General features: G+C 36.7%; 1 long non-coding RNA gene and 1 pseudogene across 7 annotated transcripts; one reads left to right on the top strand and one right to left on the bottom strand.

Annotated features, from left to right (window-relative positions):
* Positions 1–68,733: 68,733 nt before the first annotated feature.
* Positions 68,734–281,299, bottom strand: LOC134477296 (uncharacterized). 7 transcript variants are annotated; one of them, XR_010049256.1, is made up of 13 exons: positions 281,056–281,299; positions 278,909–278,947; positions 228,546–228,620; positions 225,936–226,040; positions 224,505–224,665; positions 191,829–191,912; positions 185,449–188,582; positions 184,321–184,395; positions 181,896–181,964; positions 181,220–181,309; positions 149,832–149,906; positions 111,900–112,046; positions 68,734–70,134 (listed from the first exon to the last, which is right to left on the bottom strand). It is a non-coding gene; the product is annotated as an uncharacterized LOC134477296 (long non-coding RNA). The 7 variants fall into 7 exon arrangements; XR_010049255.1 differs by lacking the exon at positions 68,734–70,134 and having other exon boundaries at positions 109,329–112,046; XR_010049258.1 differs by lacking the exons at positions 68,734–70,134; positions 111,900–112,046; positions 149,832–149,906 and adding an exon at positions 179,219–179,515.
* LOC100727352 (large ribosomal subunit protein uL10-like) lies at positions 83,434–84,401 on the top strand (annotated as a pseudogene).
* Positions 281,300–288,358: the final 7,059 nt, after the last annotated feature.

Below are 288,358 nucleotides of genomic sequence, written 5' to 3'. Positions count from 1 at the left end.
TTAAGCAAGAAAAACTAAATATATAAGCTATAACACTGTAAAGGAGAACACCTTGACAGAGACTTTGTAGTGCCTAAGCGGAAATAGGGGTGTCATGGGAGAATGCACACAAGGTTTAAAAGATGATTCGAAGGCCAGTATTTCAAGTGGGCATACCATTTGGATTCTGCAGATTCTATAACATAATAGAGTTGGTTTAGTAGACACAGTAAGGTAGAGTCTTGAAAGAGTTCTTTACGCACAAGCTGTTAGTTTTGATAAGTAATCTCTGGCTCATTCAAGTCTTATCTCCCAAGAGCAGGGATTTCCTGGAGCAAGGAGCTAAATCACTTTTGTATGGCATCAGTATTGTTTAGCATGGGAATACAAAAGTAAACTTTGTGGAAGCTTTCTTGCTAAACTTTGCTGATTGTTAATTGTTCAACACTAGATAGTGAGCTATATTTGGTCTCAGTGTTCATTGGTATAGAATATTCATATGTGGTAATTACATTTTTTTAAGGTTTTACATAACCAAACTATAAATTTTTGCCTTTCAAATTGTTATTATAAAATGTTAACAAGCTAGGTTGCAAGTAGAAACCATGTTTCAGTCTTTAATAATAATATTAATTAGTAAAAATAAGACAACTATTCTCAAGCTGAAGAACATAACAATACCAATTTATATTTGTAACTCAAAGACAGAATGAAGAGAAAAACGTTGTGTTCAATTTACAAAAGGTTATAATTTAACAATGTTTGCAGGGCACAAACATAATTTGATTTGGGAATCAGAATCCAAGAGCTCTATGTATGCGGGAAAGTGTGGACATCTAGGTGTGTTGTATGTGCCATCACACAGGAACAGCTGCAATGTGTGAACATTGGTCTGCAGATGGAACCTGGGCATGAGCATTTACATCCTTAAACAGTTATGGAGTGCACAGGCTACAGGACAGACTTTGTGACAAGCTGACATGGATAAAGAATAGATCTCAATACACAGTAGAGAAGGTATGAATATTTGTAAACGGCTAATCGTATGTACAATTTAATAGGAACTCTGAGGAACCATCTAAGGCTAGACCCAGGGATGAGATAACACTGACAAAGAGACTATGCCTTAAATAATAAGGAAGAGTCACCCAGAAAAACACATGGAAGGGACAGTCTTACTCAGGCATTGGTAAAGCCTCCGGGTAACAAAAATGTGTGAGGATCGAACAAGCCTTTCTTTAACATTTCAAGGGCTCAAGGCAAGAGTATAGATGGAAGTCCCTGTACCCAATGTCTACATATTTTTAAAATTACAAATCAAGTTTAAACAATTGTGAAGTAAATAATATTTTATATGTTACATTGAAGCTATTTCTTTATAACAAGTAGTTTGTAAGATTTAAAGACAGTCATATATAACCAAAAGTAAGCAAAATAGGAGAATAGAAGAGACAACTAAGTTTAATTGTTATTGAGGATTGCTGAGGATAAACCAGTGATGTTTGATGAGTAATGCAATAAAGACAACTCCTAAGCTGTTATGGGTTTGTTTTGTAACATTTTCATGCTTTCAATAAACACCACGGTAGTTACTTTTAACAATATTTTTACACATTTATCTTTCATTACTGATAATTTACAGAATTAAAAATAAATGAAATTTTATTCAAAATATAATAACTAAGATTTTTATGAAAAGCACAACTTTAATTCTGTATAAAAATAAAATATATTAACAAATGTTTCCAAATTCTATTTGCTTTTAAAATGTTAAACATTATCTACTAAACCAAAAAGATAAAATTCAGATTATACTTAGAGAACATCAAATATTTAGTCAAATATTTAATATTGATATATTCAATGTATTTAGTTTTAAATATTTAATATTTCACTTATCAAATATATTTTATCAAATATTAATCAAACTGCATTTGATTTATTAAAGTATTTAAATTAAATTAAAATTAAAACTTACTTAAAGTGAATCTTTTAATTATTAATCATTTCAGTTTCAAAGATGATTTAAAATTTCAAGAACAAAACTACTTTTTCAAAAATAAAAACTATTTACAATATTTTTGCATGCCTATCTGTTTGCCAACACAAAATTAGTATCATGTTTCATACATGTTACATACAAGAAATTTGAGGATGATGTGAATAGTTTAACATTGCAAATGTTTCTCTACTGTCATTTACAACTGCGGTGAAGCCAATCCTACTTCTTAAGTTTCTGGAAGAATCTGTCAGAAGACAAAGAGAAGCAGGAAAAAATCTAATGAGAAATAACGGGAAGCAGTATTTATTACCTTGTGGCAGAATCACATTTACATTATCTGCAAACAACTGATCTCACAAATTCAATTTATGGGTCTGTAAAGCAAAGATCTGGGCCAGTGTCCCCTTTGCCCAGATGACTGCGCAGTTCCAGGAATCAGATTGCCAAATGAAGGACAATGATGTCCAGACCATAGAGAGTATCATGAGCCATGCTAGGGTCACTTAACAATTTGCCCATTAATCAAGGAAAAGAAGAGATGTACAGGATCTTCTATAAGTGTCTTTCTTCCCTGCTAAAGTCACATCAGCTCCCTTCTGTAGAAGAAATATACATGTTGATCCTAGCTATGATAAAAAACCTGTTTGGAAATACTTTGTGGAGCTGTGATCTCTCCTGAAAGAGAAGGAGGTCAAAATGTGTAGGCTTTGTAATATCTTTTGTAGGCTTTTGTGCATCTTCAGAAAGAAGTTTATATTTAGGGGAATAGCATACATATTTATAATCCTACAGGGTTCACAGTTAAATATGCATACAATATTTTGGGAAATTTTTTCTTCACAAGTGATTTTATTTCTCTCATTTCTCTACCACTTTAATAAATGATCCATGTAAATCCCAATCACAACATCAGAATCTCTATCACTTGCAAAAGAAAGTGCAACATCCTATTGTTGCATGTGTTCATCATCTCCCAGCAGGACCACTAATGAGTTTCTCACTGAAAATCTTCATTTTCTTCCTGTGGCCTTCTTCTTTTTTTCCTCCTCCTCCTCATCCTCCTCCTCCTCCTCCTCCTCCTCCTCTTCCTCTTCCTCCTCTTCCTCCTCCTCCTCCTTTTCTTCTTCTTCTTCTTTTTCTTCTTCTTCTTCTTCTTCTTCTTCTTCTTCTTCTTCTTCTTCTTCTTCTTCCTCTTCCTCTTCCTCTTCTCCTTTTTCTCCTCCTCTTCCTCCTCCTCCTCCTCTTCTTTTTTGTGCAGGGAATCGAACTGAGGACTTCACATTTGCCAGGAATTGGGCTGCTGAGATAAAGCCCTGGACCTCTTATGCCCAGTATTTTAAGCTATTTTCCCTAACATCCCCTGAGGGAGAAATAAGAGGATGTCTTAACTCTGACTTAAAACTTCTTAATTATTTTACAGCATTCTAGAAGATATGAATCTGTCTATATCTCAGACTTAACCATTACCATTTCTCTCATGTTCTGCATGCTTCAGCCTCTGGCTTTCCTTCACTTTCTACAAAATGTTAAGCTCCTTCCTCCCAGGCTTTTACATTCGGTTTTACTTCCAACTAGAAAGTTTTCCTACTGAACTCATGACCAGCTGTTAGAGAGTCCACTCTTATACTCCTCCCATACAAAAAATTTCCGTTTATTCTTTCTCTAGCACCTTATGTCACGCTTTGTTTCCTTCCTAGTGGCTTTAACAATCTACATTTTGTTGACTTCTTTTATCATCAACTTTAAATATTCCTCTTTAGTGCAGAAAATGTTCCATTTGCTCCATATGACATACGAAGCTTTCACTACATAACTGAGTTATGAGAGGAACTGACAACATTTGTTAGTTACAGGCTGATATATTACCCTTTTCAATACTCTTTAAACCACACTGTGGATGTCGGTAGTACTGAAAGTTCTCCAAAATATTTGAGGAAATATCTAGAGCTACTCTGTGCCTCCATGACCTTGGTCAGACTGTTCCAGCCACTCAGATTACTCTCCCTTGTTCTCATCCTGGCTAACCTCTCTTCGTTCCTTAAGCACCAGCTCATGATCATATCTAAAAGGCTGAGTTTAGGACATTTTCCTTCTGCTTCCACAGAACCTTCTGCCTTTTTCTCTTACCAGTCTTTATGGGTGATACCACCTTTATTTGTGGACTTTGAGAAAGAGGACACAGGTCTCATTTAATTGTCTTTCCATCAAGTGTTCAGTAAATGCAGTTACATAGAACTAAAAGATTTTCTCTGCTTCTAACAGAGAAGGTTTACAAAATCCACAGTCAGGCTGCCTGGGATAAAAATCTCAGTACCACCATTTATTAAACTATCTTGGGAAAGTCATTTGAATTTGTGTCTTAGTTTCACTAACCATAAAATGGGATTAAAAACAAAATTTACCTTTTAGATCATTGTTATGGATTAAGAAGAAGTGGTCAATTTAACACCAGCTGGATTACATCAGCATGGCACTGAGCATAGATGTTCCACCTGAGAAAAGTTGCTAGCATAAAGAGAGATTGGAGAAGGAGAAGCTGTTGCATTGAGGCATTGTGGGTTCTCCTACATGTTGCTGTTTGAGCTGTTAGGCTTTCCTGGATAAGCTCTGGTCCTCACATCAAGCATTGCCCTCTGACTCTGGAAGGGAAGACGTGTGCTGCTTGGTCTCCAGGATGAACTCGTCACGCTGGCTTCCTGGCATGTACTAGCTGTGCTTGTCATTGGAGGAGCTAGGGTCTCCATGTCACTGAGGATGGCTGTGGTGCTTTTCGGGATAGCGCAGATCTATATTATGAGCATGACTTCTCAGCTGAACCCTCAACCTATCAGCACAGTTCCTTTACCCTGCTGGCTTAGACTTTCTAGCTCCCATCACTGACATTTGGGCCCTCCCAGCACAGATCCATAAGAGATCACTGGTGTGAGTCCTTCTTGTGGGCTCTAGACCTCCAGTTGGACTCATGGGAGGCATTGTCATGAGCTCTGCATCTTCATTGGACTCATGTGAGACATTGCTTTGGGATTTAGACCCTTGACTAAATATTCTATGTCTTTGGTATTGTGGATATATTTCCTGGATTTCTTTGTGTTAATTGCCGAGAGTGACCATCATAAAAATAATATTATAAACTCCATGTCCTGATTCTAATTGTTCTCTGCACAAACCCTGTCTACCACAGTCATGAAGATTAAATTATTGAATAAGTTTATAAAAGTGTTATGTGATTTGTCAACGTTCACTAAATGTTAGCTGTTCATGAACTATTTCTCATGATTTTTTTTTCTCAAAAGAATTACAGAAAATGTAAGGAATGTCTCAAAATTTCTTCACATGTAACAGTAATGAACTTTAGTTTATGGAAAATTTATGATTATCTTGGCACTACCCCCTTTTCTAATTGGGAACATTTACATAAATCGTAACTTTAGCTGTTTGACTGTTGTGTAACTTAAGGAGTATGTATATATTGCCAGTCTGTGCCACTTGGCAGCTTAATTTTTTTTATTTAATTTATTTAAAAAAGGAGAGTTACAGTACTTGTGAAACTATTACTATGTAAATAATTCTTGAATCTATCCCCATATGTTTTGTTCAAAATGTTTTACACTGCTGAGTGGTAAAAGAAAACAGATCTGATTATATGTCACTTCCTTGCTTAAACATTTTATAAAAGTCTCAGAATGGGGAATACAATTTAAAACAGCGGATCCTCAAAAGGAATAAAATCACATAGGCAATAAAACAATACTTTTTAAAGATATAGGAAGAACAAATACTTATATAAAAATAAATATTATTAGTCACATTTTTAGGGATTTTTTGTTCCTTTTTGTTTTTTTAATTCTGAAACAAGGTCTCATTATGTAGTTCAAACTGGCCTTGAACTCACTATGTATCCTACGTTGGTCTTGAACTCTGTGATTCTCCTGCCTCAGCATCCCAAGTGCTGGGATTACAGCATTGCAATCCTTAACCCAGTTTATCAGTCCCTTTTCAAATGCAAATAAAATCTATGCTATATCTTTTATCTATCAAATAGAAAACACCTTTAATGAATATTCAATATTGACAATAATGCAAAGAAATATATAATCCTGCACAGTTCTAAGAGTACAACTTTGTTTAAGCTCTTTTTAAAAAATTTTTAAAATAATATGCCCTATGGATTTCAGATTTATTTACCAAATGTGTGAGAAAAGTTTTAACAAAATTTTAGTACCAAATTTTATTGTGGTATTACTTATAATGATAAAATATTGAAAAAATACCACTTCCCAACTAAGTAATTTATAAGTCTACACAATAAAAATACTGAACAATTATAAAGGTGATCTTTGAAGCACATTCTTGGAAAGAACTTGTATGCTTATACTATTATGTGAAGGTAGTATATAAATATGAATCGTACAATTGTGTCCTGGTGTAATCAAGGACTCCTACAGATGCTAAAATTCATAGATGCTCAAGTTCTTTATAAGAAAAACACTGTGGTGCCTTCGTATAACTGCAGCACATCCTTCAGTATACTCTAAATCATCTCTAGATTGCTATGTTACCTAAACAACGTAAATTCTGCTTACTTAAATAGTATTTATAATGTATAATTTAGAGAACTATGACATGAAAAAACCGTATAGGTGTTCAGTATAGGTGTAATTTTTAGGAATAATCAGAAGGTCGTTGAATCTATAAACGCAGAACCTGCAGATATGCAGTGCTGACTGTACCTATGTATATAAAATGACAATTGCATCACCTTGTATCATATGGTCTCATCACGGAGACACAATAGCCAACATCTGAAACTCTAAGGAGGAAGATTTATTTTGACTCAGCTGGCTGAGGTTTCAGTCTGTAGTTAACTGGCTCCAAAGCAGGGCTGCATGGCAGAAGGGCATGGTAAGGAGAAACAGTCCCTGGCATGGCAGCAAGAAGCAGGTGTGGGGACAGACACTTCTAGGTCACACCCTCAGCAACTTGCCTTCCCTTACCTGGCCTTACCTCCCAACATTGCATGTCATTATAAACTCATCAATGCCTGATCCACTGATGAGCAGCACAACCCCATGACTCAAACACTGCACATAAGCCCCATTTATAAGCAGATGACACTAGAAGGGACACTTAGATATAAAACTTGTATATGTGCTTCTTGTATGCAAAGGAGAAAACATTAAAATATTAAGGGATAAAATATAAGTATTAGGGTAAATAAGCTGATGTTTATGTTGCTAATGTTTCTCTTCTACATTTATAAAGCTATGGACATGTGATGATTTTCTAATCTGAAAAACAACCCAATTAAAGTTAATGAGAAAATTTTCATGTTTGCACATGTAAATAATTCAACTCAAACTACCTTATAGTGTGTTGCTAAATTCCAGTCATACTGGAATTACAGTGCAAATTTGATACACATTATTCATTTTTAAAGATACAAAAACTTTAATGACCTCAAGTAATTGATCAGGGTTTTAAAGTAGCATTTTATTTTGTTCATCTCAAACAATGATTTTGAGTGATTAGTTTCCCCTCTAGTGCCTAGAATAGTGCATAGTGCATTGTACAGACTCAGAAAATAGTCACTAAACTAATAAAGCATTTAATGAAGGACTATACTAGTTGAGTAACACCAGGCGCTATTTTACTTGAGCCTTCTATCAATAAGTCAGTTTCTTAAATGAACTGTGACATGAAAACCAAACCTGATTCTGAGAAAAAAGTATTAGATCAAGTGGCTAGAGTTCTTCTTAAACTCTAGTCTACCTCAAAGATCTATGACTTTGAAGAAAAATCATTTAAACCATTCTGATCATTAGTTTAACTGTAAAGAAGATTAACAATGTCTGCTTCTCCCACAAAGTTGTGATTTGTAGATAAAATAGCATGCTGTAATATTTGTTAAGGAAATGAATTTGTGAATTCATATATAACAAAACTATATAAATGCAAGTAATTATTACCAATATTAACTAAAATAATAAATAATATAATCAAACATGATGCAACTAAGAGATGCACATTTAAATTGCCAAAACCAAAGTTATAATTTGGTTTTCCTACCCTCTCCTTTCCATTCCATATTAAACAAGCACTCTTACTAAATTTACTGAATAAAAACCCGTGATTACTTTTGGGAAAGCTAAAAATGTCTAATGTGTTTTCAGTAGATAAGGAAAATTTCAGGCATCAAATTTTCTCATGTGCACAGAATAAGTAGAATTTCAACTCTGTCTCAATTTGGTCTACAATTTTTTCTGAAGCATGAGTCAACTATTAACTTCCTTGAATGCATGAAGTGGGTCTTTTGGTCATTATTCTCAATAAGAATATATCTCAAATATTTAACACTATTATGTGTGTCAAAATATTTTCATTTAAAATATCATAGCTGATGCTCACAACCACCCATTAAGAGCCATTAGCAACTTCCCTCCAATTCAATGATATCCTTCAATAGTCAACAATGAGCTTATACTCGCTAGCTAGAGACAATTGTAAAATTTTTTGAAACTTTCCATAATAGTTGTTAAACACAGACACTATTAAATGTGAATTTATACAAAATAGTAATATAGAAATATATTCTATGGACTTCATATTTATTTCCCAAATACAAAAAAGTAAAGATAGTATATAAAATAAATACTATTGAAATGGTTATAAATACTCAAAACACATTACTTTATTACTTCATTGCATTTTACATTATCCATGCTCTTGTATTTATGTCTATTGCATCTCTTCAATGCAAATATTGTAGGAGAGACTGCTAACCACTCCGTATCAGTGGCATTAAATTGACAGTGTGAAATCAGCTATGATGAGAATATTTATACTACCAATGTAACACTTGAGTTACTGTTTTGTTGATTATATAGGCTTAAGAAAATGGTTAAAATGTTAACCATTGTTAAGCAGTCTCAGTTCAGGAGCATTTGTTTGTGAATGATTGTTTTAGTGAACAGAAGTCTCAGGGAAAAGTTTGCTTCCCTTAAAGAGCTCTGCATGGGGTGATGAACACATGACTGTGGCCATCTTCCCTGCACGAACACAAATGTGGCCATCTTTCACATAACAAGGGAGGGAGTTAAGTTTGTGAACTGAGGCATTCTGTTAATGCCATATCTGTAACCATTGTAGTATGAAAGGCCCCAAAACTGAGAATATATACTCTCAACATTTGAATGCTATTACTCCATCTGTGAAGAAGTCACTCATTATATTTATAAAAAAAATTCTAGAATGTCTTTATTATTTCATTTTGATTACTCATTAATATAAATAAACTATAAACTATCATTCATATCAGAACCATTTTCATTCATCATTGACAGCCACAGTTTGACTACTCCTCCAGAGTTAGAAAAATTGCTATTGGAATCAATTGTCTAAATGGATTTCTAAATTCTAGGAGAGAGAACTTGTGGTTAAATATTAATCAGTGAGAGTGATCTGGGAAGATAGAGGAGTAGGAAACACCAGGAATCTGTCTCCCATCCATGAAACTGCACACGAAGAATGTCTGATTCAAGTATTTGGGGACTTTGGATTCTTACAATTTTCAGAAGAAAGTTGAAATTGTATAACAAAAGTAAAAAAACATCAACATAGAGTCAAATTATTCCACAATAACAGTTGGAGATGTCAATACTCTGCTCTCAGTAATAAAATCACAGCCAGAGAGAAAACAGGCAAAAAACACAGTAAATTTAACTACATTTAACCAACACGTATAAAACACAGTTACCAACAACATATACATTTTTCTTAAGTACATATGGAGCATTTTCTAGGATAAATCATATGTTAAGTGACAAATTATGAGTAATTAATTGTAATATATTATGAGTAATAGATTTTAAAACAAGTATATCAAATATATCATTTATAATCATTACAAGATGAATTTACATATCAGCAGCTAAAGTAAAAGTGGAAAATCCACAAAATTGTGAAAAGTAAGCTACATATTATTAAGCTGCCAATGAAATGGAAAAAAAATCACAAGAGAAATTAGAAAATACTTAGATTTCAGGGAAACCAAAAAACACAGCAAACCAAAATTTATCAGAAAAACAAAAGCAGTGCTAAGGGAGAAATGCATGACCACAAATGCTTACATTAGAAAACAATGAACATCTTAAATCAATAACCTAACTTTATAACCTAATAACTTTATAACCTAAGAAACTATAGAAAAAAAATAAAATGAGCTAAAAAAGAACCCAAAACAAAAATACACTAACATGCAAACCAGCATCAGGAATAAAACAGTAAAGATCAGAGCAGAGGTACATAAAATACGTAAATGTAAGATAAAATGTATGAAATTAGGAGTTTTGGTTTTTTTATTTGCATGCATATTTGCAATTTTATTTGAAGATAAAATTGATACCTTTAGCTTAAGAAAAACAGAGATCATGCATGTGATCCCATCACTCTGGAGGAGGAGGCAGGGAAATCACAACAAAAACCAAGGAGGATAATATATGAAAAGAAAATTATAGGCCAATGTCTCTGATGAACATAAATGCAAAAATCCTTAACAAAATACTACCAAAAAAAATGTACTACCTTTGGATCACATAGTATGATCAAGTAGGATTTATATCTGAGACACAAGGATGTTTCAATATATATAAACCAAAAAAATTATATATCACATTAATGGAAATATAGAATGAGACAATCACAATGGAAAATAATATGAGTGTTACTTCAAAATATTTTAAAAAACAAATATCATATGATCCAGTAGTTTTACTTCTGGGTATATGCCCTCAGTTTACCCATATTTATGGAAACAATATTATAATATCTAAAATGTAGAAGCAACCCAAATTCTCATTAATTAATTGAATAGACAGCAAACACAGACAATGGAATATCATTCAGGCTTAATAAAGAATGAAATTCTAAACCAGGTGTGGCAGTGCACTCCTGTAATCCCAGCACTCAAGAGACTGAGGCAGGAAAATCATTGCAAGTTTGAAACCAGCCTGGGTTACAAAGTGAGCTCAAGGCCGGCCTGAACTGCACAGCAAGATCCTGTCTCAAAAAGACCAAAAATAAATAAATAACAACAACAAAAAAATTCTACTACTAACATAAGCTAACACAGGAATGAATGATGAATAACATTATGTTACCTGAAATTGGTCAGCCACACAAAGGACTCCACACATGTTAGGTACATAGAGTAGTTAGATGATAGAGAAGAATGGAGTAGAGTGAATAGAGTTACTTGCCAGGGGTGAAAGGAGGGGAAAATGAGGAAGTATTATTTAATAGATGAATAATTTTAGTTATATGGATGAAGAGAGTTCAAGATGGAACTAATGGTTACACAGTATTATGAGTGAATTCAATAGCATTGAACTTTATACTTAAAATGGTTAGGATGGTATTTTATTGTATGTGTTTTACCATAATGAAAAAAATTCACACCACTAGCATCCAGTGACAGAAATATAACATGACACTTGGGGAAAAAATAGGAAAACAATATATGTTGAATAATTTCAAATAAGAACCATTCTGATTTAATGCCCTACCATGTTGGAAACCATCATAAAATACAATTTCTCAACTTTAGTCTAAAGACTATGTGCATAACAATTATGTGTCTTTATGTTCTCTACAGTGATCCTGAGTTCCATCCGTCTATCCAAGGCTTCTGACAAAGAATCAGAAACAAACATTTTCAATTACTTCCTTGCTTCTCACTTCTAGACATTAACCACAATCTCTCCAAGTTTAAGCCTTGAGTATAAGTGAAAGACTTTCCTGCCCCATCTATTAAGCCTATACCTGCTGATCTGCTCTTCAAGAAGTGTATGATAGGGTTCAATCAGAAGTACTGCAAAAAAATTTTGTGTGTATAATGTACACTACCTCATAATGTTATTTAAGCCATGACTGAGAGACTGATCACTCAACTAAGGACTGTGTTTCAATGGAACTTGATCATGGAAAACAGAGAGTGGAATTTAACTGGGTAGATCAATTTTCCTTTCTTTCATCTTTTCATGGACTACTACAATTATTTTCCTTGCAAGTTTCAGAGAAATTCAAGTATAGAGTTAAGCAACATTTCATCTTTTCCTAGCTGATCATAAGTAGTAGCCAATATGGAAAAATTTCATGTTGTATGGATTCCAATTCCTCAGTGCCTCATTTTTTTCAGTGTCTTGCTTGTTCCTCCTCCATACAGTATCTGCACTGTATTCTAGAGATCTATTTTCAAGAGAATCTGAAATTTGCCTACTAATATTTATTTACATTAAATACTAGTTCCATGTGGCTGCTATAAGGAATTACCTTAAATTTTGTGTCTACTATACGTGCTACTGAAGAAAACACACAAATTTTGCATTTAATACCTGTTCACTACTGCACAGCTGTTGAACACCCAGAGACCCAAAATTGATGTATCAACTATATCAGACTCTTGCTGAAGGACCCAGGGTCTCTTCCTTTCATTTGTCAGTTGTATGTCTTCTAGATATCTTTAGTGTATAGCTGCATTGTTCTAATCTCTGATTCTGTGATTACATTGCCTCCTCTTCCTCTTCACAACTCTCTCTGCCTTTTTATACATATGTGATGGCATTTAAGACATGCTTGGACAATCAAGGATAAGTCCTCCCACTCAAGAGTTCAGCATAATCACATTACTTCCAAGAAAGATAATATTTACAAATTCAAAATTTAGGACATAGACATGTGCTTTGGAAGACACTGTTCATATTACTTCACCATGATACAAAATAATTTGTCTCCTCATGACAAATCAGTTATAGCTAGATGTAGAAGAATTTTCCTGTAGCAGATCCCTTTTATAAAGTTTGCAGAGATAGACACTTTCGTGGTGGCATAATTAGATAGATATTTATTCAAACAAAATGCAAAACTCAAACACAAGAGAAAAAAGATTAAACCGTGCAAGAAATTTATTCTGTTATTCATCCACCAAAACATTAGCATTATATCACCTGCTCCAACAAACACAAAGGCAAATGACCCTCTTTGAAATACAGAATAACTTTTGATGTGGCACTGGTTTGGAGAAGAGTTTCTAATTTTTAATGAAAATTATTTTATAAAAATATGTGCTTAGTATTTGCCTTCTTTTTTACACAAAAGGTTTGGGCTTCATTTCTGCCTTTTCTTGTTCAGAAAATGAGGAAAGCTAACATGAAAGGTTACTGGAGGGGAAGAGGAGGAGCAGGAGGAGGAAGGCTGTGTAAATTGAGCAGCTGCGGTGTGCCCAATCTGAAGGTGGCTGCTATTACATTGTCTAAGATCCCAGTGTGCATTCCAGCTGTGATCATGTACTCTTTTCTTACATCTACAATGCATACAAAAGAAATAGCTACCATCTGCATGCTCAAATTCCACATGCATTTTTATTTATTTGTTAGTATTGTCAATTTTTCTTCAATTTGCTTTATAAGAAGAGTCCTCTTCTCTAGGTTGGAGATGGAAATCTTGACATACAAATAATATGATGTGTTTATCCTTGAGTTTCTAAATATAATTCATATCACGCTCATCTATCATTGTCTTATTTGTTATTTATTCTTTGTACTATAGTTACAATCACAACATCCCAGAGGAAGGCAGGTTTTCTGACTCCTAAATGCCCCTGGGTGCTTTCCTTGTTCACTGAACAGTTATAAATGAAACACATTTAACTTGCTTGGTTGTAGATTTCTACAATGCAATTTTCAGTTTACAAGTAAACTAGTTATTATTAGAATCTGATAACACATTGTTCTAGCAGTCACTTAGGAAAAAATTACTTGTATTTTGAAGATCTTTATGTTAATTTATAATTCAATAAATATATTTTATAATTTAAGTTTCTTATATAGCCTGAGAAGATTATGACTTACCCCTTGTAAACCACCCTGTGCATTACCCTTTACTAACTCGTGGAATTCAAATGTCAACAAGTTTAATTTTTAAAATAGACATGTCTTTTTCTCTTCTGTTATTATAGCCACATGTAGAACCCTCATCCCACTAGCACAGCTCCTTCACCCTGCTGGCATAGACTTTATGGCTTCCACCTCTGACCCTTGAGTCTTCCTGGCACGAATCCGTAAAAGAGCCTGGCGTGAGTCCTTGTGGGCCCTGGACTTCCAGTTGGACTCGTGGAGGCGTTGTCCTGAGCTCTGGGTTTTTATCTGGACTCATGTGGGACATTGCCATGGGGCTTAGGCTCTTGACTTAAATAATCTATGTCGTTGGTGTTGCGGATAGATTTCCTGCATTCTCCTGTGTTAACTTCCGGTGACCATTATAAAAATACTATAAACTCCATGTTCTGACCTGAATTGTTCTCTGTGTACGACCCCTGACTACAACACCACATAACAGCCCCATATCATATTTAATAAGAATGCACCTAAGTGTCCTTGATGACTTGTAATCTCCTTGAGGAATATTTGGGATAAATGGTCACCAGAAGCCTGTCAAATGCTCACAGTGACACTAGAGACAGTTACTTCTTTGGGAATGAATCACACATTTGTTTCAGTGGTCTGTGGCCTTTGTTTTCAATCGTTACTTCATTGGTAAAAAAAGTGTATATATAACAGATTGTACAATATGTGTACAGCACTGTGTACAACATGATGCCAAATTATATATACACTGTGAACTGGTTTTATCTAGATAGTTCACAAATACAGCACTTTGCATATTGGCCATTTTTGTGATAAGAGCACTCTGCACTTTCATAGTAGTTTTCGAGAATACAATATATTGGTCATTATAATCATCATTAGGTACAATAGATCACTGCTTATTCTTCCTTGTAACTGTATTTAGGCATCCTTTTTCCAGTGTCACTCCACATTCCCTTCTTTCATAACTACTTTCCTTTATAATAAGCAGCATGCTACTTTCCACTTTTATGAGATCAATTTTTTCAAATTCAGTATACGAGTGAGGTCATGTGGGGTTATTTTGGTTTCTTTGTTTTTGCTTTATACTGAGAATTCAACTCAGGGTCTGTGAGATCATGTGGTATTCATCTGTAAATATCTGACTGATTTTTGTTAGCATGATGTTCTCCAAGTTCATCCACATTTTTGAAAGTGAAAAAAAAAAAGTTCTTCTTCCCTTAAGACTGAATAGATTTCCATTGTAAATACATTGTACTCTTTTGAGTATTCATCCACTGATGGACTCTTAGGTTAACTCCCTATTTGAAATATTGTGAATAGTACTATCGCAAATAGAGGAGCACAGATATCCACACAACATAGTGATTTCCTTTCCTTTGAAAATATACCTGGGAATGGGATTGCTAGGTCATCCTGTGTCTGTATTCTGCAGTTTTTTGAGGAGACACCATAGTGTTTTCCATAATGACCACATTAGTTTACCTATAGCTTAATACTGAGTAAGGCTTCTTAAAGGCCCATATTTTGATTACTTTAATAGCTATGACTGCAAAAGAGTCAGAGTAACTGAGACCACGGATGACATGCCTTGATACATATCTATATATCTCTATACCCATATCTTGAGGTCTATATCTATCTATATCTTAATATAAACTGTGTGTGTGTGTGTGTGTGAATATGTGTGAGTGCATTCGCTAAGACAAAGCCACTGGAGTGTAAATATTACATATAATTCAAATTTCATTTTGCCACAATATTCATAATATGACAGATATAGTTAAGTCTTTGTTAGTGACCATAGTGTTAGGAGATATGAAGAGAAGATTGGTTAACAATAAAAATAATAATGTTAATTAGCCTCATTATAAAATGTATTGGTTAATGGGATTCAAATTTATGCACTATTTCTGGAAGACAGTTTCTAGTGATATGACTCAAATGTTTAAAATTGTTTCTATCCTTTGACCTAAAAATTACATGTTATGAATTAATACTAAGAACACTACCAGATATGACAAAATATAAATGTGTAAGGATGTCATTTCAGGACCATTTATGATAGTAAAAAATTACATAAAACTAAAACTTCTATAACAAAAGACTAAATCAAGACTGTGATGATTAAGCTTACTTTGTCAACTTGCGTGGTTTGGAAGGCACCTAAAAATTAAGAAAGTGCACTTCTGAGTGTGTACAGATAAGCCATGGAGCCATGAGTTTGAGGTCTTTATCTGGCTCCTGGAGCTTCCCTCTCTGGCACTGTTCTGCTCTGCTTCCCCATCACTGGGAAGTGAGCAGTATTCCTCTACCAAGTCCTTCCGCCATATTTCTGCTTTTGAGCCAGCAAAGCATGGACTAATGGTTTGAAACTATGAACCAAATCAAACCTCTCCTTATATAGGCTGTGAGTATCAAGTATTGTGTCTAGTGACAAAAAGTTGACTAATACAATGCTACATATTTTTAATAAATTACTATCCTCACAAGAATGATGCTAACTCTATTTGCTTACATAGAAAGTAATTTAAAATTTAAGTTTGACAGATAACAAATTATAGAACACACAAGAATTCACCCACAGTAGGTAAGGAAATCAAGTCTTCATGTGTCAAAACTAGATTAATTAAAGCAATTAATGAAATTTATCACATCAACGGATTAAAGAAGAAAATCATTTGAAAAATCCAGTCCCATTGGGTTTCGGATTCACCCCAGGGACTGGTACAACACATATCTAGTTGTGGGTCTCGGAGGCATGACTTTGGGGTCAACATCTGGTTTCTTGCCTTTCTTCTCTGGCCTTCTTCCCCTTCTCTGCTTACTGACAACCATGAACTAAGCAGTTTTGCTCCTGGATGCCCTTCTACCATGATTTCTCTGCCTTGGAGACAGATTGTTGTGGGATGAACCTTGAGCGTATTAAATCTCTCCTAACTTGTAGATGCTGAGCATTGTGTCACTGACTAGTACAGATGCATAGGATGAAACTCCCAAAGTTCTGACAAATATACACTGAATAATTCCTCACATTTGCACAACATTTGGTCACATTTGTATTCTGACCAATGTAAACAGGTCATTCCACCAAAAGATCACTAAGGAGAGATCTCACAGTGGTCACAATGTAGAAATGTGCCTAACTGGCCCTATAGGAAAGATTATGCTCTAGATCCATCCCAATTCAGCTAACAACAAATAAGTTACATTACTTTGTAAGAAAAAAATTATTTTAAGTTTCCTAAAAAATTGAAAAAAAACCTTTTTGTAGTAAATTATTTTTTAAATCATACTAATTTTTAAGGAAAAATGTTACACTGGTTTATAAGAAACCTAACTGAATATTAAAATACACTTCCACGCTTTTTGAAAGAAAGCAAAATACAGGTACGTAACAACCTGATATTCACAGTACATGACATTCAAAGAAACTTATGATATGTACAAATAAACAGAAAAGTGTTCCATAATCAGGGGAAAATATGTTAGTACACCTAGTCTCAGAAGTGACAGATCAGATTAATCTAACAGAGATTAAACATTTATTACAAATACAGTTAAGGGTTCACAGGGAAAAAATTAACATTGTAGACAAATGAAAAACTATAAAAACAATTAAAGAAAATTTGTAATGATGAAAAAGCTCAAAAATCATTGATAAGATCAATAGAAATTTATTGCATATACCATAGAAAATACAAGTGATTTAAATGGTTGGCAATAATAAGAAAAAATAGAACAGAGAAAGGAAAGATTCACAAAATGAACAGGGTATCAGTGACATATGGAATTATATCAAGCATTCTATCTTATGTATTTTTAGTCCCAGAAGGAGGAAGTTAGCAAAATATTTGGAGAAATAACAACAAAAATCTTTTCAAATTTGAAGAGAATATAAACCCACAGATCCACAAAGCTCAAAGAACCTAAAGCAGGATAAACATCAAAAGACCTACAACAAAGCACATCACAATCAAACTGTTGAAGTCCAGTGATAAAGAGAAAACCTGAACAACAGCCAAAGAGGACACACTATAGAAAGAAAAATCAGCATAATAATAACCACAGACTTCTAAAAAGTAATGCGGCACAAAACACAAGATATAATCTAGAAAGTGCTAAAAGAAAGATAAAACTGCCAACCTAGAATTCAATACCTGAAAAAAAAATTCCTTTAAAAAGTAATGTAAGAGAAACAAAATCTGTGATAATATGTCATCAGCAAATAACTACTATAAAGAATATTATATAAAATTCATCTGGCTAAAAATGATATCAGATGGAAATTAAGATCTTTGCAAAAGAATAGCAATTCCTAGAAATGGTAAATATTTGTGTTAACTAAAAATGAATCTATAGTGGCAAAAAAATCAACCCATTAATTACTGGGCATGGAAGCAGGGTAGATTACAAGTGAATATGAGAAAACACTTTGAGTAACAGATATGTTACTCTATAAATGCAGTCAACTGACATTAATTATACCTCATTAAGGGTAATAAAATAAAAATAGAATTTACCATGAAATATTTAACATTAAAGAAACATTCATTTTTTTAATTTTGTTTTTGTTTTGTTTGAGCCAAGTTCTCACTATATAACCCAAACTGGTTCAAACTCATGTTTTGCCTCAATATCCAAAGTAATGGGATAATAGGTATGTACCAACATGTCCTCCTAGAAAACATGTTATGTGCAATTAAAACCACTACCTCCATAAAAAAGTAACTCTACATTCCTACAAGACCTCACTACAACAGTTTAAGTCAATGGCAAATTGCAAAGGACCAGTACAGTAATTTGAGCATAGCATCTGGTTTTCAAAATCGGGAGCAATTATTGTCAAGCTGAAATTTCTGCTGTATGTTGCTAATTTCCATAGCCAATTCTGTGTTCTCCCAGTCGGCAAGGTGATCATTCCTTCTTGCTGAAAAACTTACCTTCGCTTGTTGCACTTATTTACCTTTACTTCACTGACCATTTTTTCTCCTTCCTTGCATTTGTTAACCGGATGTCTAAATGACAGGATGTTTCATTCTTGGACCACTTCTCTATCTAAACCCACATCTTTGGTTGCTTCACCCAATATGACTACTTGAAATATCATCAAACTGTTGATAGCTGTCAATTTGTATGTTCATTCTGGACTCCACCCTTGAATTCCAGAGGTATGTGTCCTAACGAATTATCCTCATTTCCATTTGTGTAATAGAAATGTAAACTCTTTCATTCACCAATAAAATCCCTTATGCCTTTTCTGTTTCCTGACTGCTCCAGTTTCCCTTTATTTTAGTTAATGACAATTCCATTCTTCCAGTTGTTTGTACCAAATACCTTACTTTGTACTATAACTGATATCAGAAATTTCTATTGGATCTACTTTGAAATACACCCTGTATCCAGCAACTCAACATCTATCATTAGCACCATTATCCATCACTGGCAATGTCGCAATAACCTCTTAACTAGCTTTTCTAATTTCATCAATTTCCCTCTAATCAATTGTTAGCAGATGCAGCACAAAAATGTGCACACTCTGCTTTATTTTTCTGACTTGGTTTCCTGTATTTTCATTTGTTGCAAGCTCCATTCCAGTTGCACTGGCTAGCTCACTGTTTGTCAAACACATCGGGAAAATTCATTTCCAAGGGCTTGTTCTTCCTCCATGTGCCTGTATGGTTTGCTGTCTCACATCCTTCTTTAAACATACTTTCTCAGTGCAGACTTTTTTTCCCCAATGGCTCTCTGTAAAACTAGATTCCCCACAACCCCTTAGTATTCTCTCCTCTTAGTATCCACGATCCCTTAGCATCCTGTCCTTTAGTTATTTCTAAAGCACTTTCCACCTTCTTACATACTTTTAACTTACAGATTTTATTTATTATTTCCCCCTTCCAAGCTCCATGTAAACTGCATTATTCAAAGGTTAATGTATCTATTTTGCTCATCACTTTATCCTGGGAACTTTGATTTCATTATATACATTCAATAAATAAATTATTCAATAAATAAATGAATGAAATGACTGTCAACAAGATAGAATATTTTTCAATTCTTAATAAAGTATTCTAAATGTATTCTTTAAATAGATTTACATTTTAATTGTAAAATTTCAAATGACTTCAAAGAAATTATTTTTTAATATTCAAGGATGTTAGTTGTTTGACTTATTTTTAACTATCAAACAAAAGTAAAGCATCACGTAAGTTGAAAACTTACAAAAAAGAATAGTGTATTAATGGCATCACCATTAGTCCTTGAACCATAGGGATACTAGTGACTTTTGATACAATAAAATAATATAGCTGTTCCTTGTCTAGTCAGTAGCTGATATTTTTTTTTCCTTTACTTTGAACCTGACATGTAACTTAAAATGTGGCTCCAAGGATATTTTTCCATGAGTACATCGTAGACATGAGTACAATAAGACAGAGATCAGACAGACAGAGAACAGTCAAGGGAAGTATCACTGTTTCACAGGCTACGTTTTTTAACCTCAGAATTATATTTGTAGGTGTATTTCAAACCTATAAAAAAAACCATTACAAAAAAGAAAAAAAAAGTCAGTATTCTACAATTTTATTGTTTTATTGTTATAATTATTAGTACATCTTATGTAACTTTGTTTTCCTTATTGAAATTGACTAATGAGATACGGATGTATTGACTTTTGGAATTTAAACACAAATATATACTTTTCTGAGTTTACATAAGGGTTGATAATATTTGCATGTGTTAATGGTGTAAGAAGCAAAATAAAATCAATAATTCTCTTCTCACCAAGAGAAACATGGTCAACGTTTTGTTATACACAGGTTGGCTTCATATTGTCTTCTTTGGACCTTCTTCATACCATTCCTTAGCAGAGTGGAAGTCTTGTTTATTTGACTTTCTCACAAGGTAATGTCTCCTTTCTTACAATATATCTAACTTTAATCATAAAAATGTCAATCAAATAGTTTGCTTTAATTAATGTATCTGCTCTCCTTGAATACATATGATAGGCTTTACAGTATTTTCTTTAAAAAAAAAAACAAAAATTTTATTTTTTTTACTGGAACTAAAGCATATGACTTTTTTCCAGATGTAAATGTGTATCTCAGAGGGTAATTAAGAAAAGTACGTCTAAAAAATTTAGTGTACATTATGTTTTACCTTCATGAATCCAATAATTTTATTTAAAAGTAATGTACATTACTTTTTACCTTTATGGATCCAATAATTTTATTTAAACCTTTCAGGCTATTTCCTTTACATGTGTTTCTTGTTAAAAGATTGTTTCAAAATAAAAGAGGAATAAGAAAGTCATACTTCAGCAAATTTGGAAGTAGTAAAATACTGTTATCCATTTGCTAATTAACTGGATTTCAGTAAGTTTTTTCAAAGCTTTCTAGAGAAGTCTACATTAAGTAAATGCTTACGGTGTTGCTTAGCTCTTGTTATCCCACACAAGCCTGGTTAGCAAAGATGGATTTCACGCTCAGACTCAGACCTCTCAGTGTAGATCAGCTGCCTTGCGTTGCCCCCACCATCTTCTCCAAACTGAGTTTCTTTCAGGAACTCTACTTTTTTGGTTGAGCCTCGAAGCATCTGCATAGTTTTAGAAATTTTCCCAGTTAGACTATTTCTATAACCAATTTATCTGTGATGGCTTTACCATATATGAATGAAATCCTCAATGATTGTTACTAAAATAGTTAATTCCCTGAATATTTACTGATAATGGGATATTTGCTTTCTTTATTTCCTGGTTTCACCAGTCTCATATGCTGAACACTGTCTTCAGAATTGGCAAAAACAAAATGTTTCTTTCCTATCTCATTTTTAAGACATCTTTTTATTTCCAAAAGTCTCTGTAATGGCTGGGTCAGTTCTCCCAATTTTCCTTTCTCCGTGATAAGTTTGTTTTTCTACAAATTCTTCCTTTTGTTCCTAAGATACAACATTCTAGACACTGCATGCAGTACTGTAACAATCTCTTTTTAGAAATTTCTGTACCCCTCAGTCCAGTTCTAACCAGAGACATACATACTGTACTTTCTCCAAATATTTTTTAAATAGACCCTTAAATCGACTTCTTCTCCTCTTTATCCAGGATGTTTATGGGACTCACGATGGGTTTTGATCACTTTTCTTTTCATTCCTCTGCAAAGATTATGTTTATTCTCATGATTTCAATGGCATCATTAACTCCACATCTTCATCTTTAGCCTAGCTGTCACTCACATACTTACCTTACTGGCCATGCACTTCCCCAAGTTGACATTACTTTACCTTTCTGAGCTTTGTGTGTACTCATATTTTTGTCACATATGCTTCCTTCATTGTTTTAGCATATAATTCAAAGACCACTACTTCTGTGAAAAGTTCCTTGAATTTGGTTGTTATGCCCTCCATATGCAGGCAGTTAAACAATTCCGATGTTTACAATGATTAATTTTAAACAGTCAAGGGAGAAGGAAAAACTCTTCGATAACAAACAGAAATTGAATCTGAATGATTTCATGGAATTATAATATATGGTAAGCAGAGGATTTTATTTCTATTTCACCAATGTTTGGGTAATAGTTATTAAATATTATTAGCACTAAAGTAATTGATTAATAAGAGTGCACTGATTGAATTGAATTGAAGGACTAGAAGTTGAGATAACAATTTTTAATGCAGTTGTTATTTCAACTGTAACTGATTAAGTTATAAAGATTATTCCTATTCTCCATGGTTATTTATGAAAATATATGAGGTAGAGCTTTACAGAGAAATAGAGCCAATAACATAAATTTATATATATGTATGCACTTACATATGTAAAAGGAGACTTATGAAAACTAGCTAATGAGGTTACAAAGGGCAGAGAATTTCATGAGATGGCATCTGTAATTTGGAAAACCGGGTGGGAAATCAATAATATAATCAGATGGAATCTGTAAACATGAGAAGAACTAGGAGACCGGATGGCAACTCTGGGTCTGAGACTGAAGGTCTGAGATCAGAGGTGGGGAACAGTGGTAGGCAATGCTAATATAAATGCTGAAGTCCAAAGATTGGAAAATCAGAAGCTCTGATATACAAAAGCAGAAGATGGGCACTATAGGAAACCTACCTACTAGGAATGCTTAGCTAGAGGGGATGAATAGAGATTAAAGACAGGACACAGAGTTAATTTTTTTTTTTTATTGGTACCGGGGATCGAACTCATGACCACCTGCTTGCAAGGCAGGTGCTTATGCCGCTGAGCTACATCCCCAGCCCCAACAGAGTTAATTTTTAAAGAGGGAGTCAGGGAAATCTTGCATCTAGTGGACAAAAACCCTGAGCATCTGGCTCACATTGCTGTTATTGATTTATACTTGGGAGCAAGTAATTAGGGTAATAGAAGATTCATCTGCCTCCTGTTATCTATAGTACATGTCCAGGTAAACAACTGGATCTCAGTTGTGTTCTCTTCCCTGGAATTTGTGATGTGCTAGCATGCCAGCATGTTGCCTAAAGAGCACGGCTTGCTGATTTACTCCTTTGTACTCACAGAGAAGGTCAGTTAGACCTCAATCCTCATTATCTCGATTCCTACAAGACACTGCAACTCAACAACAATGAAAAAAATGAGAAAACTCACCTTTCGGAGTAAAGGCAACTCTGTGGTGTGCCTGCCTCAGCTGGCTGTTTGTCAGCATTGAAGGTTATTTTTTAAATTAATTTTGTTGCTGTACTTTTGATACATTAAGATCATATTCATCATAGGGAAGTGGTATCTGTGTATAATATATAACTTGATTCTTTTTTCCCCATTTTTTCTCCCCTCCCATTAACACTTTTTCCTCTCCTTATTAACAAAAGCTTTATTAATTTTTCTTTGTATTCTCTTTTTTCTTTCCCTTTCCTCCTTCCCCTCTCTGACCTCCCTTACTCCCTTCCAGAAGAATGTTCTCTTCCTACTTCCCAATATCTACTTTAAAAGGTTTATCATCACTAGATGCCTACCCGCATTAGTGTGTTATCTTCTCATGAATCTTAAACTTTACATGTCATCTTGACTAGATTAATAAATGCCTAGAACATTAGTGAAATTCACTTCTGGGTGAGTGTGTGAGGGTGTTTTCAGAGATGGTTGGTATGTAGAGAGGGAGGGAAACTTATGCTGATTTCAGATGGGGCCATTTATAGGCTAGAAATGTGGACAGAATAAAAGGGAGAAAAGGAGAAAGTTGTGCATTTGAAAAATTCCAGCTGGCTTGCATTGAATATTGCTGCCATCACCTATGGACATGAGATTCCAGTTTCTTTAGCTTTACAAAGGAAACTCATACCAGAAGTTCTCCAGGAAATTTGTAGGCCTTCAGTCTCAGACTGGTGCTGCATCCTTCATCCTGTTTGTTCTGTATATAAAGCTTATGGTGAACAGCTACAGGATTCTCTGGCTTTCCATTGTATCTACAGCCACTGTGCACGCTCCTGCCTCTGATCTTGTAAGCTTCTCTAATAAATTCCATATATATATATATATATATATATATATATATATATATATCAGTATATTTTGTTCCTTTAGTGAATTCTAAATAATACTTTTTTTATTCAGTCTATTATGTCAAATGCTGTCTTCCCTGGCTCTGCTTGCCAGGCACTGTCACCAGAGGACTACTTCCTGTAGGCAGACAGTGTGGGCAGACAGAGCCAGCAAGTCTCCTCCAATAGCTGGTGTCCACCACTGGAGGGCCTCTTCATGTGGGCAGCCAGTTCAGGCAAAGAGAGCCAGATAGATCTGCCTCCACCTGCTGAGTGCTGCCACAGGAAGGTTCCTTCCCATGGGGAGCCAACAGGAACAGGAACATGCAACCGGGTAAACCCCATGCAACTGTAGGTCACTGCTGGAGGCCCTTGGTTACATTCAGCAGCCGTTACCCACCAGGAAAGTCAGACAAATACACCCCTGTGTGTCTATCACCATCCTGCAAGTCCCAGTGTAGACACACACGCTGAGAAAAGCAGCCCCACCTCCACACATCTCTGATCATCAGGGAAGCCCCAGTGTAGCTGCACAGGTCTGGAGAAGCCTATCCCATGCCCTGCTATCTCCCTTTAAATCTGAGGTTAGAGGAATTGAGGTGCCTGTCCCATTCTATTACACCACAGAGGGGCAGCCAATGTGAGAAATACCTGGGACTCCACAACCAGCTTGTTGGGAGGAACCCAAGAGAAGTGTCAAGATGAAGGAGCAAAAGGCAATCTCAGACTTCCAGCTGCTGTAGTCAGGGGTTGTGAGGAGACCAGTTAGAATGAGAACACAGAATTTATAATATTATTTGTGATACTCACCAAGAGTTCAACACAGAAAGTGCAGGAAATCTATCCACAATACTGAAGACCTGGAATATTTAGCCAAGGCCTGGATCCCACAGCAATGTTCTGCATGAGTCTAGATGAAAACCTAGACCTCATGACAATGCCTTCCAAGAGTCCAACTGGAGGTTTAGAGCTCACAAGAAGGACTCATGCCAGTCTATTTTATGGATTCATGCTGGGAAGGTTCAAAGGTCAGTGGTGGAAGCTAGAAAGTCTATGCCAGTGAGGTGAAGGAGCTGTGCTGGTAAGTTGGGGGTTCTACACTGAAACCAAGAAGTGACACTCAAAACAAGAACCAAGGATGCTCTGAAGAGTACCACAGCCATCCTCAGCAACACAGAGGTCCTGAGCTCCTCTGACAGCAAGCACAGTCGAGTACATGCCAAGAAGCCAGCATGAGAGTTTCTCCCAGAGATTAAGCAGCACATGTCTTCTCCTCTAGAGCCAGGAAGCAATGCTCTATTTAAGGACCAGAGCTTCCTCAAAGTAAACCATAGCCACTCACACTAACAAGGTCCCAAGCTCCTCTTATGACAATGGTTGAACTTACACTGGGGAAGTTGGTCATGATGAGCTCCTCCAGGAAAACCAATGGCTGAAACAGCAACACTTAGAGAAACCCACAATGCCTAGCTTCTCCTTCTCCATATCTTTATTTATGCTGGAAACTTTCCTCAGGTTGAACATCTATGCTCAGCATTATGCTGACTTAATTCAGCTGGCATTAAGTTGACCACCAATTTTTAATCCATAACACCCAGCACACACAGAAAAAGTTTGAGAGATACAGTCATGGAGGAAAATAGAAGTCACACACCTGAAATCTCTGAGAGGATAGCAACTGAAATAAAGAAACAACTTATGAGATTGTAAAAGCAAATAAATTAAAAATAGTGTCTCAGGTAAAAGAAGAAATCACAAGCATAATGAAAGAATTGCTTAGCATATCTAAAGAAGACATAGATACAAAAGAAGAGCATAGGAAAATGATGGAAACCTTGAATGAATATAGAGATGAACTGCAATGCATGAAAAAGATTCAAAGACAGGTCCAGGAAATTAAAAAGTCAATCAAAAGCTGACAAAACTACTTGAAAGAGACTGAAGACAGACTTTCAAACCTTGAAGATAGGATTGCTGTTAGCAATCATGAAAGGAAAGATCTTTTAAAAATAACAAAGAATCAGGAAATAACAATTCAATGGCTGCAAGACAATGCAAAGAAGCATAATTTAGTAGTGATAGAATCAGTAAAAATGAAATTATAAGGTTATTTACAGAAGTAATAGCAGAAAAAACTCCTACACATGGGAAATGGATCTGGCATACAAATATATGAGGCATGTAGAATTCCAACTAGCCATAACCAAAGTAAACCTACACCCAGACTTAAAATAATCAAGATCCCAGAAATTCAGCACAAGACAGAATATTAAAAACTGTTACAAAACAGAAGCAGATCAACTATAAAGGAAAACTGATCAGAATCACAGCAGACTTATCAACACAAACCATCAAGTCAAGAAGAGTTTGTAGTGAAATGTTTCAAACCCTGAGAGAGCAACTTCCAACCCAGGTTGATCTAGCCTGCAAACCTATCTTTCATAGTTGATGGAAAAATAAGATACTTCCATGATAAAGAGCAACTGAGGAAATTCATGACTGCCAAACCAACCCTATAGAGAGTGTTAAAGGATATTCTAGGAAGGGATAAAGATGCCCATAGTTCCAGAAACAGCAGCAGAGGAAGATCACCAAACAAGACAGGCAATGGGAAAAAGGAGAAAAGTGAAGGGCCAACAACAGGAGAATAGCATAACAGTGACAAACAATGCATGCTGGTTGAAACTATAGATGGTCTCAGTTCAGCAATTAAAAAAAAAAAAAAACAGGGAGCGTAAAGCAAGAAACAAGATCCATTGATATACTGTATACAAGAAACACATTTAACTGGAAAGAAAGTTTATAGGACTGAAAACCAAAGGAAAGAAACAATTGTTCCATGTGCAAGGAGACCAGTAAAAAAGCAAGAGTAACTTGCCAATCAACTGCAGAATGAGTAAGATAGATATGGTATTTCCAGGCAGTGGAAAGCTACCTAGCTATGAAGTAGAATAATCTTGAGGCTCTTATAGGTAAATGGATGCCACTGGAGGTCATGTTCATGGGCAAAACAGTTTGAACTCATACTTGTGAACCCTAGCATAAGAAACAGGAGTTAGTGGGATGCAAAAGCCAAATAGTTATTGTAAGAGTAATAGAGGAGGAAACACCAAGGAGGAGAAGGTAATAACTACTGTTAATTTCTTATTGTCTTGTCTTGAACTCTTGTATTGTTTCTACATTTTGTTAGATTTGGCTTTGTGTCTTGTTTTGTTAGATTTTACTTTGTCTAATGGTATAGGAATCTATTTTGAACACAATGGGATATACTAGGATAATCATGGTTATTTCCTATTACATTGTTTTGAAGTGTGCTATGTTTTCATTCATTTAATTGGTTCTTTATGTTTTGTTTTGTCTGATCTTATTATGCATGATGGCATGAACAGCTATTCTGAAGAAAACAAGACATTATGAGAGCCATTGCTGATTTCCTGTCATCTTGACGTCCTATCATGCTTTTGTTCTTTTGTTTTGATTGGTTTTATTCTGTTGTGTTTTATTTGATTTTATTATGTGTGATGGTATGGACAACTTTTTTGAGGAAAATGAGATATTATAGTAGCCATTGTTCATTTCCTGTTATCTGGTTTTGAAGTCCTGTAATAATTTCATTATTTTTGGTTGGTTTTATACTATTTTGTTATATTTGATATTATTGTATGTGAAGGTATGGACAACTATTTCAAAGAAAACAAGAGACATTATGATAGCTACCATTGACATCCTGTTGTCCTGTTATGAAGTCCTATGCTGCTTGCATTGTTCTGTTCTGATTTGCTTTGTTCTGTTCTGTTTTGTTTGTTTTATTCTCTTTCAAAAATTTTAAATATTGTCTTCCAGAAACATTACAGACAAATCAATTATAATAATGTTTCAGCAGCTATCTGAGCATCTTTTAGCCCAGTCAAATTTACCTATAATCAGCATACTGTGCATTAATTAGAAGGAAGAACAAGAAATTATTTTTAAAAGAGAAGTTTTGAATGAACTCCAAGCAGCAAGCAGGGTTTGGAATCCGGTCCTGGGCCCTGACTGCACACACAGGTTGAATCCCAGCACACGGGGAAAACTTGGAACTTCACTCCCAGGTGGTAATACCACACCCTGCATCTGAAATAGATCTAAAACCCATGTGAGGTACCTGTGGGCCTAACCAGGCCACACCCAGTGAACTCCAAGCAGCAGCAGGACCTGGAATCCACTCCTCAGCCCTGATTGGGCTCAGGTTAAATTTCAATGCATGGGGAAGCCTCAGAACTTCCCTCTCAGGAAATCACCAGAGGGCACACAGAGTCCCCATGAGCCCAACTGGCCCATACCCAGGGAGCTGCAAGTGGCAAGCAGTTGCCAGCAGTCTGCCCTGGGAGCCAAAAGTAGGCCAGGTGATTCCCAGTGCATGAGGAAGCTTTGAAACATGGCTCAAAATCTAGAAAAAGGCATGACTCTAGCTGGTACTGAGGAATGTCACACTCCCCTTGGACCTTGGCCTGTACAACTGCAGGCTTCCTGTATGACTCCAGTCAGCACTGAGGAATGCCACGCTGCCCTGGAACCATGGCCCATGCCCAGTGGATGCCCAGACCCAGGACATCTCTGGCCCCTCAGGGACACTCCCTACCTCCTGGACCTAATACTGCTGTTGATCTTCAATTCCCATCCTTTCTTCCAGAACCTTGGACTATAGCAGATTAATTGTGCTAGCTTGAAGGGAGATTCAGTAACTGCCTAATGCAAACAGAAGATCTCAGTAGGCTCCAGTCAGAGTGGTGAGCATGCCCTTAAAATAGAGGTGAACAGTAGGTAAATAGGGCTAGCAGTAAAGCTCCCTCTAATTAACTTTAAGACCTTGGTGAGTCTGACAGGAATGCGGGTGACTCCTGCCTGCACATAGAAAACATCAGGCAGAGTGAGGAATGTGCCAATAAGGATACCTCCAACTTGGAAAAAATCAAAAGGGCTTATGAGACACAAAGGCACACAATAGGAATACAGTAAGGCCTCAGCGACACAAACATTATAGACATGGAGATTTGGTGACCTGGAATAACCTGAAAATAAAGTAACACCAGCAATGAAATGTAGACTGCAATCAATACTACTGGGCTTGTCAGCCCAAGAAGAGTATAGGACTCACCCAACATGCCCTACAGTGGGAAGTCAGGTGACTGGCCCACCTATTCATTGTGGGACCCAGCAATTGGACAGACATCAACCTTACATTAGGACCCCAAGATACACACTACCAACAATTGACACTAGTGGGATTAAAGGATAAAATATTAACTTGAAAGGGGAAAGTAGCAAAATGAAAAAGCAAAATGCAATCTCAAATATCTAGTCCACCAAAAGCAAGTACAGGAGACATTGAAATAGAGGACTTCAAAAGTAACACAATGGAAATCTCTGAAAAGATAACGAATGAAATAAAAAAAACAACTCCATGCGGCAATAGAGGAAATCAAATTAGAAGTATGCTCCCATGTAAAGATAGAAATAACAATCTTAGTAAAGGAGTTGCTGAGTGCAGCTAAAGAAGAAATAGAGGAAAAAGTACAGGAGCATGGGAAACTGATGGAAACCTTCAATGAACAATATAGAAAACAAGCAGAATTCACGAAACAAACTCAAAGAGACATTCAAGAAACAAAAAATTCTATTCAAAGCATGCAAAACCATTTAAATGAAGCTGAGATAGGATTTTGGACCTTGAGGACACGATCACAATTAGTGATCATGAAAGGATAAAACTTTTCAAAATAACAAAACAGTATGAAATGGCAATCCAGCAGCTTCAAGATGATGTGAAAAGCAACAACGCAAGATTAATAGGCATCAGTGGAGATGCAGGAGTCAATGCAAATGGCATAACTAAAATGTTAACAGAAGTAATAGCAGAAAATTTCCCAAACATGGGGAAAAAATCTAATATGCAGATAAGTGAGGCATAAGAATGCCAATCACAACCAACATAAATCTACACCCAGACATATAATAATTAAGATCTTAGACATACAGCATAAAAACAAAATATTAAAAGCTGTTAGAGAAAAGACGCAAATCATCTATCAAGGAAAGCCCATTAGAATCACAGCAGACTTTTCAGCACAAAACCTCAAATCAAGATGAGCTTGGAGTGAGGTATTTCAAGCCCTGAAAGAAAACAGCTTTTAACCCAGAATGAGGTACCCAGAAAAACTGTCTTTCAAATTTAATGGAGAAACAAGATACTTTCATGACAAAAAACAACTGAAGAAATTCACATCCATCAGAAAGAGTATTGAAAGACATACTAGACAGAGATTTAAAAAAAAAATCACAATCCTCAAAACAACCACAGAAAGAAACCACCAGGTAGGACAAGCAATTAAACAAGGGGGGAAAGCAGAAAACAAACAACTGGAACATAAAATGGCAAGGTTGAGCCAATACACATCAGTGATATTCTAAATGTAAATGGCCTCTATTCACCTATCAGAAGAAATAGGTTGACAGAATGGAGTAAGAAACATGATCCCACAGTATGCTATACAAGAAACACATCTGACCCAAAAGGAAACTCATAGATTAAAAGTCAAAGGATGGAAAACAGTATTCCATGCAACAGGAACCCAGAGAAGGGGTAACTTCTCTATTTGCAGACAATGTGAACTTCAAACCTAAAATGATTAAAAGAGATAAAAAGGTCACTGCATACTTGTTAGTGGAAAAATTCAAGAGGAAGAACTAATAATTACAAATATATATGCACCAAATACAGGAGCACCCAACTATATAAGACAGATGCTAATGGGCATGAAAAACCAAATACACAAGAACACAATTATAACAGGGGATCTTCACAGCCCATTGTCACAAAGAGATCAATTAGACAGAGGCAGCAAAGAAATAATAGAACTGAATTATACCTGCAAGCAATTGGACTTAGTAGATATTTATAGAATGTTCTACCCAACTACATCAGAATACACATACTTCTCAGTTGCGCATGGGACATTCTCCAAAATAGACCACATATTATCCCATAAAATATTTTGAAGTAACTTCAAAGGTATTGAAATTATCCCATGTATAATATCTGATCATAGTGTACTGAAATTGGAAATTAATGACAAAAGAAATTGCAAAATCTGTATAAATACATGGAAATTAAATAATAACCTTTTGAACAACCAGTGGGTTATAGGTGAAATTAAAGAACTAAAGTAAGACCTATAATTCAATGAAAATGTGGAAACAATGTACTGTGATCTGTGAAATGCAATGAAAGCAGTCTTAAGAGAAAAACATATAGTAATAAATTGTCATATCAAAAAACAGAATGAGCACAAATAACCTAATGTTTCATCTCAAGCTTCTAGAAAATGAAGAGCAAGTTAAACCAAAAGCTCATAGAAGAGAGGAAACTAAAGATTAGCAGAAATCAATGCAATTGAAACTAAAAGAAATACAAAGAATTAGTGAATCAAAAAGCTGATTTTTGGAGAGAATAAACAAAATTGGCAAATATCTAGCTAATCTTATAAACAAAAAGAAACAAAAAACCCAAATTCATGCAATAAGGACTGCAAGGGGAGAAATTATGACAGATCCCATGAAAATTCAAAAGATCATGAATACCTACTTTGAAAATTTCTACTCACATAGAGTGGAAGACACAGAGGAAATGGGAAGATTTACAGAAACTTATGAGCTACCAAATCTCAACCAATAAGATATAGCAATTTTGAATAACCCAATATCGGCTACTGAAATTGAAAACATAATTAAAAACCTACCAACAAAGAAAAGCCCAGCTCCTGATGGATTCATGGCTGAATTCTATAAGAAATTTAGAGAAGATTTGATGCCAAGACTCCCTAAATTCTTCAATGAAATTGAAAAGGAAGCAATCCTCCCTAAATCATTCCTGGAGGCAAGGAATTCTCATACCAAAACCAGAGAAAGACACAACCAAAAAGAACTATAGGCCAGTCTCATTAATGAACATTGATGCAAAGATTCTCAATAAAATACTGGCAAATATAATGCAGCAAATCATCAAGAAGATTATACATCATAACCAAGTGGGATTCATTCCACGAATGTAGGGATGGTTTAACATATGCAAATCAATAAATGTAACACACCACATCAACAGAGCCAAAAACAAGAACCATATGGTCACCTCAATAGATGCAGAAAAATCTTTCAATAAAGTCCAACACATGTTCATGATAAAAATCCTTCAGAAACTCAGAATACACAGTGTCAAGCTCAATTTCATAAAGGCCATCTATGACAAACTAACAGCCAACATTATACTAAATGGACAAAACTGAAAGCTTTCACACTAAAATCTGGAACAAGACAAAGATGTCCACTATCACTACTCCTATTCAATATAGTTCTGGAAACACTATGATTCCAGGGCAAACAAACAAGAGAGAGAAATAAAAGGAATAAAGATAGGAAATGAAGAAGTTAAGTTATCAATATTTGTGGCTGACATGATACTCTATAGAGAAGACCCAAAAAACTCCATTAAAAGACTACTAGAGGTAATAAACAAATTTAGCAGTGTAGCTGGACACAAAGTCAACACTCAAAAATCAATAGGATTCCTATACACTAACAAAAAACTCACCAAGAGAGAAATATGGAAATATCACCCTTCATAATAGCATATAAAAAAATGAAATACTTAGGAATCAACCTAAGAATGTAAAAGATCTATATGCTGAAAAGTATGCTATGCTAAAAAAGGGAGATTGAAGAAGATATTAGAAAATGGAAGGATATTACTTGCTCTTGGCTAGGAAGAACCAACATTGTGAAAATGGCCATACTTCCAAAACTGTTATACAGATTTAACACAATCTCAATCAAAATACCATTAACATACCTTACAGATCTAGAGAAAACACTCCTAAAATTCATTTGGAAACAGAAGAAACCTAGACTAGAAAGGGCAATTTTAGGCAACAAAGGCAAGCATTAGGCATCCCAATGCCTGACTTGAAACTGTACCACAAAGTCACAATGATAAAATCAGCATGGTCCTGGCAAAGAAATAGACCTGAGGATCAATGAAACAGATTAGAAGATGCAAACACAACTACAAGACACTCAGCCACCTGATATTTAACAAAAGGGTTAAACATGTTTACTGGAAGAAGGATAGCCTCTTTAAAAACTGGTGTTGGAAAAACTGGTTCTCCACATGCCGAAGACTGAAACTAGATCCATGCCTATTACCATGCACAAAACTAAAGTATAAATGGATCAAACACCTAAATATTAAAACATAAATATTAAATCTACTGGAAGACAAGGTAGGTAGAAGTCTTAGAGACATAGGGTAGCCAGAGAATTCATGAACAAAATGCAAACTGCATGGGAAATACTTCAAAGAATCAACAACTGGGGTCTCATATTATTGCAAAGCTTCTTTTTTTTTATTGAAAAGTTTCTGCACTTCAAAAGAAATCACCAGAAGAGTGAAGAGAAAACCTACAGAATAGGAAAGAATTCTAGCCAACAATCCCTCAGACAAAGGATTTATATCCAGAACATATAAAAAACTGAAAAACATCAAGCCCCTCAAATTCAAAGAACCTCTCCAAAAATAGGCATCTGAGATGAACACACAGTTCTCAGATGAAGATATAAAAATGGCAAATAGATACATGAAGAAATGTTCAACATCACTGGTCATTCAAGAGATGCAAATTAAAACAGCACTGAAATTTCATCTCACTCCAGAAAGAATAGCTGCCATCAAGAAATTAACTGATAACAAATGTTGGCGTGTCTACGAGGAAAAAGCAACACTGCTCCACTAATGGTGGGAGTGTAGACTGGTGCAACCACTGTGGAAATCAGTATGGAGAATTCTCAGAAGACTAGGGTTGGAAGTTGTATTCAATCCAGCTATTCCCCTCCTGGATATTTTCCCAGAAAAGTTGAAAAAGTCATATCACAGTGATACATGTGCACTCATGTTCATAGCACCACAATTTGTAATAGCTAAATATTGGAAACAATCAAGATGCCCATCAACCACAGAATGGATGAAAAAGATGAGGCATTTTTATACTATGGAATATTATACAGTTATAAAAAGGATGATATTGAGGCCCTCATAGGCAAATGGAGACAACATGAGGCTATCCTCATCAGTGAAATAAATAAGAATCATATTTATAAATATCACATTGTGTCTGTAGTGTAAAAAGTAATAAGAAGAGTCATAGTAATAAAACCAAAATGTGCACTTGCTACTGTAAAAAAGAATAAAAGAAAGTGCTCTAAAGGATATAACTACATGTATGTTTAAATGTGTACGATTGATAACCATATTACTAAGTTTTTGTTGGATTATTGAACAGAACTGTTTTCAGTCTTGCTGTTTAAATGTCAACTTTGTATGCTTTACTTTTGTAACTTGAACATCTATTTCTATGAGGACAATATGTAATTTATCAATTAATGATTTCTTTTTTTTTTTAATTTATGTATTATTTCTACCCTTTTTCTGTTTTTTTTTTTTTTCTTTAAATAAAATTTTTTAAAAAAGAGAAGTTTTGGGCAATTCTTTGTAACAAAGTAGGAAAACTTGAGTCATATACTTTGTGATATATAGGATAGCAATGAAGTTAGTTTGGCTAGACAACCTTAATTTGCCAAAATCACATTTTCACATTTAACTTTAGTGACAATGAATATTTTTTCTTGACTAATGACGTGAAACATCATTCTATTACCAATGGAATCCAATAAAATCAAGACCAAAGGTAAAGACATAATGACAAAGGCATGGTTTTAGATTTTCTTTGGAAATGACAAGATGGCACCAAGTTTCTAAAACTAATGCAGTTGTTTGTGATTTCATTGTAATGACTAAAGTCAATAACTACAACAATTCATTAAAAATGTATGAAATAATTATCTAAACCTAGTTGGGAGTATTGTAGAATGAGTTAAAACTGGTAATTAGAACACCCAGAAGACAATATGTACTTTGTTACTGAATATACACTTCCGCAAGTTCTTTCAAACTCAGCTTCTTTATCATTAAAAAGGAGTGGTCTAGAATGTTTAGATCAATTCTACTTCTGAAATCCTTTGAAGACAGCATCATCATGGAATCAAGATATGAAATAGAAAAGTCGAAAGATCAACTTAAAATGGCTTTCTAAAGTTATCTGTGTACTTCATTTTTCTTTTTGCAGTTTTCTGAAACATCAAGAATACAGTGGTATCATGAAACTAAGAAGAAACAATAACTCAGGGGAAGCATTTACAATGGTCTTTTAAGTTTTTGGAGCTTCAAGGTTGTACCTATTGGGCACACTGAGTGGAAAGCTACTATTGCAGCTGCAATAGAAGAAGATGGATAGGCACCAGTCCCCCTGCCCATTCCACTCACAGCGGACTATTTAGGCCCACAGGTCTGAGGTTATAAGCAGCTATCTCTATCTAAAACTCTAAGTAAGCTGCTATTCATCAACTCTAGATCTACCCTTTCAGCTCTGATTCATGATACTGGAGCTTGGGACTGTTAAGAACAACTTTTCTTTACTATTGGGTTTTATACACAGTTCCAGAAATAGCACTAGACAAGAGACTAGAAAGCCAGAACAGGATTTGAAGGACTTGAGTTTTTCTATTTCCTTGCCTTTCAAATACTGTGCATTTCAGCAGCTGCTGTAGAAGCAGCACTAGCAGCTCCAAACTCATGTAAGAAGCACTGAATGACTCAGTCTACTCCAAGTCTAGTAATCTCTCCATGATATAAAACTGTCTGGGTAATATTATGTATATTCATGCTGATAGTTTTAATGTGGCAACTCCTTTCATTCTTTTTTACAAAAAAAGAGCATTCATCAATAATTAATATGAGTCATCTGATGAGAATTATACTTTTGACTTAATTACTTTAAAATTGATAATATTTTAACTTGGCAAAGGCAGAAAGGTATCAATTGAATTCAAATTACCATAAGGAATAATAAGGAAAATGTTACTCTATTACTTCAGGAAATCATTATTAAGCAAAATAAAATAATGAAAGAAAACCACGTCTTACCATTTCCTTTTAGAAGATAACCTTAGATTGTAAGGAATATATGTTATTAGCATCTGAAAGAAAACCAAGGTTTTGCTCTCAGCAGCCAATTCTAAGTTAATGTGCGAAGGATAGAGCCTCTTTGTAATTCATTCAATAATGCAATAGGTTATTGAATAAAAAGCACCATTTAGACTTTACATATTGAGCAATTGTTCATCTGCAGAATGTCAGAATGCCAAAAAGCAAAAGAGCAAGTTACAAAGGATTTCTAGTTCCTTAGATAAGACCTTAAAGCAATATAATATCGTTCCGATTAACAGTTATATATTAATAGTAATGGCAACGTCATACTGTTTCAAATTCAACAGCGAAAGCTAAATCTAGAAGCCACGTCAGTTTGTATTTTCAGGAATTCAACATGATTGCTACAGTATGTTCAGCTTAAGTAGTGATACAATATTTTATTTCAAGCCACTGTGATAAAAAAAATAGTATCAGAAGGAAAAATTCTTATTAAGTCATGTTGATATGTAAGTAAATGAAAGTAAGAGCCAGCAGCTGGTTACGTACAGGGAATTCAAAGTGGGAATTCACCCAGTATACTTTGATGCAGTGATGCAAACACAGTGCATGAGATTTACAGTTCTAAATTAATCCATGTCCCAAAGCAGCCCTATTTCTGGGGTTTCAGAGTGCTGAGTGCTCCATCTACAGAGTCTTTCCAGGTTCTAACTGTCCTGAACAAAGAATTGGACAACACACACACACAAAAGCTAACAAAGTTTTACATTTTCTGAAGATAAGAAAAAAGGTATGATCTTCAGAGTGAAAGTGGGCCACTGTGAGAGACAGACCACAGTGGCCATGAGGTTAATGGCCAATATTTTTTGTACACCCCTTTGCCATCTGCTCTCCAGGATGATGTAATCTCTAGGCCAACCTATCAAAAATCTACTTGATTTTGGACCAGAAAAAATTTGAAGAGAGCACTTAATGTCTTGGACCTCCATGACTGACAGGTCACACCCATTTGTCCAGCTGACTGACCACACCCTAATTACCTGCCTCAGCCCCAGATCCTTATCTTTGAGTCTCTCCTAGTCCATGTTCAAGCTTCCATTTCTACATTCCATTTGTTTTCTTGTCACTACCCCTTTGCAGTATGCTGGTACTCAGTCAAGAATGGGAAGGTCTCCACCAACACTCAGCTCAGGAAAGACACCATGAGGCACACATCTCATTCTCCTTTATACATCCCTTTCTGATGTTTAAACTTGTGCTAAGCAGTCCCACTTTTTCAAATAAGCTTGGAGGGAAATGCTGCTGGGGAAGCTCAGGAAATCTTCCATAAGATTCCGGAATCTCATGGACATGACCATACATGTTGTAAGTGGTAGGTTTCCATTCACAAGATCAAGATGACAGGGTACAGATACGATTGAGGAGCATGACTGAAGTGCTGCCCTGGGTCTCCTGTGGAAGAGAATTGCACAGGACATTAAAGAAAAGTCATAGCTTACCAGTTGCTATCTCTGTGCCTTTGTCCATTTTGTAGAACTTGGCTTAGGGAGAGTTTTGCTGATATACTGTTCCAAGAGCTCCCTTCAAATCCTAGAAAAGATTTGCTAGGGCTCAGAAAATACCTAGTGACTGGTACTGGCTCACTGAGAGGCCCTAATATCTACCTCAGAATCTAGGTCCCTGTGACTTTGCCTTTTTTCTGCCTCTCACAGCACTGGAAGAGACTTTTTGACAAAGTTCCTTTGTCTATCTGATTTGATCTATTAAAAGAGGAATACTATTACCTTCAGTGTTCTTGCCAAAATTTCTTTAACCAAAGAAGTCTAAATTTATATCACAGGAAGAAAGACTAAAATCTGTCAACACTACTAGACAGACTTTTGTCCCATGAAATTGTCTCTTATTTTGGTTCTATTCAGTATTCTAAAGATAATGATTTAATACATTTGTCTGCCTATTGCCTTTGTTCTCCACTTCCCTCTCCCTGATAGACTTTAAACTTCAATTATCTAAACTTTCGAATGTTGTACTGTGCATCACTCTAGGGTTTTTGCACATTAATGAATTTGAATGTCTTTTCTCTTATTTAATCTATCTATTGTCAGTGTATTACTATAAATCTTTAAGGAATGAAGGTAAGGCTTTCCCTTTGACTTTAAGGCTTCAAAACCTTAAACTTGTGGGGTGCAGGGCAAATAGTCCTCTCTATGTACACTTTCTCTAAAAGTGCAACATTTTGAAAACTAAAGCAGTATGATAGCTTTATTAGTGATAATAGGACAAGGTATTAGAAAAAACACTGAGAGATTCACAGAGAAATCAATAAATAGGTGCTAACAATTTTTATTTATTACGATCTCATCAAACATTAGGACAGGCTTTGCCTAAATCTATCCCCAGTCCTTTCTGATGTGAAAATGAGAATTTCCTTCAGAATTCAAGACCATGAAAATTCAAAGACCAGCATTCAAAGACATGAGAATAAGCTCATGATGCCAATTTCATCGGGGTAGGGTGGACATTATATAAAATGAATAGGAAGAGAGTGGGGAGCATTTTCTGGATTGTTTAGTTTACAAGTAGGACAATTATGTTTAGCCCAACCAGCCACGACCCTAGTTAGTCATGTTCACATGAAAGATGAACAATTTGCTGCTTCAAGATTCAGCAACTTCTTATTTATCACCCCAATTGAATCTCTGGGTTCATATTTTCCTCCCAAATGTAGATTTGTACCTGGTGAGGAACTTTAAGGTGGATATGAGCTATGTCTTGTTGTCAGGTTCAGAGTATAGAGGTTCTGTGTTTATGTTTCATCAACTTGGGTAAGGAAAAAGAAACGATTTGAAAAGAATGGCCTTGAAATTCAGATAAGGAGGAACAGCAACAACAATAGTAAAAAAACAACTACTCTCAGCACTCCTTAAATTCTCATTCTTTTCCAGGGATAGATTCAGAAATTTTATGTACATTTGTTATGACACTTAAAACTAAAACTCTGACAAAAGATTTTTTTTTCAATTTCCATTTCATCGTTAAGCAAACGGCACAACCTCGTCCAAGTCAGAGTACTAGGGCTGGAACTCCCTTAACTCCAGCCAACGCTTTAACCTGAATTTCTACTGTAGTACTTACCACTTTCCCTGGGTGAGAATCAAGGCAAAACGGAAGAAATGAACCTAAGAAGAAACTTAAGGTCATAAATTGGAGCAACTGAAAGAGATTTTAAAATTAAACTAATAGCAAGTTTGATGACAAGAGACTAAGAGAAGGGAAAAAGAAATCAAATATCCAGGGAGGGAGGGAAACATACACAAACTTAACAAAGCTTAGTTTTGTGGGAAGAATCAATTCTGGTGTAAGCAAAGCCTTCTTTGTACTCCTACAAAGGGATCTTAGAAGCTGCCATATAAATAAGACATTATGCAGCAATACCCACAACAACTCAGAATTACTCACAAAATATTGCTCCTAGAAAGACTCAAATCAGAAGGCAATATTTCTAAGTCCTTCACAAACTAATTCTCAAATAATTTTTCTGAGATATCATCATGAGAGGGGAATCTAAATTGTACTCATTTGTGTTCTGTGAATGTACAGGTTGTTAAAATTTCCATGACTATTCAAGTTCTTTGACTCTAAAAGATAAATTAAACTATATTAGCTTTTTTTTTTGCAGCAGGCATTTTGTTTTTGTCATTAATGGTAGCAACTTCCTATTTAGAGAAAAATCACGTGATTTATATATTTTATAATCAAGGAATAAAGTCATCAATGCTTTTGTTTTCAATTTTGAAATCTTATGGAAGCCTAATACACATACGCATGCACACACACACACACACACACACACACACACACATACACACACACAATTTATTTATTATTATAGCTTTGGGATTTCTCATTTTCCTTCCACTCACTTCTGAAATAAATAGTCACATTTCTTACTTCAATCGTACATTCAAGTCAAATACATTTTTGGGCTATATTCAGCAAGATTATAACTACTAACAGCTGGCATTTTCAAACATTAAAAAGATATCTATATCAGATGCCGTGGGTGTTTCAGGATTATTTTTCTTTTTTCCTTTGATGACCTCTCAGCCTAAGGCCCTCGAGCTACACATTGTGATGGAAGTCAGAGGACAGGCAGCTATAAGTGCAGTGTTCAGACATGATTCACTCAGGAAACAAGGTAATAGTTACGGCAGGTATTAATGGTCACAATCCACAGAAGCAAAAAATTGTCCCACTTTATCTCTTCTTGGGCATAACCACACAAAAATGACTGGCAAAAGTAGTCACTTTCTAATAACAGCTTCTCTTGGTCATGGAGAGATGAAATTGTCACTATGATATGTGTACCACGGGGTGAGACCACTCTCAAAGACAACTGTGTTCTCTTCTTGTAGTATGATGGACAAACTGCTAGACATTCACATCCTAATTGAAAGTTTCTTGAGAAAAATAATAATAATAAGATTTCTGGATGATTTTGGCTAAGCAGAATAAAATAGTGCTATGATGCTGCTATCTGTACTTTTCAGAACAATATTGTGAACCATGACTGTGGAGTACAGCATATACTGCAGTCCAACTTAAATTCTCTGGCACTGCAGTTATTTAACTGGGGTATAATTGAGATGATCATCTGCTGGTGCTTTCTATAAATTTCTGTAAGAATATTAAGGGAAAATGGTCAGTAAATATGTCCAATGAGTGTAGGCCTGGTGTCCTGAGCAGGGAACGTGGGTCCAGTCTAAGAAATTATGACAACCCATAAAACTCACTGTTACGGTTTGTGTCTAAATGCCTCCACCACCAAAGCCTCACAAGGTCATGGCAGGTGGGTTTTTCCAAGAAGACTGAATCTAGAGTTTGTGACTGGTTCATTGACTAGAGCTAGGATTGGGGGTGTGAGTGCTATGCCCTAGGGAGGATGCACTGCATATAATGTAGGGAGGGAAAGAGGCTTGATTCTCCCTTTTTCTTTTGTTGATTTTGCTGTCTTCTGTTGGCATAAACCGTTGCCCCTCTCATAGGCCACCCTTTGGAACCAGATGATTATGGACTGAAACTTCTACAAACTGTGAGTTAAATAAACCTTTCCACCTTTAACCTTGAGTGTCAGATATTTTGTCTCAGCAGCAAGAAAAAAAGGACTTCTACTTGGACAAGTCTTATGCCAACTTTGCCCAGTCAGTTGGCTGTCATAAAAGGACAGCATAACTTACTGCAAAAAGAATACCACTTTTCATTTGTCTGGACTCTAAAGCTTCAAAGGGAGGAGAATTGAAAGCAGTAAAACCTATATAGAAAAGTTTACAGTTTTCTGAACTTTGGACAAGAGGAGGCTCAGGTGGTTGATGTGGTTAGGGCAATAGACTCATCTTTCTAGTACAGGAATATTACGCTAGGATGAAACTTAGAAATCAGGAAGGAATCATCTTATGGGCCCTCAATTGCTGGAGTAAAAAATCTTAGCAACAGAAAAGCAAAAAGTAGATTGTAAAAAGATGTAGCCATCCCAAGACTAATTTCTGAAGAAGAGTTCTATACACTTCCTAACTAGTTCTTATCCAAATGGCATATATTATTGTTTTATTTTCTACTTTTTAATTTAAACATTTTTAGAACCGAGGTAGAATGCACTCAATATTGAAGAAAACATAACAATACAAGTAGTCATTCTTTCTCTTTCTTGTATACACTTACGTATAGAGCATTTGGATATGTAAAGCAATAAGTTAAAATAGTAGAACTCTTCAGGTAAAAGCTACAAAAATAAAACTTTTATGGTACGATCAAGGAATGAAAAGAAATGAGTTATTTTGTTTGTAGTTGTGAATGCAGAAAAAAGATTGGAAAAATATTTCAGGAAAAATCAATTTATTCCAGTTTTGAGGCTTCTTTCATCATGTATCAAACTTCTGTCTCTATGGCTACTTTGATTTTTCCCTTGCAAAATCTGAGGACAGAGATATGGATTTGTCATCTTCCCTGTATCCCCAATAACTTAAATTAGTGTTAAAACTAAACTAGGCCATTGTAAAATTTTTGTTGAATTGAATGAGCAAGTGACAAAATACATTTTTAGTCAAAAATTGTCATCAGAAACAAAAAGAAAAGAATTCTCAAGCCAACCGATGTTACGTGGCATCACCTGGGTGGATTTTCTATATTTGTTTTGTTCTTGCTGTTGTGTCCAGGAGCTAGTGTATGACCACTTATAATTATGTAGATTGGCCAGAGCAGAAGGGAAAATTGCAAAATACATTTGGAAGAACACAGAGTAGATCACGCTCGATGGTTCTCACTTCCTTTATTCACATCGTGAACAGGTTGTAGTTTGCTGGGATCTTTTTCCAGAGATGGTTTATAGGTTTTTCTTACCTAGAACAAAATTGGACAAATCAAGTACAAAAAATAATGAGGTTTTACATTGATTAAATGTAAATATGCAATGCAGAGCAAATTTGGACCTACTAAACATAGGAAAAAGGCACACTTCATGGCATCAGAGTGGACTATTGTGAAGAAGAAAGCACAATAGTCCCGAACTCAGTGGCGACTGTCATTTTGTAGCTCACACTTCCTGGGCTCACATCAGGTCTAGGCTGTTGTATTCAAACCTGCTCAAGTTTTCATCAGAGTCCACATGCAGGGCTTTGGGAACTGTTCTGTACAAGTATTCTTAAATTTCATAACTGACAAGTCACATCTAATTTCCCAGCCAGCTTCCCAATACTCCTGCAGCGTTTTCTCCCTGAGGGACACAAATTCCCATAAACCTTCATGAGATCCTGAGAGAGTGCAGGTCTCCATGTTCATGTGTCTGCTACCTGCAGAAATGTCAACAGGCACTACCATTTAAGGGTATAAGCTCTCAACTACCTTGGGGTGTTGTGGCTCACTGACTGAGTTGAAGATTATGAGAAATGAGTTAGTGACCATTGAGCTGCCTGTTCCATGAGAGAAAACTTGGCTAACTTTGCTATTAGGTTATAGATGCAGAGCCCATACATGAGAAAGAGCAGGACAGATTTATGTTTCCTTTAGAGGAGAATGTATGGCAAAGAGACATGCTATGCAAATGATTGAAAGCCCAAAAGCTATAGTCTTAGTAGGATTATACATATTAACAATCTAATTAAAAACAAATGTCTCAGTGCAAGGGCCCTCCCCCACTTAAGCTGCAGTGAATTAGGGTAAATACTTATCTGCACCTGAGCTTTTTAAAAATCTACTTTATTCAAAGACAAAATGAAAGAAAAAAGAAGAAGAAGAAAAACCTACAACAAAATTTCAAAGCACACCCATGAATGACAACAGTGGTACATGTATTGCACAGTGTCAACCTCAAGACATCTGCATTGAATTGTCTGAATAAACCTTTCGCTTCAGTGAATTCAGAGAAATCAGCAGTATAACTAAAAAACCTTTATATACATACACATGTACATATGTTTTTTCTTTCAGCTTGCCACACTATTGAAACAATACAATGTTTACACATGTGTATTATTTATCTCACTAATGAGTGTGTTCTCAAGGTGCATCCATTAACCTATAAAAGTGTCCAGTTTATCATTCTTTACGGCTGAATAGTACTCCATTGTAATAGTACTCCAAATCATTTTTATTTATTCCCCATCTGATGGGCATTTAGGCTGTTTACAAGATCTGGCTATTATAAATTATGCTGCTACTGGGTGCACATATATCACTGTGGTATGATGTTTTTAATTCTTTTGGGAAGATACCCAGAAAGGGAATAGCTGGGTTGAATGAAACCTCTAATCCTAGTTTTTTGAGGAATCTTGATTCAATGGTTGCACCAGTCTGCATGCCCACCAACAATGGAGAAGGTTCCTTTTTCCCTAAAGTCCCGCCAGTATGTGTTATTTGTTGATTTCTTGATGACAGCCATTCTTTGTGGGAATCTCAGTGTTGTTTTAACTTGCATCTCTCAAATGACAAGTGGTGTTAAATATTTTTTCATGTATTTATCTGCTGCTTGTATTTCTTCCCCTGAGAAATATGTATTCATCTCAAATGCCCATTTTTGGATTGGGTCTTGAAAGCTAGAACTGACTTTTTTGAGGTCTTTTATGTTCTCTGTGATAATCTTTGTCTGAGGAACAGCTGGCAAACATTTTCTCCCACGTTTTGGGTTGTCTCTTCATTCTGTTAGTAGTTTCTCTTGCTTTGCAAAAGTTTCTCAGTATGGTGAAATCCAGTTGTTGATTATGATAGTTCCTGTGCAAGCTGCGTTTTGTTCATAAAGTCTTTGCCTACACCAATGTCCTCAAGGGTTTTACCACTATATCTTCCTGCATATTTAATGTTTGTTTTAAAATTAAGATCTTCTATACATTCTGATTTTAGCTTAGTACATGGTAAAAGATATGGGTCCAGTTTTAATCTTTGGCATGTGTAGAGCCAGTTTGTCGAGCACCATTTATTTAAGACACTATCTTTCTTCCAGTGAATGTGTTTGCACCTTTGTCAAAAATAAGGTGGCTCAGTTTGTCTGAAGTTGTTTCTGCATCATCTAATCTATTCTATTGATCTTCATGTCTTTTTTTTGCCAGTACCACACTTCTTTTATCATGGTAGCTTTATAGTATAATTTAAAGTCAGGAATTGGGATGCTCCCTGTCTTGCCTTTGGTGCCCAGCATTGTTTTTGCTATTTTAGGTGTCTTCTGGTTCCAGATGAATTTTAGGATTGTTTTCTCTAATTCTGTGAGATATGCTATTTGAATTTTGATTGAGATTGCATTGAATCTGTTTAACAGTTTTGGAAGTATGATCATTTTCATTATATTGGTTCTTCCTACCCAAAAGCATGGGCTATCTCTCCATTTTCTAATATCCTCGTCAATCTCTTTTTTCAGAGTATTGTAGTTTTCAATGTAGATTTCTCTTCACTCCCTTGTTAGACTCATAAGTATTTCATTTTTTGGTGATGCTATTGTAAAAGGTATTGTTTCCATGATTTCTCTCAGTGAGTTTGTTATTTGTGTACAAGAAAGCTATTGATTTTTGAGTGTTGACTTTGTAACCAGCTTGTTACTGAATTTGCTTATCAAATCTAGGTCTTTTGATGGATTTTTTTGGGGTCTTATAAGTAGAGTATCATATCCTCTGCAAATAGCATTAGTTTAACTTCTTCCCTCACTATCTTCATTTGTTTTATTTCTTTCTGTTGTCTAACTGCTCCAGCTAAAGTTTCCAGGATTATGGTGAATAACAGTAGAGACAGTGGACATCTAGTCTTGTTCCTGATTTTAGAGTGAAAGCTTTCAGTTTTTGTCTATTTAGTATGATGTTGGTTATTAATTTGCCATAGATGGCCTTAATCAGATTGAGATAATGATCATCTATTCCAACTTTAGGTAGGGTTTTTATCATGAATGGCTGCTGGACTTTATTTAAAAAGATTTTTCTGCATCTGTTGAGATGATTCTGTAATTTCTGTCCTTGGTTCTGTTAACATGGTGCATTACGTTTATGGATTTATGTATGTTGAAGTAACCCTGCATCCCTGGGGTGAATCTCTCTTGACCTTGGTGTACAATCTTTTTGATGATTTGCTGCATTCTGTTTGCCTGTATCTTAATGAGGATTTCTGCATCAGTGTTCACTCGGGAGATTGGCCTGTAATTCTCTTAGTTGGAATCTTTTCTGGTTTTGGAATCAGAGTAATCCTTACTTCCAGGAATGAATTTGAGAGTGTTGCTTCCCTTTCAATTTCATTAAAAGTATGATAAGTAGTGGTGTTAGATCTTCACTAAATTTCTTGTAGAATTCAGCAATGAATCGATCAGGGTCTGGGCTTTTCTTTGTTGATTGGTTTTTTTGTTTTGTTGTTTTTTTTTTTTTTTTTTTTTTTTTTTTTTTTTTTGGTCTTTTTCATTTTTATCGGTACCGGAGATCGAACTCACGACCACCTGCTTGCAAGGCAGGTGCTTACGCCACTGAGCTAAACCTCCAGCCTCTGTTGATTGGTTTTTAATTACATCTTCAATTTCATTTAGTGATATTGGGTTATTTAGGATTTTTATACCTTCTTGATTCAACTTTGTAATTCATATATATCTAGCAATCTGTCCATTTCTTCTGTATTTTCCATCTGGTTAGAATACAAGTTTCAAAGTAGGTATAGATGATTTTCCAGATTTCTGCATGGTCTGTTGTGATTTCACCTTTTTCATTCCAAATTATGTAGATTTGAGTTTTTTCTTTCCTTTTTTGATAAGATTGGCTAGAGGTTTGTCAATTTTAGTCTTTCAAAGAACCAACTCTTCACTGATTCTTTGTATTCTTTTTAGTCTACAATGTGTTAATGTCTGCTCTGATCTTTATAATTTCCTCCCTTATATGAGCTTTCAGTTTAGCCTGCTCTTCTTTTTCTAGAAGTTTGAGGTTCAACACTAAATTGTTGACAGTGTGAATAATTGTTTTCTATGTTTTCCTGATATGGATATTTACCACTATAAATTTACCTCTTCTGACTGCTTTCATTGTGTCACGTAAGTTCCAATATGTTGCATTGTCATTATCACTCAACTATTAAAACTTTCTAATTTCTTCTTTAATTTAATCTTGGCCCATAAGCTGTTCAGTGGGGTGCTATTTAATTTCCATGTGTTTATGAAGTTCTTGTGATTTCCTTTGGCATAGATTTCCAATTTCATTTCACTGTAGTCTGATAGCATGCATGGGATAATTTCAATTCCTTTGCATTTACTTAAGCATGTTCTATGAGCCAGTATATGGTCTATTTTGGAGACTGTCCAGTGCATAGCTGAGAAGAATTTGCATTCTGATAATGTGGAGTAAAACACTATAGTTATCTACTAAATCCATTTGCTCAAAAGTTTGATTTAGTTCTAATATTTCTAATATTTAATAGTTCTAATATTTCATCATATTGATTTTTTGTCTAGTTGATCTATCTTTTTGTGACAGTGGGATATTGAGATCTCCAAATTTTGTTAGAGATTATTTTATTTTTCTTGTCCATTTGTAATTGTTTTATACAGCTGGGTGCACTGGTATTTGTTGTATATATATTTATGATTGTTATCTCTTCCTCTTGGATTTTTCCCTCTATGAGCATGTAATGATCTTTTATTTCTGTCTTAATCTGTCTTGCTTGAAATTCACTTTGTTTGCAAATAAAATATCTACCACTGATTTTTTCTGGATTCCTGTTGCATGGAATATTGTTTTCCATCTTTTGGCTTTCAGTCTATGAATTTGTTTTTTAATTAAATGTGTTTCTTATATGCAGCATATTGTTGGATCTTGCTTCTTGATCCATTCTGCCAGTCTGTGTCTTTTGATGGTGAATTGAGATTAACAATGGTGGTTAAAACTGATATATATTGACTTATGCTTGTGATGTTATTTTCTTGTTTTTGCCTCCCCTCTCTTTTTTTTTTCCTTCCCTCTAATTGTTTGTCTTCCCTGATGGGTTCCATCTGTTGGGGTTTATGGAGATATAGTCATTATTATCTCCTTTTAGAATGTCCTTCAGAGCATTTTGGAATGCTGGTTTTGTGATCATAAATTTCCTCAGCTGTTCTTTGACATGGAAACATCTTATCTCTCCATCAATTTTGAAAGGTAGTTTTGAGGTATACATCAATCTGGTTTGAAAGTTCCTTTCCTTTAGAACTTGGAGTACAAACAGCTCTCCTTGACTTGAAAGTTGGTGCTGAGAAATCAACTGTGATTCTGATGGGCTTTCCTTTGTAGGTGATTTGTTTCTTTTCCCTAACAGCTTTTAAGATTCTATTCTTGTACTGAATTTCTGGAACCTTGACTATAATATGCCTGATTGTCAGTATTTTTATCATTGCTAATTGAAGTTCTATATACTTCACTTATTCTGTGTTAAATTTTTTTTCTCTACCATGAAAGTTCTCTATCATGATGTCTGTGAATAAGTTTTTAATGTCACTTGTGGTATCTCCTGCTTGTTCATTGACTCCAGTTAATCTTAGGTTATTTTTCTTTGTCTCATCTAGTAGCTGCTGGATTGATTTCTCACAGTCCCTTGCTAGTTTTGAGATATCTTTCTTTTCCTGGTTGCTAATTGTAAGCCTGTCTTCCATATCTGAGATCCTATCCTCACATTGACCCTAATGTGCTTCACATATTTTCAATGGAGTTTTTAGTCCCTTGATTATCTCCTTGAATCTGCTTTATGGATTTCATTTCTTTCCTATGTGGTGCTTCCATAAGTTGGTTAAGCTCATCCATTTTTTTGTCTGTGTTTGCTCTGATGTAATTAAGCATGATACACATATTTTGGTAATCTTTCTAGGTATTTGAGAGATTATTTATGTTTCATTTTTTTCAGAGACTCATTCGATTTCTTTGTTGTTATTACTTCAGAGAGACCTGGTGGGGGCTTTTGGGTTGTCCTACCATGTTGCCATCTGGTGAACTGGATGGCCGGGGTTGCATCTTGTTTAAGTGTGTTCTCATTTCTTTTCTTTTTTAAGTTTAAATCCTGGTGTCAAGTTTTAAGTTGCCTATGGTGTGTTGCTTTATTGGTGGTATTTGTGACACTTAGATGATGATTAATGCTCTGAGGTATCTTCCAAGTGTAGCTGGTTTTGGGTTTTAAGTCTGTTGGAAGATCTTACCTCTCCAGTTTGTTGGAGATGAGAAGCTGTTGGTGATTTGGCCTAGTGCCTGATTATTTGGCACTGGGCTACAGTATTTTCTGTGATCCCTTAGTCAATCTCAGTCATGGATTATCAGGGCCAACAGCTATTTAGAACAATTATGCCAATTGTGGCTATAGTGGTACCAATAGCATCAAACACAGACTATAAAACAACAAAGTGAGTTATCCTTTATTTTGAAACTTTTAACCATATGAACTAGGTTTGTGATTATATAACAAAATTTTTAAAAATCAGATAATTATATGCAACACATAAATCTGTAATGTGTCAATTTTTCGCTTGGTGTTAAAATTTAAAATGGATTAAGGAGAAACTAGAGAAGTGGAAAAGAGAAAGAGATTACAAGTAAGTAAATGGATCCTGTCGACTTGGGGAAATTGGTGCAGAAGACTGAAGGAAAAGAGAGATAGAAGAGATAAAAGATAAAAAAGAACCACACCCACAAAGGTTCTATTTTATGACTCACAGTCATAAAAATACCAATGAATGAGAAAGAGAAATTTTAAAAAGCTGAATAAAACAAAACAAAACAAATAAACAAGAAAAGAGAAAAATAAAAACAAACACAAAAAAGAGTCCACTTCCAGAATTCTGTCTGGATTCACTAGCAGACAGCCTGTGTCATTGTATCCCAGCAAGCCAGCTGTTGCTTTATTGTGAAGTAATAGATAACCTTAGCAGGCCTACCCTGAGACCAGATTTGTTGTGCTTGCCACAGTCCAAGCAATTTCCACTGGTCTGTGCCCTGCTAGGAGCTGCTAGAGAAAGCCATCGGCAGTTCTGGTTCCAGGTTTATCTAGCCTGACTCCAAAATGGCTCCGATCCAAGCACTCTCTCCTATGGGAGACAGAGTCCTCTACATTCACACCAGCCAGTGCAGTCCTCCACATCTGCCACTCCACTCCAATGCCTTGTCTCTCTGCAGAGGCCTCTAGGATCACCAGCTGCCATTGTCACCATGACTGAATCTGCAGATTCCAATAGCTCTTCTCATACAGTGAGTCCAGCTGAGGGTAAAGATGGCCACCAGCTACCACCTTCTCATTGAAGTTTTTCTTTTCACTCTCTCTGTGGGCTTCAATCAACACTTCAGATTCTTCCTGGGTCCAGGCGACCCTCTTCCTTCCTTTTTTGTCTCTCTCATGAAGTTGTATTACCAAGCTTTGGATGGTGACTCTCAGAGAGGCTGTTTTCTCTGCTGCTTACTCCCCCACCACCCTCCTGGAAATCTCCTGAGCCTTGCTTTTTGGAGGGGGGCCTCAAATCTTCCAGAGCTTTATAGGAGCAGCTTTTTTCCTAGTCCTGTGAAAATTTTGAGGGCAATTTTCCATATAAGGTTTTCATAACTTGTCACTGTGTCCCACAAAGAAGGCCCAGTTTAATGGTACCTTGGGAAATGAGAATAAGGTTAGGAATTAGAGGGGCTTATAAGGCTGTCCTTACTGCTTTCTACCACCCTTTGGACTTCCCAAGGAGATTTTAAACATGTTTCTTTTGGGTGTCATGCAAAGAAAAGACATTGACCTGCTGGGGAAAATGGATTCCCTTGAGGAGTTGTAGAATTTCCTATTTGTGTTTATAGATGATTGTTTATTAGTTAATAAGCTTTTTCTTTCCAGATTCCTGCATAGGAATGTAGAACCAGAAAGACATATTTGACTCTGTACAGATATTTAGTTTTTGACTTTATAAAATATGAATGCCCAAGTAAGAGTGATGAGTTCTATTTTTGTTGCTTTTGTGTGTGTGTGTGTGTGTGTGTGTGTGTGTGTGTGTGTGTGTGTGTGTGTTTTGTTGTTTGTTTGTTTGTTTGGGGTTTTTTATAGATGTCTCTGGGAGAAGTTGGCCTAAATGACCTGTTGCAAACTGACAACTGCATAACCTGATTTTTGATGTTGTTCTTGACAAAGCTACTTCAATCAGTAAACCAGCCTTCCTCAGGGCCTTGGTAGAGCAGGGGATCAGTCTGGTCTGCTTGTATTTTTGGGGTGTTTTGTTTTCTTTTGTTTTGTTTTTTGGTATCAGGGATCGAACTCGTGAGCTTGAGCTGACCAAAAAAGCACTTGAGCCACTGAGTTAAATCTCCATCCCTGGTCTGCTTGTATAAGTCTGAGAAATCAACTGTTCACAAGATTGGATAACCTTTTAGTCTGTAGGCCTCAAAGAGACGGGATTCAGAGTGGCACACATCATTATTGTGACTTTATGAGCATCTAAGAATCATGGCGTGAGACTTGGTAAGCCATTCCCCTGTAAACCACAAGTAACATTTGTCTCATGAATAGACTTGACCTGATGGTGAGTCAGGACTTCTAGTATTTGCCCTAAAGTTATTTTCATAGTTTCTTCAGTTAGTATAGCTTTGGCTGCTATTACCCTCTCAGGTATTCTATTATGCCATTTATAAGATCTACCAGTTGGGGCTGGGGATTTAGCTCAGTGGTGTAAGTGCCTGCCTGGCAAGTATGAGATCTTGAGTTTGATCCCTGTTACAAAAATCAATAATCTACTAGTTGACTAATTAGGTCAGAGAAGACAAGCATAATCACAAAAAGTAAAATCTGCCTTAACCTTTGATCAAATTGGGGAATTACTTCTCAAGTTTGCTAATAAATTTCTTTCCAGCAGGATAGTAGGACACTTAGAGCATCATGGTTTCAGTTAGGACTATCCTCAACCTCAATTATGGTTATAGATCTAGAAAGAGTTTTCCAGAGAAGGTTTTGCTAAAGCCAAAAGTATTGAAATTGGTTATCTATGATGTTCGGGGTCACCCAGAGTGACTTTCAAAGAATGGAGGTGTCTGTGGAGTGTGGAGAGGGCAGATTATAGATTGTCCCAGGTCCCTTCAGTCCTTTAAATCAGAGTGGGAGGGTTTGGGGTGGCCTGGCCCCTCCAGAAGAGAGAAGAATCAGTGCTCCCAGCGCTGTGACAGCCACCTGACACATGGAGCAGGCCCCAGGAAGTCGCTTGGTACAGTTACATGCCCAGTGTCCAGTTTTCTTGTAAGACTGGATTGCCCCTGGCTTTCCTTTGGACAACTAGAGTGTGCTTAGCAACAGCCATGGTCTAGTCTGTCCTTTTCTTTTTTTTCTCAGCCCTTCTCCTTTTATCCTTATCTAGATCTCAATTATTGAACACAGAAAAGGCCATAAATGGCAAATGGGTCATTTATGAAAATACTGGGTGTCTCTAAAGTACAAACCACTGGTGGAAAAGATGACAGAGAAGACCCATATCCCTCTGAGAGACAGGTAAACCATCTGAAGGCAGAATCATCAACAATATCATTTTTTTTTCTTTTGAGTCCTCTTTAACTATCAGCGTTCTTGGGCCTTTCTAATAATAAAGAACCAAAAAGCCTAAGCATAAGGAATTTTGCATCTCTTTGCTTGCCTTTGGCAGAAAAAAAAATCTAGCTGTAAAACAGTACTGTGACTTAGACTGCCATTTTGTTTCCATCTCTTGCCATGTTTTACTTTATCCTAATAGGAAGGTTTCTAAAGTCAGTTGAGTGCTTCTCATGGTGCAAGGACCCAATGATTTTTTTTTTTTAATCGAGAAAGGTGGATGGAGCCCTATGCTATCTCTTTTGGAGACCCAACCCAGACACTCCCTTAGTCACCTGAAAAGCAATATACTCTTAAGAGTTTAGGGTGGAGCATTCCCAGGGACCCATTACATCAGGGCTTCCTTAGAAACAGTAAACCTGTGAGATCAAGGTGCAACCTGCTGGGGGGACCCTCAAATCAGGGTCAAATCAGCCCAACTGTGGGCTCCTTTAGTCACCTGAGATACGGCATTCCTTGCATTTACCCCAAATAATGGAAATTTTGATACTTTGCATAAGGTAGTAGAGATACAAAAACAAATCTTAAAAAGTTCTAAGTACAAGGATGGCTCTAGTTTTGTATACTCACAACCATTTGAGTTAACATTTAGTTGAACAAAAATCGTTCCTTTCTTCTCTTCAGTCGTGTGTTTAAGTTACCTAAATTTCGGTTAGAAGAAATGAGGAGAGGATCAAACCTAATACAAAAGAGAAAAGGGAGGTGCCCTATGTTTCCTAAAAGCTGAGGCCTAGCTCTTGTCTGTAAGATTGAGACTTATTAATGTTCATGGTGTTAATTAAAAAAGAAAAAAAATAGCAAACAAGCACAGCAGCACCATGTGACCAACCAAGATGGCTGGTAAACATGATGAATCCATGTGACTAAAACACATAGCTCTCCAAAATGGGTGGCATTCATGACAGAAAGATGGACCGAAATGAAAAGAGCCCCGAGAAAGCAACTCACTCGTGTTACCTAGAGAGAAAAAACATCTAAGAAAAACGTACAGATGAGACTTTGAGCGCAAAAAATGGTAAGCTGGGGTAAGCCAGTATTTAAACAGGAAATGAGTTATAAATCCAAAAACAGTGAGAAAGCCAAGTGAAATATTGAGAACAGCAATGTGAGATGAAAAAGGTATTGTGAACTCCAGGTTGCATAGCACCTGCCCACCGAGCTCAGGACTCTAAGTTTGATTCCTGGTGCAAGAAAGAAAGAAAGAAAGAAAGAAAGAAAGAAAGAGAGAGAGAGAGAGAGAGAGAGAGAGAGAGAGAGAGAGAGAGAGAGAGAGAGAGGAAAGAAGGAAGGAAGGAAGGAAGGAAGGAAGGAAGGAAGGAAGGAAGGAAGGAAGGAAGGAAGGAAGGAAGGACCTAGAAACCACTAAACCACTTCTGGAAAGAAGAACCCAAAACTCCAGAAGCTGGTAACATATTTGGCAGAGTCAGCCAAGGAGGCCATTTTGGAAATATTTTTTGTTTTTCTCTCTAAGAAGGTACTTTTCTTTCCCTCTCTCTCTCCTCTATGCGGGGGAACTCAGGACACTTTCTCATAGCACCAGGAACAGTTTCCTGGTGTGTTCCACCACTCTGGTGAGGGTGGGAAAACACATGGCTTTTGTGTTTTGCCGAGTCAGAAAGAGATCCACAGTTCTACCTCAAGTTTACCTCCCTTTTCTTTCAACTCTTTCCTGTTATGAGTCACTCATTGTGGATACCAGTCAGAAGAGAGCTACCAGACAGTCTGTTACTAACCCAATCTCCGAATAGATTGTTGAGGTTCCACGTGTGCAACCTGGAGTCTAGAATACCTTTTTCACCTCACATGGCTGCTCTCAATATTTCACTTGGCTTTCTTAGTGTTCATGGGGTCAGTTTAAAAAAGGAAAAAAAAAAAAAACAGCAAATAAGCATAGCAGAACCATGTGACCTACAAGAAAAAGGAAAAAATAATTTAGAAGCATAAGAAAATAATGCTATTGACTCACATTTGAAGAACTTGTTTTGTTTATTAAAATTGAACATGCCATGAAAATATCAAGAACATAAGCCTGGTTACCCCAGGAGTCCCAATTGCCTGGTCTGTTTGTCTCAATTCCCACTTCCTGTTTGCAAAAACAAGCTCCTGGTAAATTCCGTTTTGATTATCTGTGGTTTGAAACACTTCAAAAGCTGTTTGTGTTTGAGATTTCAGTGTAAAATATTGACATTCACTACAATGGAATTCATCATTTTCCAGCCTCATTAACTGAGTAACATTGACATAAAATCATGGACTGGGCTTTGTACTTCCTTTTCATCTGAGATCATTCCCCTTTGTTCTTTTGAAAAATTTTTTGTACCTATTGTGACACAAGCAATGTCTCTGCTGAGGCAGATGAAACATAGCTCTAGAGATAAGGACTGACTGTCATTTCGTAGCTCCCTATCATGGAAGATAGTCTTGAGAATCTTGCTTTCACTGGTGGAAGTTGGTAAGTTTTTTCTTGGGTTTTTCTGAAGCAGTCTTCACTTTCCCACAAACCTTTGATTCTCAGAGGAAAATACTGGAACCACGAGGAACCTGGATTCTTTTCTCAGGGAAGAGATTGTGCCCCCAAAGATCTTGCTATGTTTATACAAAGAAACAGTTTTCCTGCTCCCTATACTCACGGGGGAAAAGAATCTTAACTATAAAGTATGATGCGATTTATTGCCCACTAGAATAAGCCCAGAGACAACTGAACTGTTCAAATAATATTCTCCATTTCTATCTTCAGGGGCTTATGTTTTTCATACTGGTGCACGAGCATAGTGAATATGCCATATTCTTGTTCAAATCCACAGAGCCATTTGTTGTTTTTCTGTCTTCTCTAGTTTCTAAATTGGTTTAAAACTCTACATACTTTTCTACATAAATTGTGCTAACAATACACAGCAAGACCCCTGTTTTCAAAGATTTCAGAGCCTCTTTTCAGTCGTCATATGCACAAAAGGACCTTACAGAATTGTCAATGGGAGGATCAGAGAGTGCCCTGATAATGGGAGTAACATTATTTCAGCAAGGTATAGAAATTCCCAATGATAATCTTAAGGCTCCCATGAGATAAGAGTCTAAAACTATTTAAACTACAACTGTGAGAATTGTATATAACTATGTATGTTAATATTTTTAGTAAAATTTTAAAAAGCACTATCACTTATAGATGTGTGCCTCTAGAATGCACTCTGATGACTCTATGCCTTTTACATAGATTGCCTCAATTAATCCACCCAAAAAGTCTTTCAAATAGTTTCTTCTATTACCTTTCTTGCTTTATAGATAAAGAAAATGAGATCTATAAAGGTTAAGTAATTTGCTTAAAATCACTCAGCAGGTAAGAAGTAGATCTGATTTGGAGGCAAAAACGATCTTAGAATTCATTAAATTCAGTAATCAAAAATTTTGTCCCATAAAGGGGACGATAACAAATATTTCAGGTTTTGTACTGGGCATAGTGGGCATAACTACAGTCCTAGGTATTTATGGGACTAAACCAAGAGGGTCACTGAGCTCACAAATCCAAGATCAATCTGTACAACATACTGAGATTCAATATTAAAAAATAATTTAAAACAAAATAAAAATAAACAGATAAGTATTTCACTCTTTGCGTTGCAATTACTAACCTCTGGTCTTGTACATTTCAATATTTGTAACAGTGGTAGTTGCTTGGATTGGACCTATAGGCTGTAGTTCTCTCAAATTCATCTAATCCATGTTACTCATTTTACATATGAGAAAACTGAGACTCAAACTTTGGAGATATTTATATTACTGTGCAGTATCAGAAATAAAATGAAATTTTCATAGGGCCCAGTCCTGTAATCTTTTAATTATACCGAATTCATGAAATGTCACTAATTAATGTGATCAAAAATGTAATATCCTATGATAAAAAAAGTGTAAAATTCCCTTACAACTATGACAGTATCATGGATCTTTATACTCAGTAAAGGTTAGTTTTTGACAGAAACATTTCTACGTCACCTCGTTTGCAGTGATATTGTACATGCAACTGTAATACCAAGAAGTAAATTTCAAAGCATGTTTCAGTAAGTCAAATCAAGAATTAAGGGAAGGTGTGGCCACTGCTCATATGATCACAGACAGGATGCTAAAGCTTCTCAAATATTCCACCAACACAGGTGCAAAATCCAGTTGTGGGTACAGCAAAACATGGAGCCTCAGACAGTTTTCTCCACCTGCAGTTGCTATCTAGATTTATCTCTGAGACTCCCTGTGGACCTGTTAGTAGATAACCTAATTGAAAAAGAATATATTCCCTAATCGAAAAAGGCATATTTTCCCCTCTTGGTCTCTGACCAAAATTATGGTCTATGAAATTTCACTTGAAATGTGATTTGCCACAAAATTCAGTAATGATTGTTGCAAGTTCTGACTCCTTGGAATATTTCTCATCAAAGTTTAAATTAAAATTTATCAAAAAATAAATAAGAAAAACTATTATATTGTATCAAAGAGGGAATGGGGAGCTGATGGTTATCGAAATGAGAACTTTTGAAAGTAAAAATAACTAATAAAAGAACAATAACAGCATTTACTGTGTATTTATTTTATACAAAGCTTGGTCCTATAATATAATTAATCTTCAAAACCAAAAATGGAAATACAAATGCAGAGATATACAGTAAACTACTTGAGGGTGTTCAAACCATAAATATAGGACTGGAATCCTGGCAGCTGACCTGGAAATCCAATCTGTTGGCCCATATTTGCAACACAAGCCCCTGTATCAGGGCTCTGGTATTCTTTACTGGCTGGATAACTTTAGACAAAATTTTCTGAGCCTGTTTCTTCTCTCTTTGAGATAAATATGAATGTGATACCTCCTCTGTGGTTTTGCTATGCACATTAAACAGTTAATCCATGAAAAATACTGAGCAATATATAAACTTAATATTACCTGTGCTATTGATTTTTAAAAACATATAATACAAATTTCCTTTAAAAATATGAAAAAGAAACCTCTTACGATAATACAGACTTGAAATTACATTTTGGCTCACTGACTGGATATGTGATTTCAAGTATAATATGTAAACATTCTGATCCTGAACCAGTTTCTCATTTGTAAAATAAGGGTTAAAATGTTAATCTCAGCTGGGCATAAAATCCTAGCACTCTGAGAAACTGAGGCAGAAGGATTGCCAGTTTGAGTTCAGCCTGGGTAACATAATGACATATCAAAACCCTGTCTTGAAATTAAAAAATAAAATGAAATTAAATAAAAAATATAAGAACATAACTCACTGCAAAGGTCCTAATTTCAATCCCCAGTACTATTTTAAAAATTAATTTCACTGAGTTCACGTGGGGAGATAAAGATCTGATGTTTTTCAGAACCCATCAAGAAACAATGTAATAGCCAGGTTTCTGTTACTGTAACAAAATGTCTGAGGCAAGATATTTATAAAGAAAAGAAATTTTTATAGCTCACAGCACTAAAGTTTCAAATTCCAAAATCAGAGAGTGTCATTGATTTGGCACTGAGGATGACAGATGGCATCTGTCATGGTGGGAGTGTATGTGCTCAGAAACAATGTTTTTGAGAGAACTACCTCACACCCCCCAGTAACACACCTTCCTCCTCCTAATGGAGCCTACTTCTTAAAGGTCCCACTAGCTCTCAAGTCTGCAATCACATAAACCCTGAGGGACATATCGGAATCACAGCAGCTGGAGAAAATGTAAATGTGATATCCTCTGGCCTTGCTCTAACCACTTCAAGCTGCGAGACTCCTATAGGACCTGACAAGGTGCTCCAGTAGACCTCAGGCACTGTGCTGGTCAGCCTGTGAAGAGGCTAATGAGGTTCTCACTTCTTATATAGCTTCAAGGTCCCTGGAGGAGAATCACTAGGTAATCTCAGCAGTTACAGTAAGATAGGTATCAGAGGCAGTGAAGCACCTCATGCAGGTATTGGGCTAAAGAAATCATTCCAAAAACACCCTCTGAATATTAGTAAGAATTAGCAAGGTAAGAGAAAATATTTAAGTGTTCCAAGCAGAAAGCACAATGCTAGAAAAAGTTTTCTGGTATACAAAGTAGAACTTCGAGACAACAATTTTCACTGTGACTAGAGACTTGGGACAGACTAGGTGATAAAATTACCAAAATAGGGCCTGCAAAAATAATCACTGAAGGCATTTTCATCAGGTAGCGTGGGCAGACATCATCGGGTTTTCATTTTATATTTTTTGGGGATTACCTCAATGGGTCCTGTTCCATCCTACAACTTTTTTTTTCTCCATATTTTGAATAAATACAACTCTGATTATTTGTGCCATGAATGTATATTTTGAAGTATCTGTATATTTTTAGTGTTTGACTCCTTTTTATCCATCAGAGTGCTCTGGAGACATTAAGTGTTCAATAATCTTTGACCTATCTTATCATTCCTTAAAAGCAAAGCTATTTCTTAATGGTTCTTTTATATAGCACATGTTGTCTAGGAGATATAGTAATAAACAAATTTTATTATTGGAAAAAATTGGAAAAATATTCTTGTCTTCTTCATTTAAAGTTTCTCTCAAGCCACATTGTTTCTGATCATTTTGAATATGTAATCTAAGAGGGAAACATGAGTAAATAGAAAAGCACATTGTAAACATGCAAAATGTTCTCAATGCCATTTATAGTGGTCAACTATGTATCTTTATTGTGATTTAGGACAATCACTAAAATGTGGAGTCTGTAATATCTGAAAGTCAAGCAAGAGGGAAAGGTGAGCCATCAGGGAATCAGAGGAAGGTGGGCAGGCTTCTTAACAAGAGAAATAGAGTAACATATCATCACCTCCCCATGAGCTCCTGCACCACATCTGGAGGAATCAGCCATGCTCTGTGCAGAGCATGTTTCTCTGACAGCTCAATGAACAAAATGGCCAATTTCAGCACCTATTAGAGAAACATTTCCCAGGAAGGTGGGTGAAAGGCTGGTCATTTACCATAGAAGGGGTTAATTAAAACATTCCATGGAATTGGTGACAGCAGTTGACATTTGGTTGCTTGCCTGAAACTGTATAAAAACAATGCCAAAGAAAGGAATTTCATCCAGTGTGAGAGCCATGAATTGCCCATTTCTGGTGCCCCTGTGACATTTCCTAAAGCAGTTCAATGGTGTAAACATAAAATGATGCTTTTGTAATTCAGCTCTTCAATGAAGTATAAAATAACTATTTTCCCCCAAATGGTTCTCTGATTTAATAGGTGACTTGAATTTCTCTTCAATGACTCATAACAATGCTAACAGTAAGTTACTCTGGACATCAGCAGGGAAGGTGGAAGCTGTAGCTCTGAAAACAAGACACTGCAGGCTACCGCTCAGGGAAAGGGGTGGTTGTAAGAAGCTGATTCCAGGTTTTGTGTTAAGAAAGGAAGAAACTCATTAAGCTGCCTCACACTGTCGTCAATGTGGCAGTAATGAAATTACTTTTCCTTAAGAAAAGGGTTTCATGAAGTATTCTATGCATACTTTAGCCATGTTCTTCCTTGAAAAACATATGCTTATGAGCAATCAACAATCAATGAGAAACTCTGTGACTATAAATCTACTATTAACAACCCATTTGTCTTGAGGTTATTACTCCTGGTATAGTAAATCCTGTGGAGAGGTGTGCCTGTGGGTCACTTGGGCACCTTTTAGCTCAGAAATAGGTTCTAGGAGAGGAAGTAGAGCTTTATGGAAGTAGAGCTTTAAAATTAAGAGAATCCTACACCCAATTTTTATAACTTAGTAAATAAGAGAGAGAGACAGACAGAGAGAGAGACAGAGAGACAGAGAGACAGGGACTTTACCTGGGGCAAGTAAGGCTGTGGACCTTGAGGGAACCTCTATGTATAGCACACCCCTTCCACTCAGGCAACAGCAGACTAATGGAGGTGAGCTTTACAGGACACCGGACAGCCACACAACAACAACAATGCTGATGAAAATAAGCTGTAAGCAATAAGCTGTAGGTCAGACTCTTTGATCTTGACATCCATGACCTCTTACTGTCACAAGTATCTTCAATTTAAATGTCATCACTTTCTCTGATAGATGGAGCAGAGGATCCATTAACTCCTCTTTGTAACAAATTTCTTTCCAAAACCATATGCTCCAAAAAAAAAAAAAAGAATGATCACAGAATTCACAGACATTGCGGGCATCTAGATAGTTTCATTTAATTCGAAGAAGACTTCACTGTTATTTCAAACTTACATTTGTTCAACCTGTATCTAGTGAACTTTCCATATTAAAGGCTACTGCGATACACCTCTCATATGGCAACAAATTGGACATAACTGCTTTATCTTGCCTTGCTCACAGCTCAAAGCAGAAATAAGGCAAGGATCTATTCAGATGTGGGCTAGGAATGATACTGCTCACTTCATTTCAAAGCTTTGAAATATGGGTGTCACTAAACTCTTGAATAAGCTAAGTCTACCAGGTGCTTTCTCGTCTAAGGATGTTCTAGTCTCAATCTCATTCCTCCTTGACAAATTTTAGCTAGCCTTCAATGTCAAGGTTCCTGGTGATTCTTTGTAAATCACCTTTGATTTCTGTTTTCTGTCCAGTCTCATGGTACTTATACCTATTTATATCTGCTTTATCTAGTCCATAGCCACCAGCCACTTGTAGTATCAAATCCTTGAAAGAAGCTCAGTCTGCGCTATAACTGGAAAAAAAATGTATGTTGGGTTTTATGGGTCAATAATTTCATTAATTATAAGCTGAAGTGATAAAATATTACATAGCAGTTTAAATCAAAATAACACTAAAATTCAGTTTGCCTGTTTCTTTTTACTTTATTAACACAAGGATCAGATGATTTGAAATTACATATATGGCTCTCATTTTTACTTTAAATTGTACTTCCATTGGACAATGCTGATTCATAGCCTAACTCAGTGTGTGGGCTACACACCAAGAATCATTTGCTTAGATTTGCAATTAGAAAAACTGCTTAGAAATGCAAAATGTCAGGTCCTATTATTGACTTCCAGAATCAAATCTGCATTTAATCAGAGCTTCTTGTAATTTATTTTTAAAAAATTTTAAATTTTGGTATATTTTATTAATTTTGATACCTTAAGCATCTATAGTGACAAGGCCCACTTGTTATATTTTTAAATTTTATTTAAAGAAAGACTAAACAAAACAGAAAATAAGTAGAAATAATACATATGTTCAGAGAAAAAAATAAACAGTAAGAAATCACTAGTTAATGTTTACATATTGTTGCTTTACAAATAGTTGTTCAAGATACAAAAATGGAACATGTAAAGTGGGAATTCAAATAGCAAGACTGCAAACAGATTTGTTCAACTGTCCAACAAAAACTTAGTAACATGGTTGTCAATCCTATACACTTAAATATACATGCAGTTATTCATATCTTCAATTATGTTGAGATTGAATAAATGCAAGCAGGCTAATATCACTCTGAACAAAGAATAATACTATTGCTGGGTTTCACATTATGACACTCCAGGATCAGCACTGGGTATTTTAGTGTCTCTTTTTCTTCAAAGTATCTGTTCATGTCATCATGTGTCATAAGATCAGTTTTCAAAAAATGTTCATAGACTCTACACATGCATGAGTATTAACAGGTATTTCTATCCTTTGTATATTAGAGGGAGAAACAAAACAAAGCAAGGCAAAACAAAACATATTCCTATAAAGACATGAAATGGAAAAAAAAATCTAAGACCATTGTACAAAGAGTTTTACCATGGTTCCTGTGTTGCCTCTTGTAATCTCCAATAGAATTGGCTATATCATCAGACATAGTATAACTGAATATATCAGTACATAACAGTATTAATAAAAACACAACTTTGTATATAGTATAGAACTTCAAAAACCAGAAGTTATCAAACCAGAATGTGTATCACAGAGTCTTGTCACCTTCAGTGTAGTTGCCTATACTCTCAGACTTGATACTATCAATCATATCAGTTTTGAATAAAATTTTCTCTGCCTCATTTCTGTTATGCTCTTTTTTTGCCATCAGTTTTATGCTTATCTGTTTCATTCTGTTTTCTGCTTCATTCATTGAGGCTTCTCTGCCACTGTTCCTGAAATGTTAGAACTTTTCTCTCTCACTAGAATACCCTGCAGTATTCTCTGTAGAGTTGAATTGGTGTTTGTGAATTTCCCAAGTTCCTCTTTGTCTTGGAAGCATCTTGTTTCTCCATTAATTTCTAAAGACAGTTTAGCAGGGTATATCAATCTGGGCTGGAGGTTATTTTCTTTTAGGACTTGGAATACTTCGCTCCAGGCTCTTCTTGACTTGGTGGTTTGTGTTGAGAAGTCTGCCATTATTCTGATGGGCCTTCCTCTATAGGTTATCTGTTTCTGGTTTCTAACAGCTTTTAATATTCTGTTCTTATATTGAATTTCTGGGATCTTGATTATTATATGCCTGGGTGTAGCTCTGTTTTGGTTGTTGGTGGCTGGAATTCTGTATGCCTCATATATCAGAATATCATTTCCTTTTTCTATCTTTGGGAAGTTTTCCTTAATTATTTATGTGAATAACCTTTGTAGTTCCTTTGTGTGTACCCTAGCTTCTTATTCACATTCTTTATTCTCAAGTTATATATCCTCTTGTTGTCTTCTAGCCTTTGTATTGTTACTGCTTGTTTCCTTGTTATTTTTATAAAGGTTTCCCTTTCATAATCCCACATTGAAAAATTGTCCTCCAGTTTGGATAATCTATCCTTAGTTTCCTACAAACTGATTTTCCATCTTTCCATAGAGTTTTTAATTTCCTAGTGATCTCTTTAAATCTGCTTCATGTATTCTATTTTTTTACATTCTTCATCAAATGATTCTCTCCCTTGAGTTCCTCCCTTCTTCCTTCTGTGTCTGTGTGAGGGGTGCTTAGTATCTCTTTTATTAATCTTATATCTTGCTTTACTTGGCTAAATATTTCACTTTTGAACCCATCTATGAGGTCCCAAATATCTCTTTATGTTCACTGGCACTGTGACTGATATTGCATGTTTGCTGTTCTCATTCTCCTTTGTATTTACCTGTCCTGGGTCAATATTCTCAGGGTTGGGACCTGGGGGCTTTTTTGTTGTTGCTTCCTCTTCCCATCTTTTTTGCTTCTTCCAGGAGGCCCCAGTTTATTTCTTTGTTGTTTACAATTCTTCTGGAGCACACTGGCTAGATGACCTTACCAATTGCCGTGTGCTGGTGAGTTGCATTCAGGGACAGTGTATGCTGGCTGGCCTTTCCCCTCTGGATCAGTCAAGCTGCTGTGGCTTGCACTGTATTACTTTGTGCTGCCTCCCCTCCGGATCAGTCAAACTCCTGAGGCTTCACTGGGTTAGTGTGGTTTGTATGTGCCACTGCTGTAGGACTTGATTTCAGATAACCCATTGGGTCTCAGCCAGGTCATGTGACCCAGGCCTAGCTCACTCCCCCAATCCTGTTTGGGAAGGGAACAATTGACTAAAGTATCTGCTGCCCCTTGTACTTGCCAGTCCTGCCCGGTCCCAGAGTATCATCTGCCAGAGCCCCCCTATTTATGGAATGGCTCGACTCCCATCACTCACCACAAGTTGATGTAAGCACCCTTCCAACTCAGCTCTCTGTTTGAATTGCCAACCCCTAAACTCAATGTAACTGTGTCTCCAGGGAGTTGAAGCAATGGTCGTGGCAGGACCACGGCAAGTCATGGCAGGACCTCAGATGGTTGGCAAGTCACTTTAATTTCTTCTTGGGATGAGAGAATTCATCTCCCTCTGTTTGGGGCTCTCCATTCTGTATTATGTTGAATTCTAAGTTGACTGTCTCAGGGAGCCTCTGTAGCCAGTTGTTATCTATCTGTCATCTTTGCTCCTCCTCCCAAATTTCTCGACTTACTTGTTAGTAAACCACAATTTCTGTTTCTTGTATAAAAACCTAGTACCTATCATAGGTGATAAAACACTGAATAAATTACTTGACCATTTAAAAATTATTCTTTATGAAGTCTAATGGTTCCACCATTTTCCTTTCAGATTGTGTTTGCAACACATAGTAATTACATTCATCATAAGGAATCAATACATATACATATCAAATCTTTATCATTTTCACTTCCCTTTACATCATTTTTATTCCCTTTATGTCTCAAGAAATTTTGCTCTGTGCTTAAAGTTATATATGTAGAAAATAATATGACTTAATTATGATTTTAGACTCATATAGCAGCCCTTTATGACAAATTTAACATTAGAGAGTTGAAGGAGTAGCCACACATAGTTACATTAATAAAAAATTATTATAGTTTTTCTTTCAGCAGAAATCCAACTGTTTAATTTTTATCAGTAGGAAGTCATAAAAATATAAATGCTCTTTGAAAGGACAGAGAACTATAGATTTATAGTATTCCAAGTCAAGTGTGATGTTCAAAACTATTTTGGAGACCTCTTTCACAATTAATTATCAAGTGATGCTTCTGGTATGGACACTAAGAGCAAGGAAAAGAACATCTATCATTTTTTTTTTTTTTTGGAAATGGTGGAGAAATGTAATGCATCTATTGAAATATTCTTGTCCCTAGGACGTTTTATTTATTTAAAATATTCCCAAGGTTCCCCAAGCTGAATTTCAGATGCTAAGGAAGTTAGGAAGCCCGTGATTTTATATTAGAGTTTCAGTGTTAATTTTATTTTGAAGTAAGCCCTCATAGCTGAACTCAAAAGTAGAGTAGGGTAATACATATCTGTAACTCCAGCACTCTTGGAGCTTGAGGCAGAAAGATCCCAAGTTCAAGCTCACACCTGGACAAGTTAGAAATGTAGTGGACTGTGCCTCAAAATAAAAAATAAACAATTTGAGATGTAGCTCAGTGCAAAAACCCTGGCTTCAATCTCCAGTATCACAAAAAAAGAAAAGCTGTAGTTTTGATGTGCAACCTTTATATTTTCCATTAGCCGTAATACATCCCCCTACTACTACATTAATTGTTGTAATCTCCCTGTGATATCAGGAAAATGTACTGAAGACATCCACACTTCTTTGTGGCATAGAGATCTAAGAAGTTTGGAAAATTTTGGCTTTCCCAGTCCCCTGTAGAACATGAGAACCACTGCAACATCTCAAGCTCAGTTTAGAGAAGGAAAGTTTCCCTGAAGTGCAGAAAAATAATATTTATTTATCTTATCAGTGTAAGAGAAAATAACGGTGGGGTGATGGACAGTTCAATAATTTTTTTTATGGGCTTCTAAACATTATTTCTGTGTGCCACTGTCATTGCCGTAGTTCACTGTAAAATTTCCAAATGAACATAAGTCCTCTCAGTTTTTCGGTGTGAAGAATATCAGTTTTACTTGTATGAATTTATATGTGGTAGAATAAGATGAGCAAAAAATATAAATAACACTACTGAGGTAGTAATTAAATACAAGAGGTTAGAGGAGGTGTCACCTACCATGGAACACTCTCCAAAGGAGCACAGTGGAGAATCCAGTATCCAAATGCAATTCTCATCTTGTGATACTTTGTACTACACAAGGAAATAAAGAATAGTAGAGGAAAGAACTATGAGGGAATTTTTGCACAGAATTGGGAAAACAAACTTTAACAATTACCATTACAGGAAGATGAGAGGCTGAGGTGTGTAAGTTGAAGCAGGATGAGAAAAATCACCCTAGGATGATCAGAACCCTGGACTACTGGGGCTGGCGAGACTGTGAGGAGAATGGTTTATTTCTAGCATTGTTCTTTCCTCAGTGTTCTTAGCACAATGGAGCCAATAATTTGGGGAACATTTTGTAGCTAGTAAATACCAATTGCCATTTTGGTAGCAATGGAGACAGGCAAAGAGTTGTAGGCCAACATTATCTGTTTTAATGTTGACTGTAATTCTGGTCTTTGATAATTATTGCTTTTTTTCTTTAAAAAAAAAAAAAAAACTAGCTTTGTTTTTAGCAGCAGTGTGCATAATTTATTGCCCATGGCATATCAATTGAAAGAAAGTTAAAACTTTAAATACTGGCTAACAAAATGAGAGCCATTTTATTACACAAAGGAAATTAACAAAAATAAACAAATACCCACAAATTACAAGGCTTACAAGGCCAGTCTATCCCTTTGTTTTGTACATTTTCAAACTACTTTAACAGCAGGAAACTCTCTTAGGTTTGCAAGACTGTTAAATTCTTTGCAATTCCTACTTCTGACCTTAGTAATGAAAAGTAATCTGCAAGCTTTAGTTTTCTATCCTACTTACATCTCCCAAATATATAAGCCTATAAAACCTCAGCCCAGCATGCAGGTTTTCCTACTTTTGATCTATTGAAGTCAATTAAGTAGTTAAAGATCATTTGCACACAATCTTAAGCTAAATAAACAGAATTTCCATGGCCCATTTCAGCCAGAGTGTGTAAGAAGAAAATATCCCAAGGATATTCTCTTGTGGGTAATACAAATACAGATAAAATAGTAGATGAAATATCCAATTCTTTGGATGATAGCCTTGTAAAATGCATTGATATTGCTAGAGTTTCTACTTGAATATTATAAGAAAAGTTATGAGGAAGATCAGGTACTGATCAGAACCTGGTCTCTGCATATTCTCTAGTTATCCTTTATTCTGAGTAGAATCTGGCTCTCAAATGCTGTCCCTTTGCTTTTATCATAGCTCTTGTCCTCTCAGTCAGTACATGGATGAGTGACCATCATGCTTTTCATCGCTACTTTCAGACGAGAACTTCCTCTTCTTGAAAATAAAAATCCCCAACCTTAAATCTCAGTAGTCTGTGTCACCCTGCTCTTCATTATTCCTGTCATTCAGTGGCCTTCTCTACCTTCCTACTCAGCTCATTTCTCCTCATTTCTAAAAAATATGTTCATGCTAACTCTAGTCCTCATCCTGTCTTTCTTTTTGGTGCTTATGTGAATGATTTCTTCAACTAATTAATTGATTGCCCAGTGCTCTAGATTTTTCCATTACAACTGGTACCCTACCCTAACATACCAGTGTCTCATGATCAGCCTTCAAACTCCATCATCACCATAATGAAACTTCTAGTTACATGTGCCTCCTTCTGCTAACCGCCTCCAAGCTTTGCAGTTTCTTTAAGCATCTCAATCCCAGGAGGATCTCTAATTCCAATTGTCCTACAACCTTAAGATACTTACTTTTCTCCTTACCTACTTTAATCTTCAGTCTTCTGTAAATCACCCAGATCTCTTCTGTGGTGGATGAACTAATGATCAACTTGTAATACCCTGCTAACCTGAATCAGCATGGTTCTGGGTGTGGAAGGCCCACCTGAGCACTGCTGCTAACAGCATAAAAGGGGAACAGGAGGGAAGGATGGCACGCTGTTGCTGGAGGAGTTTGTCACGCTGCTTTTCTTGATAGGAACTTAACTGTTCACACCATCACAGGAGCTCCAGTCCTCTCTTTCAGGGAGAATGACTCAGGTTCCCTTTGAGGATACTCTGGTCCTTACTTGAGCATTGTCTTCTGGCTCCAGTGAGATCCCTCAGCCTGCTGGCACAGATCTTTCGTTTCGCTGGTGTAAACTTTTTAGCTTCCACTGCTGATCTTTAGGCCTTCCCAGGGCAGATCCTTGGAACAGACTTTCATGAGACATTGTTGTGGGCTCTAGGCCTCCAGCTAGACTTTTGAAGGGGGTTGCTATGGGCTCTAGGGCTTCAGCTGGACTCAGGAAAACACTGCTGTGGGATTCAGGCTTTCATCTGGGTTCTTTGGATCTCTAGTACATGAATAGATCACTTGTACTCTTCTGCATTTGATTTTTTGGGTGAATATTATAAAATAATCCTATAAATTGTATGTCCTATATTAAATATATTGCCTTATAAACCCCTAACTGCACCTTTCTTTCCATTTGCTTTAAATTCCTAACAAAACCACAATCCTACCTATAGTCAGCTCTCAACCTGTGGTAGCTATATATTCATGCAGTTAAATGTGGTTGGAGAAAATTCCAAAATAATTTTGATGAGTCTCATTATTAATTTATTAATTTCAAGTAGCAACTTAATGTTAACAGGCAATCATATCTTATATATTACATTGTATTTTATAATATCACATCATAGATTATAAAAATGCATATCTCAGTTGAATTATACATCTCTGATGTGTTTATTCATCTGCTCTTGTATGACTATTTCTTACTTTCTCCTTTTTCTGGACATTCCAATGTCTCTTTTGCTATCTTCACCCTCAACTGATAACCCTAGCATCCTACTTCACTGAAGAGTCAAGGCAGTCATAGGAGGAGATCTGCAGGGTCCCGGCACAGTTTCCCATGCTTCTTGCTGACTTCATTATTTCCATTGGGTGTATTAAGATAATGTCCATTCTCACCTACTCAAAAACAAGGCAGTTCTCCTTATGATTTTCAACCTCATCCTATTTTTTTCTTTACAGGATTTCAGTATGTTTTCCATCATACATATATGCCGCTATTTCTCTCAAGTTAGAAACAAATTTTTAAAATTTCTTTACTCCATTTTTCCCTAACAGTCATTACTCCATTATTAAATTCATTAAAACAACTATGTATACTTATCTCTATTTTTCCATTCTTTCTTAAAGTAACCCCAGTCAGATAATGCCCCACCCATCCACCCAAAATACCTCTGTAAGTTTCACCATTACATCCACATTCATATCAAGTAGTTAAATCTGATCTTCTTTTATTTCATCCATTCAGCAGCATTTAAGAAGAAGATCGCTTTTTTTCTCAATACATTTTTTTCTTACCTTATGTAGAAACAAAGTTTCTGGAGTATTTCTTCTAGCCTATTGGTCATTTCATTTTAGTTATTCCACGCATTACCTTGGCTCCTTTCCTCCCAATGTTGGAGTGTTCCAGGACTCAGTCCCTAGTATTTTCTTCTTCTTATTTTTCTACACTCCTTTGTTATCTCATCCAGTTTCCTAACTTTAAGTAAAGGTTCTGATATCCGGATGAGAGACTTGTTATTCTCAAGAGTACTTTGTAATTTTTACAGATACTTAAATGTATGAACACTGTCCACATTTGATGAGTGGCAGACAGAAGGCAATGAAGAAAAAGAGTGACAGTGTGGAGAGTGTCCCACACATGTAAGTTCCATGAGTCAGATAATAAAGGAACTTGAAGGAAGCCCTGGCTAACAGTGTCAAAACTTTGTAATATTCTTGGAAAATAAAACTGACAATCATTTATTTATTTTCAATCTCTTTTTAGGAGATGGCTTCAGTTTTCATCTAGACATAGCACAGTATTTAAAAGCATAGGCTCAGTGCAGATGTGGAGAAACCAATCTGCCCTCCCTCTGCGTCAGTGACCTGGAGACTGCTTCCACTATTTAGTTTGCCAGGTGTTTCCAGCCCAAAGACCCTTACCCTTATGAAGAGATCACCAGGCCATTTCCTAACAAAAGAAACACACATTGAACCAAAGGAGATTCTGATTAGATAAAAATATGGAGTAGTCTAGAGCACAGGAGATCTGAAATTCACAGTCAGTTACAAGTCCCGACTTCTAATGTAGTCTGGTTTCAGATGCAATTTTCCCAGGATGGAGAGAGCTGCTGAGGCCGAAGTCATCAAGTGGCTCCTAGGTGAGGGAACAAAAGAACAGAGCAACTCGTGTTGCATAACTGTCTCATGACATAAAACTGATAACTTGACCTTCCTAGTTGGATTCTATAACCCCAGGTTCACTAGATTAAAAAACAGAAGTTAATAATTCCAGGGCTACACTCTGCTATTTTGTGTCACTTTGAACAAGATACTTGACCTTTTGGCAGCAGATATTTTTTCTTCTCTATAAAATTATTATGAAATTTTGCCACCTATGTCTCAGCAATTTTGCTGTTGCTGAGTTTGGTGTGTGCACATTTCCACAGTGTGCTGGTGAGCGTATTATTATACGGTTCCAAAGAGTTTAAGTTCATGAGGGAACTCATATGCACAGGGCATATGCATTATAGTGTTTTGGATGGCTAATCATATCTGAAGTTTGTATTCCTAGAGCTGTCTCCTAGCAATACAGTGCTGAGCACAACAGCATACATACACACATAGAAGTGGCTGCTAATGCTTAGTTATAAAATGCATTTTCATTTTTGTTTTTGGTTCTACATATTGAATTGGTTACCAGACAGCAAATATACTGAAAATTTGCTTCAGTAAAAAGTGCAGAGTGAACTCATTACAGTAGCTACACATAGTAGATGAAACTGAATCCTTTTCTTACACCATGTACAAAAATCCAATGTACACTAATCAGTGTAGATTAGTGAATGAAGTGTAATTACTGAAATTACAAGATTTATGTTTATTACTAAATTAATAGAAACCAAAGTCAAAAGAACAAAATACAGGGAAATTTCCATGGCATTGGTCTACACAAAGATTTCTCTACTATAATATCAAAATCACAGGACACAAAAACATAAAAAGAAAAAAAAATGACATTATCTCACTCTTGTAGAGTGATATCAAAATTAAAGAATTTGTGCAAAGCAAAATAAAGAGTACAGTGAAGTTATAACCTTATTTTTTATTGTTTGTGTATGTGTGTGATATTTTTACTACACACCTTTCTACACACGTTTTATATTTCTGACATTACAAATTTACACTTTTATGTTGCATAGCTCTTAACAAATCATTGTGACTATTGTTATTTTAAATAGTTTTGCCATATACTGAACATTTGTAATATATACTCTGCCTTTATTTTATTAGATTATTCAGAATTTGATTTTATACCTACTTTTACCAGTGAGTTTTAAATTTTGATTTCTTTTTGTGTTACTAATTTATGTCTTTTTCCTTTTACCTTGAAAGACTAACTCCCTTTAGTGTTTCTTATAATACAGGCCTGATAGTAATAAACTTTTTCAACTTATATTTGTCTGGGAAAGCATACCCCCTACATTTCTAAAGGACAGGTTTGCCGGGTGCAGCATTTTTGATTGACAGTTGGGACTTTTTTGTTTATTGCTTGTTTTTTCCTTCAGCACTTTGAATATATCATGCTACTTGCTCCTGGCCTAAAGGATTTCTGCTGAGAAGTCTACCACCAGTGTGATTAAAATTCCCTTATACATGATATGTTCTCTTCTCTTTCTCTCTCTCTCTTTCTCTCTCTCTCTCTCTCTCTCTCTCTCTCTCTCTCTCTCTCTCTCTCTCTCTCCTGCATTCATGGTCATCTCTGTTTTAAAATTTTTTTTCTGATGGATTGCAATATATCTTGCTGCAGTGTTGTTTGCTTCAGTACTATTCTAAATCTAATTAGAGATTTCCAACCCCATAAGTGGATATTTGTATCTTTCCCCAGATGTTAACTATTTTTTGCTACTATTTCTCTAGTATGTTTCCTGGGCCTTTGTCTCTCTCTTCTTTTTCTAATGTAATTCAATTATTTGCTAATATGTTGCTGTCTAATAAATTCTTAAAATCTTTTAAATTCACTTTTCAGTTTTGTTTTTACTTTGTAACTTTGTATTTTAAAATAACCTGTGTTAAATTCACAGATTTTTTTTTTAGATTGGTCAATTTCTAGTAAGATTCTTCAATGTATTTTTTATTTTGTTACGGTTCAGCTCCAAAATTCCTTTAATAATTTAATTACTTTATTCTCTGATAAATTTTATCACTTTGTTGTTCATTATATACCTTAATTTGCTGATGTTTTTCTCTGCATTTTCTTGAAATTCATTTAGCTTTCTTTAAAGTAGCGATTCTGTACCCTTTGCCAGATTTTATAAATCTCTATCTTTTTATAGCTGCTTAGTGAAGCTTAATTAGTGCCCTCATAAAAATGACTGCAGGGAGTTTGACCACCCCCTGCCAAAGACACAGCAAGATGGCTCCTTGTAGAAGCAGAAGTAGTCCCTCGCTAGATAGCGACTCTCCTACTTCGATATTGGACTTCTCAACCTCTAAAACTACAAGAAATAAATTGCAAAAACCACTCAGTTTAGGGTTTCTGTTTTGTTTTTTGGTACTGAGAATCAAACTCATGACCTCACGCTTGCCAGGCAGGCACTATGCTACTGAGCTATACCCTCAACTGTGCTATCTTGCTATGCCAGCATGAACTAAGACAACAAGGAAGACAAAATACATTAAAAAAGGAAAAAAATGAAATAGTTCTCCTTTATGCTAAATGAAATCCTCTTCACTCCACTTCAGTACAATTAGATAACACCTCGTCAAAGAGAGTGATGAGAGGTTCATCAGTACTCTTTATGGAAAATAAGCCTAAATATTAGTGATCATAAATCAAAGTGACCAGCATCAAGTACCCCATATATTCTTAATTTCTTCTGGGAAAACAGGTAAATTTAAGTAGGAGCAGGTTCCTACATAATTTCTTATATATCTATATTAAGCTCAAATGTGTTATGATTTCTTGGTGGCATTTCAGACTCCATTTACCTTCAAATTGTATCCAATGCCTTATATCTAAGAAATTACACTATGATATTTACGATAAATAATAGACTTCAACCTGGTCATGTATTAATACAGAATGATGGAATCTTAGACCAGGACAGTGTATTGGCAGTTATCTGTTTATCGCTGCTCATTTTACAGATGGAACAGAGGCCAGGGTTTTTTTTTTTTTTTTTTTTTTTTTTTTTTTTTTTTTTTGACCAATCAGCACCTTAACAGTGTGGAAAATTCACCTCCCTGCCCTCTTGGGCACACTCTCTTCTCTCTGACATATACCTTTTCAGAATTCATTTCTTGTAATCCCCAGTTTTGAACACAGAGACTTACATTTGGAAAAATTTGTGTGTTAAATTTTATTGGAGGACCAGACCCTCGGCAAATTCAAAGTAAACCTGGGATGTTCATCCGGTGATTTTTTATTAAACATTTGACATTTATCTTATAGAGGTGAGTTTATCTTACCACCGTTCTTCATTGGAGTCATGGGAAAATAGCAGCACTTATTGTGTGAAGGTAAATATTATGGCAAGATAAATATTAACTTTTGAAGAAACCATTCTAGCTTGTTAAAAAATCACAAATGGTGTCAGTTGTTTAAGGTTTATGCTTTCATAGCATCTCTATGGACGCAAGAGTTTCCTGAACTAAATCTGTTTTCTTCAGAGATTTAATACTGGGGGAAAGGTATCAGGCACTTGATTCAATAGGAAGGAACCTCACAGTAGCAGCCCACAGCACACAACCCTGTAGGGATTCATCTACGGATATGTGACCTCTCTCTACATAACTACACTTCTTTAACTAGGCTCATCCTTTCTGGGTCTCAAAAGACTGAGTCTGAGATACACAGAAATGCCTCCTGACTTAATCCCTGACCTCACGGCTTGGTAAGGCCTATAGGTCATCTAGATGCTGTTTGCCCCCTTGTAACAGTGGAGCATAGTCATACTAGGATCAATAATTAATCTACCCCTCCTCTCTCACCAGACCCAGGAAGGAACAGTAGAGGGACATCATATTGCACTTTAAGCATTAGCTAAAACAGAATATTAACTATTTGGTAATGCTTTATAAGCCGTTGCCCACATGATAAAGACCTTTCCATCTCACTTTTCTTCTCTTCCAAAAAGAGTTGCTTGTCTCATATTCAAGTGATCACTTATTGAAAGGACCCAGAGAACACTGTAAAAGACTCATTATGCAAATACTTACAATAAGATTCTAAAACCAAAAGAGTCCACCCATGATAAACATCCTCTGACTGATGACAACTTGCTTTTCTCATAAATATGAAGTGTTATGAAACACAAGATGTGTGTTTAAATTTTTAAAAACAATGACATTAGTTCCTCCTCAAAATACTCCCTCCTCCTAAAAATACACGCATCCTATTGTTCTTGCCACTTTCGGAAGCAGTGCTGGAAGTTCTTTTATGTGAGTATATTTAGTTGCCCTCTTGTAGCTGCATACAAATGTCCTGAATTCATTCAAAATATTACAGCTCATTGTCATTTTAACTTTGGGAAAGAGACACAAGTCACAGTTCATGGTGCCAGACCCAGTGAATATAGTATCTATGAGTGCATACCTTAGTGTTCTGGCTTTGTTCCCATCGTACGACTCTTGGCAACACTATGCATTGTATTTTTTATTGTACCTCACCAAGACACTTATGAAAAAGGACTTTCATAACTGATTCAGAAAGTGACAATAACAGCAGGATATGTGTGCCCAATTTCAGGGGGAATATTTTGAGGGGATTTATAACAGCAGTATTTCTTTTGTTATAACAATTTATTAAAAATTTAAATATTCACCACAATTTCTATTATGCCTTCTGTGGTTTAGGATTATAGGAGTTTCCTCCCAAAACAGGGAAGAGATAATGGTACACAGAAGCCAGAATGTGGTACTTACCTGAGTATGTAGAAATTAGCTTGCAATACACAAAAACGTTTGTCAATGTGTAGAATGAGTGTAAAAGACTGTGTGTGTGTTCATATGGAACTATTTAGGAAACAAATAGTTCAGGGAAAACATTTCCAAAGGAACTAAGAAAACTAGCTAACCTGTAATGCCTTAATGACTGTGGGTGTTTACTAGAAGGAAAAAAATAAAAATGATCAAACAAGGGAAACATGCTGTATATTGATTATGGTCATGCTGTTAAATAAGTATGCAGAGTTTATCTCAATAATTTACATACTTTTATTTCCTTACTTTGCATATTTTTTAGATTCAAAAAAGCCCTTAAATGTAACTCACCTTCTAGTGAATACCCCATACATTAAAATAACGTCTATTTTCTTTAAATAAGTTCTTTAAGAACTACATCTAGAAACAGAGACTCATTCTTCTAACCTTCCATGAGCATTTTTTTTTTTTTGATGGGAGGTATTGCTCTTTAGAAATGAACAGTCTTTTAACTGGGTAATTGGTAGAAAAGAATATTAGTGATGACTATAATGAATGGGTAACAAATAGTAAAACATTTTTTTAAACATTACATACTGAATCCAAAAGGAGATTCAAATGAAGAAGTTTCTGGAAAAGTTTGAACAACAGTACATCCCTGGAATCAGTACACAACTTCCCTAAGAGACTATTTTTGGAAAGCAGCATTCAGTTGCAGACAAAATGTTGCCTGTTTAAAAGAGAAAAGGCCTATCACTTTATAGTTTTGCCTTATGCAAGTTGAATAAATATAGACAAAGCAATGACGATTTCCCAGACTCATGAAAGAGATCTGTTCACTGAAAGACCTTGTGGCGATAATGTTGTAAAGTCTATTGTTTATGTAGAGCATTGTGGAGATACCAGCTAAGCGGAAGAAATGTAAAAAGAAGTGCAATGCTCATCCCGGAGGCCAGGCTGCTGGAAAATGAGAACAATATGAGACATGAGTCTCCTGAGATTAATGAGTTCAGGAGGGTTCACTTTTGTTACAAACTACAAATCGGGTCTGCTGTGAGGTAGTTTCAGGTTTGGAATTTAGGGCTCCCCAAGGGTTCTGTTTCAAAGAATGAACAGATTTCTATAATGACAAATGGTTGAAGGTAATACATCAAATAATATCTTTATGTGCATGGTTGGGTTTTAAATCATTCTTTCTTGAGGAGAAAACTTAAATGACAAATTTTAATTCAAATGCCATAGGAAATGTTTGAATAGTAATTTTAATAAAAAATAAAGCAGGTTCAAAAAAGAAGATGCACACACCTTTCTATTCTAGTTTGATGTGCACAAGAAATACATGTTTTTGGGTACCAGGAATTCTGTTCAAAAAGGAGAAAACTTGGTCAGTTTTAGGACTGTGAACATGTTCAAAATTCTTTCATAGTAAAGCTTTTGTCGTGTTGATAAATAAACCCTAGGCTCTTGTGGAAGTAGTTTAAACTTAAAGTGACAAAAGATTACCCAGGCATCCACAGTGCTAGCAATAAAATGGTGGCACACAGCATAGCTAGATGGGTAAATATTAAACTGATACGTTCAGGCATAAGGAAAGAGGAAGGTGCTTTCCAGACAGGAATCACAGCTATCTACAGCCTAACCCAAAACACTTACAAAGAAACCTTTACAACATATCTGAGATTCATTTAATTCAGTGGATTAGTACATCTTGATTTCCTAAATCCTCATTTCTTACTGATGTCCAATTCCTTGTTTTTTTCATCAGATACACTGATACATCTCTACTTGTGCTTTGCCTATAAAAGTGAAATACTTTGACTTATTGGGTTTTGGGCTAAATATAATTATTGATCAGTTGCGTGTGTTTGAGGTATTCTAGGGAATACTGGTTGGGGGCTGGAAATAAAATGGCAAAAGAGGCAATGTGTGTTTTTAAAAATATCATCTCTTCTTCCAAAGAAATCTGACTTCCTTCTTGAAATCTTCCCAGTAGGAACCATAGAAAAATGACAGGGAGCTGCTGGTTGGTTTTTCTTGCTGCTAAAACATATGTTGTTATGTCATGTCCTAAACAGAAAACTGAAGCATCCCTTTCAAATTCTCAGCACCGCTGACACTTCCAACAAGTGCTCTCGTATTGGTTTTGGTCTTATCTGTTCCTAACAGACAGCCTCATGCCTTGGAAATTTGACCTGAAATAAAAATTCAGCCCGAAGTATCTCCTGTCAATTGCACAGAAAATAGGAGATGACAGCAAAGTCACTTCTGCATGCTGAATTAGATCTCTTCCCAACATCTTCTAATGTCATTATTAGCACTCAAATACACTGTGTCAAAATGTGTCTATGTAGGGAGATGGACTGGGCAAAACTGAGATTCTTCTTAGTCAGTTTGACAAGCTATTTTTAATACATAACTTCTGCATAGAGAATTATTTAGGAAGGGCACCTAACCTGTCGCAGAGATTTAAAGATAAAGATATTCAAAGAGAACACATACAGTTAATAGGGAGTCAGTTTTACAATCCAGTTGCAACGAGCTGATTCTACTTGTGAATAAGGCCATTACAAATTTGGACTTACGGAATATATAGTCCAAGCAGTAAACTCAACTTGGAAATAATCTGAATTTCAGTGACTTACACATGATAGTTATTTTGATTTAGATGTTTCCATAAAAGATGAAGTTTCCATGGCTGTGTTCTATGTATTTTAAGTTGTTCTGAAGTATGAGATGAATTTATAATTGAGCAGTATCTTTAATTTATTATAGCTATACTTCAATGGGGTAATAGGTAAATGAACTTTGGATTTTCACTTGTTTCCACTACTTCATGCCCAAAGACCTAGTTGAGAGATGTGGATGAAATAAACTTAGTGAAACTGTTTGACAACTTATGTGCTATGTAGTTTCCACACATGATGACAAAGTTAAAGCTCTTGTGCCTATACAGAGAAAATATAATACATGGAAACATAACAGACTTAGATACAATAAGAAATAAAATGCTAACATATTCTCTCAGAATTTTAAAAAAATGAAGCATTTTATTTCAGACAAAGTGAGTTGCCTATTATGGAAGATACCCAGCAGTTTGGTATGCTCCAAGGTGGAATAAGCATTTGCAATACTTCTGTCAATAGAATTCACAGGTCCCTTTCCTGGAGCCCTCCCGTATGTATGATTGAATCATTTTTGCCATATAAAAATAAGTTGAGGCCATTTCTAGTCAAGAGAAATATATGTGTAATTTCCAAAATTCTGAAGAAAACAGTCTAAATATTTAGTTAAATACCATTAGATAGAGCAACCTCAAGTACGTTATATAACTAGTCATACAGCTGATCAGTCACATAATTTTAAGCCTCACTTCTCAGTACTCAGTACTCATTACTGTTTTTCAAATGGTCTCTCGCCTTTTGCCCAATTTTTATTGCTTTGCATGCAACTAAACCTAATACCTAGTACTTGTCCCTTGATACTGACCTAAGTTTCCAATTTTACAACAAAAGTTCACCCGGTATTCTGTGGAATTCTGTGAATAAATCTACCAGTCGATCCAGTCTCATGGCAAGAAATTCACCTTGACTGCATCCATACAACTAATACTTCTAGTCTCTCATGAACAGGAACTAGACATCAGAGTAAGAACTGGCTAGTAAGCTCAATATCCAACATATATTTTAATGAAATAATGGTACTGAGAAAAATGACTGTTCATATGTAGCATATTGAACTAGACTCATATATATCATCATGTACTACACTAAAATAAAAATGTATCAAAATATAAATGTTAAAGCAAAAAAAATCTTGTGGAATATAAACTTGATAAAACTCTTGCAAACATAGGCTTAAGCAAGGACTTTCTGAACAGAACTCCAATATTATAAGAAATAATACCTGCAATCAACAAATGGGAACATATTAAATTAAAAAGCTTTTGCACAGAAAAGGGGACAATGAACAGAGTGAAGAGATAACCTACAGAATTGGAAAAAGTATTTTTCAGTATTCTTCAGAGATGACTATATCAAAAATACATAAAGAACTAAAAAATTAGGCTCTCAAAGTAAAAAATGGACAACTGAAATGAATAGACATTTTTCAGAAGTACCACTGGCCAATAAATACATGAAAAAATGTTCAACATCTCTGGCTATTGGAAATATTCAAATTAAAATAACACTGAGGTTTCACCAAACAACAAATACTGATGAGATTATGAGTAGAAGGAATGATAAGAATGTAAACTAATACAACCACTATGGATTCCTCAAAAACCTAAAATGAGAAATTCCATTAATCACAGATATTGGCCATTAGCATCTTTCCAAAAGAGTTAAAGGCATTATATAATAGTGCTGCATACCTATCTGTGTATATCATAGCACAAATTATAATAGCTAAATCTTGGAAATAGTCTAGATGTTCAGTAAAAGGTGAGTGGATAAAGCAAATATGGTATTTATGTAGCATGCAGTACTACTTTGTCAATTGCTATAACTATCTTTATATATACATACATATATTATATATATATATATATATGAGATAAATGCCTAAAGAAAGTGTAGTATATATACACAATCAAATATTACTGAGACAAAGAAAAGAATAAAATCCTGTATCCATAAAAATGATGTCTTCTCTTCATAAAAAATAATGAAATCCTGTAATTTGTTGCAAAATAGATGGAACTGGAGGACATCATGTAAATTAAAATAAGACAGGCACAGAAAGACAAGTATTGTATCTCTTCACGTATGCACTGAAACTAAAATAGTGGTTCCTAAAGAAGAGAGTAGAATGGAGAGACCAGGGACAAAGGGAATTTGGATAACAGGTGCCAAAATATATTTAGATAGGCGAATGTTCCACAATATTGTTTATAGCAATCAAATATATTTTATGAAGAACTAGGAAAAGGAGTTCAAAGATTTCAAACACAAGAATGCAATAAATACACAAGGAAATATAAATAGTAATTATCCCAGTTTCATCATTACACATTGCATTCATTTAGTGAATTATCACATGGTACTCTTAAACATGTAAATTTATTGCATGCCAATAGTGTGCGTTACCAAAAGAAAACACAGATCAAATTAAAAACTAAAAGCCAGAAGGGTCACAGGGAAAAAGGTGAGATTGGACCAAGAAACTGTGGTTCCCACATACTGTCTGAAGAGAGTCTGAGGTGAGCATTGAGAGTTGTAATAGAAGAAACCAGGCAGAGACATAAAAGTAAATATTTGCTGGTCAGAATGACTGAAATGACTACTGGCCCAGCTGGATTGTAAAAGTGAGGCTTCCACACAGGACTCCCAGAGCAGAGCTCTGGCTCCAGCCCTCATCTTTGGTTTCATTGTGAACAGATGAATTTGTGACAAGCAGTCTTTGCTGGTCCTTTAGTAATCATTTCCTCTCCAGATCTTCCTGATATCCTCCCCATTCCTCTAGTCCAGGCAATTAGACACTGCATCCTGAATGATTATAGCATTCCCTCAAATATGCCTCCATCAGTACTTGGCTCACCACATTGTCATCATCCATCTCTGCTTAACTTTAGAGTCTCTGTTTGCAAGGACCATGCCTTAAGCCCCTCATTTATGGCCCTGAAGACTGCGTGACAATCAGTCAGTGAATAATTGCTGAATGAACAAATGTGTGAATGAAAATCTTATCACTTCATACCTGAGCACAGTGTTCCCTAATGGCTTTTCCGTAACATATTACACTTCACTTTTGATGAGTGTTTATGTTATACGTTTTACTTTTCTTGAAATTGGGATTTTTTTAAACAAAGGATACATACTTTATAGTGTTGGGTTTCCTCCTCCCTCCTCTGCCACATGTACAAGTAATTATTAAAACTGTGGTATATATGTTATATTATAGAATGAAAGAAACAGTATACTTTTAAGAAAGGAGAATTTTAGAGTGCAAAACTATTCCAAAGAACTATTTTTCACATACAATAATCATATGTATTACTGGAATATAATGCGATGTTTTGATACATTGTATAATGATCAAGTCAGGGTAATCAGTATTTCCATCACCTTAAACATTTCTCATTTCTTTTTGAGTAAACACTGACATATTTTCTTCTAGTTGTTTGAACTATACAATGCATTATTATAGCTCCCATTTTATTGGCTGAGTGCTTAGCACTAAAGAGTATATAAGCTGAGCTCTTCAGATCTTAACTGTTGTTACCGCTCTTCTGCATGCAGCAGAGCAGTGCTACCAGAAATGAGAGTGGCTCTTACATCCTAACCCTCAAGCATGTGCCAAAAAATAGCTCCTCACATGCATCTCATGAAAGTGAAGTAGAAAACAAGACAAAGCTTTCAAAAAGTCGATTATGAGCCCAGCACCAGATGTAGGTCAAGGTCATCAACACCAAACTGAGCACACGCCAATGCCTGTTCCGATTCCCGGGCTCTTATCTGTGTTGCTTGCACAAGAGGGCTTTTCTCCCCTGCATGATAACATCGCTTTTAATGTGCTTCTCCTCCTTTCCCAGATGTTTTTCTGAAGTGCTGGACTATCTTTAATTCATTATTTGTTTTTTAATGTTTGTTAGTACATTTTTGCATTACATAATGACTACATTCATCATAAGAAGTTGTTACACATACATTTTAATTTTTACTTCTCTTCCCTCACTCAGATTTTATAATTTTGTTTGTTTTGTACCTTTACATGATTTATCTTTCTTTTCAGATGTACATAACTATAATATTCATCATAGGGAATTCGTACATGTACATGATTTATCTTTATTCTTTTTTTCCCAATTCCCTCCTCTTCCTTTACTTAATTTTTAAAATGATACATAATAAATATATTCATAGTGGGGTACTGGTACATAGATGTATCACATGCAGACTTATTATTTCAATATTATACATAAAGAAATTGAGCTCTAGAAGATTGTATATCTTGCCCTCCAAAATTCCAGTAAACATAGATTAGAGACACAACCCCAGGTTTGATTATCAGAACAGTCTCACTTTATTAGAAGGAGGATGAGTCCAGTACACGTGGTCAAATATACCCTGCATACTTCTTTGTGTTGAAATTTGAGGTGCTACCACATTTTATAAGCAACTTTCAATCTAGTTAAATAAGGTTTAATTCAAAATATTACAGGTAGTGAAAACATGTGATATAACATTTGTGAAGGAAAAATTAAATTCTGTAGCATTATGAAGCTAATAACCCATCATTCAGAAAGGTGAACAGTGAGACCAATTCTCATGATTTGCAGATCAAACAAAAAGTCATGGTCCTTATCAAATAGCTAGTTAGTGGGAGAGACAGTCAGACATTCTGTCATTTCCCTAGCTTCTTATGGAAATCATATTTGGTTTTCAACTCTGGCATTTTATACTCCTATAAAAGTTTCTGTGTGCACGAACCTTTGGTCCAGTGCAAAAAATATTTCTGTATTCTGATTTTGTCATGTGTGGCTAAAAAGCAGTTGTGGCTAGACAAGATTACTTACTCATCACTATGTATTAGTGACTGTAAATCATTCAGAAAGTGTACAATGCAATTAACAGATGAACTGATGTCATATACCCTTGCTTTTACAGTTTTAGGAGTGCTCAGAAAAATGCAGAAAAGTTTAAATTGGGAGGAACTAATAAATTACCTTGGGAAATGCTTGTCTATTTTAATAGTAATAACAATAATGAAAAAGCCAGATGAGAACACACCAAAGACCCTGCCATCTCCCTTGAAATTTGGTCTCTATTTAGTAATCTTACTAATGTGGAAGTTTCAAAGATTGTCTCTGTATAAATTCAAGGAGCACTGAGCTTTCATCATTCATCAGTGTTATTCTACCTTACATCACGTGGTTTCATGCCCTCAGATTTCAGGGGGCTCCTTCACTTTTTCCACAAAGACAGCATGATTGTATGTCTTGGCTATTCTGGTTCTGAGACACCATGTCTTCGTGAGCAGGGCCTTTTGTAATCTTTGTAGGTCTATTTCCCACGGCGTTTTGTTGTTTCCTTGAAACTTAGCAAGGGGTGATCAAAGTATATGGTGAAAATTTGTTCTTCAAAATTTACTATAGTAAAAGTTGCATTGTCATTAATCCCTTTGAAATACTCGCCTTAGCTTCCAGCACACTTAGCCCATCCTTCTTGCCACTTTCTGAAGCAGTTCTGCAGGTCTTTCAGGACTGCCTCCATGAGATGTAGTAAAAAATATGTTGAATGCTACTGCTTCTGCATGTCATGCAATGAGAAAGACAGGCTCATAAAAGCATTTTATGTGTACCCCTCCATTTTACTCACCAGATCTGGAATCATGATACTTCTTGTTCCTATCTAGAGTAAAATGATCATAAAGATACGTTTTCAGGACATAGAGGCAGACACAACAATGCAGCGAAAGGCACGAAAGATGCTTTCAGAACTGCTTAAGAAAGTCACAATTACTCTTTCCAGGCATTCTTGCCAGAGTGACATCACCTTTAAACCCTTTGTGGCAACCCCGAGGTATTGCTATGATGCCCAAGGAAGACAAGGTGACCTGAAAATCCAACTACTTCCTTAAGACCATCCAGCTTTTAGATGATTACCCAGCATGCTTCATTGTGGGAGCAGACAACATGGGCTCCAAGAAGAGGCAACAGATCTGCATGTCCCTTTGTGGTGCTGATGGGCAAGAATACCATGATGTGCATGGCCATCCAAGGGCATCTGGAAAACAACCCAGCTCTAGAGAAATTGTTGCCTCATATCCAGGGGAATGTGGGCTTCATGCTCCCCAAGAAGGACCTGATTGAGATGAGGGATATGCTGCTGGCCAACGAGGTGCCAGCTGTGGCCCATGCTGGTGCCACTGTACCATGTGAAGTCATTACGCTAGCCCAAAAAACTGGCCTGGGTCCTGAGAAGACCTCCTTCTTTCAGGTTTTAGGCATCACCACTAAAATCTTGAGGGGCACCATTGAAATACTGAGTGATGTACCGCTGATTAAGACTAGAGACAAAATGGGAGCCAGCAAGGCTGCCCTCCTGAATATATTGAACATCTCCTCATTCTCCTCTAGGCTGATCAGTTATCAAGTGTTCAACAGTGGCAGCATCGGCAACCCTGAAGTGCTTGCCATTCAGAGGAAATCTCATTCTTGCTTTCTGGCAGGAGTCTGCAATGTTACCAGTGTTTGCAGATTGGTTACCCTACTGTTGCATCGGTGCTCCATTTTATCATCAGTGGGTACCAGCAGGTCCTAGCTTTGTCTGTGGAGATGGATCCCACCTGCCCACTTGCTGAAAATGTCAAGGCCTTCTTGACTGATCCATCAGCATGGTGGCTGCTCTCCCTGTCACTACTGCCACCACCGCTGTCCTGCTGGCTGCAGCCACCCCAGCCAAGGCTGAAGCTAGGGGAGAAATGGAGGAGCCAGCTGATATGGGATTTGGTCTCTCTGAATGTTCACCCAAAACCAAACTATTCAGCCTGTATGCTTGACAAAAAAAAAAAAAAAAAAAGAAAGAAAGAAGAAAAGAAATAAAGGCATAATTTTCTTCAGAAAAAAAAGAAGAAAAAGAAAATAGCAGACATGATATAAGTGCTTGAAAAAAGAGGTAGTATATTAAAAGGAACTGATGGAAATAAAAATGTTATATTTATTACTTTTTAATTTAAAAAATCAAAACAGAAAAAAGGGTAGAAATGACACAGAATTTCAAAAAATTAAGAAATTATCTGTAGTTGATATTTTACATATTGTTATCTTAAAAGTAGTTGTTCAAATTAGGTTTTTTTAAGTTCTGTCATTAAATATATTTTTAAATTTTCATTAATAAATATTTTAAAATCTGAACATTCACGCATTTTTTTGTCACAGGTGTATTTTTCTAGTATTACTTTGGCTGTATTCCTTTCCTGACATGCATTCTTGTGTAACATTTGTCCGTGATCATTAACTAATAATTAGTGTTCACTTAAAATCCTTTTCCATTGTTATCCAAGGTTTCCTTAGCTGAAGTTAAATTTTCACTCTACAGTACTCTCGCAGCACTGGTGTACTCATATTAGAATTCCAAATACATCAGAAAATTTTAGTTCATAGAAGTCTTTTCTACAAAACTAGTTGATATCCTATTTTTTCTCCCTCTCTCCCAAAGTACCTAGAAGAGCTTCTGTTTGTGTAGGTGTTTTCAGTAAGTGCTCTCTGTACACTTGTTTTATTGAACAAAACAATGTAAAATTTTACATTCCAAGCAGTCAAAAAAAAAAAAAAAAAGGTTGTTTCAGGACTCAGGTTATTTGAGTTTCACATTTCAATTCTGCCTTTTTAATAAGGCCTCACTTCAGAAGGCTCTCTAAACTTACTGTCATTTTATAGCAAGATTTTGCCTACTCAGATGGTCTAGAACTGAAACTGAACGTGATATTTTCTGTCTCTTTCCCATGTCCTTGTATTGAGCAATAAGGGAGAGCCATCCATTTTGAAAACTGTCATTCCTTAGCTCTGTACTTTCTGGAGAACTTTCAGAGACCAGCTGCCTCCCGCTTCTTCCCCCACTTTCATATCTGTGGGCATTTCCTGAAAAGGCTCATTCCCTTCCACCATATTATTCTCTCACCCACACTTTATATTTCTTTTCTAATATAATACAAAGGCATTCAAAGTATTCTTGCCTTTGTTTGGGGAGGGAGCCTTCCTCTAACCACTGTAATTTGGGACAAGAATCACGGTTTCCTTCTGTTTGCAGTGATAGAAATGATGTAAATCTATACTGTTTACTGTGATAACCACTGTCCACAGTGATTCTTTAACACTTGAATGTAACTGGTGAAGATAAGTTACATAATTTTAAATTTTATTCAGTTTTAAATAATAAATTCAAATAGATGTACATGGCTAGTGGCTGTCAACTTGCTCCTCATACCTTTAAATTGTACCCTACAACAATGCATATAATAAGTAATGTAACAAGCATAATAAACCAGGTACAAAATAGAGTTTAGATAAATTGGTGAATGAATATAGAACCATCTAGCCTAAGTGTCTCTGAGAGGTTTTGTTCATGGATTTTTGTTTTTTCTGTTTTGTTTTGTTTTGAGGTCTTATCTACCACAGCATCAAATGCAGAGTCCAGGCATCTCTTATTTACACAAAAGTAGACATTTGAAACATTTCATACTAAAAGTTTTTATTGCTATAATAGATAAAGTTCTACTAAGAGTAGAGTCTGATTATGACCCCATTTATACCCTTATCAAGAAAACTGTCTTGGATGGTCCGTTTTATTCTTTTATACTTACTGAGTCTCTATTAGATTGACTTCCAATTGTCAATTGTTGGTCCCTTCTTCACATCTGCCATAAATGGTTGAGCACTTAGATTGCTCAAGGGGAAAACAGTAAAGAAAACAGGAACAAACACAAAAAACAAAAATCCAAACCCAAAAGCCAGACATGGTGGCATACGCCTATAATCCCAGCTCTCAGGAAGCTGAGGTAGGAGGATTACTGCAAATTTGAGGTCATCCTGGACAACAAAGTGAGTTCAAAGCCAGCCTGAACTGCAGAGTGAAATCCTATCACAGACAAAAAAAAAAAAAAATTACCTCATGGACATTTAGAAAAATCAGAATCCAAGAAGAGTGTACCTTCTTCTCAACTAGCTTTGTTTATCAATTACAGAAGTGCTGATTGCTCCTCTGAACAGACACACACACACACACACACACACACACACACACACACAGATACACACACACTCACACTCATATCTCTACTTCAGGGAGACAAACAGCTTTTGTTGAACTCAGTTTAACAAACCTCAATACTTAAAGGACCAGAATAGTATAAGTCAGCAAAGAGGAGAGAAAATAAAAAGTAAAACCAGGAAAATGTATCATATAAGTGTGTGTGTGCATGTGTGTTACTAGGAATCAAATCCAGAGCTTTGCGCATACTAGGCAAGCACTCTACAAATATGTTATATCCTCAGCCCAAGAACATGCATCATTATGGAATCCTATATTCCAGAGACAATTCTATTATTTTATAGACAACCTGTATACCATATCCTCACAATTGATATTGATATCAATAATTGATATTGAAACAATGGATAGAAAATTTTATTCTTTATGATTTACTACAGATTTTCCATAGTAAATGCAGACCTTTAACAGCTGCAAAAAACAAGTCATTTCTGATCCTGAAAACAATTGTTCACTAAATGGCAAAGACATAAAACATAAAAGTATTATTTCCCACTTTAATATCGTAACTTTTCTGCCACAGTTCCATTTGCTAAATACACAGTATCTTACCACCAACATAAGTAAAGATACCAAATGTACTTTTTTTTTTTTTTTCCGGTACTGGGGATCGAACTCACGACTGCCTGCTTGCAAAGCAGTTGCTTATGTCGCTGAGCTAAATCCCCAGCCCCTTAAAAATATCAAATGTAAAAAATATTAGGGATAAAGTTTCTGGTTGTTTGTCATTCTTTCTATTGCATTATTCCATGTAAAACCATGACAAGACTAAATATTGAGGTCGAGCCTATAATCCCCTCACTCTGAGAGACTGAGGCAGGAGGATCACAAGTTTGAGCCTAGTCTGGCCAACTTAGTAAGACTCTGTCTCAAAATAAAAAATAAATAAAATTATAAAAGAGTGTGTATGGATGTATCTCAGTGCAAAAGTTCAGATTCAATCTCCAGTACCACAAAAGTCAGTAAATAAGTAAGAAATAAATTCTGAGATGGAAATTCCCTTGTTTAATTAAAAATGAACAAATGTCCAATTAGATTTAGGTTGTAGTTGTCTCAAAAATAACAGAAAAACTTAAAATTCCTTTTTTCATCTTGGATTAGAACCCGCATGTCTCTCTGCCTAAGCAGACCACCTGCTGTAGCTAGGTCTGCAGCCTTAGGCCAAAGAGCTGTAGCAATAGAAGAGAAGGGAGGAAAAGAGAATGTGAACGGAACTATCTGGGTAATTTTGAGAGAATATTCTACAAAAATGGACCCTGAAAAGGTTCAGATTACCATTTAAACACTCTGACCTGCTCTTTGGAAAATCAATCCTTTTAATAAGAGCCAGATCTCCCCAACTTGTATGCCTTGGTCCACAACTAATGGGATTATAGAGATGTTACGGTCTGTAGGTCCATAGGGCACTATGGTAGGGCCTAGAATAGCAAAGAAAGGCACCATGGGAGGTAGAGACTATAAATAGTTACATTTTCTCTGGATGCTTTGCTTTGAAACACTGAAATGCACTTGAATAGAAAAAAGAACACTACATCTTTAAAATATATGTGTATCTATCAATATCTCTAAACCAATTTAACACCAAGACCTTCCTTGGACATCTTTAAATAAATTCACTGCTTTACACCTGGCCTAAAATCAGCAGTATTTCAGGGCCCACTGAAAAGGATGTGCCAAGTATCTTTTTGTTCAGTGATAAGATGCTGATGGAAAAACTTTTCAGACTGAGAGGAGCAGGAAGAGGAATGACTCAGATTTGGAAAGCAGTTTAGTTAACGTTTCTCTAATTCATCTATGTATACTTAAGATAATTTATTAACCTTATACCAATGATCTTTAAAGATTTAATTTCTTTTTCTTATTTAACTATATGCCTAACAATGGACTCACCTTAAAAATAAAGCAAGCTCACGAAGGTCAGAAAAGCACACTTTATGCACATGACATCCCAGTTCCATGAAAACGGTAGTATAAAGCCTCGGCAGAGTAATACTGTTTTATCAGCTCAGTGAAATTTGAAATCATGACACACTGGGACTCAACATTTAGAACTGACCTGAATAAAAACTGAAGCAACAGGCAAGCATGTATCTTCCCTGACTGGTTAAATGATTAAAGTTTTCTGAGGCTTAGTTACTATCTGTGCAGTAGGGGAAATGTAGAAGTGAGTCCTTTGCTGAGAAGTGATAATGCAGCAGTATTAATAAGTCTCCATGCAAAACTATTAATATTAAGCAAACTTGGAAAGTTCGTGTATCAAAATTGTCTGTATACTTGAATAAACAAGAAAGTATCATCTTAATTATAAAACTTCCCTTTCATTTCAAAACTTAGCTTTATATCCATGCAAAAATTTTATTTTCTTTTGAGTACAATAATGGTGTAAGGATGTGTTCTTTATGAAGGTGCCTATGAAACTTTCAGTGATCATTCCAGGGCCCACACATGTCAGGACAAAACATGTTTCCACTGTAAAATAAACTGCTATCAAAGTACTTGGACTTCAGAATTCACTGGAAATAGTTTTAATGTTTCATTTTGTTTACATTTGTATAGAGTTCAGTCTACAATAGCAAATGTGACTTTGCTGCACAAGAAGTTGAAATAAGCCATTACAAGAAATCTTAATGGGAAGCATAAGTGTTGGCAACACTATGTGATCTATATCTCCAAAAACAAATTAACACCACACACTTCCAGGATGTATAGACTGAGATCAATGAAAAGATGTTCTTGCAAATGGAATATTGAAAGGTAAGCAGTTGTACATTTCTGCCTTCAGCATCTTTCCAATGAAAAGCAAGTTTCAATATAGCAGAGACTGCTTTTCTTCCTTTCTTCCTTTTTTATTTGGCTCTCAAGGTAAAGCTAGTTCAACTTTCAGGTATCATAATGAGCTTCTCTTCAAATACTCCCTATTAGGAATTATACCAATGAATGCAGTGATAAAAAGGGGAGTTGTTTGCAGCTGGTCCATGCCAAAAATTGACCAGCTGTCTGAAACAACTTCTTTCACTTGCAAGTGTATGTGCTCACACACGCACATGTGAGTGTGCATGTGTGTTCAGGTCTCAAGACCCCTACAGAATAAAAACCTCTTCAGTGTATGTAGGGTGCCAGCCACTGTTCCATTTGTAGATGATTGTTATGTGTGGCTTGGTGAGAATCAGAGTGGGGAGCAGGCAGAGACTCAGGTTTCACGCACTCTTTTCTTTTAAATATACACTATGCCATGAAGATGGCTCATTTTTGCCTCAAATCAGTGCATTATATGTACCTCTATCCTTTTCTTGTTATTTAAAGAAAGCTTAGCAATTTAGAAAATTCATAGGAGGGTTATTTTTTCATCAGAACGCAATGTTGCATCCTCTACCTGCTCGGTGGTTGAGAGAGGATCTTCGCACAGTACTTGTTGTTTATGCTTCAGGTGCAGCAACCAAACACAAGTTAATCTGCAAACCAATAAGGGTCTCAGGACAAGAACAGGTGTAGCAATAGGGACAATTTTTCTGACACTGAAAGATTTGTCTCTGGTCTGGTGTACTGGGCTTGTTTATTAGTCTAAAAAATCTGTGTTGCTGTGAAATGATTTTTAAACTGCCATCCAATTAACTAAAAAGAAAAAAACAGAAAACTCTATTGGATAAATTGATAAGTCACACTTTTCTAAAAATCCAAATTGTCTTTTGATTGGTTTTCTGGTAATTGGTATTGGGGTAATCAGAAGCTTTCAACACGTTTTTTATCTTGTCAAACACAAAACAAAACTACAGGATGAAAGCAACCATTATAAGCAGTTCTAGAGTTTTTAAGCCAGTTATAATTAAAGGGTTTGTAGCTACTATTATTTTGCTTAGCTTGTTAGCAACATAATCAATTTTGTAGCTCCAATAATTAAATGAATGTTCATTTGTAGTGCATATAAAAGCTATATATCTAGGAAAAAGTTTATGAATTGAATGAAACTAAATATGTATTATGCGCAACATGAAAACTGTCCCTTTTCTTATCAAAAATTTCCTTGCACACATCTGTCCTTCGGGCATTGTCCTATTTTTTCCTCACTCTATAATCAGCCAACATCAAAAGTTTCTTTAATTACAGAAGATAATTATAGAAATCATTTTTCTGATTTTAACACAACCTTCAAATTTTACAACTCATGAGCAGCCCTCTTATTTTAAAGTCCCTTGATAACACTTTATTCTTTGAATCTAGAGATGGTGACTTTGATAATATTTTCTAACTATGGAAAGATGATTCATCTTTTTATGTTATTGGAGTATGTACTTTTTACTCCATTGATATCAACCTAGATGGGATCTGTAAATGTTTATTGTTAGTCTTGACTTCCCAAAAAGAAAATAATAATAAGCATGAGCAAAGAACATAGAAATTAGTTAATTGCTTAAATCTCCCTGCAAGATGACAGATATGAAGCAATGGTTTTCCCAACTTTTGAGTTAAGTTCTGCACTTTACAATGATGAGTTTGAAGTGATAATGGAAGATGAAAATAGGATTTGTGATTACCAGGATAAAGTGCTAATCTGCACCAAAGAAGCTGCTGCATCCATCCCCTAACATTTACTCTAAAATGCTTTCAGCTTTTAAATCCACCCTCCAAAATTAGTAGGGGGTTAAAGTAGGACCCGTTGGGAGGTTACATTTATTTAATATTCAGTCCTTTCTTGGATGAAATATTGTAGTCTATCCTCATAGGTATTTGTCAAACCATTAGAGTAATGGTTTATAGCTATTAAATGAAATTGCAGTTCTGTTTGTAAGTTCCATTTACACAAGATAAGCAAAGTGCCTTCATTTAGATTTAAAAATACCTGAAATCTTAGTAGCAGCACATGAAGATTATGTAGGCTGTTAACTAATTCAGAACCACGGTGTGAACACATCACATATAAACTCACCATACTTGTCTGTGGCACATGTGCATGTGCATGTGCGTGCACACACACACACACACACACACACACACACACCACACACCACAATTGCCACTCAGAGTCATGTTGTCACATGCTGTGTCATTCATTTCCTGAAGGTTGGGCAGCCTGGAACTAGTCCCTCCACCCACACCCCATAATAGCTCCCATTCTTTTTGTTTTTATAATCAAATGAAAAGGTGCTTTTAATCATTGTTTCCAGTGCAAAAAATGTTTGATATAGTTCTCTCTGATAATAAACAGGAAATCATGCCCAGAGTTAAAACAAAGCTTTCCTGGGAAACTTCCATGCGCCTTTCCCCATTGCATTTCACTTGATAGGCAATTTTCACAGATACTGCTGAGTACAAAGGATCCGAGATAAATGAAGTCTTTAGAACTTTACCCTTCTCACTAGGTGATGAGTCTGACTGCTCTCAATAAAAGAGACAGCCTTATATTCAAATGATTAATTACCAAAACTCACATGGTTGGTCATCAGGGAGCCTCCATACCCTATGCCTTCCTCCAGAGAGTGAGTTAACACTATGCTAATTGGCCTCCCGGTTTACAGTATCACTTCCCAGTGGCTTCTACTGGGAGTGCCCCCTCCTGCTCATGCTTCCAGGCACACGTTTGCATGCACACCTAGACTGCTGTCCTTCAATGTTTCACACTTTTATAGCGCCTAAGGACTCTTAGCCAGAGACTCCAGTTCAGAGACACCTTTGTGTGAATTAGGCAGGCACATGTAGCTTAGCAGCAGGGGCAGGAACTGGACTTCAAGATTCTCCGGCCTTTGATCATTTCTCTTGTGTGGGGCTCAGTCTGCACAATTATTTGAGGCTGCTCTAACCTATCCTAAATAACAACAAAATAATTCTGGGAGCCACAGAAATAGCTTGCTCAGATCTCACCCTCCAGGAAATGTAGTTGACTAAGAATCCCAGTTTCCTCCACTTTGAAACCATCAGCACTTGTGTGTCAGGATCGGGTTTCTTTTGCCTGTTCCTGATTGTGACTAATCACGCTAGGGTTTATCCTGAGTCCATGCCTATGGAATGCACCACTCTTCTAAAGGACAACTCTGGCTTGCAAGCTTCTGTTAGCTTGACCAAACCCTTTTAGAACCGTGCACAGGTTGATGGTCTCCTTGCCCAGCCTGACTGCATCCTCTCCTTTGCCAGCATTGAGGTTACAGCTTCGCCTATCTTTCCTTGCTTCCTTTCTTCATCCTTCACACATTATCTGTGAGCACTTACAATTCTTTCTCAAAAAAGCTAATACTACCCCTAAGAATCCAAGTTTCCCCTGTACTAGACATTAGTTAAATTCTCTGCCTTCAATTTCGTGTGAGACCTTCCCAGCCATATAAGGAGGCATTCATCAATGCTCTGTATTTCATCACTGATGCCATGGCAATTTAGAGACAGTAAATAATGTCCCCATCATCAAACAAGTGGCTCGAAGCAAAGCAGGATTTTATCATAGATCTCTCCATGTCATGTTTCTGAACTACGCTTCTGTACTAACTTTGCTCTATCTTCAACCCTATTGGAATTGATAGACTCATTTCAAAGTCGAATGCAATTTTTGTTTGCTCACAAAGGCAAAGCCAAATGCTGCTTTCTCCTTGAGGAGAATCACAGAATTATCCAACTGGTGCATTTAGTAAAAACATAATGTAAAACATATTATTCTGAGAGAAAACTGCAAAGTCACAATTAACTCAAAGTAGGATGTTTTAACTGTGAAACTAAATGTTTCATAGATTAAATAGTTATTATATGGGAAGTTGTTGATCTGAAGCAAAAATTAAGTATCTAAACAAGGCCTGTTTCCACACTCTAGTGAGGCACAATCCCGTATTAATATCTACTACTGAGGGTGGGTCCCAGGAGGTAGCCCAACACCTGAGGGTAGTCACTACTCCGTCACAAAATACTATAGACTACCACAAGCCCCCAAACTGGATCAATTTACAACTGAATCTCTTCGTGAACTCTAGGAAAACCTGTATTGAAGAATACACTCCCTAAACATCTGGGCTTCTTGCTTCTGGGCTTGTGGAAGGTCTGTGGCAACTTTTTTTTCTGAAAATAGACTAGGATACATTACAGGTAGGATAACCCATGTGGAAAACACCTCTGTCACAATAATTACAGTCACCATCTACTGAGGGCTGGTTATGTTCCAAACATTTAATTACATATTCTGCTTATATTACACATGCATTATAGTAGTTAGAAATGTTTCTCTATAAGGTCAGAATTTTATGGCTATCTCAACATCAAAAATTTATGAAACTGATGTTTAGAAATTTAAAACAATTTACCCAAGGTCCTATAAGTACTACTAGGTAAAAACAGGACACAAAACAAGGTCTACCTGATTGCAGGAATATTAATTCACTAGGAGATACTTTAAATGAAATTCAAGTGGTTAAAAATTCACCTCTGCTTAAGCAACATGTTTCAGACAATCTGTACTTAAGAAAAGCAAGTGGTATTTTAATAACATTATCCAAAATAAGAAAGGAAACCTATGCAGTAGTTTTACCAAATGACTCATGCCATGCAAGCAATATGCTCCAGTATTAAAATGTGAAAAATTTTTCTAAATATTGAAATTGTAATTCTGCTTAAGGTTTTGTGGAACACCAATGGTACTCTGCTTTATTATGTATCAGAATCATTTGGTGGACTTTTTAAAATATGGGTTACTTGTTCCTAGCCCGAGTTTTTATTCAGTCTGTCTGAAATTTTGCATTTACAACAACTTTCTAGATCATTCTGAGATGTACCTCGTCCAGAGAATTCACTTTTAAAATGACTTTAGTAGAGGTCTTGATTTTCTTCTTTCACATCTAGGCTTTCATGTTACATAAATGACAAAACTATTGAGGCTGGCCAAGTACTAATTAACACAACAAAATTTCGGGACTATGACAGCAAGAAATGGTGGGGCTACATTCCCAGTCTCTGCATTATCACTGCTCTTGAATCTGTCTAAGAAACTCCTTGACGGAGAAAGCTCTGGAGCAATCCCCAACAACTATAGAAAACCAACCTATGAAGGCTGAGATTTACCTCTGTGATAATCTTTCTTTGGAAAATCATAAGAAGGCGTCCTCGTGTAGCAATATGTGATATTTTCTTTCTCTTTGTCTTAAGCAAATTTAAGCAAGTCCCCCGTATTTTCATGGGCATTCTTTTACAGTGTCTATTAAGATATTCTCTGAATATTTAATCTCCTAATCTTCCTTCCATAAGTAAGTAAAAACAAGAATCAGATATTCTCTTTCTTTCTTTTTTTTTTTTTAGTGGTACCAGGGATCAAACTCACAACCTCATATTTGCCAGGCAGGCATCTATGCTGCTGTGCTAAATTCCTGGCCCAAGAATCAGAAATTCTTTCAAACATTTAGTCTTTGCATGTCTCCTATTTCCAGTAGAGAAAGAGGCCGTGATTGGCTTCCATGTTTCCGTGCTCATCTATTCCTCTAACTCCAATCATGGGTAGCCAGTGGCTTGCCTGCGTTAGGGGTGGATATCTGTGGAATCTTATTGACACTAATCTTCCTGGCTTAATCTGATGTTGGTTTTCATGGGCAATGACATTTGTTGAAAGCATTCTTCTACAAAATACTCTGCTGAACTATTAAGTAAAGCAGTGTCTCTTCTTTGGCACATTATTCATAGCTCCCCCACCTCCAGCTTTTGCATGCAAACAGAGCACAGAAGCCTTTTTTTGAGGGAGATACCTTCAGCCTTTTCAGGAAGTTTTTAGACAAAGGTTTATTTTTTCAATTTTTCTGCTTGTGTTCTTTTCAGATTTTCTTTCTGTTTATTCAACTTTTCATTCATAGTGTATGTTTTCTCCCTTATTTCATTGAATAATTTTTCTGTGTCTTTTTAGAATTCATTGAAAAATAATTCCTTGGAATTCTTTATTCAGTATTTTATCCATAGCAGTGTCTTGGTGTCAGTTACTAGAACAGAAGGAACTTTCAGAGGAATCACTTTGCCTTACTTTATATTTGTTGTACTTTTGAGTTGGGCTTTGTTCAACTGTTGGGCTAGACCTCTCTTCCATTTCTAGATGAGTTTTTTTTTAATGGAACAGCTTTCTCTTGAAAACAGCCCATGAGATGAGGGATCTATTTTTAAATGACCTGTGCAGATATTCCCCCTACAGATTCCTTACCTGGTCACTGGACACTGGGATCTTTTACTGCTATTAGCAGACAGTGGTCTCCACCCAAATTCAGTCTCCTCCTTTATGGCCACAGTCTACTTTAGCTTCCAGTCTGTGGAAATTTCTTTCTTTCAGATTAAAAATCATTTGTAGTGGGATGCCAGATTCCAGGAGCCATTCAAAAAAGCCCTTTAAGTAGTGTCTGAATCTTGCCTAATTTTTTGGTTCTGGACTTAAACAGAAAAAAAAAAAAAAAAGCATTTGAACACTGTGTGACACAACCTCACAAATCAAAGTTGTCTCCCAGGTTACAAGGAAATCCTTCCTTTGCTAAACTGACAAAATTACATGAAAATCATGGTCAGTAATGCTATTCTTGAAGTATTGTCACTAAGGTGACAGGTGTGGAAGGGTATATAGTACTTTTAGCAAGCAGAATCTTTAACAATCAAGACACAGAATAATATACCAGAGTTTGCTCCTGAGAGACAGGCATTATTTTCAAATATCAAATAAATGTATAAAACAATGCATTTGTACTGTTCTAGTACTTAAAGCAATATACCTTACATCAGTGGCTGTGCAGCAACCTAATAAATAATACAGTTTCCTTGAGTTCTAAAGGGTTGAGGGATATGAAGTCAATGAAAAAAGCAAATAGTTTATACTTCACTAAAAACATACATTCACCTATACACTCCTGTAAAATTTCAACAAAGTCACAGCATAATAGGAAAATATATTCAGTACAACCCTAGAAAGCCAAGGAGTATGTGGAATAGAAAGAGTAAAGGTGCCAGAAATTCTGAATAGTGAGGAATTTGTAGAAAATAAGAAGATGTAAATCAAGAGGGAAGCAACACTGAGAGAAGAAAAGAAGACAGAGTCTGCTAGAATACTGTGTAGATATTCCAGTGGTTGCACACAGAACTCACAAGAGGTGCTATGCTTTGAGTATCTTTTGCCATCCAAACTCAAACTAGAGCATGAGCCTCACACCAGGGTCTGAAAGAGCAGAAACTAATTTCAGCTCCAGTTGTTGAAGGTGGAGCCTTTGAGGTGATGCAGGATTAGACTAACTCAGTAGGGTAGAACCTGGGTGATTCAATCCTGGAGGCTGCAAGAAAGAAAACAGACACACAGAGCTCCACTTGTATACTCCATGACCCTCCTCATGTGATGCTCTGTACAACCAGGAGACACTTTCAGCAAGAAGACATCACCAAGTGTGGAACCTACAGAAATGTGAGCCACATAAACCTCTTTTCTTGGAAACTTACCCAATGGGTGGCATTGCATTATCAGCAACAGCAAGAGGACTTATGCAAAGGACAATTGAATCCTGGGGATACAACCGAAGGATGGAAACACCCTGACCACATCCCTGTTCTCAGGATAGCAGGCCCCATTTGGCTTTCTAAAATGAAACTTCTGACACCAAAGACTGAAAGATGTTTCTGTGGCTGGAAACTAATGTTTTGTTACAGAAACCATGAGCAAAGTATATGACAACCAGCACCCAGAAGGAAAATTGTATCAGATCCCATGAGAACTATAGGTCATCTTTTTTTCTAAACAAATTGCAGGTTGATGAAGAAATAAAGTAAAAATGTAAGGAATTTAGAAAGCAGTAACTACTCTATGGAACATGGAAGATGTGACTGAAAAATATGGTGAATGTTTAATGTGTTTTAAAAAATTATTATGCTATTAATATTATTATTATTATTACTATTATTATTATTATGGATTCTGTTCCACGTTTGAAAACTCTGCATTTAAAAAATTATTTAAAAATATTGAATTTAATTTTTAAAAATTTATAGTAAAAGACAGATTTCTAAGAATAATAAGATAAATATAATAAAAGTGAAGAGAGTATTTTGAGGTGATCAATGGCAATATATGTTTTATTTATATATTATTGGTACATTTTAGATATACATAGCATTCATCATAAGGAATTTTTAATTGTACATGATGTATTTTGCTTCTTTTTTGCCATCCGGTCTTCTCTCTTATTTACAAAAGCTTTGTTTCCATCTTTTCCTTCTATTCTCTTTTTTTCTTGTCCCTTTCTCTTTTCTCTCTCCCTCTCTCTAGTTAGCCTTCTCATTTGAACACTTTCTCCTAATTTCCCAATATCTATTATACAGTTTGGTCATTATTTACACTTTAAGTTTCTTATACCATAGAAACAATGCAATATTTGAACGTGTGTGTCCAATTTATTTCACTTAAGAGCAGTCTCAAGGAACAACCATTTAAAATTTAGCTAGAAACGTCTGAAATTTTTCCTTCTTTTGGCAGAATAGTACCCCATTGCACTAAAAAACTGCATTTCTATCCATTCATCAGTTGATAGGTCTTTTGTCTGTTTTCCAAGATTTGTTATAAACTGTGCTGCTACTTTTAAGATTTAAATATGTACCATATTTTTTTATCACACACCCATTGTTCCAACATTTTCATCAATTTCTATCAAATAAAACATTCCGGTATGTCGTACTCCATTTTATTCAATGTGTTTGGCACTGTGTGCCTTCTGCCTCTTCTCCAAAATCAAAATGATCATGAAGAGTAAATGTTTTTAATCAATCAGGACATCAAGGCTAAAGACACTACTTCACAACTAAAGCTACTCCAGAGCAGCTTTAGAACTACTTCCAGGAAGTGGCAAGAAGGGTGGAATAAATATATTTCAAGCAAGAGCTAGTATTTTGGAGGGAATTCATGCAATGTGTTATTGGATCCTGACTTAGGTCCCTGATCTCCCAAATGAGTGTACAGCGGAGGTTTAAATAAAATGTGACAAATGGTCTGGTTTTAGGGCTCCAGGAGGGTCAAAACCCTTTATCTGAACTCAAGACTCCGAGGGCTTAAGACAAAGACTTCTCTGGACTGCTCACTTTATTTAATAGATCCAACAACAAGGGGCGGGGAAACTGAGGAAAGCACAGGAAATGAGCAGGACTTTGGGAGTCATTTCAAGGACATCTCCAAGTAATGAATCAAGTCAATTCAGTAGCACTGTCTTATCATGAAGACATGGTAGGGGTGAGACTGTATGAATAATTTCTGCAGCTGCAGTCTCTATCTATTTAATTGATGTTTGAGCCAAGTGTCTGCAGCTGTAGCCTGATCGTGCCCTTTGAGGTATATGTGGCCTCACAGGCCACTATAGGCCTCAGCCAGGACCAGTGATTCATAGAGATACACTCACTATGAATCAGCTCCCGTCTCTAGGCAAAGGGCCGAGGCCCAGGACAGACTCACAGATAAACATAGAAAGCCAATTAGTAAAATTTAAATCCTGCTCAGTGCTGCTTCTTAGTGGTCTTCAACAATGTGTTTTACTATAATAAATTTTAAAATTTAAATATTGACCATATGTTTTTATTACATCTCATATATGCCTTATCCTATGACCAGCACATGGAATTTCCCCAAGTTCACATCTGTGCCCAATTTTGTTTCTTTGACATACATATAACTAGGTCCTAACTTTAACACTTAAGATCAGATACTTCTATAAACCATAGGGCCTTTGATCTCACTCCCTCCTGTAGGGACTCTTTTTCTCTCTTGTACTAAAGATTTTTCTTTTTACTCAGCTCAGAAATATACTATTAAAATACTCCATTTCTGTAATTTAGACTGGAAACTCATTCTGACATTTTGAAGAGAATTTCTGAATATAATTCTATTCAAAATGTCCTTCAACATTATTTCCCTCATCATGCTTTATTTCTCACTTCAAGCTCTCCAATTTTACCATGTTATTTCTCAAATCAAGCCGCATGCAATTTTATTCCCCCCATTCTTTTTATGTGGAAAATATATGGTCCTCTACCAAAATGCTTCTCAATATCCTCTTTCCTGAGAACCCTCTCAGGGACTCCTTATGTGACATAATTAACTTCATCCTCTGAAGTCCCACCCTTTATTCGTAACACCTACATCTATGTCCTCACTGGGCTATGGGATCGTGGTTTGGAACTGACGGAATCTAAATTATTTTCATTGTACCATCAGTAACCAATGTGGTATCTAAATTGGTTGCCATGACTCATGCAGAATAGATACATAACTTTCCAAGTACAAGGGGCAAGTAGCTGTGTAGTGGAAAAGCATACCATACCCTTCAATAAGATTAGAAATCATCACCAAGTAATGAAAATTGATTAGAAAAGAGCTCACATGCCTAGAGTAAAATTCCAAGTACAGAGAAGTCATTTTAGTCAAAGTAGAAACCTGGTAATATAGCTTCTTGTACAAACATCCAAAAATTAATTGGAAGGGAGAAAAGGCTGGAAGTTAAAGAGGTCAGAGAGGAGTAAATGGCAAAATTCAGTCCCTAAGAAAGGGGTAGAGGAAAATCTTAAGATGGTTAATAAAGTCTTAATAATCCTCCCAATGAACTCCACAGGATACAATTACCCTTCTGCTGGTTCTACCTGGAATCTCTGAAATATCCAAAGTTTGCCCAGAGGCTGTCAGGCTTTAAAGTGTGGCAGTGGCATAAAGATGAGGTTCAGAACAGCTGCTCTGCACCCCCTTATTTCTGCACCTCCATGATCTGAAGCAGCCTGCTCTTGACTTACCGTCCTGAATGACATTTGTTGGGAGCACCCAGCAAATAAAAGTCTTTCCTTCCATCAATGCAGAAAATATTACGTTATTTTTCTGGAAAGATAATTACCTACCTGCTGCTCAAAATTAGTTTATTGCTCTCTACTTAATTTTTAGATGTTGACATTTGAAAAATACCCTTGGCTAATATGATTATTAAATCTGTGTGTGTCAACAAATGTCTGTTAAGTGAAAAATTTGTTAGTATATTTTAATGCTCTTAGATGGTTTCACACTTTAGTTTAAAAAATTCTGAATTATACATTTCAATTTCTCCTCAGTATAATTCATGCACAAAATACCCAACCAGTAAGAATCAGTTGTCAGTAGCTATAAAAAACCAGTTGCACCCACGACTATAAATTCTAATAAATTCCACTTCTTACTCGTCATTTATCTTCATATTTAAGCCAATTAGCAAGATAATAAATATCATATAGAGACTCTGAAATAACTGATTATGAAAACATACCTTCTAAATAATTTCATGGGCAGAATAACTCAACCATCTTTATAAATTTCCTGTTACAGATAATGTACACTAATCTACAATATATTCTTACACTAAAATTATGCATTTTCAAAATCTTTGAGAACTACAATTTCTGGCCAATTAACTATTCTAATTAATGAGAAATAACTATACTCACGCAAAAGTCAAAACACCAGTGATTAAAAAAATAAAATACATTTACGCTTCACTTAAAATAAGTTGATCTATTCAGATACTAATTTGGATATCTTAGTGTCTCAAGAATGGCATCAAAGAAAAGCTTTGTTATATTTGTGCAACATTAGTGCATGGTTACGCAAGTGCATAAGGCTGGATGGATGATATTTTATTAACTATTTATTAACCTGATTATGACATAGGCTCGAATTCAATGTGACCAGAAAACCTAAGTTCTGAGTGCAAAAATATGCATATTTGGAGGCTTAACAGGAAATGAGGTGATTTGGGACTTTTTTCAAATTGTAATTTTAGAATGATTTCCCATGTTCAACAGGCACAAAATGGCTTTAGGAGATGCAATATGTCTCTAACAAACTACAGAGCAAAGTGATTTAACACATGCGTTCAGCAAGCTTCCAAGGGTCACCACATTGCTAAAGTCATCCCTACTTGAGTCTGATGTTTCTAATCTTATTTTCTTGGTATTTTCTGACTGGTGCTGTCTTTCTACTTCCCTGATTGGCTTTTATCTTCTTGACTCCTTTCTTACTAGGTGGTAAACAAATCCCTGCTGAGCTGTAAACAAACCTCCAGGCTAGACAGGACCTCTGGGAGTTGAGCTGACACAGTTATAAAAAGAAGTCTAAACTCTTAAAGAGATGTGGAACCTTTAAAGGAAGTAGAGAGCAAAGCACTGAAGTTTTTTCTTCAGTGTCACCCTTTGTACTCAAGATGGGTGGGAAGAAGTCAACAGGAGAGAAAGATAGCTTCAGGCACTAGAACATGGAGAAGAACTCTACAAAGCAATGATTTTCAAAAATCTTTTCCTTAAAAGTGAGAACAAAGCCATAAGTAAATATTATTTCATTGGCAACTACCACAGTTTCTGGTGTTGGTTAAGTTTCTCAGAGTTATGGAGTGCTTTGAACTCTTTTGCATGCATTATTTGTTGCTCATAACCTGCCCCTAAAACTGGCTTCACAGCTCTCTGTCTTCCTTCCCACCCAGCTCTGGGTCCCCTAACCGCACTGTACACACTGCTATCTCCTTATGTATGTCACTTAAATTCTCCCTTCAACTGGCCTGTTCTAATCTCATTTGGCATTTATGACCAAGACTAAAATATGGCTTTCTCTGAAAAGCCTCCCTGGTAAATCATCTGGAGTAACTTTACCTTCTTTCATTTTTACCCTATGACAGTCAGTGCTCTGGGCATCACTTGGTAAAATCATGTTTTGTGTTTCATAAGATGTGTCCTATTATCATAGTTTAAAAGTCTCCTGTTAATTAAAGTTTTCTCCTTAGCTAATGCTACGATTTGTATCTAGAAGTTCACCTAAAGCTTCAAACCCTTACAGGTAGGTCTTTGGGGAGTGACTGGACCATGCATTTGTGACACTCGATTAGCCCACTAATTGTTTTAGCATAACTCTGGGTGTGACTGAATGTATTTATAAATGATGGAAGATAGTGGCACCAACCAATAGGCTTGTAGCCTGGATAAAATGAAAAAGGATAGCAGAAGAAAGGCTGCTGCTTCTTGCCTACCGTGCCTTACACTGGATCTTCTGTGGCATGCTGTCATGCCTTGGAACCAGATGGCTACGGAACTGAAACCTCTATAAACTGTAAGCTAAAATAAACTTTTTCTTCTTGAGCTTGTGGATGTCAGTAATGAAAAATTAACTAAGACAACTAAACATCAAAACTCATGAAACCCAGTGTAAGAATTTAAGTGATTAATTTTGAACAAGCTGAGTTTGATGCATTGTGATTAGCCAGCTGTAGTTAGATCCTGGAACCCAAAAGGGAGAAGTCAATAACTCTCCCCACAATAGAAGGTCTAATGCCAAAGAAACAGGGAATGGAGATGGTTTATAAACAATGAATGTCTATGGGAAGCAGGGATAAAAATGGAGAGCATTTGGGCATTCTTTGACCACACTGTTGCTCTACTTAATCATAAATTGCTTACAGATAGAGATCCTGTATTATTAATAGGATTTACTTCAATGAATTAAACAAGGAATAGAAACCTAAGGAGGGCTGAGGTCAACCAGTAATTAAGGACCACAATAAATAGATCATTCCAAAAGGAAATACTATGAAGACAGGACAAAGTAAACAAGACAGAGAAATACTTTAAACAAAACATATCTTCAGATAAAGTCTCCAAACAGATGGCTTTAGATGTAATTGAGTAAATTACAGTGGATAGGGATTCTAAGCCTTATTCCTTCAAGATTGCTTGTCAGAGTCTTAAAGTTATGAAACAGTATGTGGTAAGAAACAAAATTTCCCATCTTCTTTTAACTGGAATTCACAACAGAGTGGACTGCTTATTCTAAAGACTCTATAATTTACAGTCAGTTGGGCTATTATGGCATGTATATTTGCATGTGTATGTATGTTTACTTTATTGTCTCTTATTTGTTTGTTTGTTTTTTTCTAAAATTGAGAAACAGATTTTGATCCAGGCAGGAGCAACTTTTGTTGGAAAGTAAAAAGATAATACAGCAAACATTAGGCTTTGGCCTGTTGAACTCTCCAAAGCATTAGATAAATAAGTGCCAGGCATACCCCTGAATAACCAAAACAATAATGCACACTCTGTGTACATTCATTGATAGAAGTAGTAATCTTTCTTCTTTATGTTTTTTAAAATGAAATTTGAGTTTCTAAAACAAAATTCACACCAAGAGTAAAAGATAAATATTTTAAATTGGCTGAATCTACAACAAAATCTTTCTGCATTATATGTGAAAACTGAAAACTACAATCCTTTGTAGGCCCAAAGCAAACCAAAATCCCAAGGGTTAAAAATATTTAGCATTCAATTGCTAGTTCGCTTCTTGCCCTCTGATAACCAGGGACAAAATTGCTTTTCTGTTGCATAAAGTATCTTTCAAATTCAATTGCTTATCTCCTCATTCATTCAAGAAAGAGAGACCTCAGATTTACAGGAACCAGAGCCTATAATACAAATATAGTATATTAAACATACAGCAGACATCTTCTGAAAAATAACCAAAACACAGTCTATTGATTTTAACCTTCTGTATCAAGGTATTCTCCAGTGGTCTCAACTGGATGCTGGCTATGAGAAATTCCAATTATTTGAATTTCTATATATAGGATAAGCATTTAGTTATCAACACACACCATAAAACATATTTTCATCTGTTATTAAAGCACTATTACTATGTGGAATTGAATGTTTTTCTACTGTGAACTCAACTGCTGGAGCAGCAGGCAAGAAGCATTTTTCTGCAGGAGATTCCCTTTGCAAAACTATTTTATGTGCACTGTCCTGTAGCAACCTATGAATTTACTTTTGGATAAATAAAATAAAACCCTATGGAAAGGATTTTACCATTCCTTCATTTTCCTCTACACTCTTTGAACTCCTTTATATGCAATTATTCATTGTTATCTTGGCTCTAATAAAATTGATTTTCATTAAAAATTGTTTTTCTACAGTAATCACTGTGCTAAATTCCTGCAGCTTACAAAAAAGCCCTCTAGTATAGAGTAATCTCTTACAGGATCCTGGCTCACTTAATTTTAGCAAAATAACCAAACAGTGGGGCAGAGATGTACCTGACCTCTTATCACACAGATTCCAATTTTGATTAAAACAAGTTTGCAGACTAGGAAATGGAGCCAAATTAAATGTATTTCAAGAATGGCATGGGTGTTGGCGATAGCAGTGTTTGCTAGACTCTCCTAAAGAACATCACTGCTCTTCATGGTTCACAGACTAGCAGAATTGGAAGTGGATAGAAAGAGATGAGGGAGAAAACCAGACAGAGAGAGAAAGAAGAACTGGTTTTATCAGGACACAAAAAAAACCTAATTCAGTGTCCTTTTTCTGCAACAACTGAGAAGTTGACTTCTATGAAGACTTGGTGGGTTTTCCAAATTCTCCTACGGATGATTTGTCCAAAGTAGAAGGGCCATAGAAAATCAAAGAAAAAAAAAAAACTCAGAAATGTATTATGCTTCACTTTTAATTTATTATAAAGCATTTAACTCTTTTAGTTTCGGATAATAAAGGAAATACAGAAAATAAAATTTGACATATATCTAGACTTTCTCATTTACATATTATCTGCATGGATAAAATAAGGACATTTATAAAATTTTGCAATCTATATGATTCAATAACGTTATTATTATTTCCTTTTTTCAGTTTGTAATTTAAAGAGAAGAAAACTAAGCAAAATATTGTATTTTAAAGAGAATAAAACTAAGCAAAATAAAATAGAATAAAGCCAATCAAAACAAAAGAATGTGAAACAAGCCTTCAAAACAAGATAATAGGAAATCAACAATGGTTATCATAATGCCTTTTGTCTTCAAAATAGCTGTGCATAACTTCAAACATTGTAAAACTCAAACAGAACAGGATAGAAGCAAAGAAAAAAAACAAGGAATGCAATTAAGGACTTCAAAGCAAGGTAAGAGTAAACCTAAAATGTGTACCATAATGTATCTTGTTATCTTTGAAATAGCTGCCCATGCCATCAAATATAATAAAATCAAACAAGACAAAACAAAATAAAACAATTAAACAAAAGAATGAAATGATACAGGACTTCAAAACAAGATAATACAGAATTAATAATGGCCACCCCTCTCAGAAGGAGATCCCCCATAGCTGCTATGTTGATATTGTTATCCTCTGAGTAGATGATCAGAGTACTAGCTTTAGGCCTGCAAAGTCAGTGAAATACTAAACATGACAAGCATTAAATTGTATTTTACCTCAGTAGCTGTCATCGCAGTCTGTGTTTCTCCAGATTAGCTGATTGCTTACTGGGGACAGGAGGAACTTCTTGTTTCCCAGCCTGCGTGCTGGAAGGAACTGATGTCTGGTTCTCCCCACAAGAAACCAACTCGCAGCGAGAGCTTAGCTTCTTATTGGCTTTTTGTTCACCCTTTCACAGTCCACAAATAGTGCCGACTCATGGGAAAGGGCCAGCATCTGGTTCTCCCCACAGTGGCCCATGTATGGCACCAACCAGGAACTTTTTTGTCTTTTTGAGAGAGTTTCGCTGTGTAACTAAACTTGAAGTCACTTTGTAGCCTAAGATGGTCCCAAACTCACTGCAATCCTCCTGCCTCAGCCTTCCAAGTGCTGGGATTACAAGTGTGCACCACTATACCTGACCAATATTTTCTCTTTATATAGCAGTTACTTAATATTTTAGCAATAAAACAATTTACTATAAAAATGTGCCTTAATGTTTTACTACTTTGGTTTCACTTAATGTAAATATAGCTTCAATAAATAACTGAATACACATTGTACTCTATGCTTCTTAAATGTTTTCTTAGAATGGATTTCTAGATTAGAAACTTTCAAAAGTAACTTATTTGTGTAAATATACTCTTCTCAAAAAAAATTAAAAGAAAGATACTGTGAAAGTTTAAATCAAGTTCAAGAAAGACTGTATCCACATTTTGGTAAACATTTTGGAGTACTTTTTAAAAAATCTTTCTATTTTGTTGAAGCATAACTTATATACACTGAAATGCTACAGTTTTTAGATGTTATACTGTGATGAGTTGACAAATGAATATATCCACATAGTTAGACCATGTCTACTTATAGAATACTTCCGTCACTCACAAAAGTTCTGCAGTATTTGATTCCAGTCAACTTCTGCACCTGGAAGAAACTACTTTTGTGAACTTTTCATATAAATTGTTTTGCTTGCTATAGATCTTTGTGTATAATGAGTTCTTCTATGTCTGTTTGCTTTCTTCAACATGTTTTTGACATTCATTCATGTTTCTACATGCATTGGTATTTAATTACTCTTATTGTTTACTAGTGTTATATAAATATACTAAATTGGTCTATTTATTCTGCTGTTGATGAAACTTTGAGTTGTTTTCAGCTTTTGACTATTGTGAATAAAGCTGCTTTGAAAATTCCATTCAAGTTTATTTAGACATATTTTTAAATTTTTCTTGATCAAACACCTGGAAGTATAATTTCTGAGTCATAGAGGTCATATATAACTTCATAATAAACTGCCAAACTATATTCTACATGTTTGTACCATTTAACAATCCCTCCATCAATGTATAGGAGTTTCTGTTCCTTTATATCAACATTTAATGTTGATAATCTTTTAAATTTTCTCCAATCAAGTGGGTGTGATTTGATATCTAATTGTGATTTATATTTTCACCATGACCAATATCGGTAAAGCTTTTTAAAATGTCTAGTGTTTCCTTGCAAAGTATATGACTTATCTAAATCTTTTCCTAATTCTTTTCATTTCCAAGTAGAAAAAAATTTCATGTAAATTTTGGATTCCAAGCATTCATTCAATATAAATTTATGATATTCTTATCACATTCTATGACTTGCCTAATACATTTTACTATTATATTTTAAAAGTAGTTTTAATTTTGAGGAAATATACCATATTTTAAAAATTATTATTGCTGCTTATCCTGTTTATGTAATTTTACCTACTGCTCTTGTTTGACTAGTCTTTCAAGCTCTTCAAAATTTACACTGAAATTTAATGCTAAATGTAATTAATATTGAAAAGATGGCTCTTGGGAGGTAATTGATATAATAATCATAACTTACTACAAACATGTGCAAATAAAAATAAAATTGAAAAAAGAAGCTTACTAAACCCATTTTTTGCCTTTCTATATTCCACCATACAACAATGCAGCCAAAAAACCCTGACCAGACAGCAAATGATATTGCCTTGATCTTGGAATTCTAATCTCCAAAATGATAATAAATAAATTTCTATATTTTATAAATAGTCCTAGGTATACTACTATAGTGGCACAAAATTAATTGAAACGGTTACCTTGTTATTCTCCTATAATACTTTCTACAAGTTTCTAATATTTCACATAAATGTCTAAGAACCTAACTTTTACATATAGTATAAGATAGGTATTCTAGAGCAGCTTGTTTTAAGAACTTTTCCTGCTGACTTGCTTTGGCACCATCACTGAAAATCAATTGACTGTGTAAGTATAAATCTATTTGGAGTCTATTGTGTTTCACTGACTAATCAGGAATGCTAGGAAGCAACAGTTACCTGATTCAACAGTCTACCATGACTGCCTCCCCTCTACCTCTTGAAAGGTCACACAGCCATAGTATTCTCTTCACTCATGTCCCTTGAAGCTCTCTATTTCAACAATTACAACACAATAGTAAGCCAGATATAAAGAGTACTCCACTTAGCACCTATGTTCTAAGTCCTCATAGTCAGATGAAAGTACAATATCAAACTCCAAAACTGATTCCAAAATTCTGTTTTGGAGTTCATTTCCTAGGAGCACTCCTGGCAATGCCTAGACACACACAATGAGACAGAGAATTACTCGATGCGGTATATTGGGAAATGCTCCTGGGGATGATTGTTACAAGAAAGTTGTTATGGCTGTGCCCAGATGTCCCCCAAAAGCCTCATGCTGTCATGGGAGTGGGCTTCTAGAGTTTGTGACTGATTAATGGTCCAGTGCTGGGATTAAGGATGTGAGCACTACACATACCTGAAAGCAGATATCTTTCATACAATATGAGGGATTGAAAGAGGGTTGTCTCTCTTCCTGTCTCTTGTTGCTTTTGGTATCTTTCATAGTCATGAAGGACTGCTCCTTTGCCATGCCATCCTACCTTGGAACCACGATTATGGTCTGAAACTTCTACAAACTGAGAGGTAAATAAATTTTCCTTCCTTTAACACTGGGCGTCAGGTATTTTGTCTCAGCAAGAAAAGAAAAGTTACTAAGAGAAATGTGGAAGAAAATGGAATGACCATAACGGGAAATTGAGTTGTGATGCAGTTTTAACAGAAGACTCAGGCAATCCCAATTACACAAGGGCTCTGCCATTAGGAATCCCCCCCCCTTTTTTTTGTAAATCAATTGAGCCCTGAAGAGTACAGGTTGAACTCCTCCATTAGTCAGTTATTTGATGTTCATGCTGTTGGGAAGAGAACACAAGTTTGTAAGAAACGCCTCTCTTGTGCTGAAAGCAAAATGATGCTTCCATTACCCATGGAATTGAGGAAAACATACTTTAAATTTATAGCTAGCTTTTCTGTATTTTTATAGGTGTCTTTACTGGTGCCTCTGTCCCACAACAATTCAGAAAACAGGGGGAAGGAGAGGGAAAAAGCAACTGTCTGAAATTAACACTGCTAAAAACAAGTCTTAAAGAATGGATTTGAATTCAAGAAGTTTATTTGAGTTGGCATCTAAGGAAATACAAGTGAGGAAGTCAAGAAAGTGAGACAAAAAAAAAACAGAAAATGCTCAAATACAGAAAAGTATATCACACACATACACACACACACACATTGGTCTCTACCTATAGTTCCTGATACAAGGCTTCTGAAACACTTCCAAATAGGGTTTCTAGGAGAATCTTTTTTTTTCCCCATCAAGTACACAAGAAGGTCAGTTACAGACCACACAGAGAACACTGATCCCACAAGAAACTTATTCCTGTCATGATGGTGATACTGTAAACAAACCTGCTGCATACCACTGATGCAAAAGTACAGCACATAGTTTTGAACAGCACATAACTGATACTAACAATAAACAACTATTTTGCTGACATATGTACTCACTATCCTATACATTTATCATTACTTTGGAGTGCACTTCTTATTTTAGAATGTTTACTATAAAACAGAATACAGAGGCAGCAGACAGCTTCATACATCAAGTGTATCAAGCAGCTACAATCCAGTGACTGATGTATCACACCCAAGTTTGAGTAAGTGTGCTTTATGATGTTGTATGATGAAATTGCCTTATGATGCATTTCTCACAATGTGTCTCTGACATTACGTTTCATTGACCCTATTTGTCTTTACTTTGATTCCTAAGAGAGTTCCTAAATCCTTTGCAATTTCCTGTGTGATGAGACCATCTTTTGTTCTAATGAGAAGACCTTTAGTGGTATCCTGAATAGAAGCTGGTCACCAGAGACATAAGACAAAATTAGAAATGTGGAACTTGAAGAAGTAAGCCCAGGCTAGGAACCTGTGCTATGCAGGAGCTGCCACCAGACTGGATCAGCCAGGACCTAGCCCCTTCCAGCGTGCAGACTGGAAACAAGAAGTATCAGTGCCCCATCAGCACCCACACACACCTTGAGCTGGCTTATCAGGAGAACCACAGGCTGTGATGATAGCTATCAAGTTGAAATGCAATTGGATGCCTGTGATGTTTTTGTGTTTCACTAACATTGCATTGGTCTAGGGTCAGTGGTCATAAGATCAGAAGACAGTGGTACACATTGTGGCATCTAGGGATGATCTCTTTCTGAGGATTTTAGCCATTGTTGATTCCCTATGGTCTTGTTTTAAAGTCTTTTCCATTATCATTTCCATTGTTTTTTTGGGTTGAGTTTTATTATGTTTTGTTTGATTATGTTAAGTCCAATGGCAGGAGCAGCTATTTAAAAGATAGCAAGATATAGTAGCAATTTTGGATTTATTATTGGTTTGTTTTGAAGTCCTTTATTGCATTCATTGTTTTGTTTTTATTCTATTGTGTTCTATTTGATTTTTACTACGTTCGAAGTTATCTGTATGAAAACATCAAATGCATTATGGTAACTATTGTTGATTTTATAATGTTTTGAAGTCCTGTATCTCTTACACTGGTTTGTTTTGATTGGTTTTATTCCATTTTATCCTCTTTAAAATAAAAAAAATCAAAAATTTCAGCTCATTTCTCAATAAAAGAGAAAACAAGCTGGAAGTAAAACATATAATTGATGATACCTAGGTAATTAAATCTCTGCAAAAAAAAAAAACCCTAAAATAAAGAGGTCATATATTGCTCTCTCAATATAGATAGTAACAGAATTGAATTAAATTGTAGGATACCCTGATGGTATCAAGGAATTATATGAATAAGAATTGTGTGAGTATAGTAGAAAAACATTTTGTTTCCTTATACAAGAATGTTGATGAAAAAGGTATGATTGTAGGAACTTTGAACTTCAGCTTACTGGAAATCGGTAAGAATATTCCCCTATCTAATGGGAGTGTGAGGAGGGTTCAGGTACTAACCCACCCATTCCCATCTCCTAAGGCTTCACAGCTGCCCCAGAAGCACTTCCTCACTGACGTACTAAGGCGGCTTCCCTGGCATCAGAGGAGCAAAGATATATGAGTGACTAAACTGAGAAATTAATGTATTGAAACTCAGAGGAAGGTTTAGGGGGTATCAGTTGGGCATTGAGAGTATCTGCTCTAGTCCCAATGCTGTGTTCCTAACTTGCTCTGGATGTAGCAAGTATTGGTAGAAAAACCGAGATATTCTGTGGATTGAAGATACTTCCTAAACACCACAAGGCTTGTGCTGTCCACTATCCCAGCAAGGAGTACACAATGGCAATGAATTAACTTGTACTTCATAGCATGTACTTGTGCTCCTCCTTTGTTGGCAGGCTTTGCTCTTTTACACCAAGGTAATAAAAGAATTCCAACATGTTTTATTGACATAATTACATTGGGAAGGAAATTGTTGGCTGAAGAATAGTATATGAAAAGAGGTGAGGCTGTTTCTTCAGTGTGACAGACAATCCCCTAAACATATTACATACTGCTCGGTGACTCTTGATAACACCATGCAAATAAGTACAGTACAAACATTGCCCCATATTATGTAATAGGAATCTGAGACCAAGAGAAATTTTTTCATAATGCTGCATAACAAGCAACCTCAAACCTTAATCATATACAATAAGACGCATTTATTTTTTTTCTCACTTGTAAGTCCAGGAATTGGTTAGTGTGGCTTTGTGGGCTGAGTTATAATCAGCTGACCAGGGTCCAGGCTGCAGGTTGGGTTCAGAGCTGCACAAACTCTCTGTCATTCTGGGATCAGTAGCAACTCAAGTATACTTTTTTTCATATCTGACGGAAAAGCAGAGGAGAACAAATCAAATTAAGCCAGCATATTTAACATTAGTGCTGTGTGTTGGTAAATTCTGATTAAGTCTTGAACAAAGAAAATTACATGGTCAAGCCTAGTATCTTTGTTGAAAAGTGCCAGGAATGGAAAAAAATGAAACTGTAGGGAACACTATTGCAATGTCTGCTCTGGAATCATCACAGTATTTTGACTCCTCATAGGGAGCTAAAAGAAAATGATAGGAATTTGGAGATACTTAAAACTTACCTTTTAGAAATAGATTTCTGAAATTAATTTATACTAATGGTGCTTTGTACACAAGTAAAATAAGGAAAAATAGTATTCTGTTCATAACATTGAAAAGATATGGTTCCACACATAAATTGCTGACAAGTTAAACCGAGGGATCCAAAATGTCAGAAAAGAGTCAGGAGACCATATTTCATGTCTGACACTGCCACTAGGTGAACTAGTGACCACAGTCCAGTTACTGGTCTTTTGAAGCCTAAGCCTCTTCCAGTGAGAAGCAAGAGACAGAACATCATGCACTTGAAGTCTAAGCTTGTAAGTAACTTTGCAGACTGATTTGAGGGAACTTACAAAGAAAGGCTTTCTCTTAATTTGTTTCTGCATTATATAGGAAGCTGGAACAATTACTACTCTAAATCAGTAATAGCAAGAACAATTTGAAGAAGACATTTGACAAAATAAACGTCTCATGATTTTTTAATTATAATTAATTTGTTTTAAGCTTTCTATAACATAAAATTTGTCTGAGTTTTCTGCAAATGCTAAAATTGCTTCTTCAGCATGAGTGTTTAATTTGACCGAAAGTTAGCTGACTCACGAATTTAAAACAAACCTTTTCAGAGCTAGCTGTAGTTTACACAAAGTATTATTTGGCTTTTGTGAGCTATTCCACCAAAGGGCAATGAAATATCATGCCAAAAATATCTCAAATATCAAAGAAGGGATAGGAGGGCCAGCTAACTTTTTCTCCTCTTTAGTCGACAAAGGACAGAAGAACTATCAGGATTGCTTCATACACAGTGAAGAGTCCAGAGAGAGGAAAATTTGTCCAGTTGCTGTGCAAAGCCTAACCTCCAACAAGCAATATGTTACTGTAAGTTCTTTCAGGCCTGGGAACCTTTGCTCTTCCTATATGTACTTCTTGTAAGATCTGGTTGTGCTTCGCATATAGGAGGTTTCAAATAAATTCCACTGAGTGAGTGAACAACTAATAAATAAATCTTAATCAATGTTGTTTTATTTGTACCCTGATAAATCACATTAAGCATGGATATACTGCACATAGTGTAGCCAAAAGTTTTCAAACGAAAGATATGGCTCATTTTTAAAAAATGACCGAATAGTTGTGGGTACAATTAGTATACAGAGGCAGTAATTGTTTCCACAAGCATAGCTAAGATGAATTCAAAGATGGAAAGCCAGATACGCAGGAAAGTCCCAGATAAACTATGAGGTAGAGTCTGCTGATACCAGCACAATTATTTTAGGGTTTCAAAAGGGAACTACGATGGTTTGTTATGTTAAAGACATGTTACATAAAACTCAGGTTAGGTGAAGAAGTGATAAAAATAACCTGAACTACTTAATCTGGTTTAGAATTGGATCATTTTTGATCTCTCAGGCCAAACCAGAACATACAATTTTATTTTCTACCTATCTTAGAATAAATAAATATTAAATATTTTCAAGGGCAAACTATCCCAAAATTTGCTATCATTGTCACTAGTTACCATTTATGTAGTGTCTCTACATGCTAGCTGCCGTCTCACTGTTTCTCTTCTCTATACACATATGTGGTATGTTTTCCACAATTGTTCTAGGAATATGCTTATCTCTGTTTTATAGATGAGTATGTTCACACTTACCCAGGGTTCTACAACTAGCAAGTGGCATAAGCATTATTTAGAACTAGGTCTGGCTGTCTCTAAAATCCTTATTCTTTGTTACATACCATAAAATTAAGGGTTCAGGATATGCTTCTTTCTATTAAAATCTTCCCTCTGTCCTTACCTTGAAAAAAGCCTGACTTATGCCTGATCATCTCCATCTCTTACCATGTTTTGCCTTCACCCACTCAAGTCAGGTTTGTCTGAGCAAATTCGCTTTGCTTCCACTTTCTGACTACAGCAGCTCTCTGAACGACAGTCACTTGTTCACAGCACAAACACCTTTAAACATTTAAGCTTTCTTACTGTTTGTGGCCACCTCCTACCCATTCATTTCAGTCCTAATCTCCTCACAGTCTCTCTGCAGCCAACACGTATTTGTCCAGCTGTCCAAATATTCCTCAATCCTTGCCCACAGGAAATAAACTACTCTTGTCCTTCGTCCTCTGGGATTAGAGGTCATCCCAGAGCCAAGCCCATGGTATTTTCTTGGTGTTTTTGGCTGGCTGGACCACTGAAAATGGCCACCGTCTCTCTTCAGTGTTGTCCCAGCCAGCATTGTGCTTCCTAAAATAACTCTACAGTTTGAACCTTTGGATCTTCTGGATTTTGTTCTCCAAATATAATTTGAGCTTTCATTCACATGACAAGCTCATAGTTACCCCTCAAAGCAATTCTGGATTGTTATCTGATTGTTATCTGGATTGTTATCTGAGGTAGGTATCCTAGAACTCCTAGGTTCTCACCTGCCATTTCTTTCTTCCCATCACCTACAGTTTCTCCATCACTGCCTCCTGACTCAAGTTGATGTACCTGTATTTAATATTCCAAGGAATTTTCACATATTCTTGCCTTTTCATTTCAGCATATACTTGGTCCACATTGACTATTCTCTTCAAAAGGATTAGACTTTGAAATAAACAGAGCTGAACTTAAGTTTCACCTTTATGATTTTATTTGGGCTGCCTTTGGGTGAATTTCTTAACTTTTGCAGAGTTTTGTTTCCATATATCTAAAATGAAAACACTAAAACCTATTACAGTTTATGAGATTCTAACATTACATTCTTGTAGTGAACACATTTTTTAAGGATTTCTTTGGTCTTTCCTCCATCTTCTAGTTATGAAGACACTCTTATTTGTCTCGAATGAAGCTGATTGTTCCTGTGTTAGTTGACCATCACTTTGACAAACACATGAAATAATCCGCTCTAAAAGAAAGGCCAATTCTGGCTCACAGTTTTAGAGTTTTCAGTCCCTGGTTGGTTGGCTCTGTTGATGACATAGTATATTATGGCAGAAGTACATGGTAGGGGAGCTGTCACCTTCTGGGAGCCAGGAAGCAAAGAGACAGAGAGAGGAAGAGACCAGCATCACAGTATCTCCTTCAAGGGCACAGCCCTAAGGTTCCAACTTCTTTTCACTAGATTCCACCTCCCAAAGACTTTTTTTTCCTCCCAGAAATATGTGGCCTGGTGACTAAACTGAATTTTCATGCCTTTGAGGAAGATTTCAGATCCAAACCCCAGTACGACTCATGAGTTGGGACACACAAGGCTTTGGCCCAATGAATAGGAGAACCAGTGCTCTTGACCAGAGTCTGGCTCATGGAGCTGACTCAAACCAAGCCATGAGAAGTCACATTATAGTTCTACTGATAGTTACTAGGAAAGAAATACTGTAATTCCTGAGATTGTTTGCAGCAACAAACACTAAAATCTGGAGAATTTAAGAATGGAGTTAAATACAGAGGAAAGTAAATCTAATTGATATAAATTGTCAGGGTCAAGCACAGAACTCCTGGCCCCCTTAGTATTGTTAACCAGTATAATCCACTCTGTGTTGTTATCTTCAGTTAGGTTTCTGTCACGTGTAACTAAACTTTCTGATCAATAAACATGCTTCACCTTTTCATCCCCAAGACAGAGTTTCTCTACCTATTTGAGTACTACTTTCAATATACCCAATAGTAATGTGTATTACAAAGCAATTTTATATAGTTAGTGATAACAGTCACCATGACCTGATTCCTCCTTCAAAATTTACCTCCCCCACTCCTCTCTTTTAACTCTAACCAAGACCCACCTGACCTGGATAATTACACTCATTCATTGATCTGGCCTTTTGAAAAACATTTCATCCATCATTCTGCCCCTAAATTAAGCATTTTAAAGTGGTATTTTCAGCATGCTTCTTTGCCACAAAGAGTCAAAATATTCCAGATAAGTAAATCTCACCCTCATTAATCTATTATTATTCTCTGACAGGTATCCATTCACTTATCCAGTGTTATTTAGGAATGAAAAATTCTCTTATTCCAATTAAAATTCTACTTCTTGCTGCATGTAGAAATTTGGTCAATTTATTTCTTTAAGGGTTTGGCCCCATGGATACAACCATATCAGTCTTCTTACCATTCCTTACTGTTGTCTAACATTATAAAAGTATAATTTATATACCATAAAACTCACCTACTTCAAGTTTATAATTCACTGATTTTTAGTAACTTGACCAGCTTGTGCAGCCATCTCAATAATCCAGTTTTAGAATATTTTCATCACCTCAAGAATATCTTTCATGACCACTTGTTCTTAGTCTTTATCCCTATCTGCAACATAACTTTCTGCCTCTATAGATTTGCCATCTCAGGCATTTCATGTGATCATATAATATATGGTGTTTTAAGCACATTTCTTTTCACTTAATATAAATGTACCAGCTTCACCAACAATGAACATGCTAAGAAAGAAATCAAAAGCAATACTTGTCATGGAAGCAAAACAAACAAACAAACAAACAATAGGAATTAGCCTAGCCAAAGAAGTGGAATACTTCTTTAATAAACACTGCAACACTCTGAAAAAAAAGTACATTTAAGAGGACATTAGAAAATTGGAAAAAAAATCCCCTGCTCCTGGGCAGGCAGAATCATTACTATTTAAATGACTTTCTTACCAAAACTGATAATAGGTTTAATGCAATTGTAACCAAAACACTAGGAGCATTCTTCATAGAAATAGAAAAAAATATTCCTAAAATGTACATGAAATCAGAAGAGACTATGAACAGCAAAAGCAATCCTGAACAATAAAAGCAAATCAGACATCATCACAGTCCTGGATTTCAAGCTTTATAAAGTTACAATAAAAAAGCATCATGGTACTGGCACAAAGCACAGATATGAGGATCAATGGAACAGAAATGAGGATGCAGAAATAATCACAACCACCTTCAGCAATGTGAGCTTCACCAAAGGGGCCAAGATAGTGTCTATATCAAATGCGGCCAGGAAAACTGGTTATCCATGTGCTAAAAAAGGAATCTAGATACTTATCTGTCAACTTCTACTAAAATCCAATTAAAATGGATGAAATACTTAGGTGTAAGAATAGAAATATGGAATTTGCTTAAGATAAAATCGGCAAAACCCTTGGACACATACATATAGGCAAGGACTTCATGAACAGAATCCCAGCTGCACAAGAAATAAGAGCAACCATCAACAAATGTAATATTAAATTAAAAGCTTCTGCACAGCAAAGAAAAAACAACCAATGGAATTAAGAGACAATCTAAAGAATGGTGAAAAATTGTCAGTTACTATTCAAACAGAAGATCAGGATCTAGAATATGTAAAAAATTAAAAAAAAATGGACTGCTCCCACCCCATAAAAGAATCAGTCAAAATGAGCAATTGGAAAAAATAAAACTTTTCAAAGGAAGAAGTACAAATGGCCAATAAATATCTGAAAAATATTCATCATGTTTGATCACTAGGAAAAATACAATTCAAAACAACATTGAGATTTCATCTTACTCCAAAAAGAATGGCTTTCAACACAGACAAAAATAATGGTGAGATTTTGGGGAAAGGAGCACTTATACATTGTTAATGGGATTATAAACTAATATAACCACTATGGAAATCAATATGGGGACTCAAAAAGCTAAATTCCATTTGACTCAATTATTCCTCTTCTGAGTATCTTCTGAAAGAATTAATGGCATCTTGTGACAGTGATACATAAATATTCTTGTCTACAGCAACTCATAATAGCTAAACTGGAGGAAGCCTGGGGCTGGGGATTTAGCTCAGCGGCATAAGCGCCTGCCTTGCAAGCAGGCAGTCGTGAGTTCGATCCCTGGTACCGATAAAAAGGAAAAAGACCAAAAAAAAAAAAAAAAAAAAAAAAAAAAAAAAACTGGAGGAAGCCTACAGACCCATTAACAGGTGAGCAAATAATGAAAATGTTTTATACACACACACTGGAATACTACTTAGCCATAAAGAAGGACAAAGTTGAGTCATTTGTAAGAAAATCAACACTTTTTGAGACCATAATGGTAAGTGAAATAAATCTGTCAGAGAAAGTTAAGTATTGCAGGGTTTGTTTTATGTAAGAAATCTAAAGCAAAATAATATATAAGTGATACAAAATATAGTAGTAGACCTTGCATAGATGGGAAAAAGTCTGGAGATATGGAGAGATCTAAGGGAGGACAGGCAAAGGAAAGTAAAAATGATTAAGCTACAATATGTACTAATTCTCTAAGATGATATAATTATTATGTATCTCAAACATATGCTATGAATGAAAGATAAAGAAAGAAACAAGAAGAAATGTACCAACTTCATTTCTGCTTTTGTTCTTGGCACATGAAAGTTCTCCACTCCCTTCAGCCTATTCAAATTTTTCATTGTTGTTGATGCTGTTGTTTTGAGGTACAACTTAAAACACAGTGCTTTCATGACATTTTCTAGATCCTGACCAATGCATGACTTAGGCCTTTGTTATTCTGAATTTCCAGTGGAACGTCTAGAGTTTAGCTCTTCATTATCTATTTTATACAATTATCTTATTTTTCTTGATAAAAGTGAAAAATTATTTATGAAAAGTACTAGATGCATCTGGCATCAAAACAAATGTTGTTTAAAAACAATGATGAGCTGCATGTATCTACTTACCAAGAAAATTACCAAGAGCCATAGTTGAGTAGGATGGGAGACCTGGATGATTTCTGCTGATTTCTACAGATCTTATACCAGAATAGCTGCTTACTGGATGGACAGACCCTAGTGATTTTTAGAAACCATGCCTCCTTTTAGCATCAATTTCCCCTAAAACCAAAATTCCCCCCAACTATGAATTCTAATTAATGTGTTCCTAACTTATAATGTGTAACTACTGCGTGCATGCACTGGTTGCTAATCATTGTGTATATACTGAATGAATAAATTAAACAATACATTTATGACTACATGCTGAAACCTTTAATTGACTAACCATTTAAGAACCTGGCCACAACACTCTCAGAAGATCTCAAGAGTCAAGCATTAGCTTCAGCTGGGAATTTCATTTTGAATACAAAACCATGGAATGATCCATACATATAAGCATATCAACTTGTCATAAATACAACTTGGCTCACTTATAGGATAAGTATGCACCACGAAACCAAAATGTTAAGTGGAAATCAGACACAGAAGCTTAAAAATCAGCTTGAAACTCAAAATATAAATAAACCCATATGAATAAAGAACAAAAGGTGGTCTCTACAATTAAATGACACTGTCAGTACAACATAACAGAACTTACGGGAAAGCAGTCCTATAAGGGAAATTTATAGTGCTGAATTCCCACATAAAAAAAAACATATTGAACTCAAACAAATAACCTAATGTTAAACTTCAAGTTTCTAGAAAAAGAACAAGTTAAATCCAAAAATAATGGAAGGAAGTTATATATATATATATATATATATATATATATATATATATATATATCAGAGAAGAAATAAATTCAGTTGAGACGAAAAAAAGACACTGAAAGCAACACAAAGAATGAATGGACTGAAGAACTGGTTCTTTGAAAGATTAAATATAATTGACAAACCCTTAACCAACTTTACTAGAACAAGGGAAGAAAGACCCAAAGCCATGCAATTAGGAATGAAAAGAGTGAAATCACAGTGGATCCTGAAGAAACCCAGATCATCAATATCTATTTTGAAAACCTATACTCTAATAAGATGGAAGGAGACAGAAGAATTGGACAGATTACTAGACGAATACAAATTACCAAAACTGAATTAAGATTTAAATTCTAAATAATCCAAGATCAATTAATGAAATTCAAGAAGTAATTTTTAAAAATATCAACAACAAAAAATCCCAGGTCCTAACTGATTCACTGCTAAATTCTACAAGAATTTTAGAAAGGTCTAATGCCACTACTCCTCAAAGTCTTTAATGAAATTAAAAGGGAAACAATACTCCCAAATTCACTCCTGAAAACAAGCATTACCTTGATATCCAAATCAGAGAAAGGTCCAACCAATTAAAGAGAAGTACAGGCCAATCTTCTTAATGAGCACAGATGCAAAAGTTTTCAAGAAGATACTGGCAAACAGAATGCAATGAATCCTCAAAAATGTTATTCATCATGACCAAATAGGATTCTTCCCAGGGGGTCAGTAAATACATCACATGAACAAATCTAAGAACAAACTACATTATTATCTCAGTAGATTCAGAAAAAACATTTGACAAACTCCAATATTCATTCATGATGAAAACCCTAAAGAAAATTTGAATAGAAGGTTGTTTTCTCAATCTGATGAAAGCCATGTATGAAAAATCAACAGCCAACATCATACTAAGTGGATCAGGAACAACATAAGGATGCTCATTATCACCACTCCTGTTCAATATAGATCTGAAAACATTAGCCAGAGCAATTGGACAAGAGAAAAAAAGAAAAGGAATACGGATAGAAAAGAAAGAATTTAAATTATCATTATTTGCTGATGACATGATACTTTACATAGACAACCCCTAAAAACTCACCAGAAGTCTCCTAAGATTAATAATCAATTCAGGTAGCACAACAAGACACAAAGTCAGCACTGAAAATCAATAATATGAATAACAAACTCACAGAGAAATTAAGGAAACAACTCCTTTTACAATGGCATTAAGGAAAATGAAATACGAATCAATCTAATGAAAGAAGTGAAATAACTTTACACTGAAAAGTACAATACTCAGAAAAAGGAGATCAATGAGGATATCAGAAAATTAAAACACATCTCCTGTTCTTGGATGAGCAAAAACAATACAATGAAAATAGCCATACTTCAAAAACTATTATAGATATTTAATGCAATCCTGGTCAAAATATCAAAAGAATACTTCATAGAAGTAGAAAAAAATCCTAAAGTTCATATGGAACCAGAAGAGACCCAGAATTGCAAGAGCACTTCTGGGCAACAAGGGCAATCAAGGGGTTTATATGAATTATACTACAAAGTTACAGAGATAAAAACAGCACGGTCCTGGTTAAAAAAAAAAATCAGACCTGAGGTTCAATGAAACAAAATAGAAAATGCAGAAACAAGTCCAAGCACATTCAGCTACATTACCTTAGACAAAGGGGCCAAATGCCTGCAGTGGAAGAAAGATAGCCTCTTTAATAAATAAATGGTGCTCGAAAAACTGACTTTCCACATGCCAAAAGTTGAACCTAGACCCATGTCTCTCACCATGCACTAAACTAAAATCAAAATGGATCAAAGATCTAAATATTAAAACAGAAACAATCTTCTGGAAGATAAAACAGCTAAAACTTTTGAAGTCATTGGTGTAGCCAAAGACTTTATGAACAAAACACCAGTTGCCCAGGAAATATCTCAAAGGATCAACAACAACCAAGAGCACATCAAATTAAAAAACTTCTGTACATCAAAAGAAACTTCCAACAGAGTAAAAAAACAGCCTGCAGAATGAGGAAAAATTTACCAGCTACTCCTCAGAGAAAATACAAAGAACTCAAAAAGAGTATATAAAGAGCTCAAAAAGAATCTGAACCTCCCACAAATTTAAAGATCCAATCCAAAAATGAGAATCTAAAATCAATAGACACTTCTCTGGTGAGGAAATGCAAATGGAAAATAAATATATGAAAAAATGTTGAACGTCACTGTTCATTTGAGAGATGCAAATTAAAACTACACTGAGATTCCATCTCAGTCCAGAAAAAATGACTATCATCAAGAAATCAACCAATAATGAATGCTGGGAAGGTTGTGAGGAAAAAGATACTCTTCTCTATTGTTTGTGGGAGTGCAAATTGGTAAGGAAACCAACATGGAGATTCCTCACAAAACTAAAACTAGAGGTTCCATTTATTTGATCCACATATGCCCCTTCTAGGTGTCTTCCCAAAGAGGTGAAAAGCATCATACCACAGAGATATACGAATACCCATGTGTACAGCGGCACAATTTAAAATAGCTACGTCTTGGAAATAGCCCGTATGCCCATCAACAGATGAAATGTATAAAGAAAATGTATTTATATACTATGAAATACTACTCTGCCACGATATAGGATAAACTTGAATCACTTTTAGGTAAACACCTCGAAGTTCTTTGAGTTGTTTGTTTGGTTTGTTGTTTGTTTTTTCTTTGTTTGTTTTGTTTTTGAGGCAGGGTCTCACTATGCAGGTCAGGGTAGCCTTGAATCCACTTTGTAACCCAGGCTGGTCTCAAACTCAAAAGAATGCTCATGCCTCTATCTCCTGAGTGCTGGGATTACAGGCATGCACCACCATGCCCAGCCTAATAAATGCATCTTGAGACCATAATTTTATGTGAAATAAATCAAACATGTGAGCTTAAATATCACATTGTTTCTCTTTGTGACAAAGCCAAATGGCAGATAAGAAGTAAAATTGAGGATTGGTATTGGCAAGTAGGAAAAACGTGTTCAAATAGGAAGGGAACAAGGGACAAGGGAAGAGCAGGAAAGGGATTATAAAACAAGAGAGAATGGAAGAGAAAAACAAAAACCAAGCTTTTGTAAATAGAGAAGGGAAGAAAGGGTTGAAGAGAGGGGAGGGGAAAGGGAGTGTTATGGATTAAGAACTGAAGGTCAACTTAATGCCAGCTGAATTAAATCAGCAAGGTGCTGAGCATAGATGTTCCACATGAGGGAAGCTGCCAGCATAAATAGAGACATGGAGAAGGAGAAGCTATGGATTGAGGTGCATTGAGGTGTTGCGGCACTGTGGGTCTTCCTATGAGTTGCTGTTTGAGCTGTTGGTCCTCCCGGAGGAGCTCTGGTCTTCACATTGAGCATTGCTTCCTGGCTCTGGAGGGGAAGACGTGTGCCACTTGATCTCCAGGATGAAATCGTCACACTGGCTTCCTGGCATGTACTAGCTGTGCTTGTCATCGGAGGACCTCGGGGCCTCCATGTCACTGAGGATGGCTGTGGTGCTTTTCAGGACAGCCCAGGTCTATATTATGAGCATGACTTCTCGGTTCCAGTGTAGAACCCTCAACCTATCAGCACAGCTCCTTCACCCCTAGGGCTTAGACTTTCTAGTTCCCACTGCTGACCTTTGGGTCTTCCCAGCACAGATCCATAAAAGAGACTGGTGTGAGTCCTTCTTGTGGGCTCTAGACCTCCATTTGGACTTGTGGGAGGCACTGTCATGAGTTCTGGGTCTTCATCTGGATTCATACAGGACATTGCTGTGGGATTCAGGCCCTTGGCTAAATATTCTATGTCTTTAGTGTTGTGAATAGATTTTCTGTGTTTTCGTTAACTCTGGGTGACCATCATAAATAATATTATAAACTCCATGTCCTGATTCTAATTGTTCTCTGCACAACCTCTGACTACAACAGGGAGAAAACAAAGAATTAAGACATACTGTGTACAGGTGCAAGTTCCCTATGATGAATGTGATCATTATGTATGACAAATATGAACTAATATAATAACTAAATACAAAAATTTAATAATAAATTACCTCAAAAATAAATAAGAGATAATAGGAAGTAGAGGTAAATCTCTCTCAGATAAGAAGGGGATCAAGAAATGGAGGTGACAAAAAAAAGGAATTAAGACATGCTATGTTCATGTATCACTCCACATAAAGAATGTAAACATTAACTACTACCAACATATACTCATTAAAAACAAAAGAATATACTCATTAGATACCACCAAAGGCAAAGATCCAAGATGGAAAACCAAGTTAAAAGTTTTTAAACTTTTAAAATTTTTAAAATTCTTATCACTTTTCCAGGATAATTAGGTATTGTTTTAAGGACTTCTAATACCGTTGTGAGCAAACAAGAAAAAACAAAACAAAACAAAAAATGCTCTACATTTATGGAGCTTATAGTTCAGGGGATCAGGTATGATTATATTGTGCTATTTCAATATGTGCATTCTAAAAGCCCAAGGGCCAGAATTCAATCTCGTTATAGCCACAATATTAAGACAGTGCCTGAACCATAGTGATAAATTAATGCATTCTCTTGAATAAGTGAATAAAAAGTCACTATTTTGAACACAATATTTCATTGAATTGTCCTAACAGAAACACACACACACACACACACATACACACACACACACACACACACACACACACACACACACACACACACATACATATATATATGTACTCTAGTATCAATGCTAGTTTTCTTCTCTAGTTCAAAGGTCAGTTAATCTGGCAGGCCACAAAGCTAGTAAAAATTAAAGATCCAAAATTTAAATGCATTTATTTTTCCTCAAAGCTATGTTTTGCCCTACAGTGCCTTGCTTCATCAAAGAAACAGGGCTATAATGTGGAAATATTTATTCAAATGTGGATTCAGTCCAACTGGATTTTCTCAGGCCAGGTGAAAGTTCTACATCTTATTTAAATCACTGGGAAATTAATTCAGAAGTGACTGTCTAAGATAAGAAGGTATAAAATATCAATTATGAAATCAGTAACAAAAGAACAACATAAGTATTGCTCATCCTTGAAAACTAATCAGAATCTTACAAAGTTACTCATCAGTACATTCACTAAAATAGTACATTTCCCTAAAATGTTTACATTTCTGTAATCCTAAGAATAAAAGTGATAAGAGGAACCAAAACACTAACTGCAATATTTGTCCCAAATCTAAAAATGTTGTATTGATCCTATATGAGAAATATATTTTGATTGCTTAGTGTTACATTGTTTTCTAATTATTGCATTTGGCTAAGGCTCATTTACCCAATCCTCCAAAAAATACAATGTCCACATATACATACACTGCTTTATGCTCCACAGCATCTAACATGATGCTGAGCCACACATACTGAGCTCAGAGTCTGAGGAATGGAAATGAATTTAGAAATCTCGTCCAGAGCTGACTATCTTTCCTGTCAAATTTTGTTTCCAAGATTTTATCCTGTTAATCCGTGCCACTGAAGACAGCACCAGCTTTTGTTATATTTCCAGATCATTCTGAAAGGCCACATCCATGGTTATTCATCTTATCACATAATAGAGAGAAAAGTCGAGTTTATTTTAAAATTAGCTTTGCTCCATTTAGTGAATTTTTGTTAGAAAATGTGCCTAAATTCACATAAATGGTGGGCTGAAATCGGTGCCTGAGAAAAAGGGAGAGGAAGGAAGGGAGGGGGTAAGGAGGGAGGAAGAGAGGGAAGGAGAGAAAGGAGGGCAACTGTGTGCTCACACTTGTGGGTGGTAAAGCATCTTCAGAAAGCCCTTCAGCTCCTCTGGAGGAGCGTACAGTCTGTGCCATGGAAACGGTGGTTACCATGGAAAGAAAGCGCTATTGTGACGGGCTGAAGAAATGTCTATGTAAAATCATCTTACCATGTAACCTTACACTTTGCAGCATTTTAAGAAATATGACAGGATTAGAGCACAGTCCTCTGGGAGTCTCAGTCCTCTCAATGATCTTCCAAAACAATCTAGAAATCGAGATGATAAACTGCGGGGCAGTGTGTACCTTGCTAAAGGGCTTGACAAGCAGTTAGGTGGAAAAATTGCCCACATCGTTTATCTATGGACTACACAGCACACTATTAAATATTTTCTTTTAAAACCTACAAAGTATTACAAATGAAGAGAAAACATGGATAAAATTAACTTAAAGCGAATGCTTCCCGACTTACTGAAATCAGAATTGATGTGTTTCATCTAACTTATCTGTTAATAGGTTTTCTTGATGCCCCCGTGTTACCATAATCTCCAAAGCACCGGACAAACCAGTACATTTGTTTATCTTTATCACTCTTTGCTTACTAAAGAACTTGCTTTTATTAAAGATATCAATCACCTGCACACAGTTTAATAGGCTGTGCGGTGCATAGGAGGGTAAAAAAAAAGCAGAAAAAGGGTAGAGGGTGAGAGCCTTGTTTTAACAAAGCCCCAAATGCATTAAAGAGGCAATAAAATAAGCTTTCTATAATACACTATATCATATATTATATATAACATGTATATATCAGACAACTTGATACCAAAATCAATTATCTAGAACATTTTGAACTGGAAAGCAGGAGGCTTAAAAGCAGTCACTGTCTCCACTCGACACTCAATTTTGCCAGGTTATTTTAATAAACAGTCAAATGATGCTAAATGGAGAGACGTGGAATATGTTCTGTGTCTCACAAGCAGCTACTCGCGGTTGCACAGGACAGCCAGACATTTTTGCCTGAGCCCAGCCGTGAAGCCAGGAATCCAAAGTGGCCTAATGGGGGTGCAGCATCTGAGGGCGCCGGCGGCAGCCTCCCATCTGAGGTTGTTGACCGGCTGGTTATTGCTCACTATTCACATCACAGTGTGGGAGGGACACGCGGCAGCTTTGCTTCTGAAACTGCTCTCCTCTCCACAATCTCTCAGCGCAAGGAACATAATATCATATTTTATCTTGTCTTCTGGGATTAAAAATATTGATTGAAATTTTCATTGGAAGCTTTTCTTAAAAGACACTTTCTTCCAAACCTCTTCTTTCTACTCCATTGCGAGTCAGCTATTTTTCTTGCCAAAATTCAGGAAAGCAATTAGGCTCAAGGGTTTTATAAGCTGCACCAGTTCAGGGTGAATCTATTGAACTTGCTAAGAAATTCTTGTTCATTCACTGTGAAAATGTTGATGGTTTTATCCTTTCTTTTGATAACCACTTAGTTTTAGAAACCTGTGTAGCATATGTACTGCAGGATTTCAAGAGAGACTGTCCTAATTAAAGTGTTGTGGTGTTCAAGGGGAAACTACTAAACATATTTTTTAATAACTGTCATTTTCAAGTTCAAATATACATGAGGAAGAATGAAGCTAGAATATATGGGAAGTTAGCATAAGCTGTGATGGTAGGAAATACAGTAAGCCAATCGACACCTCGGGGTTTTTCAAATATCTCAGGAGGAAAACAAAGATCCTCCATCCTCTATCAGATGTCCCTGTCACAGGTGATCATAGTCATGTTTCCCAGAGAACATATGGCTGTGTTTACAGCCATCAGGCAGATTTCATAGGGCTTCAACACCATGTGTCCACCAACTAGCCTTTCTGATTGCAGCTAATTAGAGAGGAGATGGGAGGAATTTTTACAATAATATTAAGGCAAAGGGATGCTTACAGGTCCCAGGCCTGTTTGTAAGAATAGATGACAAGAGATACTGATATTAAAAGTATAGGAAGTCAAGCGAATTGGGTATTTTCCACAAGTCTTTTAGAAGTATTGAGGTCTAAATTGGTTACAGTTACAACAAAACAGTGTTTAAACACAAAGAAAGAAAAGCAACACAATGAATCAGGCAAAGTGTTACTTGAGAGAACTATAAAGGTAAGAAACAAGTTGAATATCTCTAAAGCATCTTTTCAGAGGAAAGATTCTGTGTTGAAACTAGCACAATGTCTTTATAGCTAGCAAATCTACGATGCAGTACATTCAACATAAAATTATATAGGGACCCCTGAATATGCGTTCCAGCCTGATTTGTGGTCCAACAATGCTATTCTTTCTCTTTTTCATCTCAAAGTAAAACACAAGGAAAATAAGTCATAGGCTAAATATATGGTATGATTTAGGACTTCAGTTTTTCCGTACTCCCTTTTTGAATTTGAAAAGTTTTTTTGGCAAGCCCCTGGAAAAAAGGCTTGGCCATAGAGGATTCCTGAAAGAGTAACCTAAGCTCACCTCCAAATGAAATGAAGCATTTAGTAATTCCTTTTTCCTGCAATTTACAAACCTCCCCCCCAGAGGGTGGCACTGTAAGTGATTGTATGATTATATGATCCTGTGTGTGTGTGTGTGTGTGTGTGTGTGTGTGTATGCACATGCGTGTGTGTTATACTATTCCATTTATTACAGAGACTTCTTCCTTCAGGCTTTTTTGAAAATCTGAGAACACACACATTGGTAATTGTGTAATTTTTTTCTCTATTCTCTGCTTTGTGGAAAGTGGAAGATAATAACATTAGATAGGTCACAGGATCGCAATTTAATGGCCTGAACTCAATCCACAGGTACATCGTGTGGTTGCCTTGGGATCTGTTCTCACTGCTGTGACATGACGGGAAATACTAGCAGAGTCAGAACAGACAGCGCTGCAGTGATGGAGACAGTGTGGCGAGGAGTCCAGCAGATGCCGACCCTGCAGCCCTAGGAGCAGCTGTGAGGATGCACTGATAACTACTCAGTGACCCACTCTGCTCCTCACACGGAGCCTTCCTTTGATGCACATTTCTGCTGTGCTCTCAGTCTGGCATTGAAGACACAGAAACAAACCACATGGACCTGGCCCTTATGTGGCCTATTGTTTCTTAGAAAAAGGCAAATGGATGTTTAATACAAATGCACATTATGACAAAAATGAAGGTTAAATTAAGAAATTCTTTAAGCACCTTAGAAAGAAAAAAACTATGAATTCAAAGCATTATGGTGTTTATCCAATTACCTAATTATCTTGGCTCTCCAGAGCTTTGATGTCTGGTTCTATTTCTTAGAGAATTTTTTAGCATAGCACTCGCATTTTAAGGAAACTACTTTATTTTTATTTTTTTATTTTGGTACTGGAGATTGAACACACAACTTTGCACTTGACAAGGAAGTGCTTATACTGCTGAGCTAATTCCCCAGTCCCCCTTTCTTTTTTTTTTTCTTTCTGTGTTTTGTTTTGTTTTGTTTTTGGTACTAGGGATCAAAGTCATGACCTTAGGCTTTCCAGGCAGGCACTTGTGCTAATGGGCTAAGTCCCAGCCCAGAAAACTACTTTATAGTGGTAATATCACATCTGTTAGAATTAAAAGAGATTACATTCGTGTATTCATACATACATATTTGTGTTATATCACATATCGATTTTATTAGATATATTATAGACATATGTATTTATAAATTTTTTTAAAGATTCTAGGCTACAATATAAATACTGGTAGAAGGTGTTGTAGTTTAATTATTGTTAATCTTATTTTCATTGTGGCTAACTCTAAGGCAAAAGTAAAGAAATTATGAACTATGGACAAGATTTGGTCCAGAGAGGGCCACATAAATTCATTACATATTGCTCATCGCTTTAGTAGAGTTATATATTGCTCATGGCAACAGTAGAGTTGAGTCACTGACCAGTACTTTACCAATTTACTGGAAAAATTTTTGTGTGTTATCTGATTCTTTTTGGAAAAATAAATCCACAGTCCCAAAATTGGGACTTTGTGACCACATAAGTAGAAACAATGCACAGTACATTTCCTCTGGGAGATTTGATAGCACAGCTTGTCATATTAAAAACTTTGAGAAGCCTTGTATTAAAGAAATCTATATAGATTTATTTCTCAAACTTATTTGCATGTGTTCCCCATCAATGTGTATTAACAAATGGTACAAATACAGTGGATCAGTAACACAAGAGAAACACTTCTCCTGCACCTGTGCAGTACAGAAAGCATTAAATTCTTTACTGTTAAGGCTTCCTTTTCAAAACAAAGAAGCAAGACTTTACTAAGAGAAGTCCCCTTTTATCCTTCTCTGCTTGCCTTTAATGGGTTTGGATCTTGAATGTTTTCAAAAGTGCAAGCTCTAATTGGTTGTCAACTTGTGGCACTGTTAGAAGGTGGAGAAGTCTCTAGAAGATAGGCTGTAGCAGAAGGAAATCAGATCACTGGGGACATGTCCTTAAAAGGGATAACACCAGTTCTCTCTCTCTCTCTCTCTCTCTCTCTCTCTCTTTCTCTCCTCCCCAGTAGCCATGAAGTGATGCTCCTATCCCCAATGTTCTACTTCCCCCTAGTCTCAAAACACAGAGTCAACTAAACATGGACTGAGCCTCCTGAAACCATAAGCCAAGCAAATGTTTCCTCCTTTTATATTACTATCTCAGATATTCTGTTATAGCAATAAAACACTAATTAACACATTAGCAGTGCCCTTCCCCTTTCCTCCCAGTCAGAAGTCATTAGTATGACAGCTACTTTATGATTCTAAGGTCAATGGATGAAAGCAAAGCCCTGCAAGCATAAAGATGGGGCAGAATGATGGGAAAAACCTGAGTGTCCAACTGAATAACTGAAACACCATACTAACATCAAACTACAAACTCCTGGACTTTTTTATTGCATTAAATAAATAAATAACTTTGGTTATGGCAGAGTAGTAATCAGTTAAGTACTTTAACTTTAAAATGTATATGAATCACCTGAGAATTTGTTAAGGTACAAATTTTGATGCAGTAGTTCTTGTGTATGACCCCTACTAGCTCCCAAGAGATGCTGATGCTGATTGAGGAATCACACAGAATAGCAAGGTAATAGAGTTCCCTTTACTTGCCAAAAATCAACATCATGACCAATACATCTTCTGGAATTCATCTTCTAGGGAACACACTTTAGGAAATTCTGAGGATTCTCTGTCTTGTTCCCTGTTTCTATTAATCATTTAAAAGATTGTTCTAAACTTCTAATTGGGATACCAGTCAAAGGATCTAAAGTATCTCTACTTTATTTTACATACCACATATATCTCATTATGACCCATGAGGTAATAGCAAAGCTACGGTGAACTAGTACACAGAGAAGTGAAATTTTCCACAAAAAACTATTTGCATAGCTACCAAGTTTAATGAAGAGGTTGTACTTGAAGCATCATATAACAAGTTCCTTCAAGACTTATCTAATCTTTTATTTATAGGTAAGAAGTGTTAGGTCAGAAGACATGAATATATTCTCTCAAGTCCAATGGGCAATGGAAGAAGGGGGAGGGCTGTCGGATGGCTGTGTGGTTGAATATCCAGGTTTCAATATACAAATCTCTACCACAGAGCTTCCCTGTTGGCACACAAAAAGCTTTCTAAAGAAAATATGAGCTCTTCAGTAATAGTGTATGCCTCCTATTATACCTCATGATACGGCAATAGAAATGTGTCAAATTTACATTTCCAAACTTTTCTACTGCCTGTGTTTTAAGGCACATAAGGGCAGCCATGGTTTTCCACCATGACTAATTTACCTAGAGCATTAACAAATCCTTAGTCTCCTTAGAGATACACAATTCTGAAGAGTTTTCTTGACCCTTTCCTAAAATGCAAGACCACTTGCCAAAATTGGGACTTGAGACTTCATACCTTACTTTTTTTAGCCTTTTCACAATAAAAAATGGGTTTAACAATGGGGTGTATGAAATTTCTGACTTATTTAATACATTACTAATTAAAGATAAAAAGTATTGAGAGCTTTAAGAGCAAATGAAAAAGTACAAGAAATGTAGGAATGGCTAAAACAGATGAAATGTTCTATTTTTTTTCTTTTACATAATTGGTGCTAAAGAAGGAGTAAGGGCTTAAGATTTTAAATGCTACCACTGCACAGCAGCTAACTTTTAAGTGTTTTGACATGAAGAACAAGAGTTCAGGGGCCAGCCTGCAATAATTCCATGCTGTCCATGTTTGACTGCCCACCTACACCTACCGTCTGCCAGTCAGCTTTTCATACCAGCTCATGTCTTCTGTGGCTCATGGTGTCCATATGGTTTGTTTGGACCCTTTAATTAGTCACTGACTAATTTCATTTTGGACTTGCATAATAATCCTCTTTCAGTGCTCAGGTAACTAAGATCAAATTTAAAAGGTGATTTCCTCAAGGCCATTAAACCAGACTATAGTATATTCTGAAAATAATCACTGAAACTTCTAAGTCTTTGTCAATAGTTCAAATGCAGTTTCTTCACAACCCCATCCAAGGACTCGTAATCTATAATGTGACTTTAGGGTTAGCACTTACTTGTACAGGTAGGAATGGTATGGGCCAAGAAGTTCACAGATCTGGAATTTACTCAGGTCAGATTCCCACTGGGAACCCAGGCACAACTCTTATGTTCTGTGGTACTTAATCCTTTCCTCTGTGATTTAGTATTATGTTGTAGAATGAATAATGGTCTCTTCAAATCAGGAGGCCAGAGACAAAGAGAAATTTGTCAGAGATTTGAAGATGCCACCTGCTAAATACAGAAAGAAGCCACAAGCCAAGCAATGCAGTAGGCCTCTGAAAGCTGGAAAGGCAAGAAAATAGATTCCTCACTAAGATGTCAGATGCTCTATGGCCTGGCCCACCTCTTAACTTTTACTCAGTGAAACTCATTTTGGACTTTTAACCTCTGAAACTACAAGGAAATAAATTTGTATTGTTCGCCCCATTAAGGGTATGATAATTTGTTATACCACCAATAGGAAACTAATACAAGATGCTTTCATTGGTGAATCCCCACATTAAATGTATTAAAAGCAGAACTGTTTTTAAAAATTACTTTAGAGTTATTAAGATTGCATTTAGTTATAAAATTATACAAGTCACTTGATATAAAAATAATGAATAAATTAATAAATCAAAATAATTTCAAATATTCAAAGGCACATAGGTCAAATTGCTTGTAATTGTAGCTCCTTAGAGGCAACAATGCTCTGCTAATGGTCTTTACGGTGTATCATACAGACCTGACTTCTTCAGGTCAAGCTTTTTCTAAATAACCTTCACTTGATAAATTAAAAAACCAAGACAGTTCAGGAAAATCCACATAGCCACTGTGACTAGGAAGGGTGAGAGAAGTAAACCAAATAAGCTCTTCTTTAGACTATATACTCCACCCTGTCTCCACCAATTGAAAATATCATTGAGCTTATGGAATACAGAAATTCTTTGGAGTAACTGTTTCTTTGGATCACTCCTGGTGACTAATTAGCAGCCCAGATGCTTTGCACATTAGGGCATTTCCCCTTCCAGGACGAGAGACAGATGTTCAAAGGATGATCCTAGCTAACACAGTAGCATCTGGCATTTAGCATCTTGCTGTGACTGATTGTCTGGTATATCACATCAACATGAGGTGCAGCAGAGCTCTAGAATGCAAAAACAAGCCTCTGTGGTATCACAATATTCCCAGTGAGACTGGAGCCATTATATGGTGAAACAGAGAGGAGAAAAAGAGTTATAGTAAAATACAATCATGAAATTGATTTTTCATGAAGAAAATCCTAAGCAAGTTTCCAAATGACTTTTTGGAAAACATTTGAGAGACAGAAAATTTAGTCATAAGTTGTGGAAAGATATGCCACTGTTTAGGGTTGTTGCTCCTAAAAATGTCTAAGGTAGTATAACACATATTTCAAAACTACAGATTGTAGAGTACAATGAAGGTAGTTTGTGTTCCAATATAGATACATACTTGGAATGTGACACTGGATTATTCAGATACACTTGGGAAAAGTATTTAATCTTTAATGTAATGTTCACAATGTAAAACTGGATTCATTGTTACCTGATTAGGGAGTCATGAAAACTTTTGAAAATAGTATATACTAGAGGATCTAGTATAGAGTTGCCACAGAATTTTATTCTTAAATGATGAAACCTTATAGATTGCTTACCAGGTGACAGGGCACTGTACAGAGAGCTTTGGTTGCATTGCTAAGAACAACAGAATATATGGAAATCCAAGTATAGAATGCCTGGGTTGTGACCCAGCTCTACCACATACTCTACATACCCTGGGTAAAGTTGTCTTATTTTTTGAGTGCTTTCTCGATCTTTAGAGAACTTTCTCATCTTTAGAGAACTGTGCTCAGGTTTAAACTGTGCTCAGATATAGTCAGTGAATGCCACATGATAGGCATGCATAACTGTTAATGTTATTTTATCTGCTTAATTGTCACTTTTTTTCCTACAGATATTACTAATAGAATATTTTTAAATAAAGAAGGAGAAAGAGTCTAAGTGAGTTGTAGATCCAAGATTCAAATACAAATAAAATTGCAGTTGATTTAAGGTAAAACAAAGTAGATGATGCTGGGATCCAGAACCTATCAAATCTATCCTTTGTAACCATCACTTTCTACAATGAATTGGCTTTACAACTTTAGGAAATTCCTTAACCACTAGGTATTGCATTTGTATAATGGATAAAATGGTATTACCACTTCATCAGGTGGTAAAGATATAATGAGATGATACAGGGAATCCTACATTGCAGAGCTTGGCACACAGAAGCCTTCAAAATATGTTAGCTACCATAATAAATATCTTTAGTCAAAGTCCTAGACACCAGCAGACATTAGTGTCATATTTCCCTTAGGACAATACAAGATAAGATGTTAATTTTTGGTATACATCCAGATATGTCCTCAAACTGTGATACTGTCCTTCACTACATATGCTGTTATTGTTAAACTCACAGATAATAGTTCTCGTGTCTTGGAAAAACAGACAACGTCTCTACAGCTTTCTTTGGGCTGGATTCAATGAATAAAATACTGACTGGTCATGGTAGGGATAGCTACAGCTGAGAGTATGCTGGCAAGAAGTGACTTTACCAGCTCTAGAGCATTCTACCAGTATACACCTGTTGTACAGAAACAAAGGTAATTAGTGGCACCATATGCTGTGGCGCAGGTTGGGAAACAAAAATCATTCAAGGTTAAATTAAGCACAGGGTAAGAATTATCAGTGATAAAGCAGCACAGCTTTTAAGAGGACAAGTTTATTCTCTGAACCATTAGCATAATTAGCATAACTCTTGTACTTTTTACACAGTATTGAAAATGATAGTGAGGGCTGGGCATAAGTGCCTACCTTGCAAACGCACCATTGTTCTATCCCTGGTATCAAAAAAAGAAAAGAAAAGGTAGTGAGGCTTGGATAACACACTCCTTGACCAAATTTATGGCCAGGGGTTTATCTCAGCAGCATAAATGCCTGCCTGGCAAGTGTAAGGTTGGGAGTTCAATCCCTGGTACCAAAAAAATAAATAAAATAAAATCATAGTGAGATACTCGATTTTGCATTGATAATTTCAAGCATAGTATGCGAGAAATATTATAAGCCTACTCCCTAATTGCTTGCCAAAGCAACTTTAAGAAAACATTATTTTCTTAAGCATACTCTTTTCTATAAGGTCCTTTTATGTCCCAATGCTTCAGAACAGGGCCATCTCCACTTCATGGACTGACTGTGACTTATCAGGTATTCAGGGGATTTATTAGGTTTTGGTGGAAATGGTAATGTAGGAGTAAAAGAGTTTCTAGTACACATGTTTAATTAAAAGAGAGTCCTAGTGTATCGTTATGACAAACAGTCCTCTGTGGCAAGCATCCAGAGAGATCTTAGCTGATAGAAATCAACATCCAGTGAGGTGCTGCCCAAGGTGAACAGGATGGATGTAAGTTTCATCAGTGGGTTTAAATACAGGAGAGTAGAGAAAGATTTCTCATTACTCAAAAATCATGAAAACAAATGCTGAACTGTAAAAGCAAGTAAGGGAATGGCGGGGGGGGGGGGGAAGATCCTCTCTTTTACAATTCTCTTTTATGAGTGGCCCAATAATAGTCATAGGATTCTGAACAAATGAGAGAATCCTGTTTCCGACTCAAAGTTACTCATAATTCTCTTTATCTACTGATAGCAAAAGCAGTGGCTACAGAATAGAGCCCAGAACATGCCACAGATTAATTAAAATGCCATGAATAGAGAGGTCCTGATGCAAATGCAATTTTCAACACAGGAAAAAGCAATTAAACACAAGGGAGGAAAAACTAAGCTTCTGGTTGTGGTTCGTCATAAGCTATAGATGTCAGCAAGGGTCATGAAATGCTGTGGCCCTTCTCCAGCAAAGCACATTTCTAATAAAATCACAGCAACAAGCACAATGGCTTTAATAATGATAACCTAAGTGCTTTAAATTAATCAAGATAACAAACAGAACCACAAATGAGAGAACCCTGGTATGAAGGGGCATGGAGCTTATCCAACTCTCATTGAGAAGAAAAAAAAAAAAAAATCACGAATATAGCGCATCTCCTAGGTGGAATTGCCATATAAAATATGAGATTCCCAGGCAGATTTAAATTTAAAAAGAACAATGAATACAGCTTTTTGTATAAGTGTGCCCCATGCAAAATTGCGATACATAGGTTCTTTTCAAAATCTGATATTTCAATTTAAATGGGAGTCTTTGTAGTTTTTTTTTTTTTTTCTAAACCTATCAACATTGCTTCGAAGGCTTTAGAAAAGGCCTAGAGATGTGAAAGGAGTCCAGAGGTGAAACGTCCTTAATTTCATAGCGAATCTTCCCTGAACAGGTGCTGCTAATTGCTGCATTTCACAGCTGCAGAAATTAAGACCATGCTTAGCCTGCAGTATTAGATGTGAGGAATCACATTTAAAAGAAATTAGTATTATTGTAAAAGTTTACAGGCATGGCCAAATGCTAATAAAGGAGATAGGAGATAAGAGTGAAAAGAATTAGAATTGTTCTGCCTAAATAAGAGTAAAGTTTTGAGTACTGATTTCTGCAATCAAGAACTTACACGTAACATCTGAAAAATAGGAAAGACTTTATAATTTAATTAGTCCAGCCTGGCTCTATTATTTGAATAACCTCAGTAATTCCTAGCCAGTGAACATTAGTTACATCATAGCATGCTTAAACCTCAGTTCCCAAGTGCAAGCATATATACAAGAAACTATTTTGTTTTCTCTTTTCATCTCATAAAATGAAATTTGACTCCAATGGTCATGTCTGTGGGTCAGGAAATTCTATGTCACCATCACTAAAATCTCTTTCCTCTCTCAGGGTCCCTTTAGAGTTCAAGAGTTCTAAAGGGTGGAAGCTACTTCTTTTCAGCTGGTCACGATCGCCCTTAACATTCCCATTTTTTCAAGCACCAAAGATTCCTGCAAAAATAGCCCTCTTCCCTTCTGTAGCCAACATGGAACACAGTGACAAGACTAACTACTAATAACTAGTAGTTAGGGGTTGTACACAGAACAATTAGGATCAAGACATGGAGTTTATAATATTATTTTTATAATGGTCACCAGGAGTTAACATAGGAAAATGCAGGAAATCTATCCGCAACACCAAAGACATAGATTATTTAGTCAAGAATCTAAATCCCACAGAAATGTCCCACATGAGTCCAGATAAAATCCAGAGCTCAGGACAATGCCTCCAGGAGTCCAACTGGAGGTCCAGAGCCCACAAGAAGGACTCACGCCAGTCTCTTTTACGGATCCGTGCCCGGAAGATCCAAGGGTCAGCGGTGGAAGCCAGAAAGTCTATGCCAGCAGGATGAAGAAATTGTGCTGGTAGGTTGAGGGTTCTACAATGGAGCCGAGAAGTCATACAACAAAGACCAGGGCTGTCCTGAAAGGCTCCACAGCCTTCCTCAGAGACACGGAGGCCCCGAGCTCCTCTGACGACAAGCACAGTTAGGTACATGCCAGGAAGCTGCGTGACGAGTTCATCCTGGAGATCAAGCAGCACATGTCTTCCCCTCCGGAACCAGGAAGCAATGCTCAATGTGAGGACCAGAGCTTCTCCAGAACCAACAGCTCAGACAGCAACTCATAGGAGAACTCACAATGCCTCCTTAACACCTCAACCCTCCACACCTCCCTTCTTCTCCACCTGTTTATACTGGCAACTTTCCTCAGGTGTAGCATCTTTGTTCAATGCCATGCTGATGTAATCCAGCTGGTGTTAAGTTGACCACCAGTTCTTAATCCATAACAACTAGAAACCCTTTGGGATCCAGACTTCCTTGAGGCATTATGTGCTTTGGAGATCAACCAGAGTACTGTCACTGTGACCTGAAGAACACCCTGTCATCTCTGTATCTGGGCACCTCTCACATTGCTGCTTCTCAATGACAGTCTCTTGCTCTCTTCACCATGAGGCTGGGAGGAGAGTGTGAAGCCATCACATATATTAAATACTGTATGTCTCTAAAAATCTGTCATGTTAAGTAACTTGCTAACTTTAGGAACAACCTATTCTCTTAGTGATCAACTCTGAAGTTTTAAAGCTGAAGCCACATCTCTAACCCATTGGTCTCAGCAGAACCCTAGGGAGCGCACACAGATGTTTAATCTAAGAATGACATGGAACTTTAATCTGCATATTAATGCCTGCTGAGAACACCATGCAGAAGGGGGGTCAGTTGAGAAGCTGTACCTGGTGCTCAAAGGGAATAAAGACCTTGATTAATTATTGACATCTTATAGGGGATGTGGCAGTGCTTGGGGACTTGTCAAATCTGGACTAATCCATCTTATAAACAATAATCCTTCAAAGGTTTGAAGCCCCATGAGCTGTCAGTTCCCCTGGCCAAGGAGTGCCATCTCCTTCAGGCTTTATGACTCAACTTTATGTTCACTCATAATTTTCTTTCTTCAGAGCAAAAGCCTCTGTGAGAGTATAAAGTATGCTCCCTCTTCAAACATAGGGTCCAGAATGGATCACAAAAAAACATGCAGATGAAGACAATTAATCTTCATCTCTAAAGGTTATCTGACAGTGGGAAAATCTGATAGAAAACTTTTGATTTGGATATAATGGAAAAACCACTTAATTTACCTTTACTTTCTCAAGCTTTAAGTCTATTTCTTCAAATTGCCAATCTCTTTCTTCTATTACCTCTTTACTTTCTTCACCGTGTTAATAAATAAACTTTCAGTGTAAAGCAACATCTCTTATAACCCCTTGAAAAAAGGCCAAGTGTTGTTTTTCACATTCCCACCACGCCTGTGATGTCTCCAGCAAAGCATTTCTTATCCGCTGTTCATACTCTCCGCTGAGCTCACCATATTTCCAAGTTGACTGCTGATGCCAGAGACACTGGGTGATAAGTTGACTGTAACATAATGCCTAGCTAACCAGTGTGTCTCAACTGCTACTCAAATAATACCCCTGCATATTCTGTCATACTGGGGCATCTCTGAATTTGCTGCTTCTCAGCCAGAGTATTTCTCTTGCCCTTTTCACTATGAGATTAGAGAGGAGAGAGTGGTATCCTTTTCTACACAGGAAAGATGCAAAAAATATGTGTTGATGCAAATCAGTAGTACTGTGTGATAAAATACTATGGAACAACTTGGGAATGTCTCCAGGTGCTCATTGAAAGCATAAGAGTGGGTAAGCACCTGTTCCCAGGGATTTTTTTTACTTAGTCACTCATTATTTATTTCACGTGAAAGAGTTCTGCCCAAGTCACATATACAAAAGCAGTAGCAATAGATGTCTAACAATAGAGCAATGGAACCTACTAGAAAAATACATGGTCTCCAGTCTCAAGTCGTCTGATAGAAAGTTCCACCTGCTTAAACCCTTTAGACTGGAATTTCTCTGGTGGCCTAGGGATTTACAGTAATGAAGTAGTGGTAAAAAGTAAAAAATTAGGGGAGAAGAAGGTGTTCAAAGGATAGCTTTCAGACCATGGGAACATGGAAAAGATGAGAACATGGGGTATGGTTAAGATTCTTCTGGAGTCTTCTCAGCTTCCCTATCTGTGCCTCGTGAATAAGACAGGGCAGAGACACTCTGATAAAACAGGACAGGAGCCAACTCCCAGAAGTACTCCGAGAGATGCAGGGATGGATACGCATGGTGATAAAAGAGACTAGTACTCTGCAGGCTGTGATAAATTAACCCACTATGGAAAAAAAAATGCAACTAATCTACTGCAAGGTTTTGTTTTTAAGAGATGAGAGTTGGCAACACTTAAAAGGTAGAATAAGGTCAGATTTGGCAAAGAAGCGTGTGTAGGCTCTAAGCTTTCTTATGCCTCCCCAGCCTTACCTGCGAAATGAATTTAAGGAGGCAAATTTTACTTGCTGTATTTAGATATTTTTATCTTGATACCTAAACTATCACCAGTGCCTATGATAAAATAATATATAATGAATATTATTTTAAGAACAAAAATACTGTTTATAAGTTTCAACTGAGCCAATATCTCCTTTTCTAATTTCTGAGATGTTCTTAGAAAAAAGTAAATTAAACCTGTTTGAGGTAGGCTCTGTCTGAATGACTGTTATTCAATTCTGTTGGGGTTTTACTCTTGGCTGCAACTAGAAAAGAAGATTCACAGTAAAGGAGCCTGTAGGGGTAACTGCTATCTACCTCCATGTTTTCACAAATGGAAGCAGCCAGGCAAACAGCACAGCTGTCACTATTTCCCGAACACGCATCAGTGGTGGGAGCTACTTGAGCAAGGGCCAATGTGTCAGGCAGGTTATCTCACACAGCAGATCTAAAATTTTATTAGCAGCAATTTGAACTGTTTGGGCTGGTTCTGTGCTTTTTATATATGTATAAAAATAGATCAGTTTGCTCATCTTGTATCTGCCCTTGCCATTCATCAGTTCTGAGAACTCACCTGTAATGTGCACACTGTCCCCTAATGTTTCAAATGGTCAGTGATCAAAAGAAGATGAGAATGTTCTCGATAAAATGAAAGATTCACCTGAAACAGAAATCTGAAAAGGTTTGTTTAATCTTCCTCCCCTGTGCATTTTCCCATTGCAGATTCCAATTGGAATGGAAATGCCAGGTTGCTCAGAGTGAAGATTGCCCTTGTAGTGTGTCTTGGCCAATTGAAAATTGGCAGCATTCATGCTCTCTTGAGAACAACTTCTTGCCAAGCTTCTAGATATTTCCCAAGACATAGAGGATTGGCCAGTTGGACAATATTTTGCTCAACACACAAACTTTTATTGCCCCATCCAGACTTTTCAGTACTCTGAGCTTTAGCAAGTACAAAAAATAATGAAACATCACCCTTCCTTAGAATCTTCCAAATGTCACCATGATGGTCTCCCTAAAAGAGTGAAAAATAACACAGATTCCCTCTAAGCTACAGCTAATTAAAGAGACCTTTAAATTATGAGGAAAAACAAAATACAGATACAGCTGCTTTTTACAGATTAACTAAAAATTCAATTGTGGTCCTTATAAGAACTTAACCTTTTGTTCAGGATCAGTTATAACATCATTAACTTTATCCAAAGAAATATATTTATCCTGGGCACAGAATAGAAAAGGTCAAGAACTGATTCTAAAACTTTTGAAGAGAAAGATATATCTCTAAATTACTAGATGAATTCAACCTTTTGGAAAAACATTTTGTTTCATTAAGAACCTTTTTCACTGAGAAGGGAGGAACATTACTAAATCCTTGGCCTAGGACTGGTGGTAGAAATTACATGAATGCCACTTCACTTGAACCCTTCTAAAATTATGTTGTTGATTTGTGTGTAATTAAAAACATCCTTGAAAAATATTCTACAGCCTGTGATGGGGGTCATTAAATGAATTGGGCTAATTATAGTTTTACAAATGCAATTGTAAATTAAATAAAGTAACAACCAATCCAATCACAGCTGTTTGGAAGAGTTTGTCGTTAGAAAACTTCACTTATCACCAAATAATATAATTAGGCAATTATCAAGTGACAAGTGAGTGATGATTACTCAGTCAAAGCAAAAGGGCAAAAGTTTTAAACACCCAGAAAAGTCACAAACAGACAGATCACAATAAACCAAAGAGAGTATGTCTTGCCTAATTTTGTCTGGCTTTCTGGTCAACAGCATCTTTGGACCAGATGGTACCTAGATCTGCAGTAATATCTGTTAGGCACAATAAGTACAGAAACTAGGGCCCATAGTACTTTGCAAGGTCTGTAAAAATATTTTAGTTTTAAAAACAGAAGAAAAAACCTCTTAGGTAAAAATATTTTAATATATAATATTAATATAGTCATCTTTATACTAAATCAATCATGGTATAACTATTATATTTTTTAATAGATCCATGAAGCCAAAAGCAACCATGAACCCACACAATTATTACTCAGTGTGCTATTCAAACTATTCCCATAGAAATGTAACATGCAGCCCTGCCTAGGAGAGTGACAGGGGCCAGCAAGAGTAAGACAAACGATGAAAGAAAAGGAAGAAGAAAGGAGAGTAGTATGTGGTACATACATAGGACCTACACACAGTGATGGTGAGCCACTTAGAGCTTTCAGTGACGGCAAAAAGCCTGCTGCAGCACACATGCCATGTGTTTACCACCACTGGTGGTAAAGCCAGAGGAAGGCGTGAGTTCTATTTTACCAAGAAGGTGGGAAAGTAGAGGTTTACGCCGTATGTCAACAGTTCCATGTCCTTCGCTACTGCATCTGCAAGTCAGGTATGGTGCCTGACTTATAATAAGCACTTAATACTTTAGACCATGTAAATGATTCCAGGTGTGGTATGGAAGATACTGGATAGAAATAAATGTATTCCTTCCATGAAGTTTTTTTTAACCCAACTTCTGTACCTACTAACACCAGCTGTGCTGATTCCTCAACAATGTGCTTAGTTCTTTTGTTTGTCTCAACCAGTTCTTCCTGCTAGTGAAAGCAAACTCACTGTGAGGTAGCCTAGATGATGGCCTCAGTCTGTCTTGGCTTCTTCACCTACCAACGCCACAACTTTTAAGAAATGTCATGCTCTTTTAAACCCCACTTGCCTCCCATGTAATACAGAGAGATTGTCTTATACATCAGGTATCAAAAGTATAAAAATAAGGTTATGTGTGTGTTGGCCTTTTCAGGAAGCCCAAGGGAGATTTTCATAGCTGAAGGCCCCAGGTTAAAAAATGCATGTCGGCAAGACATCAGCAACAACAGCAGGGAGCATGGGCCAGAGCAGAACTCAAGAGCACAAGAGACACCTGCATCTTTCTTGTGTAATTCTTCTGCAGGTTGTTATCTCATATTTATATTCTTACACAGTGCCATATTCAACACATAAATGTTTACTCATGCTAAGTCATAGTTACATAACTGTATCCCATTGTGCTTATGCTAGACAAGTGGGATCATATCCTTGGATGCCCCTGATCTTTGAAGCAGTCTGAGTGCTTCCCCACGGTGTGTCCCTGACAAACTCAATGATTGCTACATGGTTCTGTCCTAAAGAAATAAAAGTTAAAAAAAAAAAAAGATGGAAAGAAATAAGAGTTTTGTCCTGGCGATCTTGTATCACTATCTTTAATTTACTCTTATGTTAATCCTCTCACAGGGTATCTTATTACAGTGATCCACACATACCTTTGTTTATAGCAGCACCATTCATAACAGCTAAAGCTTGAAAAAGGCCTATATCTCCATTAACAGATGAATGGGTAAAGAAAATGTGGTAGTTATACACAATGGAGTACTATTCTACCATAAAGATGAATAAACTTGAGTAATTTGTAAAAAAAATGGGTGTACCTTGAAATTTTAATATTAAGCAAATAAATAAGACATACAAGCTTAAATACTGCATGGTTCTGTTATTTAAGAAACACAAATTATAAATAAAGAGAAAAATAAAAGAACAATAATAGGAGAGATTCTGAGAAGATGGCAGAACAGTAAGCAGCAGAATAAATAGCCTCTCTAAGAGACCAGAAGCTGGAACATAGCATTCTGGAGAAGACAGAAAGAAAGAAATGGGTCCTCTCTACCCAGGAAGACACTAAAGTGAGAAGTGAAGCCCACAAAGAGAATTAAAAAAAAAAAGAAAAGAAAAACTTAAACAGAAGGCAGTAGTCGGCTGTGCTTTCACCAGAGCCAGTGGCACTGTGTGAGAAGCACCACTAGAATCCAGAGACCCATGGTCACAGTGAAGAGGGTGGCTGGCAAGCCCAAAGGCCTCAGTGGGGAGACATGGTGGCAGAGGGGAGCAGTGGATCACAGAACTGCACTGGTCCACAGTGAGTATGGGGGACTCAGTCCCCCTGTGGGAGTAGGAGATTGGCCAGGTGCCGTTTTGGATCTGGGCAGGATAAGCTCAGAACCAGAACTTCAGCTGACTTCATTTAGCCACTCCTAGCACAGAGAAGATTAATGAAAATCGTTTGGACTGAGTCTCACCCCTGTGAGACTAGCCCACTAGCCAAGGCCAAGATTTCCCTAAAGCTATCCCTAACCAACCCTTACCAAGGGGCACACACAAACTTTGTTAAGACTCCCTGTGGTTAACCAGGTTGGAAGGGAGAGACCAGCCTGCACCACCCCTGCTTATACTCCAGCAGTCGCCAGCAGATTGGGGAAAGCAGCAAAGAGCAAAAGTACCTAGCCAGCATGCTTCAGAGTAATTCTAACCAATATAGGAAGTGTCGGGACTCCACTACTCACCTCTCTGGAAGAAACCAGGAACATGACAAGAAGGAGAAACTAAAGGCAGTCTCTGAACTCTGACCCAAGCTGTACTGGTCCATAAGAGGTAAACACAGAAGAGATCGAGAGTTGCACACCTGCATTTTCTGAAGTAACAGCATCTGACATAAAGAAACAACTTCATGAAACTATAAAAGAACTTAAAACAGAAATACTATTACAAGTAAAAGAAGATATAAGAAAAATAATAAAAGAAATGCTAAGCACCTCTAAAGAAGACACACACGAAAGAATAGAGGAGCATAGAAAAAGGAGAGAAACCTTCAATGAAGAATATAAAAAAAATTTAGAATACATGAAACAAAGAGGTTACCAGGAAATTAAAAACTTCCATTGAAAGCTGGCAAAACTGCTTGAAAGAAACTAAAGATAGACTATCAATCCTTAAAGACAGGTTTGCAACTTGTGATTGTGAAAGGAAAGATCTTTTTAAAATAACAAGAAACCAGGAAGTAACAATACAAAGGCTAGAAGATGATAAGAGGATTTATAACTTAAGAGTAAAAATATGAGTGCAGGGGTAAACACAAATGAAATACAAAAGCTATTTACAGAAATAATTAAAGAAAACTTCCAAAGCATAGAAAAAGAAAATGATATTAAGATAAATAAAGCATACAGAACTCCAGCCAGGTATAACAAAATGTATCTACACCCAGACATATAATAATCAAGATCCCAGAAATTCAACACAAGAACAGAATATTAAAAGCTGTCAGAGGAAAGAAACAGATCTCTTATAAAGGAAAACCCATCAGAATCATGAAAGACTTCTTGACACAAAACTATCAAATCAAGAAGAGCTTGGAATGAAGTATTCCAAGCCCTGAAAGAAAATAACCTCCAATTCAGATTGATGTACCCTGCAAAACTATCTCTCAAAATTAATGGAGAAACAAGATGCTTCCATGACAAAGAGGAACTGGGAGAGTCCATGACCACCAAACCAACCCTACAAAAAATACTGAGGGGCATTCTAGAGAGAAATTTTGTTTGATCATTGTCTTGTTTTGACTGATTTTATTCTAATCTATTTTGTTTGATAATATCAAATCTGAAGGTATAGGCAACTACTTTGAAGACAATAAGATTCACTATGATAACCATTCTGGCTTGACTATTACCTTCTTTTGAAGTCCTATAACGTCTCCAATGTTTCATTTTTATTGATTTTGTTCTGTACTATTTTATTTAATTTTATTAAGCCTGATACTATGGGCAATTCTTTTGATGATAACAAGAGGCATTATGGTAACTATTGTTAATCATCTTATATTTTGGTTTTAAGTCATGTAGTATGTCCCTCTTTTTATTTTGACTGTCCCCATTTTGTTTTCTCTCATTTGGTTTTATTCTCTTCAAAATAAAAAAAATCAATAAAAGGAAGTAGGGATACAGATCTTTCTTAAACAGGAAGGTCAAGAGATGGAAAGAAAATGGAGGAGGGGAGGGAAAGGAATGAAGATGTACTATGTACATGCAACAGCACACCACGAAGAATGTAAACATTATGTGCTACAAACATTTACTAAAAAAAAGTTCTGAAAGAAGCAATGTTCCTGAAATGCGCCCCAAAATATGTCTGACAAATTCATTTTCTATCCACCTATTAACAAAAGACATTGCTAAAATAAAGAGTAAAGATAAATGGCTGCTTGATGACCCAAATGACCTTGAGCTATATCTTATCACTGGAAAGATGAGGAGAGAGCATGATTTACAGGTACAGAAGTGATGACAAGATACTGAGTGAGAAGTAGGAAGACACAAAAGGCAACGAGAAGACCAAGAGGCCTAAACAAGTAACTCCACAGTGTCCTTGTTAAACTGCCTTCAGATCTAGGTGGGTTTTCAGTGCTTCTGTTCGAGGACAGGATGAGGACAGCTATCAGTGATATGCAGGCAGGTGGCACAGGCAGTTTGGACACACTAAACAGTGGGATGATACCAGATCCGAGCAGCTCAGAAAAGGTCCCAGGAGATGTTATTACTCTACTCAAGTGGCACTCAGTTTGAAACTTACTGTTTACTTCAAGAATTTTTCACTTAATATTTTGTTGACCACAGGTAATGGAAATTGAGGAAAGTGAAATTACATATAATAAGGGATTATTGCCCTTTTGAATGGAGAAGAGGCAATAATGAATGGACAAACAGACCCACAGAATGATACAGTGGAAGTAAGTGGGATGATCCAGCGAAATGCTGAGCAAAGCAACAGAGTCTCATAATACTTTATACAAGGTAGGCATGGCTAGATTAACTTGACAGGGACTGCTCCATGAAGCCTCTCCATTATTTCTCATCTCCCTTTACCTCTCATGTGTCAGACTCTGCAAGAACTAAAGGTGACCTACTCCTTTACAACATCTGAGGTTGTTTCATCACAGTTGTAAAATGTTATCAGCTTCTGGTTTGGAGTCACAGGAGTGCAATAAAGAGGTTAGTCACATGTGTCCTAGGACCAAGGAAAATGGTGTTTGTGAGCTCAGGACATGGCTGGAGTTGTCTGCCAGATACTGGGGAGAAATTAAATGATTGAGCCTGCAGTAGAATTCCCAACGAACAAATTTTCAGCCTCCTGTGTCTTCAGATAAAATGGAACAATTCAATGAAAAAATACTTACTTAGGAGAGAAACCAATAAAATTTTACATGAAAATTTTTTGTAAATTTTTTATTTATTTAATAGTTAATGATGGAGGAAAGTTCAAATGTTTTGCTGGAATACAGTCAGTACTTTTTTTCTGTTATATTTATGAAGCATCAAGATTTTTTTTCTCCTATGTCTCACTATTTCAACATGAATAGCATTCAAATATTAAATATGCATCATTTAAGTGTAAAGTTCTCTCTAAAAATTTTAGTGTTACATTGTCTTTTTCATCTAACATTTTGCTAGAAACTTTTCAAAATGAGGCGAAGGGAAAAGGCTAGCCAATACCAAGATTTTTCAACTATAATACACAGTTATTTCAATGCATACAAATACAAATGGTCTAATGTATTTAAATAAATGCTATACAATTTAAAAAGATACTTACTGAATTCATGGGCCTTATATGGTCTAGCTCTACCTCCTATTTAGATAGGTACTAATTCTACCCATTATACTAAGCAAATGCAATAATATGATTTTCAGGCTTTGTAAGTCACACTTCAGTTAATTTTAATTTTTTCCAGTTAGTGTATGAAATTATTGTAAATTTATTCATCTCAGAAAATGTTCTACACTCATTCTGTGCCCATTTGATCCTTTAAATTAAACCAATCAAGTCCTATCTATGTGATTATTTCTGTTACAGAAAGATGATTTAATTTTATCAGTTTCTCCCCTAAGTAGTAAAATTATACATGTAACTATTACACTTAAATCACCCCTTCCTGCTTCCTTGTTACACTATTAGTTTCCTTTCTCAGGTACGGTAAAAATGTCTCTCCAAAATACATATAGAAAAAGATTATTCTTCACCAGTTCCATAATATTTTTACTCTGGCAAGTGCATAAATTCTTTTTCTTTCTTGTGTGTATTCCAGATATTTAACCAGTAAGTGAACTGTATTTTTCTAGTTGTAATATAGAATTTATACCATAGAAGACCTGTTTCTCTGGCCATGCAGTCCATATGTAGATAAGAACTTTCAGGTTCATATTTTGTTTAACATCTAGCCAAGAATACATATATTAATCTAATTTATATTATCCCTTTTCTGCCTAGCATAGAACTCCAGAAAATATAGACATTATAAATTAAGCAATAATCATTCCATCAGGATGTACCATTATTTTCCCAAGCCATTTAGGTTTCTCCTACAACTCCCAGTGTCTTAAATCTTTCTCACTTTCACCTTTGCCCTTATGTTCTTTCACTCATGGTCACATCTGACCTCCCGCTTGGTCTTTTTTATTTCCCCAGAGCAACTTACGTTAAATTCTCATTTCTCTAGATTATTCTGCATTTGTGGATAAGTCCCTGTATTTAAAATAATCTTCCCTGATTATTTTACATGCTAACTTCATCTCCAACCACTTTCTGTCTCCTGGGACAGAAAATCTCTGTCTACTGGGACCATCCTTATGCTCATTTTCCTGCTAGCAACATTCTTCAGGCCTCATTCCCACCAATGTTGTCCAGGGCAAATCAAAGCGTCAGCACTTTAGAGAAAAGATGCTGTCTGTTTCCATTTCTTCTAAAGTACCATGGCTGGCCCTAAAAATAATATCTTCCATCAAAATATTATTCTTTAATTCAGTGTCAAAGTCTATTGCCCAAGCCATGGCCAGATCTGCAAAGTCAGCTTCAATTGTTCCTTCAGGTATTTATTTCCAAGTTTCTAGAAGTTCTAGGGCCATGGACCCCCAGAAGGTGAAAAGAAACGAAACACATTTCTTATAATAAAAGAATAAGAAAAGCCATTGAACACATTGTGTGGGTCATTTTGTGCTAGCAGCAAAAGGACTGACTATTCTTAAAATATAGAAATGAAAAATGGATGATTTAATAAAAAGTTCTGAGGCTTCACTGGCCTTATGTCTCAATCCTTTCATTTTCAGAGATACTTCTAAGGGGGTTTTCACAATAGTAACTATTTGTCATCAGTTTGGTCCTTTAAAGGCCCAAGTAATCCAAAAGATTGTTTTGTTGGCACTTCATTTTTGGAGAATATTCTCCAAATGCCTGATGACTGTGGGGAAGCAAAAACTGGTAGGTTTTTTTTATTTCCATATTAAGTTTAAAATTTTATCTACCTATCAGCTATCTGGCTATTCATCTATCTGAGGTGTGATCAAATAATACAGTGCTTATATTTTTAAAATTTATTGCAGAAAAGGCAGTTTTTCGTATTTCTCAGGGCACTCCTTCTTGTCTAATGGAGTGCTCGCTGCATTATTCTCATCACTGCTGAAGCAGTTCTGGAGGTCCTCTTTCCAATGTGTCTTTAGTTGCACTATCCTTTCTACCTCTAGGTCCTGAATTGATTTAAACTTGATTTGAAATGCTTACCTTTCATGGTCATTTTGACTTTGTAGAACAGCCAGAAGTCACAGGGTATCATATTTAGTGAATAAAGAGAATAAGGACACCCAGTAATATTTTTATGAGCCTGCCCTTCCAGTAGATGGTACCCAGCATCGCATTCACTGCGTTTTTTGTCACATAGGGGACTTCCAGAAATGCAGCAGAAAATTATAAAAATGATGGCATAAGTAATCATTGATGGGAGGGGGATATTTTGAGACTGATTAATGACAAAGTGTCTTTTACTAAAATTATTTAATTTAAATGTTTACTGTATACTTTGACCACCCTTTGTGTATCTATATCTCCATCCTAATTCTCATCCCATTTATATCCAGAAAAAAAATGTCTCTACATTTTCAAAGGTTATCTATAGTATTTTGCTTTTATGGAAACATTAGAAGAAAAGAACAATTATGCAAGACTCCATTTAGTTTTGATTGCCTTAAAATTCAAACTGTTGAGGTTTTACAGGCTCACACTAAAAAAAAAAGAAAAATACTTACCACCTAATTCCAGATATCTTGTAACTTATGAACCACTAGACATAAAATCATTGAGTCTCCAGGGAAAGGCAGAGCCTAAAGTGGAAACAAGGAAATCAAACTGGTCAATAATGAAGAACAAAAATAAAAACTTTTATTCCTGAACAAGGCTTTTTTTAGTTTTACAATATTTGCTGCTTTTTATTTTTTTGTTTTAGGTCTTTATACTTCCAGTCAAAATCTTCTTCCTCTCCTTCATTTCTAATCCAACTAACAATTAAGTTACATTATTAATCAAGCAATGGCCGTAGTTGATAAAAATTCAAATTAATAATGTCTTATTTACTCCCTTGAACATAAGTCACATACTCCAGTACTTTCTAGAGCTAAATAGGCAGCCTATTGCATTCACAACTCAAAGGCATTGTTCATTCATGCTGCATTTCACATTATGGTACGCTGGGAATAATAAATAAATGGAGCCAGGAAACTCAGTGGTACCATGACAGGTAAAGTAAACATGTAAATTAGCCTTGGAAGAATAGTAAGAAACAGAGGGCCTGTCACCAAATTGGAGAGCACAGGATCTTTCCCAGAAAGCAAATGAGAACCTGCAAAGAGATTTTGGACAGCAGGTTATATGCTTACAGTTTCATCCTAGAAATAGTTCAGGAAAGTATTTGCAATTAGACTTTGTCTCCTGTATTATTAAAATTATTATATTCTAGCATTGTTTCTGGGGTTTTTTAATTCTTTCTCAATTCTCCTATTTTCAAGAAAATTTTAAATTCCAAAAGCAGTACAGTGCAACATCCATCCTATCCCAAAAGCAGTTGAATCACTTGTTTATATTGTTGCTTATTAAAAGAATATAATGATAAATCCTTGTCTCTACAGACACATAATTATTAGATTTAAATGAAGTTATTACTTAGTATAAGATGGTCATCACTTTATTGTTTCTTCCTCTTGTTCTTATTTGCTTGTTGACTGTTCAAGATACACAATTTTCCTGTATAAGTGAGTGATATAATCTGCAAAATTCCATGGCTCTTACCTACCAAAAGCTTACAGTTTCGATAAATAACAAATATATACACAAAAAACTATATTATAACTAACAAGAGTTTTTTTTAATATACTAATAGATTAAGGAAGAGAGAGAGAGATTTTGGGATATATGAAAGACATTGAAAATGCTCCTTAATGATGGACCGAGACAAAGTGATGAAAGACACAGAATATTAGATTGGTGAGGATACAGAAACCAAAACACTGTGGCTCATCTAAATCAGGTAGTCAGAATACCTGCAGCCTGCAGAGAGTAGATGAGATGATAAGATTAAAAGAAAGGCAAGTTGAACATTTACCTTACTGTAGGTCATTACTTCACTTACCTTAGGTCACTTCTTCTTGGACAGCGTGTTTCCAGATTATTCTCCTACTACCCCAACCTTGAAATAAAGCCATCCAGACCTCAATCTTTGAACCATTATCAGCTCCTTTATGAACTTACTCTCATTTCTTTAAGTACCATCTTTACCCTGAAGACCCCCAAACTCGTGTTCATACCCTGAACCCCAGATGGGTACATTGTTACCTACATGCCACTTGTGCTTAGAAACATAATAATCATCAAAAAATCAAAAGTAGTATCTTTAGTAACTTACTCTGTTTGGGTTGCTATAACCGAATAATATATACACTATGTGGCTTATAGAGAACAATTTATTTCTCATAATTATTAAGTCTCAAAGTCCAAGGTCAAGGTACTAGCAGGTTAGTGTCTGGTGGTATCATTCCTTCTCTTTGATGGTGCTTTTGCACTTCGTTTTCTCCTGGTGAACGGGATAAGGGTCTCTCTCTTATGAGAGCACTAATCCCATTCATGATGGCTCCACTTTGTTGACCAAATCACTTATCAAAGGTCCCACCTCCAAATATCATTATATTGGAAGATTTTAACATCTGAATTTTGGGGGACACCCTATAGAAGTGCTAAAATTGAGTTCCTGATATTCTCCTGAGCCTTCTGAGTTGATTTTTTTTTCCTGATACTCAGGCCAAAAGTCCTGCAGTCATCCTGGTCTCTGTTTCTCTATTACACTCTGACAATTACCAGAAAATCCTATTGACTTTATCTTAAAAATGCAAAGCTGTACAACTTGACCACTTTGGACTGGGTCACATCATCTCTTACGTGAATTTCCTGGATATCTCTAATAGGTGCTCCTGTTTCTCCTCGTGTACACAGCATCCTCTACACAGAAGCCAGAGTAATTCGTTACAGTGCAACAAAATATATGTCTTTTGCCTACTCGGAACATTAAAACAGCACCCACTTTACTCACAAGAGCCTCAAAACATCCCAATGGTTGTACCAGCTCCTGCTTCTGACCTTCAGGAAAAGGCAACCTCTGCATTGCTCCACATTTCCTTGGAGCTGATAACTGTGGGTACTGGGGTAGCTCCTTTATTATGCTTTTCTTTACACTCCCTCTTCCCAAGAGACCTACACAGTCCATCCCATCAACAACTGCATTCTCTCATTCTCTCACATCTCCTTCTTCAATGTACATTTTCCATAGAACTTTTTCATAGACTTTATATGTTACCATGTTTTTTCTCTGCTCCATGGTGATATAAGCTCTAGAAGGGCAGAGACCTTTGTAGATTTTACACACTGCTGTATTCTCAGTGTCTAAGACAGTATCTCCAAGGTAAGAGGAACTCAACCAGTATATGGTATTTGAATGAAGGAAGTATGACCTTAAATAGTCACAAGTAATTAGATGCCACTAAAACTGCCTGAATTGAACCTGAAGGAAAAGTAAGGAGCAATAAACCTCTGTCCACACCTTGCACCAGGTCTCTGAGGCAGAAAGGATATTGTTGCAGCAACTGTTAAAAATCAAAATCTCAGAAAAATTCCCATCAGCACCACCACCCCATAATAATCCCATCTCTGTATCTCTGACTACATTCATTTTGTCCTTATGGGAAAAGTTCAGACTGTAGAGGGGGAAGGAAAAGAAAAAATCCTAAGTTCTTATAGTGAATGTTAGTCAATAGGATATATGAAATAGAAGTTACAATTGATTTTGGATTGTAAGGATTAGTGATAACCATCAATTACATATAAGGAATTCAGAAAAATACAGGTGTTTATAAAATCTTCCTCTCTGCCTTAATGATTCATTAGGAAAGGCAGAGCACAGTCTGTCTCCTAAACTTTTCTGCTTATATATGCATAATTTATTCCCTAAAATTCTTGCTAATGTTATGGGTAGAAATTACCAACCAATGTTGGTAACATGCTCAGCAATAAAATATGCTTTCTACCTAATTCCTTTTGTTATGTATCATTAATTTTTCTATGATCCAGGTTTTCAAGTTCTGTTCCTATCATCTGACTATTCCATCAACTCTCCATTTCTTTCAGTTCCCCACCCTCACAAAAACTTTTATTGAATTAAAAATACATATATTTCTTATTCTGTCCTTCCCTCATCAATAAAGCTTTAAGAATTAACTTTAAAACTATAGCGGTTGAACTCACTGAATTGTGCTTCAGATTTACTATATAGTTTCTGTAAAAAGCAAGGTAGACTATTTCAGTGATTCTCAAATGTTTTGATGCCATTTTACTCATGAAAGTTATTGAAACCTCTCAAAAAGTCTTTGCTAATGCAGGTTATTTACTTAAGCAATTACATAAATTAAAGTAGAGTGAAATTTTAAATACAAGTGTCTTGGTTACTTTTCTCTCATTACTAGGACAAAATACCTGGTACCCAAAGGAAGGAAAAGTTTATTTAGCTCACAGTTGGTAGAGCTTTCAGCCCGTAATTAGCTGGCTCAAGGCAGGATGGCATGGCAGAGGGTCAACTCAAGGTGACAGAAGACAGCAGCAGCATCAAGAGAGGAAATAAAAAACAAGAATAAGCCTCTTTTCCTCCCGGTATTATATGCAGGCTATCAGCTGTCAGGTAAAAATAGCACTCACATCATCTCCCTGCCCTCCTCTTGCACAGGCTCAGGATGTTTACAATGTGAGAACCTTGGCTCCCTGTAGAGTCAGTTAGTTAAACTTCTAAACTTCTCAAATTGACACAGTGAACAACACCCTAGAGCAGTAAGGGCATGTTCTCTACACCCTAAAATGTAGAACTGCTGAGTTACCTAGTTAAGATTCTAGACTTCTTAAACTGACACAGTGTATCAGCCATTACAATCTACCCACTGTCAATTTGGCAACCAGACAAGTTCTTTAAGATGGTTTCCAGATACTAATATATGCTTATTCTTATTGTTTCACAGCTTAACATTATGACACAATTTGTCCAATCCTTAAGAACCAGTATTAAGACTGTCAACATTATATTACATTCTAATCACATCTGCTCCTAACCCCCCATGAACATCTCTTTTGAAAAAAAAAAAAAAAACATTTAGTCTGTCTCTAATAGTTGTCACTGTCTTAATAGTTTCAGACCTGCTGAAATGTCCAAGTCCCAAGTCTCCTCTGAAAAGTAAAGCAAACTCTTAGCTAAAAGCCTCTGCACAAATGAAAAGTTAAACACTTCCAATACTCAATGGCACAAGATAAACACTTTCATTCCAATATTTTCAAGTGGGGGAATACAAAGGATGGTATTCCTCCTAAAGCAAATCCAAATTCCAGCAATGAAAATATTAAGTCCTGTAGTTTCATGTCCAGCATCTGTTGCAATCTGTTCAATTTTTGACCTACAAAGAGCTTGCATGATTCCACCCTATGGCACTTCCAGTGGTTATAGGTCCCACAGCTGGATTTGCTCCCATATTGTAGCTTTTCTTAGATGATCCACATTCCTGACTTTTCCAAACTTCTGGGTCTCTACTGCAACTTCGGCTTCATACTCACAGCTTCACACATTGCCCTCTCAGAGGCACACTGCCTGGACTTCCAGGACTTCTTCTGAAATTGAGATGAAAGCCTTCTTTACCCATAACTCTTGCACTCTCCATGCATCTAAAACCAGTGCCATATGAATGATGCCAAGGTCTGCTTTCAGCTAAAGTGGTAGCCAGGCTTCCCTCTTTCTTGGCTGTAGGAGTTCAGTTCCAGGGTTACTGAGCACTCTCAATCTGATTCTGAGTAAAGAAGTTTCTATACTGCTACCATTCTAGAATATTGTGAGGCTGACACCACTCCTTTGGGGAACATAATGCTCTGTGGCTTTCCCCTCAAAGCAAAGTCCTTCACTTTTGCGTTTTGAGGCTGCAAAGGGTGAAGACTTGCTGCTTCTTTGATGCCCTCAGTTTATCCCTTATATTTTCTTGTTTTTTTCTCAGTAATCAAGATCTCCTCAGCACCAAAAGCCCCTAACAATAGCCATGCCACACCTCAGTATTAGACTGTCTTGAAAGTTCTTCTGCCAGATTAAATAGCTTGCTGCTAAGGACATATTTCATTAATTGTAGGGGTAATGATACTATCATGAATAGCATAGCATCTGGAAAACACCACCATATAATCTGATAGAATCCGAGTTTTAAAAGGAAATAACATCATCATATTGTGGTGAAAACAATTTAAACCTAGGAAACCCTCCAAAAAGTTATTGGGAGTTCCTGGGCCACACTTGTTTATTCTTATATAATACAAAAAATATACACTAAATTCTCAGTTCTTTAACACAGTGAAAATTTTGTCTCTCACAACCTGGATAAGCCACACCTCTCTTGTAGTTATACTGTATGGGATATGTGACATTGCCTTTACAAAGGAGAGACAGGTGGGAAAGGACCTTATGCCTTCCTAACTACCCAAAAGCATACATATCACTTCTAGTCACAGTTCATGTGCAAGAAATGGTCACACAGCCTCAAGCACTGCAAGACAACTGGCAAGCTGCACATCCACAATCCTTGTCTACTTGAAAACTTTTGATAAAAACAATTCCCTCCAAGTCCTGTACTGGGAATCAGAACAATTATGTTCCATTCTATTTGCTGAGCAGAAACCAGAGTCACAGTATTGAACCAGATAGTGAGCAGCAGAGATACACCAGACAAATTCAGCACAGATTCAAAGTTCACTAAGCAGAAAAAGGAGGCAGTAGCAATATTGCTACTATCTAAGACTTATCTGATTAATAAGCATTTGCTACCTAAGTGCCAGGGCTGCATTTTGGTCTCATTTGGTCTTTTTAAACCTTATGTATTAGGCACCATTATTATACCAATTCTTTAGCCAGAAAACCTGAAACACAGCTAGGTTTTAGTACCTTGTCCAGGGTCCTGTGGGTTACCAGAGTGGGCCTAGGATTTGAATGCAGACAGTGTGGACTTAGCACTGCACTTTTAATGGCTCATCTTCACCCTACTGCTTCCCTGAGATACCCTTTCCCTGAGAAAATCTTTCATCTTTACAAAGATGATTCAGACGTTTCATTGGTTGACTTTATCCCCCAAACTGCATAAGAAATTTATGACCTAACTGCCTCAATCTGACAGTATCAAATATCACTTGGTGAATCAACCTGCCTCCCTGTGCCAAATTGAATTCACTATACCTTCATTGTTTCCATGGAGAGGTCAAGGAATGGAATATAAAAAGCATAGCATGCTAGACTCCAGACCCCTCCCTGCATGGGAGTCATAGCACTGCTCTTCACTGCTTCCTCTGTTTTTATGGGTGAGGACACATGAGAAATACAGCGACATGGGAGTCAGACTGACCTTGACATACTATGACTGGTACAGAACCTGACCCTGAAGTGCTATGATTCCTGATGTAGTGTTACTGTTGACAGCAAACTGTTGCTTCAGCCTTACTCAAGGCATCTAACATTGCCACGCTGTACCTCCTTTATGTATAAAATAGAAACAGCAAGAATGCAAATATTAAAGCATTATACTATATAGGACACACCCTTGCAAGTCTATACACCAGGTACATAATCTCAGCCTTAACTGTCAGTCCTTTAACATTGTACCAAATTCCAAATAGAGCCTCAAAATCTGTCCTAATAAAAAACCATAATTCTGTGTTAGTCTTTTATTCACTTCAATGCAAGTACAACCCCTCCCCCAGAGTATGAGCCTTGGTAAATACAGAAAAATCCCATTTATATACAGCTATTATGTAATATTAATGCCTCATTTTATATGAAGTTTTATTCTTTCATGCTTTTCAAACAAATTGAAACACATATCAAGGCAGTTTTTTTTCTAAGATGAAAATGCATAAAATTTAGGTTGACAGAATTCCATTTTGATTTGATTAGGTTGTCTGCTTCCTTCATTTGTGAAACAAGAATGGGTCTGCACCATGTAATATCTAAAAAGAGGCAGAAGGCCAAGAGGTGGGGCAAACTTTTTGTAAAGCTTTTTGGTAAAATGTCTTAATAGTTTACATGACTAAAGAAAATTTACCCTGAGTAGTTAAAATAATTGTAAATATGGAAGAGGCTTTACACACATGGATTCCAATATGAGATTATTTAAATTAGCTAAGCTGTTGGTATAATATAAATTTTCCAGAATTGAAATTAGAAGTCCATTAGGATAGGTCCCTGTTACAGTATTTTATGATACAAATAGATGATCGATTGATAGGTAGATATATACATACGTACATGGTACATGCATACATACATACATAGATGTCATATGGGAACACATTCAGTTTAAAGTAAGAGAAAAATTGGGCTAAAAGTGACTTTAACAAAGAGGTTTGTTCTTCACACTAGCAATAGGCCAGGGAATAAGGATAGTTCCAGTTTTTACTGCTTCTGCTGACTGAAACCATCAGGAAGAACTTGCTTGCTTTCCAATGGTTCATTCTGTTCCTGACAAGTTTTACCTTTTTGTTCTTATGTTCATTGTCTCTAGTAGTAAGATGACGACCATAGCTTCTGGTGTTTAAGGTAAAGAAAAGCGAGTACTATTTAGTGTTAAATGCAATGTCTCCTTTTGCACTTGTCTTAACAGGAAGTACAGATCTTTGCCAGAAGTCCTGCAGGAAACTTTCATTTGTGTTTCATGGACCAGCACTGCTTCTCATGTCCATCACCAGCTTCCAGGAACACTGAGCATGTGATCATTTAGCCTGCCACTTTTAAAGCAGAGGCAGTGAAGTCAGGAGGCTGTAGCAGATTTGTAGTGAGGCTGAAGCACCAACACTGAAACCTGGCCCTGGGGAGGGAAGATGACTCTGTAACACTTTCCCAGCAGCATGATGAGTGCCAACTTTCTTGCAAGGCTAAAAAGAAGGCTACTGTGGGGAATCTTTAAATGCAGGTTGAGCACTGAAGTTGATGGAAGTCTGTTTCTTGTGCCAAAGACTCTTTATTTTTGTGATATTTTCAGCTAATAGTTCACTGCATTGACTCTCTTCAGTTGTAAATATCCTAGAAGTGAGATGTGTACCATCTCACTTCCAAGACATTTACAACTGAAGAGATTCAATACAGTGAACTATTAGATATGGTACCTGCTCCCTTCCAGGATATTTACAATTGAAGTGATTCAATATAGTGAACTATTAACTGAAAATACCATAAAAATAATCAGAAGCACTTCGCTCTGAACAACTCAACCGTGTATCTGAGTCTCCTTGCCTTGGCCTCCTGCTTCTATATTACCCCATGCCAGGGAAATTGATCCCTTGGTCTCTGTAGGAGCTTTTTTATAAGGGACTAATTCATTCAAGAGGGTTCTACTCACTTCCAAATACCATTATCCTGGGGCTTCATATCAACCTACAAATTCAGGGTAATATGAACTTTTGACCAAGACGTCCACACACACACTACTCTGCCTGGGAGGAGTTCTTGTCACTGGGAGCACAGTTTCAAAGCAAACCAACCATTTCACAGTCCAGACTCTAGTCACGTCCTTTGCTCACTTTCACACTGGCCACTGGATTCCAGCACCAGGCAGAGCTAGGGACAACCCCTATTCTCTAGAGCCCTCCAAAGCCATTCAGAATAGCCAGTCCTCAGCTTAGGTACCTGGCTTTGTTTTTCCTTCCCAGCGGATAGCAGAAAAACTCACACTTAAGAATTTTTTTCTGTCCTTCTGCCTTATGACTCACATCTGTGCTTCCTGAGATGCTCCCTGGGGCATGGGGTCCCCTTCCTCCTGGGAACTGGGAGTAAACTCTCTTTTCTAAGACAATCATTTCCTAATCTGTTGACCTTGGTAAGCTTCAATTTTTCTACTAAGGTAGATTTTGTTTTGTTTGTTTTTTTGGTACCGGAGATCAATTTCATGACCTCGTAGCCAGGCAGGCGTTTATGCTGCTCTGGCCCTAAGATATCTTTTTTAATTAATTAATTTGTTGGTGCATTCTAGATATACATTATGATAACATTCATCACAGGGAATTTGTACCTGTACACGACATATCTTGATCCTTCTTGTTTTTGTCCCCCAGTCCCCTCTACTCCTTTCAACCCCACTTCCCCTCCTTATTTATAAAACTTTTATTTCCATATTTTCCTTCTTTTCTCAATTTTTTTCTTTTCCCTTCCAGCCAGGGCTAAGTACTGTGCTTTCAGATGCAGGGTAAGAAGGAGCACAGAGAATCACACATCAGCATGAATGCTTCCCCTGGACAAGACCTTGTCCATTGGCGCAGGGACAGGAAAGCACTGTCATCCTGACTTCTGCACAGAAGGAAAAAGGCAGGGAAACATCAGTGAAGCTCGCTAAGGTCTACCACAGGTACAGGTGCACTTAGCCACCTTAGGAGGAATAAAGTTAATAACGGGAGAGGGAGGCACCAGTGAGCACTCACCCGACCACCGAGGCCCATATTTCAGTCAAAGAGCGAGCCGGCCATGCCTTGTTCACTTTACCCTTCGTATTTGTGTCACTGAAGCTCATCCAGGTGCCAAAGAAGCTCATCGAGTCCACACATCTCTGTGACCTACTTTAATACATTTTCATCACATTTTAAAAATAAAAATTTTGTGTTGCCTTCTCCTTTTCAATTTCCTAGGTACTTAATAGTCTTCAGTGAGATTTCAAAAATAATTGCCAACCAGCCTGCACTAGCCCCATTCTCTCCTTTTGTGCTCTGCAGCGATTTTGCTACCCTAGATAATCCGAAGCATATCGCTTTTCTGAGCTGTCTTTCCTCATGACTATTATTACCTTACGTATTCTTTTCGCTATTACCCTTTGTCACCAAGTCCAGCTCCTAAGACAAGCCAAACCTTCCTTCCTTTTTCTATAATTTCTTATTTGCACTTTCTTCCTATTAAGAAACTGGTCTACCTTTTCTCTTTGTCATCTTTTTTTTTTCTTTCTGACATACTTTCAAAATGTTATTTTTCCCTCCTGTGACTTTTCCCCCTTCACTAATAATGTCTGTTTTATGAGCCTGCCTTTCCTAAGTTTGTCCTTACCTACCTGACTTCCTTCCCTTCCACAGCAGTGTTTCATGAACATCTTTTCTATGATCCATTTTCCATTTTTATGTCTTTTAAAACATCACCCCTGTCTCTACTTAACGTTTCTATTAGAAATTATGATGGCATTAAGTCATTAAAATCTATATCGCTTAGCCGTGTCATTTTACTGCCACCCTGTCAGAGACCTTTGGAAATAACTCTATAATGGAAAGTTACTTGCATGCATACAGTGAAAACGGAGAAGTAGAAAAGTGACAGGAGAAGAAAACAGAGACGGAACGTAAAAGTACATTACAAAGATCGGTACAGAGTGAGCAAAAGAATGAAACAATCAGTCAAGCGATGAGTGTTTTAAGTGGAAATGGTCAGTCTAAATCATTCTGGTAGAAAATAAGGAAGAGAAGAGAGGAAGGGAAGGGGAGGAGGACAGAGCCTCCCATTCTTTTTCCTCCTTAAGATTCTTTTTGTTCCTAAAGTATTTGCCTTAGTGTATTTTAGGCAGATGCACTGCACTGAATGAGTAAATACTGTCTGTGCATGAGTCATGTGCTACACATCAATGAGGCAGACTTGTCACTTTCACAGGGCCGAGGAGCAGTGGGCTTCTAGAACCGACTCTTATACCTAGAGGGTCAGTGTGCCCAGGTGTGCAATTTTACTTAACTTCAGTTTCCTGAAGTGGCTTCCTGTTAGGGAGGAGGTCCGATAGAGAAAAGAATTCTCTGTTTCTCAGGGGTCTGAGTGCTTCTGTTCAGAGTGTGTGAGGACAGTTGAGCTGATGGGCAGGAAAGCAGGATCTCCTGGTCCATCAGGTCTCTCTCGGCCTAAACAACATCTCACCCTGTGACAGAGAAAGAGACTGCTTGCTCCACTCACTCATGGGTCAATTCCAGGGATACTTTATAGAGAGTGAGTAGCCTAAGAAGCAGTGGAAAGAAAAGATAACTAGCCAATTCTCGGGAATACACTTTCATGTCATTTCCCAGAAAGACTAAAAACTTTCAAAATGTGTATTCTTTTTTTTTTGTCCCTAAATTTTATTTGCATGAAACCACATACAAAGATTTGTGGGGCTCCAGAATTTATTGAATTACAGTGGATTATGTGTAATGCTAAATAAATCACTTGCCTTCCTTACAGTTTTTTTAAGCTGGAGAAAGAGACTTTTTGCAGGCTCTGGAAACCATCAGATCATTTAGGTTAAGGGGAGGTCACCTCAACTGCAAGGCTCTTTGCACAGGGATGATATCAGCTTATGGGCCAACCTCTAGGTGGATTTTCCAGTTTCTGGGCTATACAGACTATTAATATTTTTCATACAATACCTGCTTTTGATGCTGCTTATTTGTAGTTATCTAAGCAGGGTCAATTTTCAGATAACTGTAAAGATAACTATATTTACATTTAAAGTCAAAAACTATAATGGGTAAACTCACATACACATTCGATCATCACAGATTTCTAGCTAATGTTATTACTAATAACTTGATAGTAATATTTATTATATGGTTGCCATTTTAGAATCCAGGCCAACAGAGCCCAGTGAACAATTTAGAATACTCAAATGGAGTTCTGTCTGGAGGTAGGAATGAGCTTTTCAGTGAAAGGGGTCCTAAATCCTTTACCCCAACACTCTTGGTGGAGAATGAAATCAAAATATTTAAGTGGAGCCCATTGAGTCGTTACTGGAATAAATCTGATAAATCAACCAAACTTGCTGTTTTCTGTTGCTAATAACACCATAGTATAAGCTTGGTAAATTATACAGGAAGAATTTTATTTTAGCTCACAGTTCTAGTCCAAAGGGAAACGGTACATCAAGTGATGGCAAGGACAGAAAGGACATGTATATGTGGGCCTTTCGGGGGCTCTTTCCCTCTGCTTATAAAACAATCAAGACTCAATTCTGGGGACTTTACCTTAATGACTTTACCTAACCCTAACCATCCTAAAAAGTCCCACCTTTAAGTACTGTAGTCAGATTTTCTACCCTGATACCTCATAATGAGAGATTGAATTTCAGCATGAGTTGGGGGTGGGAGAATAAGTTATAATCAAACCACAGCAGAGCTGAAATCAAACTTATCATGTACCTTTAGCAACAACTAGCTTATGTGGTACTGTAAACTTTAAGCTCCTCACAAAGAAGATAGATGTGATTTTTTTTTCCCTCCTCTGCTACAACCCAGATGAGAAAAATATACGGCAGAGCCTTCCTCAATTTAACTCTTGTCTCGGGTGCTCTCAAGAGGCTGTGTAAAGACACTACAAAGGTGATCATGGGTGCTGCTGCCCAGGCTGACTAGACAAGGTCCAGACAAGACATGTCTTGCCCCAAACTGAGCAAAATACCTTCCTTTAGGTTGATATTAAACTACAAATTGTACAGAGAGGTTTAAAGCAAGAGTTTCCAAAGACCCAGTTATATGTGGAGTGGCCCCAGAGAACTTCTCTAAGGCATGGTTAACTCATTCACACCCAGAATGGCTGTTTCAAGCAGGAATTTTACAATTATGACTTGCATATGTCTCACTATTTTCCTTTCCAACAAGGACAGATATTATAGGAGCCAAGAAACAGACTTCCTATACCTAGAATGCCCAACTCAGGATGGACATGCCTGCCAGAATAAACACAGCTAATAGGTACAAAATTTCCTAGTTATTTCATAAATAAGAATTTGAGCACTGTTTATACTTGTGTAAAATAAGATCAATTCAATCATTTTAGCAAATGGCTACAAAGTATCTGGCAAGATCCAGCCACTTTATTTATTCAATTAGTTCATTTACTGGAAAAACACTTGCAGAAAATCTCCTATTTCACAGACACTAAGTGCCTGCGACACACCAATGAACATAATTAACAACAAATATAGCAACAATGAACACAGCAAACACCAAGTTTGTACTATGATAAAAAGTGTTAAGTGCTATAGGAGAAAGAAAATGTAGAGTGAGAAAAAATAATATGATTAGGAGAGAAGGCTGTAGTTTAAATCACTTTAAATTAAATTCACTTATTCAGTTGTGAATAAGAAAGGTGAGATTGCACTCTAGCCAATAAGTTTTTAAATCTAAGATTTGGTTTTAAATTGTAAAGAGGTTTACATATATAAGAGATATGCAGATGCTTACACCATGGAAAACTTGGCCTGAGATTTATGCCTCTAGACGAGTTGCTCTTTTGCAGTGGACAGTGGTTCTTCCCCCAACTATTCTTATTTTAGCAAATTCTTCCAATTTTACCTATCTGCCTGTAGCCCACAAACTTTGGAAGAGACTAATTCTTCCTGTTCCAGAAATGGAGTGTGTGACTCAGGCTCACTGTCAATCAACATAATCCTGTGTCCTGCCTACTTACTGACTCATGGGTTTACCCTTGACCCTACCAGAATGATGGAACTGACAATGCTATTTGATAAGATTTCTGGAAAAGACCATTCTCATTGTCTTGTTTTTCTATTGTCAACTGATAGGATCTAGGTAGCTGCTTCAGTCCTCTTACTAAAGATGACCTGAGGACTCTGTAAGCACAGAGGGGTCAAAGAGAAGCAAATCACAGAGGAACAGACCCAGAGTCAGATTAAACCTTGCTTCCTAGCCCTTTAGTGACATAACCCAATGAATCTACTTTCTTATCTAGATCGATGGTACTTAAGTTTTCTGTTGCTTGCAACTGAAAGCATCCTAGCTAATAAACCAAATGAAAGGTGACCACAGACAGAAGGCCCTGCTTGTGATTTCTTATTCATGTGAACATCTTATTCCAGTAAACCCTACCTAAAGTTAACCTCCCTTTGTTATGCACAATTTATATACCAAATCAACACTTTTTTATGAGTCGCAGAAAAGCAAGATCTTAAATCACTAAAAGAGATACTTCTAGAAAACTAAAAATAGTAGAACATACTGAATTAGAAATGAAAGGTGCACATGTTAAAGCAGGCTCAGGAGGATCAATTCTAAGGTAATTTACAGGAAGGAAATGACAGACACTCTCAACCTCCAGCATAGTAAATTGTTTCTTGATTCCATCTTAATGAAAATATTGTGCTTTCTCTTTTCTCTTCTGCAATATAGTCAGTGGATTTTTTTGTCCTCTTTTTTCCTTTTACTTTGTGCATAAATTTGGTATTTTTGTTTTTAATAAAGTAGAAGTGTTTTTGAGAATTTCTATTGCAGCAGCAGGGCTTGAACTTCAGGTCAGCTGCAAGGAAGAGTGTGTGCTGTTTCCATGGAAACCATAGCAGTATAATGTCAGGTACTAAGAGACATCAAGAATGAAGGGATAAAATCCATGCATCATTTTAATAAACACGTCCTACTTACTGTTATTTAACCACAATCCACGTTCATATGCTCTATCCCTTAATAGCCACTCTTCATAAATTTCTTTTGACCACATCTAACCTTTCTCAGTTGGTCCTGATTATGATGCTAAGTAAATAAAAATGAAAAGAATGCCTTTCATTATAGTACTATAAATGCCTTATTATTCTGAAAACTCATTAGTGATATATATGCTTTAATTAGAAAACAATACAGTGGGGACCCCTTCATAAGAGTTAATTTAAACCCACAGAGACAGGCAGGTAAATTAAGAATTGAGGCTTATATTTTATTCTTATATTTTCGTTGTATACCACAGGCCTGTTCCGGACTATTCATAGTAGAAAGAACTAAAATAAATTGTGTTACTGCAACCTTTTTGATACTGATATCTCTCCCCAGGAATGAAAGGTTCGGCAGAGCAAGAGCACTCGCTCTAAGCCTCCCAGACTCACAGGAACGAGGCATACAGGCAAAGGCCTGCCAGTGCTATCTTTGGGAAATTGAAGAGATGTCAAAGCAACGCTGCAAAGTAAATGCCAGTGGACACTTGAACTTTCCTTGTCCTCACTCGCCCTACCTTCCATTAAAAGGCCTTCTCCACTCCCTCCTCATGGTCTTTCTTCCATACATCATTAGAATGGAGTAGAAAAGATGACAGAAAGGGGATAGTAAGGAAGAAAATAAGAGAAGGAGATGAGACAATTTGAGTACACACCCAGGGTTTCACTCCATTAATACTCAGTCAGGAACACTGGGTGAAAAAGAATGATTTGTGTGCAGTGTTATTCACAATTCTTTTATTCAAAATCCCCAAACTCACTTTAAGGAAACTTGTAACAAATTCCAAATAAACTGAAATAACACTGTGTTAGAGGCAGTAGTAGAACTCAGAGAGCAAAGACTTTCTATACAGTAGCCTAAGAAAATATGAGTATTAAAGAAGAAGAAGCCTTATCTGTTTCCAGAACATAGGAATTGGAATAGAAAATGGTCAAATCCTACTGACACCAATGACATCATAAAGCCACCCAGAAGTAACTGCTATGGCTGAAAGGAATGGACTTCTGGTAAACTGAGCTGCAGATGAAGAGTTGGAATGCCAGAGATGGGCAGAGTGGACAGATGCTTTATTATAGCAAGTAAAAAAGAATCAGTTAATCCTGATGAGAACTCCCAAAACTACTGATGTAAGAAAAGACATACAGAGCTAAGGGCCAGCTAGTATATGATTAAGGAACATGAGCCAGAGACTAGGATGGGGAATTCACTTTCTTCATATGTATTCTTCCTGATTTAACCCAGAAAACTAGTAGGTCATCAATAGATGGACATGAAAGGAACTCAAAACTGAGAAGCACAATCCCACACCAAGAGGTAACAGTCAAGAAGCAAAGAGGAGAATTCCTTGCCTGGTTTAGCCAACAAACACACACCCAAACACACATGCATGCACACACTCATTGAAAACTTCATTGCTGAACATTTTAAGTTTATATGTAGCACTTAAAAATAGCTAACAACAAAATCCCACCTAGAGTCAAAATTTCCAAAGATGACTAGAAATTGTGTGAAATAATCTCATAACATTTAAAAGAAACAAAGAACTTACAATTGATGTAATCATGTGATTCTGGATATAATTTTGCTATGTAGATATTAAATAGCCTTTGAGTTAATCACTTTAGTGGCTCTTGCATCATGACATTAGTAAAACAATCAATTAACATCATCAATAGTTTGGTCCTCTTGTCCTCAATAGTGCCTTGTTACTTAGAATGTATAAGTGACCTTTCTATCCTATAAGTGGCTCTTCCCAAAAAGATGGAATTATGGTAAGAGCAGAATGTAATCACTATTCCTTGATTAGAGAAAGAGAAAAGAGAGTGTTACAGAAGAGACAGAGCCAGTTTGACTATAATAAGACAGCATTAGAACTGAAGATCTCAGTGGGCGTTTTTACTTGTCATGTTCTCCAATCTGATCTCCCTCATACCAAGTAGAATGAATTCAAGTATGAATTTTGCTAGTTCAGGGAGGTTTCTGTGAGAGAAAAGGATTCAATCTCATTGACCACAATGCCTGAGCATCTTAAATAAATATTTTAAATGAGCCAGGATGGGACAAGTCTGAGCACCAATAAATCTTAGGGTTATGGGAAGGGCAGGAGAAAATGTAATCTGTATTATGGGCCCTGCAGCTATTCATAGAGTTCAGTCCTAAAGGTATGTTAAAGAGCATCTAGTCCAAGTGTGGCTCAATCTTCCCTAAGGACATGTTGCATTTGGCCTCTGAAATGTACAATAATAAACAAGTCCACTGAATCAGCTTACAAGAGGCATGTACCATGTGTGGACTTTTCTGCAAAACTTCCGAGTACTCATTCATTCATTCATTCATTCATTTTTTTTAGGTACCAAGCCTTAAATATTAACTACTGAGGCCCATAGAAAACTTAGACGCAGGCCTGTTAAGTCATGTCCTCACAATCACAGAGTGCTGGAACTCCTGAAGCATGTGTTCATGAAGGTAGGGATAGAGGTGAGTGAAAACAGAACACAGGTCATTTCTCCCAGTCCACAGGCAATGTGACTAAGCTAGAACTGGGTAAGGCGGTCAGAGCCTGAGGAAGAAGCACTCTCCTCCCTCCCTTTTCTCTACCATTCCTTCTCCAAGGCTCCCCAAGTCCGTTCACACACAGTTCCTAGTTTATACAAAATCAAACAAGTCTGTCATCCCACGAGTTTGGCAGAAATTCTGTCAGCAGCAGTAGGACCACTTTTCCAAAGGGGTATTTTTCAATTGCAAATTTGTCTACTCACCTCTGGACTCTTATTTCATATCAAAATCAATAAAAGCTCAAAGTCATGAGATTTTGTTTTAGGCCAGCGCCATTTTATTTGTTTTTACGACTCAGCTTTTTCCCCAATACTATTAGAAATACTCTGGATCACAGATCAACGTACAGACTTCTGAAGAAAAATTGGCCCAAAAGAAATTTTATCATTAAGTACAACCTTAATGGAATTTCTACTTCTGACTCTGAAATACAAATTTAAAGTTTTGCCTATCGGACTGTTAGTATCTCTTATTCTCCATAGAACTGTCTATACACTGAGATCGGCTCTCAGATTGCTCTTTCCCAGAGTTCTTCAAGGTCAACAGAACCTGAGATTACAAATAAAAAATTAATTTAAAAGATCAAATAACAAGTATTGCCGGGGTCAGGACAGACTCTTCCTTTGGTATCCAGGGTTACGTGCAGGGAAAACACCATGCAAAGCAGTCTGTCTCTACTATTAATTCAAGTCTCTCTCTCTCTCTCTCTCTCTCTCTCTCTCTCTCTCTCTGTCTCTCTCTCTCTGTCTCTCTCTCTCTCTGTCTCTCTCTCTCTCTCTGTGAGTGTGTGTGTGACACAGTGAGATTTACCTAAAAATTGTACCACTCATAAGACAGTTTGTAGAATAAAATGTTATTTGTAAGAGGAGAAAGGATGAACATTCATGCAAAATAGTTGAATACAAAAACAAGAAGCCACAGATTTTTATTGCTGGGCTGAGTGTAAATGTTGTGTGTTTAGGGCAGTGGCTGGGCTCTTAACCAAAGTAATTAGCCATCCTTCAAAAGGAACAACCTTACTTTCTGCTCTGCAAAATATTTCTATTAAAAAAAAACCCAAAATTAAAATTTGAGTGAAGATTAGATTAAATAAGAAGGAAGTCTTTTAAGAAGAAAAAAATAATTTCTAAAGACAAGAAAGCCCTTCTCCATGACAATTTCTGCAAGTTTGTGTTTCTTAAACAATACCTCTCTTCCCCCGCATTTATTTTCAGTTAAGTGGATTTTCTTTTGTTCTTTTCAGTATGAGGGACTGAATCCAGGACCTTTGTACTGAGTTACATTCCCGACACTTTTTATGTTTTGATTTTCTATTTTTTGAGACAAGAGTCTTGCTAGATCATCAGGCCTGGACTCGTTTGGAGTCCTTCTGACTCAGCCTCTCAAAAGCACAGAAATTAAAAATGTGTGCCACTCTTCCCAGTTCTTGTCCTATTATTAGTGATGACTGAAATGACAAATGCATGCTACACTTTTTGAATCAGCTTATGGCTTCCTTATAAGCATGTTTTTAAATAGATAAAAGACCATATTTTCATTTTCTCTAATGAAAGTATTGTTTAAAGATCCTCATATTAGTACATAATTGGAACATAAAGGTAAAATTATTCTTATGTGAATTCTTCATAACAATGAGTCACAACTAAAAAGAGCTTTAAATGGTACAAGACAAGAAGGGCAGTTAGCAAAGCTCCCTGTCTCCTCAGGATTTTTTCACAGACAGAATCCTCGCAGAGCAAGCAGGTCACAAAGGTCCCTCTGCATCTCAGCTGACCTCTGTCCCCAGGCTGAGACCACCTACATGATGGCAAACATTACCAAGGAGGCCCAAGTGCGGGATTGGGGTTGGACCCAGAAGGCTTGCGCTATCTTGAATCATATGCTGCTTTTGTTTGTGGAACTTTGAGTCATCTTTTAACTCTTCCCAGCCCTGTCTTTGCAATACTCAATACTAACAGCCAGTGTCACCACTGGTTCTTTATTCATAGTGTCTTTGTAAATCAAAGTTGTGACTTTTCTTTTAAGATTTAGGGAATAGTTAGCTTGGTGTCTTTGACATTAGTCACAGGAGCCCTCAGATATTAGCTCTGCTTGATGAATTGGGGAAATAATCCCCCTTCTAACCTTCAGTGTGCTATCTCAAAAGATAGTTGGTAAAAATGATCCTTGTTCTCAGATTTAAACCCATAACAAAGCGGAAGGTTTGATTTTCCAGGACTTGCTCCTCTGACAGACCAGGCTTCTGTCTGAGCCCTCGCTCCTGTCTCAGAGATGAGCTCCAGTGCAGCTTTGTTCTGGTCACCCACTGTCCTGCTTAATTTCCCCTGGGCACAAGTTCTTCAGCTGCTTCCGGAAGACTTTTCCAACTCTTTTCTGTTGTTCTTTGACAACAAAAGTTCCAAACTCACTTATATTGAAAAACTCAGTCCTATCCATAATTAAGATGTCAAATACAGTCAAATTCAATTTAAAGTGGAATTCTCTTATCTGTCTCAGTTGAGATTTGCAGCAGTTTGAAAGCAAAGGTGGCCCTGTCCATGCTTTCTCTTTCCTCACACTTCACTCTCTGTGCCTCATCCAAGCAGCCAGGATTTCTGCAGTACAGAAAAGCACAAGGGAAAGCAGGAGAGCTCCAGGAGGGCTGGAATCAGCAAATCAGCTCCTCTGGCCTGCAGCTGTGACTCTACAGACACCTGAAACCAGCCTAAACCAGCCCAGACCAGTTCATCACCTTGCGTGCAACACATGCTTCTTTTTAACAGTTTGTAAAAAAAATCTCTCCTGTGCTGTGCCACCATCTACCAAGTGGACATATCTAGAGTCGTTCCCATCGCTTCTCCTTTCTCACTACTTACCATCAAACTAATCACCAATACACTGCTTAACATACCTACTCACAACCTCACGATAGCTGCCTCTTTTCCAGTCTCACGGCCACTGTTACCCTGTGTAGGATCTCATCTTCCCACTCTGGCTTGCTTTTGTGGAATCAGAGCTGATCATTCATGCCTTTCTACACAACCACAAAAGCAGTATCTTTATCTTTACTTCTTTTCTCAGTACTAGAGATTGAACTCCAGGCCTTATTCTGAGCTATATTCCCAATCCTTTTATTTATTTAGTATTATTAGACATGATTGTTAAATTTCTAAATTGTTCAGACTGGGATAGAATTTGGGATCCTCCTGCCTCACTCTCCCAGAGTGTTGAGATTACAGGTGTGTGTCACTTTAGAAAAACAGTTTTATGAAGTAAATGGATCTCAAGATAAAAAATAAAGGTATGTATTGGGAGAATAAGTCAGCATAGGTCGTCTGTGAACAAGCAGGTCTTTGCAGTTTCTGTATCTTCTAAGGGTTCTTTCCAACAACAAGGAAAAAGATGGGAAGGCTGAGAATGGCAGGAAAGGTGAGAAATCTCTGGAATGTTCATAAAATTTAGAAGAGCCACAAGACAGAAAACAATGTGCCACAATGGTTGTGCAGTAGAGATTATTGACAGACATTACAATCTGTCCTTTGGATTTGCTCATCAGATTTGTAGGATCATAGTCCTCCCAAATAGTCTCCTATAATTCCTCTGTTGTACCCCTCCATACCCATCATACCTTTCTGCATTGTGGCATTCAGGAAGTTAAGTGAAGGGCAAAGTAGCCCTGCTTCCCCCATAAGGGAGCCCTGGCATTGCTCAGCTGATGTTCTACATTCTGCCAATGTGAATGACAACTGTGTAATTTCCCACTGCCCAGGAAGGCAGAGACATCATCAACCATTTCAGCATCTCCCAATTCTCCTTTCCTATTCAGTGTCTGTATTGGTTTTTTTTTTTTTAAGCCTCATTTTTAGTAAAAACATGACAAACACAACAATAACATCATTTTGCAACTGCACTAAAATATATTTTAAAATGCATTTCATTTCAAAGCCACTCTAATTTAAGCATTTGGAGTCTTTATTTGCCTTCTCTGTTTCTGAATGCCACCAGGAGAGCTGAGGCATGTGGATAGCATCTGGCAGGGACAAGATGCTGCCTCCCAAATCTTTAGTGATTCACAGGTTGTAAATACACTTGATGGTGCGGCTATGCATTTATACCAGGGATCTGCAAATAGGCATCTGCAACTTTCAAATGGTTAGCAGTTAATATCATTCTATTTCTAAGGTAGTCACAAATGCCAACATCACATTTTTGGCTATATCACTTATGTACAATTCAGATTTTTTTCTAGTGCTTCCTTTTATCTGGAATATAAGAAGTAAACACCATTTTGCTCATTTTTACTTTTCCCAAAATCAATTCTAAATAAATCCTTCAGTTACAAATGGGTATTTTCAGACTATTTCAAATTACCCTGAAACACTTCTCATCTAATGGACATATTTACTTTACAGAACATGCAGTTTTATATCGATTTTGTATGTGATTTGATCAAGTTGACAGCTATGAGTGAAACACTACAGAGAACCTGCTTATGGCTCGCCTTATACCAAATACCTACTTCATACAGCCTAAAGTATCATCAGGATTATGATACTCTCACTGTTGGTTTCTGTTTTAAATTTTCACAGGGCAGAAGAATAAGCTGACCTAATCAGGGGGTCATTTGAATAGATTTTAGAGTGCAAGGCACAGCTAATGCCTGGTTGACATTCCAACCCAGAGCGATTTTTTCATCTATGATTAATGGACTTGACATCCATTTTCCCACTGCCTCTGCTAAACATGTAGTTCAGGATTTATTGTTAAATACCACTGAGATCATAGGAAACCAAATTTGTTTGAGTGAAAATATTGTGCCAGAGGCCACAGTTTTTTCCAAAGTGTTCTGGATCATACTAGGAAGCATAAAATGGTTCAAGATCTCTATCCACTGACTATCACAATTTCTCCAATGTCAGAAACATTTTTGAATGTAAAATGGATTACATGCGGGAGTAATCTGATAAACCAATAGTTAGGTAAAAGGGTTTAAAATGAGTTTGAAGAGTAGCAGAATAAGAAGGAAATGAGATGAAGATCAGATCCCTTCAGTTTCACGAATGACTGACTTTCCATTTGCTGTGTTCCTCCTTAACATCCCAGTCATCATAATCTAGTGGAGTATAAAACCTAAAGTGCCCACTCCATTTCACTGACTTAAGTGATCTAGAATTTAGTGCAAACAAAAAATGTGTCCTCCTACTTAATCTGCTTCTCTTTGAATGTAATGTTAGGTCCTTGAAAAGTTCCCTACTCCTTTCTAGTCATTGTACACATCTATCACTTATATTTCTAAAGAAAAGTGAAAATTTAGTCTTCATGGTTAAACTATTTAGGTAAATCTTGCTTTCCATGACCTTGGGCAAATTATTACACCTAATTTAGATCCCTGATGTTTAAAAATGAGATAATCATTATACATTCCTTACAGGGCCATTGAGATAACTTAAAAAGACAAACTTCAAAATGGCTTAGTTCCTCAAAAAACTGAATGGATATTAGCAATTATATATATCAGAAACTGATATAGTTGATTATTTTAAAGAATGAATAAAAATATCCTATTCCTGGGTTACATTAGATGTAACTATCAAATGTCTCTCTTGATAGAAGGAATATGGAATAAATTCTGCATGGTGAATAGATTTTTTTAAGAATCTCCTGGGCTGAAAAAATGCAATCCTCACATTATGGTAAAAAGAAAGTGACTATTTCAACATTTTTGTTCATTTGCTATGCTTTTTAACCAAACTAGATATCCTAGATGAAGCTTAAATACTGGTTAAAACTGGCAGTAAGAAAGACAATGAACCAATGCACGAAGCAGACTTTAGGTGATTACTTTATTATAAAGGGAAATCAACTGTTACTGAGTTAAATTACCATGTGTGAGTTACAGGTGTCATTACACAAATGTGTTGGCCAACTGAGTCTCCACCAGGAAATGAAATACATGAAATATAAGCTTACTTTTGGAACAAAATGCATATTGTCATTTACTTATGCATTTTAACACTTCTGTGAAAGCCTAATATCTTACTTGGAGAATATAAATGATCAGTTTAAAAATTAGACGTGCAAGCAAGATGTGAGTTCATTAATTGTTCATTATTCCTGCCTGTTGCAAAATTAGCTCTGTGATCAGGCTCTGCCTACAGTATATACAAGATGCACACTACCCTAGTCCTTCCTTATTCTCTGTCCTGGGTCCAGAATGGGCAACATTAGCAATTCCTAATGGAGGCTTTAATTCCTACTTAGAAGCAAACAGTAAGAAATTAAATCAATTCAATTAAAAAACACACAGTGGCAATGCCATTTCACAAGGGATGCTCTTTAAACAGTTAACTCAGAGTAAACTCGTCCTGCTCTTTGATTGGGAAGCGTTTCAGACCTTAATTACTGTGTTTCATGAGTCTGTGACAGATCGTCCCTTTTTTACAGGCTTTTTGCCAGAATAAAGCAGGCTTTTTCCCCCCTAGAAGACTACACTTAATTAGTGCTAGAGTTATTAACTCTTTGTGGGTTTGAATTCATTTTGCCATTGAATTTCAATTCTAGCCAGATCTAACTGCTTCTATTGTGTTGGTAGTAATTCTTCCATAGAGTTTGGAGCAAAACATTTGCTATCTGCATCAAAGATAAAACTTTTAAGAATGTTTAAAAGTGCAATAAACAAAATTGCAAATTAAGAGGAAAAAAGCTTATAGAAATAATTACAATACAAGGAACAGACACATGGAAAAGGGAAAGATTGTAGAAACATTTTCTCTGTAGTAACAGAAACAGAGAGAAGGACCCAGCAGGGCACAGGTTTCAGTGTTGGTGTCTTCCTGGCTGGCCACAGTGCCACAGATGATTCATCTCACCTCTCCAAGTTCCTGCTTCCTTGGTATGCATAAGGGGATTAGTAACACAAACCTCTCAGGGTTCTTGTGACCATGTCTGCATACATCAGGTGCTCAGTAACTGTGAGCCAATGTTTCCTGTCTTCCCTATCTTCCAACATAAAATAGGACGCTCTGCATTTTAATTGTTTGACTCTCTGCTATATTAGATGGCAGAATGGCTGTCAATCTGACGAGCTTTCAAACCAGTAGTAGCACCCCACCACCATCCTGCTCCTCAGAGAGTGTCCTTTCAGTGACACTGTCTGTTTCTAGATCTAAGAAGAAGAGATGACAGACCTGACTTGAAACGGGGAGCCTGAGATATGAAAGGTTACACTGAGTGATAGTGAATGCTAGGAGTCACAGAGAAAAAGAATTCACTCTTCATTAGTGAAACCTAAATAAAAATTGATCACATTAGGCTCACCATGACAAAGAATAATTCAATCCGTGGCTTCTTTTAAGATAAAATATAAAGTTTCTCTGTGAAAGTGATTTGGAAAAAGGTGAGAAAAATTCTTCTAGCTAAAGATGGCTCTATCACTGCCTTTGACATTTTTTTTTTTAGAAAATGACTTTAAAGATTTTGTAAAATTGATACATGTTTATTATAAGAAAAGTAAAAGTTGGAAATAAGAAAAAGAAGAATACAAAAGTTAAAAATAATCACGAAAAACTAACCATTCCCAAGTAACTATAGTTAACAGCTAGAGATCACTGTTTGCCCCCTCATTGCTTGTACATATAGTAATAGTTTTTATTATACTTGAATTAACTAATAAATGAAAATGAAATTGTTTAATTTCAGATGTTCCGTCAACACAAGCAAATTTATTTTTTAAAGTGTCTCTTAATTAAAATCATTATTTTAACTGTTAAAAACATTATTAAAGCTAAGTATTTTAGTTTTAGACAGACTCTATTGGTTCTTACTAAAACTAGGCATAAAATAAGAACACTTATACATTCTTCCACTTCTGTTCACTCTCGCTTTATCTGCATAAAGTTAAGGTTTATAATATGTACACTCAATTAATAGAGACTGGGTTAAAATTTTAGTTTCATATTTAGATGAATGAAATGCTCATCACTAATATTTTTATATTTCAAAATTTTTTATTTTGATTTCTGTTTTGGTTGATTGGAATATATTATCCAGCCCTACTTTGTTTATTTTTTATAAGACCTGTGTTCCTAATTGTTATAATTGATGCGCTGTGTCAACTTGAGAAGTTTAGAAATTTAACAAAGAGACTCAGCAGAGAGCCAGAGTTCATACTTTGTAAATATCCTGAACATATACAAGAGGAAATCACAGAGGTGCTACACCTGCCCTGTGGGTTGAGGGGAGGGTCAGCCTGCTTACGGTATAAGGGAGTAGAAAAGGCTTGTTCGCCCCTTTCTTTGCTCTAGCTACTTTTGCTGGCTGCTGCCTTGAAGTGTTGCTGTGGTGCTATGCCACCCTGCCTCAGAACCAGCTGACTATGGACTGAAACCTTCACAAACAGTGAGCTAAATAAACCTTTCCTTCCTTCATGTTGAGTGCTAGGTATTTTGTCCCAGCAACGAGAGAAAAATAAACAAGACACTAATGTTTTTACACACAGACATGTTTGTTATGATTTGAAGACAGTCTGATCATGCAGAAATGACTGGGACAAACATTCCCCAAGAATGCTCCAGATACTGCTTTCTAACATTCAATACATAGAGGAAGACCTAAACCAGCCTGACATTTTCCCTGTTGTATGTAAATTGAGTTTTGGTTTGCTGCTTGTTTATCTTAGTCTTCAAGTTTAGTAACTGTACAAGTTATATTGATTACTAATAGTGTTATACTGTTGAGATCAGGAAATGAGATCAGTTGCTGGGCAGACTCAAATTTTTGTTAGAAGAAAGTTCTACATTTTATTTCCATATGATTATTTCTAGAATCAGAAACAATACCTAAAATCATTTGAAAGGCCAAGAAAATGTGAGACCAGGGGCTGAGGACTTAGCTCAGCCCTCAAGCACTTGCCTGGTAAGCACAAGGTCATGAGTTCAATCCCCAGTACTAAAAAGAAAAAAAAAAAAAAATGTGAGACCATACGCAAGGGTACCAATATACCATACAAGTGTTAACCAAAGAAAGTGAGTATCTCAAAACTAATATGAAACAAAGCAAATTTTAAAATAAAGAGCATCATTAAAGATAAAAAGGTACGGGGCTGGGGGTTTAGCTCAGCGGCATAAGTGCCTGCCTTACAACCAGGCAGTCCTGAGTTCAATCCCTGGTACTGATAAAGAGACACAAAAAAAAAAAAAAAAAAAAAAGAGTATTTGCCAAGATAAAAAAGGACACTTTGTATTGCTAAATGATTAATACACAAGGAAAAGAAAATAATTATGTAAACATGTACTTATTATAATCTGAAAAATCTAAATAAAACCTAACAACATTAAAAGAACTTGATAAATCTATGATCATTACACGTTAACACATTGTTTTCAGTATTTGATTAAACAAGCAGATATTAAAATATTACAAAGAATAAGAAGATTTTAACAATATTTTAAAGAAATTAGGCTTATTTGACATATGTAGAATGCTGCTTACAATAATTATAGAATGCATATCATTTTAGTACAACATGAACATTTACCAAAATTGATAATATACTTGGTTAAAAAGTATATCTCAACACATTTCAAAGGAATGAAACAAAAAGAGTAGGTACTGTATGTGGAATTCATCTAGAATCAATAACAAGACAACTAGAAAATCTCACACATGGAAATTAGGCAACATACTTCTAAACAGGCTCATGGGTGAAAGAAGTCAAAATGGAAATTTTTTTTAAAATTTAAGAGTGAAACAAAAAATCAAAACTTGTGTTTTGTAGAAAAATATTCTTTAAAGAGTATTTTAAAACTTAAAATGCAAATATCAGAAAAGAAAGGCTAAAATAATAATTTATTGAAATTCTTTTTAAAAAATAATAGCAATTCAAATGCAAACAAATTAGAAGGCAGAAAAATACTGCAAAGTCAAGAAAAATAAATTAGTGAAACAAAACCCACAGATAGTAGGGAAAATCATCAAAGCCAAAAGTTTAAAATTCACAAACTTTTAGCAAAGCTCACTGTTGTTTTTTTCTTTTTTAAAGGCAAATGCTATTAAATTTGAAAATAAAAAAGCACATGACTCCATAGTTCACAAATATTTTTCAAGGAAGACATTATGAATAACTTTGTGAAAATTAATTTGATAATTTAAAGACATTTTCCTTGAAAAATGCAGCTTATCAAAACTGATATGAAAAATAGAAAAGTTTATGATCCTACTATTAAAAACTTAAATTCTTCAACAAAAATTATCAGAAAGAAAACTGAACCCATATGATTTTATTGGTGGTCCATCTAAATTTAAGAAATATGGAACAGTCATCTTACAATTGTGAGACTACACCCCAAATTTCTAATTTAGCCAGCAAAACTTTGTTACCAAAGCTCAACAAGAAAGTTACAAGAAAAGAAAAGGATGTAAATCTCTCTTATGATATGGACACATGAAAACACAAAAGATCACAAAGACCAAATCAACCCAGAGTAAGAACAAAGCAGCAGGCAACCTGTTTACTAATTTCAAATTATACTGCAAAGCTAGAATAGCTAAAACAGGTTGATACTGCCATTCAAACAAACCGAAGGAACAGAATCAAGATTCCAGAAATAAATCCATGTATATAAATCAACAATTTAACAAGACAACATAATGGAAAAAGCACAGTCTTTTCAATAAACACTGTTAAAACAAAATACCCACATGCAAGAGTGAAATTGAACTTTATCTAACATGGTGGTCAGAAACAAAGCAACAAAAAATAAAACTCCTAGACATTGGTATTGGAAATAATTTTTATGTCAAAAGCCAAGCAACAAAGAGAAAAATAAACAAGTGGGACTACATCATTCTAACAAGTTTCTACACAGCCAAGTGAATGATTGAATGAGCAAGGGGGGGGACTATGGAATGGAAGAAAATATTTGCAAACTATCTGATATGGGATTAACATCCAAAGTATATTAAGAACTCATATAATTCAAATATTAAAAAACAAATAATCTGATTTAAAAAATAGATAAAGGCCCTGAATAAACAGTTTTCCAAAGAAGACATATAAGTGACCAACAGAACATGAAAAGTTGCTCAACATCAGAAATCAAGAAAATACGAGTCAAAAGCACAATAAGACATTTCCTCACAAGTATTAATGATGACTACTAAAAAAGACTCAGCAGGAGAACACTTGACCAACACATGTGAGGCCCTGACTCCAATCCCCAGCACCGGAAAAAGAAATACAAGAGACAGCAACAAATGCTAGTTAGGATGTAGAATTCTTGTGTACTGCTTTTGGGAATGTAAATTGTCATAGTCATTATGGAAAACTGTGAAACATCCTCAGAAATGTAAAAATAGGACTGTAGTGAAACCCGATCAGTTCATTGAAGTTATCTGCATTCCCATGTTCACTGCAACATTATTCACAATAGCAAAGACATGGAAAGGACCTAAGTGTCCAGATAAATGACAGATAAATGAATAAAGAAAATGTCAGAGGAAGAAGACAAATCTTGTTATTTGCAAAAATATGGATAAAACCTGAAGAAACTTGCTGAGTGAAATGATGCAGACAAAAACAAATAGTCTATGATCTTGCAAATACATGTGAAATGTAAAAAAGTCAGCTTCATAGAAACAGAGTAGTGGCTGCAGGCAGCATGAGGGTGGGGGACAAGAATGGGAAGATGTTACACATTCTTAGAATAAGGTAAATAAGTTTTGGAAATCTAATCCACAGCACAGTGACTGCAGTTAACAGTACCGTATTGTATACTTGAAGTTTTCTGAGAGTGGATCTTAAATGTTCTCATAATGGACACAGAAAACAGTCATGGAATTTATCTATCTTGATTGTGGAAATTATTTCACAATTTATAATATATTTATACTTTTTACATATATAATGTTGTCAATTATCCCTCAGTTAAGTGAGGATCAAAAAATAAGATGAATGCAAAATACTAAACAAACCCAAAAAGCTTTCACATCCACAATATAGCAAGAATTTGCAAAGCAAAAAGGCCAACCCAAGATAAATATGAGCAAAAGACAAAAACATGTTTCAGCTTCCTTTTGTAAAAACAAAGGAAATTTATTGTGTTATGGGTCTGTAGCCTGAAAGTCGGCATTACTTCACTGATGCTAAGATGTGAGAGCGTGGCTGTGCTCCTGGTGGAGTTTCAGGGTGAAATTGGTCACCGTGTCTTTCCCAGCTTTAAAGAGCAGGATGGCTTCCTTGGCTCAAGGACTGGTCCTCTGTCTTCTATCCCAGCAATACTGAGCTAGGTCCTTCTTATGCTGCCAGCCCTGGTTCTCTCTTCTAATTTCCTCTCCAACTCTTAGAACCCTTTGATTAGAATAGGCTCACCTATATAACACAGGATAATCTGCATTAAGTTCTGTTGATTATGAACCTTCATTTCACATGCAATCCTAACTTCCCTTTGCCGTGTAACACAACATAGTCACACGTCTGGAAATTAGGACACAGACATCTTAGGCAACATTGTTTTCAAGTACTGAAAAGCATATCACAAGGGAAAACATACAAATAGCCAGTAAAAATATAAGGAAGTATTTAACCTCATTAATTAGGGAAATATAAATTTAAATTGTAATGACATTGCTACACATCAGAATGGCTAATATTAAAAAGTCCACTGAGGGTACAGTACAACAGAAAGTCTATATATTGCTGGTAGAATTTTTACAAGTGCACAAGCATTCTGAAAATGTTGCAGTATCTACTAAGGCCTAAAATATTTATATCTAGCAATTTCACCCTTCAGTATATACTCAAGAGAAAAGCTTATGCACAGGTATTTCAAGGCATCAATAATTTTAACCACCACAAATTGGAAACAATCCAAATACCTACACAAATAGATTGAATGCGAAATAAACTGTGGTAGACTCATTCCTTACGAGACATTATATAGCTATAAGGAAGAACAAACTTCTGCTACGCAGAACAGAGTAAATGAACTCCATAAACATAATGTTGAAAGAATGAAACCAGACACAATAAGTGACATATTATAGAATTTTATTTTCATTTATTAAAAAAATCCAAAAGTGGAGATTACACTATTACAGTAGAAATCAGAATAGCAGTTACATGTGGATATAGCTTACTTGAAAGAAGGCATTAGTAAAGTTTTTGGGGTACAATAATATTCTGTTTTGTTAAAATACACCTATGAATAGTTTGCTATGTTACACTGGAACAAAATTTTCAACAAATCTTTTTAAATAGTATATGTTCTTTGTGTCAAAACCTTGGGATCCCCTTTAGCTGCCAAAGATGTAATAAAAACAGATTCCTGATTAAACTGACAAATTCTTTCCTAACAAATCTCACAGTGGACAGACACCATCAAAAGAGCCAAATACCAAAAGGCAAGAGGTTAAAATGAATTAAAATTTAGCTATTCTTGAATCACATGAAAATGTTACCAGATACCAGAGACTATTCTTATATTTGGGCTTTTTTCAGTGACCTAAAGGTAGTCACATGAAATTAGTTAAATAACATTACATTCAACCTTTTAAAATGTAGAGTTATGACTTTTTATAAGAAATTGGCATTTTCATCATCAAGGATGTACACAACCTCTTGACACAGTGATTCTTCCTGAAATTATTTCAGGGGATTTTTTTATTAGTTTTTTTTTTTTTTTTTTAATGTGCTACTGACAGCCCAGCCATGATCTACAGACAGAAAGAAAAGAGCAGCATGATGTGCCTACAGGGGAAAAAAGAATGGGACTTTCAAAACTGCAACAATAAGAACCTGAAGCATTATAATAAGAATTCCCACAGTATCATAAGCAAGCCCATTTCCTGTTTTGTTTTTGGTTTTGGACTTTTTTAATAGTATTACAAATGAATATGGATAATAATAATAACAGAAAGTAATAGTCCTCCTTCTTTAGAACTTTCTATTTGTAACCATCTTTCATACTAACAGGCCTGCTTGGAAAGCTGGGGTGTTCTGAATCAGATCTACTTTGGTTCAAACTCTAGTCAGCCCCTTGCAAGTCCTCTAACATTGGCTGAGTTTCTCACTTACCTCGTATGTACCCAGAGGGTCAGAATTTCCCACAACAGACTTTGAGAGCACCGCCTTAGAACACACGTAAATCCATGCTGACAGTTCATCCTGCATGTGCAATGGAGATGATAAGGTAAAGACCACAGCACCTAGGGTGCACTTGATCAGTGGCAGTGCCTGGTGTGATCATCTCATTTGGCTTGTACAGAGATCTGTTAGGGCTATGCAGCAAAATGTCTCCCCATAGCAGGCATTCAGTAAGTGCTTGTTTAATAAGTGAGTGAATTCATAAATGGAGGGATATAAAAAGAAATAAGGCATGAATCCATTGTCCCAGAAGTATGAGAAAAGCAAGCCTTAGATTTATTTAGGGTCCCATTGCTACTAATTAGAAAAGTTGGGTTGCAAACCCAGTTTTTCTTACTGTAAGCCCAGCGCTCTTCCTTCATTTCTATAGCACTCACAGCAACATGCATTTGCCTAGCTCTGGATGTTGGCACTTTATCTTCATTTTGTATGTGCAATTTGTTCTGAGTTAGGAAGTGTCTGGAGTCAGCTCAGGAAGAAATTCAGTAAACAAGTTTCACACTTATGCTGATAGTAAGTGATATTTTAAATATTCCTAAACTATGATAAAATGCAGAAGCACTGAATTTATATAGTATGTATGTTTAATACAAAATAAAAATCTCACCAGAGAAAGTATTGAGCAAATAAATCCTCTTTGGGTCCTTTCATTTTTTTTTTCCTTGAAGCTATAGCCCTAGAAAATTAAACATAGCCAGATAAATGTCTTTCCCAAAGGTATTATGGTAATTCCACAGCAACATATTAGATCATTTAACTAAGGTTTAGAGAATTTCTTCAACTAGCCAGTGTCTGAGGTGTCCACATACCTTGCCTTTCCTGATAGAAATGTGCTTATTGTGGCACGCAAACCTATGTGCATGTTCACAGAATCATAAAATTGCATTCTAAAATGTCAATATGTTATCCAGTACAGTATGTACACAATGGAAATGACCCAGAACTGAAAAGCAAATTAGGTGGGTTTTTTCTTTTTTTTTTTTTTTTTTTTTACTATTGGAGATTGAACCCAGGGTCTTCACACTGAGCTACATTCCCAACCCTTTTTTATATTTTATTTCAAGGCAGGGTCTTGCTAAATTGCCCTGTTGGTTAGGCTCAGCTCAAAGTTTCAATCCTCCTACCTCAACCTCTTAGAGTACAGGGATTATATGTGCATGAGTCCACACAAATAAGCCTTTAAGTGCAAAGAACTCTAAACAGCAAGAATACTACACATAGCACAAGAATATTCTCGAAATAAATTCAAGCAGGTTAAAGACAAGTGTATCAGAAAAAAGGACCCAGACCCAAGTGGCCACTGCCATTCCCCAGGAGCTGTGCTGAGAAGGCCCTGGCTCTAGCAACTTGCTCCAAGGTGTCATCCCGCTTTGCACACTGGCGGGCATTCCTCTGGCAGGAGCTCAGCTCATGGCTGTCTCCCTTTTGTAAGTGGAAGGAAAATGGACTGGGAAGCCCCGAGGGAGAGAAAAACGTTTCAATGATTTATAAATTGCACAGTAATTGAAGTTTCTAGAAATAGTGCAGCAAAAGAACACTGGACTAGGAGCCAGGTTCTGCAGAATGACTCAGTGTGCTTCTGTGCTGTTATTCTCGTTATTATTGTCAATGCCTTCCTCTCAATGACAGTTAAATGATTATTATTAATATATACATTTATATATATATATACAAATCTATCAATGTCTTCACATTTACATCCAATAATCTTACTGACCACTATAAATATCTCTTTCCACTGCTTTTAAAGCCTTAAAACATTTTATCCATTTTATTTTTCAGTCATAAGGAGATTCTTTCATATCCTCAGATGAGGAATTTTCTAAGCCTAACCCTAAGACATCACTGCTTCCATCTTCTCTCCCTAACGCCTGATTATTTTTTAGGTTTCAGGCTAATGTCATCCCTACTGGTCTGTCTATTGTCCTTCTCCCCTGTAGCAGTCCCACTGTCCCCATAAACAGTTTTGGGCTGAGTGCCATTGCTGCATATTTGCCATCAAGCCCTTGTTCGCAAAGCTGCCCCATCATAGAACTTTGCATGCTTTTCTGAAATTGCTTTTTTCATTACCTTTTCTGGATAAATAAGAAGGTTCTGGAAGTTCTGTCTCTCCCATTCAACATTTTACATCAACCTGCTAGCATTAGGTCACATAAAAGTACCTAAAATTTCATTATTGAATAGACAGATGAATGAATGAATGAGTTAAGTCTAAATGGCATATGTAATTTGCTACTTTCTTGCCTGGGATATTCTAAGTACTCTTCTGAAAAACACCAACTTATTATTCTTGGCTGAATTTAGTGGCTTTTGTTTGTGTGGTTTGTTTTTCATTCTTCCATCTCCTCTTTACCTGTCCTATATTAGGGGCTCCTTCATATGCTCCCCCAGGTCCTTCACATCCTCCCTGGTGGTGTCTCTTCTATATTTCTGGAGTTCTGATTAATACTTAGTATCTCCCTCTAGCTAATAAGCTCTGTCTATCCAGATTAGCATTTTATCCTGACAGAGTGAACTTTTAATAAATATTTGATGAATATGAATTAATTAAGTTGGTCAATTATATTTAAACATCTAAACAATGGAATGGGCAGCGCTGTTTTGGCACCGTCTTCCTATCTCTTTCTACTAGGGAACTAATGACTGTTTCAGGAAAATGTCAGTGTTCTGATTCCATCTGGATTCTCTTTCTTGCCCATTATTTTCTAAATCATTCAGTTCATCTTCTGCATTGTAAACCATCAAAAATCATGATATATTTTCATTCACGAGAGCTTTTATTCTGATTAGAGAGAGATCTCTCAGCCTTCTGTCAATTTGATCAGAGTTGGCACTTGAGGTTTCTCGACTTTAATGACTGTATCTCAAGAACACTGGCTTGTCCTCTTCCTTAAAGCTATTGTTCGTATTCACACAAGGGCTAGAACATGAGACTTCCTCTCCTTCTGTCTCTCTCCAGGATGCCTATTGCTTTTTTACTTACAAATGAGTTTGTTCATTTTTACCTTGTCATCTCTCCCTAGCGAGTTTACCTGGTTTATGCCTTTCAGGAATGAATACACTTGCCAGTCAGTGGAATCTTCAGGTCCTGTATTATCATTATTGAGCTGAAAAGAATAATACTCAGTTTGAGCGCATCACTTGGCAACTCACTCTTTCCAACATTACACCATAGCTACAGACACCTGGGCTAAAACTATTCAATGACTTCATATCCATTATAAGTGAGTTACATGGCATCTTTACAAAATAGAGAGCAAGAAAGGAGTAATCAGTGCAATCAGCCACCATTCTGGAGGTGCCATCCAAGGTACACATTGGTAATAGGCCAGCTGTCTTGCCTTTGGTATCTAAAGGGTCATATATCTCTGCACAAAATATCTATGCTGATTCGCTTTGCCCCAGTCATTTGCCTATATATTTTTAGACACATTCACTCATTGCTCCTCCTCTTCCTGAAATCATAGTGAAACATATTTCCTAGACTTTTTTGTATAGAGTTTCCGTCAGGGATTAAATCATCTCTGGAGATCCAGAGAAGATGGATCCTACTAGATAGTCCCCTCCTTGCTCTGGGCCCATCTCGTATGAAGCAATGCTTCTGAATTCTGATAGCTTCCTGAATAAAGAGGAAATTAATGGAAATTCTTAAAATGTTCTTACAACAAAGCAGGGGCAAAAAATTCATAATACACATAAGCTTTAAAGGCTATTTCTTATCCACTCTCAAGGTTTTCCTTGCTTATCTTTCCAGAATCAGCACCATTTTCTGACCCGACCCACGGGGTCAATCCGGATCAGCGGGGCAGTTTCCTGGAGAAGGAACGGGGATTAACAGAGACAGGGCCAGAGACAGAGAGATGGAGACAAGTCGAGGAAGTCCGATCAACTCTCATTAATTGAGGAAGTGGTCGCAGCTTTTATAGGGCAAGGGCAGGCCGATGGGACAGGAAGAGGCTACGGGGTGATCTGTGATGGGTCATACTCACGTCCGTGTACGTGACATGAGTAGGAGAGGATTATGGTTAATGTAGGTGCATTATGTGCCCATATGAGGGAGAGGCGAGACAGCAGCGGGGCAGTCGCGCCACTCCCTACATCTCCTCCCTTTCTATATTTTTTAATCAGGACCTCATTACATGAACCCAACCAGGCCTTACCTGTCATGGGCTTGCGGGACAGCAGTTGGTCCTGTGCCTGTCTCAGTGGCCAATAGAGTTAACATGCATGTCCTAGTTGCCCATCTCTGGCTGCCTGTCCATTGCCCCAGGGCAGTTAGGCCATGTTGTCATATGGTCCACTCGTGGGAATTCTTTCCTGGTAGGTTTGTTGATCTGCCATCTCCAGCTGGTGGTAGTGTACCTGAACGGGCTTTGCCATAAATGCGTCTATCCAGTTATTAATGAGCGTCATAATCCTCTGAAAAATACAAGGACGCACAGAGAGGAGAAGCAACAAGGCAGCTAGGGGCCCCGGGAGGGGTGCTAGGTAGGGGAAGAGCCCTCCCCAGAGTGAGGAGAAAGGGTTAGAGGCCATCTGTTGTCTTCTCAATTTGAGCCGCTCTTTAATTTCTTGAAGTTTTCCACGAACGACGCCGAATTGGTTAACACAGAAGCAACATTTTTCCTGTAAGCCAAGACAAATTCCCCCCTGTTCTGCAGTTAGGAGGTCTAGCCCTCACCTGTTTTGGATGACTACCTCTGCCAGTGAGTCTAGCTGATCTTGTCTGTATGGTGGCAGACAGGGCCTGGACATGTTCTGACAGCTGGTTGGAGGTCTCAGTGTATTTATCTATGGAGACACCCAATCCAGCTGTACCGGTGGCCAGCACCCTGGTGACACCCATTCCTATCAGAAGTAGAACAAGAGCCACCACTCGTTTTTGGCAGCCAGAGATGTAGGTAAACTCTGGTATGGGTACAGGCTCCTGTCCAGGAATCATATCAATATCGGGCAGAATGGCAGCTAGCATACATATTCCTGACCAGCTGGATGGGAGAAAAGGGTAAGCCAGATTGGCCCCACAGACAAACACTTGTCCTGAGGGGGGGCATAAGGGATCAGTGTAATAGGCAGTTTGAGAGCAATTGGGGAACATGAGGGAGCCCACATCAATGACAGATGAGTCATTTTTAAGGGATCCCTGGATACATGGGACAGATAAATTGGTCATTCCCACCGGCTGGACAGGAAATGACTGACCAGGCATACAGGTAGAGGGGTCTCCTAGGGAGATAGGTGTTGAATTGGAGGGGATAGCTATTGGCATGGGGGTGCCTAGTGCCATGCATAGCCAGCAGTCTTTAGCCAGATTAGGGTTGGTAACATTAAGCGCCTTTTGAGGGGCTAAGAGAATATCATAGGTCTGTGGATCTAGGTCCACTCCCCAGGGTTTGGGGAGTGCCAATGGGTGGTAATTGATCTTTGGGAATAAGCTATTTATTATCTCTTCTAGTCGTTGGTGAACCTATTTTTGTCTGATCTTGTCTTGGGGGCCTCCCCCATCAGAAACATGGACAGGTGGCTCTCTGAACCAACATGTGGGTGCCCCTATATTGCCTTTACATCCTGCCTAAGAATATGGGGAGACACTGATGTCCTTGGGGATAGTGTTCCAATCTGAGGCATATTGGGGCGGAGTAGTTTTGGTAAGGATGGCTGTGAAATAAATTTTGTTATTTGGAAACTGTTATATAACAAGAGGAATGCATAGCCTCTTCATAGGAGGACCAAGAGCAGTTTGGTCTAACCTGTGGGTCTACAAGCTTTTGTTTAATTTGGGTAAGGGAGGAAGTCAGTTCACCTTCGGAAGGGAGACACTTCCAAGCCCTAGTAGCCACCACAGTGACTTGTGTGAAGAGGCCAGGATCATATCTCATTTGGGCCTCTTTGGAGTTAAAATCCCCAGTTCCTATTAACATGGGAAGGGTCCAGGGGTTTTGTCTAGCGGCATTATCTCTAACAATATTTTTACATTGTTTCATAAATTTAGACTTCCAGAGTAAATAATTGCCCCCAGAGAGAGTAGCTTTAGTTAAATCCCTCCATTCATTTGGAATGATCCAATCTTGGGTCATAGAATCTAAAACAGCAAGAGTGAAAGCAGCTGTAGGGCCATATTGGGCGACTGCTGTCTTTAATTCTTTTAAAGCTGCCACTGTGAATGGCATATGGGTCCTGATGACTTGTAGTGCTGGCGGCGCAGCACTGCCTTGCAGCTGTATGGCACCATCTTGGGGAGGCACGTTTGTCTCCGTCACCAGAAATGCCATTTTGGGGAGGGGCCCCCCAGATGTGGCGGAAGTGAGGCAAGTACCATTTGAGAAGCTGGCACCATCTTAGGGGTGGTGTCTACTTGGCCTGTCTGTAAAGTTTGGAGTTGCAGAATGAGTCTTTGCTTTTCTTGTTCTAATTGGACCTGTTGTTGTAAGTCATGAATCTCTGACTCTAAGTCAAGAAGTGTGGTAGAGGGGCTGGACAATTATGGGTGTTTTGTCATAGTGAGGGAGTTTTATGGAAACAGGGGCTACGATAGGGTCCAAGTTATGTCGGCTAGCTTCTTCTGCAAATTGTTTCCAATTGACCTCTTGTAAAGGAGTGAGGTTGGGATATAAAGAGTTGTGGTGGGCCTCAGGTGGTAGGAGCTTGGATGGCAACGGGCCGCCATCTTAGGGCTTTTTTAACATATCATTTGACTCATCAGAGGGGCAAGAAGGTTTAGATTCATCTCCTGAAGGGAGCGATGTTGGCAAAGCAGAAGCATGTAAGGCGGCTTCACCTTGGGTGATTGTTTCATCAATTTGAGGGTCTCCGCAGCGCTGTGTAAGTAGCTCCGAGATTAGGTTCCAGTAGGCAAAGGCCGTAACTGGGACCTTTTCAGGGCCAAAGACCCGATAGTAATCCTTTAATGCACCTCCTACTCTTTCACATCTTTTTGCATCAATAGAGCCCTCTAAAGGGGACCAAGTATGAATAAACTGAAAGTACCACAATAAATCTTTTTCTTTAGCCTTTATCCCCCTTGTCTTAAAGCTTTACTTAAACCTGACAGAAGCACTTATGATCACTTAATGCCTGACCCACGCCAGAAAAAAAGGGAAAGGATCGCCATCCACTTACCGTGACTCGAGCAGCACGGCAGGCTCCCAGGTAGCTTTGGTCACAAAACTCTTGGTTCCCTTCTTATGCGCGCATCTCAGGACAGCTCCCTTGTTGAGCCCTTCATGCCAGGAGCCCCATGCTGGGTGCCACTTGACCTGGCCTGCGGGTCAATCTGAATCCGCAGGGCAGTTTCCTGGAGAAGGAACAGGGATTAACAGAGACAGGGCCAGAGACAGAGAGATGGAGACAAGTCGAGGAAGTCCCATCAACTCTCGTTTATTGAGGAAGTGGTCGCAGCTTTTATAGGGCAAGGCAGGCCGGTGGGACAGGAAGAGGCTACGGGGTGATCTCTGATGGGTCATACTCAACGTCCGTGTACGTGACGTGAGTAGGAGAGGATTATGGTTAATGTAGGTGCATTATGTGCCCATATGAGGGAGAGGCGAGGATACAGCAGCAGGGCGGTCACACTACTCCCTACAGTTTTCACAACATTCTTTCTGGGCTGTTAGCCAAACAGTCACATGCTCTGAAAGCCCTTTCCCAACCCTCTGAAGACAACAAGAATCCTAGGGCTGGATCAAGAAGACATAAAGACAAAGTGTAAGAAAGACACCAAGATCTCTTACTCTGTTCTACAGTTTCTTCTAATACAATCTGGGCAAGTGGGACAGCATCATTTGAGAGGGAGTAGCACTAACTTGATTTCTCCACACTGGGATCCAGAGTTTTTTTCTGCTTAGGTACTGAGCCCACCAATTTCAGATATTTGCCATGAAAACTATTGGAAAGTATTTCTTTAATTCCATTATTTTTATTAAAAGATGTTCAGTGAGAATTTCCTAATCATTAATATGGGCCACTACATAATGATAATCTCTATAATACATAGAAATATTCTCTATTGCATCACAGAGATAGAATGACCGAGCCTGGCCTTTTAATGCCTCCAATGATGTGGAGCCCACCTGCCCCCTAGGCACCTCATTTTACTGTTGGCAGTACTAATATTTGAAAGCACTTTTGTAGGTTGAACTGAATTTTCTATTATGTTTAAAAGCTACCATTTAAAGAAGCATCATGATGTGACTTTATGAAACATTTCTAGCCAAATCTCGCAAAAAACTTGACAAGGTAGATGTTATCCTACTTCCTAGTTGAGAAAAGTTAGCTCATAAAATTTAATTTTCTTGCTTGACATCATAGCAAAGGTAACATCTGTACCAATCTTTACCTAGTCTGCAATACTGCTTTCAACTTCCAAAGAAATTATATTCTTGGCAATCTATTTAGTATTAAATAAAGTGTCATCCTTTAAGGTGTCGTAACTTTGAGAATTTTACACGTCTCCTCTTAAAATATCTGGAGTGGCTGTTATTAGATAACACAACAATTAATAGGAGAAATTTATATGTTTGGATATTAAAATCTATATAAAAATATGTGGCGGTAAATCTTCATTGCCAACTTAATTAGCTTGAGAAAGGCCTAGGAGACTATTAAAGCACATTTTTGAATGTGTCTGGGTGGGTCACAGTGGGGTGGCCTTGAGGATTATATCTTTCTCCTTTTCCCTTTCCTTCCTAGCTTCCTTTTCTCTACTTCTGGCTGCTACAAACTGGGCAGCTTTCTTCTACCACTGCCTTTCACCTTGATGCTTCTGCTTTTGAGCCAATCAGTGGAGGCTGGCACTTAAAACTATGAACCAAAAGAAAAGTTTCTTCCTTTAAAGTGTGTATATGTTTTGCCTAAGCAAAGGATATGTTGACTAATGCAGTATATGATTTTCAGTAGAGCCACATGTGCCCTTTGTCTTATCTACATACAAACATCTTTACACCCAAGTATCATCAAGATTTGATTTTCCCATAGCCATGTAAATGACTGAGGTTTCCTCCACCCACTTTCCCTAAAAGGCAGCCAGAACAAAGGCCTAAGGGGGCAGTAAGTAGAAGAAGATGGAGACAAGGAAAAAGGTAAAAAGGAAAGCATTGCAACCGCAAGGCTCTTCTATATTAATACCACTGCCACTGGGCGAGGGAGTCCCCCCCCAAAGTCAAAGGATTGTCTCAGTTCACAAAAGCACAAGATATAAGGAAAAATTAAAGCCAGATTACAGCCTTTATGAGAGTCTTGATCACATAGGTAAATACTAATAAAGAAGTCCACTAAAACTGAGCATATCACCACTGATCACTTTCATCACTGTGAACCACACAGTGACCCTAAACTGAGTGGTTAGAAGCAAGAGCTGTGGCGTTGAGTCCTGGCTCCACCACAGAACTGTCCTGTCCTCTCACAAAAGAGAATAACAACTCCATGCTGCTTGTCAAGCTACAGTTCCTGAAGGAGACAGATACTTCTTGCAAACTGATTCCAGATGTGGTTTGTGAATCTTAGAGGCCACTATGGAGAATAGCTTGGAAGGTGTGATGCAGATATCCACCTCCTGGTTGTATATCCAAAGGAAATGAAACCAGCATCTAAATGCCTATGTTTATTGTGATACTATAACAGCTAAAATGTGAAATCATCTAGATACCCATTAGATGAATAAAGAAAATATGGTATATATATGCAGCAATGTGTGATTCAACTGTAAGTGAAATCAAAATATCATTGTTTGCACCAAAATAAATAGGACTGGAGAATATAATGTTAAGCAAAATAAACCAGACACAGAAAAAAAAGATAAGTACCATATGCAGAAACTTAAACAAACAAAAAAGGCAAACTGCAAGCAGAATAGTGATTACTAGGGCCTGGGAAGGGTCTTGGGTTGGGTAAGGGGGCAAGAATGAGAGAAGGGTGACTGGTTATGATCAATGCATGCTGTATGCGTAAATGGAAATATCACACTGAGTACCATTAATTTACATACTATAAATGTGTAAAAAATAAATATACACACACTGAGAGACAGAGAGAGAGAACGTCAGATGAGTGATTTTTAAATTGTATGACTATTTTTTTAAACAGTATTTGCAAAGTTATAAAAGCCATGAATTTTCCTGACTCTTCCAACTGATATAACTTTTAGAAATTCAGCAATTACCTAAAAACCACAACATCAGAGTAAAAAACCTGACATCTGAAGTTTCAAGATTAAGGTGATCAGCTGTCTCTCTTTGCCTCAGAATAAAAGCTTTCTTAGTGCTAAAAGCAGGACAAGTCTTGGGCAAAGTGGGACAGTTGGTCAGCCTATCAAGGACACCTCTTGATTTTGCAGCTGATCTGGGGCCCTTCTGTGTACTGATCCAAACCTCCTACTCAATAGTTTATGTAAGAGAACCAGGTAACCCATTCAGGTACACTCAGAAATAAACCAACTTATCAAATAAGGAGAAATGGAAGAGAGAGTAATACAGGTGTCAGGGGACACCTCCAAAGGAACATTTACTACCAGAACAGCTCCCACGCATGCAGGAGAGGGCCTTACTGTAGGAACTGATTGATGCCAAGACGTTCCCTTAGCTTCCATATACGACTGTGCTCCATTTTTACTGAGCTGCAACCTTCTTTTCTAAAAGGAAAATAAAACAATAAATTTCTGAAAAGCATATATATATATATATATATATATATTTCTAAGGCAAGTTTAAAATACACCTACTTTATGTCCAGAGAACACTACAAAGGCAAATTAATGTTAAAAAGGAACATATACATATTTGATCCTTCAGCTAAATATATACTAAGGGCTTACCACATACAAGGCTGAATGCAGGGCTCCAGGGATGCTCAGAGATGTGAAGGACTTGGTTTTATCTGTTAGGTATCTTATTTGAATCGCCTACTATACTCATAATATCTGCTTCCTAGTTTGGGGCTGCTCCAACCTATGTAGACTTGTTCTCCAGGGTGTGGGCCATGCACAAAAAAACATTCAGTAATTCAGTCGCTTCATTTAGCATTGCTCCCTTAAGATGAAACCATAACCAATGAATTTTTAATGCATCCAGCTTACATTTTCTTCCTTGGGAGGATATTTCTGTCCACCAGAGGAGCTTAGGTATTGGGTACAACAGACATATAAAAGATAAATGAATGTGGAAAGTCCAGAAAAATTACTGCTTTAGCCCTTACCTAGTACTTATTATATTGGATAAATACTGAAATCATTTTTGCCTTCTAATTCATTATCAATAACTAGGCTCTAAAGTTGTTAAAGCTTTATGTTGCATCTGAGCTAGCAGTCCCTTTCCCTTCCATCAGAATTCAGGTAGAGAACCACACAAGTGGACCCAGCCCTGTTGATCAGGGTAACACATTTCTACCTGTTATCTGACATGAGGCCTCTTTCAGCTAAAGTCAGTTGCCACTCCATTGTTTCAGCTGATGATGCCTGACAGGGAGATGACTGATTCAAGTGACAGAAGGGTTTCAATAGAGAGAGAAGCCTGTTTAAACTGAGGCCTGTCTGCTCCAGTAAATCTCTGGTTTTATCAGCCAGGTGCAACTGGCTCATTTTGAGGAGATGGTGGCAGTCTATCTCTTTAGAGCCCCTTGTCAGGGAAGCCTCAAGAGCCTCAGTATGCCAGGTTTGATATGAGTCAAGCTCGGTATGAACAAGGATTAACCCATAAGATCGTGCGAGACTCCCTTTAAGTGTATTCCAAGCTGAGACGGGAGAAACTATAAACTCCATTAAACAAGGTAAACTTCCCTGTGTTCCTCTGCAGCAGGCATCTCATTTGCATTCCTCCAGCAGTCTGAATAAACATAACCACTGACCCAGAGGCTCTAGCTGAGAGAGCCTAGAGCCTGCAAGGTGCGAGGAAGAATAATTTCTATGTGGTCGTGGCAAAACTGGACAGCCTGTCAGAAACATGAAAACGGCTTTTGAAATCTGCATGTCTGTGTGAAGGTATAAAATATTCATACCTCAGATTAAAATATTTTATTGAATTAATATTGATTTACTATTAATTTTTAAATAGATTCATATTTCATGAGGCACTCGCAATGAACCCACCAATTGGGCCTCAGTGAGTGAAACCAATTACACAAATCATTAAGGAAGCAACCAAGAAAGCAACTCGTAACGCCTAAGGAGAGACAAAAAGAATGTGAAAATATGGCTTTGTGATAAAATAAACAGTGTTTATATAGTGACTGAAAAAAAAATAACAGCATCCTGCTCTTTTTTTCTGCAGTTTTGTTTTTTTCTGTGTATGCCAGGGAAGCATCCTTGGGCCATTTTTTTCCATTTAAAGAGATCTATGTTTGGCCTCATGTTTGAAAACTTCACTGTGGTGACATTAGTTTTTCAAAATTGCAATTAATTCCTTTCTTCCAAGAGGAAAATATAATAATAATAACTACTGAAAAGTGAAGCTTCGTTAAGAGTTCCTCCCTCCAGCGTTGGGCCAAAGCCTTTCAGAAAAGTACTGACAGCTGAAAACAAAACACATTGATTGTTGTGCTCAATTAGCATCTTCAGACACAAAGCAATGGCTGGGAGAATGAGGGTTCCCAAATGCTTCCTACTTGTTCTGTTTCAATCTGAGTTCAGAAAATGAACTCTTTCCCCCTCTGCCCATCTATAATGCTTTCCATAACCGTACCTGTACTTCTAGCTGAAAACTCCTAATACCATTATTGCGCTGAGTTCCCTCTGCATAGGAAAATGTTTTGACTTATACAAGGGGCCTTTACTGCCTAGGCAACATCTTTATTCATCCTCCTTTTCTTTTCGTATCTCATTCATGCTTTCCTTTTCTATTCCACCACTCTAAATTGGGCCACCCTTGCTCAGTTTATTGTAGTCAGCCTCTCTTTTACAGAAAACACTAATATGGTCAGTTATAGGACAATATACGGATCATTCCTCACTGTGTGATGAAGGGCTTTACTGTGAACAAGATTTTAAGACATGGGAAATCTGCAGGAGATGCTACACTGGGTTAGAATAGCCACATGGGGCTAAGATGATGCTCAGGGTCTCCTAATTAGATAAAGCCATTGTTTAGATTCAGACAATACCTGTTTACAGTTCAATATACAACTTGTCACAGTTGCTTGCTCAAAGCAGACCTAGATGTCAATGCAAACAGTTAGTACAGAGGTAGTGAAATAAATTGGTCTCCTGAGTAAATAAATTGAGCAGCAATGTGAAACCGCCTCATCAGTACTAGGAAGATAATCATTTATAAAGGTTCAAAATGGCGTTTCATAAGTATTGACATTTAGAGAAATGTCTTTCCCCATCTAAATGGCTACCCTCCCTTTTTCTATTTTCACCAGCCACTAAAAAAGAAAAGTAATAATGAAATAGAAAGAGAGAATAAAGTATTTCTGGAGTCATCCCATCAAAGTTTTGTAGTTCTTTGTATATAAAATGTAATAAACATCCAAAAGATGACTAGTTTCTCATATAAATTATGGATAAGTACCACACCTGCCTTCAAGGATTTTCCATTCTGTCATCATAGAATGGAACCAGACCAAAATATAAGACAAGTGGAAAGGTCACTTGGCCAAATGCCTAGGTTTCACTGTTGTTTACTGTTGATCAGTGATGAAAGGGAATCCATGAAAAGGAGAACTGAGGGCAAGTGTATCATTGGGACAGTCATCAGGGCGATAAAGTAAGGGTGGTGAGAATAAGAAATGAGACAGCATCATTGGGTCCTTGTTTAATAAGGCAATGACTAGGCACACAGACATTGCTCTCCAAAGACCTTTGAAAGAAAGTATCTGCTGTAGGAGATGTAACTTAGAAACAGTTGGATGTGAGGGGTTGATAATTGTTGCATATATCAACAGAGAAACCAAAGTCCCAGCCAGAAACTGCCATGTACATGAAAACACCAGCAAGCAATATGGTGTACACCAGTTCTTAGATGAGGTAAGAGAAGAAGGCATCAGCATTTATTTACTTCCTGCTATCTTTAAGTCCTCACTGCAGGATACAGTATACACCAGCATATCCAAGAGCCACGAGAGAGGTAATCCAAAAGAACTCAACCAATGGAGTGCCATTACTTAGGAGTGGGAATTGGGAGCTAAATTTTATGTACTTAACAGATACCAGAAGTCTCGTCCCACAACATTCTTTTCTCCTTGCTTTTCTTAAATCCCATTTTGATCCCTCAGAACCTAAGGGAAGGAAATAGGGTCCCCCAAATCATAGAGGACATAGCCTCATTTAACTCATTTAATTGTCAAAAAAAAAAAAAAAACAGAACTCATTTAACTGTCACAGCACTTACCTTTCTAAGAATGCTCTTATATAAAAAGTTTACAGGATTCTGCCACTACAGATAATATCTGGTTCCCTTTAACACGGAATTTTTAAAATTTGAAGTAGTTCACAGCCACTGAAGCCTTTTTTGCAAAGCAAGGAAATAAAATGGAAGTGCAGCCAATACCATTATAAATCTCAATGATCCCTTCTCAGGATGAATATTTAACATCTGCCCTTGTAACTCAGATTCCTTGTATCCCTAGCTCTAAAACCACACCTGCATTTTCAAAAGGAGAGCACAAGCAGACTGTAGGGTTTCTTTCACTGGCATTTATGCTGTGGTCACAAGCCTGAGAGCGCATAATGCCAGGATTACTACTGACCTGCCCTCTGTGGAAATCTGAGCTCAGTGGTGTCTTTATAAAATGTTAGCTTTCAAGGCTACTCTAGACAAAATTGGCAGTGGATGTAGTTTTTCACCTCTATTCCCAGCTTCCATGTTCAGGGACAAAATCTCATTTACTCCACACCTCTCAGAAGAGCTTGGTGCTTTCAATCTCTTCCCCTTTGAGATGCCTGTCTTTTGGAGGCTCCACAAGACACAGAGAAAAGAAGAAAGAGAGAAGGGACTGTCTGAAAAGACTCAGATTCCAGTCCCACCTCTTACAGCCTGGATAAAGTCACTCGAGCATTTCCCTCTTCAGCTCACATTCCTCCTATATTAATCATGGATAATAAACTCAGTTACTTACTTTCTTGTGGGTGAGACACAAAATTTGACACCCATAGCTCTAGGGAGAAAATGTTTATTTTCACACATTTACAAACTTACAGTTTGTAAAGGTTTCAGTCCTAGTCAGCTGGCTTCAAGGCAAAGCAGCATGGAAGAAGTTCATGACATTGAAGAAACAGTTATGGATGGCAGTGAGAGAGAGAGAGAGAGAGACAGAGAGAGAGAGAGAGAGAGAGAGAGAGAGAGAGAGAGAGAGATTAAAGGAGAAGAGAGGGAGATAAACTCTTCCAGCCCATGGCCCACTGCCTCAGATGAGGCTTCAGTTTTATCACATTTAGCTCTAAACTAGTCAGTCAGTGGGCTAATCATGCTCTAGTGATCCAGTCACCTCCCTAAGCCTCACCTATTAATACATGAGGCTTTAAGCGAACATCTAGATGTAAACTATAATATTTCCCAAGAGTATTACACATGTTAGAGTTACAAAACTAAATGCTTTGAAACTTAAAAGACCAATTCAGGTAGCATTTTCTGATTATTCACTTACTCAAAAAAATTAACAGAATATTGACAATGTTTGATGCTGGTTGCCGTGGTGAATAAGAGTTCTCTGTGCTTAGAGACACAAGTTGATAAAGAAAAATATGGAAAGACCATTATTAACATGGTTAGAGCCATAGCAGCAGTACTAATTGAGTATTATGGAACAACAGATATGGAAACGACTGATTCTTTTGCAGGCAAGTCATGGAAATTATGTTATTCTTGAAATATATATAATGGTAAAATATTGTCACACTGTTTAGCAATGAGATACAGATTCTTTTAGTTTTAATTTATTTTTTAGTAATACATGTTTGTAATACACAATGTTTATATCCTTGTGGCAAATGGTGCACGTACATAACATGTCTTACTTGTAGTCAAAGCCTGAAGCTCGAAGAATAAAGTCCTAATGCTGCAATTTTAAATGCCAGTTAGTAGAGTGAGAAAACAAGGTCCATCAAGACCTGGCCAGATCCTATCCAGAAATGTCAAGTCACATGGAGATAGCTATCTCAGCTAAGGAAAGCCCTTCCTTCTTTTAACTATGGAATCATCTGGTTAGAAGCATCTTAAGTCATTTTATATCATTGATATTTCTTGAGCTAACTTGTTTTTATCTTGATACAAGCATATTAACTGAAATAGAAAAAATACCTCTACTTCAGAAGACAAGCCCATTCCTGGTTTAGAGGATATGAAAAATATATGGACACATTCTTCTTAAGCTCCCCCTAATAACCTAGTGATTCTCATACTTTTCTTCACCTGCAAACATCTTGTGAATGAGCTTACTACTGTGAGGTGAATGATCCATCTCTCATACTGGTAAGTGCCACATACAGACCCATAGAGCAGGACCACAGTGCGCCCCCAAACCAAACTCACTTCCGAGAATACAAATCTGCACTTCCTCGTCTCTGAAGAAGACACCATCACCTGCTGCATTACTCAAGCCAGAAAGCCAAAGGGCCTCTTTATTCACTCCTCCCTTCCCCTTACCTCCTTCTGCCTCTCAGAACCAATGGCTACACCTGGTCCCCTGCACATCCTCACCACTGGTCATTCTCACGCTCTTCTCTCCTTTCCCCTTTGATTGCTGGAGTTCAGCCTCCATCACCTTTTATCTAAACTTGGAAGTAGCCACCTCACTGTCTCTCACACTCTAATCTCACTTCCTCTAATTCATTCTCCAAGTGCCACCAAAGTGACAGTGATCTTTAAAAGCCAAGCAAGATCATGTAACTCTCCTTCTTAAAATTCTTCAAAGGGTTTCTACAGTTTACCAGGAAAAAAAGAGCAAATTTCTTAAAGTCACATAGAAGACTCTAAATTATCCAGCTTAGCAGTTGTCCTGACCTTAAAATTGTTACAAATCTCTGACTTTTCCTTGTGGTTTCATAAGTCTGTGCCTTTGCCCTTACTGGATTCTTTTTTCTACCGTCTCCAACATCCCACCCTAACAAATACCTATTCACTTGCTAGGAGTCATTGTGGACACCCTACTTTCTGAGAACTTTTTATCTTACCAGATTCCTGAAAGGCGATCAGACATTATTTTTTTCTATCTTCTCTCTGAACTCTTCTTAAATACTTAGAGCATGCTTCCCTCTTTTTAGGAAGAAAGAGTTGCCAATCACAAGGGTCAAAACCGTTTATTATTACCTGTACATAAAAACTAACATGGAATCCAGCACACATCCAGCACTCAGTACATGTTTAGCTGTTGAATTACTGAATTACACAACCCACTTGAGGAAAATGAGGTTTGGGTTATCACAAATGCTTATTACAGTATCTGGCATATGGTAAGCATTCAATAGATGTTTACTGAATAAACAGCTCTGCTTATTCTTTGCAGGAAACTGAATGTCTGGTCACTATCTTTTGTGATCTCCCTCTCCATGTCTTTTTTCTCTAATATAACAATGCCCACAGCAGGGTAAGGCAGAATGTATTATACTACTATCAAATGCTGACACAGACACAGACAGCCTTGCTGGCTAATTGTTTTGCTACTGAAAACTCTTCAGGGGCTTCTTTCTCAGAATCAACCTTCTAAAATACATTCCTAAGGGTTCAAAAATGAAAAACTGCTTTAGTCTTCCATTCAGTTGATGAACAGAACATAAACTAAAGCAGGAAAAAATATCATGTAAGATTTATTCCCCATATGTTTAGATCTCTGACATTTGCATAAAATTCAGAGTTAAACTTATCAAAGTACAGAATAGATGTACTTTCTAGAGGCGAATGATTCGTCAAATATTTCCTACTACTGGCACACTTGAATGCTGAGCTTTCTACTAGAAAATGATAATTTTTGCCTTTCAATCTTTAAAAAAATCCTTTTAGAATACAAATACTCATAGATAGAAACAGAGTTGATATCTGGTCTATCTACGTGATCATTAAGGCCAGGATAGTTATTTATGGCTGGCATCTGTTTTGATTATTCAGGGACAGTTTATTACCAAGTATTGCCACATATACAATCTATAACACTGGTTCATGAGTAGCTCCAGTTTGAGCCTTATCCTCACATATTTAGAAATGAAAGGGATTTATATAGCAATCATTTGGTCTAAATATTGCATTACATTTAGGAGACTCGTTTTGGTGCACATGTATATATTTCATTCACTTAATGTATACCTACAAAAGACTTCTGTGTATAAAATATCCCTCCAGGAACTTGAACTAAATAGATAAAAACTCAAGTCCTCATATTGCTTATAGGGTGTTAAAGAGGAAAAGACAACCAACATAAGACATAAGAAAAATGTTCCTGAGTGTCTCACATCATGAGTAGTAATCTGAATAGAAACACAATGGCAAATACCAATAAAACATAGTAGACAAGAAGGTGAAGTGGCAGCTTTAATATCAGTGATCAGGGAGATACTGATGGAGGAGGTGACACTTGAAAGCAAGAAGGGGACAGTAGAAACAAGGGAAAAGATTATATATATATTTAAATAAATATTATATATAATAGATAATTATACTACTAATCTCTATTAGTTCATCAGTCAATAAATAAAGTAATCAAAGAAGCAATCCACAAATAAGGGGGCAAGAGGGGTCTCCTAAGAAGAGAAAAATAGCAAGCACAAAGATTAAGCATTTGTCTGACTTCTTTATAAAAGATACTGTTACAGACTGAGCACAAGGAAGAGGAGTGAGTGATAAAGGCCAGAGAACTAGGGAGAGTAGATCACCACACAGGACTTGTGGTACTTATGAAGACAAGATTTTACTATGGGTGAGGTGGGAAGCAACAGAGGGCTTTGAGCAGAAAACATGCACTGCTACATTCATAGAGGATTCCTGAGCTGCTATTTTGGGGACTGATTGAAATAAAGGAGAGTTAGGAGAAAAAAAAAAATAAGCGGAAGGAAAGCTGGACCCAGTGGTGCATGCCGATACTCTGGGAACTCAGGAGTTTTAAACAAAGAGATCGTGAATTTAAGGCCAGCCTGGGCTACATAGTGAAAGCTTATCTTTAAATTAAAAAAAAAAAACACATGCAAAAGATTATTGCATTAATCAAGGTAAGAGATGATAGTTATATGGACATGGGTGGCCAGGGTGGAGGTTGGTGATACTAAATTTTCAATATTTCATTGCCAAATGCATTCCTGTTAGTTTCTGCCCTAGAAGGAGACTAGTGTGAAATTGGCCAAATTCTGGATGAATTTAAATAGTAGAGCCAACATGATTTGCTAACAGATTAATTCAGAAGAATGAGATTTTTCAAAAGAAAAGAATAGCTTTCACAGGGCATGGTGGCATATGCCTGTAATCTCTGCACTAGGGAGGCTGAGGCAGGAAGATCACTGTGAGTTTGAGGCCAGCCTGGATGACAACGTGAGTTCAAGGCCAGGCTGAACTGGACAGTGAGATCTTGTCTCAAAAAAGACAGAACAAAAAAAAAAAAAAAAAAAAAAAACAAGAGAAAGACAGAGAGAGGAGAAAGAGAGAGTCAGAAGAATAGCTCTGAAATTTTTTGACCTGAAAAACCAGGAGAACAATGTTCTAACCAACTCAAATGGAAGAAGGAGCAAAACCTGGAAATGGCAATAACAGGAGCTTAGTTTGGGACATTTTAAATGTGATGTGCTCCCAGTTATATAAAACAATTATTAACAGAAATGAAAACTCAAATTATCAGTAACACAATTGTAACAGGAGACCTTAATACACCACTGACACCAAGGGACAGATCAACCAGACAGAAAATGAGCAAAGAAATAACAGAACTGAATCACACCTGTGAACAAATGGGTTTGATAGACATATACAGAATGTTCCACCCAACAACATCAGAATACACATTCTTCTCAGCAGTACATGGATCATTTTCTAAAATAGACCATATATTAGCTCACAGAACATATTTAAGCAAATGCAAAAGAGTTGAAATCATCCCTTGCATATTATCGGATCATAGCGCTCTGAAATTAGAAATTAATGACAAAGGATACTGCAAAAATTCCGCAAACACATGGAAACTAAATAACACACTCTTGAGTAATCAGTGGGTCACAGAAGAAATTAAAGAAGAAATTAAACAATACCTAAAAGAAAATGAAAATGCAGATACAACTTACCGGAATCTGTGGGATGCAATGAAAGCCGTTCTGAGAGGAAAATTTATTGCACTGAGTCCCCACATCAGGAAAACAGAACGAATACAAGTAAATAACTTGATGCTACACCTCAAACAGCTAGAAAAAGAAGAGCAAGTCAAGCCCAAAGCCAAAAGAAGAGAGGAAATTATAAGAATCAGAGCAGAAATCAATGCAATAGAGACTAAGAAAACAATCCAAAGAATCAACGAATCAAAGAGTTGGTTCTTTGAAAGAATAAATAAAATCGATAAGCCCCTAGCCAACCTTATTAAAAAAAGGAAAGAAAAAGCTCAAATTCATGCAATAAGAAATGAAAAAGGAGAAATCACTACAGACCCAATAGAAATACAGAGGATCATCAACACCTATTTCGAAAACCTCTACTCTCAAAAGTTTGATAACACAGAAGAAATAGACAGATTCTTAGAAGCATATGAAGTACCAAAGCTAGATCAAGAGGATATAAAACTGTTGAATAACCCAATCTCTGCTAATGAAATTGAGAATGTAATTGGGTCCTTGCCCACCAAGAAGAGCCCAGGCCCAGATGGATTCACTGCAGAATTCTACAAGAAATATAAAGAAGACCTAATGCCGACACTCCTCAAACTATTCAATGAAATTGAAAGGGAAGCAATCCTTCCTAAGTCATTCCTGGAAGCAAATATTACTCTAGTACCAAAACCTGAGAAAGACCCAACTATAAAAGAGAACTATAGACCGATCTCCCTAATGAACACAGATGCAAAAATCCTCAATAAAATATTGGCAAATAGGATCCAGCAAATCATCAAGAAGATTATACACCATGACCAGGTGGGATTCATCCCAGGAATGCAAGGATGGTTCAACATACGCAAATCAATAAATGTAATCCACCATATCAATAAAGCCAAAAATAAGAATCACATGATCATCTCTATAGATGCAGAAAAAGCCTTCGATAAGGTCCAACACTTATTCATGATAAGAACTTTACAGAAAATTGGAATAAATGGTCTTTACCTCAATATAATAAAGGCCATTTATGACAAACCAACAGCCAGCATCATACTAAATGGCCAAAAATTGAAAGCCTTTACTTTAAAGTCGGGTACAAGACAAGGATGTCCTTTATCACCACTCCTATTTAATATAGTACTGGAAGTACTAGCCAGAGCAATTAGGCAAGAAAGAGAAATAAAAGGGGTAAAGATAGGAAAAGAAGAAGTTAAATTATCATTGTTTGCAGATGACATGATACTCTACATAGAAGACCCCCTAAACTCCATTGAAATACTCTTAGATACAATAAATAAATTCAGTAATGTGGCTGGATACAAAATCAATACTCAGAAATCAATAGCATTCCTATACACGAACAACAAAATTACAGAGAGGGAAATAAGAGAAACTGGACTATTCACATTAGCAAGCAAAAAAATGAAATATTTAGGAATTACTCTTACGAAAGAAGTGAAAGACTTATACAGTGAAAATTATAATACACTGAAAAAGGAAATTGAAGATGATCTCAGAAAATGGAAAGACATCCCTTGCTCATGGATAGGAAGAACAAACATTGTGAAAATGGCCATTCTCCCAAAACTGTTATACAGATTCAATGCAATCCCAATAGAAATACCATCAACATACCTTATAGATCTAGAGAAATCACTCCTAAATTTCATCTGGAACCAGAAGAGACCTAGAATCGCAAAGGCAATTCTAAGCAGCAAAGACAAAGCAGGAGGCATCACAATCCCTGACTTGAAGTTATACTACAAAGCAACAGTAGTAAAATCAACATGGTATTGGAATCAAAACAGAGCTGAAGATCAGTGGAATAGATTAGAAGATACAACCACAACTACGAACACACTCAACCACCTTATTTTTGATAAAGGAGCCAAGCAGGTTCACTGGAAGAACGACAGTCTCTTTAATAAATGGTGCTGGAAAAACTGGCTCTCCATTTGCCGAAAACTAAAGCTAGACCCATGTCTATCACCATGTACTAAATTAAAATGTAAATGGGTCAAAGATCTGAATATTAAAACAGAAACACTAAATCTATTGGAAGACAAAATAGGTAGAAACCTTGGAGACATAGGAGTAGGTAAAGAATTCATGAACAGGACTCAAACCGCACGGGAAATACTTCCCAGAATCAATAACTGGGACCACTTCTTATTAAAAAGTTTCTGCATGTCAAAAGAAATCTCCAGCATAGTGAAAAGAAAACCCACAAACTGGGAAAAGATTTTAGTGAACTCTCTCTCAGACAAGGGCCTCTTGTCTAAAACATACAAAGAATTAAAGAAACTCAGACCTCCGAAATTCAAAGATCCAATCCAAAAATGGGCACCTGAGATGAATATGCAATTCTCAGATGAAGAAATGCAAATGGCAAATAAATACATGAAAAAATGCTCATCATCATTGGTCATTAGAGAAATGCAAATTAAAACCACACTGAGATACCATCTCACTCCTGAAAGAATGGCCAGGATCAAGAAAACCGACAACAAATGCTGGAGAGGCTGTGGGGAAAAAGGAACTCTCCTGCACTGCTGGTGGGAGTGTAGATTGGTACAGCCTTTGTGGAGATCTGTCTGGAGATTTCTCAAAAAGTTGGGACTGGAAATCCCATTTATTCCAGCTATTCCACTTCTAGGCATATTCCCAGAAGAACTGAAAGCATCATACCACAGTGATATATGTGCACCTATGTTTATAGCAGCACAATTTGTAATCGCCAGATCTTGGAAACAACCCAAGTGCCCATCAACTGAGGAATGGATAAAAAAGTTGTGGTATTTCTATACAATGGAGTATTATTCAGCTATAAAGAAGGATCACATTGAGATATTTATCAATAAATGGGCACAGCTTGAGACCATACTCATAAGTGAAATAAATCAATCTCGCATGTGTGAATACCGAATAGTTTCCCTAATGTAAGTAATGATTCAAATATATAAAAATATGTGGTAATCATGATTCCCCATTAGGTGGCCTTGAAGCCTTATAAAGTTTTCACTCATTAATTAGAAAGGCTTTATTCTGGGCTTCTTGATATGAAAATATTTGAAGCTAGAGTATATGAAGTTTTACCCAAATATTTCAAGGAAAAAGACACTATGGTAACTACTATTAAGTCAGGTTATAAGGTGGTGAAGTACTAGGTTATTGAAACAGTCATGCTGTGACCTCTATTGTTATATTGTTATGTCCTGTTTTATCTCAATCTCCCCCTTATTGTTTCAAAAAAAATTATTTAGTCATTTCTTATGTTTGTCTTAATTAAAGAAAAAATTCAAAAAAATTAGGATATATAAATAGTAACTCTTTTCGATTTCCTATTAACTTGTTTTGAAGTCCTGTAGTACTCCCACGATCTTGTTTTGACTGATTAGACTCTGTTCCATTCTATATGATAGTATCAAGTTTGAAGACATAGGCAACTACTTTGAAGACAATAAGATTCACTAAGATACCCATTCTGGTTTGACTATTGTCTTCTTTGGAAGTCCTGTAATGTTTACAATGCCTAAGTTTTATTGGTCTTGTTCTCTACTGTTTTGTCCAACTTTATAATATCTAATAAGATAGACAATTCTTTTTAAGGAAACAAGGGACAACGTTGATAACCATGGTTGATAAACTTGTACTCTGTTCTACAACATGTGCTACGTCTATCCTTGGTATTGACTGACAGCTTTGTTTTGCCATATTTGACTGTATTCTTCCCCCCCCCAAAGAAAGTAATAAGCACTAAGGAGTAATAAAATCCAAGATGTGTAAATTTTGTTGTAAAAAAGAGAGGGAAAAAAAAAAAAAGAAAAGGAGCTCTAACGGATGTAACAGCAAGTGTGTTTGGGGGTGTTAAATAGCTGACTTTATCAATGTTTTTGGAACATTGAACACAGCTGTTTGCAGTCTCCCTGTTTGAATGTCCACCTTGTGTTCTTTGATACTGTGATTTGAGGAACTATTTTCAAGAAAATAGTGTGTAATCTACTAGCAGGTAATTTCTTACTGTTATGGTTTTTTGTTTTGTTTTGTTTTGTTTTGTTTTGTAGTTCTGTATTGCGTGTACCCTTACGCCGCTTTGGTTTGTTTTGTGTTTTTCTCTTTTTCCTCTTAAATAAAAATAAATAAATAAATAAATAAATAAATAAATAAATGTGATGTGCTCCTCCAAAAGGAGGGGTTCATTGGCCAGAAAGATTAGCAGATTAGGAAAAACTTATGGATGAAACAATGAGAACAGCTAACTTCATATCAGAAAAGCCAATATGACAAGCTCCTCCAGGAGAATCAACAGCACACTGTTTTGGTTACTTTTTTGTCATTGCTGAGACAAAATACCTGACGCCCAACACGAAGGAAGGAAAGGTTTATTTCATAGAGTCTTTGGAGGTTTCAGTCATCCTCAGATGGCTCCAAAGGCAGGATGGTGTAGCTGAGGGGCAGCCATTCATGGTGGCCCACAAGCAACAAGAGCAAACAGGGCAAAAAGGGGGAAAAACATGCCTTCTTCCCTCCCTTATATTGTATGCCAGCCCCGCCCCTGATCAGGTGCAGTATTCACACCACCAATCCCAGCACTAGACAATGAACCAGTCACAAATGCTAGATTCAACTGCTCCATGAGTGCATGAGGCTTGAGGAGTCACCTAGACACAAACCATAACATACACCATCTTCTATTCTCATTCTCTTTTCATGCTGTTGCAACAGTCCTCGGGTGGGCCTTTCATACACAGTGCCATGCTGATTCCATTCAGCTGGTGGTTACAAGTTGACCATTAGTTAATCTACCACATTAACCTCTGTACATTCTCTTTTCACACATAGCCAATTGACCATTAAGAGTAAGAAACAGATGTTTATTCCTAGTGGATTCAACTGTTTAAGTTTTCATCCATTAAAGTCTATCCATTATAAATCTGTATTTAAAAATTCTAGGGTATCCAATCTATGCCAGGCATCAGTGATTTATGGGGGAAGTAGACCAGGTATAATGTTCTTTGTCTTCCAATATGAAGAAGAATGATTTGAAAAGAGAAGTCTGAAAAAAAATCAAGTCATTCCAGTTGATGGCCAAGTGTCTCGCAGAATGAGGTCAACCTGCCTTTACACTGCTCCTTTGCACTAAATTTTCAATATTTCATTGCCAAATGCATTCCTGTTAGTTTCTGCCCTAGAAGGAGACTAGTGTGAAATTGGCAGGCAAGAGGAAGACACAATGAACTCTTTTTCTATTTATAGTTCCTGTAAATTACCCTCTGGCAGCAGAAAACAGTGACAGTACCAAAGATGCTCTACCTCTCAGAGGCACAATCACCAACTGCCTAGGTTCCTTGTGTTACAGAGTCTGAGTAACACCATGCCTTTTGCATACAGTCTCCTATCAGTCTCACCCATGTCTCTCCGAGGGTCTGAATGCAACAGCCAAGTGGCAGCCTGTAAAGAGGTCCACACAACAGCCACATGACATGCCATACTCAAAAAGCAAAAACCCCGACCACAGCCCTCTGAGCTCCTCAGCATGAAACACCCCACATGTTCCTTCAGCTCCGCTTTTCACTGTTTTCTACAGGGACTGAGGGTGCATTTATTTTCTGTCTTAGTCACTTTCTCATCCCTGAGACAAAATACCTGACACCCAAACTGAAAAGAGAGATTATTTTGGCTCCCATCTTCAGTCTATAGTTGGCTAGATCCAAGGCAGAAACAACAGAGTGGAAATGCGTGACAGAGGAAATGTGTCCATGTCATGTTGCCATAAAGCAAAGAGGAGAGAAGTCAAGGAGGGAGAGAATCCTACCTCACTGTGTCCCCAGTGACCCATCTCTCAGCTGGCTGCCACTCCTAGCCTGAAGTCAATCGTGGATTAATCCTCAACACCCCGTGATTCAACCACCTTCCAAAAACCCCACCTCTGAATGACATTTTTGGGGAACATTCTAGATCTAAACATTGACACTTTGACATTTTCTTTTTGCTTTCCAATACTACTGTGTCGTGATTTTAAAATACATCACAAATACTTCAACAGACTTCTCTTAAAAAGGCGGACTGTAATTCTTCTCTAAGTGCAAGCTGGACTTAGGGAGCTGTTTCTGATGAGTAGAATATGATGGAAATGATGATATTCTGCTAGTTCATAAAAGATATCACAGCTTCCTCCTGTTCACTCTCCTGGATCACTCTTTAGGGGAAGCAACTGTTATGTCATGAAGACACTCCAGCAGCTCTATGGAGAGGCCTGTGCAGGAAGGAACTGTGACTTTTTGCAAACTTCTAGCTAAAAAAGGAGGCCTTCTGCCAATAGGCATATGTGTGGGTCACCTTAGAAGAAGAGTCAAATCCCATGCAAAATCTTGACTATTATCTGATGTGAATCAAAGGTCCTCCTGGTTTTATAAAACCTCAGAGACCATGAGCTGATATATGGCTGTTGTTTCAAGATATTGCACTTTAGGTAATTGAGATATACCATGACAGATAATAATACCGAAAGTAGCCAATTTCCTTTATTAATGCACTCCTCTACAATAGTTATCATGCTTTGTCATTGAACCTTGTTTGATGGAGCACTTGGTGATATCAATGGTACTAGGAAACTGATTTGCAGAGGTAGGATTCTATAATTGAATTACTAACCATTTTAACTTGGAGCATAATAAGCAACATGCAATCAGGTTTAAAAGCATGAGACAAGAAAATGTTACGGAACCATGTCAAATCTCTTTCTTCCTGAGCCTGGGTAACATTCTACCTAGATCTTGAATATACTTTATTTTGTAATTTTATTCCCAAAATACCAAGCTGTTTTGGGGTAAGATAGACAGCTCTGATAAATTATGAATGCCTTAGGAAATTTCAAAAATTCTATTCCCTGCATTCTTCATAATACATTATACTTTGACATTTATAAAAATGAAAAACAAATAGAAATTAATCTCATCTTTAAAATATGAATCTTATAAATGTTACTGGGATATTTTTATACCATACATTTTTAAATATGTATAACATTTTTCTTTAAAATCCACTAGTACCAAAAAAAGCCCACTAGAACTTTACAATTTAGAATTTTTAAATTAATGGGCATTTATTTTTATAATTGTTAATATTTCTGCAACCAATACATTTTAATCATATAATACTCTTTTTTTATTCTTTGCCTATACTATAAAAAATATTGTCAAAACTCAAGGTTTAACCTACTTCCTAAAGCTACTTTCTGAAAATAGACTAGAAAATGAGAGGATACTGATGGGAGTGCAGGATTAGAGAAGCTGAAACATATTTAAGCAACCCAAATGATCAAAAATATACAATTCCAAAAAGCTGGGTGTGGTGGCACACTACCGTAATCCCAGAACTCAGAAGGCTGAGGCAGGTGGATCATTGCAAGCTCGAGACCAGAATGGGCTACAGTGTGAGCCCAAGGCCAGCCTGAACCGCGTAGTGAAACCCTGTCTCAAAAAGACAGAAATTAAATAAATAAATTAAATTAAATTAAAAAAAATACACACACACATATACACACAATTCCAATAAACATAGATGCTAGACCCAACTTATACCTGCATGCCCATTTGGGATCTTTATGGGCTGATCTCAAAGACAGGTTGAAACAATATTGCCACCAAAAAAAAAAATCATACATACACTCCATTTGAAATGGATGCTAAAGGAAAGTGTACAGTTTGAGGATGTAAAAGATGTACAGGAGAATGGAGGAAGGGATAGAAAAAAGCAATAATCAAACCAAATGGTTCCCAAGTAATTCAAGGTGCAAACATTAAACATTAACTCCTGATGGAATGCAGATTTAGAGTCAAGAATGAAATTTCTTGAAAATTTTATCAAAAGTGTAAAGGAGACTATTAAAGAGAGAAAGAGGTTAGCAAATGGAGGGATCAAGGGAAGGTAGGAAGGAGTAAGTCAGTGAAGATATGATCGAAGCCTGTGTGTGCACACATGAAGATATCAAAACAAAACTCACTATTCTGAACAATTAATATGCAGCAATGAAAACATGGAGCATTCTTTCCAAAAACATGACCCAGAACTTACTGAATGAAATGTTTGGATGATATGAGGGGAAAAAATTCCTTCATACTCTATAAACATACCACAGTGTAACCGAGGATGGATTGGCTGTTGAAAATTTATTCTAATAGTCATTATGTGTTTCCAAATTGAAACAAATAAACATCTTCCATTTGGGAGACCAATATCTTCTTTAGCTTTCAGGGTTGCACTAAATGAATATCTGGCTCACAATAAAGTACATACAATTCATATCTAGTTCTATGAAAACCATATTTATTGCTTCTAATAACTCTACCACACTGAAACAAATACAATGAATGATATTCTTTCCTTTCGACCACACATAGTTCTGCCTTACTATTTGAAGTAGGACCACAGAATCCGTATCTGAACAAAAGCTAAAGCAGATGTCTCATAAAATTATGTGTGCCTTATATATAAGATTTAACTTGTGGGGTCTTTTTGTCTTACATATTTGAGGGGCTCAATTCATCCATGATGCCCTAGCACATAATGTATTTTATTTATTGAATCTTTTTTCCCCTCAACACTCAAAACACGTAGGCTCAAAAAGGTCAGGGATTTTTGTTGTTAAAATTTTTTTCTTAACTACTTACTTTGAGTGCTAAGGAGTACCTAAAGTAGTGCTCAGCACATAGAGGGAACCTCATGAATATTTATGGAATAAATGAATGAATGAGTGCTATTAAAGCAGCTTTCTAAGTGAGTAAATACATAAAAATAACCCATAACCTTTGTGTATTTGGATATAGACTATCATATAATTTTTCTTCAGAGTCTAGTGTAGATCAACTCTTCTTGGTAGATGTAAAGAGGATTCTTGTCTTTATAATTCTGTTAGGGAAACGTAAACAAACCACAAGACATTGAAAGGGCATAAAAATATGAAATAAACCATAAATCTGCTATTTAGGCTACCTATCTAGTTGAAATTCATAGGAAGGGAAAAAAGAAAGGTAAAGAATATACCCCCATGAAAAGATATCTTGGAATGTGAAAATTCAGTTAGGCCTTAAAGCATCTGAATAATTTCTGTATGGAGAAAGAAAGTCAGAATAAACATAAGTTTCAAATCATGATAAAATGATAAAATACAGTAAAATGATAAGCTCTAAGGAACCCAGGGATATTCACATAGAGAAATTAAGGGAACTCTAATCATAACACATTCTGATTGTTAAATTCATAAGTCATTTATTCAATCATCATGTAAGTTTACTATGTAGTAAGGATTATGCTAGGTGCTGAGGATTATAAAATCATCAAAGGTCCCTGTCCATGAAGAGATTACATTCCAGGAAAAGAAACAGAAAAGAAAAGAATACACACAAAAGACCATTTGTGGAGCTATCAGTATTTAGGAAGCATTTGTCTGGGAAAGCTTCATATTGAATAGGGTAGGCAGAGAGATTTCTGAGATGGTGACATTTGAGTCTTTCTTGAGCATGGGGGTAGCAAAAGATTTCAGGTAATCCATGAATATGCATATGGAAAGGGTATAGATACAGAAATACTACCAAGGAAAGAGTAAAAAGCCATGTTACAGATTACAGAAAGGAGAGATTTGATTGCTCTGTGGAGGTCTAGAGCACCCAGGACACAGACATGGCCAGTGTGAAAAAGGCAGAGTGTAAAACACAGACAAAAACTGCAGATTCAGTAAAACTCAGGAGACAGTATAATTAATTCCAGCCTACACAGAAAAAATGTGGAAAATTTTCAAGATTTGCTAAAAATCATATGCTCACAGATCCAAGTTCAACAAAATTCAAAAAAAAAAAAGGAAAATCACAGCAACATGTATCAAGTTACTGGAAACTAATGACAAAGAAAAAACTAATAGAAGAGCAGTAGAAAGATTCATTATATACAATGGACAGGAACAGGAGTAGTATAGTTCACATCTCATTGGGAGTTTTGAGAGCAAGTTAAAAGCTGATTGACACACATTTTAGACTGGCAAAAAAAAGGAAAAAAGCTACCTAACTACTTTTTAAATTTCATCATAGTAAGCAACAGAAAAAGAAAATCAGCATTATCATTTCAGTGGGTGCCAGAAAAGCATTGACAGACCCCTATATCCATTTATAATAGAAATTTTGAGCAGCCTACCAGTAGTAGGATGCTTGTGCCACCTGAAAAGGAGCACCTCTGTGCTTGATGGTAAATGACTTGATTTTTTTCTCCCTAAAATCAAGAGAAAGAGAAGTATACCCATTCTCAATGCTTATGTTCATGTTAGTATGATTTACTTATATTGTATGAAGATCTAAGATAATCATTAAAACAAGGCAAACTAAGAAAATGTTAAAACAGAAAGTAAAATTGTATTTTTTTTTTTCATTTTTAGTGCTGAGGATTTAATCCAGGGCCCTAACACACGGTAGGTTCATACTCTAACACTGAATTATACCCTGGCCATTCAAAACTCTATTTCCGCAAATAATATGATTACATGTATAGAAAATTCTAGCAAATATAATTGGTTAAGTTCAATAAATACAAGGATACCAGATTAACATACAAAAACCTATTCTATTTCCATATGCTAGCTGCAAAGAAGTAGGAAGTGAAATTTAAAATGATACTTGATTGCTCACAAGAGCTTTAAAATATGAAATACTTGGGACAAAAATTTAACAAATATGTATAAGAAAGTTATAAAGCTTTGCCGAGAAGAATTTTAAAATTTAGCAAATGGAGAGTAATGCCATGTTTGTGGATCTAAAGACTTGAGAGTGATCTACACAGTGAATACAATCTCAATAAAAATTCTACGAAAATTATCAAGTTTTTCTAGAATTTATATAGAAAATCAAGGGACTTAGAATTGCCAAGTAACCTGGAAAAGGAGAAAAAGTTTCAGCTTCATGCAACTTGATTTCAGAACTTAATTTTAAGATACAATAAGGCAATACAGGAGTAATATAGAAACCAATAAAACGTCCAAAAATGGACCCACACATATATGGTCAAGTGATATTTTTATACAGGTGACAAAGAAATTCAATCAAAAAAGAATATTTTTTAAAAACTTTTGTTAAAATTATTCTATACTCACATGCAATAAAAAATAAATCTTGGCACCAAATAAAAAAAGATTAGCTACAAATGGGTCATAGAACTAAATATAAATGCTAAAACTGAAATATGTAGAAGACAGTTTCAGAGAAAATCTTTTCTGTGAGACAGAAAATAATTATTACATCTGACACAAAAAGCAGCTTAAAATTTAAAAAAAAATTAAACTCTACCAAAAATAAGTTACTCTTTAGAAGACATCATTTTCAAATGAGATGTCAAGCCATATATTAGGAGAAAATATTTGCCTAATTATATGTCTCCTTCTTACTGAAATAAACTGGTATCTTTTGGTTTTGATTTGGTTTTCCATGTGGGTTAATGATTTAGAGAATTTGGAGAATTCTTCTTCTGGGAAATGTCTATAGAAACTGATTGCTCATTTTTAATTGGGTTATTTGGTTTTCTGTTACTGTGTTCTCTGAGTTCCTTAATTATTCTGAATATGAATCCCTTTTCAGATGTGTATTTTGCAAACATTTTTTCCCATTTTTCAGGTTATCTCTTCTAGAGCATGATTATCTCTTTAACTCTACACAACTGTTTTAGTTTGATGTAGTCCCATTTGTCTGTTCTTGCGTTTGTTTCTTACACTTTTACAGGCTTCTCCAAACATTTTTATAGCCATCTGTCCTCAAGTATTTTCCCTATTTCCTTCAAGTTTTACATTTTTCACTAGTCTTACATAATAGTTTCAAGTCTGACATTTAAGTCTTTAATTCATTTGAGTCATCGTTATAACTAGTGAAAGATAAGGAGCTAGATTTATTCTTCCGCATGTGGCTATCTGATTTTCTCACCAACATTTATGGAAAAGACTGTTTTTTTTCCAATAGGAGTTTGTAGCACCTTTGTAAAAATCAACAGTGTATCTGTAGTTTTAATTATAGGCTTTCTGTTCTGTTTCATTCCCCTATGTGTCTGTTTTCTGCCAAAATGTTTTGAATACTACAGTTTTGTAATATACTTATAGTCAGTGTTATATCTCCTGCTTTGTTCCTTTTGTTGAAAATTGCTTTGGTGACGAGGTTGTGTGTGTGTGTGTGTGTGTGTGTGTGTGTGCGCGCGCGCATGCACATGTGAGTCCACATAAATTTTATAATAATTTTTTTCATAATCTTTCAAAGAATGTCATGGGCATTCCAGGAGAGATTCATTTGACTCTGTAGATCGTTTTGGATAGTATGAGCATTTAAAAAATATTAGTCTTTCCATCCATAAGCACAAAATATCTTTCTATTTTTGTACATCCTCTTCAATTTTTGTCATCAATGTTTCATTGCAGACAACTTTCACCTCTTCAAATTTATTCCTAGATACTGTATGTATTTATTTTCTAGCTACTTTAAATGAGATCATTTCATTGATTTCTGAACCAGGTTATGTATAAAAATCCCCTCCCCCAAAAGTGGGCTGGGTGTTTAGCTCAGTGGCATAAGTACCTGCCAGGCAAGTGTGAGGTCATGAGTTCAAGCCCCGGTGCCGGGGGGGAAAAAAAAAACTGTTTATTTGTAAATGTCAATTTGCATGTTTGTTGAATTTTCTTACTAGTTTAATAGGTTTTTGGTAGAATTTATGGAGTTTTCTACATAAAAGATCATGTCATCTGCAAACAGTAATAATTCAACTTCCATTTTTTCCATTTTGGATTTTTTTTAAATCTCTTTCTCTTGCTTGATTATTCTGGCTAAGATGTTCAGTATTATTGAATAAAAGTGTTGAAAATGGGTCCATTATCTTGTTTCAGATTTTAGAGTAAAAGCTTTTAGCTTTTATTTATTCAGTATGCTAACTGATGGCTTATTACATATGACCTTTTTTATGTTGAAGTATTTTACCTTTATGCATAATTTATTTAGAATTTTTATGAAGAGATATTGAATTTTATCAAGTTCCTTTTCTGTATCTACTGAGATGATCATATGGCTTTGCTTTCATTTTGTTGATATGATGTATCACACTTACTGATATGTGTGCACTGAACCGTACTGGTGTGCATGAGATGCATCCCATTTGGTCATGGTGAATAATCTTTGTAATGTATTGTTGGATACAGCTTACTAATATTCTATTGAAAAACATGTGTACCTATGTTCAAAATATTTGTAAGGATATTTCCCCAAATAAGATGTTTAATAGTGACTAAGCATATAAAATGATTACTATCATCAGTTTCCAGGAAAATACAAACTAAAACAATGATACATGAATATGCATCTATTCAGTGTGACAATATCAAGTGTTTGGCAGTTTCTTAAAAAAATTAAACACTTTTTTCTTAGTTCCCCAAAATTAACATTTATATGTAAAACTCAAGATATGTGAAAACAAATGTTCACTCAAAGACCCATATGAAAATATTCATAGCGGCTTTATTCATAACCAAAAACTGGAAGCAATCCTACTGTCCACCAACAGATCAATGTATTATGAACTGGGATGCATCCACTTAGATGATACTACTCTTTAATAAATGAAAAATAAAAAACAGATACTTTTAATACAATGGATGTATTTCAAGAACATTATGTTATTACAAAAGTCAGACACAATGATTATATACTGTATGGTTACATATGTGTGCAATTCTAGAAGAAACACGATATTCAATAGTGATTATCATGGGCACAGGATGGAGGGGAAAAATTGACTCTAAAGTCAAGCAAGAAAGTCTGAGGAGTAACTGAAATGTGACTGCATCATGAGTATAGTGATAGTTTACACAACTATATACACTTATTATTACTTATGAATTTGCAGTATATATACACATATATAATTAGTAACTCAGGTGATTTTTTATTTTTAATTGCCATACAGTAATTGCACATATGGGATACAGCATGACATTTTAATACATGTGTACAACGTATAAAATAATTAGGTCATGATAATTAACATTTCAATTATCTGAGATATTTATCATTTCCCTATATTGGAAATATTAAAATTCCTCTATACTAGCTATTTTGAAATGGACAATCAATTATTTTCCACCATACTTCTCCTACTATCCTGCAGAACATCAGGAATTATCCCTCCCATCCAACTGCACCTCTGCACCGTCCTTTCTCCATTCTCCCCTCTCCCAAACCCTTTCCTGGCTTTTGTAACTACTAGTCTACTATGTTCATGAGAATATATTTGTAATTATACTTTAGAAAACCCACAAAAATATAATTCATGCCTTTTGCTAGACATGGTGAACTTTTCGATTATACAAGCTATATGTCACTAATGACTCAGTCCTAAAACATGATCGATATTCAGTGAAGAAATAAGAGAACAAATAGATGAACAATTGACACAGAAGTCAATGCCCTACAAGAAACCATGAAGAAATTATTTGAAAACACTGTTTGTCTTAAATCTTAAAAGTATTCCTATTCTAGAATTATTGAAGTTCTCAGAGCGTATTTGAGCATTAAATACAGGGTCATTTCTTTATAACACATTACACTACCTACTATAACAAGTCCTTGCTGTGATTTCTGTACAGTAAAAAAAATCCTGGCAAGATTTTTCACATATATTGATATCCTTATTACCACTCAAAACTCCTGAAATTTCATTTTATTTATTGGTCAGTTTTCCAAACAATGTTCTCCAAGAACTTGTATCATTGCACTTCTTTGGCAATTTCAGATACTTGTTTGGATGACCTGGGAATAAAGTTTGATTCTAAGGTGAATAGCTTCATATATAATTCAATTTTTAATAACTTCAAATTGAGTCTTTTAGCTACTTTTTTCTCAAAAAACTAATTTTAGTTGTCAACAAAACCTGAGCCAGCAACATAGATTTAGAACTCAGACTCTGCTTCTTACTTTAAAAAAAAAATCTTTTCAGGTTTGTTTCTTTATAAGAATAGTAACTATGTTCCAAACAAGCAGCTTAATCATCTGTAGTCTGCCTTCTGAAGTTGAGGCATATCATGTTTAGAACTTGGGCTCTTTTAAGTCCTCTACACCACAGAAATTATTGGAGAGCAACCACACTGCTAAAATCAAGCATTAGCAGTCATGCTATCTACAAATATGCTCCTTCCTCCCTGACATCTGTACCTGACCACAATCCAACTTATACTGTGAGAAAACAAGAGCATCCGTGTCCTACAGTCACACCCTGGAATACAATCTCAGCTATGCAGAAACATCCCTTAAATGATCTTAGTCAGTTTCCTCATCTCTGGCACAAATAGCTGACACCTGCAACTTAAAGGAGAGGTTTATCGTGGCTTGCAGTTCAGAAGTTTCAGTCTGTGTTTGGCAGGTTTAAAAAAAAACAAAATGAAATAGGCAAAGGACCTGAGCCGAAGGAAGCCACTTACAGCAGAGAGAGATGAGATGAGCCAGAGACGGAGCTATACTTTCCCAGGCCACACCCACAGTGACCCATCTCTTCAGCCCAGAAAACTCCCTACAACAAGTTAGCGACGGTGTCCCCATAATTCAGTCACCCAGAAGCCCAGCCTCTGAAAACACAAGGCTTTTGGGGGACATCCAGAACCAAACCACAGCAAACAGCAAGTTACATCGACAGAAATCCTTGTTATTGGAAAATACCCTCTGTTTTCTAAATCAAAAGTATAGAAAATCTGCCACAGATGTGAGAGGCCCACTCCACAAACTCATATGTGGTTGTCACAATCAAATGCCTTCAAGCTAATACTCTTTAATAGGAACCATTCAAGCACTGATCTGTTATGAACCAGAGGAGTCTCATGGAGAACCATGGGAACTGACCTCCAGCAAAAGCAAGACCAGATTTAGTAACAGCTGTATAAAACACGTAGATATAACTGAGTCTGGGCAGATATTTCAATTTGTTGAGTTGTTCAGTAAATATTCAATAAAACCCTTAACTGAAATAGATGAAAGGGCCGTCCCCTCAAGCTGCTCAGGTGGCTGCAATTTGCGTATTTCTTTCCTGGGATTATAGGCTCTGTCTGAACTGCTTACCAGGACCTTTCTCACGGGCCCCACCATCGTTGTCTGTTACGCAATAAAACTAACTGTTCGTGTACAAAACCCTAAATGCTTAGGAATGAAGGAGAAATTAATAATCATTTCATATTTTCAAACACTTTTTAAATTAGGACATTTTATTTGTTCGTTGATGTGAAGACAAAGACTGGAGAACCTAGTAGAGTGTAATTTCAACATTTAAAAGAACTATATCAAAGAAATCTTAAATCTCTAAATTTAAGAATATAGAAATATTTATTCAGTTTCCTGGATTTTTTCCAGGTCATATTGTCAAGAAAAAAATGCCATTACCTTTGTAGTTTTCAAAATGCTTTTTCAACTTTTACTACATTTTTAGGCAATGTTTGTACCAGCTTGAAAATTCGCCAAAACAACATCATGAGTCACTGTTCTTATGTTGAGCTTATGAGTAAAATGACTCACACACTACAGATTCAAGCTATGACACTTCAACATACTAATTCATTTACATCTTACATTTTCTGGCTAACTGCTAGTATTTTCCTAAATTTTTGAATTATTATTTAATTCCTAAACAAGTTCTTATTTTTTCAATTCTACTTTATTCAATAATGATAATTAAATGGAAAGGAGGAGACTATTCTTTCAAGAAATGTAGAAGCATTTTTTTATTCTATTCTACAATGTGAGAAGGTATACAGTGACTAAGAAGTCAGTGAATTCCGAATAGTTATCTTGGTTGCTTCCCATTTCAGTGGTCACATATTCATTTTGGTGTAAAACTACAGATAGAGCATCTGTTTTCCTACAACAATCATATTGATTTATTGTGGAAACAATAACAGTGTCTTGAATGTGTCTTTCAGTTTATGTTAATTGTTTCTTCTATCAAATAATAGTTCAAATGTAGAGATATGCTGAAAATGAAATCATTACAATTTCATTTAAATGCTTTATTTTGAATCTCCCACTAACTCATATAATTTTTTAACTTTTAAAGAAAATTAAGGAATGGTAATTTTTGAAATATCTGAGATTTTCATGAGTGAAATAATTACTGAGACACAGCAAATTTACTTGTACTTGAATTTTATAGAATTTTCTTAAATGTGCCACAGCTTAAGAAAACGTAATATCATTGCCTCCAAACTACTTATAATGAAATAAAGTAAAACATAAACAACTTAGATCAATGAACTTCTGCAATATTGTAGGTTGGTTGGTTCCACAAAATGTGACCTTATCTCTTAAGCACTGCACCAAGAAAGTTTGACAACAGATGCTTTTACTAATGTTTCTTTCTGTTACATGGTGGTAGAGTAAATCTATTTAGAAACTAGTACCATTTGTCTTTATTTTTGAAAAGATTAATCTTCCAGTTACAATTTATAAGTTAAGTGCTCTCACAAGATGTTCTAATAACATCTTTTGCTAAACTATCATACCATTTGTTTCAACCAATAATTGGTGAAGTTCTTACAGTTTTGGGATAATGCAAAATAATTATACTGGAAAGTATGGAGATAGATACAAACAGTAAGACGCACTCAGGTATAAACATTGGGAGATAGTAACACTGACATTACAAAAGCAAATATAGGGGAAAAGGAGATCTCCCTGATCTTTCACCCACTTGTGACCTCTCAAATAATTTTTAGATCATTTTGTGATGATGATATTCATGAAGAACAGTTTTTATATGGCTCTAGAGGAGTCTGGTATTGTCAACCAAGACTATTTCTCTGGCTCCAAGGAGATTAAGGGCTTAGCTCTATTGACCATCTCATCACAACTGAACTTGAAATGTAGGAAGCACTGAATGTTAGAAATTGTGAGAGCTTATTTCTTAGAAAAAAATAAATAATTGCTTGCCCACCTTAGAGAAATGCGGAATGAGACTACATGAGTAAGATCGTTGGTCATAGCATGAGTTAAGCCTGATTTTGAAGCATTATTTCCTATCTCCTTAACTTACGTAATTCATGTTAAGCCTTCAAGGAACTTCCCAGCTTGTTTCCTCCTCTACTTTAGGAGACTGCATATGTAAAGCATCCTTGTAAGAACTAATGATAGTATAAGATATCATTTAGCATATTGGCAATTCTATATATAGATAGGTCTTAGTATTAACAAGTACGGTCATAATATTTAGAATTGTTCTATTTAAAATAGAAGAACTAGTAACTCCAAACCAGCTCTCCAAACAAGGACACAGGCCTGAGGGTGGAAAGGCAAAGAAGAGAAGGAGGAGGAAGAAGAGGAGGAGGGGGAGGAGGAGAAGGAAAAGGAGGAGGAGGAAAAGGAGAAAGGAAAAGAGGAAGACAGAGAGGGGGAGGGAGGGAGAGAGGGAGAAGAGAAAGGAAATTCATTTGTAGAAATGGGTTTTACAAGCCCTCAGAGACCAGAAACAGATAACTTACAAGGGAACACCCACCAGAATTACATCAGACTTCTTGGCACAAACCATCAAATCACAAAGAGCATGGGGGGAAATAATTCAAGATTTGAAAGATAGTACCCTCCAGCCAAGACTGATATATACTACACAACTGTCCCTAGAAACTGATGGAAAAACAAGATGCTTCCAGGATAAAGAGGAACTAGGGGAATTTGCAACCACCAATTCAACTCTACAGAGAATACTGCAGGACATTCTAAAAAAAGAAAAACACCAAGATTCCAGAAACAGTGGCAGGGAGGCCACAATGAATGGAGTAGAAAGCGAAATGAAGAAGACAAACTGGCAACTAAGGACAGAAAAAGAGCTCAACAGAAATGAGGCAGAGAAGGTTGGATGGTAGGAACAGCTATTTTGGAGAAAACAAGACATCATAATAGCTAGTGCTGATTTAATATCCTCTTGTTTTGAAGTCCCATCAAGCTTTTGTTCTTCTGTCTCCATCAGTCTTAACATGTTGTATCTTATTGGATTTTATTATGTGTGATAATGTAAACAAAAATTTTTATAGACAAGGAGATTATACAGAAACCATTGTTCTTTTCCTGTTAGTTGGTTCTAAATACCCTGTAATACTATCATTCTCTTGAATGGTTTTACATTGTCTTGATATATTTGATGCTACAGCATACGAAGTTATACTCAAAGATTTCAAGGAAAGAGACACTGTGGTAACTACTTTTATGTTGGGATATCTGGTGGTAAAACACTATTTTGCTTAAATGGTTATGCTTTGACCTGTACTGTTGTTATGTCCTCTTTTATCTCAATCTCTCTTTTTTATTATTTACTTTTTTATTTTTATCTTTTTAATAAAGGGAAAAATAAAAAATAGCAGGATATACTATAGTAACCCACTTTGATTTCCTATTAACTTGATTTGAAACCCTGTATTTCTCTCACCATCTTGTTTTGACTGATTTTCCTCTATTCTGTTTTGCTTGATACTACCAAGTTTGAGAGTATAGGCAACAACTGTGAAGACAATAAGATTCATTATGACACCCATTCTAGTATGACTATTATCTTCTTTTGAAGTCTTGTAATGTCTCCAAAGTTTTGGTTTTGTTGGTTTTGTTCTTTACTGTTTTGTTCAATTTTATTATAACTGATGATATAGGCAATTCTTAAAGTTTAAGATAGCAAGAGGCATTATGGTAACCAATGTTGATCACCTTGTATTTTGTTTTTACAGTATGTATTATGTACATCCTTTTGATTTGACTGACTCTGTTTTGTTATGTCACATTTGGTTTTATTCTCTCAAAAAGTAATAAGAACTGTGGGAGTAATAAAACCCAAAATGTGTAATTGTCATTGTACAAAAGAAAGGAAAAGAAAGTGCTCTAAAGGATATAACTGCATGTATATTTAAGTGTATAAGATAGATAACCATATTACTGAGTTTTGTTGGATCACTGAAGAGAACTGTTTGCAACATCACTGTTTGAATGTCCACTTTATATGTTTTAATTTTGTAACTTGAATAACTATTTCTAAGATGACAATATGTAATCTATTAACTAGTGATTTCCTATTGTTTATTTTTTCTGAAATTCTGTATAACTTGTACTTTTTTTGTTATTTTTTTCTTTTTCTCCTTAAATGAAATATTAAAAAAAGTTTTAAAAAAAGAAATGGGTTTTACAAAATTGGAATGCTGAGACAGGATCTAATCAGGAATGGTTGGGAGGAGCTTGGATCTAACACTAAAAGCACTCTATGGACAGAATTCTTTTCTAGAGGCTGGACTTAGCTGCAAGTAATAGGAAGCAGGGGGAACACAGGTCATGAAGATCAGAGACAGTGAATAAAGAGATCATGAAGGTCAGGATGGTAAAAGGAACACGACAGAGATCCAGACATAGACAAAAAGCCTTTAATTCAAGATAGATGACTAAGTACTTTCCTGAGCATTCATATTCCCAGTGAAATGAAAAGAAAAATATGTAAAAAGGATTAATTCCAAAAGACAAAAGTTTTTCTTACTAACTTTTGTACTGAACTATAGAAAACCAGCATCTTCATATAATCAATAAATATTTATTGAATACTAAGTGGAACTAAGGGTTAAGCAGTATGATAGGCAAAAATCCTCCTCAAGTGGAAGTTAAATTCTGCTGTGGTAATGGGAATTAGGTAAAAAGTAGAAAACATGCATTAATTAGTTTTATGCATTGCATGTTTATATTCCTTCCAGAATCCATATGGTGAACTCTAAACCTCAATATGATGGTAACTGGAACTGTGGCTTTTGGGAGTAATTCAGTCAGTGGGGTAGAACCATCATGAATGGAACTAGTACCCTTGTGATCAGAGGCCAGAGAGCTAACCACTGTCTTTTTGCTGAGTGAGGATACAAGGAGGAGTCAGCTATCTGTAATCTGGAAGGTGGTCTCCGGGACTCAATCATGCTGGCAACCTGGTCACAGAATTCCAAACTGTGAGAAACAAATACTCATTGTTTACGCCTCCTAGTCCTTGGTAATTTATTATAGCAACACAACTGACTATGATAAATATAACTATGAAAGAGTAAAGGATAACTGCCAAGAAACAATAAAGCAAGTAAGACCATGTGATGAATGCAGCACTATACATCCCAGACCTTCCTACAAGAAGAAAAAAATGTATACTCTTGGCTTTTGTGAGGCTGATAGACCAGATTCCTAGGACAGCTTGGATCCAATTATTAGCCAAGGATATTAAAATAAGACCTCTTAATCCAACTTAGTCCAATTCCAAAGGGTCATTTTACGGGACTAAGGCTTAGTTATGACTAAATGATAGTCCATCTTCTCCATTCATTCTATGGTGTTTCTATTCCTTTCATCACAACTGTAAATCTTGATGGCACTCACTAGCCAATTTCCTGCTTGCGGATCATCTTCTCAAAGCCAAATCCCCCTGGGTCTGTGGCAGACAAAATCCTAAAATTGCCTGATGATTTCTGCTATCTCGTATAAAGACCTTGTATAATCCCATCTTCTGTAGTGCTGAAAGCATGATGTAATATGCTCACGATTAGACGATTCTGTATGATTTTACAGATGCAATTAAGATTCCTAGTCATTTGAGATTGAATGAACAAGGAGAGAGATTATCTTACATGTATCTGATCTAATCAGGTGATTTTTCTACTGTGTTGTAGGAGAGGCATGTTCTAGAGCCACGGAATAGGAAGAAAATAGGTTCCTCGGAACTAGTCAGTCAGCTATAGGGGACCAAATTCTGCTAGTAAACTATATAAGTTCACAATAGATTCTTCCTTAATCAAGTTCCAGATGAGAACACAACCTGGAACACATCTAATTCATTCTTACTTTTAGTCAAGAGCTCGGGCTTCTGACCTACAGAAAGCATTGATAATAAGTGGGTGTTGTTTTAAACTACTAAGATTTCAGGAATTTGTTTTTCAGCAGTAGAAAACCAATACATGAACATAGCCCATGAGATTATATTGATGTAAAACAAAGTAAAGGTTGCTAAAACCCTAAATGAGCATGGGAGACTGCTACAGAGAAGTAAGAATTTTTTCCAAGAAAATCCCCCGAAGACATTCTATATTTGAAATCATAGTGAGCAGAACAAGTGAGAGCTCTTGAGTCTGAAACCAGGAAGAATGTCAGGGAAAGATCTATTCTGAAACAGCCGGGCCAGGCATTCTCTCCACTCCCCCTGCATATAGAAGAGCACTGATAGCAGCATTTGCTCATCTGAATCGCAAAAGTCATTCTAACCGTACAGTTTTGGTTAGACAGAGCTCAAAATGGTGCCATAGAGCTAGAGACACAAAGTAGAGCCTGTAGTAACTCAGAACTATCGGAAAATTCTTGAAACAAGGGAGAGAAAAGACCACTCCACTTAGGGATAAGATTACTGTGTAAGTTATCCTGTAAATCTATCTTCTTTAGGGAATAAAGGGGAGGCACTAATTAAGATATAGCAATGGCAAACAGGGAAGTGTGGTCAACCTATTGGAGAGTAAAACACATTAAAGCTCTTCATTCCTGAAAACAGTATTCCTTTATTGGGCAGATTTCTTATCAACTTGTTTCCCATCCTCTACTGTATTACAGATCATCCACATATAACAATTCTACAGGCAAACTTTTTCATGGGAAAAGACTTGTACTAGAAAGATGTAAAATAAGCAAAGCAAGAGTGTAGTGCCCTTATTGTTCAAGTCACATTCAAGGGAACCAAAAAAATACCTGCTTTTATGAAAAACCAAGGGCATGAGGAAAAGTTTCAAGATTAACAAGAATAAGGTCTTATCCAATATGAAATAAAAATGGCAGTAGGAAATCCACCACAGTTACTATACTGCAGATTGTTGTCCTCTTAAATAGTTGCTCAGCTTTAAGCTTGCAAAGTCAATCAAATAATACAGCACCTACAAATCAGCCAGTTACTCACAGCTGGGGGCTCTTCTCTACCCAGTCCACTCACCAGCTGGCGCATAGGTGGAGGCTTTGCTTCCATTTTGGCTCCCCTCGATCTGCATTCCGGATGGTTCACAGGCAGGGTCTTTACTTCCTTGCTCTCCCCATCCACTCTCCACATGGCTCACAGGAGGGACCTTTACTTGTTTTATTGCTCTGTTTTATATCCTTTAAAATTAAAGATTAAAAAAATCTGAACGAGCCAGTGGGATCCAAAATGTACAACAGATATTGTGGAGGTGAAAGGAGAGGAAATGTCTAAAAATGGAAGGTGGTAGCCACTGTTAATTTCCTATTACCTTGTTTTGAAGTTCTGTATCAGTTTCATTGTGTGGTTTGATTTGGCTTTATTCTGTTTTATTTTGTTAGATTCTATTATGCCTGATGGTATGGGAAGCTATTTTGAAGATAAAAAGATATATTATGGTAGCCATAGTTGATCTCCTATTATCTTGTTTTGAAGTCCTTGTATCACTTTTATTGTTTTGTTTTGATTTTATTCTGTTCTGTTTTCCTTTGTTTTGTTATGTCTTATGGTGTGGACAGCTATCTTAAAGATAAAATGAGGCACAGTGGTAGCCATTGTTGATTTTCTATTATCTTGTTTTGAAGTCCTGTAGTGCTCTGTGTTTTGCTTTGATTGGCTTTATTCTGTTCCATTTTGTTTTTGTTTTGTTCTCTTTAAAATAAAATTTCAGAAAAGGGGCACAAAAAATGGCACCATAATAGAAAATTTCAGAATCATTCTAATCTAAGATTCAAAGTGCTCTGCCATAGCAAAACAAGAATACACTGCTGCCAGAAAAAGGAGCAAACCAGGAAGAAGTGCTTAGAAACTGAATACATTCGCTGAAGTTAAAATACAAACAGACATGCTTAACAAACAAAATGCTTTAAAATGACATAGGAAATAACACAAGAAAATCTCTCAAAGTATCAAGCAAAATGAGAAAATATGAGGAAAAAAGTTAGAAAATATGGAGGAAAAAACAAAAATCCAAAAGCTATTTGACAGCAGTTACAAAAAGGACAGTCCAGTAAATGAATAAAATGGCAAAATGACACTGAAATATGATGACAACTTCCCAGACTATAAATACGCACATACATATATGCACACACACACACACACACACACACACACACACTGAAAATGCCATCTGAGTGTCAAAAAAGAAGTAATAATTCATACTTGGAAATATTCTCGTAAACTTTCAGAACTATAAATTCAAAAAAACAAAGTCTAAGATGTGGAGATTTGGACCTTGGGGCAGGTTTCTTTATATATGAACTCCAAATGTTTACAACAATGTCACAATTCCTTTGAAGTTTTCAGGGAAAATCACTTTGAACCCATTTTTCTATAACCAGTTAATTATCAATCAAGTGTTAAAAATAAAATCAAGGCTTTCTGACATCCAAGCAATTTAAAACTTACCTTCTATATATTCTTTTTTGGAAAAATCATATGCATACATATTTCTGTAAAAATGTGCCATGATGAAAACATATGTCTCTCTTGTCAGTAACTAGAAAAGGAGAGCTGTTAGAAATTCAGAGAAAAGAAACCAAATGTTTTATCAAAAAGCCATTCAAGCATGAATAAATTTATAATGTAGCATGATTTTGAATTATTGACTGAGTTTAAGAGATGCCATTTTTACTCGGTGCTTGGCGCATTCATCTTTATTTGTCACATACTTAATGACATTGGATTATATTTTCCTCTCTTGAAGTACAACCAAGGGACTTTAATTCGTCAGTGAATAATGTATACATAACAATAATCTTGTCAATGCCATTTGAGACATTGAGCTTTCCAAGTCGACTTATATACAGCATTTATAAGATTTAATTATAGGCTTAGACTAGAAAGTAAGTGTTTTATATCTTAACTATATAAAAAATAAAACAGAGGTCTCGATATCAGAACTGAAATGTAGAATCAGCTGGGGCTCGCCAACAAAGTTTATTTAATTAAACACTCTTCAAGTTATGAATTAAAAGCTCATTAACTCCATCCTTGCAATTAATAAGGGCAGTCAAAAGTCAACAGGGAGCCCTACCCATGGGTGTTTGAACATACAGAGAACGTGAAACATCACAAAAATCTTTTGCTATGCTTCTAACACTCACATCCCCTCCCAAGATTCTACTATAATCTCATTTCCTTTTCCTTTTCCTCATAGTTCTTAGTAAACAACAGCAAGTAGCTTGCAAATCTTATATTTCATGGTAGTTTCCATTTGTATGACCAAGTTCATACTGAGCTTCCATAGTGATGTATCTCACAAATATCATGTACCTCATTTTCTCATAAAATGAAAGGACACTCTTGATTCTGATGAGACTGATCATTTAATGTATTAGTTATTCTAAATTTAGAATTTATAACAGATAAACCTTAAAATTGCACTGTTCTAACACATATGGACTTATCCCTTATTCAGTAGGGGTCAAAGGGCTGATTCAGCTTCACTCAGTCACGGAGGAATCTGAGCTAACAGAGGCTCTGCATCTTCAGTGTGTAACTTGCAGATAGCCTGGAGCTTAGTCATTTAGCCAACAGATGGCAGAAGAAAGAAAGGATTATATGAAGTATTATAGATCAGATCTAAAAGGGGGATACACAATTTAAGTACACATTACACTGGTCAGAACTTTATCATAGATCCACAGATAATTGCAAGGAAACATTAAAAAATATGAAATACGATCCAGCTGATTGCCCAGGTGGAGGGAAACTGTTTAGTGAACAGGCAGCCAGTTTGCCACCATCAATGCTATTTGAAATGTTACAAAAACCCAAAACGCTTGCAGTGCAGTTAACTACTGACTCAGTCCTAGCTCATCATTAGTTTGCAAGTAGGTGAAGCACAGAAAACATGGTTTAAACATCTTTGTTTTTTTAGCACCTTCACTTGCACAAGTAGGTGTCTGAGAAAATCTTGAAGGAATTAATTTACTTAATTATATTCTAGTAGCAAGACAAATTAATGCAGCTACCAGAGTGAAAAATAATCTCCTTTCTAAATGAAAAGATCAAGCCAAGTATTTTGAACCAATTATATTTTTATTAAAATAACTACAATAGAATGAACTCATAATTGGTTATTCCAAATAATAGCTGAGTTAGTGAATTTCAATATTTGTTTTACTATTGAATGCAAAAGCATGGTAAAGACTGCAGACTACATGCATTCTCTCACTTTTCTTGAGAGAACAAAAGCATTCGGGAAATGTTTAATGATACAATGAATTGGTAATTTCCTAATTTGCTACAAAAGAAGCAGCATTTATCAGGTGATATTTACATGTGTGGGCTGCAACAAACTATTAAAGTAATGAAATTAAATCTCATAAATCAACCAAACAAATTCTCAAATATAGCAACTGATATCAGCGCACCTCAGTCTCCAATGCAGAGTTCACAGAAATGATAAAAAAAAAATAATACCAATGAAAGAAATTTTTTGACTGTATAGGAAAGCAGTTACATAAATTGATGGGCACAGATTTTTGAATCGGATTGTATAGAGTATTGGTAGATGGAAAAGAGATTCCAGAAGACATTCATTGTCTTCCATAGTTTAATTATAAGCCACTATGATATCATTTATTAAACATAACCAAATACATCAAAAGTAGTTTGAGTGCATGTGAAAGTATGTGGGCACAAAAAAGCTAAGTTTCATAGAGACATGAAACAAGCACTATTTATCAAATAGCAATTAGCTACATGTGAATATCATGATGCAATATTAGAAATGAGTATCAGGGAATAGACTGTTTAAAACCAACAGTTGAGGTTACAGTTGCTATTAAGACCAAGTCTACAAAGTTATGATGAGGTGGCAGTGGGGAGAAGACAGTTAAGGATAGAAGGCTGGGAACCGGGAGACCAGCTGATCAGATGATTATTAGAAGACGCTCTTCTACATGCATCATAAATTGAAAGTATACTAAGTCAAAAATGCACTTTATAACCTTAACCCACCAGACATCGTAACTTAGCAACAAAGTACACTTCAGAGTATGAAATTTTTACCTTCCTGATCACCTGGAATGGAGTTGTGCATAGCTGTCAGCATCCACTGAGAGTATCATGCCTCTTATTGCTAGCCTGGTGAAAGACACAAATGCAAAATTCAATGTATTATTTCTACTACTGAATGAGTGAGTTTTAGAACATAGTAAAAGCTGAAAAATTGTAAATCACCCCATGGTGAGTCAAGGACTCTATATATGTGTGAATAATCTAGTAGCTAAGAAGGATGACAAATGTGGTTTAGAGAAACTATCAATGAGCAGAGAAAACCTTCAAACTCCAGTTGACCCAGGACTTGGTAACAACCACAACAAGGAGAGGTGATGCACATGGCGTGGACTCTGATAACGTGAGAATCAAAGCTCAGTTTTCATTCCCAGAAGAAGCAGTGAGAATGGCTTGCAAACACCAATAAAAGTACAAGGAGGTAGGAAAAGTGTGTAAAAGAACACAGGCACCAAATGATGGGGCTGCGGAGAAAGCTGTGTCCTTGGGGAAGAGCTGGGGTGTGCAGCAGATTTCACTAATGATGGGCTATTGTGTTCTCTCTGAGTGAATAGCTTGAGGTGGCAGAATGCCTTTAGTAAATGGTGCTTGAGGACATCATCCATGACTGAGCAATGAATTCGAAGCCCAAAATGAGTAAGTGTGAGATCTTTCTTCTTCTTTCACACTCTGAGGAAGAAGACGTCTGTAGAATTAGAAGCCCGAACACACTTACACAATTGTAAACCCAGAAAAGAAAATTGTTTCTGGAATCTACTGTGATGTACTACTTCTTACATATCATTTGCTTTTGTTTCATATTTGGGAAATGCTTAGCTTTGTAAATCCAAAGCTTAGGATCTAGTGGTGATTAGGTCATCAAATGATGGAAGCTGTACAAATCAGCACACTAGCTGGACTGCCAGATTAAATCAGACAGGTTTCATTTTGATTTCACAAGTGTGCTCACATTTTTATATTTGAAATTTTTTTTTGCAATTTGTGCTCTTACAAAAGTAACCTTACCATATTTAGAGATGTAAAAGGAGACAGGGAGAAATTTCCCCCAACCCATTCCTTTTTCTGAATCCCCAAATACTGTAAGTCCACCTCATCATTTTTAGTATTTTATACTTCTATAACTTAATGCCATTGATAAGCCAGGCATGGTGGCACACACCTGTAATTCCAACACTCAGGAGGTTGAGGAAGGAGGATCACCTTGAATTCAAGGCCAGCCTTAAGCATAAAATTCAAGACCAGCCTGAAGTACACAGTGAGACTCTGTCCCAAAATAAAAGGGCTTGATAAGAACATTTGTAAAAAATTACCTTCAAAAAAAAGTCAACTCAGATATACTTTGGGGAATGGAGTCTTTCATAAACTGATACCCATATACAGAATTATGACTTTCACATTTTATGACTACTGTCAACAGTAAGATATACATTTCACACTTTAAACCTGTATACACACAGTAACAAAGATGTAAACTTTACATATGAGTTCAATTTTAATGGAAAAGGTATTTTTTAGAGTGTAAAATATAACTTGTGTTTTTATTTTATTTTATATTTTAAATACTAGTCATGACTTATTAAACTGATTTCATGACATTATTGGTCACAAATGACAGCCTGAAAAATACTGATTTTTGAAGGACAATTTAGAATTCCTCTATTCTTTTTTTTCTATCTAAGAGAAAGCATTAATTTTTGTGTCACTGAAATAAAACAAATGCCACACTATCTTTTAAAAAATAATAACCATGAGAATGTAAAGACTGAACTGGCAATTTTGCTCAGTAGTATAAGCACTTGCCTGGCAAGCTCAAGGTCATGAGTTCGGTCCCCAGCACCAAAAAAAAAGTAAAGATAGTACAATATTATTTATTTTTTACACTAGAGAGACAATACAATATTTACAAATGTGAGTCTGATTTATTTCACTGATGAGTATAGACTCAAGCTGCCTCCATTTACCTATAAAAGCCTCAAAATCATTCTTTATATAGCTGAGTAATATTCCTTTGTATAAAAATACCATCTCTTTTTATCTATGCTGCAGTTGATAAAAAAACGAAAGAGTAATAAGATCCAAAATGTACAATAGATATTGTAATAATGAAAGGGAAAGAAAATGCTCAAAAAGAAAGAGCAACTTGTAGATATACACATATAACTGTACAAGATAGATAAACATACTACTTCTCTTAGTACATCGAAAATAATAGTTTGTGCTGTCATTGTTTGTTCATTTTTTATGCTTTATTTTGTAACAAGCAACTACTTCTAAGACAACAATGTGTAATGTATTAACTAGTGTTAATTTCTTACTGTTTTGCTTGAATTCTGTATTATTTCTACCCTTTTTTCTGTTTTGCTTTTTAAAAATAAAAAAGATTGTACAATAATCATAACAGCTAACATTAAATGAGTGTTAGAACAAATTTGATTCACTCAGTCTCTTAATTAATCATCACAGTAATCCTGTGGGTAACACTTTGCTAAGGTACATTCTACATTTTGCAAAATGGAATTGAGGGTTTTAATCCTTCAGTATACTACATCGCCCTAGTTTTCTTTCTTATGTAGTTCACTGGACACTGAGGAGCAAAGCAGGGCACAACACATAACGGACTCTTTTGGGCTTTTCTCTTTGCATCATGCTTATCCTCCCATCTGCGTATCACTTTTCCCAGTCGACTAGACATTTCCAGCTCATTATCTCTGCAACTCAACTTCTTAAGGTAGTACAGCTTAAACTTCAGAAAACTCACACAATAGCTTTCAGAATTCTCATGCTTTTATCTGTTTCTATTTTCTCTTCTCTGGTATCAGATGGCTTCCATCTCCTCAAAATGCTGCTGCTAGTTATCTAATTTAACATTGTTAGTGGCAGCCAGAGAAACTTTGAGATATAGCCATTTCATCAATTATCTCCAGCAGGGAGGATTTAGTGCTTTTTAAATAGGGCCACAATATCAAGTTCATCTACACTATTAGTGAAGTCTTTATCACTGCCAAGTTCAGAAGGTGCTGAAGCATTCAAAGTATTTTTTGCCTTTGCGTTTTGGGTGCAGTTCATTTTCTTGCTTTAGAAGAGCTTGGGTTTTACCTCCAAGAGAATCACCATACAAAATCAAGTCTAGGCAGAACTGTGAAATGAATACACCTTAAGCCAAGCAAAGAGTCAGCATTTACTGATTCCCCCTGTGCTCAAAATCCTTAATTAGAATCTATATGAAACTTCAAAATGAACAGACGTGATCATCAACATTCTTCCCAGGATACAGCAGTGCCACATTCCCAATTCCTGGGAATTAGAGATGGAGAAATGACTTAACAAATGAGCAGGCCCACTCCAGGTGAAGTTTTAAGAATCATGGTATAATTTGCTGGGGTCTGTTGCCCTATAATGATTCAGTAGTGGTTCAAATAGTAGCTGCAATATGAGTTTGGATCCCAATGTAAAGCAAAGTAGAGAATACCTCTAATTGATCCACAATACATATGTGATGTAAGTAATACTTTTAAAGCAGGTTTTGCTTTAAATCATTGAGTTTTGAGAGTTGTTATATCGATCAACACAGGTACAACTAACTTTTGGAAAACAAAAATTTTTAGGATATGTTAAAGCACCTTAAAAAATTTACCAAGAAAAAATGTAAGAAAACAAAGTATAAACAAAACCTTTATGTAAACAGAAGACAGAGGAGTAAAAATCTCTCTAACAAATGAATAACTATAATAGGGGTTGGGTTAAATGACGGTAAGAATTTCCACTGGAGTTACACAGGAGACATAGGGATTAAGATGGGTGGGTGAAATGACGTGTGTAAAGACACAAGGAAGGAAATCAATGTCACATGAGCAAAGATACATTTGATTTATTTGGTAGAGTAAGCAGTCAGGAACTCCTGTATTTGAGAGAGGAAAGAGGTAGTTCATTAGTGTGTGAAAAAAACAGAGTTCAAAATTTGATATTAATTCACTAATTTTGCACTCATTCATTCATCCATCCTTGTGTTTGATGCCTATAACAAGCTAAGAACTCTGCCCAGCAGATTCTTGGAAACTGAAAACAAATGAATTGCAATCGCTAATCTTAGATCTCACTCTTTTGGGAAGCTCATACAAACAAATAATTCCAGGACACTATAATGTTTCATAACAGACATTTGTGCTATCAGCAATGTAAATCCAGAATGGAGTTAATTTGCATGTAGAGAATAATTCATAAATGAGAAAAAGATGAAAAGATTTTGGAAAGGCCTTGGAACAAAACATGACATTTGAACAGATTCTTCAAGAGGGATTATGGATCATTCAGGTAAGAGGAAGAAAGAGTATTTCAGTTAAGGAGAAGAGTATTGATTGATTATGCATTGTTCAACATGGTGTTATGTAAGTGTTGTTTGAAAGTTTCCATGTGTTTGTTTCCCTAAAGCTAGTAAGTGTTTATCAAACATGAGCTATAGCCAAGCGTTGTGCTAGCTTTAGGGTATAACAAGAGGCAAGACAGCCTCCCTTACCTTACACTATAGCTGGGGAAATGTGAGATAGTTAATTAAATAGATGATTACATTAAATCATAATTAGTGTCTGATAGGGTAAAGGGGAAAAGGAGATCACTATGTCAGAACATGCAGGCCTGCCTTAGCCAGCGGAAAAGATGAATTTGGGTGAGTGGTTAATTTCAGTTGAGAACTAAAAGTGAAATAGAAATTAGATGCAGAGAGAAATTCGATGCAGAGAAAGGGCAAGATGGTCTCAGGGAGAAGGACCCATCTGATGAAGACTGGGAGTGAAGAGGGAATATGTGATGATGGAGAAGTTGAGAGAATCGAGACTGGGTCAGAGGCAGAGAGAGCAGATGTGCAGCACAGTAAGGGCAGGACCCAACTCCCGAAGCTTGGGTTTTATCCTCACATCTGTGGAAACCATGAGACATTTTTAAAAGGCTGTGTTTGTCACTCTCTCATCTCTGGGACCAAATACCCAACACGTACTACTTAAAAGAGGAGACATTTTATTGTGGCTCACATTGTGAGTCGATGATCTCCTCACTCCAAAAAGGAAGAGAATGGTGCAAGGATCCGGCAGGGAAAAGTTGCTCACATCATTGTGGTCAGGAAGCAGAGAGCAAAGTGAAGAGATAGGGCCGGAAACATTCCCTTCCAGATCACGTCTCCAGTGCCTCCTCTCTTCTGTCCAGGCTCCATTTCCTAATGGCACATTCAGCTATGGATTTTTTAGTGTGTTGAAACACTGACATGTACAGTGCCTCAAAATCCAATCATCTTCTGAAAGCTCCGCCTCACAGTACATGAGACTTTTGGGAGGCATTTAAGATCTAACCCATGCAGAGTGCATAATAAACTATGCATTCCAGAGGTCAGCACATGTGACAGACAGAATGAAAAAGAAGCAAGACCAAAAGCAGGGAAATCATTGAAGCGACTTACATAGGAAGTCAGGAGAAAACTCATAATAGTTTACCAAGTAAGCAACTGTGACTTAGAGAGTTGTGAGCATAGTTAAGTATGTTTAAGGTAGTGGTGTGATCTAGCTTTGGAAGTTCAGGACCATTGTTAGGCTTTTGATTTCTAGTCCTGTAAAATGAATTCTTCTTTCCATCATCAGCAAGAGAGGAGACACAAGATTTGTAAACATCATTATGGATTAAAAAGACATCAGTTCAGTGGCCTGGCAAGTACGAGGTCTGAGTGTGATCCCTGATACCAAAAGACAAATGTTACATGTAAGGAATCAAATCTAATTAACACTGAGAGAAGGGAGTTCTAACTGGAGGGAGGCAAGACTGAAACTGATTTCAGGTGAGATTGCAAACGCCTTTCTGCGTCAGTCTTAGGCCACTGATGGAAGGGCAGAACCTACCAGATTCTGAAAAGGACACTGAACTGATCTGATTTCTTGTGGAACGTGAAGTGGGAAAAAATGTTGTTGGCGAATTGTAAAAGAAAGCAATTAATAGTGGAACATGAGGTTATTTAATTATCCAGACAAGGATAACAGGGACATTAAAGCAATCCTGATGGGGCTCAAGTAGAAAAAAACAGAATAAAGGGGTGAGGCTCGATAGATATTGGTGCTATGACAAATGATGGCAATGGGGTGAAGGGGAAAAGGTAGTAAGTATGCACTAGATGTTCTAGTTTGGAAGACTGGAGGATTGGCGATTCTATATTGGAGGAATAGCCTTTGAGATGAGGAGTATTTTCAGGGAAACCAGACCAAATTTGGTTTGGACATGCTAACTATGACATACCTGTGGTGTCTAGAATGTTCTTTACAAGGTGTGTTGTAACTATATGTCTGGAGTTTACAAGGAAGAATAGGTATTGGAGATATGGATCTAGATGTTGACTACATACATAAGAGCAAAGGGAATAGATAATGGTTGCCTACATAGAACATGGAAGAAGACAAGAAGAGAAAAGGAAACTAGAGGAAATCTTCAATCTAAGATCCTGATGGAAATAGGTAGGCCTGACTGAAAAATAACCACACTGCCCTCTGAAGCTGACACCCTGAAGCCGAAAAGGGTTTTAAAATGCTTGACCTACATTTGTGTGTTACAGAATTAAAAAGTGAGGGCTTTGTGAAAGGGGGACCAATTTGAACACTGTAACAGCAGATCAGACCCCACCAAAAATAGTACCAATTCTAAATAATACTTCATTATGATAGGGATATGGATATTCTTTAAACCATAATTAACAACAAAAAGGCTTGCCAAATTTAGATTCCTATTTTTCACAACCATTTTTGCCCCAAATTGGACTACTTTTGGCTGAAACTTGGAAATATACCGGATAAAAAGTGATTGTTCCATCACTAGTAAAATGAAAGAATAACAGTAACTATTATTAGTTGGCAAATGGGCCAGAAGGAATAGAAAAAGAACTTACAGCAAATTTGGCTGTTTGACTACTCAACTGGGAACCTGTCACAGGCATCAATTTAAGAGTGCCTGCAGCAGAATTCAGCTCCAAACAAGGTCAGTAAAAAATGGCCAGCACACAGGCAAAACAGCTCCACCTACTCATGCATAATGCTCATTCCAAAGCTATTTGGAGACTGGGGGTGGCTCTGGCGTTTCCCTGTAAGTCCTGGCTAACTGTGTATGACATGATGACATGTCAGTGCACATCCAGTGCCAATGTAAAATATTAGTTTTGAATTTACCAAGGGTTCCCATTAAAAAGAAAAACACACTGTGCGATTTCTAAAGAAACTGAGCCTCCTCCATCTGCTGTGCTCATAATTCAGGAAAAGCCATAAACAGAAAGATATCAGTCCACATTCATAGCCAGGTCCTCATTTAAGTACCAAATAGTGGAGTGAGTCATTTCCCTGTAAGCAATGAAGTGCAATGTACTATGATTACCATCCTGCTCAACGGTATGGTGCCATCATCACTGAAGGAGGAAAGCAGACCTCGGAGTTTGACATCAGATGCTGTCAAATATTCATCAAATACTCATCAATAATTTTGTCTCATACCAGTGGTGACGGTCATTTCTTGTTTTGTTTTGTTTTGTTCCATTCTGTTCTGTTTTAACCATAATAGACCTTCCAGCCTGACCTGAAGAGAAAAAGCAGACCTCAGGAGGAGTACTGAGTCTGTAATTAGCTGTAGCACTACAGGAAGGACCCAGAAGCTCATGTTTTAATAGGTTCCCAAACATATTTTAAAAAGAAATTTCTAATGAGATTATTTTTCCATATTCAGAAATGAGAGAAAACTAGCAGCTATAAAGTATCTTAATACTTGATACTGAAGCTTGGGAAACTACTATCTATTTCATACAATTCCTTTTGATATTCTAAATCTAAAAGTTTTCTGCAACTAGATCTATGGCTCAATATGGTGGACAAACGGTACTGATCAAATTCTTACGTGACTTTTTTTTAAATATAGGAATTGGGTTTATTCCCTTTTTTATCAGAAAGGGAAAGAATTTTAGCCAGCTGTCTCTCAGAAAAAGGACTTATATCTAGAACATGTAAAGAACTGAAAAACATCAGACCCCCCAAATTCAAATACTCAATTTATGGAACTTTGCTAGAGCAATCAAACCAAAAAATGCACAAATGAGATTACTTAAAAGAACAGAAATTTATTGGTTCCCAATTATGGAAACTAGAAGTCCAAATCAAAATGCCATCAACCTTGGCTTTAAGAACTGTGAGAAAATGATCTGTTCTAGGTCTCTCTCTTTGGCGCACAATGGCATGTTATGTCTCTTTATATCATTTTCTCTTTACACATGTCTGTCTGCGCATTCCAGCTTTCTCCTTATATGGGATATTGAACATACAGGATTAGTTCTCACTCTCATGGCTCATTTTAACTTGATCACTTCTGTAAATAACTTATCCAAGCAGGATCAAATTCTAAAATACTAGGAATTGAGACATCAACACATCCTGTCTAAGGAAACACAATTCAACCCATGAAATGAATAAAATAATTCCTTTGAGTGAGTAAATGAATAGGTTCGATTTCATCCATTTATTTGTTATTTTCTGTCAATTGTCCCAGGAAATATGATAAATCAGAAACAAATCAAAGATACTTTGCCATAAAATTAAACAGAGACAAAATCAGAGATATATTACCAGAATATAACATAGACAAATCAGAGATACATTGCCATAGAGTTCCAAAACTGAAAGAAATGGGTTGGTGCTGTTTATGGTGGTTCATTAGGGACAAATATTTCAAGAGTAACTTTCTTGTAGACTGATCCTATTATTGTCTTGATAAGCTGATGAGGGAAAGTATCAATATATTTATCTCCCATATCACTTTTGACCATTACAATTCACAACATTTTTAAAATCCCGGTAGCATGGAGCCTTCAGTTTCCAATTTTAAATTTCTTATCACTGATATTCTTAGATATTCTAAAAAAGTATCATCCTCTACAGAGCTGAACAATAGAACAAAGCTGTAGCATATGAAATTAAGATAAATTTGGGCTTTGGATCTGAGAACATCTGTGCAGAAAGATCCATACACACTGGTGTGATCTCACAAAAAGGAGTGTTCTGTTTGTAGAGAAACAATAACTTTACCACAATATGGCCATCACAGAGGGCCAACAAGAACATTACATGCCCTGTTGTATTGTCTTAAGAAACCCAAATAATAAATGTTCATCTAGGACAATGACCTAACATATGTGAAAATATGTTCACTTGGTAATTATTTCTAGCAGCAGAACTTTAAATTTAATATACTATACTCAATATCAGTCTGTAAGGGTACAATTAAATATGATACATTTATTCCATGAAAGATGCTGCAGTTAACAAAGTATTAAACATAAATATCATACAGGATCCTGAACACATGCATCTACAATAGCAATGCACACAAGTGACAGCTCTACTCAGTTTTCAGTATCCAGACAACTACAGAATTTTTGTTCAGCCCTTGAATGTCCTTCTCTCAAGATATAGGGGCAACTAAGATCACCAGATAAATAAAGGAAGTTTCTAATATAAACAGCAAAGCGCAAAACAAAGGACGGGGAGAAGCCACTTAGAGGAAAAAGATTATAGAAGAAGAAAGATTTGAATGAAGGGTTGATCATTTGTATCCTTTGGGAGATATGCAAAGCAGCATCTATGAAATAAGTAAATAGTATTTAAACTTTTAAAGGAAAGTGGAAGTTTAAAATTTTTTGATACTAGACCACAGCCTTTTGCCATGAGTCAGTGCCATTCATGGACTATGAGGCAAGAGAACAAGAATTCACTGAGAAGCAAGCCCTCCCTGTGAACCAGCACCATGCACAGACCACTGCAGAGAAGACAGCAGACCCCAGCCCATTCCAGCACAAAGGCTGGGAAACAAGAAAAGCCAACACACACACACACACACACACACACCCATAAGTGACCAGCTGATCCAGAGAAACACAGGCTACAATGACAGCTATTCAGGTGAAATGTTGGATGCTCTTGGTGCTTGGTTTTTTAATGACTTTGCAGGTCTAGGACCAGTGGTCTGATCATCTGTTCAGAGGATAATGGTAAGCAATGTGGCATCTATTGGGGATCTCCTTTTGAAGGTCATAACAATTGTTAATTCTCTATTATCTTGTTTTGAAGTCCTGTATCATTTTCATTGTTTTATTGGGCTGGGTTTTATTGTTTTACTTGTTTGATTTTGTTATATCTGATAGCATGGAGCTAACATTACTTTTTGTAATTTTTTTTTTTTTTTTTTGTCTTTTTCATTTTTATCGGTACCGGGGATCGAACTCACGACCTCCTGCTTGCAAGGCAGGGGCTTATGCCGCTGAGCTAAATCCCCAGCCTCCATTTTTTGTAATCTGGTAGCATGGAGCTAACATTTTTTTTTGTACCAGGATCCAACTTGCAACCTTGTTCTTGCCAAGCAAGTGTTTATACCACTAATCCAAATCCCTGGCTCTGTCCAATGGCATAGGCAGCTATTTCAAAATTGGCAAAATACATTATGGTAGCCAGTTTGAATTTACTATTGTCTTGTTTTGAAGTCCTTTATTGCATTTATTGTTTTGTTTTTATTGGTTCTATTCTGTTTGATTTTTACTGTGAAGGTATCTGCAGCTATTTTGAAGACAAGAAACTCAAGGTAACGTGTTCACTTTGTATTGTTTTGAAGTCCTGTGTCATTATGAGTCCTTATACTCATTTGTTTTTATTGGATTTATTCTATTTTTCTTGGTTTTAATCTGTTTAAAATAAAATAAAAATTTTAAAAATTGATATTAAGTCAAAGGAAAGAGGAATAAAAAAACTGATATGAATATGAATAAGAATATGAAAATATCCACAAAGTAACACAAAATAATAGAAAAAGAATTTGTAAAAATTAAGCAAATTAAAACATAACTCAAGAGGACCAATATCAAATAATGAAAATAGCAAACAGAGAATCTAGCAGAGATACATTCTTGTTATTGTTGATACCTCATATCAATTTGAGAAGTTCAGAAATTTAAAAGACTCAGCAGGGGGCCAGGGTTCTTACTTTGTAAACAGCCCCATCCTGTGAAAGAGGAAGGCAAGGAGATTTTGTGAGTGCTATAAGAGCCCTGAAAGGGTGGTGGTCTGTGTAAAATATGAAGAAAAAAGAGAGACTTCCTCTTCCCCTCTTTTGCTCTTGATGCTTTTGTTGGCTGCTGCCTTGAAGTGTTGCCCTGGTGCCATGCCACTCTGCCTCAGAACCAGCAGATTATGGACTAAAATCTCCACAAATAGTGAGCTAAATAAACCTTTCTGTCATGGTTTATGTGGTGGCCCCCAAGCCTCATGCCTTTGCATTATGCATTTGTGATTGGTTCATTATCTAGCACTTGGATTGGGAGAGTGAGTGTTACATCCACCTAGGGATGGAGCCAGGATGTGATGTAATGGTAGGAAGAAGGTGTGTCTTGCTCTCTCTCTCTTCTTTCCGGTTTCCACCTTGCTGTTTGCAGCCGCCATGAACTGTGGCCCCGCCATGCCACCCTGCCTTGGAGCCAACTGAGTATGGACTGAAACCTTCAAAAACTGTAAGAAATAAACCTTTCCTTTCCCAACTTTGGGCATCAGGTATTTTGTCTCAGCAATGAGTAAAAAGTAACTAAAACACTTTCCTTCCTTCATTTTTGATGTTGGGTTTTTTGTTCCAGTAAGAGAGAAAACTAACCAAGACACCATTTGGTACCAAGAATAGGGTCGTTTCTGTGAATGTACCTGACATACAATTAAAATCCTTTCAAAATGGCTTGTGGGAAGACTTTGGAAAGTTTTGGGAATGTCACCTGAAAGCATAGAGCTGGAATGCCTTAGGCTGTTCTGTATGGTGTATTCTGGTCAGAGCTCAGAAGACTAGAAAACCAATAAAGACTAGGCTTGGGAGAGTTCTTCTGGGAGGGACATTGGGTGCTAGATCCCAAATGATGTGTGTTATGGCTTGCTAAAAGTTTGTCTGTGTTTTGCTTATGTCCAGAGACTTAGCCTGAGACTGAGATTAAGGATGGCAGACTAATTAATCTGGAAGAAGTAATATTAAGGCAGTCAAATGTTGAGGCAGTGGCATGGCTATTGTTAGGGGATTTTAGCCAGGTTTATGTTGTGAATCAAGATCAAAGAGCCCAGCAGGATGATTTAAAACATGAGTTTGACTAGAAAGGAAGCTTCAATAAAGCTGTGGACTGCAAAGATAAGAGTTTAAGAAATCTTGATTGTTGAGAAGGAATAAGAGAATAGAAAATATAGCCTGAAGACAGAGCAAAAAGCAGCAAGTCTCAAACCTTTGCAGCTTCAAAATTACAAAGGTGAAAGATTTTGCTCTGAGGCAAAAGCCACAAAGCATAATGTTCCAGAATGGTAGCAGCATAGAAAACTGATTTGTCAGGATTGGATTAAGAGTGCCTAGCCATCCAGGAAGACCACACCTACAGCCAGAAGAGAGGAAAGCCTGGCTACTGCTCCAGTTGGCAGCAGACTTTGGCATCATCTGCTATGGTGCTAGTTTTAGGTGCATGAAGAATGCAAGAGTTCTGAAGTTGAAAAGGATGCCACCCCAGTTTCAGAAGGCCCGGGAAACCAGACAGTGTGCCCTCTGAGAGGGCAGTGGTGAAGCTGTAATCAGAAAGCCAAAGGTGCAGTGGAGATCCCAGAAGTTTGGGAAAGCCAGGAATGTGAATCATCTAAGTAAAGTTGCAAGGAGAGAGCAAAGTGGGCCTAAAATAGAAGTTATGGAAGCTACAACCACCAGAAATGTCATAGGGGTGGAACCACACAAGTCCTTTGGAGCTCACAATTTGCCACAGATTGCTTTAGATACCGCACGTGGAACTCCAGCACTTAATGTTTGCCCTACTGTATTTTGGACTTGCTTTTGTCCCTACGCTTTGTATCCTTCTGTTTGTAACTTTTGGAACAGGAATGTTTATTTTGTGCCATTGCACATTGGAAGTGTCTTACTTTGTTTTCATTCATACAGGGGCTTGCAGCTAAGGGTTTGCTTTACATCTTGGAGGAAAGTTGGGATTTGAACTTTTCAGCCATGCTGAAACTGTTAGGACTTTGGCAAGTTTTTCAGATGGACTAAATGCCTTTTGCATAAAGGGATATGCATGAGTCTTTGGGAGGCCAGGGGCGAAATGTTGTGGTTCTAATATAATGCAATGTTGATAGACTTAATACTGGTTCTTAAGGATTAGCTAAATAATAAATGAAAATGAAATTGCTCAATTTCAGATGTTCCTTCAACACAAGCAAAATTACTTTTTAAAATATCTCTTAAGTTAATTAAAACCATTATTTTAATTATTAAAACTATTATTAAAGCTAAATGTTTTAGTTTTGGACAGACTCTGTTGGTTCTCGCTAAACCCAGGCATGAAATAGGAACACTTATACATCCTTCCACTTCTGTTCACTCTCACTTTATCTGCATAGAGTTAATATAATATGTACACTCAATTAATTGAGACTGGATTAAAATTTTAGTTTCATATTTAGATGAATGAAATGCTCATCACTACTATTTTATATTTCAAAATTTTCTGTTTTGGTTGATTGGAATATATTATCCAGCCCCATTTTGTTTATTTTTATAAGACCTGTGTTCCTAATTATTATAATTGATGCACTGTGTCAACTTGAGAAGTTTAGAAATTTAACAAAGAGACTCAGCAAGGGAGCCAGGGTTCTCACTTCGTAAATATCCTGAGCATACACAAGAGGAAGTCACAGAGTGGTGTGAGTGCTACATCTGCAGTGTGGATAGGGCATGGGGATAGCCTGCTTAAAATATAAGACAGTAGAAAAGGCTTGTTCTCGCTCTTTTTTGCTCTGGTTGCTTTTGCTAGCAGCTGCCTTGAAGTGTTGCCCAGTGCCATGCCACCCTGCCTCAGAACCAGCTTGATTATGGACTGAAACCTCCACAAGTAGTGAGCTAAATAAACCTTTCCTTCCTTCATTTTGGGTGTTGAGTACTTTGTCAAAGCAATGAAATAAAAGTAACTGAGACAATTCTCTAGAAAATAAATAAATGAAAACTAACCTCAGACTTAAAAGGCAAGAATTTCAGTAACTGCAAGAACTTTTCTAGTGCCATTGTCAACTTTTAAATGAATTTATAGTAGGTCATATTATTATGAAATTTTAAAATATTGGAGCAATATGCAAAACCTAAATTTTTCAGAAAGAAAAATTAAATCAAATTGCATATAAAGAGTCAAGAAGCAGAACAATGTTCAATTTTTCAAAAACAAAAGAAGCTAGCATAGCCAGGGGTTTAGCCCAGTGTAAGTGCTTGCTTGGCAAAAGTGAAGTCATGAGTTCGATACCTGGTACCAAAAATAAAAAAATTTACAAAGCTAGCATATAATGGAACAAAGACTTCAAATTTCTGATGGCTAATTCAAACCTGGGATTCTATATCTTGATAAATTGTTAATTAAGTACTATGTGAGGGTCATTTTTAAAGAGATTCACAGGCATGGTAGTTGTTGATAATTTTATTTCTTTTAGAAACAAAAGATTTCAGAGCACGTAGTTTTGGAGGTAACCTTAAAAAGCACTGATAGAGAAATGCAGAATTGAGGCAAGGAAAAAAACGAACATAAAAGGGATGCTTAATGGCATAGGTCACCTTGCATGACCACTAAGATTCCATCCTCCTGAGGAACTTTAAGAACCAGGTAGAATATGTATCATAATTATCCCTGTCACAGAGTTAAGAAGTTGATTCATTATTGTTGAGAAACCACCAGATAGAAAGTCAGAGATGTTTACAATCACATCCACCAAAATATTTTCATATGCTAAAGGAACTTGGAGAAGCCATAAATATCTTCTGCTAAAGTCTCAAATCACTTTCTGGGTGGAGGTACAGTACAGTGGTAGAGCGTGTGCTCTGAATGTTATCATCAGCACACACACAGAGGCACACATACTACACAGTTTCCTTGAAGTACAAGGAAGTGCTTCACCAAAAGGATATACTAAACCAGAAAAGAAAAAGACACGATATTTGGGGAACAGAGGATGCTACTCAAGAGAAAGTTGAAAAATACTCTTGGAATAATAGTGAACAGAGATCCCAACATGAAAACTAGACAGATCCCAGCTGAGATTTGAGATCAATCTGTCCCAGGAAAGTCGTCCCAAGAACATGAATTTTATAGGTATCTGATGTCTTTAAAGTAGGAAAGGAGCTTTAGTCAACTGAAAGAGGATTGAAAAATAAATAAGCGATTAAATACATAGAAAATCAAGGGGCAAAAAACAAGCAAGTGGTTGAGAAAATGTAAAGTTTTATAACAAAAGAAAAATTGCATCATACATGAATAAAGTATTTAGTTTATTCTTGACAATTTGTCATATCTGTATATACAGACCCACCATATTTTAAAGACATTTAATAAACACATTCTTGGTCATAGTGCATTCTAAGTCATGTAACAGGTCCGTGATAGTAGGCATCTCAGTCATTTTCAGTGTTTTTCCTATGACAAAATACTGGGGTTAAAAAAAAAACCTCAAAATTTTCAGTAGGATATATTCTTAGTAATGGAATTTCTAGATCACATAGAAATGCACAAAGTTTCAATTTTATTTATTCATTGTCAAATTTTTCTTTTTCAAAAAAATGTTTTGTCAATTTATACTCTCACCAATAAAGCATACTCTCTTTTTCCATATATTCTCCTACAATGTGTATCATCATCAATTTGATTTTTGTGTTATTTTCTCTTTATTCACAATTAAAGCTTAAAAAATATAAGAGGAAATTTATTAACTTATTATTTAATTAGACATATGTAGTATTTTAATTTTATGTCAATGCACTATTTCCAAATTAAACTAACAACATTGATCTACTTGCATCTTTATTCTATACAGACAAATTTTTCAAAATGCGTAATGTGTTACAGACAAAATGCTTAATGCCAAATTATTTTACTTTATAAAAAATACAGCCTGTTCTATATTACATATGATAGTTGCCAGGTAGTCAATAAAGGTATCAAGAGATTTGCTTTAATATTTTTAAAGGATCTATAAACCTTATATCATTCCTTAATCTCCAAGTATTTAATTGTTTTACATTCCAGCACTTTCAACCAAAAGGGATGTAGATGTAAGGAGAGGGAAAATATATAATTCTCATTTCACAAATGAAAACTGTGATGATTGATGACAATTAGTGACTATAAATGGAGAATCATAGATATTGTGGGTTACTGCCTGCTCCTTAATCTGTGCAGTTTCTTAGTTCTCTATTGAGATTCTGCCATTCACAAATGTAGAACCAGGATGCCATACAGAACTTTGCATATCATGTCTTAAATTTCCAAGAAGCCCTGTTTTTAATATTATTTGATGCTTTTAAAAACCTCCTTAATTAAAAAACTTGTGACAGACCTAGGACTGGCAGGAACATCAACAACCCCCTCCTCACCCCATGGGCCTGGAGAGCCAACAATCATAAATAAATATACACCAAATACAGGAACATCCAATTATATAGGACAAATACTAATAGATGTGAAATAACCCAATATCAGCTACTGGAACAGAAAATGTGATTAAAAATTTACCAACAAGGAAAAGCCCAGGTCCTGATGGATTCACAGCTGAATTCTATAAGAAATATAAAGAACTGACACCAATACTCCTCAAACTTTTCAATGAAATTGAAAGTGAAGCAATTCTTCCTAATTCCTTCCTGGAGACAAGTATTACTTTGATACCAAAACCAGAGAAAGACCCAATCAAAAAAAGGGAACTATAGACCAATCAACCTAATGAACACTGATGCAAAAATTCTCAATAAAATGCTAGCAAATATAATGCAGAAAATCATGAAAAAGATTATACAACATGACCAAGTGAGATTTATCCCAGGAATTCAGGGATGGTTTAACATATGCAAATCAATAAATTTAATACACCCTATCAACAGAGGTAAAGACAAAAATTACCCATAATTTCAACAGATGCAGGAAAGCTTTTAAAGTGCAACACTTGTTCATCATTTAAAAAAACCTTACAGAAACTTTGAATAGATGATCTGTGACAAACCAACAGCCATTATTATACTAAATGGACAAAAACGGAAAGCTTTCACTCTAAAATCAGAAGCAAGACAAGGATGTCCACCATCCCCACTCCTAATCAGTATAGTTCTGGAAATATTAGCCAGAGCAATTAGAAAAGAGAGAGAAATAAAAGGAAAAGGATAGGAAAGGAAGAAGTTAAATCATCACTATTTGCAGATGACATGATACTCTACATAGAAGATCTCAAAAAATCTATCAAAAGACTATAATTAGTAAAGAAATGCAGCCATATAGCTGGACACAGGTAAATACTCAAAAATCAATAGCAGTCTTGTATACAAAAAACAAACTCACGGAGAGAGAAATTATGGAAATGACATTTTTCCCAGTAGCATCCAAAGCAATGAGATACTTAGGAATCAACAAAAGATGTAAAAGACCTATACATTAAAAAGCTATAGAACTCTTTAAAAAGGAGATTGAAGAGGATATCAGAAAATGGAAAGATATCCCTTACTCTTTGTTAGGAAGAATCAACATTGTGAAAATGGCCATACTCCCAGAATGGTTATACAGATTTAATGCAATTCTGATCAAAATGTCATTAACATACCTTACAGATCTAGAGAAGACATTGCTAAAATTCATTTGGAAACAGAAGAGACCTAGAATAGCAAACGCAATTCTGAGCAACAAAGGAAAGGCAGGAGGCATCACAATCCCTGACTTGAAACTATACTACAAAGCTACAGTGATAAAATCAGCATGGTACTGGCAAAAAATACACCTGAGAATCAATGAAACAGATTAGAAGATGTAGACACAACCACAAAGACACTGAGCCACCTTATCTTTGACAAAGGATAGACATGTTCACTGGAAGAAAGCCTCTTTAATAAATGATGCTGGAAAAATTGGCTTTCCACATGCTGAAGACTGAAATTAGACCCATGTCTATCACTAGGCACTAAACTAAAGTTAAAATTGATCAAAGATCTAAATATTAAAACAGAAAGGCTAAATCTACTGGAAAACAAGGTAGGTAGAAATTTTGAAGACATAGGGATAGTCAGAGTTTGTGAACAAAACACAAACTTCATGGGAGAATTTCAAAGAATAAACAACTGGGATCTCTTCTTATTAAAAAGTTTTTCTACTTCAAATGAAATCACCAACACAGTGAAGAGAAAACCCAAAGAATTAGAAATAATTTTAGCCATCTATCCCTCAGACAAAGTATTTATAACTAGAACACCTAAAGTATTGAAAACATCAGGCCCCGCAAATTTAAAGACCCCATCCATCCAAAATGGGCATCTGAAGTGAACCTACACTTCTCAGCTGAAGAAATAAAAATGGCAGATAAATACATGAAGGCATGCTCAACATCACTGGTCATTAGAGAAATTCAAATTAAAACAGCATTGAGATTCCATCTCACTCCAGAATGAATGGCTGCCATCAAGAAATCAACTGATACCAAATGTTGATGGGGCTGTGGGGGAAAAGGAACACTTCTCTACTGCTGGTAGGAATGTAGACTGGGGCAAACATTATGGAAATCAGTGTGGACATTCCTCAAAAAAGTAGGAGTGAAAGTCTCATTTAATTCAGCTATTCCCCTTCTGGGTATTTCACCAGAAAAATTGAAAATGTCATGCCACAGTGATATATGTGCACCTATGTTTGTAGCAGCAAAATTTGTAACAGCTAAATCTTGGAAACAACCAAAATGCCCATCAACTGCAGAATGGATAAAAAAGATGTGGTATTTTTAATACAATGGAGCTATTACTGAGCTATAAAAAAGGATAATCTTGAGGCTTTTATAAGTAAATGGAGGCAACTTCAGACCATATTCATAAGTGAGATAAATCAAACTTGCATTTACAAATATCTTATTGTCTCCCTAATTTAAAAAATTTTTTAAAACTGAACGGGTAATAAGATCCAAAATATACAATAGATATTATAATAATGAAATGGAAAGAAAGTGCTCAAATGGACAGAACAACTAGGATAGGGAAAAGGAATAAAAGGAAGAAAGGAAAAGATTGTATGTATGTTGTTAAATGTATATAAATGTATGTATGTGTATCTATGCTTGATAGATAATTATACTACTAATCTCTATTAGTTCATCAAAAAGAACAGTTTGTGCTGTCATTGTTTGATTGATCACTTTTGTGCCTGGAATTTATAACCTGAACAACTATTTCTAAGATACCCGTATGTAATATATTAACTAATGTTAATTCCCTATTTTTTTTGAAGTTCTGTGTCATTTCTATCCTTTTTTTTCCTGTTTTGCTTTTTAAAATAAATTTAAAAAGAAAGAAACTAATATGATCCACCTAAAATATTAATAAAATTAATTCGTGACCTGATTTTAAAAAAAAGAAATTTGTGCTCAGCATTTGCCTGACAGAATATGAAGCTAATTATTGCATGTAAAACAAAAATAGATTCAAGTACTTTATCACTTTTATACAAACATAGGCCATCTTCTGTCTAAAACAAACAAACCAAAAGAAACAACAAATTTAACAATACAAAATACAAAATAAGGTTAAACTTTAGACCTTTCATATAGCTATAGGCTATCAACTGAATAATTTAAGCAAAACTCAATTATATGCACTTGGCCTTTTTGTTTAACTATTTCAAATTACAGAATCTCAAAATTCCTCACAGAGACTCTGAATACACTTACATATTTAACTGTGAACTTAGAATACTTGTGGCTCCAATAATTGTTTTGAAATGTATTCTGCCGATGACCTCTTTAACAGATTCAAAACATAATCTGGGCACTGTTTGCATTTGGTATGTGCAGGAATGGGGAGCAGGACAGCTCTGCATATGAAATGAACTTAATTTCATTATTAATAGACTTGTGGTTAAGAAAACGCCGTTGAAACAGAGAACAGAGCAACAGAGAAGAATGTAAACTAGAAACCTGCATACTGTAAGGAATCACAGAGAACCCACGGCCTACAATCCTTTCTCACTTAATGGAGTCAGACCCTTATTTGAATATTCATCCTCTCATGGACTCCAACAGGAACACAGAGATATTAGAGAGTTGGGAGATGAGCACGGAGGATGATTAAAGGGTTGGACTAGGAAAGAAGTGAACAGATTGCTAAACCTGGATAAGCAGGGAGCTCTATTTTATAAAAAAAGCTTCCGAGTAATGGGACCAATTAATAAACAAAAATAGAATCTCAGCTGCTTTTCATTCCTACTGTGAACAGAATAAGAGAAAACAGGTGGAACTAAATATGAGAGTTGAGGCTGCCAACAGTTTAGCAAGTAGAAGCAGCAGTGTATTTAGCAGCCAGTTGTGATATTTCAATCCTCACACTCCGTAAAGTAGGGCAGTGTGGAGGTAAATGTGGCCACCACCATGAGATGCTAAAATAAACAGTGTGTGTTGGAGGGACAAGAGAAACATTCCTAAAAGCACTGAGCATAAATTCTCATTCCCATACCAGCAAGATTGGTTGTTTGGCAATGGGATGTATAAATTAGAATAGCCCTAGAGCTGGGGTTTGAATCCCTGCTGGGGTCTGAATTATCGACTAGGTAGCTATCCTTAGACAAAAGACTCACCCTATCTATTCTTCCATCTCCTCACCTGTAAAAGGGGGAAAGTTATTCTCATAAAGTGAAAGTTATTACCTGCTGGAATTGTTGTAAAGATTGACAAGTTAAATTCTGTGTGTTGGGGGGAGGGTATGCATGTGCATACATATGTGGGTGTGAATTTTTCCAGCATCAACATTCTAAAGTCCATAATTCTGTATGAACCATCATTTGCAGCACATGTACTAAATATAGGTGCTTGTACTCCTGATGCTGGTTAAACATATACTACAAGAGCTTCAGGAATGAATCAGACAAAATGTATTCACATTTATCAAATATTTAGAATTTAGTTGTTATAGTCAGGGGTTGTACACAGAGAACAACTAGGATTAGGACATGGAGTTTATAATATTTTTATAATGGTCACCGGAAGTTAACACAGGAAAATGCAGGAAATCTATCCACAATACCAAAGACATAGATTATTTAGTCAAGAGCCTAAACCCCACGGCAATGTCCCACATGAGTCCAGATAAAAACCCATAGCTCAGGACAATGCCTCCCACAAGTCCAAATGGAGGTCCAGAGCCCACAAGAAGGACTCACGCCAGTCTCTTTTACGGATCCGTGCCGGGAAGACCCAAGGGTCAGCAGTGGAAGCCAGAAAGTCCATGCCAGCAGGATGAAGGAGCTGTGCTAGTGGGATGAGGGTTCTATGCTGGAGCCAAGAAGTCACACTCACAACAAAGACCAGGGCTATCCTGAAGGCATCACAGCCGTTCTCAGCTACACGGAAGCCCCAGCACAGTCGGGTACCTGCCAGGAAGCAGCGTGACGAGTTCATCCTGGAGACCAAGCAGCACAGGTCTTCCCCTCCAGAGCCAGAAAGCAATGCTTGATGTGAAGACCAAAGCTTCTCCAGGAGAATCAACAGCTCAGACAGCAACTCGTAGGAGAACCCACAATGCCTTTTAATGCCTCAACCCTCCACACCTCCCTTCTTCTCCACCTATTTATCCTGGCAACTCTCCTCAGGTGGAGCATCTTCGCTCAATGCATGCTGATGTAATCCAGCTGGCGTTAAGTTGACCACCACTTCTCAACCCATAACAGTTGTCTAAGTCTTTAAGACTGCATGATCTCTAAGATAGAGTTTATATCTACAATAATTATAAGCCTTCTACATTAAGTAGAATATATTAATCACAATATATAATAGAGACCACTGCACATGTCTCACTGTTTATTTGTTACTCAATGGCTAGGGAATCATGCATCTCGAGCTAACTATCTTGTGTGCTCCTTTTTGCTGCTTTGTGATTTTGTCTGTGTTGCTTAACGAAATGCAGAAACTTTGTTACTACACAATATCAAAGAAGGATTTCTTAATTTTGAAAAGAACATCTTTTCATGTATTTATTTCAAAAGCTAGCAGTAGACATTTCTTTAAAAACACAAGCAAGTTGTTGTCACACCTCTAAATGATTATAATCAAAAATAAAAGATTTAAAATAAAAATCACTTTAAATTAAATTAAAACTTAAATTAAAAACTCTAAAATTCTTGCTAGTGAGAACTTCAGTAAGAGAATAATAAACTCACCAAATTCTCTTTGTCAGTTAGTTGCACAGTTATGTCAGTTGTTCAGTGTAGGTGCAGAGGCTATAAATCATGTTTTATTGCAAACCTACCCTGCACACAAAAAAATGCTTCATTCACACCTTTAGTGTAATAACATAAAGCAATTCCACTGATATGCATAAATATACACACAATTTTCTATTACAATTTTTCTTTTTACAACTATTTGAACAAATAAAGAAAAGTGTTTTATAATATGATTAAGCCAAAACACTATGTAATTACAAGTTATTTTGTAGACTGATTATCTGTATAAGAGCTAATATATCCAAAATCTATGTTTAAGCTAAAACCATCCTTGATTTCTTTTTTGTTCCTTTTGGCTTTCTTGAAGTGTAATTGATATATTAAAAATCTGTATACATAATGTACACAATGGGACAAGTTTGAATGTGCCCACATACCCTCACACCATCAGCACAATCAGAGCAGCAAACATAACAGCTCCAAAAGCTTCTTTGGGTGCCTTTGCTGTGTTTTGTGTTTGTCTTCACTAAATCTATTTTAAATGATCCCTAAAAACATGAAAATCATGCCTATCAATGTGATTTGTTTGTTTGTTTGTTTGGTACTGGGAATCAAACTCATGACCTATACTTGCCAGGCAGAAGCTGTGCCACTGAGCTATATCCTCAGCAATGTGATTTTGTAATACATACACCTCCTAATTCAATGCTTAAATCAGATTAAGCATCTTTACCTTCTCATGTATCATTTTTTTTACAGTGAAAGCATTCAAAATTCTTCCTTCTAGCTTTTTGGAAGATACAGTTAAATTATTGTTCTATGGAGTCACTCTATTGTGTAATAACAGCCCAGAACCCTTTATTACTGTTTAACTGGAAGAACATTTAATGTGAGATTAACTCCCTTAGCAAAGTTTTAAGTGTACAGCATCATACTGTTAACTATAAGCACTGTGCTATAAGGCAGATATCTAGAGTTCTTTCTTGTCCTACATATAACTTCATACCTTTTAAACAGCAACTGCCCTATTTCCCTGTCTACCTAATTCTTGGCAATCACCAATCTGTTTTCTGTTTGCATGAGTCTATTTTAGTGGGATCATGCCATATTTGGCCTTCAGCAACTGGCTTAAAATGATTTATCATAATGACTGTTAGATCCATTCACATTGTCACAAACAATACTTCCCTCTTTTTAAAACCTGAATAATATTGCCTTTTATGTACTTACCACATTATCTATCCATTTGTTCACAAATACTTGGGAGGTGTCCACTTGGCTCTTGTGAACAATACTGCAATAATCATGGGAGTGGAGATACCTCTCCAAGGTCCTAGTTTCAATTCATTTGGATAAAGGCCCAGGAGTGAAATTGCTGGATCTTGTTTTCTGTTCCTCGACCAAGGTGGTGAGCTGTGCCAGTGACAGATGACGCCTTTTGGATGAAAGAGACTGGGTTCCTGTGCATCTGAGCTCAGATCTCTCCTTGAATAGCAGGCAGCAGAGAAAAATCTGAGCTCTGCACTATTTACATACCTTAAATTGTGTAACTTCTGAAGATGAGCTTTGAAAATGTATTTATAGAGAGGAATTTAACTTTCAGTGATGCTTTCACCCAAATATCTCAGGCCGCAGGGATTTATTTATACATGTGGCATAGACTCCTTCATGGAGTTTAACCCATACTATTTTTTAACATACAAACTATAGCATAAATATGGTCCAGAGATAAAAATGATGAAAGAGATCTCTAACACATTAGCAGACAAAAGATTAGAATGCCTAACATACTCAGAAGTCCAAAAAATGTAAGAAGCAACACAACAGAGACATGAATGAATGACATAAGATGATATTTTATGTCAGGATAAATATATTAATAAAGTTATGAAAAGATCATATCACTAGTCATCACAGAAAATTTAAATAAGATAACCATTTTGCAAATATCAGATCAATTTAAATATGTTCTAAGAACCAGTGTTGGTGCCACACAAAAACTCAGGACTCCCAGAGAGTACTGACAATCTTAACTATGATGAACTACAATTACCTTTTTGGAAAGCACATCAGCAATACTCACAGAAACTTTAAAAGTAAAAATACCCAATCCAGCAAGGTACTTTGGGAAATTTTGCTCACAGTGGCTATTTCTTGTCTTGAGCTCCCACTATCCTCTCTCCTTTTAAATATGTAGACAGCAGTGGGGGTGACTATGCTTTCTTCAGGGAGTCCGACTGCTCTATAAGGCTGGCCTTCAACTCCAGGTCCAGAGGGGAGCATGTAGCCTAAGCCAGCACAGTTCCATACCCTCTAGCTACAGCGCCTGGTTCAAGCAAGGGTGACTAGGTAATGGCAATCCTACCTAGCACCCCACATAAAACTAAAACTACTGGGGCTTGAGGGGCCTCTCTTAACACCACAGAATGAGATTTAAGACTGCAACTAACAAAGATAATGGCCATCTGTCAAATAGGAAAGACTGCCTGAAAATGAAGTTTACAGAGAAAGCTGAACCAAGAACTAAAAGGACACAGACCCCTGGGATCTTAGTTCCTGCATCTGGCAGTACTTATGGCTTTTTAGATTTTCCAGTTACCTGAGCCAAGAAAGTTGAACCAAAAATGCATATCCATTCTGGCAGATTATACAACTTTTTAAAAATAATGAAATAAAGTTACATATTATTGAAAAGCATTTGCAAACTCTTTCTTTACAAGACCAGGTAGTAAGTAATTTTTAGGTCATGACCAAAAGATCTCCATTGCAACATTTACCTCTGCCTCTGCAGAGCAACAGCCATAGACAATACATTTATCATGGGCAGATTGAGTCCACCAGCTGCGGTTTGCCTAACCTTGATTTATGTCTGTGATATATCATTAAATGAAAAACGGTGCTTCTTTAAGTGAAGAAATTCCTTAGCGAAAAATCCGTATGTAACCATATCCTAAAAGCATAATGAAAACAATGGCAAAATATATAGATGTTATTGCTGATTACAACAAGGCCGTTCTAAAGGAAGATTAAATTGGCATGTTTAACTGAACGTTTTTCTTCGTATATTTTTGTATTATTTGACTTGCTCCAATGAGAATGAAAAACTTTTCTGTTTAAAAACTATCTAATGACCTAGAGGGAGGTTCCAGACATCTTCAACGAAATATCCCTAAGTTTTAACAATTTTGAATTACAATCAGGCTGCAATTAAACAAAATCTTAAATATGCAACCTGCCCCCCCCCCTTCTTAGAAAATGGTCACTCTCAGTTTAAAAGCCTATTCACGCATTTTATAGACACATCCTAAGAAGTGATCAGTCTTCCTAAGGTCCACAGAGTTAATTCCTGGTACAGCTGTGCCTTCCCATTCTCAGCCTAATTTTTTCCATAGTTGCTGCTCCCTTTCTTATTTGAGATGAATGCACAGAAAATAAATACCTCTCCAAACATGACATCATGAATATGTTTATAGCATGCAGCTCCAAGCAGCTCTACCTTCAAAGGTTTTTACACCACAGTCAGATTTTCTTTTCTATAAATTGTTAGCACTATTTTTAGGAGCCCTTTTCCCTGGCAGATCCAAACGTTCTCGCGTCTGAGCCCTGTCATCTCTTCAGTGTGTATTTAGTAGTTTCAGCGCTCTGCTCACTGTTTGCATATCATGACACTGGGCAGAGTTCAGCAATACAGAACATCTTATCCATTTCTTCTTAATCCATTTTATATTCATCCTGAGCCCATCAGAGCAAGAGATGGAACGAGTTTTATAATTACCTTTTGCAAACAGAACATTAAATTATTATACACTGGAATCCTCTGGTTTCTTGGACACAATGCAGCCTTTACTTGCCACTGAGTAGATCCACCTGTCTTTATAAGTACACATATGTACTTTGGAAATCAGTCCTATTCATGTGAAGTTATTCATCAATTTGGGTGGATTACTGCAATAGATTCTTAAAATGCTTTGCGATTAAGGAATGTGCTTTAGCTTTCCTCTGTCATATATCTCAAAGGAAAACCATGAGATGAGACATACAATGAAAAACAGCAGGTAAGACCATATGAGACTCCTTATTAAAAACATAAAGTGGCTTTCACTCCTGCTTTTATTAAGTCTACTTTTCAAGCTAAATGGGGTTAGGTGAGGTGATTATAATACAAGTCACATCTAACTATTTCATTATCCGTGTCCTACAGCAAGATAGCCCCCAGAATAACTTTGAAAGCTCCAGAGTGATGGCAGCAGGTTGAATATAATGAACAATGTTACAAATAGGGACATGAGACAGCAGGTCTTGTGGGGACGGAATCTCCTACAAACTGCAGGCCTGTAATTACTGAACACAGCTCAGTCTCAGCTGACTTTGAACACTAGTAACCATCTTTGGCAGATTATATTTTTCCCCAGCTAGTTAAAATGAAGCCAGTCAGAGAACTGAAATTTATAAAATATGATACATATGCAAAGGCATTGTCTGCTTCCATTACTCTAATTTTTGTCTGGTTTCCAAGCTCATTCTACTCTGCACTGTGCAACTGAATTAAAATTGGACTGAGAAAAAATTTTATATCTAAGCACTGAATGGTTACAAGTCATATTTAAAAATAATGGAGCAGTCTAATTTTTGGTGTTGAGGGAAATCTAGCCTTATGCGTAGCACTTTTATCTAAATAGGTCTTTATACATGATTACTAAACTAAGGATAGAACAAAGAAAGGTGAATGGAGAGAGAAGTGTGTGGGAAAGGAGAGAACGTATGAATGAGAGTTCTAATGAGACAATGTGACTGTAACCAACATGATTAGTTCTGTTTTCTAGATTCACTTTGCACATTTAACTCAAAACAACAAAAAAATGAATTTCTGACAATGTCCACTTTAGTTTACTTTACTCATAGTCCGAAGTACAGGTGGCAAAGAAATTAATACAGATTTGTTAAAGAACTCAACTCTGGTCACTCACCTGCTGCATAGATAATCCAGCTGAGCCTACTTTCCTGTCTGAAACTACCTAGATAAAACCTAGTTCAGTTTACTTCAGAGAACACAGAACAGTCAGGATTCTGTCCAGCAGGACAACTCAAGCTCACGGTAAATCATGCCCAGCCTCCACCCATACTTCCATCGTTTGCTTCTCTTTCCCTGGAATCTGGCCATGTTGATAGAGAAAGAAAGGAGAGCTGTGTCACAAAAACACAACCCGGAATTCACCCTTCCTGTGAGCCAGTGGCAGCCATGAGGGATTGAGAAAAGAAACAAGAAGCCAGTTTGCTTTTCTTGTGAGTCAGTTGGTGTGTGAGCTGGGAGACAAGAAAGGCCCTGTTCCCCGTAAACAACTGGCTGATAAAGACTGAGGTACAAAAGCAACTTAAGGCTTATATCTTTTGATTGACTTTGTGGACCTAAAATGATAGTCTGAGCATCTATGTAGAGGATAACAACACGCGATGTAGCAACTATGAGGGATTTTCTTCTCTCTTGTTTCTGAAATCCAGTATTGTTCTGTTTTGTTTTGCTCTGTTTTATTCTTTTGTTTCTTACAATGTTCTCTTTTTATTGGTTTATGCCATTCTGTTCTGTTAGATTTTACTATGTCTGATGGTATGGGCAGCAATTTTGAAGATAGCAAGAGGTATTATAGTAACCATTGCTGATTTCCTATTATCCTGTTTTGAAATCCTATATTATTTTTGCTGTTTTGTTTTGATTGGCTTTATTCTATTTTCTTTTACTTGGTTTTATTCTCTTTAAAATAAAATTTTAAAAAATGGAAAAACATTAAAATCTAACATACTGAATTAAAAAAAAAAAAAAGAATACACAACCTGAGGGCTTGTGTGGAAGAAGACAAGGTATGCTGAAAGGGAGTTGGCCCTAGTCCCCCAGATGTGCTCCAGTCCTATGAACAGTATGTTGCCTGATAGCTGGTAATACAGATTACCTTTCCACTCACCTATGCTTGGCTATAGCCAAGCATCTCCACTCATCACGCTATGCTTGGCTATAGCATCCCTGCTAGTGTCACCTTCATTTCTCTCACAATTCAAATACAATTCTATGGCCCAGGAATTTAAAGATGTAATGCTTTGAGTAGCCTTAAACTCTCTTAAGAATCTGATGAACATCATGTTCCCTGACCATGACTATACTCTCCAAATATATCTATGTACATAGAGAAATAACTTTGTGAATGATTCAGATATATCAAAGATCTTCTGAAGTCTATATCTGAATCCACAGGCCCATACAAACATTTCCCAAAACACCCTCTTCTAAACCCAGAAGTACAACTGCATTACTCTCAACCAGAAGTGCAGACCCAAGTACACTCATGACCACATTCAGTTTGAACTTGGAATGATCATTTCATCTGCTCTAGAAGAAGACTCTGCCTTGATGAGTACTGTGCAATGGAAGCCTAAATCTCCTTGGTAGAATATATTAGCAAAATCACCCTTACTCCTTCTTGTTACCTATTATACAATAATAACACAAATTTAAAATTTCCTGATACATAAATAGACTTTCATACAGCACCTCAAGATATTTGTATTTCCTTAGGCATTTTTTAAAGTTCCTGTTTCAATAAGAGAGATTTTAATTACTGAAAACTGGGTGAATTTGCTTTCCAAAAAAAAAAAAAAGCTGTCTAGACAAGACCATTTGGCTGCAATGAAAGTGTATTAAGATTATGACTTATAGCACCATTTTTTTTTTGCCAAAACCCAGCTAATTCCAATCTCCTATCCTAGACTGCACATTCAAGCAAGTTCAATGACAAAACAAGTTGAAACATATTTTGGCTCTGAGGGAAAACTGTATGCTATGTATGATTACATAATGTTTTCTCAACCTATATTTATAATTGTGTACACACTTAGATTAAGGAAGGTGGAGAAGCTCTGATTAGGGGAAACAGTGTGGTTTTTCCCACCAACATATTTTAAAAGCACACATGTATATGCATATTCTTTTCCAAACATTTATTAAATACTATATGCAACAATGAAGTTGGTCTTTCATTAGTGATCACTTCTATGTTTTCTTAGAAGAGAGAAGTCTCAAAAGCAGCAAAATTGCTTCAAGTCAAATGAAATAGATTTTTCAAAACTAAGAGCTATTCAAAAGATACCTACATAACAAATCTGAAAAACAGGTGTTATTCTACCTGTGATCAGTATGTGAACTGCCTCAAATTTCTTATCATGCATAATCTAGATTTTTCCAAGCAACTAATTATAAATAGAATTTACCTTTCCTCCAACTTTACTGTCTGCATTTCTTAATGAAATTAAAATCCCTTGCTAAATAAATAAACTGAGATTTGAAATAAATAAAATCGGGGCTGGGGCATAGCTCAGCGGCATAAGCACCTGCCTTGCAAGCAGGTGGTCGTGAGTTCGATCCCTGGAACCAATAAAAATAAAAAAGACAAAAAAAAAAAAAAAGAAAGAAAGAAAGAAAATCTACAGATTTAATAATCACCTAATAGGCATGAACAGAAATATACAAGAAATGAAATCTAGAAGTAGTCACATATATGAAGGATGTAGCTTTGGGCAAATTCATTTCTAATGATCATCTGTTGAATATAACAAAATTTCATTAAATTCCAAAATCGGTACCATAAAAATAAAAATTTGGAAACAATGCAGTTGACTCTTCCTCTCTCACTGACCCTCTTCTCAGATCTGGCCAGCTAGAGGTGCTTCCATGGAAGGGAGGACACAATGAGGGAAGGGGGAAGAGAAGGTGAAGCACGGTGGAAGGAAGAATAACCTCTTCCTGGGAGATGGGGAGGGAGAGTCAGTCCCTAGCTCAGTCTCCCCCGACAAGGAAATAGGAACAAATTAAGCCGAAGATTTCTAGAATTGCTACTGCAGAATTCCCAGATCCCTTAGATCACTGGCTCAATTCTAATGACACTTGCAGTAGAGCAGGTGGCATCACAGTGTAGTTGGGATGGAGAAAGATTTGAACCCCTAGTCAAATCCCTGGAACTATGTACCAGCTTGATAACAGCATCACCATTTCATTAACCTTATAACATGGTCAATCTACAGCCACCAGGAATAAACCTTGTCTGTCAGGTTTTAGGAGGGTTTTACTTGGTGAAATATTTTCTGATTCACCATATTTATCAAAAAAAATTCATGAAAAGGTCAGCTACCGTTTTAGAGAAACAATGAATAACTCAAACAGAAATTGAAACCTGTGATATTTTATGGAGGAAAGCAACAATCTTGAATGAGAAGTATAAAACAGGAATGTGTATCTATGTATTTTTATTTAGATGTTTATTTTTATTAAGATGTGCTTCATTACTCCCTAAGTTTCATTCCATATGCTCAGAAGAATTCAGAAACAAATATTATGTAAAATAAGAAACAACAGAATCATGGACAAAATATTAATTCAGTATAACCAGTATCCCAGTTGTCCAGGGGATACACACACAGCAAAACCAACAGCAGCGGCTTGGTGCCACAGGCAAAGAAACAAAGCAACGACACACAATGGTTGAGAAATTCCACTAGAATTCTTTAAAAGGTATTATTCCTGGTTTATCTTAAGGAAAACTCTTCAACTGAAGAATCCTAAATTTGGAAATGTTGGAGAATAGTTCACTGAAAAGGAAGGTTTTTTCCTATACTGTGTGATCAATTTTTCACACCTATATCTTGTAATATGAGCAACTGCTTTGACAATAACAATATGCAATGTACTATTATTACTCTCCTACAATCTTATTTTATAATTTTGTTTTTTGTTGGGATTTTTCTTTAAAATAAAGTCTATCATCAAACAATGGAATGCTAGTGGTATAAAAACTTCATGTGGAATAGAGGATGTACTAAGGTGCTGATGAGCTTTTTTGACATACTAATGAGGAAAATAAGATATTTATAATACAAAAAAATTGAATTTTGTATGAGACAGGGTCTCACTTTGTAATATAGGCTGGCTTTGAACTGATTACATAGCCTAAGCTGGCCTCAAACTCACAGTAATCCTCCTGCTTCAGCCCCCCAAGTGCTGGGATTACAGATGTGTTTCACCACGCCTGAGAGAAAATATTCTTATTAGAATTTAACATGAGTATTTTGAACAATTGAAACATTTATACCTCCCCACTAGTTTCTATGGTCCTTGTGACTATGTCATTCAATAGAAAACACTGCTATGTCTGTGGCCACTCTGTCTACACCAAATGGTCTTCTGCAGTTCTGAGGAAGTGGAGTTAATTGGTGATATCTGAGCAGTCAGAAGATTTAGAGGTTTGATTATCAAAAATACATGCTTCTACCCTGATATATATATATGAAGTTCCCACTGTTGTATTAATAATAATAAGATCATGCCAAATGAATGAAAGGGCATAATTGTGAAAGGAATTTGTGTACACAGTGAAAGTGTATAGGTGTCTTATGGCTTCTACTATGAAGTTGTAACTATTTTCATGAACAAGTTATTAGCTCAAGGTGTTCTTTATTGTACCATAACTTTGCTGCTATAGCAACATGGTTGTAGCCTAAAAATAATTACGGCTGGGTGTTACATGCCAGATGTTTTTAAAGTAAAGGACACAGTTTAATTCTAAACTAGTTTAAACGGTAGATATAGCAGTCCAGAAAAATACAAATAAAGTAGTTGTGGAAATGTTAAAAGCAGTTTTTAGATACCTTTTTTCTAGACCAGCACTGTCCAAAAGAAAATATATGCCATACATATATAATTTTAAATTTTCCGGCAGCCACGTCCAGTGGGATGAATTTTACTGATATATTTTAATCCAGTATTTTTCTGAAATATTATTTCAATGTGAAACTAATATAAAATGTATAAATAATAAATTTTACATTCTTTCTTCCTATCCCGTTTCCTAACCCGGGCACACATTTTATACTTGCAGCACATCTTACAGCAGACAAGCTAAATTTCAAGTGCTTAATTGCCACAGAAGCTTGCGGCTACTGTAATGAACAGTATCATTTGAGACTTTTCCCTTGGTTACATTCAGTAGGTATTTCCCTATAGGTAATCCTTCCTACGCAGTTTATAAAAATATTCAAAGATGACCCTGGGAAGGCTCTCCACAAGTCGTTAATCACTGAAACATCTGCATGTGTACGCTTCACAGAGGGCAGCTAAGTACTTCCACTCAATCAAGATGATCACAGTTCTAAGTTCAACCCAAGAAATATTTTTTTTTAAACTTGTTAAAAATACAGGAATCCGACAAGTGTGCCTCAATTATGTTGTCTGCCTAGAGGAAAAAAAAGCACCCAGGAATCCGCGGTTACCTATCTCAAAGTGGCAGATTCCATGTTCTTACCTACCATGGGATGCAGGGAGAGCTGACATGCAGTTATAGTGAAAATTAAAGGAAATGATGCATGAAAATCACTAGGCCCTATGATATGTGCCTTGCAAAGAGAAAGTTATTTGCCCACAAAGAGAAAGTTTGTCTCTGCCTTCAGCTCCAGGTCTAACTGGACCTGGAATAACAGCAAGAAAGCCATGGCTCCACAAGAGCCCAAAGAGAACGCAAGGAGTGGAAACCCAGCAGGAACACAGTATGGCTCTCAGTGTGCATCGGTGTGGTGTAATCGTCCAGCTAACTCCAAATCTACTCACTGGAACTTTTATATACAGTAGAGATTAAGCATAGTTGTGTGTTTTTAAGACACTATCAGCTCTAAAAAGCAAGTCACCAAAAGCCAGTGTGCAGCATGAGATAGAAAGAAGGGGGAGACCAGGAAGAGAGGATGAGCAGTTCTTTTCTTCTTTTTCTAGCTGGAAAATAGTACTGAGTTCACAACTGTAGGACTTTTTCTTTACCTCATAGTTCCCTCTTCCTGTATTGACTCAGCAGCTGTCAGTCATGAGGGCAGCACTCAGCACAGGCGGCTGGGGGGAGACATGGCCCAACCCACTTGCACAGAAGACCCTTTGTGGTGACATTGTGGAGACTAAATGGAGCGTTTGCTAGAGAGAATGCTATAAATTCAGCAGAGGTAATAATAAAAGGCAGTGAAGAAGGTGAATCAAGCAAGCTTGGAAATAGGACTATAAACAGGCTTATGCTCAGTTCTATTACCATGGTATTTCTCCCTGCTGCTTAGCTGTGGGGTGAGCTCACAATGAAGAGCTATTCTGTTTTCCCTAAGGGAACAAAGATGGCAAAAGAACTTAGCCAGTCTCAGTTAAAAACATGCAGGTCAGAAATCACCAGTAATCACTGAGAATATAAACACCCTAAGACAAAACCTCTGTTCATCTAGTTACCCCACACCTAGGCTAGGACCTTAAGAGATACATGAAAGGCACTTGATAGCAAGCACTTAATAAGTATACGCTCAGTGTAAAAAGGGAGTCCAACAACTGCCATCTTGGAGAATCAAGAATGGCCAAAATATGAAGTCTCTAGAGACAAGATAAAGGGTCCATATAATCCTATCAAAGACAAGGACGGGAACAGATGGGAAAGAAGTCTATTACCTTCAGCAGAAAGATGCTGGAGAACAAAAGAAATTTGACGCCAATCCTTCACTGGTCTTTAAACCTAAGTAAAATGGATTAATTTGTTGAATCTTTTCCACACTTTATCTCTATTGATTGATCACTTCTGTTAAGAGTTTACTCCACAATCTAATCACTTTCCTTTCAATAGCCTAATCCTAGATTCAGCCTAGAGGTCATTTTAGCTGCTCTTAATCATGCCATCTTCTGACAAGCTAAACAATTTCTCTTCATCTTTGATGTTTATGCAGTTCAAATGTTTATATAGCTTTATCGCATCTCCCATTAGTTGTTGTTCAGCTAGGCTTTAAGGATTAGGCACTTTTAGATCCTTTAAACCAGTAAATGCCTCTAATCAATCCTCCTTTTAACCATTTCGGATGCTCTTCTTCAGAGTGCCTCCAGAGTCTTTGTACATTACATCAATGAGAAGTCTGTGGCTCAAGTGGATAGTCCCAAAAAGAGCCCTGAAAGAGTCATAGCATAACATATTTATCTGGAACCACCTGCATCAAAACATCTCAAGGAACTGGAAGAGACTCTGTCTCAAAAAAATAATCTCATGCATGATTGCTTATAATTAGATTCTTGGGTCATACAACCTAATGACTCAGAGTCCATGAACTTCAAAACATTAATAAAGCTCCATTATTTGTAGATACATTCAAGCTTGAAGACCACCTACAGAAAGTTGTCATTGAGAAATCCTCAATGTGAAATTTGAATTTCGTTTCTATGTAGGTGCCTAGCCATAAAAAGAATTTTTTTAAAATTGGTATACATTGTTAACTATGACTATCCACAAGTGAAATCGGCATGAAGAAAATACCTAGGGTCTCAGACATACACTGAAACACAAACAGCCCTATGATAATTGTAGTATCTACTGCACTCCCAGGTCCTTTTAATCTCAAATTCATAGAATTGAATGAATCACACTCCTGGTTTATGGTATACTTCCCTCATTGTGTGCATGGCTCACATTTGTTATTTATTTATTTGCTTGCTTGTTTAAATATAATAAACAGCAGTGCTATATAACACAGAAATTAAAAGATTCACATAACTTACTTCCTTCTCCGTGATACCTTGCTGTCTGTTCTCCAACCCAGCTCTTCCCACCTTGTAGTCCACAGATGCAAATTCTGAGGCTGACAGGGACTGGGTGGAATAGTTTAAGGCAAATTTCTCTCTTTCCCCTTAAAAGAAGAGCAGTAGTATGTAAATGTGGGATGAAATGGAGGGAAACAATGCTGAGGAACACTGGCTAAGACACTTCATTCAACAACTGCACAGTTTGTTTCTGTCAGTGGAGAATGCCCAAAATCACAAATGGTGTCCTCCTCTCCACATCCTCAAAAAAGGCCCCTTTTCTTTCCTTTTGCTTCTCTAATGCACTGAAAAACCCTAACACTATGTGCCAAATGTGGGGCTAGTCTCTGGATACAAAGATGGTTGCTGCCCTCAAAGAATTCACTCTACTAAGGAGACAGACAAGGAATTCAACCAAGTGCCATCAGAATAGTGAGAGAAATCTTTACAAAAGAGAAGTGAGAGGCAAAGAACGGAGAGCAGTTCCACCAAGAAAAAGAAAGATACCAGGGAAACATTTCACTCACAGGGTAACTCTAGAGCTGGGTCTTGAGAAATGATTTTGAAAGAATCCCTCAATAAAACAAAGGTTGAGTCTCAGAAGTAGAACTAGAAAAAGAAGCAGTGCTTTTAGATAGAAATTCCACTCAAGATTTACTTAGGGTTTAGAATTCACCATCATTCATTTAAGCCTCTGGAACCAGAACATGACACACTCAAGTCTCAGAAGTGCACAGTTCATCAACTCAAGAAATACCAAAATCACTTGACCCCTTCGATTTGCATTTTAAAAGGATATATACTTCAAGGTGATTTGCCTTCTAAAATTTTCATTTTTTTCACCCATTCATTTTCTATAAATCTTTGATTCTTACTGTGACATCCTCCTCACAAAATTCTTTACCAAAAAAATCCCACTCTTCTGTAGTAGGCCTGAGCACTTATGCAACAGAATGAGTAAACAAGTTCCATTTTCTCTTAGGAAAACTCTAATCTCATTTATGAAGGTGGAGCCCTAACGATTTAATGATCTCCCAAAGGTCTTTCCTCTTAATACTATCATAATGGGTATTAAATTTCAATAAATAAATTTTAGAAAGAAATAAATATTTAAATCATAGCATTCCACCCTTAACCTCCTAATTTACATCCTTCTTAACACACAAAATTTTTCTATTCCATCTCAATAGTTTCAAAACTCTTAACTTCTGATAGGATCAACTCAAAAATTTAAAACCCAGTCTCATCTAAATACCTTCTAAATCGGTTATGGGTCAGAGTCAGAGTACAATTCATCCTGAGACAAAGCCTTCCACCAAGTGTGAAATCAAGTAAGTTAGGTACTTCCAAAATATAATGGCAGGACAGAAAAAAAGTAGACATTCTCATTCCAAAAGGGAACAAGATAGAAGACAGGAATAATAGGATCCAAGTAAATCCTAAATCCAACAAGGCAAACAACACTAATTCTTGTGTCTGGAGAGTAATTTTTTCTGACTCCATGTTCCATTTCCTAGGCACACAGGGATTTACAAACCACCACCACCTCCACACACAGAGAGACACACAAATCTCTGGGAAATCCCTTCCCCATGGCTTTGCTGGGTACAGCCTACACAGAAACTCGATATAATTCTGCCAGGTTGGAGCAGGTTGGTTAGAGCTGTTCTGGGATCTCAGGGTCAGTCCTGCTCTGACAGTTCATTAGACAATGCCCAAGGTGGGGCTCTCTTTAATGGTCCTGCTTCTGAGGCAGTTCTCTGCCTGGCCCAGAGGTTCCTGAGACATCTTTTGAAATTTAGGTCAAGGAAGCCATGTTCCACAGCTGCACACTGAGCACCACTGGAAATAGCACCATGTAAAAGTCATCAAAGTTTTTCATCGGGGCCATGGCCACACCTGGGACTGGTGAGGTGAACCTGTAGTAAGGAGAACTGAACTTGTCTGTGTAGAGGGAAGAAGAAGTGAGGGATTTGGCAATGAGATTCCAGCTGCCTTGGGCCTGTCCTTTGAATCATTGCCTTCAAGGCTTGTGAGGGGAGTGGCAAGTCCTCTTTCATCGTTATGATTAACAACAGCATGTCCATTTCCTCACCCATATCTTTTGTGCTCTTGAAATCCACTGTGATTTTAATGTGTGTCCCCTCCAAAATTCATAGTAACACACTGTCCTCACTGTAGTAGTATAAAGATATAGGGCATTTAGAGAGTGATAAAGGTATGAGGGATGGACTAGTGCCTTAGGAAAAGGCTGGAGATAACTAGCTTAGGTCCTGTTTTATTATTCCCTCTTTGACTATATGAGGACAACTATATGGCACTGTCTATAGAGGAACAAATCCTCATCAGACACTGAACCTTCAGGCTACTTGATCCAAACTTCTCAACCTTCAGAACTTTCATTTATAATTTACTGTCTCAGATGTGTATTTTCTTACAACAGCGTGTTTATGCTTTCTCATTTGATGCAATACGGACAGGTTGAAAAGCCTGAGAATTATGCAACCTTTTAATTCTGCATCCTTTTTGATCATATATTCTATTTTTAACTCATTTCTCTAGTACCACATTTTACTATAAACATTCAAGAGAAGCCATGCTGCACTCTCCATGATTTGCAAAGATATTTATTTTACCAAATATCTTACTCCATTGTTCAGTTCTACCTTCAACAAACCACTAGGATTCACACAATTTAGTCATGTTCTATGCTATTTCATAACAAAGATGGTCATTCCTCCAATTTCAATAACATTCCTCATTTCCATCAGATACTTCAGAATAATGGTCTCTCTCCATATTTCTAACACTCATCCAACCTTTTAGGTAATCTCTAAGAAGACCAAGGCTCTCTCCACACCAGAACTGTTGTCAGTGACCCATCCACAGCAATCTGCCCCTTTTCTGGTACACTCCTCCAAACTATGCCAGCCTCTAACTGTTACCTGATTTCAAAGTTGCTTCCACATTTTTAGGTATTTGTTATAGCCACACCCTACTCCTTAGTACCAATTTTTGTTTTGTCCATTTGAACTACTACAAGAAAATAACTGAGGCTGGATAATTTATAAACAACAGAAATTTATGACACTTCCAACAGCTAGTAAATTCTAAATCAAGAAACTAGCAAATTTAGCAGCTGGTGAGGTTTGCAAGTGCTACCTTCTCACTGCATCTTCATATGTTGGAAGTAAAGGACAAGCTTCCTCAGCCCTTTCTCTTAAGAGTGTTAATCCAATCAGGAGAGAATCCAAAGGTCCCACCTCCTAATTAACTCATAAAGGGTTCACTTCTTAACATCACAAAATTGGGGATTAAGTTTTGACATATAAATTTTGGGAAGCCCACACACTCAGATTATAGCACACTTGTATCGTAAGAGAATCAAAGTGTTTTGACAGGAACATTATTTTTAAATGTATCCAAAGTGCTAGAAGAAAAGACATATTATACTATGTGTTGATTAAGCTTAATTATGTCAAGTGGACTGGTTGAGAGTTGCCTAGAGGATCAGTGAAGCAAATTTCTAGGATGCGTGTGGGTAGGTCTTGAGTGACTTTGATACTGTGTATGATTCCTTTCTCTCTTGTGCTCTTCTCCAGCTCTAACCCCAGCCATCATGAACCAAGTACACCGTCTGCCATGATATTCTTGCCTTAGAGCCAGCACATCGTGGACTGAATCCCTAGACACTGTGAACCAAATTAAACCTTTCTTCCTTTAATTTGGGACTGTTGGATGTTGTGTATTGGCAATCGAAAGGCTAATACACACTGAAAGAGTTTTGCCCAAGAATAAACTACAGAACATTATGGCTGCTAAAGACCAAATTGGGGATGTTTACCTGGAGGTCATTTCCTCCTTCCTCTATTACAACTTCCTTTTTCCTTTCTCAGTGCACAGAAAGAAAATTTCAATCAGCTCCTCGCACACCAATCAATGCCCGCCCTAAGCACCACCTCCAGTCAAAGGTTACATATGTCCCATACCCCACATGCCGGTGGAAGGAGACAGCCCAGCCACGATTGGTTGTGTGCTTCTTCCCATGTCCTCCACTCAATAAACCTGTTTGTTTTGTACTTTTACTTCTCTATTGCATCAGACTACTTTATCACACACTACTAACCATGTGCTATCTGTCCTCCGCGGTGTTAGCTCTAACTCCAAATATGCAAAGATTATTGCTTCCTTTCCCAAAGCACCTGAGTTTGTTATTCACTACAAGGAGCTGATGAGCCATAAGCACATCTGGTTTCCATAGCATCCATGCCACTTCCTACTCCACATCCACTTAACTTCCTCCGCATTCCTGGAGTAGGCTTTTCTAGTCACAGGTCAGCATAGCGTGCTTTCAGCAAAGACTGCCTAAAAACTTACCTCTTTACAACCTAAGGGAATAATTACCATGTACAAATTCTTCATCTTTTTTTACCTTAATATTTCCATTCACTTCATCATGTCAGATCTTCCTTTTCATGAAGTTTTCTCACTGATACTTAAATATAAATTACCTGCAACATTGATGTCATTTCCTTTTTTTTCTTTGTCTGGTCTTTTTGAGATAGGGTTTCACTTCTCAGTTCAGGCTGAACTTGAACTCACTTTGTAGCCCAGGATGGCCTCAAATTCACAAAATTTACTGCCTCAGCCTTCCAAGGGCTGGAATATCAGGTGTGTGCCACTATTCCAGTCCTGATGTCACTTCTTAGTAATATCACCTGAGTAATTGGTAGGAAAAAGTATTTTCCTTAAAAAAAAATTCCACTCTCATTATATTTTAGCTGCTAATTATTTCAATGTGTCCCATCTAAAATTCAACTGTTAGAAATTTATTATCCCCAATGCAACAGTCTCAGAAGGAGTAATACATTAATTTTGTTCCAAAAAGGGCTTGCAGGAATGGATCACCCCACCCCTTGCTCTCTTCCCTCTCCTGCCAGGCAGTGACATCAATTGTCTTTGTCTCTCTTGCTTTTTTGCCTTTTGTCACATGAGGACGCAGAAAGAAAGCCCTCCACAGGTGTCAGCACCTTGGTCTTAAATTTCTCAGCCTCCCTAACTGTGAGAAAATAAATTTATGCTTGTATAAATTACCCAGCCTCATATATTCTGTTACAACAGCACAAAATGACAAGGCCTTTGCCTCAAATACATGAAAGTGACTTTTGTCCAAGTAGAAAGAGAGACTTATTAAAATTTCCAAGTTTGAAACAAAATTAGAACTGATAATTTGGAATGGGTTCGAATTCAGTCACCCACAGGAAACCAGCTTCTCCGTCTTACGTGTGCTGCAGAGGCCTCTTCAGCCCTTTCCCACTCCAGCTGCGTGCCTCACCACTGCCTTTTGGGCTCACCGCAGACAGGCGGGTGACTGCTCAGTAGGCTCGGAAAACCTGCCTTCTAATTGACAAGTTTACTTCATTTGCATTAAAGTGTTATTGAGCAAAAACAAGTCTGCCATTTTGCTATTTGTTTTCAATGCTTTTTCTTTTTTATTCCTCAGATCCTGTAACACTAACTTGTTTTGTGTTTGGCTGATTTGGGGAGGGGGTTTGTTTTTTGTTTTTGCTGATAGACTACTTTGATTTCCTTCTCCTCTCCTTTTCAGTATATGTTTTAAATTTTTTTCTTAGTAACTACCATTAGAATTATAATTAACATGCTACATCTACAATATAGATTAATTGATATCAAAACATTAATAGCATATTTCCCCCAAGGTCAAGTTTATTTTGCAAAAATCATGAGAGCAATAAAAATACACTTCATTTAGTGACAGTGCTGTACACTAGCAAAAAGAACTTCGTCACCCTGTGTTATGTTTGCCAATGCCCAAGTTATATGACCAAATTACCTGTTAATTCCCTTCACAAACTATTTTCAACAACCGGACACCCTGGGGCACTGACCACATTGTTATAAAATAGCTGTAGTGCTGTCATACTGTTCTGTATGCGCCATCTTCCTGGGTGACCTGATTGATTGATATGTTAACCATTGTTCCCCTCTGCAAAGGACAGATGTTATCTAAAATTAAGTGCTGAAATTAGCTGACAAATGACTGTAAATTCCTGGGAATCTTCTCTGTCCCCAAGCAAAGGGAAACAAAGGTCTTCCTCATTCCTTAGGGGATCAAGGATTTCCTCACTCCTGATCCACACCCATAAACCATTTACTTTGTAATTGTTCTTTCTTCAAAAATCTGTAAAAATTTTAAGCCAGACACACAGCTTTGTAAACTCCAACTGCACTGTGTCGCTGGTGCCACGATAAATAAAAAGTGCTCCTTTTTCTTTAGAAAAAAAAAGTCTTGCCCCATTTTTTGGACACCATTTTGGGGCTCGTTTTGGGTAAAACAGATAGACCTAAATTCCTTCCAGACTTTTCTCTAACTAATCATGTTATTTGATGCTTTCACTTGAATCACATAGCTATGTGAAGGGGCACTATCATTATTATTCTTTAATCTTTTATTTTTTAGCATATGTTTGCAATGCGTGTTTGAAGCTATTGTGGAGAGTTAATACATGACACATCTTAATTCTTTTTTTTTTTCTTCGTACATTGTCACTTCCCTCTCTCCCTGTTCTTTCCATGGCTTAGTTCACTATCCATCATATAAATAAAAAGCAAAATAAAGTAGGAAGATCTTTTTCAAATGAAAAGGCGGGGGGGGGGGAGACAGAGGATAAGGGAGAAGGAAAGGGAAAGAAGAATAAAAAAGTTTTTAAAATGGAGATTGGGTTTTAATAACATATTCAAAGCTCTGTTCTTGCCGTTCTTTACCCCCATGTTGTTATCACAAATTACATACTTACATAGCATGCTCCAGTTAAAACAGATTTATAATTAGTTGCCTTTACCAAAGTTTTTACTTCTTCATATGTCACTGGTACTGTCTAGTTTCCTTTAACTTCAGCTTAAAGCATTCCTTTTAGCATTTCTTATAGTGCAAGTCCACTAGCAGCGAACTCCCTCAGTTTTTATCTGAAATTAAGTTTTCCTTTATTTTTGGTTGTTGCTATTTTTGTGGTTGTTGTTGCTTTTTTTGTTTTTGTGCTTGAAATCAAACTCAAAACATTGTGCTTACTAGGCAGGCTCTTGTGCCACAAAGTTATTGAATCTTCAGCCCTCTCTTATTTTTTGAAACAGAGTTTTATCAGATATAGAATCCTTGGTTGACATTTATTCCTATTAACACTCTGATTATGTCATCCCACTGCTTCCTGGCATCTAAGCTTTCTGATGAAAAATCAGCTGTCAATCTTATTAAAGATTCCTTGTATATAGAGAATCACTTTTTGGGGCCTTCAAGATTCTGTCTTAAACTTTCAATAGTTTTCGTCCATGTGCTTAGTTAGATTTGGCTATGTCTCTAATAAAGAGATTCTATATGGGCTAGAAGTAAAAGGACTAATTTTTCTCAGCTTGTTTGCCATTCATTCTGTGACAAAGAAAAATTCATCTGATACCTACATGTGTTTCTTTCTTTCTGTCTTTTTCATCAGAATAAATCTTAATATTTGCTCTTTATCAATTTTTCTCCAGACCTATAAACTAGAATTTTTAAAGTGTGCCAAAATTAATGTTGACCAAAAAAAAAAATTGGATTCCTTTTATTTTTCCAGTGGCTCCCTAAGAAGATTAGTGTGTTAATTCTTCCAAGCCCCTCAAAATATTAGGATATTACATATTACTGAGAAGAGGGAAGAGCCGTATGTTAAAAATTAATTGGAAGAAACCACTTGCAGATTGTAACAACGAAACATCCCAAGTTTCAAGGGCACCGGGGACTTCAAGTAAACAAGCCCTCATTAATTTGGCTAATTAGTTGCTTGCTGTATTTGCTGGTTTATAAGCAGCACCCTTTTAAGCAGAAAATTGAGCTGTAAAGTGCTAAGAGCCATATGTGTGGTAAAGATGGCATCAGTACCTCTTGCAATTCAAAGCATAAAGCATATATTTAAGAATCTATTTAAGATACTTGCAATATCAGATTCATCCTTGTAACCTAAACGAACAGAGAGAAGCCTAAGGAAATCAAATCCTGTTCTTAGATGGCAGGAAAGAGAAAAAGCAAGGAAAAAAACTGACATAAGTTGGTTTCTGGGTTTTTGTTCTGTTTTGTTTTGTTTTACTTTGTTTTGGAAGGGTTGCCCTAAAAAAGGTCAGTCCCTCATTTAGATAAAACTTCACACATGAGCAGATCTTGTGATTGATCACTGTGGTACAGGAGGGAGGAAAGAAAAATTTGTTCACCATGATAAGTAAATACAAAGTTCCACATATCCCACCTCCTGCATATAAGGAGAGGGGAGGAAACTAGATGCATACTGTGTCCACGCCTAGGGAACTATTCTGCCACCCAAACAGAGCCTCAGTCTAGTGCTGTGTCCACCAGACAGTGTCTTACTTCCTTAAACCGTGCAAGAAAAAACAAAAAACAAAAACTGGAAAACATCTTTTCCATTTTTCTTTTTTATCAAACTTAAATAGCACCATTATGTTCCATACTTCCTGATTGGCAGCTAGGTACTCCTTGGTTTAGACAATATTACTTTGATACGCCATCGTAAATCCCATAGTAAATCACACTATGTGCAGTAAATATCATCTATCACGTATTCTATTTTATTAGTTTCAATCACTGAAAATTTTTCTTGGCCTTATTCTCAAGCTCTGGTTATTTAATAATTCAAGTTCAATTTTAAAAGTTATTGAACTCATACACAAAAGCATTAAATAATGAAAGGTACAAAGATGAATAAGATTTTTCCTATCTTAAATGATGTAAAATTTGTCTATGCAAAGATTAACCCGCCTGCAAGACAAACAGGATGTTATTCACAGTAAAATACAATGATTAATTCCCTGCCACCTAAAATAATCACATAGATTCCAAATTCTAGACTCACTTAGAAATTCATGATCCCAAATGCATTAGTCAAAGGAATAATCACGTAACGATCACACTTTCTTCCATTGTGTTAGTCCCCAGAAGTTCTTTGCCTGCTTTCCAAACACAGTTCAGGGGAACCAGAGCCACAGAGAAACAGTAGGCATAAACAGGGCTCACTTATTTGGTGCAAAGAGCAAATGTAAATATCCTTATTAGCAAGCAAAAAGCCAGAATATATTTTTGAATGTTGCTAATGACTGGAAGAAGCAAGCTGCTTTTATCATGCAGTGGTGCAAATTAGATATTTATGGGTTTCCTGTGGTGTTCAAGGTGTTGTTCCTTTCCAGTATTTTAGGGAAGAAAGCTTCATATTCTAAGAATAGTTTCATTGATGATCTTCCCTTGGGCACAAAGATATTCAAATGTAGACAGAGAACATTTTATCTGAAGAGTCTGAAACTCATGCAGGGTGAAGTGTACCCCCAGGTTTGGGGGGATTTTTCATCTTTTTCCCAACAGCTTCATTGAAATGTAAGTCACACACAACACAGTGCACCAATATCAAATGTACAATTCAATTGGCTTTAGTATATTCACGTATTGTGCAACTATCTCTGCAGTCAATTTAAGACATTTTATTGCATCAAAGAAAAGTCTTGTGACTTTTAATACTCACCTCTTATCTTCCCATCCTGTCTCTTAGGTCGCAATGAATCTACTCTGTTTCTATTAATTCCCTGTTCTGGAAATGTAATACAGGTGGAGTTATATAATGTGAGCCTTTCATGATTGGCTTCTTTCATTTGGTATAATGTTTTCAAGTTTTTTCACATTGTACCAATTCCTTCGTAAAACCAATTCCGTTGTATGAGTATTCCACACTTGTTTCTTCCTTTCCCAGCTGATAGACATTTGAATTGTTTCCACCTTTCAGCTATTAATGAATAATGCTGATGTAAACATTTGTGTGTGTGTTTTGTGGCAACTGCTTTCATTTCTCTTGAGTACAAATCTAGGATTAGAAATACTGAGGGATGCACAAATCTATATTTAAATATTTAAGAAAATCTCCAAACTGTTTTCCAAAGCAACTATATGATCTAACATTTATATTCCCAAAAGTATATGATGATTTTAATTTTTTACATCCTTGTCAACACTTATAGTTATCTGACTTTCTTATTCTAGCAATCATAATGGGCATCTCATGGTTTTTTGTTTGTTTCTTTCTTTTGTTTTTTTATTTTTGCTTTTCCTTGTTTCCTTAAAGAAGATCTCATGTAGTCTAGGCCAGCCTTGAACTCATTACATAGCTCAGGCTGGCTTCAAGCCTTCAATCCTCCTGCCTCAGCCTCCTTAATGTTACAGGCAGTTAGTTGCCTTTGTTAGAAATATTATAGGCAGTCAGACAGGTCTGGGCTCTCAAAGGAGCCAGTGCAGAAGAACAGCCACTTTGCAACTTTGGAAATAAATACCTCCCACTGTAGGCCAGATCTCAAGAGAAAAGGCAAAGCAAACACACCCATTGTCTAAATAGTTCTCTGACACCTTGAGAAAGACAGGAGTTACCATCCCAACATCCTACAGGAAGAGTAACTGTTCTTTAAGCATGCCCACTTGCTATGTGACTCACTTCCCCATTTGTTCCTGATTTAATCAATTTTCCCTGAGCAAGTAATCTTATTGGTTGATCACAGTTCTGTCCCATCTTATGCCCACTTTGTAAGTTCCCATGTCTTCCTCCACCCTGGACCCATCTCACCTCATGGTTTTACTCTATAAAAGTCCCTAGAAAAGACAGAGTTCTTGGCAGCCCACTTGGGACCTTTCTGTCTCTCTCTCAGATGCAAGGTTTCCTTCTCCCAATTAAACATATTCTGCTCTTAATCTCCTAAAATTGTTGTTCCTAAAATTCATTCTTTGATTTAAGAGAACACAAACTCATACCGGACATGTAGTAGGTTGGGAGTTTCATTCCCCCGTATCAGTAGGACTGAGATTATAGGCACAGGCTACCACACCCAGCTCACATGATTTTGATTTGCTTTTCTCTGATGACTAATGATGAAGAGAATCTTTTCACTTTCTTTTTAAACATTTGTATCTCTCCTTTAGGAAAATGACTATTTGGGTCATTTCCTCCTTTGCAAATTAGCCTTGTATTACTGAATTATAAAAATTCTTTGTATATTCGGGAGATAAGTCCTTTTCTAGATACATGACTTGGCAATACTTTCTCCCATTCTGTGGGCTCTCTTTTCACTTCTTGTGTCCTTGGGGGGCAAACATGTTTAACTATTATGATGTTTTGGAGAATTTTAGGACACAGGTCAGCTTTTGACATGGCCCTTGTCACCCTCTGTGATGTGACAGTCTCATCCTCTTTCTGTTCAGCTCCAAACTCTTTCCATCAAACTCCAGTCACTCTGTTCTTTTTTTTTCCATTTTTCAGGTACATCAAGCTTTTTCCTACATTTGAATTCTGACATTAAAATCTCAGCTCAAATATCACTTGTCCAGAAAGGAATCCTTTAACATTCATTCAAATCATTTATGTCTAGTCATTACCACATATTGCTTAATTTCTTCATAACCAGAATATTCCAGAATCGAAGTTGTACTACAGCAATACGTGTATGTATGTTCTTCGTGGCTACACCCTAAGTACCTAGAGTAGCACTGGTCATACAAACATGCAATCAATATTTGTTGAGCCAATGAATGAATGAATCTTCTAGCCCATACATTATGCTAGAGCCTAGGGACAAAGAGCAAATGAGATAAATCCCACCTGAGATGTGGTTGTGGAAATACACCCTGAGGTCACTGTTCTCGGAGGAGGTATATAGGTGTGAGCAGAAAGCTCATGAAAGAATGAGTAAATTTTTTAACTTTATTTTTAAATAAACTGCTTTAAAAACATCATTAAGAAAACTAGAGCATATTGGCTCAGCACATACTTAGAACTCCATTATTTGACTTTATTATGTTCACACATACTTCCATTGCATTTCACACCTGCTAACTCACCTTGCAAAAGTTTTCACATTTTCACTATTAGAAGAGAGAAATGAAGGGCCTCACTGTACTCTTCCTACCATCTCTTGCTCCCTAACAGTAACAACCACAACAGCAGACTTATAAAAGAGAAACGTGGTGATGTGCTGTTATCTGGGGAGGAAGGGAAAAGCTGTCTCCTTTGGTGAGCTGGTCACATGCCCGAGTGTCCACTAAGTAACACATCTGTGAGTTCTTTAGGCTTGTGTACCTTTGAAGGCTCTAGAGCCTCACCACTGAGACAAATACCTGATACAACTTAGAGGAGCAGAGATTCACCTTGGCTCACATTTTAGAAATGCCAGTCAGTACATCATAAGCACCATGGTGGAAGGGCCTGGACAGGGGAAAACTGCTCGCCTTTTGGCAGCCACAAAGCAGACAGCTAAGGGCAGCTGGAGAGGGAAATAAACCCTTCCAGGTCACACCCCAGTGATTCACCACCTCTGACCAGATTCCACTCCTAACGGCAAACCAGTCATAAGCCCCCACTGTCCAGTCATCTTCCGAAGGCCCCTCTCATGAGCCCGTGAGTCTCTTGGGACACAGCTAAATAGAAACCACAACGTCCCTGGAGAGACTTCAGTTGATAAGATCTTTCTCACCCAATTTATGAAATTTGTGTGAGAATTAGATAGGTAGATATAAAAATACCTTCAGGGTTCAGTGGACAAAAGATTAGCTGAGCATCTTCAGAGACACCCATTTTATGTCACTTTATGCAGGCATAAAAATAGTTCCTAAAACAGCCTTGCGTTTACTCACCTGCGTTCTTCTGCCTCAATGATTTCCTCTGCCTTGAACAACCTTCCCCTTTGGTTTTCCCCACCTCACTCACTCCCATTTCTCGGTGTCTACCCAAAGATCCCTTCTCTTAGTAACGCTGGCTTTGGATATGTTGGGCTCCAGAATCTCCAGTCTAAACTATCATTCAGACTGAAAGCATCAAGATGCATGAGAATGAGTGAAAACGTTCTCTATAAGAACTACATGTGTGTTTTCTACAAGCAACTAGAAGGGCACACAATGTGTTCTCATGCCACCAAATCTTAAGGAACTGGATAATTCTCAGTCAATATGGACAAGGTGTAAGTATCTACTTAGAACTGGTCAAGAATGTTCTTCTTGGGGCCTATGTACTGCTTTTTCACCTGCCCATGCTGCTCTTCTTCCATTTGCATTAATTCGGTACACTGATTTCTTTCTTCAGAGTTTAAGGAAGTTGTTAGTTGTTGCACACATGCTTTGAAGCTGTATGCAGTTGTTCAAGAACAAAAGAAAAAGAGAAAGAAAGAAAGAAATTGGGAGGGAAGGAGGGAGTGAAGGAGAAAAAAAGGAAAGGAAAGGAAAAACTGAAAAGGAAAGAGGAAGGGAAGGAAAAGGCCGGGAGAGAAAGAGGGAAAGGAAAGGGAGGGGAAAGGAGGGGAGGGAGGGAAAGAGACACAGCAGGAGCAAGAAAAGAGGTGAAGTGCAGCCTGCCCTCTATCGGTCACCCCAGGAAAAGAAGGCGTCTTTTTGTAATCTACCCAGAGGCAGCGACATTTTCAACTCAGCAGTATATAACCTAGCAAATGTCTTTTTCTGAAAATACTGGTTAAAACATTCAGTTAATCAATTAGGTTCTAACAGAAGGTTGTAGCACTCCAAAGCCCTAAATGAAAGGACCAGCTCTAGAACCTGGCTTTGTCTCCCCCTAAGCTCAGGGTTTCTGGTCCAGGGCTCCCAGGGTCTGATAAGCGTGTGCTCTCTCCTCTTGATCACTGTCCAGCACCCTAAAGAGCAAGGGTTTTTAAACTTTTGATTAAAAACTCACTTCCTAATTGCATTCTAAATGGCGACCTGCTCTCTCTTCAGCATAATACTTCCTCTGTTATACTAGTCCCCCACTCTGTAGGTAGTAACTGGTACTTATTATAGTTAAATTATGTAATATTCAATATCCTGTAGGTTGCACATGAATTACAACTAAAACTCAGCATCTAATGAGGAAGGCCACTTGATCTATGAATTTCACCCATATTTCCTTTTCTCTGAACTGTACATAATGCATTTCATAACACTGGGATGAAGAATAAAATAACTGTATGTCTGACAGAATAACAAAAAAGAGTGAAACTACTTGCAATTATTTTTAAATACTTCCCTATGACTTTAATGAAATTTTAAATTTAATGCAGCTCCACACCATGTACGTATGTATGATGTTCTATAAGAAAATCTTCATAAAAGCCAAACACCATTAAAATTAAGTATGTTGTCTTTAAAAGGAGTAGATGTCTTTTAAGTGCAGTGAAACCTAAAGATATGACTTCAAATTAAGTCCAAGACACCATGAAAACAGGAGATGGCTGTTGAAAGGATTAATAATGAGAAATGACAGAATTTTGTTTTATATCTATCCTGCTTTGTGTTCCCCCATCTTCTTAAATGCAAAGATACTATGACAAATAAAAATTTAATAAGTAAAAAATACATGTTAAATGAAAAACCATGATTAACTTATTAAGAACCATTAAGTATATAATTACAAGGATTCTATTACATTAAGATACCAATTTCTTTAAAGCCAGAAATAATACCTATTGAAACTTTAATTATTTAAATGAGAAGAGAAAGAGGCATGTTATCTTCTCTGACAAAGATTAAAATCAATTTAATTGCTTCTCTGCTGCCTTGACATGATTCTTGCTGTGAGTCAAGCAACCAAAAAGGGAAATTAGTCCTGCAGCTGTTAATCAAGGGATATCCATGCACTCCATTTGATTACATCAGGGAAAAAGCCATCACCACTTGGCTGACTCTTGGGTCTCCACCTCTTTTCCTGTTGTAGACAGAATAACTGGGGGAGATGCTGAGGTTGGACATAATTTTTGGAGCCTGTGATAGCACTAAGGTGAGGCATGGTGTCAGAACATTGCAGGTTGCCGTGTTTGAGCCTGAGCAAAGGTAGCTTTATCAAGACAGAGTTTTGTTCCAAATTAAATTTATCCATTGGTGCCTCGTTTGACTGTTACACAAGGTAAGGTACAAAGAAACATAAGGGCATCAGAAAACCAGAGAACAAGAAAGAATGCAAGAGTGTGGCTAAGATTGATGCCTTTTTACCTGTAAACATGACGCTATATTTCTCAGAGTAGACAGTAACAGTTTTTAGAGGTCAAATACCAATTCTCTCACCAGAACTGGAATGTGCACTTGAAAGCAAGGTGTAGTGGCAAGCCACGCCTACCTTGTACCATCCGCTGTCCCCAACCCATTTAAAAGTAAGGCCTTTGTCAAACACTAGCACTGTATGAACATCCAGCAGCATCTGTACTTGGCAAACTAATGTATCTGATTGTAAGAAAATGGTATTGTGAAATATTTATGAGTCTGGAAATATAAACTGGTACCCTGCCTCATCATCTCTTATCAGCCCTTGTTAACTTTACAGACAACAAGAGAGACTGGAATAAGTGGGGTTGTCAGAACCAATAGATCTCAGACACATTGCACCCACAGAGTCAGTTTGCACCCACCTCATCAAGGGCTCTTGTTCCGGAATTTTAACCCTCTTCCTTCCTGTTTGCAAGACACAGAGGTGATATTAACAGTTTGCAAGCATGTACATTCAGTGGGGGCGGGGGAGGGGGGAAGACGACTGCTTCTGAGACCCCTACTCATTTCCCAGAAAGGGAATAAAGACTGAAAGATTTGATTCACAGGGGAAAACACTGCCTTTGGATTTTTTTAACATCACTACCAGTGACATCAAGGTTCATGAGGCAAAATGTTCATCCAGACCAACTGGAGAAAAACTTACACATCCCAGGAAACACTGAAAGGCAAAAGAGACGAAACATACTGTTCTCCAAAGATAACTCAACATTTCTTCCATTTCAAAAAATATCATCAGTGACTCTGGTCAGCCCATGAGTTGGGTAAGATACCCATGGGCTCTTTTTCACCCCAGCACAGCTACCCCCAGGACCTGTAGATGACTTCACTTGGCTCATTTTCATCAAATACAACTCATCCTTGCTATATTGGATCACCTTGCTATTAGCCTGGCACTGTCCCTCCCCATTTCAATTTGACCAAATTGAAACAGATGCCCAGAGGCCACGGAGATCAAGACTGGTATAACAAAATTCGGAGCCAGTTTCCCAGCTTAAATCAATATTTAACGGTAAGGCTGCTTTTATTTATTTATTTTTTGGCAGGCTTTTACTGGCAAATATCACTTTAAACTGAACGCCAGAAGCCTTAATTATAAAGGATGACATTCAGGATATATTTTGAAAAACAATACCTCATTTGACAAGACAACCTGGTAGTTTCAGGATTTGTAATCCCCCAGAATAAAGAGAGGAGGGGGCTATTGTTTTCTATATCCTTCAAGGATGTATTTAATTATCTCATCTTGAAACATGCAGATAATTCTAATTGGAGGGAAGAAGTAGACAGCCGTGAGAGCCATTAGTCAAATGCAGCAGAAGCCCAGGGGCCACCTGCAACCTCCCAGGCACTATCCAAGCTGGGTGAGGACTCTAAGTAAGATAGGCAAGAGGGGTCTGCCACCCCTGCCCCACCTCCAGCTCAGTGCTGCAGCAAACATCTACCAAAGTAGGGTGTGATAACCCAAAAAATCTGTACAAATAGAGCCCTGGTTAAAATTGAGACCATATGAGGGGCTGGGGATTTAGCTCAGCAGCATAAGCGCCTGTCTTGCAAGCAGGCAGTCGTGGGTTCGATCCCTGGTACCCGATAAAAAGGAAAAAGACAAAAAAAAAATTGAGACCATATGGATGCTGCCCCTTGGTCACCTTTATCTCCTCACCACACTCCCCAGCATGTATGGTCAGTCACCTCCTGATGGATCAAACAAAAAGAACTGGGAATGAACTGATACCAAGTTAGAAATAGAACTTTCTTGGGCTTGTCAGGCTGGGCAAGACCAGACTAGAAATTTTGTTTCTTTACTCCCATTTTTGAAATGAGCTGCAAGGCCGAATTGTTCTTTCTGCCTCACCTATACTGAACATTCATAGCAAAATGAAAACAAGGGATCTATGTAAGTAGCTATTAAAAATCAAGACCAAACTCATGTACAAGGTTTACAAAACGAATCCAAACCCAATTTAGCAAACACCATTGTGGAGCTAATAATTGTTCATTACTCTCAAAGAATCTATTTCACATCATGCACTCAAAAATAAGCAAGCAGTGTATGTTAGCAAGCAGCATATGTTCTGCAACCAGACTCTATGAGCCTGTCTTGTGAGGCTGCCATGTACCCTCACAAGTATTTTGCAGTTCTCAAAAGAAGTTGTCGTTTTCTTGAATACATCAATTACAGGGCGGAGATTAGGAAAGACACTCTAATACAGCTCACCCAGAAACAGAAGGGATGCAAAGCAACCATACAAAGGAAGAAAAAAGCCAGTCCAGTCCCTGCTTGGGCACAGAGCCTGATTCCCCCGCCTGCAAGAACACACAGTCAGGAACACCGGTCTTTCTATGTGTTGTCCCATCCTACACAACGTTATGTTGTTTTGAAAATTCAGACCAGCCTCCAGATACCATTCTTTTTCCTCTGTAAAGTAAAAAGCTCTAGAGACTTCTCCCCTTAAGCCCTCAGGTCTCCCACCACTCACATCATTCCCACCCATGCCTTCCCAGAGACTTGCCTTCTGCTTCTCCTCCAGCTTCTAGGTGAACAGAGTGACTTCCATAGGATCTGTTCCAGACAGTCCTGGGTGGTCACACCCCCTTCTATGAAGAAACTAAGGGGTACCCCATCCACGCTGACACACGAACACAGTTGTAGGGCTTTAATTTTACTTTGCCTTCCCTTTGCAGCTTGCCTGTCTCTCCCATGTCTGCCACCCGCAGCAGGAGATGAAAAGAACAGAGGAGGCAGGAGCTCTTGTGAGAACCACGGGAATTTGGCAGAACCTTTGTGAGAACCATATGGCAGCAACTTTGCAGTACATAAAGTATTTCTAAGGGAGAAGACACTAGTAGGATCCCTGAAGACTTCAGCCTTCTCAACCTGATTGATCAGCCCTGCAAAAAGATGGGAACAGTATTTTCTGGAAAGAGTGTGCATATGTAAGTTATACCTGACCTTGGTGTATCTAAGAGTAGCAGGTTGGCATTATATCCCATAATATAATTTACAAATTCAAAAAGTGAAAAAGATACTATGCAATATTTCTGATATCTACTTGTTATTAATAACCACCCTATAGTACATTTTACTCATCTTTCTAATTAAGGCACTGGAAAAAATAAAATGTTTTTCAGTAATTTATCTTTGTAGCAGAATTATTTTGTCAATGAAAATCTCATTCAGAATTTAGGTAGTGAAAAAATGATAATAGAACAGAACTGGTCAGAGCATAGGTAGTGAGTTGCAATCCTCTTTCTCATCTTCTGTCTCTTTTTCTCTTCTTTTTCTTTCTTTTCTTTTTAATGATTTTTCCTAGGACTATTATTTTGTGTTGATTCTAAATAAGTAAAGCAAAGAGAGACACTTGTCTCCATCAACTCTATCAGTGTCAAGCGTGCCTTGCTGTTTAGCTCAGAAAGACAAACTGTGAGCGTGTACTACCTTCAGTGTGTCTGTGACTTCCGCGCCAGCCCCTCTGTCTCCATGGGCTTCTCACACAACCACCCATCAAGTAGGACTGCACTAATGACTTCGAGCCACACTCATAGACGTAGTCCCAGCACACTGCCTTGGGACTAGGCGGTGGAAGAGTCTCTGGAGAGTCAGGGAAGAAGGCCAGGAGAGTGATTTAAAAAGCGTCAGTCATGTGTAAATTTTGTTGTAAAAAAGAGAGGGAATAAAAGTGCTCTAAAGGATACAACTGCAAGTGTGTTTAGGGGTGTTAAATAGGTGACCATATTAATGTTTTTGGTTGGATCATTGAACACAACTGTTTGCAGTCTCATTGTTTGAATGTCCACTTTGTATGCTTTGATACTGTGACTTGAGCAACTATCGCTAAGATGATAATGTGTAATCTATTAACTGGTGATTTCTGTGTTTTTTTTGTTTTTTTTTTTTTTTTTTTTGTAGTTCTGTATTACTTGTACCCTTATACCACTTTGTTTTGTTTTGTTTTTTCTCTTTTTCCTTTTAAATAAAATGAAAATAGATAAATAAATAAATAAATAAGTGTCATTCAGGCAGCGCAGAATACAAGATTCGTTTCCTTTCCTCAGGATCTGGAGTTCTATAAACAAGCATGTTTTCCTTGGACAGTGGGACTACAAAGAGAAGTCCCAGGGAAATGAGACACTGCACACATTTGTGCAATGAGATTCAGAAACAAGAATAGTAAGACAAGTAGCTTATAGTGGCTAAATTGTAATTATAGCTCAAAATACTCATCTTGAGTCCTAAACTTTTAGCAGTTTTAAGGATAATAGAAATTAAGATGCAGAACAACTCACCTCGAGGTAGACAAGTAGTTCAGTTCCGCTCAGTTCAGTTCAGAAACAGTAAATAAATTGGGTGCTAGACTCTGGCTAGGACATCTGCAATCCAAACAACTACTAATTTAGGACTTCAAGAATTCCCTAGTGAAAACAGACTGGAACCCTCACACAACACAGCGGCCTACAGATGGTCTGAATTTTTAAAATATATTTAAACTGCAGTCCACTTTTAGGATAATCTGTATGGGTCCTTTATTTCCAGGTCATTTTGATTGCCTTCCCTATGAATTTTTGTGGAGCACATAAAATCCTAAGCAAAAGAAACTGTTGAGACATTTTAATGGAAATAGTCCTGCTCAAGGGACCTAACTCTTAGTCAACAGGAGGAATGAGGGTAGTACCCTAATGAGAAAGCATCCTTTAAATATAATCACTAAAGATATGTGTTCAGTAACAGTGATTAAGAATGCATTCCAGAACAAGAGGTTAGTGTTAATATTATGCACTTTCTATAGGCATACGTCAGGATGCTTTTAAGAAATAAGAATTCTTATTAGGAAGACACACAGAGGAAGTTCAATCATTAGGAAACGTAGTTCTATCCCCATTGTTAGTTTTTTGGAATAATATTATTTCCCATTCAAAGTTTGCCACAGAAGGATGGGTCATGCCATAATTTCTCAAGCCACCGACTTCTTTCTAAATAATGACCTTAGATATTTTACTTAACTATTCAGAAATCCTTGTGAAAATATGATGATAAAAAGAATGACAGTGAAGGCAATGACATTCAGTTTAAACCCACCTGCCACTTTTGTGGGGTGGGGGTGAGGTATCAGGGATGGATCTCACAACCTCACACTTTCCAGGCAGGCACTTATGCTGCTGAGTTATACGGCTGACCCTTAGTGTTTGAGTCTTAGCCAAGAAGCCTAATTCTAGCATCAAGTCCTGAGGCTCTTGGAATTGGGGTCAGACTGAGACATAATGTGACTTAACAGACTAATAATCTGGTGGCCTTTAGCAATTGCTCTCTTGTTTTAATTAAGTACTGTGTTTGCTCAACATTATCTACGGGAGATTTTGAGGACTAAGATAAGAAAGAACACTCTGAAGTATTGAGGTATTCTTCCTTGCCTGTTGTTAGCAATTTAGTTCTGGTCAGCTTTTGCTACTCAAGAATTTACATGCTTTGTCACCCTCCTTTCCAAAGCAATGTATTTGTGTCTTTCTTACATTATAAAAAACTCTACATGTGCCTAAAAGGAGTCCTAGATACACCATTTTTCTCCAGGAAGTGACCCAGCTAACCTCCTATTTTAAGCTGAGCCTGAGCAGAGTTTCCTTCCTGCCAGCTTCCCAGCTGAGCACATCTTCCAGTTTAATTTGGTTTGGGGTGGGCTGTTTTACCAGATCAGCTGAAATCACATCAGAGTGACAAATAGCCAATGTGTTTAGCATTGTGGATATAGCTAATACAAACAATAGCAGTTAACAAATCAAAGGGACAAAAACAAAGTTGGAAGTGAAAAATCATCCAATCTGAGTGTTGGGAGGAGGGTAATGGAACCAAGCAGGAGCAGGTCTAGAGTGAAGGATGCACCATGGCACCCAAGTCCTGGGTGCCTCCAGTGAGGACTTTATAGGGCATTGGGCTTCTCTATACTTAACCGTGACTCAAAGATGAGTCCCTGGAAAAACTGTTGTAAGAACTAAATAAAATATTTCATGATGAGTTTCTTGTAATTCTTAAGACACTGAGCCAATGCAGTGATCATATTTTGCTGTCCTCATTACCAATATCTCTCAACTACAATTTGCTCAGCACTCTTTATGCCCCAGAAAACATAAGTAAGTCTGGAGGAAAATACTAATGATATTAATAACTATAATGAGATCAGGAGTCAGACAGAATTGAGTTCAAATCTCAATTTCTTCATTCATCAAACTATAACCTTCTTTAATTCCTTTAGCTCTGACCCTGAGTTTTAAATTCTTTAAAGTGGGGGATAATAAGAATAGCTCGAAGGGATGATGTAAGATTGAAGGGAGAGTTCCTAGAGGGCCTGGTTCTTGGTAGATTCTCAATAAATGGTGTTTTTGCTGTTATTATTTTTACTATTACATTGTTAGCCTGGGGTTCTTTGAAGAAGGCTTCCTATGAAGACATACTTTTTCTGTAGCAAAATGCAATGGTGATGACTATTACTAAACTCCAGTAGAGAAGAAATCCCTAATTTAAATCCACAAGTACAGGCATTTTTAAATATTCCAATGACAGCAAAGTAACTCCAGGATCGGCACGGCAAAGTAGTTTTTGTTTCCTTGTGCTGTATACTTAGGAGGGACAGAAAAGAAAAGAAAAGCTAAAGTGTTCACGGAATTAAGTAAACCTTGTTTTGTTTTCCTTAGGAGAAGAGAGATATTTCTGAGGACTTGAAATTTTTGGATTTCAAATTTCTAAATTGAGTATCTGTGTCCTCAAGACCAGAAAAGAATATTTGAACATCCCAGATTGTGTGAGAAACTGTGGGAGTTTCTCACATTTCTGTGGGATGGGGCGCAGTGGAGGGGGTTCTCTCTCTTGGAAGACTGACGGCAGTGAGCTGAGCTGAGGGAAGTCTGGCTGAAGTCGGCCACTGACTGTCCCGGCATGCAGGAAGCCCCCAGAGAGGCACCAGAAAGCAAGTTTCAGTCGTTCTCCTTTTGGATGTAGTCACAGTGTGCGCCGTGGAGAAACTAAAGTATACACAAACCCAAGGCATGGCAAATTCACAGACAAACCAGCAATTCAACAGGTCTTGGCCCCACGGATTCAGCTTCCAAAGAGGATTGGTGGAGGCCACAGAGCAGATGTTTGTTAGGTGTGCTTTCCCAATGTGTCTGCGCAGCTGCCTTCTCAGCCTCTCCCTGTCTCATCTATTTGACATGTCACCACTAAGCTATATGATCCTGCAGTTACATCTCTAATCTCATATTCCTCTCTCCGACAGAACAAATACTTGGAAAAAATTATATATAACTTTACACCCAAAGCAGTCTTGTCTGCCTCATTTATGATAACTTGAAAAATATGCTTCTTCAAACTTTCTCTTCTCTGGGAAAAGCAGCTTGTGCCAAAGATCACAACTGCAGCCTCCTAGGAACTCACTTGCTGTTGCCCAGTGCATGGGAGGCCCGGGTTGCTGCTCAGTCCTCTTCCTGAGGTAGTTAGACAGATGATTCCCCAGCCCCTTACGCTCAAAACCTAGAGCACTGAGTCCCAAGAACAGACTGGAGTAGTCGCTGGAAGCACAGCCAAGCCAAGGATTTACAGATGTTCAATAAAACCTGCAGACAGCCCACCAGAATCCCTGCAAAGAGCTGCAAGGGCACAGGTCCAGCTCAGCTGGAAACGAGTCCGCAGTGAGGAAAGAAACAAGAATCCTAGCTGCTCCAGATGCGCGCTGGTCACAAAGGACGTGGAGGAGCTCAAATGCGTCTTTCAATAGTAAGTTTTCAACGGATCACAGGCTGCTTTTGAACTCCGGAACTCTCACTTCGCCATTTAAAATGTTCGGTTAAGTCAGAGGATATAAGAGAGATCTCACTGCTGAGACATGGCAAGATGCACTTGCCAGAGGAGCTTGGCGCCAGGCAGAAAACAAATACCCCGGAAAGCCGCTGAGAGGCTGGCCACGGTGCCAGGCACCGAACAGGCATCCCGTCTTATTATCCTTCTCTTGATTGCCCTATTTGGACACATTTGTAAAAAGCATTACTCACCCACCCTTTATTCCCCAAATACAGCAGATGGTTTCAGCTGAGTGTTTCAAATCAGATGTTAGGCAGAGAGATGGAGCAGGAGCACAGAGCATCTGGAACTTCAACAAGCAGAACGCAGAGTGTGTGAGGGATTTGGAGACAACCGAGGGGAGCGATTGTTCAAGGGATTTACCAGACCATTTTTAGCCAGAAGGAAAACAGCACCTCAAATCCTGTGATTACTTTTTCCTGGAACCTGCACAGAAAGAAGTGAACAGAGTAAATGCATGAGCTTTTTTCCAACAGCTAGAATTTCAGGTGATTCTCTCTTCCTTATATACACAGGACAAACAAAATGCTATCATAACTTTTCAATCTAAAATTTAAAAAAAAACAAGATGTTAAAATTTAAAATGAGAATGAAATAGAGGAAAATAATTGTAATTCAACTCAACGCAATAGTCACATTTTTCAAAAACTTACTTGGGCTGGACTCATAAAACATAAAAGAATATACTTTTATGTTTTGGAAGACTTTTTAAAAAATTTTTTTAAAAGATTTCAGGTCTAGAGTTAAATTGTCAGGTAAAGACACACGGCATAGACACAAGGCATTACTTGTTTTTGTCAATAACTGAGAAGGACTGAGGGACCTGCGTGATGGCCTAGTGTTGTTTTGACACGTGATTCGTCATCTACATAGCACTACCAGCTTGTTAGTAACAACAACTTACTTTGAGGTCATGAGCAAATACTCTAGTCTTTCCTGAGGCTTCAATTGGCCCCATGATCAAGTGAGAAGGTAGAATTCTAGTAGCTCTCAAGTTCCTTCCTTCTCTGGTATCCAACAGGTATACACATAATCTCAGACAATTAAGTAGCAGATGTAAAGCGCTCAATGCAACATTTGCACAAAAGCACAGAATAAGGGATGGTTGGTATGATAATATTAACTTCTCAGATCTGGCACCTTTGTGACGGCAATTATTCTTTGAACACTGACTGCTTTGCCATGGAGAGAAAAGCAATGCTACACGCTCAGACCTAGAATGTGAGCCAGTTGGGGACCACAGAGAAGCAGAGATGGGAGTGTTCACTCCTCTGCCTCTTTGCCAGGAAGCAATGTGGGTGGTCCATGAACACACCTCTTCTGGCAGCATTTTCTCAGTCCACCAATAGTTTCCCTTGAGGATTGTGTCAAGAAGGAATATAGAACCATAAATCTTTACTTTTTTCCTAGTTCTAAAAGCTTTTCCTGATGTACTTAAAGATCTGTTCTTCTTGGCTTTAACAGAAGTTTTTTAAACATTATACTCAGATTTGTAGAGTGTATATGTTGAGAGGTAATAGTTACTTGAAATGTTCTAAAAGTAACCCAATGAAAATCATAATATAAAACTTGAACATACAACTTTCTATTTCCTGTTCCTCTTTATTTCCTTTAGTCAGTGACACCTGTTTCCTAGCATATTTAAGTCAGAAAACAGAATCAGGGGCTGGGGATTTAGCTCAGCGGCATAAGCACCTGCCTTGCAAGCAGGCAGTCGTGAGTTCGATCCCTGGTACCGATAAAAATGAAAAAGACAAAAAAAAAAAAAAAAAAGAACAGAAAATAGAATCATCCTAGACTTCCCTTATCCTACTTCATCTTCACATTTTCTCCTTCCCTCCCTCATACCTTATCCCATAGTTAGGCAGCATCTTGCTGTTTTCTGTGTGTTTGATGAATACTCATTGAATCACCACCAGTGATAGTTCACAGCTATCCAGTGCTTAGTAATTGTCAAATACTCTTC

Source organism: Cavia porcellus, unplaced genomic scaffold (assembly GCF_034190915.1).
Source record: "Cavia porcellus strain 051 isolate PalLab524CR breed Dunkin Hartley unplaced genomic scaffold, mCavPor4.1 scaffold_1, whole genome shotgun sequence".
In the NCBI taxonomy this organism is placed as follows: Eukaryota; Metazoa; Chordata; class Mammalia; order Rodentia; family Caviidae; genus Cavia; species Cavia porcellus.
The sequence above is the reverse complement of the archived record's forward strand: the minus strand, read 5'-3'. Positions and strand labels throughout refer to the sequence as shown.